Raw genomic sequence first — 211,532 nt, forward strand, 5'->3', positions numbered from 1 at the left:
GACCCTTTATTAATGACTTAACAAATGCATTGTGGTCCAGATGGTCTGCAGCCCTCCCATTTGAGGGCTCTTCCTGATTAATTAAAGACCTATAGCTAAAAAGAGAAAGCCATGCTGGAGGAGGGATCTTACACAACCTGACAACCCCAAAACCTGTTCTCCTTAATGGCTTTAACCTGCTCAATAAAACATTACTAAATTATTTATTAACCATTTAAAGTCACCATTTACAGCTTATACATCCAAAGATCCATTAGAAAGTGGTACCTTTTTTTTTTATGTGGCCTTAAGCCTCTTCTTTTAGCATCCAGTATTCATTTTAGGATATCACTATTAGTCAGTAAAGGTCACTATGAACTCACTATGGAGTACCACACACAGACCTTAGGAGAGGGAGGGGAGAGAGAGAGAGAGAGAGAGAGAGAGAGAGGGAGAGAGGAGGGGGGGACACCCGGAATTCCTCTCTGTTCAGCCAAAGAATGACCCCTTTTGTCCCCCCAAAAAATTAGGAGGACAGGAACTAGACCACACATTTCCGACCCCTTCTTCCTCCTCCTCTTCCTCTTATAGTGCGTGCAGCGTGCCGCTCTTCTTCTTGTGGTTACAAACTTCACTTCACGCCACCATGTTTCATTTTCTTCGTTACCAATGGCAACAAGGAAACACACACAGACACTTCCGCTGTAAAGTTATCATGCTCTGCAGTCCTGAAGGTGGTAAGATGAAAATGTGTGTGTGTGTGTCTGTGTGAGTGTGTTTCATTGATAACGTTATGCTTGCACGCTGGTTGTTAGGGTCCTGTTTACATAAACTTATTTTTGTGCTTTCAAGTTAGTTCTTTGAGTTGGTGTTTTTTTTTTTTTTTAACTTCCTCCCGTGTTGAAGTGGCGCTAATAAGAGTTACACCCTGCCTCCTGCACACCATTCAAATAGCGATTCAGCTATAAAGTGTTAACTAACTTTATGATAGTATAATATGTGCCTAACAGGGAATGAATGTAACCTGCCTTGCTGTCTAAACTTTAAACTTTCTTGGGCTAGTTCAGACATTTTCTCCCTCGTCAATTTAACTTCCCTTTTGAGTGTCCGTAAAGCGGTAATGTGTTTATAAGTTTGCAGTGTGTGCCAACAAGAAATGCATTTTTTTTATAGCATTTTACTTACTATTTTACTCATAATGCATGCTTGTCCAGTTAATAATAGCTCTGTGTCTATGTTTGCTTATCTTTGTTATCTTTGTGCAACCGTGTGTCTATATTTATCTCTCTGTCTTCCTGTTAATTTCTTCTTGGAACCTACTGAGAACTGTAATTTAGTCAAATACCTAGCAGCATCAGCATACTCAGCCAATAAAGTTGATTGCGAGCCTGTAAAAATGTATCTGCAATGAATTGATTGATATTCATGCAGCAAATGTGATCACTTCTGGTCTTAAATGCTGTCATTTGATTGTTATCCAGCACTTGTAGCCTTTGAGAGCGTAACAGGATCAAGACATTTGGATGATTTGATAGGCCTTTTTTCACATTCTGTCATAGGAGGCTAAGCACAGGTGTTACTAATAACATTAACAATGGCTCTGTTGTAAGTCATGACAGCGTGACTGTGAGCCAGCATGCACAGTACCCTGAACCTGAAGCAGCTGAATGGCCATCGCTAATTTTATTATTCACACCTGCACTTTTTTTTTCTTGTAACTTGTGAAAATGTCTTCTGTAAAAAAAGCTTCTGAATGTCTACACAGACTCTTTGGTCATGAGGTACCACACTGATAATTTCTTGTTCTTAGACAGGGTTGTTAACTTATACTTTTTTTATATTAAGAAGTTAAGCAGTTAAGTTGGACTCAAAACGAGGCCACACTGTTGAGCGTGGTGAGCGACACTGTAGTAGTAAAAGACTTGCTTGACAATAGGTGTGGCCACATTTGAAACCATCTGAACACACTTCTCTGTTGCAGGCAGTGAATGGAACAAGTGCTTCTATTGGACAGTAAAGCTGCTTGTCCCTGCATGAAACCTGAGATTCAATTGGACCTGGTCCTGCAGTAAACTTAGAAAGAGAGAGAGAGAGAGAGAGAGAGAAGGAGAGAGGAGCAGACAGAGGGAGGGGCAGAGGGGATGTCCCACTCAGGACAGTTGTGAAGGATCCTCTGCTCTCAGCATCAGTGACCCACCTTGTCATACAGCTGCGGCGAGAAGACATGGCGTCTCCAAGGCACTTCGGCCGAGGATCTGTGGACATCGCTAATGTGATGCAAAAACTGCAGGGTAAGTGTCACTCTTTTGCTCAGCTGGGTTACGGACATAACATTCTTTACTCCTGCGCTGCTGCACAGTTATATTGTGCTGATTCAATCTCTGGGCTGCATGCCCTTGTGAAGTTTGCCAGCTTTTGCAAGGCAGGATGCTCCACACACACACACACACACACACACACACACACACACACACACACACACACACAAACATGCTTCCACACACACCCACATGTAATTAAAATTAATCCATTTCCCCTTTTGCTTACTAGGATAATGATAATATGCACCCACGTACCTTATTTTTCCAGTCTCTCTACATGCTGTGTTGCTAGTAAAGACTGAAAGAGTTATAAAATGCATAAACATTGCAATGTATAGTATGTTTTTTAACACAAAATTATAAATTACAGTCCTACATTGTGTCAGCTGTCCTGTTCTCGAGCACTTGTAGCCTTTAAAAGCATGATAGAATTACACATTTTGGTAATTTGATTTAATGTGCACATGGCACTTTTGTCACCAGGTTTATTTTTTCCAAGATAGCACATAATCTTATTTGGAATAATAAGAAAATTAATGTTCATTCTTGTGATATCTTGTGACCAAACCACAAAAAGACATACTACATTGTTTGGTGGCCTAGATAAAGTAATTAAGAAGTTATTTTAGAGGAACATGATTCGTTTTATTCAGTAAATTCTTTAAAACTCCTGATCTGAACACACGGGTCAGAGCTTTCCTTTGATCAGTTTGTCTCCACATCTTTAAATCAGATTTTCTGTAGAGATTAGTTAGCCAAATCTGTTGCAAAAGAGGCATGCGTTTTCACATCATGTCATTATTCAAGTAGCATCAAGTCATCTTGTCGCCAGTAAAAAGATAAAGTTAATGCTTTCTGGAATTTGTTTGATGACTTCTGAGAAAATTAAAAGTTTTTATCCAAGTCTAGGGTTCAAAGTTAGCTCCTTAATTTTATTCAGGGATCATCGGGAATATTTAATCAGGTCTGAGTCTTGACATGGGATACTGAGACACAACAACTGTGGCTTCATAAACGCACAGACAAGACTAAAACCTGTCACCCTTTCTGCCCTTGGTAAGAGAATAGATCGATAGTGGGAGTCTCTTTTTGTTGGTGTCTCCCTTTTGTTACAAGGGCATTAGGCCACTACCATCACTACACAAGTCTGGTCGATTCTGGCATCTGCTTTGGCTCAGTTTAGATGTATTTCTGGATGTATAGTATACCAAGAAATTTTACCCGCCTTGTTACCATGGCGACTGTTATGAAACATTTGTGTGTGGTTGTGCCAATGCTGCCCAGTTCCCGCTTTAAAGATAATGTGTTTCCTGTGCACTGCAAAGCTATTTCCATTCACTTGTAATCGATATATATTATAAGCACAACGAGGGGGAAATGTGTCATGATGAAAAAGAACACCTGCCATTTGGTTGCTATTTTGACGCCCTCAGACATGGCCTGACACTGAATGTGGATATAAGAATATGGAAGTCTCTCTATGTAGATATGTTCTCTTCTTAATGCTATATAGTATGAGTAATAAACACTAATTAAACTTCTTTTATCAGGATTGAATATAAAGTGTTCAGATAATATGAGAAACACAAAGAGCGATAGTTGCTACATTTATTTTTCTGACTCATACTAAATCACAAAAATCAGGTACCTTTATTACTGTGTGGAGGAAATGCACAAACAGTGCACAAATGGCATTATCTGCAATGCAAAGTGCCAGCCACTGTTGCGTGTTTCATGTCAGGAAGTGGAATTTGGTGTCAGGTCACATCTGGGAGCCATTATTGTGCCAGCGGTTTTAGGTGCTCTGTAGATGGTGAGCAGCAAGGTAGTCTGGGCTTTTTTCACCGCTAATCAAACGCGGCTTCCTGTCATTAAATGCATCCTGCAGAGAGGGTTACATCAGACTCACTTTGACTTGAGCAACAGTCCATCTGGTTGGATGAATTATTGACACCAGCAAATATGTAGTCTTGTGAATACACACTGATTATGTCGATAGTGTTGATTGTAGAAAAAAACAGTTGTGAAGCAGTCTCCTAAATGTACGAACAACCAACCTTGGGGAAAATACTTGTTTCTTCTTGTCATCATTCTTGCTGTCTGTTTGATTTCAGTGCCGTAAGACACCGTGTAGCAACACCTTGTGGCCTTAAATGCCCTCCGGGTACAATTGATGTCTGTTTCCACCAGGGTGCGTGACAAGTGTGCCGCTCTCATTATGCCTGGGCTCTTGTGGGTTCCTTGTGGGTTTCACTTTAGTTGAGAGACTGTGTGTCAAACAGGATATGAAGAAACACAGCTGGTGAAGGGCTTGTGGCGACGTCTCATAGTATAATGAATCCCCTCCTTCATACTGACAGATATAAGCCTATTAATCTTGATTCTGATTTTTGGGGGGGATTTCCAGTAATTAAATGTAAAATATTACTTAGTTTGTAGCCTCTTTACTTCCTGGCTGCAATAAGTAATCAGGTGACAATATTAAAGGGCTGCAACAAACAATTATCTTTAACATTAATATAGCAGCAAATAACTATTTGCTGTGTGAAGATTGGCACAGAAGACTATCAACCATTTTATTATTTGTTTCAGCTTTTATTTTGCCAAAAAAAAAAAGCCTCCCTACTCTGCACATGCAGCCAGTAACACAGGATTGCAGCTTAGTTGTAAAAGGTCATAAGCTAAAACATTTAGTCACTGTAGTAGAGCACACTCATGCTTCACCAAGGGGGTGGAGTAGTTACATCACAGTTGGAGTAAAAGCAAGTAAAAGAAAGACAAGCGTGCATGTTGTCAGCTGTAAGAGATGCTTCTACTCTACAGTGTCAGTAACAGCTGCCAGGGAGACACAGCCATCACACTGATATGATCTAGAGCCTAATTCCCACTCTACGCTAAGCCAGGCTGACTCAGACTGTTTTAATACTTATTATTACAGAAAATAGGGGTTTAAAACAAACCACATGTAATTTTTGGGATCCTGCTTTCATTTGTTATCTTTGTTTCTGAACGTTACATTACAGTATTGTCATATTGTTTTGATGACAAAGAAAAAAACATTCAGTATGTAATAAATCCTCAGTGTCAAGCATCTTTGAATGGACAGCTACAGAAGCATTTCTTATCCTGCCTGATTGTTGTTGGCCTGTCGGAGCTAAAGTAGGGTTGCTCTCAACTAAATGGAACAACAACAGAGTGAGTGGGCTTTTACGGTTCTCCCAGGTGACCAACACAGGCCAATGAAGCCAAGCACCTACAGTAAAGTATTGCCAAAGGTATCATCTGTCCTAAGATCACCTTAAGTACTCCATTACTCATGTGAATTGCAGATGCTTTAGTGGTTTGTTGCTCTGTGTGGTGTTTGTTTGTGGGGTTATCCACTTTTAATTGCCACTTAGCTACTAGTACTACATCAGGCTTAATTAAATCAGTTGACTAAGACATAATGAGTCAATAATGGGGAGCTTTTTTACATAGGGATTTCATGCTTGTCAGAGCTAGTATATCCAGTCCTTACTTACATACCACATACCACATAACATCTTATTACACAAAGTCAAGTGTCTGAGTTCAGGACTCTGGACAGCTCCTTATAAGCTAGCTGGATATGAGACTGAGCAGCTGGAATATCTGGAAAACTTCAAGTTAGTTTTTTTTATTTCATGTGTTCTCTTTGTTTGTTTTTAGGGCTGGGTATTGAACCTCAATACTTTTGTGTCTGTAGCACAGAATATCAAAAACTGTCCAATAAAAGGCATTTAACAGACTAGTGTGTAGGATTTTGTGGAATCAAGGGTGTAGTTGCAGATTACAACCCCCTCGTTTCACCCTCCCATTCCAAGTGTGGGAGAAACTACGGCGGCCACAAAACTTGAAAGCATGAAGGGCCCTATCTAGAGCCAGTGTTTGTTTTGTCTGGGCTACTGTACAAACAAGGCGGTTAGGACCTGCTCCATCTGTAGATAAAAAATCCTTCTAAGGTAACAAAAAACACAATGATTCTTATATTTAGGCCCTCAGCGGGTGAAGAGGCTCAACTTTGGACACAACAAACTTGGACCCTCAAATGTGTTATCAAGACTTGACTATTTTATTCAGGCAGAGTACAGCTGCTTGTGTTTAGTCAACCTTCAACATTTGAGAAATTTGACTTATTTTGTTCAGGGGAAAAAAATGTTTTGGAGTAAAACGGGTTCATATATGTCAAAGTAAGGTTTCAGAAAAAAATATTGTTTTGTTATCAGGACCAAAATGCAGGTTTTGGCACTAGTAATATAAAATTTCAGATGATATTTAGCCTTTGTTGCCTCTGGTGGAAACAAAAACATACGACTTCCTTTGCAGCAGAAGAGTTAATTAAATGCTGTAGGAATATTAAAATTATTTACAATTAATAAAATTGGTTAATCTTTTTCTTTTTAATCTGTCCTCTTTGACAGACTAGATTGAGTACCTAACCTTTTTTTTCTCAGGGACTTATTCATAAATGAATGTGGTGCATTAATTGTAGTATTTCTAAAAGCTCATTGTTCTCAGTGCACACAGCTGTCAACATCGTTTTAATGTTGCTACTTCTAACCTTTTGCTGTTTTGATGTAAAAGGGAAAAAAGAATCACCCAAATAGCTTTTCTGGGCCAGCTCCACCAGCAGTCTATAGAGCAGTAATAATAGAACATCAAGCTCAGGCCTATTTTTAGTGTATCAGAAAAGCTTTTAGTATGCCGGTGGTCTTGAAAGAAAAAAGGGATTTTTCTGCAAGAGATGATAGCTATCAAGTACCATACTTATTCACTATGGTGTGTTATATTCAGGGCAGTGGAGTAGCAGTCCAATAGAAAATGGATTGGCCAAAGCTGAAGTGGTGCTACTAGGTCTTACAGGACAAAAAATGGATATGCTTTAGAGCTTTTACATGATACTGTGTGTGCAGTGGGAATCCCGGGGTGGGTGTGTCTGCTTTCGTCACAATAGCATTGACACTGAGAGAGAGAGAGAGAGAGAGCAGGTGGTAGATCACCAGCTTCAGCATTAATTATTAAGATCTGTTGCACCATGGTGAGCTTTGTGCAGCAGTCTTTTAATTTTGTTATGGTCTATTTAATCAATGGGCCTGCAGGGGCTTTATTTGATTTTACAGCCAAAAAAATGTTGGAAAAAAAAGTGGAAAGGGATTTATTTCTTCTTTGTCTTGGGCACTCGCTGTAATGCTTTTTAACTGTGTCAGTCTCATAGAAGATTAGACAAATCTTATAGGCAAACACAGGACCATACACACACACACACACACACACACACATAAATTGGGATAATGCAGCCAAGGCTGTGACATCACCGCCTCTCACATGCTGATTGGTGGAGCCATGCTTCTAGCTGATCTCTCTCCAGCCTCAGACGGCACAATGATACAGCGAGGCAGTGCAGCGGGGGCTGTGCACACAGAGGCATGGATCCTCTGGATGGGAAAAACACAGGAAGATGGAAGGATGGGATTGTAAATGACCCTCGCTATTAGAGTTTTGTCCTCTGCTGTCTGTGTGTATGTGTGCCTGTGTGTGCGTGTGTGTCAGTGTGTCTGTGTGTGAGCGTGTCAGGGAGGAGGGGACGTTTTCATCGCAGCCTCCAGCAGCTTTTGCTTTCACTGGGGAAACCAGCCAGCCAGATCTGTTTTGCTTCCTGCTGGAAAGAATAGGAACAGGACAGCTGTGTGTTTTTGTGCCACTTTTTCCACTGTGGACCTTATTTTCACACATACATATATGTACCGTGGAACTCATGAAAGGCAAAAGGGAGAGAGCCGGAGAGTGGGTTGAAGAATGGCTCACTATAAGGATGTATCTGTCAGGAAGACTTCTTTAAATCTGGTGACTGGATTTTTTCAGTATCTACGTGGTAAGTAGGGCAGCAGCAACCTTCATCTGTCATCTGTGTGCACATACACAGCTAATCTGGGATATAACTGGGAAAATAACATATGTTAATGGTCTGTAGGTGAATCCCTGCTTCATGAACTGTTTACAGTAGAATGCTACACAAACACAGCTGTACGTGTGTTGCACCCTTGTGTACGTTTGTGTGCATGTGTATGTGTGTACTATGCTTCAGTGGGCATCCCCTGTGCATCAGTGATGAAGCATTTGCCTGTGGGTCAACACAACGTCTTTGCTCCCTGTATAGTGTTCGCATTGCTTCCTTAAACACGTGACCACTGTCTATATCTCTAAGGGTGGATGTTTAAAAATGGCCACTCTGTGCAGTGTGCAGCACTAGCCTACCGGCATGCGTGACAGGGTGTTAGAGATCAGTCCTCGACGCAACAGCAGCACCACTATGGCAAAGAAATCAGTTGTTTTGTTACACATGCTGCATAATGCATGAGGCATTGTGGCTGAATATATTAATAGACCACAAAAGCGGCTGGGGGTGACCTAAACAATCACGCATGTTATTACTCAACACAGAGGTGGCTTTACGAGTTGTGCTGGCAGGAATTTTCTATCCACTCATTCTCTAATCTCCTCATATGACCTCTTTTTGAGAGCACTTCTCAAGAGCATCGATTATGCTAGCACTGGCAAGCTTGTGTTACCCGTGACAAAAGTCGTACTTCATAACATGCTTGGTGCAGGGCTGCTGTAATGCTACTCGATATTGCAGAAGCAGTGTAAAATTATGCAGGATGAGGTTGGATAAAGTAAGATTCTGACTGGGGGAGTCCTACCAAGGCAATAACTGACAAAAGTTATAGTGACGGATAAATATTTTATGCGTTTTATGTTTTTGTGGTTGCTATAAGCATAACCATATCCATATCTAGAATCAATTAACAGCCACTTCTATGCAAGTTAATCTCAAAGTTAATCGCCAGAGCATGTGGCATCCATCATGTATTGACATGCCTTTTGTACCTTTCATTTTCAGATGAGCAAGAGGCAGTTCAGAAGAGAACCTTCACAAAATGGATCAATTCACATTTAGCAAAGGTAAGTGTGAATTTCCACCCATGCTCCCCGCTGCTTACACACTACATGGTGATCATAAATCATTTGACAGGGTTGGAGATTGTAGGACTTTACAAGCTCATCAGGCCCATGTAAAACAGACTGTCAAAGCAATTACATCACACACAAGTTGGAAGCTGTGCTATGTTGACCTTTTTCATCAGAGAGACTCGTGATGTTTTATTGCTCGTCATGATTATGTAGCTTCTGTTTTGGTCAGTGGTATTTCAGGCTACTGAGCCATGATGAGCTTTGCCATGCAACAATAATAGGCCCTGATAACACTGCACACGATAATTGAATTTATCCAGTTAACTGTAAATAATGACATAATTTACCTAGTTTCTTAAGCATTTACAATCAAATGATGTTTAATGGAACAGGGTTTGTTTATAATGGCAGTTTGCTGGATCTAATGACGGTGAAGGAACAAACCCTTTGTACAGTTTACCTATGATTCTTCTGTTCTGTTTTCCTGAGAGGAGAACCACAGAGAAAGGTCATGCTGCTTGTTGCTTTGCTGAAAAGATGACACAGACATGACGGAGCTTAGAGACACCTTTGCAATACAGAACAGCACTGTGCAGGTCTGTTTTAAAGAAGCTCACTCGGGGCATTTATACTTGGATGAGCTTCTGCACCACTAGTGGAGTGTATTTATGTGGACATATGGGAGATATAATGGAATTGTTCAGAACCTGGTGCGTGGGGTTTGTAATTGTTGTGTATTAGGTGCTTGTGTGTGTCTACTGTGGATGAGTGCGTAGGTATGTGCGTGGGTGTTTTGTTATTGGTGTGTGTGTGTGTGAGTGTATTTGTGGACAGGATTGGCAGGGACAGTGATGCGGTGTGCAGATGGAGAGCAAGGGGGTGAGGACAGTTCCCTGCAGGCAGTCGTCTGCTTCTAAGGTTCATGCATGGAAATGACAAGGAGTGCACAACAATAACACATGCTCATATGCTGTATTACATAACACTGTGACCTGAACCATAGTAGATTGTATAGTTCAGGCCTATATTAGATTATGCACACTGAATTAAAGTGAACCACTATAACATTCTCGAAGAACTGTTTGGAATTCAGAATAACTGCTGAATTGGTGCAACTGCCATGACTTATTTGTTTCTTACTTGTGCAAGAGAGCATTTGAGAATATCTCTTTGAATACTTAAATACTTAGTGTTAATACAACTATTAATACAACTATTCTAAAATACTTTGTTCTGAAAAAGAAGCAAGTGTTAAAATTGCATATATTTTTCATTCAAAGGTTGTTTTACTGTGTTGCAGTTTGCACAATAAAAACTGCAATAAAATGTTTTTATATTGTATGTACTGACAATAGAATTAGCTACAATTAACCTATACAAAGGCCCTGTCATGCAAAAAAACCCCAAAAAACATAATATACCATGAACCTGCCAGAATTAAAAAAATGTTTTAACCCCCCCAGCGCTATGCTGAATGATCTCTTTGTGATTGTAATCACTGGTGACACAGCAGAGTGTTCAGCTAATCAGACACTACAGGGTTTAAGCCTGGAACTTGGCAAAGAGATTTAGTTTAGAGGGGTCTTTTGTTGAGCCTCATCTGCCCACAGTAGTTCAAAGCGTGGCTTCTAAAACTTTAGAAGAATCTCAGTTATGTGACGGGCCAACGCAGAGACGCTTTGTTGGTCTATTCTTCATTATTCATGCACTGCGCTCAAACTCACTCACTGTGCATACCAATAAGACTAATGTAGCATAAGCCACATCATGAGAGAGCTCTCAAACAGTCATATTTGCGCTACAGACAGCTGCTGTACAAGCGAGATTAGCTGATTTAACAGGAAAGCTTACAGCGATGTGACTTTTCTTGTCAGTGCACAAAAGGCTTCTTGCAATTTGCGCTTTTTATGGGAGAAAGTGTGTTTTATCTAAGCTTGAACTTCCTCCAGTTGTGACATTTTCCCTTCAGCCTTTGTGTTTCCATTTCCTCTGATAATGTATTATAAGCACCTTTTCCAGTGATTTTTCCCACTGTTAGGAGGTCTCATGTGACTTTGTTGCTCAGTAAATTAATTTTCCAGGATGGGAATGATTTCCAAATAGAGACAAACAGAAGCTATTTTTGCGTGATTGTGTATATTAGCAGTTTGATTGGAAATTTGGAAAGTTATTTTTTGTTTTAACCTGACTACTAGAAATAGAATAGTATATATTTGATTATATAAAATAAAATGGACACATTAAAGTCCCACTATACTAATGGACCTTTAGCTGCTGTGTTAACTAAACAGTGCATGTTTTTGGATCCATTTGTTCAGATGAATGTCATACAACTGAATGCACCATCCTTTACAGTACTTTTGTGATAGGAAAAAAAGCACATGTACAGAATAACAGGACAGACGCTTGCCTCTTCACACTGCTTTGCCCCAAATAGGCAGCCAACTGCATCCTGTCATGGAATATGTTGAGTTGTGAAGTGGCCTGTATACGGTGCCAAATTAAGAATTCCCACGGTGAGCTTTCTTTTTAAATAAAGCTTCACCCTGCTGAATAAATTCACACCTGTTTAATTTACTTGTGCAGTAATGCTTGTGTTACACAGGAGGTTATAACGCAGACATTCATGTTGGAGATTGTAACAGCTCTGTAAATGTGTGGATATGATATCAGGAGACGGTACCCAATTAGGGTTAAATGAGTACCGTCGCCTCAGAACTGGGCACCAAGCCACTGCTGAGGAAGAGGCACCATCTTTTCAGCTGCAGGGAGGCTCTGTGGTTGTTGCTAACAAGCCTGTTTCTCACAAACAGCATTTGGTTTCTCTTCATCCCTGCTAAAGGGTTAGAATACCAATATCCTCTAACACTATCGAATTAACAATGCAACATTCCTGATTCTGTGAATGTATTGGTTTTCAAGAGTCATTTATTTCTAATTACAAGAAGTTTCATTTGTTGTAATGATTAGTTTTGGTGATGTTAAAGCTGTGTTTTCTCTCCTCCAGTATAAAACACCACTAGAGGTTAATGACCTTTTTGAGGACATCAAAGATGGGGTGAAGCTCTTGGCTTTATTGGAGGTGCTGTCTGGACAAAGACTAGTAAGTAGAACTTATGGATCGTTTTTGCACAGGGTTGAACATTAATTGCAGATGTTGAGCCTGACTTATTCTTTTCATATGTTTAGCTTCACTAAAGGGGAAGAGGCTATTTGTATGATATCCACTTAAAATAATAAATATGTAAATAAAGGCACACCTTTTCACCTTACCATTAGAACAAGTCTACTTGTACTTGTATGTGTGGATTCCCTACATTTTATAATACCTTGTGGTCCCATTTGTTTCAAATCGGCTGACAAATTCACTACATCATCAATTCTCGGTTGGTCTTTAAAGCAATGTCATTTCTCCACAGCTAAGCAGTAAAGAGATTGCCTGGTAGTTTTCTGCTTAACTCTGGAGATCATCAGCGATAAATGCAACCGTAGACGTCACATAATTCACATAATAAACTATTCTGACCGTATACATCAGTCTATAGGATGAAAATAGTTAACAGATGGTTGAGTAAATACTGTAAACTCCACTCTAACATAACAACATATATCCATTCTATCTTAAGAAATCCCAATTTTGGATAAAATTGTTGTCGCTCACATTAAGCGTTGGCTCTCTACTCAGAAATTACAGTGCCCTAATTTAGATCTTAGCCTCCCCGCTGTGAGAAGCTTACCAGTGTCTGTTTCTCCCTCTCTCTCTCTGCCACACACTAACACACATACACAGGCCCAGACTCTGATAGGGATTTAGTAATCAGACCTGTCTTCAAACAAACTGCCATGTCATCTGTAAAGCTGTTACTTGCCAAATGAGTCAGTTGCAAGTCATGGTAAACACCGCCTGATGTTTTTACTTCAGAGTGCACACTGCTGATTTATATCAGCCAAAAACTGATATGTTCTAGAGCACAGGATTATACTTTTTCTCTTAAAGCAGCTTTGGTACTCACAAGTTAATTTATGTAAGAAAAGCCCTGCTAATACCCCGAGGCCATCTTCACTATCTAACTGTGCAACCACTGTATTGGAAGTGAGTGAGGAAAAAAGATAAAATAACTACCTGCAATTAATCTCTTACCATATTTCAAATCAATGGATGATTGAATGAAGATATCCTCAGATTTGTATGATTTGGCCTTCTCAGCTTGCTCGATTTTCACTTTCTGTCCTCTCTCTCTCTTAAGCCCTGTGAGCAAGGACGCCAGCTGAAGAGGATCCATTGGGTTTCCAACATTGGCACTGCGCTCAAATTCCTTGAAGGCAGGAAGGTAAAAAATCAGTCATATCAGCAGTTTCACCTTACACCTTTCACCGTATATGTATTTTTTTCCACAACTGAATAGCATACTAGAAAAAAAATACAGTGTGATATGCCTTAAAGAAGTCCAGGCTATGATTAAAAACTCTGAGAAAAATCTGTTGATTAGATATTTGTTCGTGCACATAAGGTGATTCTGTCCGTACAACATGCACTATGTTCAGAGAAGCAGCAGATAGAAACAGGACTTCTTGATTACATAACCCATCTCTAAATCCCTTGGCTCTATGAAGCCTGTGTCCCACTTTCATCTGGGTTCCCTGAGGACTGAGACTTACATTGTTGTGATCTCTCTCCCATCATGTGTGCCTTCAGTCTGTGTATCGAGGATCTCCGGTCAGTCGCCATTAAACGCCCTGTGTGATCCTATACTGTATGCATTCTTTTCATTTGATGCACGATGTGTACGCAGCAACGCTTGGATACAGCCAATTATGTTTCTATAAATGTAGTCATGCTTTTATACAGACATGCATTTTGATGCATTTTGACTTGAACACTAGTTACTGATGTGTTTGGCTCCCTACAATTCTGAGCTGCTCAAATTTAGAGATGTAAACATGGCAAATTGTGGCAATTGTCCAGTGCAAGGTATGCAGTGCTGTGGTACCTCTGTTTTTCTTTTAACGTCTAGTGGAACAATTGTTTTTTCTTTTTTTTCCTCTTTCTCGTTCACTTTTCTCTGTGGCTGTCTCTGCCTTCCTGGTTTGGCTATATTACAGTACTCATCTGCATCAAAGATCTGACTTTGATGACTTTGAGCAAAAAACAAACGCTTGCCATGGTCCTTTGGACAAAATGAAACGCAAGGGGCTTCTGTGGGGGTGTAAATGAAAAAAAATTCTCACTTTAAGACTGCATATCACTTATTTTCCTGAATAATCCTCTGCTTTGTTTTTCTTTCAGATCAAGCTAGTTAACATTCATGCCACTGACATCGCAGATGGACGACCATCAATTGTCCTTGGGTTGATATGGACCATTATCCTCTACTTCCAGGTAATACTTTATCTCATCTGTAAATCCTGAGAGTATAATAACTGTGTTCACTCCAAGGTGAGTTCATGCCCTACAAATTAAACCTATGTTTCACAAACTCTGGACCAAATGTTTTTTGCAAAGCATTTTGATCCAAATGTCTAAACTTTACACAGCGTAAAGCATAAAGCGGACATTGCTGGATAAATTATGTCACACTACATTCACATGGATGCCAAGAAATACTGCCACTTTCTATTCATGTTGCTATGGTCACAATGCAACCTCTTTTTTTCCTGTTGTTCTTTTTCTTCATTTAGATTGAGGAGTTAACCAGCAACCTGCCAGCCCTCCAGGCCCTGGCCAACAGCAACTCTTCTGTGGAGAGTATAGCCAGCTCTGAAACAGGAAGCCCTCCCATGAAGAGAAAGGTGGTTAACAAATTTCAGGGCAATGCCAAGAAGGCCCTGCTCAGATGGGTGCAGTGCACAGCAGCCAAGTATGTTACTTTTGAATTACCCTTTTTGCTAGGTGTTAGAATATGTTCATAGATATGGATGTAGATACATTTGGTTAGTATAGTATAAGATACAGTTTGTATTTACGTTTGTGCTTTTCAGGTTTCATGGAATTGAAGTGAAGGACTTTGGTCCCAGCTGGCGCGATGGTGTCGCGTTCCAGTCAGTGGTGCATGCCATCAGGCCAGACCTGGTGGACATGGAGGTGGTGCGGAGGAGGAGCAACAGGGAGAATTTAGAGGAAGCCTTTTCACTTGCAGAAAATGAGCTGGGTATTCCCCGTCTGCTGGATCCAGAAGGTACCCTTGACCTTTCCTGCTGCTTCCATTAAATATTCCAGTGTAGTCAGACAAAATAACACTGAATATGAGTGTTACATAATTATGTCTTTTGAAGTTTGTTTTAGACATAGAAGCAGCACATATACAGTATTAATTACAATAACTGTATTGTCAGTCCATCCTGTGGGAGACTAAATGTGTGCTGAAAACAGTGAAATCTACCAGACTCAAATTCTGTGTTTACTGGTAGCTCTTGATTTTTAGTTGGTGGAAGTGAAGCAGTCTGCAGTGGCTCTGCAGTCCTGTCTTCACTTGCAGAGTCGTGATGCTTTATTGCACAAGAGCTGCACTGAAACGTCTCTGCTTTTACAGAGCTTGACCCTGATTTTAAGAAACATCAGGCCAAGCATGGAGATAAAAGTAGATATATATAATTAGCTGTCATGCCTGAAGAGATTTATCCTAGTGAGGATGCAAAATGCGTTTTTTTTCATATCGTATTGACTCTGTACCAAATGTAATGGCGCTGTCATATCAGCCCTTTATTTCTACAGGAATGGGATCCTATTTAAAGTTGAATACTGACATGGTTTTTAGAGGCATGAAAAACATTTGGTGCCTATGTTTACATCAGCTAATTTTCAATGTAAGGTTTAATCAGATAATGTTTGTGTTGCTCTGTAGATGTTGATGTAGACAAGCCAGATGAGAAATCCATCATGACATATGTGGCCCAGTTCCTCAAGCACTACCCAAACCCCCACCACTCTGAGACTGATGGACAGCAGGATGAGGTACTCAAAACTTATGATGCAATAAGTGGATATTAGGCAGTGATATATAAGGCAATTCCTGGAGAAACAATATAACAGTGTTCCTACTGTATTATAATTGATATTTAACTCTTCCATCCACAAAAGTTGTCTAGTGTATCATCATTCATAGAGAATGACCACATGCAGAGATTATAACAAAAGTACTTGCTTGATGAAAAATCTGCTTTAACTCCTGCTGAGCTTAATTGTTATAAGCCTCTGCCTGCACTTTTTTCATATTTGTCATTTTATCACATGAAGTTCTCAAAATAATCATAGCATGAACACAGCAGTGATATAATCATCCAAATTTTGTTTTCCATCATCGGGCTCATTTAATTTCTCCATCCATTTATTTTTTTGTGCACATTAAGCTGCTTCTAGGCTCAATTCCAACTTTTGCACTGTCAGTGCCAGTACTCCAGGTGAGAGTTCAGGTCGTAGCGCTGCATGCTTTTTTTGTTTGGAGTATATTCCCACCTCAGCCTCATCCCATTTCCTATCCTCTTTGCTTCTTTTTAATAATGCATCTAATGCATTTTATGGTGTGTTTGCATCTCTTTGTGTGCCTTGCTGCTTTCCTGGATAGTTTGGTCCCCAAGATATAGAGCAAATGCTTGAGGTATGTTTCACTAAATTAACAGACTAAAAAGATGATAAAGAAGAAGATAGTGTCCATATTCCATTTCTTCTACCATGACTTCCAAAACTAATCTGTGCTAAAATGTAGAAATGGGCTTGGTTGAATATTTTTTTCTACTCCTTAACTGTGTGCTTTTTCTCTTTAATCTGACTTGATGAGGTCTTTCTGGAATGTCAGTTTGGTTTATCAACATATTGGCATGCAGGTTTGAGAAAAAATATTAAAAACAGTTTGTTCCCTGATTGTTACAGAGAGAGGAGCGGAAGATGCTGAGAGAGCTGAAGGTGTTTTTAGATCAGCTGGAGAGAGATGTGCTGCGGGCTCAGGGAGCAGAGGGAAACCTCACTGACAAATATCAGGTGAGTCAGGCCTGAAAAGACAAAGTGCATTGTTACATAACAGACATTTATCGGCTCTCACCACGTCTTTCTAATTTTCCCTTTTTTCTTTTGTAGGCATTTAAGAGCTTCCGTGTACAGTATGAAATGAAGAAAAAGCAGACAGATCCACTGCTTCAGCCAGTGCACCGAGACGGCAAGCTGTCCGTGGACCAGGCTCTGGTCAAACAGGCGTGGGACCGTGTGTCTGCCAGGGTAATAGTACTGCGTACTACTGCACAAGATGAATAATTTATAACCAAGCCATGAAGAAAACAGAATTAATTATGATAATTAATCATATAAGTTAAACAAAACCTGATAATAAATAATAGATAGTCCGTTTGCCATTTGTCATTATGCTTTTCTTTGCTTGAAAATTGCATTACCATAGTGAAGGTGATCATACTGAGAGAGAAACACAACTCGGGGCTCCTCTCTTCACTGGCTGCCAGTGAAAGTTCAGTGGGGCGCAAGCATTTGAATTAGAGTTTGTTCAGAGGGGAGGAGACGGGAACAGAGGAGGTTTTTGTTCATTGGGCAGTCTGCTCCTCTGGACATCGAGAGCTTGTCCAGACTGGTATAAAACTCCTTTGTAGCCTGAATGCTTGCGAACATGTGGAAATGTTTTGATCAGAATAGCCTCCTCTATGATGGTATCTTTCTTTGGTAGAGTGGGTTTTTTAATGGATGTCAATTGCAGCTGCTAGACTGGCACATCCATCTGGACAAGTCCCTGCCTGGTCCTCTGGGAGTGATTGGAGCCTGGCTTCACAGGGCCGAGATGGCTCTGAGAGAGGACATTCCCATTCAGCATGCTCATGAAGAGACAGCCAATGTTCTTCACAGAAAACTAGAGCAGCATAAGGTAACACTAACATTTGAGTTTCAATGTATGGATACCTACTATGCTATTACAATTGTAGGTATCCAATTCATTTTACACAGACAGAGTACACAAGAAAGCCTTTATGGATATGATTATATGTGATTGCCTTTTGCAGGAGGTATTAAAAAACTTGGAATCGCACAGGCAAACCTTCCATCAGATCCACAGGGACAGATCAGTGAATGGGGTACCTGTCCCACCTGAGCAACTCCAAGATATGGCTGAACGGTAAGACTTTTATCGGAATGATTCTGATTACTTGTCGTCTTGTAATTCAATTGTGTGTGCAATTTCTTCTAAAACATGAACATGATATCCATCATTTCTGTTTTTTAATTAAGTCAACATTTATGTAGTTGGCCTTCTATACCTCTTGTAAAATCTGAGCAAAAATGTAATAATTATTGATCTGTTTAAATTTTCAGGTTCAATTTTGTGTCTATATCATCACATGCTCACTTGATTAAACTGGAATTCTGGGAAATGAAGTATCGACTGATGGCATTTCTTATGTTGGCTGAGTCAAAGCTCAAGTCCTGGATCATTAAATATGGCAGACGGGACTCTGTTGAGCTACTGCTGCAGACCTACCTTGTAAGTTGAAATTATTGGTGTTTCAGTTGCAGTATTTGAGGAGCACTGTGTCTGTCAAACAATTTAACCTGTGTTTTCGTGTGCCCTTCTTTTCCAGACTTTTGTAGAAGGCCACAGGTTCTTTGAGCAGTATGAGATCATCTTCAAAGCCCTCAAGCAAGCTGCAGAGGTTTATGTAAAGTCTGACAGTTCAAGTAAGACTTGTTCCCACTTTTTTATTACCAATTTGTTTGTTATTTATATATATATATTATATGTATATATATAAATCTGTTTGGGCTCATGGTAAACAGTCTTATTATTGATTTCATGTTACAGGGTCTAAGACCTGTAACAAAGGTAAGTCCAAAACAGCCTGACAATCTTTAAAACCTTAATTTTGCCTGTTTCCTGAGCTATTCCTTTCTGTAAATGTGGGGCTGGCTGCACTTTTCTTTTCTAACCTACTTTTAACCCCCAGAACTGAACAATTATGATATTGCATTATGCATGAAAAAGTAAGAATAATTGCATTAATTGGAATGCTCTTTTAGCACGATCTTTCTGACCTAACTGACTGTAGCAACAACCAAATGGCCAAATGATCAGCAGGCATACATAAATGCTGTTTTTATACCTATACAGTTGATACCTATATTGGTTTTAACTAAACTGAACTAATTCCATATTTTACTTTCAGTTGATGAAGCAGAAGGGGTAAGTAAATTCCTCAGTGATGCCACGGCTCAGTGGAAGAACCTGGCTTTGGAGGTGCGGAGCGTTCGCAGCATGCTGGAGGAGGTGATCTCTAACTGGGAGAAGTACAGTAGCACAGTGGCAGCTCTGCAGGCCTGGCTAGAGGATGCTGAGCAGATGCTCAATCAGTCAGAGAATGCCAAACGTGTAAGTAAGATAACAGATACCAGTAATGATGAACAGTATTATTTGTAGTATTCAGATTTTACTTGTGCTGTTGAACTGTATGAGGTATCAGTGTGCAAAGTAAACTTTTGGTTTTCGGGGATGCTTACTTATTTTTGGGAAATAATGGCTGTTTGGCTTGTAGACTGAGTGGGACTAAAAAATTTAGAATTAGTGATGAATCATGCATGAATCATGGGGCAATAATAGCATATTTTTACACTTGTCCATGATGATGAAGATAAAGAAAAATAGAATTGCATGGAAAAAATAGCATATTGTCAGAAAAGTTCACAAATCATGTTTCCAGGGGAGCTCATGTCTTATTAAGAGCAGCCGAGCTCCCTCTGGCTCCCTTTACTGCCTGTCAGGAAAGCATTTGAGACTCTGAGTGGCTGGAGATTGTGTATCTACTGTACTTAACAGCTATGGTCTTTGTTTTCCTTTCTTTTTTTTAGGATTTCTTTAGAAACCTCTCTCACTGGATGCAGCAGCACATGGACATGAACGATGCTGGGAACTTCCTCATTGAGACCTGCGATGAAACAGTCTCACGAGATCTGAAGCAGCAGCTTCTCCTTCTGAACGGGAGATGGAGAGAGCTGTTTGTCAAAGTCAAACATGTAAATATACATAATGAAAAAAATATGGAAAAAAATCAATATAATGATACCTTCTGGTACATCAGCTTAAGTTTTCAAAAAAGAAAAAGAATGATTCATTTACTGTCTTCTTCCGTTTCATTGGCAGTATGCAAGAGCAGATGAGGTTGATAAGTTGAGGCAAGACTATCAAGATGGGATTAATACCTTGAAAATGTTCATGGATGCAACCAATGAGAAGATGACTGCTCCTGTCCAAGTATCTTTCCTGAACGTCAGAGCCTTTTCTCAAGATGTTGAGGTAATCAGTCGATACCTTCCTCCTTTTCCTCAGGTTAGACTGATATTTCATCTCTCTTCTGTACATTGAAAAATCATTATACTGTTTATCCCAACTTACTGTAGGAAATCAAGCACAAAGTGCCAGCCATGGAAGCCGCCTGCAAGGCAGCGAGCCGCACTGCTCAGCTGTTGACCAAAGACACTCCACAGGAGGAGGTTTCACAGATGATGGCTGTGATGGCCTCGATCAAAGAGCAGCTGAGCAAGGTGTGTACATGTCATCAATGTGTCTCTTCTTTGTGTGTTCATTAAACTGCTGTGGGTTATCAAGGCTGATATTGATGTATGGAAGTTTGTGTCATACAGTTTGTATTGAACATGTTCAAATTACTTATATTTTCTGCAAGTATTAATTATTTCATCCTGATGTAATAAGGACTCCATACTTATTTATATAAAATATTGGACATCTCACATGTATGCATCATACTTAAGGAAGATATAAATTCAACAAGGGTGTTTTTTTAAAATGAAAGTAAGCAAAAGCATGACCAAATCATACCCTTACCAAAATAAATTACCCTATCTTAACACAAAAGGAACAAAGCTTGAATAAATAAATATTGCATGCAAATTTTGGCCCCGGATAATAACAAACAATTTAAAAAATGTTGGGTTATGTAAAAGTAAAAGTTAATTTCAGTGAAAAGCCATTTTTTTTGCATTCAGTATTTACAAGGATGCAGTGCTTTCCACATAATTTAATTGCTGGCATGACATTAAAGCCTTTAAATAAATTTTTTTGCCCTTGGATTTAAGATCAAAATTATGTATCAGTCACCTGTGATTGACTTAAATCAACATGGTTTCCTCCAATCAGGTAAGGGAGAGATGTTTGCCTCTGCTGAGGGAGTCCCAGTCTCTATTACCTCCACTAGAAGAAATGGAGAAGAACATCACAGGCTTCTACCAGGCTCTGGAGAAAGCCAGTCATATCACCAGCACCACAGATTCGGAGGGACCGGTGGACTTTAAACAGAAATGCCAGGTAATTAAAACAGTTTCCATATGGCACTGTACCAATTGTACTGAATTACTTTTAGATCCATAGCCATATGCCAAGCATTTTTGATTTGTCACTTTTTATAGAACCATGTTTTAGACTGAAAAGCATAGCCTCAAGAAAAGAAATGAATAAATGTCTAACACCCAGCTTGTCATTGAATACTGCAGGAGCTGGCGACCTTCACACACAGCTGTAAGAAGTGTTTGACAGTGATAGAGAGAAACCACCAGACCATCCAGAAAATAATGAACAGCAGTAAAACCCTCCAGCACATGGACATGAGCCTTCTGCAGAAAAGAGTAGCTGACCTGCAGTCTTCCTCACAGGTACAGTAAACCTCAAGGCCTATTTCAATTCCATTAAACTTTAAGAACAGTTTTAGCATATTAAGAGTTATTATTTTATGTGTTCAGGCCATGATTAAGGAATCTACAGAATGGCGGAAGCATGTGGAGGCAAACAGCAGCCTCATGAAGAGGTTTGATGAGTCACGGGTCGAGCTGGAGAAAGTTCTTAAAATGGCACAGACCTGTTTGACAGAAAGAGGAAACCCTGAGGAGCTGCTCAAGAAACACACAGTGAGAAAACGGGCCGTGTGCAAGATTCATCATGGTTACTTCTAAGGCATGACCTGAACAAAGTGTGACACATGATGAGATCTTGATTGTTTTGCAGGAGTTCTTTGGTCAGCTGGACCAGCGGGTCTTAAATGCATTCCTCAAGGCTTGTGATGAGCTGACAGACATTTTGCCAGAGCATGAGCAGCAGTCGCTACAGGAAACAGTCAGGAAGCTGCACAAACACTGGAAGGTTAGTCTAATCTTTCAAGTAAGGAGTTACAAAGCATGATGTCGCTTTTCATCTTTTTTAATAGAATTTTTAATTATGTCAGATTAATATTATAAATCATTTACACAAGGCTGGGTGATAATTCAATATTACATCTTATATTGTGTATTATGTATGTTATGCTGTTGGCATATTGTGATGATATGTCCCACAAATTTCTGTTGTCTAGGTTAAGGATTCATTTTGAGAGTTTGGTCTCCTGCCTAATCCAGACAAATACCAATATGATTTTGCTTTTATTTGTAATATTATGTTGTACATTGTCTTGAAAAAATATCCTTGAAATAATTTTATCCCAGGCCAGACAGGCAACCAACAAACAGCATTTGTTTTGTAGCTCCACAGTTATGTCTTTATTCCAGCAATTATTAATAATGTATAATGTATTTTTTTACGAATACAAATAAACCAAATAATATATGACACTTAACGTGACAACGTTAGCCAAAAAGAGGCTTGAAAAAAACTGCACAAAATGCTCTGAATCTGGACCGGTAATTGCTGTATTTCTCATTTCACAGGATATTCAGACAGACGCCCCCTTTCACCTCCTGCATCTTAAAGTGGAGGTGGAGAGGAGCAAGCTGATTGTGTTGCTGCAGGAGTGCCAGGCAGAGGTGACCAGGGAGAACCGCCACCTGGCTAGCATGGGGAGCGAGAGACTCATCAAGGAGCACAGGGTGAGCACAGCCGGCTTGCTGAGTTTCATCTATTGATTAACACAGTGTGAAATAATTCAGTGCAAATTCACTGCTGTGTAGTGGCGTGGGAAGATTTTGATGGACTTAATAGAAAATAGCTGAAACTCTTCCAGTGTCAAGCAAATACACACATGCTTCACACATTTGCTTTTTGATCGACAGAAGTAAAATCCTTGATATTGTTTATTCATGGTGTTCACTTCTAGCACAGTAAATAATTGTTGTTTTTTTTTTACTTAAGGCCTTCTTTAGAGAAAAGGGCCCTCAGTCTATCTGTGAGAAAAGGCTGCAGCTGATGGAGGAACTTTGTCAAAAGCTCCCTGAGGGTGACCCTGTCCACCAGACCCTGGACTCAGCTAGAAAAGACTTCTCTGAGGTCCAAGAAGAAATCGAGAGCACTCACCAGAAGCTAATGCAGCACCAAGATAAATGGAAGGAGTACAACACAAGGTACAATAACTACTTACTTCGGTGAAGTCCTCTTTTAGTGCAGTTGAGTGGTTGCAGTGGTTACATGCATACAGACAAAGGACTGCGTTGTTGTCTAGCATAGCATTTAACCTTTTGACTGTTGCAACAATAGAAGAATGTGTTATTCATTAACTAGGAAGTGTCCTGCATTCATTACATACCCAAAGTAATCATGTTAAAATTCTTTCATTCACTTGAGATGCGGGCAGAGACAGTTCGCAATGCTTATGGTTTTGATAGACCATAATATACAAAGTGCAGATTCTTTATTCTGTTACGTGTACATGCACGTAAAGTAAACACAAAGGAGTCAGAACCAGACCATTTGCAGTTGTTGTGGTCACCGCATAATGTAACTACATCTTTAGGAGGTGCTCATTAGCAACAAACCCTTGTAGCTTCTTAACCTTTGAATGTAGGTGCCACAGACCTAAACAGAGAAACAATTCCCAGCATGTAGTTATTTTTAATATATTTTGTTTGTAATTATTAAACCAAGTGTTATCTAATGCACACCTGGTTGATGGATAAATGAAAGAAAAGTTTGCTATCTTAATTTGAGTTTATTTGAGACATATTGCGCTAAGGTTCATAGAATACAAATGCTATGTTCACTTGGTTTGATTTTCATTTTAAGGATGTTTCATTTATCATAATTTATCAATTATTGATGTGTTAATTGTCTCAGATGTTTGAGACTTGGCTCCCCTATTTTGATCAGCTGTTACACCCCAGGGCTTTAGGTCAAAGATGAGTTGGTTCACATTGTGAATTTGATGCCTGACAAGGGCCATGACCTGATATGCCTCTAATAAACTCACTGCAGAAATGCAACCTTTTCTTTCACAATGTAATTGAATTTTAAGTGAAAGTTTCCCTTTATTGTGTGAAACAGATACGCTGAACTCTCCTGCTGGCTTATATCTAAAGAAAGCCAACTGAGGCTGCTGAGAAACCGGGCAAATGACCCCAGAAAATATGGTCAGGTGAAGACTACCATCACGGTGAGTTAGTCCATACATCACAGCCCAAATTTTCACTGCCAGTCCCCTCCTCTCTTGTGATGTGTTACTGACTTGTCAATGTCACTGCTGAGAAGATAAGACTTAAAAAATACATTGCATCAGGTGAGACAGTGAGACACACTCTTTTGTTGTTTGCAGGAGCTGAGGAATGATGCAGAGCTACAGGAGGGGAATCTTGGCTGGCTGAAAGCCCGTATGGCTGTACTTATTGAAATCTGTGCTGACAGCGATGCCCAGAGGCAAGGAAGTGCACTGAGCAAGCTCTCTACTGATTTCAAGGGTCTCCTTGCTTCTCTTATAGAGGTAGGTGAAGCTTTTACTTGTTTTATTAAGGTGCCAGACTCAATCCAGACATCATATCCCTTATGGGAATCTACAGTAAGGTCCCTATTTTATCCTTATTTAAGGGACATGCAGATACAAAAATGTTACAATAATCTATACTCAAATGTAGTAAATCAGTGCACATTATTAGGGCATCATCATAGCATTTTTATTTATAGGTAACATATGTTTGATTGTACTAAACACGACACACAGCATCAATGTATCATGTTTGTGCTCATACTGTATTTTTCTCTGTTATATCTTCCAGGCTGAGAAGATGGTGCTGGCTGTGGGGGACTGTGTTCAGTTCAGGGAAGAGGTACAAGCCACTTTGGATGATCTTGTACAGGGACAGAAAGAGGCTCAGGCTGAGGTCACCAAAATACTGGACTGTCCCACTGTTAGAGAAGCCCAACAGTTCCTTCTCATTCACCAGGTAGTACACTCATCTTCATATTATTGTGAAAGAATGTCTGACTTTTTCGTTTTGATTGTTTTGAAGGCAGGGTTTACTTATACTGTACTCGACTTTCATTAGATTAATATATTGAATGTGTCCCATTTCCCATAGCAACTGTCAAAACGCCTAAAGCTGAAGAGAAAGGATGTCCAACAGCTGATCACCAGAGGCCAGCAGCTCCAGGCCGAGGAGGGTTTGGGAGAAACGCTGCAGCAGGACCTGCAGAGTTTAGAGAACACACTCAGCAAAATGGAGCAGAATATGGATTCACAGGAGCAAAGCCTTGAGGTGAGCTATGGCAGTGATTGAGGAGACTTTTGGGACACTGTTAGTAACATCACAGTGGATTAAATCAGCATTGTTGCTCTGAATTATACAGTCTGCTACAGTCTTTCTTTGCAAGATATTAGCTAAATGTGACTTTATGAACAGAAAGGGTTTACCCCTGAAAATTGGTTAATAGAGCTTTGATATTGACTGACTGATTGTTTATATTTCCTAAATTTTAAAGGTTATCTCAATCACTATCAGCCCCTAAATCCTGACGATGTTAATTAGTGTGTGTTGTCCCTTTATAAATAGATGAATGAAGTCAAGTAAAGTAAATCAAACGTCTTGCAGACAGAAAAGAGCTTGGTCATGCAAGGGAGGACTTGCCCTCTGAGACTTTACAGTTCCTTTAGAAGATAGTGATGCAGTGAGTCAGTCATCACAGATGGTGCTTTTAAAGAATGGTAGACAGGATGGAGGTGGGTGTCTTGAAATGGAAACTTTGTTAGGCTTTTGTAAGGATGCGCACCAGTAAACCTGATGCGTCTGACTCTGCAGCAGAACCATTGCTGCAGCACTATTGGGGCGAGGTGCTTGGAGAATACTAACTGTCAGTATGCTGACTCATCACCTATACCCGAAAGAGCCAAACATGATGGTGTCATTTGCATACTTAATGATGTGGTTCAAGCTGGATTGACTGTACATGTATCATGTGTCAGTGTCTACTTTTGGTGGTGATCTTGATCTGGGATTATTGCCCTTAGGAAGTATTTATTTTCTTGCTGTAACTTTTTTTATTACATTCAAGTGATAGTGATAGTAGGCTGGTCCAGTATCAGCACGGTCTAAGTTTTTTGCTAAACAGCAGCAAATATAGAAAATTATTAGTCTCTTCTACCCCCTTTTGGATCAGCTGTGTTGTCTTTTATAGATGACGTTCTATATGAAGTTGATTTGATATTAATTAGGCCTGCATGATATGGTGAAAACATCATATTGCAATTATTTTGAGAAATATTGCGATTCATGATTATGTGGTAATGATAGAGTAGAATTTTCACTAAAAAAAGAAAAAAAAAGAATAATTTAAATTATGATGACATGTTTTCTTAGATCTGGAGAACAAGATTTGTTGACCAGGGCATCTCTTCAGCACTACAGTACTTCATTATAATGCTGTTTTGACACACATTTTACCTTTATCAAAACATTGCAGCTGTTGATATTTGCATATTGCACTTGGCCATATTTTGATAATATTTCAATTAATTGTGCAGCCCTAATATTAATGGTTTTGAGGCATTGTCATTCCCAGGTCACACTAGCAGCCTGGCAGGAGTTTGACAGCCAGCAGGAGGCAGTGCATGAGTTTGTTAATAAAGCGCGCTCAACAATGGAGAGAGATCTGAACTTCAGCAGCCCAGAGAGCCTGTCTGTTGAACTTGACCAGGCCAGAGTAAGTAAAGTTTGTCTTTGGGTTTTGTGGACATATGCTGTGTTTTACTCCAACTGGAAGTATTTTAGCTAAATGGAGCATATTACTAATATTCTTTATTTGTTAAACAGGTGTTGTTAAAGCAGTGTGAAGCAGAGGCCTCGCATATGAACACTTTGCTGAAGAGAGCGACAGAAATCCAGCTTGGTCCAAAGAACAAGACTCTGCTTTTACAACAAGCTCGTTCCCTCAGTGAGCAAGTGGACAAAGTAGAGGCTGGGCTCAAAAAAGAGTAAGATTATGGATTTCATTCTTGTTGCTATTGTTAAATAATGTTTTAGTAGTCTTAAGATACGAGATGTTTTCAAATACATTGTGGTTTTAGCCTAATGTGATGAAACTTACATTATTGTCCAGGTTTATTTGACTTCATTAAGTATTTCTCAGCCAATTTATAATTTGATTTCTCTTTCAGTGTCAAAACTCTGGAAGAAATGAAAACTCAGTGGGATCAGTTTGGAGCTGAGTTTGAAAGCTTTTCTTTGTGGATATCGGACAAAGAAAAGCAGCTGGAAGTGCTGAAGTCCTCTACTTTGCCTCTTGAGCAACAGATCAACACAGTAAAGGTACAGTAGCGTGTATTATAAAGCTACAACCCTCTTACACCATGTCAAACAGTAATCTTAGCCAATCAATAAGGTTGTCTTAAAGAGCCACTGATCAACAACAAACAGGCCCTCTTAACACACTGTCTCTGTTTCACATAAGCCCTCTATCTTTATCACAAATGGAGAGATGTAACGGTTCATGAGGTCTGTGGTTTGTTTTGACTTAGCAGTTTAAGCGCTGCCAACCTCACAACGGTTCCAATGTGTTAGTTTTGCTTTTAGGATGAGGTGTAACTCCTAGTCATGATGATTATATTTTCTATTCTGTGAAACATACTCCAAGAATATGTTTTTATGAATTTTGGTAGTGATTTAAATGGAAACTGTTTTGTAGCTTTACAGTAACCAGCCTAAGTACGGTTCATTTTACCACACTGATTACTGCTTCCCAATGCCCAACAAATCTATCTAACTTTTTTATTCTAACTTTTTTTTTTATTGTTTTGCATCCAGGTTGTTGGTGCAGAGCTTCAAGAGCGAACTGAGGTTCCTTCTCAGCTAGAAGCGGAGTCCCAGGCACTAGCCCAGTTTGTATCTTCAGGGGAGGCAGCTCGAATCAAGGCCCGTCTGACCCAAATCGGCAGGTACTGGGAGGAGCTGAAGGAGAGCGTACAGCAGTTTGATGGACAGCTGGAGGAAAGCTCCTCTCAACAGCAGAAGTTCAAAATGAGCCTTGAGGAGGTGAATATTCTTCTTGACACTTAAAATATATCATGACAGTATACAGAGTAGCATTGATATGGGCATAAATTAGTTTTAATATTTATTCTCTCCTAGGTGCAAGCATCTGTGAGTGAGCTACACACAAAACTGAAGAATCCCTTTAAATCCTGCACCTCCTCATCAGAGACCTACAAAGCTCTTCAAAACCACATGGTGTGTTCACTTCTTTTTACTTTTGTCTTTTAAAAAATCATATACAATACTCTATATATATACTTTTGTATACTTTGCTGTGTGTGTCACTGTCTTATGTTTTTGTTCCCCAGGATGTCTGTCAGCATCTGGAAAAGCTGAAGGGAACCTTGCTGTCTCTGTCAGCCGGTGCCCGGAGACTCAGTGACAAAGAGCAGGCAGAGAGGACTGTGACAGAGCTAAACGCCAGCTATGACCAAAGCATACAGGAGGCAAAGGACAAACAGAGCTCTCTGGAAAACCTGCTTTCTCTTTGGCAAAAGTAAGAGCTATTGAACAGAGCATTAAATTGAATGATAAAAGCAATGTTAATACTGGCTTATCCTGGACAGATAGATACAATAAGAAACAAGAAATGTTGATGGTAATGTAAACTTATGTCTAGTATGTATGTCTACAGCCAACAGTGTAAACTGAATAATCTGTCCAATCTTTACTCTTTGAGATACCAGTGTTTCTATTGCTGTGTGGCAGGTACGAGAAACAGCGTTCAAACTTTGTTTCCTGTTTGGAGAGGAGTGAATCTGTTTCCAAACCGGAGAGTCAGTGTCTGTCAGCTGATAAAGCCAAGCTCCGCACAGAGATACAAGATTTGCAGGTACAATACATACTCAAGTAGTTCTTCAAAATACATCTAAAAAAGTGTTACCCCTAAAATAATTGGCAAATAAACAAATATATAAATGCTTAAAAGGAGTGGTCCTTGCTTGGTATCGGATTTCTGTCCCCATATGTAACACTGTGAACAGACTTTTGCCCCCACAACATGATGAATAAATAAATAGCGTGTGCACACATACACACACATTTATACAACGCTAACTGTAACAGAGAGCATATTTTGAGTTTGCAAGACACGTTTGTTTTCCTGGCAGGCCTTACATTCTGAGGTCCAGTCCCTTGAGCCTGCTCATGCTGAACTGGCATCTTTGGGGACGTCCTTGTGTCCGACTGCACCAGAAGAGAGGGTGAGGCAGCTGAAAGACGAGCTGGAGACCCTGCAGAGAAGATTGAATGTTCAAAATGAAGTCATCCCTCAAAGGTAAGATAATCTAACACGAAACAACCCACACATACACATGCTGTGTCCAAAGAAGCAAGTTCTGCATAGTCAGTCACCAGTTTCTTATATTCCATGTCATATCAACGTTGTTTTTCGCTGGACATGAATGAGGTCATGTTTTCCACATCAGGGCAACCAAGGGGAAAATGTTGTTGTATGTTTTGGAGTTTCTACACAATATTTAATATAGAACATTGTTGTTTATTACAGATATTCAATATACACAATACACCACAGATTAATGTGGGAATATCAGAGCGTGAAATATTTTCTTGTGTGTGTGACAAACTCCAGCCTGCATTTTATCAAATATTAAAAAGTAGAAAGTAGAAATGCAAGTTAAGGCAGGTCTTGTCTTTACTGATTTGACTCACTATGCTGCTATTTTGTCCCCTAGAATCAACGAGCTTCAGAGCCACCTCTCGCTGGTGGAGCAATTTGACCAGGCCTTGCTCAAATTCTCCCAGTGGAGTGAGACTATGCTCTCAAGTCTTCACTCAGCTTCTCAAATCAACATAAGCAACCTGCAGTCTGCCACTACACAAGTAAAGGTAAGAACCACACAGAATCGTTGTGCATCTGCTTGTGCATGCATGATGCTTCTCCTAGCACAGCCACGTTGCCAGTTTGAAATAGCATCGTGCTTCAGAGCAACAACTGATCCTCTATCAATTCCTTTGACAGGAGACCCAGGTGGCCTTACAGAAGCAGTCCAGTGTGAGACAGAGCTTGGAGCAGCAGACTGAGAAGCTCTGTCAGTTCTGTGAGCCTAGTGATGCACAGCTCTTCCGCAGCAGAGCAGACAGCTGTCTGCAGCCTTATCTGGAGGCCCAGCACATAGCTGAGCTCCAGTTAGAGTGCCTTGAAAGGCTTGAGTCTTTTCTGCAGACACACGGTGTGGCTGCAGGGGTGTTGCGGGGCCTTAAGCAAACTGTAGAGAGTGCTGGCAGCTGGGACCGTGGAAAAGTAGAGGAGCTGCAGCAGGAGCTGGCCACTATTGTCCCAGACATCAGTCAGCTTGAGTCTCTAGCCATCAATCTGGACAGCAGTCTCTGCAAAAGCCATCTCCACATTGGTGCTGATGAGGGTTCTCGTAAGTCCTGCCGCATGCTGGCTGATTCACTCAGTGCTGAGTTGGATGCAGTAAGGAACTTGCTTGGTACTAAGCAGAGTGAAGCAGAGGCCCTGGGTGCTCTATGGACCTCATTTAGACAACGGAAAGAACAGCTGCTCAAAGCTGTGGAGGACATTGAAGAAAAAGCCGACCACCAGAGCTTCAAAGAGCCCAGCCTGCATGCGCTACAACAGAGGTAGAACATTACAAGAGTGTAATCAGATCAATATCTCTATTATGTCAATGCTATAATTCAAATGTTAGGTTAGTGGGCCTGTTACCATTAAGTGCTAGTACCATGTATGAGAGCATGTGCAAGAGCAACATATAACCCCTCTGTCTGCCAGGCTAAGGTTCTTTAATCAGATGGAGGATGAGCTACAGTCACACCAGCATGAGGAGCAGTGGCTGAGGGACAAGGGGAACCAGCTGGCCCAGAGAGATGCAGAGTTAGCTGGGGAGGTACTGAGGGAAATCAGTCTGCTGGAGACCACATGGGAGGACACCAAGAGGCTCATCACAGAGAGGTACTGAAGGGCTGGGAGAGGGTTTTTCATCCGACTGAGTCAGCAAATTTTGCATTATCAAAAGATGTTTGGTAAAAGCTAAAAACAATACTGAAAACAATAGCTACTAATCAATATTGAGATGGAACACTCCAAAACACTGTTAAAAAGAATGAATAGCTAGGCATTTTCTTTTCTTTCTTTCTTTTTTTTTTTGCCGTTGTTGCAGAAAAAAACAGCTATTAAAGATTTGAGCTCTCTTTTGTAGTACTTTGTTTTCATGTTCACTAATTAAAGGATTATGAAACAGCCTCTTTTGGCAGAAAACATTGTTACACTGACCTCTGGGTTGGTTGTTTCGAGTTTGTTGCACTTGTAACCACATGTAGTTCTGAAATGGAACACTCCAACAAGAGCTTGTTGCCATGGTTTCCCTTTTCACATTAATTTTCTCTGTTATGGAGTTTATTGCATGTTTATTTGTATGTTATGTTTACAGTTAATTTACATATAATCTTGTATGGATACTACACTTTTCTTTTTCATTGGCAGACAGGAGCAGTGCAATGTCCTTGTTGAGCTTATGAGAGAATACCAAATCCTGAAAACCATCATCAGCAGCGTTATTGAGAGCACCGAACCTCTGGTTGAGATATCCTCTGTTTTGAAGGACCATGAGGAAACCAGGAGGTCGCTAACCAAGGTCAGGTCAAACTATTATGTTATCTTATGTGTGATGTGCCATAGCTCACTTTCTTGTAATTAAACTCATCATTACACAAAGCCACACACATTTTTACCTTAGTTCTGAGTTTTTCTATGTTTAACATTTATGATTGTTCATGTTTGCTGTCTTTACATTTGTAGCATGAAGCAATGAAGGTAGAGATGGCTAGCAAGCAACATGAACTGGACCAGTTTTCCAGTAAAGGAAAACAACTGGTGATTGAACTGAAGAAGATCCCTGACTGTGACGCTCAAATGATGAAAAAAGATATGGAGACACTTGTTGATCAGTGGCTGGATGTAAGTCTGACTAAAGTTCAAATTAATTGCTAAGTACAATTTATATACATGAACTGTTCTAGAAACATTTTTAAACAAAAGATAATTGTCATGTATAGCTTTGTGATCTTCATTATGTTGCATCAGTGCCAGACACATACAGAGTGTAAAGATTTGTGACTGACTCAATCCACTTTTCAGGTGTCTGAGAAGATAGATGATAACATTGATCGTCTGAACCAGAGTTTGGCACTGTGGGAAGATGTGCGTAAAATCAACGAGGACATTGAGAGCTGGACAAGCAGCTGTGTGATTGAACTAAATGAGAGCCTGGGCAACCTCAATGACAGTCAGAAAGTGTCGGGAAGGCTCTCCATGTTACAGGTAAGATGTACGATGTCATAGTAAAACTGGGTAATCATTTTTTTTCACCTACTACCAAAGATGCAGCCAGTGCCATCAAACCGCCTGACATAACTCTAACATGATATGCTTTAAATGACAGAAAATCTTAAAGACATACATTGTGCAGCCACTGGGTATAGTATCTCAAAACAAAATCAAGCAACTGAAAAGGGTGTACTACAAGCTTTTCTCATTTGATACACCAACAGGAGGAAATGGGTGAGAAGGAGCAGAAACTTGAAATCCTGCAGAGCAAAGTATCAGAGCTGAAGAAGTTCAGCCAAAGTCAAGAAACCCCTGCTAAATTACAGGTACGAAAGATGATTATAGTTGTATGTTTTTTGTTTTTCTAAATACTGTAAATTACCATTTATTCTACTTGCATCAGGTGCTGGAGAATGACCTTCGTAAAAAGATCAGCACTGTTCAGAAGCTACATGAGCAGGCCAGGGGAAACCTCATGGACTTCAGTTTCCAAAGGAAACAGCTAGAAGACTACATCTCGCAGATGTCTGCATGGCTGAAAAGTATGGAGGATTCCCTTGTTTCTTCTCCTACTGGATCGGATCCTGAGGACATCTGCAAAGTGAAGGTGCAGCCTAAATAACAATGACATAGTAATGTACAGCCGTTGCAACGGTGTGATGAGGAAGCTTGAGTCAGTATTTATGCAATGTGTCTTTATAAACTTGAGAAAAAGTATTTTGGATACCATCACTTGTTTATGAGTTGTTGGTGTTACAGAAAGGCAACCCTTCTGTTCTTATGACAGAGTTGAAAATCTAACAAACCAAATCAACTAATCTGTATTGTTGAACATGTTTTGAAGGACCTCCAGAAGGAGCTGCAAAATCAGCAGGGGAGTATTGACTCCACCAGGGAGAGCCTTAACACCCTGTGTAGAAAATACCCCTCTGAGGAGCTGGCTGGTTTGGGATCAACTCTCACCGACCTCATCAAGACTTATGAATCTGTGAACCAGCTCTCTGCCAGGACGCTGTTGTCACTGCAGAACTGTCTTCAGCAGCAGTTTAATGGTGAGAAATAAAAAAAATAAAAAATCTGAACAAAGTGTGTTTTTTTTATTCTTTTTGTAAGCTCCTATTAATTTCCTTGCTTGTATAGTGATCACTGAGGGTAAAAAATGTATTCTGCTTTAGTAAGAAAAAGTTGTACTCATTTAAACTTGATTCTGTTTGAATCTACACCAGTTATTAATTGTTTTTTCCCTCTTCAGATCTAGTTCAGGAGTTCCATCGTTGGCTTTCAGAACAGAGGGAGATAGTGAAAGAATGCTCTGACCGATCTGGAGACACTCAAATTGTGGAGCGCAAACTACAGAAACTAAAGGTAAAACTAATACTCAACTGAAAATCTGAATTTACTAAATTGTATTCTTTGATAGGGATGAGAGTAGAATTTAAAATGTTATCTACAAAAATTAAATAACAAAAATTATAGATTCAGAAACCTCATCTGAGCCAGGAGTTACGAATGCAAAACTAAAAGTGATGTATTTTATCTGTCAGGGCGCCATGGATCGTGTGGAGGAGGGTGAGGTTCGACTTACTCAGGTCTGCGAGGAAGGAGAGAAGCTCCTACTGCATCTTCCCAAAGCCAGCGCTGGGCAAGTCCAGCAGCACTTGTCCTCCATCCAGCAGGACTGGGACAGCTTTGTGGAACAGTGCAGACAAAACCAACAGATCCTGGAAGACAGCGCATCTCTCATGAAGGGGTAAGAGACTCATACAAACCAGTTCTGTAAAGCACTTTGTAAGCCAACCATGTATAAACATTGCATTGTAAATTCCTCGTAGGTTTGAGGGTCGCCTTAAGAGGCTGAGGTGGTGGTTGGAGCACATGGAAAAGAGGATGACCACAGATCTACTTGAAGCCAAGCAACGTGGTCCTGAAAAGGCCGTGCTTGAGCAAGTTGAGGAATATCAGCAGGAAGTGCTCAAAGAAAGGTCTGCTTCAAGTCTGTGTATTTACTAAGAAAAGAAAATAGACATTAAATGTTTCATTTGTTCATTGTCTCCAAATGTCCTCAAAAGGATCCCTAATAATTGTAACCCAATCAAACATCAAAGTACTCTTTGTAGCTTATTTAAATACTTTACTTCCTTCCATGCAGGGATTCATTTGAGCGCTTTTGTCAGGAGGGCCAAGCGCTGAATGAAGGTGGGCGAGGCGATGGTAGTGAGACAAGAGTATCAGCTCAGCTGCAGTCACAGCACCAGGCCTTGCTGAGGCGAGTGAGAGAGAGGCTGCGCAGCTGCCAGCTCACTTTGCAAGAGCAACAGGCCTTTGAAGAGACACTGCAGACTACCTGGGCCTGGCTTAACGGGGTCCAGGAGCGCCTGGCATCACTCAACAGCACAGTTGGCAATAAAGAGACTCTAGAGAAAAGACTAGGTCTTGTACAGGTAAGTGAATAATTCCCTGATTCAAAAATATAGTTTTTTGGATTTCAGTGTTTTCTAGACACATTTTGAAACCCATACATGAGCTTATAGTTTACCAATAGTTCTTTCTTGCTGTTATTTTAAACATGCAGGATATCCTGCTAATGAAGGGTGAAGGTGAGGTGAAGCTCAACATGACTGTGGGAAAAGGAGAACAGGTCCTGAAGCACAACAGAATGGAGGGGCAAGAGGTCATTTGTTCACAGCTACAGAGCCTGAAGGATGCCTGGGCTAATATGTTGATGACTTCCATGAGTTGCCACAGGTAGGAAATGTGTCATCTTCTACGCCCTGGAGGAACAGTCGGGCAGAAGGCTGATAACACCCACTGACGTCATAATTCATAATCAAGGGCAAATGTACTAATTCACTTCTCATAAAATATTGTTATTGTCCATAGTCGTCTGGAGTGGACAGTGGCCCAGTGGACCAGCTTTCAGGAAAGTAAAAGCCAACTGCAGCAGTGGATGGAGTCAGTGGAGCAGGAGTTAGGGATGACTCTGCCTCAGCAGCCAGGCCTCAAAGAGAAGTCCGCTTTGCTTGAGCGCCTCAGGGCCATCCAGGCTGATGTGGACGCTCATGCAGCCGCACTGTCACGCCTGACAGACAAAGCAGTGGAGATGCACGAAAAAACTGGCGACCAGACCTTTGGACCAGAGTCAAGGGCAGAGCTGAATGCTCACTTTGCTGATATCTCAGCTGTCGTCAAGGTGATCTAAATACTGGCATAGGTTAAATAATACTTGCGAATAACTGATATATCCTAAATGATTAATTCAAGAGAACCGGGCCAGCCACAAAGAAGCTGTGTATGGGATCCAAGAACACTTAGACAGGGCAGACACCTAGTGTCATGGGACACACTTTTTCCAAGGTGGTCCAAGTGGCCACATTGTTGCCAAAATTAATGATTTATATTAAATTGACTTTAACCTGGCACAGAATTAGGCTACACATACAATAAAATACTTGCAATTACTATTTGACACATTCCTGTTTAGGCAGTGCGTCATTGATATCTGGTAGCTTGTGTTTACATTTACTTTTTCTTCCATATAGGGTAAAGTGCAGTCCATGCAAAATATCGTGTCTGAGCATGAGCAGTATCTTGATGCTCTTAGAGACTTCAATGATTGGCTGATTTCAGCAAAAGAGGAACTTCAGCGGTGGTCAGACCTCTCAGGAGACTCAGTCTCTATTAAAAGAAAGCTCTCCAAGGTGCAGGTAAGGAACTTAAAATATCATATTTTATAAACAAATCTGTATATAGCTCCTGGTCACATCCTGCTGAGAGATCTACAGAATCTCCTCCAAAACCCTACCCCCCCACAGGGTCACAGATGAAGGCTCATGATCATAATATATTTATTATGATTCCCCTTACTATGATTAAGACTTAAACGCCTGTATACACAGTACAGACATGCCAAAAATGGTTTATTTTAGGATGTGTTAACTTAAGACGGGTATCACTCACTGACAATCATCTGACTGTACTCATTTCCTTCGCAGAAGTGACTGTCAGTTATGACTTTTTTTGTGGCAAGGGGCTAGATTTAAAAAAGGAACCAAACAAAACACATGTTTTAAAGACAGCACTTGTCACTTTTGGGCTTCATGACCAATCCTACTTGGTAGTTACTAAACTCATAACTTGTGTTGTAGTATTTTGATTACATTTGCCCTTTTACAGGAGTTGCTTGACTCCAAGCAGCGAGGTAGAGAGAGGCTGAACCGGGTCCAGAGATGTGGGGCAGTGGCAAGAGATCACACTGGCTCAGCTGGCTATGAGGCTATGGAACGAGAGGAAGCAGCCCTCTTATCATCATGGGAACAGTGGGAACGTGGAGCACTGCAGACACGGGCTAGTCTAGAGACCGCCCTCTCACAGATAGCCAGCTCTGAACAAGAGTTCAGCAGCCGGTCAACTCAGCTGGAGCAGGACCTGCGGGACTTCAACCGGCAACTACACGACTGGCGTCTGCGGTTGTCTCAAGCAGAGGGAAAAAACGATGGAGAGGAGGCTGTAAAAGGCTGGCAGATAGCAAAGGTAGGTCTCAGTTTAGGTTAGTTGTAATAATAAACCACCATAAACTGGAAATAAGCAATCATAGCAGTAGAGGACTAATACATATGCTATTGCATATTCCACACAGGACACTTTGGAGGAACTTATAAAAGCTGAGCCTATGTCTGACAGTCTGAAGACTCAACTCAATGATCTGTGCCGATTCTCCAGAGACATGGGCACACAATCTGAGAGAGTGTCTGCTCTCATTAAAGAATACAACAGGTGAGAAAGTTGTAAATATGATGCATAATGGTCTTGGTTCTTTAAAAAAGAAAAATAAATGTAGCATTTACCAATGCAGGTGTTTTAGGCTTTACAGAATTACATGGGATCCATTAAAAAACTATACACCAGGAGTGAAATAGTAACACAATGCAATAAATACTACCTGTTCTTTTAAAACTAATAATTTTGTCCTGTTGTTCCTGACATGTTTCTATAGAACATTGGAGATGTTGGACTGCATTAAATGTGTTCTGTTTCTACCCCATATACATATAATGAGGAGCAAACATATTAGAACGCCTACCACAAACTACAAACAACTACAAGTTGCCATATAACTGAATCAACACCTCTCTGTCACACATTATAGGATTTTTACATTGTGTTGCAAAGTAAAGATATTTCGATTTTCTTGGTCACACAAGCTTAAATGCCTCTTTAGCCAATGGTCAAGCCAACAAGACAACAAAATAACTTAAAAAAAATTATAGATCTCTTAATTGATTAACAATGATACATGCTGCATGTTGTGTAAAAATCATTTTCTTTCTTCCTGACTTCTTCTAGTCTGAGTCTGCAAGCGTCCAGGGAGTGCCAGAGCAAAGATAAACTGCTGGCACAAGGATTTCGCTCAGCCTTCAGAGAGTTCCAGCAGTGGTTGGTGAATGCCAAGATCAACACGGCCAAGTGCTTCGACGTACCTCAAAATCTCAATGAGGCCTCATCGAGCTTGCAAAAGATTCAGGTACAGCCGCCAGAATTACAGGTTTGATTACCACTGAGGGTACCACCACAGTGCAATTCTAATTTGCAAAAAGTCGGTGTGTTTTCAGTACAGAAGATAACCTTAACTTAATTACTTACAAAATGGAGCCTTGCAATAGTTCAGGCGGACACAAGGGTAATTTATAGTCATATGTTCCATACACCCTCCAGTCACGTATGTCCATGACCTATCTGTCTCAGCAGGCGGTCCATATAAACATTAGGTACTCATTTAGTCTCAATATAACAGTGCTGAGCTTTTAACATGCGCTCATGTTTAATAAATGTTGCGTATGTCAGGCTCTGCTAGGGGGGTTGTGAGCTCAGTAACAGTCTGTGTCAAACACGATTTGTTCCAGAGCATCACAGGAGCAGAGTCACACTGCCAAACTAAAAACCTTGACGTGTGTGTCCTGAAGAGTTTCACCATATTCTTGAATTCATCATCTCATCTCTTCTTCTCTCCACAGGAGTTTCTAAGTGACAGAGAGCTAGGTCAGTCAAAGCTGAATGCTGTGGTTGTGAATGGTGAGCTCGTATCTAATGTTGCAGCAAAAGACAAAGTTGATGCAGTTCGGGTTAAAATGAACACTGCCAGAGAGGACTGGAAAAATATGATGTCCAGCCTGCACAACAGAGAGACAAGTCTACAAGTAAGCACCTAAACGTCCCTTCTCACAAATTGGGGCTATTATGAAAAGAAGTGTACAATATATTTTGTATTTTAAGTCAAAGAAACATATCAACAGTCTCTTTCATCTGGTGTGTTTCAGAATCTTTTATCCCAGATGAAAGATTTCGAGGCAAGTGCTGAGCCTCTCCAGGAGTGCCTGAATGCCACAGAGTTGGCTGTACAGGAGAGCAGCACGAGGCTTCATGATCTCACAGCCAAGAAGCAAGAGCTTCACAAGCTACAGGTACTAATGTCCACTGAGCTCGGAACACCCGTCATGTTCAAGACCACTCATGTTCAAGTGCAACCACCACTCAGTGCTTGAGTGCCAACTTGACTATTCCTGTCATTTGCAGAAACTCACCATTCCAGCTATGTTACAGTGTTTTAGCATTGCTGTTATTGTTCTAGGAAGCACTGCCAACTGCTTATGCTAACTGCCAGTTGCTTCAGTTTTGCATTACTGCCATCTTTCTGCTCCTCTTTGCAACTCTCACATGTCTTTTTAACAGTATCTATCCTATAGATTAATACTGGCCTCATTAAGAAGAGTATTTTCGTTTTAATTGTTTAAAACTGTCTACCAGCTATTTCCAGAAGCCTTGATTGCACGCCATGACCACTAAGAGCTTTACATTGACCAAAAATCTCATTCGCTTTTCTTTTTGCCATGTTGCCATCTCTAACCTGTCAGTCTGTGTCTGAATTTAACTGTCTTTTATCTGTGTGTCAGCTTGCATGCCTCTTTGATAACCTGCTTGTGCTCTTCCAGTCTGTGCTTGAGGAGTTAGCCTCTCACGAGATTCAGCTGAAAAGGCTGAAAGAGAAGGCCCAGCTGCTGTGGGATGAACAAGCGGCCGGCAAGGGTTTTGTGCACCGTGTCTCGCAGCTCTCTGCTCAGTACCTAGCTTTAACCAACCTGACCAAGGTACAGTAATGCCTACCAATCTGCCTTTGCATTGGGGCTTTTCTAGGGGTAGAGCTGGAGAGGAGACAGAGGCACTAGACTGGATCGAGCTCTGACTTAATGTATTTGTTATTTATTATTTATTTGATAAACAGTGAAGGCACTAACTCACCATGTTTAAACTAATTTCTTTCTTTTGTTACTGTAAGTCTTACACATCAGATATACAAGTTTATTTTCTTTATGTCTTTTGTACTAAATCTTTTATTAGTCATCAATGAATCTGCATATGCTATTAACAATTTGAGCCTACTGTGGATCACATTTCTAAAAGCTAGTTTGTAATATTGTTTTTGTATCCCGTTGGGTGGTTCTGCAGGAGAAGGCGTCACGGATTGACCGAATAGTCACTGAGCACCAGCTTTTCTCCCAAGGGTTGAAGGAACTGCAGAACTGGGTGGCTGACACCAGCCATATGCTGCAGACTTACTGCGCCCCCACTGCTGACAAAAATGTTCTTGATAGCAGGATGATTAAACTCGAGGTATAAAAAGTTACTGTTAGTATTCAGAATTAGTTACCACTTTGAATACCCATTATAGGTGTATAATAAATTCACGTGTGTTTGTTGCACAAGGCCTTGCTGACTGCTCGTCAGGAAAAGGAGATCCAGCTAAAGATGCTGATCACAAGAGGAGAGTCAGTTCAGAGAAACACCTCAGCTGAGGGAGTGCCTGTGGTCCAAAAACAAATACAGGACCTAAAAGATTCCTGGGACGCCCTGCTCTCTGCCTCAATCCAATGCAAAAGGTTAGTTCTCCACCACAAGTAACAACGCTTAAGCATGTGTGTCAAACTGCCTTTTGCTTCGTGAGAGCAGTGCCCACCAAACATCTATAAAAAGTGGAAAGTATTCACAGTGTCTGCTACTATTTTTGCCAGATCTTGCATTGCTGCTATTACTACAACTATTGCACCGTTGTCTGATCTTGTTGCTTTCTTTAAAATTGACAGTCAGCTGGAGGGTTCCCTGTCTCAGTGGACCAGTTACCAGGAGGATGTACGTCAGTTTGTGGCATGGGTGGATCGTGTGGAGGAGAGTCTTGATCCCACTGATAAACAGTGCTCAGAGATGAGAGACAAAACTGCTAATCTGAGCAAAGCCAAGGTACTGCAATATTTTCAGTCATACTATACATTATTAAGAAGTATAAATGATTTGGGTAAATTCATGTAGACTTACAAATACAGAATGCTTTGAAATTTCAAGTTGTGAGAAGTGCACGTTTTTAAAGTCTCATGAGACATGTAACAGGTGTACACTTGAAAAATGCATAATAGATTGATAGAGTAATTGCCCCTCTGTGTTGTTCCAGTTGCTGTATGAGGAAGTGCTCAGCCACAACACCCTGCTGGACACCATCACTGCAAAGAGTGCCAGTATCGCCGAGAACTTTGTCACTCAGCTAGAGCTCCAAGATCTGCAAGAGCGCTATAACACTATCAAAGACAATGCCATGGTAATAAAAGCAGAGTGTGCACAGTACATTTCTTTTTTTAGAAAGAAAGAAATCCTATGTGTTTAAAAATACTGAGAGCAAAGAGCTTTTTTAATGACTTCTTATGGTAATGAAGTTTTATTGCTATTCTTTAACACACATTTTCTGCAGATGTAGAATGTAGAAAGTGTAATTTTTTTGAAAAGCAATATCAACAAAGATGTTGCCAAAGGTAAAGTTATAACCAATTAGCTCTCACATTATGAATCCTTATCATTGTGTCCTCAGAGGGCCGTAGGCAAAGCAGAGGAGCTGGTGAAAGCACACCAGGAGTATCAGCGGGGCCTCCATGCATTTGAGGACTGGCTGGAACAAGAACAAGAGAAGCTTGGCTGCTATACCCAACTGGAGGGTGATGTTGATATGCTGGAGGAGACTCTGCAAAAGCTACAGGTCTGAAAATTCTCAGTGGGGAAATGTTAATAGAAATACACAGAACATGAAATGTTTTTACAACTAATACTACTACTGCTACATAGCTTGAAGTTGTGTTCAGTTAAGATATTATCTAAACGTTTAGAGAGCTGAAAGTACTCAACCACTTCTGTGTAACTACAGGAACTGCAGCTGCACTGCACAGAGGGCCAGGCTTTGCTTAACACCCTGCTGGTCAGTCGAGAACTTGTTATTCCCTGGGGCCTGCCTCAGATCGAAGACCGAGCCCTTGAGACCCTGCAGCAAGAGTGGAGGTTGTACCAGGCCCGGCTGGCCGACACCCGGGCTCAGCTCAATAGTGCTCTTGCCAAACTCCGGCAGATGGAGCAGAAGTTTCAGCGTCTTGACAGCTGGCTAAAGGGCATGGAGACCAAAGCACAACTGCGTAGCCACCGGCGGTCTGACCGTGCCACCAAAGATGCTCAACTACAGCTGATAAAGGTTAGTGTTACATTCACAGAAGCTATACACATGAATATATATAATGATTATGTATATTATATTATTTTAATTGCTGTTTCTGTTGCTGTGATGCATTCTAAATCCAGTCTAATGAACATGTTGGACTATAATCAAGTATTGTACATACATCTCTAATGGTGCTTGTATGATCAGACCTGGCAGGAGGAAGTGCTGGTTTATCAAGAGGAGATGGAGGGCCTCAGTCTCTTGGCTCAGCAGGTTCTGGATGAGACCCATATCAGCAGCCGGATCAGTACCAGAGCCACCAAGATTACAGCCCGCTACCACGTCCTGCTGCTGCATTTAATGGTAACATTTCTGTCTCCTTCACCAGTAGACCTGTTTAGACCATTTTGCTGTAAAGCTGTATTTTGACAGATAATTGGAATAATTGGGAAAAAGACACAAGTTCAGCTATCCTAAACATTCTTCTCCCATATCATTGTTTTTTCCTTTTACTTTTTATTGCAGGAGACAATCAAACAGCTCCAGGAGGAGGTGTCTTGCATTGAAGAGGCACAGTGTGTCTTCAGCACCTTTTCTGATTGGCTCAGCACAGCTCAGAATAACTTCAGCACTGTGGCTATCAGTGTTGATGCAGTGGACCGTTTTGCTATGGAGAGAAAGATGAAAAAACTAGAGGTACACTCTCTAACATAGAGCACATACCGTCTGTATATTATTGTCTGTTCCATAGAAATCATTTTTTAGCATTAAACCTCCAACGTAACTGTACATAATTGCTTTAGCCTGATCAAACTATTGCTAACTTTGGCTATTGCTTTACAAGATATACGCTCAGTGGAAATGCCAGCAATAGTGCACTAATAAAAGAAGCCACATTACAAAAATCTGTTTAAAACACCATTGCATGTACTTTTTAGGCTCTGCAGGGAGACATGGAGCAGGGTCACACTTACCTCAAGACAATGAGAGAGAAGACAGAGCGAGCCATGACATATTTGGAGGAGCCCGAAGCAGAGCAGCTGAAGGAGGAGGTCGACACCCGCCTCCTCCAACTACAGGAGTTAATGGACTCTCTGCGCACTGAGCATAGCTCCCTCGAGAAATGTATCTCACTCTCTAAAGACTTCATGGATAAATACAAGGCCCAGGCCCAGTGGGTGATGGAGACAAAAAACCTTTTAGCGTCCAGTGTAGAGCCTAAAGCTGAACTCTACCAGAAGAAGGCTCAGCTAGCAAAGTACAAGGTAACCAAATATTAGTACGACTACTTAATCTTTTTCTGTCTCAGTGAAAATAGCAAGAAAACAAAATCATTTTGTCTGTAATATTTTGGTCACTTTTCATATGTGCAGACCATCCAGCAGACAGTGCAGTCTCATGAGTCAGCAGTGAAATCTGTCTTTGAGAAAGGAGAAGCTCTGCTCGAAATAGTCCACGACACCACTGTGAGTGACAACATGAAAAAGATGCAGGCTGACTACCAAGATCTCTGCTTAGCAGCAAAGGTATGGACATTCACATGAGAAATCTGAATTCAAAACCATAGATTCTGTTCAGTGTTCATGCTTTTGTGCTGTATTGTATTAGCTAACAAACAAACAAACAGAAACAAACTGATGCCCGGTATATTTCTTCTTTTCTTGAATGATTTCATGTCATTCAGCTTACTGCATCTCTGAGATTGGCTCTGTGTTATGTTTCAGACCCAGGTCCAGAACCTTGTGGAGTGGGTGAAGGAGCATGAGGATTACAATAGTGAATTGCAAGAGGCTGAGAAATGGCTCTTACAGATGTCCAGCAGACTGGTCACCTCAGACTCCATGCAGACCAGCGGTATGGAGATGGCCACTCAGCAACTTGCCAGACACAAGGTGACCTCGCCCAGTACTGTCCTACCCCCAAAAAAATCAAAAAATATTAGATGTGCCCTTTACATTACTACATTACTTAAAAGATTACTAGATTTTGTTTTAATTTTGCAATAATCTGTATTTTGAAACACCTGGCTGTTATTTTTCAGGCAATAATGGAGGAGATAGCCAGTTTTGAGGAGCGTCTCAGCAGCTTGAAGCAGAAAGGAGAAGATCTCATTGCCAGCTGTACAGATCAAGTTCAAGCTAAGATCAGTCAACAAGTCCAAGCTCACCAACAGGGAACCAGAGACAGCTATGCTGCCATTTGCAGCACCGCCCAACGTGTGAGTCATACAAGGCTAAAATAAATCTTTTGTCTAACTAACGAAAAAAGCTTAATCATTTTCAGAAAAGCTTTTGTCTTTATTTTATGTTATATACCTTACCTCACCTTGTTTAACAGGTATACCAGAGTCTGGACCGGGAGCTGCAGAAACACGTTAGCCACCAGGACACTCTCCAGCAGTGCCAAGCCTGGCTCACCACAGTGCAGGAGGAGCTTCAGCTCAACGATCAGGGACCATCTGGTCTGCAGGAAGCACTGAAGCAGGTAATTGACATACTGCAATTGTCTACTCTTGGAATGCAATAATGGTTATTATTAAGTTATTTAAGCTATTGTTATATTTATTTATTAATAATAAATAAAATATGTTATATGAAAATGTTCTTCTATAACTTATTTTGATCAATTGCTTGTGCATACACAGGTGAAGCACTACAGGGCCCTTCAGGAGCAGGCCAGCACTTACCTGGACCTGGTGTGTTCTGTGTGTGACCTGTCTGATGATGCTGTGAGAGTGGCAGCTGCTCAGGTCCAACAAGTCAAACTCACGGTGGGTAATTTGTTACCTGCTTGTCCACTGTACAACATAAAAGACAAGAATTTTTTACGAATCTAGGATAATTAGTGTATCATAAAAATGGCTCAAAAAATTTAAAAAAACAGGAAATGTTCCGTCTGTGCATATTAATATATATAAACCTAATGTGAAAATATTAAACGAGTGGTATAGAATGTGGAATTTCATAATAAACAGTTCTGCAAATATTCACTGTAGGAAGGTGTAAATGTGTTTCTGCAGATAGAGGAAAGGATGTCCAGTGCACAGGAGCTTTCAGAGGGCTGGAGGGAGATCAAAGAACAGAAGCAAGATCTGACCAGCCTGTTCCAGGATATGGAGCAGCAGCTCCTCAGCTTCTCCAGACGACCTGCAGAGTTGGAGACAAAGATAGCTCAAAATATGCTGTCACAAGCCAAGGTAAGGGAAAGTATCATAACCCTTGATCCCTTGACACACAAAGGAGATACTGTATGTCTACATGTGCTTTTTTCCTGAACCATATAATGCCCCTGTCTAAACATGATTCTGTTGGAGATTTGTTATTATTATCTAATCCAACATTTTGGCTTGGGTTGTGAAGGGATTAGAGAGACCTGCTTACTGTTTGGATGCATTTAGGTTTACCATCCAGTATATTGCTTATCACACAGGAATGCAGCCAGCAACTGCAGTCTAAACAGAGTATCCTGACCAAGATGACAGAGACTGTGAGCAGATTGACTGGTGGCCAGGACTCTCCAGAACATGCAGAGCTTGACCGTCTGAGCCATTCCTGGCTTGAGCTCTGTCATCAGGCTAGCAAGCTGCAGAACCAGAGAGAGGAGGACCTGCAGAGGTCTAAAGAATACCATGACTGTATCACCGCAGTGGAGGCTCTGTTTGAACAAGTGTCCAAAGAGTGGGACAATCTGGCCAGGTGTGTTTGTACATCAACATTATCATATATCATATGCATTAAGATTAGCCATTACATACTGCTGTGCTGACTGTAATCCCCTTACCTAAAATTTGGTTTTAGGTTGCAAGTAAATGCCATTTGTTTGAGTGTTGTTTTTAATCAATTTATCTGCCATGGTTCAAATGTTTTCTACAAATTTCAAGGAACATGAATAGTGAACCTCTGTGTAAGACCATTTGATTGCCATTACATTAGTGTGAAATTAAGGCCATCATTAAGATCATCTTGGTAGCTAAATTTAAACTTTCTCCTTTTAAAATTTTTTTGTCACAGAACGGATGCTGAAAGTTCATCTCAGCATTTGGAGGCATTACGGAAACTTGCAGTAACTCTGGAAGAACAAAAGGGCACTCTCGAGGACCTCAAGGAACAGAAACAAAAAGTAATCCAACATTTGAACTTGGATGACAAGGAGCTGGTAAAAGAGCAGATCAGCCACTTTGAACAGCGATGGTCTCAGATGCAGAACCTAATTGAAAGGAAGATCCAGGACTCAGTGGTGACCCTGGAAGATATGGGCCAAGTAGAGGCCCGTCTGAGAGAGGCTCGCGACTGGGCAGAGGAGCAACAGCCTGCCCTATCTGAGGCCATGAAAATGAGTCCGCCTCCAGAGCTGGCACAGAGCTTCCTGTTTGACCATCTGAGCATCTGCAGTGAGTTGGAAGCCAAGCAGCTCCTGTTGGCACAGGCCATGGCTGACGCTGACAGGGTGCTGGCCCGGCTGGGTCTCAGTGAACGTCAACGTCTGCAACAACTTATTGCAGACACTCAATCTGAGGTGGAATCTCTGAGTGTGAAGGTTGTGCAGCGCAGAAAACACCTCAGCAAGGCTTTCACAGAGAGAACACAGTTTCTGATGGCTGTGAACCAGTCCATTTCCTGGGTCCAGCAGAATGAGAAGAAGGCGCAGGCAGAGGAGTACATTGCTTTGTTACCTGATGACCTGGCCAAGCAGGTCAGAACATGTAGGAACATTCAAAGCAGTCTGAAAGCCTATCAGAGCGAGTTGACCTCCCTGTGGTCTCAGGGGAGAGACCTGATGAGGGATGCCAGCGAGGAAGAAAAGAATGAGATTCTCACAAAGTTGCAGGAGTTACAAAACATCTTTGACAAAACATTACATAGATGTGGCCAGAAACTTCAGGAGCTTGAAAAAGTATTTGTTTCCAGAAAGTATTTTAAGACTGATTTAGAGAAAATTTGCCTGTGGATAAAACAAGCTGATATAGTCACCTTCCCTGAAATCAATCTGATGGTTGGAGATGCTGAATTGGAAGCGCAGCTACTTAAATATCAACACATAGTCGAGCAGGCAATTGAATATGAGAATCTTCTCCTAATTGTACAAAGAGCTGGCCAAGAAATTTTGCCCAGTCTGAATGAAGTAGACCACTGCTATTTGGATGAAAAACTCAACACCCTCCCCCAGCAATATAATAGCATTTTAGCACTAGCCAAAGAAAAACAGGAGAAAATCCAGCAGGCCATTCTCACGAGGAATGAGTACACCTCTTTCATAGATGTCACTCATAAAGCACTTAAAGAGCTTGAGGAACAGTTCAACAATCTGGGCACTCAGCCTGTTGGGCTGCAAACAGAAGAGGTTGTCAATTTGCAGAGTGACTACAAAGCTATCCAGGCAGACCTGAGCAACCTGGGTCTAGCTGTGAGTGAACTGAACCAGAAGAAAGAGGGATTTCGTAGCACCGGTCAACCGTGGCGCCCAGAGGAAATGACCCAGCTTGTGAGCCTGTACAACGGCCTTAAGAGGCTGGTTGAACAGAAGGTCGAGCATCTGGATGAAACCTTGGAGTCCTTTGAGGACCACAAGGCAATGGCTTTGCAGGTTGACTCTGAGCTGAAGGCCACAAAAGAGCAGCTGGTAAAAGTTAATGCAGAGACACAGTCAGCTGAGGAGAGGCTGAAGAACTACCATGCTCTGGCGGGGAGTCTCCAGAGTGCCAACTCTCACTTGTCAAGGCTCATGGAGCAGATGGATACCCTTGCACCCCGCGTGGAACAAGCAGCTCATGATGCCTCCAAGGAGCAAGTGGTTCTATGGCAAGAGGAGCTGCGTTCTTTGCAGGCCGCAGTAGGGGATCTGATTGAAGAGTGTGAGAACAGGTTTGTCCAAAGTAAAGACTTTGAGACAGAGATGAAAAGGACACTGGACTGGCTGCAGCAAGTCAGGGATGAACTGGGCTGTGCTGTGATTGTTGATGTGAGGGTGGAGAAGGTGCAGGAGGAGATCAGAAAGCAGCAAATCATGCAGGAGGAAGTACAGTCGAGACTGAGAATAGTGGCTGCTCTCAGTAGCAGGGAGAAACAGCAGTATATCAGCGCAAATGAGCTCGTCCCAGTCCGCGTAGATACAAGCCTAGAAGAAATGGCAAAGCTGCAGGCAGATGTTCAGAAAGCACTGAGCTCCAAACAGGTGGGACAATATTACAATATTTTAATATTCTATAAAACATGGTAGTCATATATTAATTTTAGCTAAATGGTTTATCTGTACTTTATTTATTTTATACATATTTATTTGTACATTATTTAGTAATTTGGTGTGACGCATCAGAGCAATTGCATTCAGAATCTATGTTTTTATACCTAAGTATTAAAAGATGATTCATTTTCTTCACTGCTTTCATGTAAAAAGATTACTCTGGAGGACGCTCTGGTGTTGTGCCAGAAGTACCACTTCAGGATGCAGTCGGCCTGTGAATGGCTGGAGGATGCCGTGTCCTTTCTGCAGCAGGCTAGCCTGGGTGTGGATGTGGAGAACTACGAGGAGTGTCTCCAGCAGCAGGTGGACATCATGGCCACAGAGCAGGAGTTCCTTGCCCACTTGGAGGAGCTGCAGGCCCTTCTGCCTCAGCTGGAGAACCTGGTCAACCCCACAGCTAGAGAGCAGCTCCGTGTGAGTGTGGAGTCCGCGAAGCAGAGAGGCGTGGAGGTCAGAGATCAGCTCCAGTGTCACCAGGATGTCCTTCACAGGTTATGAAAACTTAAGAGTGATGGTGTAATGTACAGTGACAATACAGATATTTTGTTAATACTGGTGTTTTAACCTCTAATATGTTTTGTTTTTTATAGCTGTGTGGATCAGTGGAAGACCTACCAGGAGGCAAGGCAGACTGTCATTGAGCTCATGAATGAGGCTGAAAAGAAGCTGACAGAATTTTCCACTGCAAAGGCTGCTACAAGCCAAGAGGCTGAAGATAAGCTATGCAGTCATCGGGTATGAGAGGACAAAACAAAGTCATTTCACAGTTCAAACAATGGGTGCTTCTATGAATGTGTTGCACTTAGTTTATTAATTGTCTCTTGTTTTTCAGTCCCTTGTATCACTGGTGAATGGCTTCCAAGAGAAGCTGAGTGGTTTAGAAGAGCAAGCTGCCCAGCTGGAGCTGGTAGGGAGTGATGCCAGCAAGGCCACCATCAGTCGCTCCATGACCACTGTGTGGCAGCGTTGGACACGACTCCGAAGCGTGGCACGGGGACAGGAGAGAGTACTTGAGGATACAGCACAGGAATGGAGGACTTTTAGAGAGAAGGTACACAGAATGACAATGGGTAAAAATATGTATTCCATAATTAAATGAAAATATTGTTTTTGACTTGCAGCTGAACTTTAATAATCATTTTGTACAGATGGTGAAGGTGAGAGCAGTCTCTGATGAGCTCCAAGGTCGCTTCCCTGACAGTGCTGTGGAAAAGGCTTCCAAAGCCACTCTGCAATCTCTGTTGGACCAGCATGACTTACTGAGCCAAGACTTGGAGAGAGAGCTCTCCTCCCTCACACTGCTGCGCCAGTATGCTCTCAGCCTGCTGCACGATGTGGAAGTGCCTTCACCAACAAATGAGCAAGATGAACTGCCCAGCCTGAAGGAGATCCGAGCTGTACAAGACCAAATGGAAAGGTAGTGAGAAGATAAACCTGTGGTATTATTTTAATGGAGATTTATTTTTTAAATGAATAGTTTGATTCAAATTAAAAATAAATTGTTGTATTATTTAGATTAAATTCTTAATAATTATTTACTATATTTTATATTTTTCTCTTTGCCTCCAGCCTCCTGACACAGTCCAGGACCAAGCGGGCTCAAACAGCTCAGGAACTGAGGGAGAGAGAGGAAGTAGAGAAGGAACTTAGCGTTGTAAAAGCCTGGATTCAGGAGACCAGGGAGCTTCTTCTTAATCCCACACCAGATATTGATTCTCTACTGCAGGAGCTTGAGGTATATCTCACATCTTAAAACAGAAATATTTTAAAAATATTTTTTCTTCCTGATTTTCTCGTCAACCCTTAAAACACTGCTTTTTCAATATTGTTATTTCTGAAAAAAGTTACATGGGTTCTCCATTTGGTCCAGGTTGTACATGGAGATGTGATCACTTATCGTCAGAATGTGGATAAATTAGCAGAGCAGCAACAAAGCAAGTACCTGGACCTCTACACTATACTGCCCTCTGAAATCTCCATGCAGCTGGCTGAGGTCTCACTTGCATTGGGTGCCATTGAGGATCAGGTACTGTACCATTTAAATAGGTTTGAAAGTAAGGCCTTAATGGGCCTCTTTAAATTTTGTCTAATCTAAATGATTAGCTTATGTCAATTCTGCAGCAGAACACCTATGGTATGTTAAGAATTCATGTAGCATTTGTTGACATTTCTTAATATATTCTAGGTTCTTTCAAAAGAGAGAGAAATTCAGAAAACCAGAGAAATAAAAGAGGACTTCAGCTCTAGAATCCATGACACCTCAGAGAAACTCAAAGCAATCTCTGCTAAATTCAAGGAAAAATCTCCTGATGTTGATCATGCCAAAGAAGAGGTTAAGGTGGGTAATCTTGTTTTAGCTTATGTGTGAATGTGCAGTTACTGTCATTCAAGACTATTATTTGTCGTGATATTAAATTATACATGTTTAATTTCTTTTCGCAGAGCTTGGCTGAGGACTTGGACTGTTGTGGTCGCACCCTCGCAGAACTGGATGCTGCTGTGCAAGATTTTGGCCGCAGAAGCCCCCTGCTGGCGAAACAGCTTGGTGACGCCATCAGCAAGCTATCGGAGATGCATCATCACACAACACGGCTAGCAGACTGCAGGAACAACTGGCTCAAGAAGGTTTGCTTTTTGAGATTGCCTGTACATAGCACAATTCATGAATTGTAACTCCTACTTTACATCCTTTATTTATTTTGTGCTGTGCTTTAACCATATGGCCTCCCTCTTATCTTGGCTCCACAGGCTGTGTGCTATTTAGATGAGTATAATGAGATGCTTGACTTCATTGTGAGGTGGTCGGAGAAAGCAAAAAGCCTGTTGAGGGCCAACATCATCTGGAACTCCTCCGTTCATCTGCAGGAGCAGATACGAATGTACCAGGTGAGTTATGGGGCCAGACAGGCATCCTCATGGATTCTATTGTGATATTCAATTACAGACATTTTGGCTTTTTCTGAAGAGTTATTGGCCTCTCTCCATATTATTTAGAGAAGGAAAGTGTGGGACATGGTATGAGCTGGATTCATGCTTATCCATACAAAGTTCACAGACACATCAGGATTCTTACCCATGCACACATTTCATCAAAGGCACATGTTGCAGAGAATCAAGCATCTCTTTCAACCAGGAGACCATACCACACATACCTTTTCATTCACTGCCTCGTTGCCCTGTGCTTAGGCTGTCCTTCGTGAGTCTCGTGAGCTCCATGGAGACCTGGAATCAATGGCAGAGAAAGTGGAGCTTCTGTCTGAGGTCCTGCAGGTCGAGTCCATGAGCCAACAGGTTTGTGAACTCAGTCGACACACTGAGGAGCTTCAGCAAAGCATCAAGATACGTCTGCAGAGCTTGGAGGATGCAAATAAGGTACAGATAAAAGTTTTTTTTTATTATATTTGACTCGTAGAAATTTCCTTGAATGAGTATTTGTGCTTGTAGCTCATACCTTGGAATAAATATACTGTATAATTGACTCATGTATATGTCCTCAGAGTATGGAAGCGCTGGAGTATGAAGTTAAGGCCCTACATGTTGCTCTGGAGCAGGTCCAAGCCACACTGACCTCGCCAGAGTTGGCGCGCCAGAGCCTCAAAGAACAGCTGGCTCAGAGACAAGTAACCACACCACATTAAAATAATTCTTGATGCAGCCTGTAATTTGTCATAAAGCACCTTGGCTGCTTAATTTGCACATTGTAGCTTGTTGCAGTTTCACACAATGTAAATGTTTCCTGTTTTTTGCAGCGTCTGTTGGCAGATATGGAGAGCTTCAAGCAGCAGGTGCAGGCAGTGCAGCTGTGTCAGAGTGCTCTGCAAGTCCCTGAGGAGGTGATGCCCAACCTTGCCATCTGTCGCACAGCGCTGCGTCTGCAGCAAGAGGCCAGTCAGTTGCAGCACGTGGCCATTCAGCAGTGCAACATCCTTCAGGTACAGTAGGGGGCACTATTGCTGGAGGACAGTCACGTCATATTGTGGTCAGTTCTGCATCCTGAGGCAATATGCAGTGCAGAGTGTATTTTTCCAATGCTCATTGCTTTAGTCACAATGCTATTAAGTAAACAAGCTGTAAGATCTTTAAGATTTTTACAGTCGATACACAAAATGTTTCAGGGGACATTCTTGTGGCACAAATTTCTTATACCACTGTTCATCTAACCGTAACAAAGCAATTTTTTTCTCTAGGAGGCAGTGGTGCAATACGAGCAATACGAACAGGAAGTGAGAGACCTACAGGGGCTGATTGAGGAAGCACACCGTGTCATTCAGGACCGACCGATCCCCTCAAGCAACATCCAGGAGCTGCAGGCCCAGATCCTTCACCATGAAGTACAGTACATTAATTTACTTATTTAACCCAACTTTCCTGCACACGGAAGGAATGAATTAAAGGAAAGAAAACACACATAAAACAAGAACTTAATTTGTGAAATGAACATTAAAGGTATAGGCATTAAGTCAAGGTTCCTTTTGCCAAAGGGCATCAGTACTGAATGCAGATCCACTGCTCTGCAATATCTGTATTTATTCACCTCATTCAGTGCAATCCTCATTCCTGCTTATGATATTCTCTGTAGCAGTGTCATAGGTAAGGTTTCTTCATAACTGCAAAATGAGGTGCAATTTTTTTATTTTTAAATAGGAACTGGCCCAGAAGATCAAAGGTTACCAAGAGCAGATCGCCTCACTAAACTCAAAGTGCAAAATGCTGGCAGTGAAGGCCAAACATGCCACCATGCTGCTGACAGTGAGTGATGTGGAGGGGCTGCCTGAGGGGCTGCAGGAGATGGAAGATGAGAAATCCAAGAAGTCTTCCGCACAAACTGTCATGGTAAGAGCACATACAGTAATATACCACATAACATAGTGTTGCTGACAAAGCTGTTTGCGTCGTTGGTGATGGCATTGCCTAACTAATAAACCTCTTGACTCATTCTGCTATTTCTGGCTTTAGCTTAAAGTGTTCTAAAGAGTTTTATTCCTTTAATTTTACTTTTTACCTTTTAGCCTGCTTTCATTATAAAATATGTGTTTTTGTAAGGTGCATTGTGCAACTTTTATCTAAAAAACACATAGATTATGATTAATCTTTCCCAATCCACCTTGCATGTCTGCTCTTCTGTTAATGTTTCTTGCATGGCGTGTCAGATGACGGCTGGCCGCTGTCACACCCTCCTGTCTCCTGTAACTGAGGAGTCTGGGGAGGAGGGCACTAACAGTGAGGTCTCTTCCCCTCCTGTCTGTCGCTCTCCTTCTCCCATCACTCACACTGAAGCCACTATAACCAAGGTATCTACCTTCTCTTTTTTCTTGATAGCTTTTTTCCCCCAGTTATTCTGGTCTTTCAGCAAAATTGCTTATGAAATTTGTGGTTTCTATCTGGTCTATCTGGTCTGTCAAAAATATTTCTCAAATTTTTCTGTAATCTTTCCTGTAAAGTGTCTAGTTAAACAAAATAGTCTCAATTAATAAATGCAATTAATACACGAAGAAGGCAAAAACAAACCATGGAAAGTATTAATCCACATCAGTTCTCCGCCTGCACCCGCAAGTTCATCCTCGCTATCAGTAAATTTACGGGTTTATAGAAGTATTTTTTATCTGTTTTGCCATCTGTTTCATAACTAATTCATCTTAACTCTTTGAATTTTTAGTTGGGAAGAGGAACACTCACAAGAGCTCCAATCCAAGAATTGTATGATCCGACATTTGAGTCTGTGGCCAACTTAGATGACTTGCAGCGCTCATGGGAGACACTAAAAAATGTGGTATGTGAATAATACAAGACGTCAGCTTGGTGGTTTATTGATTCTCAGTGAATGTTATCAGACTTAGCACTTTTACATTGTCCATTTGGTCTTCTAACAGATCAGCGAGAAGCAGAGGTCTCTGTATGAAGCTCTGGAAAAGCAGCAGCATTACCAGAGTTCACTCCAGTCAATCTCTTCTAAAATGGAGGCTCTGGAGGCCAAACTGAGTGAACCTCTGGAGGCAGACAAAAGCCCAGACAGTCACATTAAGGCACATGAGGTGAGTCGTCACAGAACAAAAAAAGAGCTTTCGCATTGACAGAGTTGGGAGTTGTCATATTGGTAAAATAATGTCAGAACTCATGCATGTACTCATACACTCATGTAATGCAAAGTGTAATTGTCAAACTGTGTCAAATATATAAAGTAATACTTTGCTTAGGATTCAGGTCTGCAGAATATATGTTTTGGGTCACCTTGTTTTGCATTTATAATGTTACAGTTTATAGTAAAACACTCCTACCTTCAACAAACTAATTTAGTGGATTGAATAGAAAATGACTGCCCCGTCTATAACATCCAAATTTAGAATTTGTGATATTTATTGTTTAGTCACCGTATCTATTATCTCTTGTTTTTCAGTCCCTTGTATTGTATACCACCGCATACATACATGAAAAAGATTGTTCTTCCCTTTGACCAAAATAGAAATTAAAATTAATCAGTAACACCTATAACAATGCTGTCCTCTCCAGGGTCTGATAGAAGAGATTCAGAGTGTGCAGGAGGAAATAAACAGGCTTCAGACAAGCTTCACAGAGGATCTGGCCTCGAATGCTGTGGACTCAGACATGGCTGACCAGCTGGCCATGCAGTCCTCCCTCGCTGTGTTAGCTGAAAGGATGGCCACCATCCACATGAAGGCCACAGGGAAACAGCAGCTGTTGGAGGTAGTTTTTGTAAAGATTGTACATTACGCCAAATAGCAGCTTATAGTTTTGTTTTATTGATTTTTATGACTATTAGAAAATGAAAGTATTTTATGAATTGATAAGGTAAATGTGCTGTGCTCTGTCCCAGGAGCGTGTGTGTGACCGCTTGGAGGGTCAACGTCAGGAACAGGCCATACAGCTCTATGTCACCCAGGCAGATGACCTGGACCAGTGGTTGATCAGAATGCGCAGTGCTGTAACCTTCATCCTTGAACCTAAACCTGTAGAGGACACAGATATGGAGGATCAGCTTGCCGAATGTCAGGTAAGAGCCCCCCCCGCTGTTCATTCAGAGCATTGCATGCAAACATGTTTAGTTTAATTGTTACTTAATATGAATGAATGTATGAAAATGAGGTTGCTTAATAATATGCCCTTGCAAGCTGTCCGGTATGGCAGTACTGTGTACTGGAGTTCAGTTTTCTAGGTGTTCAGCCACTGTCTCTGGTCCGTACACTAATGCAAATTTGCCAGTGGATTATTTACATCCGTCTTATACTTCAAAATTTCCCTTATCACATGTGGATCATCTCAGGGGGACAGGAACCTTTCAGTCTGTAAACAAGAGCATTAGTGGTGTTAGAGGGGCGTTCAGATGGCTGGGCTCCTAAGCGACTGTAGCACTAGTCTTAAGCAGATTATGCAGATGGCTCTGTGTGACAGGAGCCTGTTAGCAGCATAGGGAGTGGAGTAGTGAGGGGTTGTGGCTTTCAGACGATTAATAGATCCCGCTGCCAGGATTGGTGTTGGTGACAAAGCTGCTAGAATATCCAAGTAGGGGAATCCTAGTCAACGCTGAGGGTAATGAGGGAGGGAGGGAGGGTTACTCTTAGAATAACCTGTCGAAGCTATCGATCACAGAGTCATGGCAATGCTTTGCTCTTCAAACATCGGAACAGCATTCACTGATGGGCATCGTTAACTGGTCTGAACTTAGAATGGTGTTCTGCACAAAAGAGTTACCTTTATATTTGTGCGTGAGCATGTATGCTGCAGGGCATGGAGCATGAAGGATTAGGCGCAATATGTTACACAGAAGGCGAGGCGGGAGAGGTGGGCCAAGGATGACGGCAGAGAGAGAGCTCTCCCTGTCTTGTGGCTTGGGAAAGCTGCTGGTGTAGGGGGTTCAGCCATACCCTGGCCCGTTCGTGTGGAGGGCTGTCGGTGGTGAGACACCATGTTTGAGCTGGCTTCTCTCCTCCTGCTACTACAGAACATGTTGCTGGAGATTGAAGAGAAGGTGCTGGCCCTGTCAGAGCTGTCCATGCACAGTGAGAACCTGCTGCTGGAGGGCCGGACGGAGACGAGAGAGGAAGCCGAGCAGTTGGCCAGGAAGTTACGCACCCTGAAGGGCGGCCTGTTGGAGCTGCAGAGGATGCTACAAGACAAACAGATTAACATCCAGGTAAGGTGGCTACATGCTTTAAATGTTGACATACACTAATGTGTGTGGTGCCAAACTTTTAACAATACCACATGGTATTAGAGGTAAGGAATATTAGGTTCAGTCCCCACTGTGGGTGTCTTGCTCACAATGTAGATTTAAAAAAAAAAAAACTTCACTATTCAGTATGATAATGCCTTATGCTGTCCTAAGTGTTTTGTCCATTTGTTATCTGTCAACCAGCAAAACATAAAAAAGATGAAAGTCCAGTTAAGAGAATATTGAATGTTTATCCTCGCACCTCTTTGCTGCGTCTTTCTTTACACTTTACACGCTGGTGTATGTTTTTTAAATTTTATATAATACATTGTCTGGTCCTACAGGGCTCTCTGCAGGAGCAAGAGGACAGTGAATCAGACTCCAGCCTCTCTCAGAGTCCCAGTGTGCAGGACTGGCTGGCCCAAGCCCGGACCACACGTTCCCAACAACACCAGGACAGTCTGCAGAGACAGAGGGTACATTTTCACATACTCACATACTTTTCTTGCTTTGGTACAGAGTCTTTATTGCAATGCAATGGGCATCGCCAGGCCAGTGATAGTAAACATTTAAAAATCCCTTCTCAAGTGATTTCTTTGTTGATTTTTTTTCTTATAAAATAAAAAATCAGTCAAACAAAACTCCATCATACGAAGTCCAATCTAACTATTGTCATGTTTGCTTTTCAGGAGCTGGAGGAGCAGCTCGCAGAACAGAAAAAGTTGCTCCAATCAGTTGCTAGCAGAGGAGAGGAGATTCTCATCCAGCAGGCCTCACCCAGCAGTGCCAAGTATTTTACATTCATTTAAACCATACATATACAGATATAAGTCAAATCAAATAGTAAAATGTTAAGTTAATGTATCTAATGATTCCTGTGGCAAATTATAAATGCAGCATTAATTAATCCATGTTTCTGTTACCGTGCAGCACAACAGAGCCATTTTCAACAGCAGCTTTGGTTGAGAGGGAATCTCAGGCTGCTCGAGAGCAGATGAGGCAGAGATGGGAGAGCCTGAGACTAGAACTTAAAACGAAACTGCAGCTCCTGCAGAAAACCTTGGAGCAGGACCACAAACAGCCGGTACAAACTCTGGTATATTGTAGAAGTAAATGATATTGACATTGAACTTGATATCATCAATTTTTAAACCCAGGGACGGTTGTTGACCGTTGTCTGGTTTTTTTTGGGGGGGGTGTCGCAGGTATATTCCAGAGCTTCTCGTGTAACCACAGCGGGATCACTGTTTAAAGGAGAGACACAGACTGACAAATCCTCCCTGAAGACCCTGTATGATAGCTTCAGACAAATAATAGAGGACATGACCACTCAGGTTTTACTCTTTCTATAACATTATTGTCCATTTAAATCCATTACATTGCAACATTGAAATATGTAGTTCAACATGTGAACTTGTGTGTGCATAGCCCGGTGGTGGTGAGACACAGGTGCCGCAGATGGAACAGCAGCTCTACGCAGCTGTGTCATCCACCTCCTCCTGGCTGGATGGTGTGGAGAACAACGTCTTCTCTGGCTCAGTGCTGCTGGCTGAAAACGCAGAGACCCAGCTACAAAAGCAAGAGGTACAATCAGGCTTATTTGTGCAGCTTCTTTAAGGTGCAGAAGGTTAAAAATAGCAAATCATATACGCATGAAAATACCCATGCATTGAAAATACTAGATCTCTACAAAACATTGAACACTGATACAATATATAAGTTTAAAAATTTGGATGGATAGCAACACTAAATAAAAAAAGATTAATTTGTGTTTCTCACTGGGATTCAAAACTGAAAATCAAAGTTGCAGTGTGGATAATGGTCATTTTGCAGCTGAGTATTTTTTTAATCATTCTGAACCGTCCTGAACTTTCCTCCAGACCTTAGAAAACGATGTGAGGCATGTCACAGAGGACGTGAAGCTCAGCCAGGCTCTTCTAGCTGGATCTTCAGGGTTGAGACAAGAGGACCGAGCGCTGCTAGAGGACAACCTGGACTGCCTGAAAGAGAGATTAGGAGCACTGGGTTGTGCTCTGGGCCAACGCTGTGACCGCATGCGGACCAGAGCACATGAGCTCACAGCCTACCAGGTTGGCTTGATATTTATTAATATAGTACTTAATTGCAGTTCCAAGACACACTACATGGAAATTTCAGTATAGCCACATGCGTACTGTATGATATCTATCATAATCCCATACACCTTTATATAAATGTTCTATAAATTGTCTTTTGTCTAACACAGACTGAGTTGCAACTTCTCCAAACTGCTTTAATTGAGACCAAGTGCCAGATCCTACAGGCCTTAGCTGGAGCCATGGATAGACCAGCCTCAAAACAACTGGAGGTAATCCATGCATGCACGCACAAACATCAAAGCTTAAAGAGAACCAAAAATGATTGTGAATGTTATTAAATATAAGTGCTGTCATTTCTCTCAGGTTATTGCCAGTGCAGAGGAGAGCCTGAAAGACTTTGAACAGAGGATTATGGAGCTCAAAACCAGAGGAGCAGCACTACAGGCGGATCAGATATCCACAAACAAAATATTAAAGCTCCAGGTAACATTACTGATTGCTCTAATTAGAAATTGCTCAGTCTGAAAACCATGTAGTAACTGCTGATCAGTATGAGTTTTACCTATGTACAACTTAAATTGTTTTGTGAAATTTATGAATCTCTAAAATAAATGTAGAATACTTGTTTTTAAAATTGTTCTAGTTTATTTGAGTATACTTTGAGGTCTATGGTTAGAAAATTATTTTACCATTACATTAAATTATTACACTTATTGAGGCCTTTATATATATACTATATGATTTATTTTTAAAAATCAGAATCAACCACAGCGAAACGCATTGTTTGCTCTTAAATAAATAAATAAAAGAGTTGTTAGTTAGTGTGCAGTGGTTAATTTAGATCATTTACACATCCTGTGACCTACCAGCAGACTGTTGTTGGCAGTGCATGGGGAGTTTTGTTTACGAGTTATACATTATTTATTTATAGTAATTCTAGTAACTATTTGGCAAATATCAAACATATACCGTACAACAGGAGATTGATGGAATAATTTAAGCAAAACACATTGTTCTTTGTGTGTGTTTTCAGGATTCCTACGAGGAGCTGGTGATGACGGTGGGTTCCCGGCGCAGTGGGCTGAACCAGAACATGGCTCTGAAGGAGCAGTACGAGCGTGCTCTGCAGGACCTGACTGACCTGGTGGACACAGCTAAAGACAAGATGGCTGCTGATCAGAGGATCATTGCCAGCTCTGTGGAGGAAGTCCAGAATCACCTCGACAAACATAAGGTTTGGTCAACTTGGAGCTCTGTTGAGATAGAAAGGATTATTTATAATCAACTGTGTGAAACATTGAACACAAAGCTAGTAATGCTGGAAACAAGCCACTGTCAGAAAAATAACTATGTTTGTATGTGTCTGATTGTGTTTTCTAGGAGTTCTTCCAGGGTCTGGAGTCCCATATGATTCTAACAGAAACATACTTCAGAAAAATCAGTGGTCTGATGCTTCCCAAAGAGAGTCAGGCCCTGGAGGAGACACTGGCTGAGGCTCAGAGTGTCCTCAAAGAGGCACACAGTAAAGGAGTTGAGCTGGAGTGTATCCTGGAGGTGAGAGGGGAAATACTTTTTCTTTTGAAAGCATACTGATATAGTAATAGGAAATCTGAAAATATAGTTATTTGAATCCCTTATTTTCTGACCTCGACAAGAAGGGGTTTTTTTACTGAATGTTCCTAAGAATGGAGTTGATTTTTATAAACAGTTCACTGCACAGAAAGTGGTCATACTAACGTCACTGCAAAACCTCTATTAAATAAAATAAGTGAAGTGAATATTGATAAATATTGGTTAAAAGAAAATAGTTGTATTTATCATGGAATAGAAATATGTCAGCAGTCTTTTATTGTGGTCTTCATCTGTTCATCTGAAGTTTTATTTTATTTTTTTCAGACTTGGTGCCGCTTGGTGCAGGATTATCAGAGTCTGAACCGCCAACTGGAGGCTGTTGAAGGAAGTATCCCTACTGTTGGCCTGGTGGAGGAGACTGAAGAAAGGCTCATGGACAGAATCTCATTGTATCAGGTAGAAAGTGACATCCATGCGGATTTTAGGATATGGCATAAAATCTTAAATAGCCTCAGTAAGCCTCCTTGTTTTGATACTATACTGTTGTTAAAGTAGGAAGTTGATGTGTGGCCAAAGAGGACCAAAGGAAATTACAAAAGGCCAGCACGCACAATATGCATTTTTTTCCTCTCTTAGCTTCTTGGTGTAGTTTTATTTGGGATTTGCTTTACTTTTACTTCAGCACCCTCGTTAATGGAAACATGACTGTAGTAGGGAGAGGGATACTAGCTTTCTTCACCCAAACCTTCTCAGATGGTGCTTCTCCAGCTTCACTTTTCTAATATTTCGTTGTCCATCTTTTCCTCTTCCTTTCTCTGTAAAGGGTCTAAAGGGGAGACTGACAGAGCATCAGCACAAGTTATACCAGGTACTGGATGAGGGCAAACATCTCTTGCAGTCAGTGTGCTGTCCTGCACTGGAGAATCAACTTGCGCTGCTGGGGGAACACTGGCTCAACAACACCAGCAAGGTCAACAAGGAATTACAGCGCCTGGAGGCCATCTTAAAACACTGGACCAGGTCAGAAACACATCAGAATCAGAACTGTTTTTAGGCATCAGATACAAAAATTATTATTATCTAAAACATTATTATCTTTAATAAGGGTCTTTAATAGTCAATAATTAGTAATTGCACAGCTCTGATTGCAAGTTTCAGGTTTACAAAACCTTTAAGAAGATAGACTCTGCATGTGATTTATGAACTCAAATATGAATTATCATTGCATGGCATTGTTACATGATTGAAGTGTGTTTTTCCTTCAGGTATCAGAGGGAGTGTGCAGAGCTTAGTCAATGGCTGCAGTCTGCTCTGGAGCGTCTGGAGTTTTGGAATACACAGGCAGTGTTAGTCCCACAGGAGCTGGAAACTGTCAGAGACCATCTCTCTGCTTTCCTAGTGAGTTCTCAGATTTATTTTCTTTTACATTTTATTGATCCAGATTTAGGTGGTAGAATTGTTAGAGCTGTCCAAAACTTTAACAGGCTTCACTGCTGGACACATGTGTGGGGAAACTTCTAGGAAATTACTACCCACCCAATTTAGATACACTTATTAATCCCTGTTGGGACATTGACCCATTATTAACTATTTAAGTGTGTTGGCTGCCACAGTTCTTTGTTTGGGTACAAACACAGTTACCATCTTTTATGAGATTACGTTTGTTTTGTTTTTTTGTCTTCTTTTTATCCTGAACCAGTTAACGAACAGAATGTAATAGCCTGGGTGTCGGGCTCTGCACATTTGCTTCTACTAGATCTGTTGCATTACTTCTTTCAGTGTAACAAGGTTTACGTGTTTGTCCCTGTTAAATACACAAATAAATACAGTTAAACAAAGTACATAAACTCCCGCTCTGAGGCCTTAGTCAAGGGCAATTGTAGCATTATTTTCATCTCAGATACGGCATATGGAACCATTAAGTCTATGTCGAGCTGATATTTATAGCGTATGCTTGGTGCAAGTACTTTACTGTAAAATAATAGCGTTTTTGACAAAAATGTGTTTGTAGTAGTAGTTGTCATGGATGTAGTAGTAGTAATAATCTTGCTGTATCATCTGTAGATAGCTACATATGTAGTAACATCATAAAATACACCTTTGATTGTATACCAGCTGATGATTCCTGTCACTGTCTGTCTCAGGAGTTTTCAAAGGAAGTTGAAGGCAAGTCCAGCCTGAAGAACTCAGTGGTAACCGAGGGCAACCAGCTACTGCGTCTGAAGAAAGTGGACACGGTGGTGCTGCGGTCTGACCTGGCACGCATTGACACTCAGTGGACTGAGCTGCTCACACGCATCCCAGTGGTCCAGGAGAAGCTGCATCAGGTATCGTCACATGCAGCCAGACTGAACAGGCTTAGCTGCGGCAGGGCAAATAGGATTACCCCTTTTCTGCTGCTTCACTCCTATACAGGGGTTTTCACTCACTGTTGCCCTCAAACCGGCAGCATGTGCATTTTTTCGTCCTGGGTGTTTAATGTGCTGGTCCAATGGGTGTAATTTCTTCTCAGATCCAAATGGAGAAGTTGGCCTCCCGTCATGCCATTTCTGAGCTGTTCAACTGGATATCATTGATGGAGAATGTCATTGAAGAGGATGAAGAAAACCTCAAGAGTGCAGTGGGGTCAAATGTGATTCAGGACTACTTGCAAAAATACAAGGTATTGGACTAATTTTTAGATACATGGCATATTTGACTTTGTTTACAAAGTTTATGATGTCAATTGTTGTATCTATAAATCAAATTATTTAATGTGTATGTCCAGAGTTTAGGTGTTTAAATATGTTCTTGATTTCATCTCGTATTACTTGTATCTAGTCTTACTGAACTGATTATTATGTCTGTGATTCTAATTGCAACTGATGGTTTGTGGCTGCCATTTTAATTGTAAATTTACTGCTGTTTCCTCCATTTCAGGGCTTCAGAGTAGATTTAAGCTGTAAGCAGCTGACGGTGGACTTTGTCAACCAGTCAGTGCTGCAGATCAGTGGTCAGGATGTGGAGAGTAAGCGCAGTGATAAGACAGACTTTGCTGAGCGACTGGGAGCCATGAACCGACGCTGGCAGATCCTACAAGGCCGCATCAATGAGAGGGTGAGGCCATAGCTACTGATACACTTTATTTACAATTTATGTGCCAAATCCACTTCCCTTTTAATTTGTATGAAATACTTGCAGATCCAGTTCTTGGAGAGCCTTTTGGAGATGTGGTTGGAGTATGAGAGCAGCGTTCAGGCCCTGAAGTCCTGGATGACTGCACAAGAAGAAAGGCTGAAGAGGAAACACCGGATAGAGGATTTGACATCTGTGCAGAATGCTCTCAAAGACTGCAATGTAGGCTTCTCTTGAACACTTATTTATCAAAATGTGTTATACTCCTACATGCTGTGATTGTCACACCTTTTTGAGTCCATGTTTTTTTTTATATCATGTGAAAACTATTAACTTTTAGGAAATGGAAGAGCTGGTGAAAGAAAAAGAGAAAGAACTAGAGAGGGTGGAGGAACAGGGCTGTGCCCTTGTCCAGAACAAGACCGATGAGGCCTGTGCTATCGTCATGGAGACGCTCCAGGGTGTCAATCACACCTGGGCTAACCTGGACCACTTGGTAAGCTCCCCTGTTCTCTTTCCACTCTATGTTTTTAATGTGGTACTTTGGTTAAATGCCTCTGTTCCGCTCTGTTCTTGCCAGGTCTTTATAATTTAGTGAGAGTGTCACTGAGTGTTTGTGTATTCCACCTTCAACAGATCGGGCAACTAAACATCAGCCTGAAGTCAGTGCTGGATCAGTGGAGTCTATACAAGCGGGCTTCAGAAGAGATCAATGGCTACCTGATGGAGGGAAGGTACTCTGTGTCTCGTTTCCGCCTCCTCACGGGTTCCCTGGAGGCTGTTCAGCTGCAGGTGCAAAGTCTGCAGGTATGTTAGAAAAAATAGGTGTTTGATTTATTATACCTGTCAGCTGGCCTGTAGACATCCAGACACTTTTGTTTACACTGATTGCAGTACTGTGTGTATCGGAAATTTTTTCTTCAGTGTTTCTAAATGTGTTATATACTGTTTATCCTTGCTGGTGAATTGAGCACTGTATTTGTCTGTCACCTGTGAAGGATTTGCAAGAGGAACTGGAGAAACAGGAGAGCAGTCTGAGAAAGTTTGGTGCTGTGACCCACCAACTGCTGAGGGAGTGTCACCCTTCAGTTTCAGATTCTCTTAATAACGCCCTTAAGGATGTCAATGCAAGGTGATCTTGATTAACACTAATATTTTTTTTATTGTTTTGCTTGTTCAAGAAATATGCATTTTAGCTGTCAAGGTAAGAAACCTGCTTTAACATCACTGATTGGGTTGAGTTCATTATCCTTTACACTGATCCTTGTCATATTTGCACTCAGATGGACTGGCCTACTGGAGGAGATTGTGGAGCGTCTAAAAAGCAGTAAAGCACTGCTTCAGCTATGGCAGCGCTACAAGGAGCTTTATGAGCAGAGCTGCTGCAGCATCCAGCTGCAGGAGGAAAAGGCAGACCAGCTCCTCAAGCTCGCCTGCAGCAAGGACATCGCTGACGAGGAAGTGTCCGACTGGATCCAAGAATGCAGCGTGAGTGAAGCCACAGCTCTGCCAATTTTTACTTGTTTTACACGTGTTTTTGTTTTTTTAGTTTTGACAGAAAAATATTCTGTACTCTCTAAACTTTTTTGGGTGCTTTGTCTCAGGAGTTGCTCCGGTCCCAAGCTCCAGTGCACGCCTCCCTGCAGGTTCTCCGAGAACTGGGCGATCAGCTGAAACAGCAGGTGGACACATCAGCTGCATCTGCCATCCAATCAGATCACCTCTCTCTTACCCAGCGGCTGTCTGCTGTGGAACAGGCGCTTACCAGACAGCTCACCACTCTGCAGGTAGAAAAAAAGCTTCATGACAAATAGATTTAACACAAATTGCCCACTGATGTAGTCAGTCAGATAGTCAGAATCATAAATTTACACCTATGGGTTGCTTTCTTTTCCACACCAGACTGGAGTTCAAGACTATGAGACATTTAACGATCAGCTGGATTCACTGGGGAGCTGGTTAGTTGAAGCTGAAGAGGCTCTGAAGGTGCAAGATCCCAACGGCTGCACCGACCTGACAGTCATCCAAGACCGCATGGAGGAACTCAAGGTTTTTCTTTTGACAGCTAATTGAGAGAAACAATTTTACTGACTGTCATGACACTGAGAAATGTAACACTCCTCTCTTGTCCTACAGAGGCTCATGCTGAAATTCAGCAGTATGGCTCCTGAACTGGAACGTCTTAATGAGCTTGGTTACCGCCTCCCTCTCAACGATTCAGAGATCAAGCGCATGCAGAATCTCAACAGGAGCTGGTCAACAGCCTCAGCACAGACCACAGAGAGATTCAGGTATGACACATAAAATAATATATAAAGGGGGTTAGATGTTGTATATCTATTTCTGAAAATAAATAATGAGTTTCAATTAATTGAATAAGGACTGGCACAAATTACATCACCAACACCACAGATGTACAGTAAAGGCAAATGTCCCGTATGACTGAGATGATGGAATGAGTGGGCACCAAAATTACTTATTTTATTTGCTCAATTTCTTTTTGGTACTTGCAGCAAACTGCAGTCATTCCTGCTGCAGCAGCAAACCTTCCTGGAGAAGTGTGAAACATGGATGGAGTTCTTGGTCCAAACGGAAGAGAATCTGGCAGTGGAAATTTCTGGGAACTACCAGAGTTTGATGGAGCAGCAAAAAGCTCATGAGGTTAGAGTGCATTTTAAGTACAAGACCCTGAAAGAGCTGTTTTTTTAAATGTATCATTAATCATCAATATCTTGTTTTCCAGTTATTCCAAGCCGAGATGTTCAGTCGGCAGCAGATCCTCCACTCTATCATCAGTGATGGACAGCGGATGTTAGAGCAGGGTCAGGTGGATGACAGGTAAAGAGCCCAAAATCACAGTGTTTCTAATCTGTCATTACACCACGTAATATTTTATACAATATTAATCAAAGTAGAAGATTACTATACCTAGTGAAAACATTGCTCTTTGTTTACCTCAAAAAATACTGTTAAAAGTCTTCATTTGACGATTATATTCCCCCCCTCTTGCAGAGATGAGTTCAACCTGAAGTTGGCTCTCCTGAGTAACCAGTGGCAGGGCGTAGTGCGGCGTGCTCAGCAGAGGCGGGGCATTATTGACGGTCTGATCCGCCAGTGGCAGCGCTACAGAGAAATGGTGGAGAAGCTGCGCAGATGGCTGGTGGAGGTCTCCCACCCTGCAGAAGCCCTTCTGGCAGGGACTACAATGCCTCTCCAACAAGCCCGCTCCATGTTGGATGCTGTCCAGGTACATAATGTAAAAGCTTACAGAGTACACAGAGTACATGTAGATTTATTGACATGGTGCTCGACTGAAAGGAAGACATTTTCTGTTAAGTCCACCCACTGATCTCTCCACATATATATATATATATTTATGTTTTAGTCCCAATGGATCTTTGTCAGGGTGACTAAGAAATATTATGCAGTGGATCTTGGCAAAAATATAAAAATCTTGATCAATGAAGAGAGCAGAAGCTTATGTGAAATACAACAGCTACAGCAATGACTGACGCAGATTACGTGCAAAGGGGGCTTTAAAAATTGATACTGACTTATTGTTCTTTATGTGATAACCCCACCAAATAATTAACTACCTTCATTTTACTGTACATGTTGGTTAAGTAAAAGATTAATAAGTCTGTAGCTTGATAATTAAGAATTCATTTATCTGAGTGATTGTGCTTTCTGGTTCAGCTGAAGGAAAAGGTGCTGCAGCGTCAGCAGGGCAGCTACATCCTGACAGTGGAGGCCGGCAGACAACTCCTCCTGTCGGCTGATAGCCGTGCGGAGGTGGGCCTGCAGGCAGAGCTTACTGATATCCAGGAGCGATGGAAACATGCCAGCATCTGCCTGGACGAACAGAAGAAAGAGCTTGCCACCTTGTTAAAGGTAAACCAGACAAATTGCCAGCTGCTTGTCGAGTACAAGAAACCTCAGGGGACATTGAAGCAATACTATAAAAGTTTTTGCATTGTAGGTTCTTTTTCTTTCTTTTTTCAAAACTTCCAGTAAGAGGCACGAACTAAAAGCTGTTTGTCCCTTGTGGTTTAAATGTGGCATGCCAAACAAGTCTTCATCGAGAAATTAATATAAAACAACTATTGTTTTTGCTGTTGATCTTTAACTTATATAGTACTGATGTGGTTGTAAACATTGTTTGTGTCGTGTACAGGATTGGGAGAGGTGTGAGAGAGGTATTGGTGGATCTCTGGAAAAACTTCGAGCCTTCAAACGGCAGCTCTCTCAGCCTCTTCCTGATCACCACGAGGATCTGCAAGCTGAGCAGATGCGCTGCAAGGTAACAGCATCTAGGCATTTTTCAGTGATTTCATTAAGTGGACATTTTTTATACAAAGGAAACTTTACAAACCAATAACTCAGTGCTGAAAGTCAACATCACTGTGGGGACCAGGAATCAGTGTTAAGTTTCACCTGAGAAATTTAATTGCCATTGTTGTTCACATCAAGAGGTGTTGGTAAAAGATACAATGTATGTTTTTAATAGTATTACTGTTTTTTCAATAACAGGACCTGGAGAACACATTTGATGGCTGGACCGGGGATCTGGCCCATCTGACTGTGCTGCGAGAGTCCCTGTCTTGCTACATCAGTACTGAGGACCTGTCTGTCTTACAGGAGCGAATTGAGCTGCTGCATCGACAATGGGATGAAATCTGCCACCAGGTACAGTACCTGTGCATAACGGATTTTCTGAATATACTGTATACTGTGTATCTGATACACTGGTCTTGTCTCTGCACTTCCTTGAGATACCAAATGGTGGTGCTAGTGTCAAACAAAAGCACAAGACTTTTATACCTGTATACTACTGGTCTGGTCTGGTTTCAGTAAGCCAGCATCAGATACATCATCATCTTAAGGAAGGTAAATGTTCACACAGAAACTTTCAGTTCATATAGGATAAAACAAGTGATTGAACAAAAAGCTTTTACTCTTTGTTTTTTTCTCTCCCACTGACTTGCACAGTTATATGAATACAATAACCTATGAATACAGTGTGCACTGTTCCTGTTAAACGAAACTCAAATTGACATTTCAATACAGATTTTAAGGAAACGTTACTGTCTGCAGCCGTTGCTTTGGCATGCATAGCGAAACCTCAAGGTCATAATTGTTTTCAGTTGCATCCTGTGTAGGGTAGATAAAGTATGCACACAGGAAACACATAGACGCACGCACTCGCTGCTTGATGCAAATGAATCAGTCATGGTGCAGTGATCTCTGTGATCTCTGCTTCCTTTTGAGACTTTTTGACTTGAATGTACTTTTGTTACAATTTAACATGGATCGAGTGATTGTTTTATGCACTTTGCACAGTGATGCACTTAACTGAATATAGATTTTTCTGTGCCTCTGCAGCTTTCACTGCGCAGGCAGCAGGTGAGTGAGAAGCTGAATGAGTGGACCGTATTCAACGAAAAGTACAAGGAGCTCTGTGAGTGGCTCACCAACATGGAGAGCAAGGTCTCCCAAAACGGAGACATCAGCATTGAGGAGATGATCGAGAAGCTCCGCAAGGTAAACAAAAATATGTCTGAGTTGACTGGTATCTCAAACATATCGTTTACTCCTTGTGCAAAATTCTGCATCAGTATAGTTAGTTCTTTTTTTTTTAAATGTAGTCCGTGCCAATATACTTGTTACCATGTTAATATCTGCTTTTCTTTAATATTTTTCCTTATGCCATCTTTAAACATTTGGGTGCTTTAAACCCAGTGATGCATGTCATTCATCCTCAGTTAAAGTCACAGCCTGCTGCTACTGTTGATATAGTGATGATTACGGAGGTGGTTAGGTTGTTTGCTGAGGAAGTAGAATATAGTGCATTTTAACAGGACAGAATAGCTGCTCCAATTTGTTTAATCTATCTAATCAAATTTATTTACTGTTTGCTTCTTGCATATTTATTGGTGATGAACACAATCAGACAAGTTCATGGCTTCTTTGTTTTATTTCCATAATGTAGACCAAAATCCTGTTAGATGATTTTGATTGTCGCTTTAAATACAGGATTCAAACTTTTAAAATTGCATTTAAACACTGGCTGTGTTGCACGGTTTCTCAGGACTACCAGGAGGAAATCACTGTGGCTGAGGAGAACAAGCTGCAGCTGCACCAGCTGGGAGAGCGCCTGGCCAGAGCCAGTCACAAGAGCAAAGCAGCTGAAATCGAACAAAAACTCACCAAAGTCAGCGACCGCTGGCAGCACCTCCTGGATCTCATTGGAGCCAGGTGAAAAGACACACCTGAGTAGCTTAAATAGTCCTTACATTTGTTGCAACACATGGAGAATACAAAACAAATGTGCTTCACTGTTTCCATCGCTTGCATTCGATTGCACTGACACAGAGAGTTTCATTAATTACATTCATAGAGTCAAGAAGCTGAGAGAAACTCTGGTGGCTGTGCAGCAGCTGGATAAGAATATGAGCAGCCTTCGCTCCTGGCTGGCCCACATCGAGGCCGAGCTGTCCAAACCCATCGCCTACGACTCCTGTGACTCCCAGGAGATTCAGAGGAAGCTCGATCTGCAGCAGGTAACTTAATGTACATAAAATATGTACAATACTACATTAGAGAATGTATTATATCATCATAGCCATTCACTGTTAACATGTAACTTCAAACTAGGGGAATGTTCATCTATGGTTTAATACTAGTAATACTTATTGTATGTCATTGTTATTATTTCCCTCATTGTCTCTATGTATTGCTGTTATTATTATAGACACTCATACTCTTTGTTTTCTCTTTTCTGACCATTCAGGAGCTTCAGCGTGACATAGAGAAGCACAGTACAGGAGTGGCGTCTGTGCTGAATCTGTGTGAGGTGCTGCTGCACGACTGTGACGCCTGTGCTACCGATGCAGAGTGCGACTCCATCCAGCAGGCAACTCGTAGCCTTGATCGCCGCTGGAGGAGCATTTGTGCCTTGTCTATGGAGAGGAGACTTAAGTAAGATAGAAGGAAAACAGGTCATTGATGTTTCTGTATGTAATTATTATTATTAATAATAATTTTTCACTAATATCTCCCTCTGTTAGGATTGAGGAGACGTGGCGTTTATGGCAGAAATTCCTAGATGACTTTGCACGATTTGAGGAGTGGCTGGCCACTTCAGAAAGGACTGCTGCTCTGCCCAACTCCTCTGGTGTCCTGTACACTGTAGCCAAGGAGGAACTTAAGAAATTTGAGGTATTGCAAAAGTGTTCTCTGTAAACTAGTAAAAAGACAAAGAAAAGAAGATAAGAGACATGACACAGGACAAATTCTTGAACCAGAAGGATGTCCCTATTGATTAACGCCACATTAATAAAAATCTATGTTTCTGTAGGCCTTCCAGAGGCAAGTCCACGAAAGCCTAACCCAGCTGGAATTAATCAACAAGCAATACCGCCGCCTGGCCAGAGAAAACCGCACAGACTCTTCCTGTCACCTGAGGGAGATGGCTCACGATGCCAATCAGCGATGGGACAACCTGCAGAAGAGGGTGGCATCAATCCTCCGCAGGCTTAAGGTACACACATTAATAACTTTTTTATTGCATACATTTCTAAATATTATTCCCACTTTGATGTGAAATGGTAGCATCTGTAGGTTCCTCCTGTGTGACTGTATGTTAAAGGAGGCTCTGTTGAGTTTAATTTATACTACAGACAGTATACTTCCATGATGTACACGTGTAGCTTGTTCTAACGGCAGCATCCCTATTCCAAATATACAGCACTTTATTAGTCAGAGAGAGGAGTTTGAGACAGCCAGAGACGGCATCTTGGTGTGGCTGACGGAGATGGACCTTCAGCTGACCAACATCGAGCACTTCTCTGAGTGTGACATTCAAGCCAAGATCAAACAACTCAGGGTAGGTTTGTCACAACAATAGTTCAGACCCACATGGTCCAGACCTACCTACATCCTAACAAACTTACTTATTCTTTACTTTGTGTTGACCACCAGATATGTGTGTTTATCTTTTCATATATTCTTTGTAGATTTAGACTTCCTGAGCATTTTGGCACCCTGTCATCTCATATGCTCTGATATTTGCCATTGTGAAGAGCAGCCCCTGACATTGTATAAATGTCTATCACACCAGTAATACTAAATATTAAAATTGTTAAATCAAATCAGGAAGTTCATCATCTGGTAAAGGTCATGCATTTTGATATTGAGATTGTGAAAGAACCTTGTGTTTGGCTTGAAAAACAGAATTAATGAGTGCTTGTTTATCTGTGCTCTTCTCCCTCCGGTCCCACAGTCATTCCAACAGGAGATCTCTCTCACTACAGCCAAGATTGAGCACATCTTCCACCAGGGAGAGGCGCTGATAGAGAAGAGCGAGCCTCTGGATGCCGCTGTCATTGAGGAGGAGCTGGAAGAGCTGCAGCGCTACTGTCAGGAAGTGTTTGGCCGAGTGGAGCGCTACTACAAAAAGCTTATCCGGCTTCCGGTAAGACTTGAGACTGACCATAGCAAAAAACATTTTATTAATCTTTGTTTTCACAGTGTATTGTGGCTCAATTCCAGGCATCAAATAGGGGTCTATATGTCATCTTTTCAACACTCAAATCACCACAAACTATACATATGGTCATGGACTTTTTCTTCAGCTTGCAGACGACGATACCGAAGTGTCATTCTCGGACCGTGAGCTGGAGCTGGACGAGCCTGGTGATTTGTCCAGCCTACCATGGAACGAGCGTTTGGGCGATGGCTTCCTGTCACCGCTGCCTTCCTCCGGACGCTCAGCCTCACTGGCAGCCCAGCTCCGGACCGAGCGCTCAGGCAGGGACACCCCAGCCAGTGTGGACTCCATTCCTCTGGAGTGGGACCACGACTACGACCTGAGCCGCGGGCTGGAGAGCGCCAGCAGAGCCCTGAGAGAGCAGCAGAGTGAGGAGGGAGACTTCCTCCAGCGGCCTGCCTCAGCCTTGTCAGGTTAGTTTCTAAACACACAAACCATTCTGCTGGAAGTTAAAGTGATAATTGCAACTTTCAAGAAATGTAATTTAGAACAATGGTGTATGAGGTAGGGTAGTTATTTTTGATATGTAGAACAGAATGTTTTCAGTAAGAAGGGAGAGCATCCCAACATCCCAACATGACCTTATAGCTAAACAACAGAATAGGTCAGAATAGAATCAGTGACTCCCAAAACAACATATATGACAGGTGGAGAGTACCAGCAGGAGGCGTACCGGACCTTAAGTACATTGCAATAAACACATAGTTAACATTTGTTGTTTAAGTCAACAAATCAACTTGGTTAGGTTATGTAAAAGATCACGGTTTTAGTTTAAGTAAGTATGTTACATTACATAAGTAACGTTAAGTCACGTACATAGCTCAAGTACCCTAAAACTGTAAACAAGTCAACAATGACTTTTGATTTCACATGGTAAACCTCTCCCTAAGTAGATGTTCTCGTTCTTTAAACTGCTCCAGTCATAATTACTACAGCCACTAGAGGCCGCTGCCTAACAATATACGTAAAAATGTATCGAAATAAGCTACTTGCTCAACTTATACATATATATGTGTGTAGCAGAACAATAATTTTTTCTCATCATCTTGGGACTTGCAATCAGTCCAGCTGAAGTGTACTTGAGAAAGATATTAAATACAAGTCAGGTCACAATTTGAGTATCAGAAATAGTTTCAGCCATGGACCAAAGGGTATTGGCTAAAACTTGGTTCATTTTAGACCCTGGATGGGTAAACTTTGTCACACTATATATTGTATTTTCCTGTGACTGATAACGTATCTGTCTTGCGTCATCCATCCATCCACTGATGCATCAAACAAGGTTAAAAATAGCAGAGGTTAATCGGTTCATGTCAAACAGTGTAATGCCTGCTGCTGAATGTGTGTACTGTATAATGTTTCTTCCAGATGTAGTGATCCCAGAGAGCCCTGAGGCCTATGTTAAACTTACAGAACAAACACTGAGGTCCTCCACTGGTAGGCAACAGCAGACCCCAGCATGCCACAAGTGTTTGGTGGCAGAATTAACAGCTGCACTCTGAGTGATAAACACTTATAGCCTATTCACTGGCTTGGACTTTGATTTGTGTTGATTTCCCCTCATATACACACTTTGGGCACACATTGTAACTAATGGCAACAGTTTCTAACACTGTGGGATAGGGTCAATTCCATTTTTATTTCTTCAATTTACTGGTTCTGCTTTGGTCTCTAATTTGGCAGAACTGAAATGGAATTCAGCCTAACCCTTCTTTCTAACTGGCTTTCTTACTTTTTTTGCAGTGTGATGTGTAGCTAACCTCTTTGGAATTTTTTGATGTGCATTTTATGTTTTAGAAAAGCATGTTGTATTATTGTCACAGTGAACAACTCTGAACTCTGAACTTCTTGCAGAAGGGATTGCAGATTTGTTTAAAGTAAAGTTTTCATAGGCTCGGTTCACGCAGAGACACATTGCATAAGAAAAATGCTTTTGAACTCTGTATTTTAAATGAAGGATGCAATTTCTAATGCAAGCAAGACGGGAGAGCACTGAGATGAGGCTGTTGTTTGTCACAGAGTGTGTGCAACAATCACTTGTTAAACTGCGATCAGCATGAGTGGCAAGTGGTCGAGAAACCGATCTGCATTCCGACCTTTTTCAACTCATTTTTTGCTCTCCACGTCTTGTGTTTCTCTGTCTGAACGGGGCCTCACCTCTTCTTCGGTTGTAAAGTCTTTTCAAGTAACCATTATGATCGAATATTTAATGATAAAAAGATGTAAAGATGACAAGCTGATGTTGTTGTCCACAGGGGAGGTTGCCTCTACGGACTCACATGTTCACCCTCTGGACACCCGTTTCCATCTGCAACAAATGGACAGCGGCCGCAGCCGCACACCCACAAGCACAGAGCTGGATGCCTCGTACATGGGATATGTATGTGTTACTCTGACAGCTAAATAAAGACAGCAGGCCAAAACAAACCCCACTACATAAAAACTATACATAAAGTGATAATTCTGTTTGATCTGTTTATATGCAATGTAACAACCAACGTTGCTATAAAACCTGAAAAATTAATGCTTATTTATGTTTTTGAATAATGCTTAGACAATGTTTTGTTAGCTTACCACCAGTCAATGATCCCCTTTAGATTAGCATTTACCTTGATTATCCAGCGTAAAGGTTTTTGCAATAATGTTAAAATGTATGTCCTATTCTGAAATCCTGGTGTAATGTTATTTACTTACACTGATTGTACTTTACAAAATAAACCTGTAACTTATCACATCTGTAGATGCGGCTACTGGGTGAGTGTCGTGGCAGTATTGACACGGTGAAGAGGATGGGTGTTGAGCTGAAAGAGGAGGAAGACACGGTGTCTGGACTGGCAGATCCCAGTAGCTCAGAGTCCCAGACATCAGGTAATATTAAACCACAAACTATCCTGCACACATATATCCTACATTACCATACATTTAAATAAATCCATATGAAAGGAAAATGTTAAAATATGTAAATGTTTCTGGGCTTTTATCCAGTGGGTGAAATTCTGCTTATATAATGTGTCTGTTTTCTCTTACACCTTGCAATCTAGGAGTGATCGAGCGCTGGGAGCTCCTGCAGGCTCAGGACCTCAGCAAAGACATGCGCACAAAGCAAAACCAGCAGCAGTGGCAGCAGCTGAACTCTGACCTGAACAATGTTTGGACTTGGCTGGGAGAGACGGAGGAAGAGCTGGAGCAGCAGCGGAGGCTGGACCTCAGCACAGACATCCAAACGATCGAGCAGCGCATTAAAAAGCTCAAGGTATTGTTTTCTGTTGATAATACCTTTGCGTGGTATGTTTAATTTTTTTAGTAGCTTTTCTTTTAAATATATAAAATTTTATTTGTGGCCGTTTTTCTTTTAATTAGTTTTTTATATATATTTTCAGTATTCACAAAATATACAATTATTGCAAGATTGCAGAAGTAATGCATTCTAAATGGTCAGAAATGTTGTGTCTTGTCTAAAGTTTACCAACAAAAATGCTGACAGGGCTGACAAAAGTGACTAAAAGTGATTAACTGTAAAATGTACATTTATGGCTACAGGAGCTACAGAAGGCATACGACAAGCGCAAAGCTATTGTGCTGTCCATCAACCTGTGCAGCGCTGAGTTTGTGCAGTTGGATACAGAGGAGTCCCGAGAGCTACAGGCCAAACTTAAAGACATGAACAACCACTGGGACAAACTGGGCAGCTCACTGGAGGAATGGAGGTGCTCATTACAGGAAGCTCTCATGCAATGTCAGGTTGGTGCCAGTCATCATATTCAGACCCTCACTGTTAAAACAGAGGCCTTAATGGAAAAGTTGAGATGTTCTGTTCTATAGTTGATCCACTTCTGATTAACAGGACTTCCATGAGATGAGCCATGGCCTGCTGCTCTGGTTGGAAAACATCGACCGTAGGAGGAATGAGGTTGTTCCCATTGACCCCATTCAGGACAGTGACACTCTCCATGAGCATCATAAAACACTTACGGTACAGAACTATACTCTATACAGTACATACATACATATCAGTATGTAGCTTTTCACATACAAGAAATTAGGCCCAATTTATAGGTGCATAACAGTAAGAAACTGAAACAAAAGGAAGTACTACAGGTCAAGAAGCATACATAGAAAAATATTTAATATTTATAATATATATAAGAACATGGTTGGTATAAGTATAAAGAATATTTGCACACTGCAATATCTAAATTGCTTTAATCAGGCAGCTGTCCATTGCAGCAGGGGGTTTGCTGAGCAGTAACAGTGAAGGACTGTACTGAGATTTTGGGTCATATTTTAACTCCTAGACAGTATTTTGTCTTTCATGCCATTCTGTATTGAACAGTAATTGATAATGTCTTCGGAAGATTTTTTAAATATAAGTTCTATGCATACATTTTGTGTCTGTAAAATGAAAGTTTTTAAATCCCTCACTGCATCTTAAATAAAAACAGTATATTTTGACCAAACTCTTAATTTAAGAGTATTTAAAGTTGAATGTGCCCAGGGTCATAGTTTTGGGCACTAACATTAAGCCCAGATTAACATCGTGATTACCAAAATGGATCAAAGTACTGTACCACCTGTTTCAAATACAAGAGGACTGTATGAATAATCCTAATTCCCTTACTGTTTTAGAATTCATGTCTCATGTTTACAATCCCCTCAGCAAATCCGCCAGGAGCTGCTGGACTCCCAGCTCAAAGTTGCCTCGCTTCAAGACATGTCCCTGCAGTTGCTGGTCAACTCTCAGGGCAGCGACTGCCTGGAGGCCAAAGAGAAGGTTCATGTTATTGGGAACCGCCTAAAACTGCTGCTAAAGGAAGTAACCCGAGACCTCAGAGAGCTGGCCAAGATTCTGGACATCACAAGCAGTCAACAGGTAGATCTTCACTTACCATATACCTGTGCAATGTTACCTGTATGCATCTCATACTTGTAACCTTGTGGAGGCAGTATTAAGCTTTAGCTTTTTTAATAAATACAATATATGGTTCCCTTGTATCAGGGGTCAATATTATGTGAAACTGATGGTCATTAGTAAGTAAGCGCTAACAGAGATACAGCAAATTATTTCTACTATTAATTTTGCTGAATGAATAGCGTGTTGCACTACGAGACCAGAGATGTAACTGATCCACACACAGTAAACAGTGGCCTCTTCTCTTATGGCTGAATAAAAGTACTGTTGACACAAATACTGCCCTGTTTCAAGGGATACTTGTTTAATTTAAATTAAGTAAATTATATTATTTATCTGCTACTACTGCAGCACAGTAGTCTCAGCTTCGTGTTCACTTGGGAGCAGAATAAGAGGCTACAAACTCATTTGAATTATGTATTTACTTTGTTTTCAAAAGTAGATTTATGAAAAGTTCAGCTCCCTATATGTTTGTTGAAGAGCCAGATGTTGGCCACTGGCCACTATTTGCCTACCGCTGTCTGATATTTAATGCATCTCTCACTATCTTTCTCTCTTTGTGTAAATGTTTCCTTTGTCAGGATCTGTCATCTTGGTCATCTGCTGATGAGCTGGACACGTCGGGTTCCCTCAGTCCTGTATCAGGAAGAAGTACACCAAGTCGGCGACGATCGGTAACGTATACACCTACCTGTACACGCCGCTCTATGGAAGCCAGGTGTTCGTTTAACCTTCCGAGACAGCGCATACAATAACCTGTGCCCCAAAAGCCCCATTGAAGGCCATATTCACCCTTGTCATCCCAAGATCTCTCCTCACACCTTTCTACACCTCCACACCCTGCTTTACACTCCCTCCCTCTGAATTCTGAACTTTTTCCCAGCCTTTTTACTCTTCTTGCATGATGTCTATTACCAGAGCAAACCCTGCCAGAGACCTGCAGAAACCTTTCTTTTTTAACTTTTGATTTCCTCCTCGTTTTTCTTGGATGAATTTTTTCAGTCCTTCCCTAGTTTTCACTTTTTCTCTCTTCCAGTTTTTCCACGTTAAAAAAAAAACTGTCCTACGAATCTTTTTCCCCACTAGACTTTCCTCTAATTTCTCTCACTCTAGTTTTGGTTTGATCCCTGTAGTGTTATTCTCAGGAATACTGGCGATCATGAAACTGCTAAATTTGCAAAAGAAGCATAGAAATTGTGGTTTTATGATGACGAAAGCATGATATTTGTTTTATATTGTAGGCTGTAAGAATGAGAAAGCCTTATTTTTTGCATCAGTATTAATTATCTAAATATCAGTCCAAATAAGCATGTCACTGCTTATATTATGTGTATGTTACTATATGTGAAATTCATGCATTACATGGCATAATTTGTAGCTTCCTATTGTTGCCCTCACAAGCCGAAGCACTTCAAAGTAGTCATGCACTTTGAAAAGCCAGAATCCTTGTTATCACGGGTTACAAAATCTATCACCTTCACATATGATTTTGTCGCTGCTCTTCTTTCATTTGGGGATTTCTTCTCATCGGTAGCTTTGTCTTGATTTGCCTGGACTGAAACATACTTTCTTTCTTTTACCCCACTTCCCCCCCCTGTTCATTGCAAACAGCAACGGGGCAAATGTAGTCTGTCACAGCCTGGACCCTCTGTGAGCAGTCCACACCACAGGTACCTTTCTGTTGGTTTCTAGCACACCCAGAAGATAATGGAACTCATCAGCCCATGATGCACTTGGAGGCCCATTCATGCTTTCACTTCCACCCCAAGTCTTAAACAACAGCTGTGTATTAAAGAATAAAAAAAAAAAAAAAAATCCCAATTTCACTTTTTAATAGCAGTACCAGATTAGTAGCTCATGATAGTGAATTCCATCATCTTCTGTAAGTCTAGACGCTCTGTGTAGGCTAGGTGACGAGGTGAAATGCAGATCCTTGATAAAAGAGTTTCACAAGGAATGGTGCAAGGCCTCTTCTCCGCCAATGTCCTCGGCTGCTTAATATCGCTAACCAGAGGGCATTTCTTACGTATAACACAAATATTTCTCTATATCTAACACTCCGTCGCTGTTACTGAGCACACACACTTCTTTTCTCAAATTGCCGAGCCAGTAAATGTCTGCAATGAACAATGCAAAGGCTGCAGTTTCTCTGTCTCTCTCGCTCTCTCTCGTGTGTGACATTTCTTCTTCTTCTTCTGCTGCTGCTATTTCACCGACTATCCACCATCTTCCCCCCCTCAGTCTGTCATCTGTCAGTCTTGCCTCTCAGGTCTCCATTTATTAAGTGGTAAGGGGCACATTTGGTAACAACGTAGGATTACCTGAGTGTAAAATCATACATCACTAACGTCCATGCATTCCTGGAGTCAGAGATCTCTTGAATGAAATACATCTTGAGAGTACTGCAGGCCTGTTTTCTCCTAATTTAAAGAAATAAGTCAATTGTTTCTCCACAGTGGGTGTATGTAAGCTTCTTTACAATAATTCCCTTCAACTTACCGTGGTTTCTAACCGTTGAGGCCAAAAGAAGACAGTTTTTACTGAGGGTGATGGTGACTATAATGATACAATTAAATTAACAGTCTGACATTTTGGGAAACACGCTTATTTGTTTCCTTGCTGAGAGCTTTCTCTTTTAGAGCCCTTATGCTAAGCTAGGCTAACCTGGCTCTAGCTTCATATTTAACACACAGACTTGAGAGTGGTATCAATCTTCTCATCTAACTTTCAGCAAGAAAAAGAAAATTAACGCATTTCCCAAACTATTCCTTTAAAAAAAAAAAAAAAGCTTAGCTAAAGTCAAAGAAGCTGTTTCTAATTGCTATGCTCTTCTTGCCTCGGCATGCTTTGCATTTTTCAACAGGACACAAACTTTCAAAGAGTCCTTTTAAAAAACAACATGTGATTATTCAGCTGATACTTGCAGCATGCCTTTTGTCTTTTATCCTAACATCCTTTGCAAAGGAATGCAAGCTTATATATTAAATGTATTTGTTTGGTGCAGGACTGTAAAGTATGTATGCCTGGAAAACTGTTTTGTGACTGTCTTTGTTACTGTGTCTCAGTCAGCATGATCACAATGTGAAACATTGTCCCAACATCGCTTTGAACCGTGTTGGCAATGTCTTTTAAACACAGCACAGTCCTTAAGTGAAGCACGGTCATGCAATTCCTCCGTCGCTGAACTGAGATCTTATTTGGATTGAAAATTGGTAGACATCACCTAAACACTGAAGCATATGGAGATAAGGATATTAGATTACAGAGCAGCTCAAGTGAAGTTTATTGAGTTAGAATAATTGAATTTGGTCGGTTATTTTTGCTGAGTTTATTTTTGTGAACAACTAAGAAAAACAATTGGCACATTTAAGGTCGCCTTTACAATGTGATAACACTGGTCTGAAATTAGGGATTCAGATGACAAAAACAGATATCAGGATTTTGTTTGTTCTTATCGATCGATGTGAGTGACTAAACATCAGTATGTGCTGTGTCATGAATGCATGTGTGTGAGCAGGTCTCGCAGCGACGCTGGATCCGTTTCCTTCCCTTCTGATTCGGAGACATCGGCGGGTCGTAGGTCGTCGTTCCTGTGGCGCGTCCTCTGGGTCGCACTGCCTCTCCAGTTCTTCCTGCTCCTGTTAGTGGTCTTTGCCTTCCTGCTGCCAATGTCTGAGGAGGACTACTGTTCACAGTCCAACAACTTTGCTCATTCCTTCTACCCGATGCTCAGCTACACTAACGGGCCACCTCCAGTGTAGGCTGGCTGTAAGAGCGAGTCATTTCAGTATTCCTACATCAGTATGACTTCAATTGGATTCACGCTGACAAAAACTGATCTTGGTCATCCATCTGTACTGCAGAAAAACAGCTGCCATCTACCGTTAATATCTTTGTGTGTAGCACATAGGATCAAGCATCTCAGTATGTAACTCTGTGTAATGCCGTGTCGATTAAGGAGCATCTTTGGTGTAACAAAACTGAAGAAACTGTTTTTGCCCACAGTGGACATTGCTGGATGAATGAACTGAAGATCACCTCAGTGGCATATACATGTTGTATTTCTATGAAGAGATCTGTCAGTGGATAGCACCAAAGTTAAATGCTGAAATTTAGCCTGTGAATTTGCTTGTAACTAAAAAATTTGTAAAAGAAACAAACAAAAATTAACATTTAATATGTCTGACATTGCAATTATTTTTTTACCTGTATTTTGGCATGCAGTTTGCTTTTATTTACTTACATCCTTCATTGTGTCTGTGTCCATTTTTAACTTGAATTACATGGATTTGTGTGAGATTAATTTAAGCCAAGTTGTGTGTTTTAATATCAAAGCCAGACACAATTCAAGAGTTTAACCTTTAACATCAGTCATCCATGGTCTTTATACATTTTGCTGTTTTATTTTTTAAACAAAATATAAAATACAACTTTATGATTGAGAATTATGACATATAGAACTATTGTATATTTTGTATGACTGTCAATTCAGTATCAAATATATGTAACAGTCTAAGATTATGTAAAATGTGTATATAATGGTAAAAAAATTAATATGAAAATGTATGTATATGCGCCCATCAAAAACAATGAATGCCAAATCCTCATTTTGATATTTGTCTTTTTATTCGATTTTTTGTAATGTGACTTATATATATTTTTATGTGACTAATATGATGTTTAATAGATAAGTTCATACTGTATAAGGTCTGTTTTTAGATCACAGATTTATATTTGAAGTGCAGTTTGGCGTAAGTATAATGTACAGTATAAATAAATCTAGGCTTCATGAAGAGGAACTGCGTCTCCTGGATAAGGAGACCTGGAGGTAGAAAGATCCTGGGAGGAGCTGTCAAGTAGGTCGTGGATTTGGTGGAGATGAGGCCTCTGGTGAGCAGGACAGTGCCAGGGAATGTTAACATGGTGGAGGTGGTGATGGTGATGATGACTGTGAAGATGGGCGTCCAGTAATTTAATGATTTCATTATTTGGAAGAGCCAGGGCTGTGGCATCCAGACCCAACATCTGGGAAACAACCATCCGGAAATCCACCAACTGAACAAGGGAGAAAAAAATAACATATCTGAGTTTGATTTTAAAAGTATAATCTGTTATACAACTAAATACGAGTCACCACATCATTTGAACCTCGTACCACTCCTGAACTGACGGACCGACTTTTTAATACACAGACTAACACTTACAGCACTAACAGCTAAATGAGAAACTAAAAATAATTCAGGGTTCTCTGGTGCCCTTTAAAGCTGTAATTGACTTTAAACCACTTGGGGGCAGCAAAAACTAACTATAAACACAACATTGTCACATGATCACCTTTTAAGTTGGTATGGTATTAGCAAACGCTTGCATATTTACACCTCCAGCAGCAGATACAAAGCAACATTATCATTCATTTGAAGTTTTCTTCATTTCTGCCAATACGTCCTCCTAAATGTTACATGTTACTGGACCATTAACACCATGCTGAAAATCTATTTATTTCACTGCCCATAACCACAGCCAAGTCATGTATTCCCTAGAGTGCATCACTACTGCAAGGTGAGAGGTGATACCACTGGAGATCAGCAAAAATAAGATTTTAAGTGGGTCTTAAGTTGCTCTTTAAGGTTTATTGACATTAGTAGAGATTGCTCAAATAGTAAAAACAGGCTTAAGTTCAACTGCATTCCAACAAACAATAAAAACTATTAGTTTCCATTTATTGATCTAACATTTATATATTTTAATTTAACAGCATTTTTTAAATCTGGAAATTTTTGAGTGGGCCTTTGATCATTTTTGATTATTTGAATTAACTTATTTTAAGTCTGCTGTATTTTTTTAAAAGAAATTAGCTTTGGAAACAACAAGCAACTTTCTACATAACTTTCTATGTCCAGATGTTGCTGATCATTCCCTCACCTCTCTCTCCCTGTCAGACAGCTGAGCCAGGCTCTGTGTGAGGGCGTTGAGTTGTTGCTGGTCGTCTCTCGTCTTCTTCTCTCGGCTCTGTAGGTCTGAGCTCACTGTGTTCAGCTTCTTCTCCACCTTGGCCTTCCCCTCCACCAGCTGATCCAGCCTCTTTTTCTGCTCCTGCATGGTCTGACTCTGTTCCATGACTTTCAACTTGGCACGTCAGACACAAGTGTTTAGTGAAGCAACTGTTATTCGGTGGCTTTATCAAGTTGGCTTATTGCTCTCAAATACTCTGACACTTAAGAATATATGCAGTTGTTTTCAGAACAAACCTGCTTTACATAATTGGGGCACAATTACAAAGAATTTAATATACTTTCATTCACACATACACAGACGTTAACACAAATTCAGATAAATTATGAGGTGAAAATGCCTCTGGACTGAATTTTGGAGTGAAGCCCTCTCCCTTCTACCTTGAGCTCGTTGGTGTGGGACAGCTGGGCCTTGAGCTCAGTGTTGGACAGCTTGGTAGCCTTCAGCTCGCCTTGGAGACGCTCCAGTTTTTTCTGCAGCCTCCTGATCTCCAGGTGAGCGTCGTCTCGTTCCACAGCCAGCGCTGATCGGCTCCTCTTCTCCTCCTCCATCTCTGACACCTTCTTCCTCAGAAGCTGGATGTGGAGTCCTTTGCTCTCCAGCTGGTCTTTCTGGGACTTAAACTGTTGGAACAGGAATATTTAGATTACAGGTGTATCGCTGGTCATGCCAACACAGCAACTGTTATGCACTTAGAGGTTTTCATCACTACTAAAATAAAATAATCAATTACCACTCTGCACACTTTTAGAAAGTTGTGATTAGAACCCTTTGTAATATTTAAAGATATTAAAACTCACAGTTAACTTGCTCTAAATTCCAGTAAGTATGGCCCACCTTTCGCTGTAGACTGTAGGTCAGACTTTTGCTTTCCACCAAAGCAGTTCCCTCTTGTTTAACAAGCTGCTCTACGCGTGACAGGATGAGTTTTAACCTCATATCGAAGCCAAGATCCACAGCAATGCTCCCAACCTTCATCGTCTCTGACAGCTGTTCCAGGAACTCTTCATACTGTTAAAAAAACGCAGAGCATTTCTTCTCTTTTTTAAACATTTCTTATGTATTTACATGCAACTGTCACTTATTTTCCCCCTGCTACTATATATGACTTCACTCACATGCTGATTGTTGTGTCTCAGACCGTCGCGATGCATGTCTGCTGTTAACAGCTCACTCTCAAGACCCTGCAGTCTCTCCCTCAGGTCCTGGACTTGCTGCTCTGCAAGCTGAGCCCTCTGTAGTGCACTGTGCTGGAGCTCCGTCTGCTCGCTCAGCTCCTCAGAGACATGAGACAGCCTGACCTCCATCTCTGATAAAGACTGCCTCCAATAAATGTAGTAAGCATATTATTGTGTGCCTCTTTGACACATGGACGCCCAAGATTTAGTATAAAAGGTAAATGTGGAGACCAGTGTTGGAAACTAAATACATTTACTTTATTGTACTGAAATAAAATGTTTGGATACTTTTTTCTAGTATTTTAATGTCATGCTACTTGCTTATACTTTTTACTATTCTGCATTTATTTTGCTTTTGCAGTTAATTTGCATCAATATTTAAACCAACCATAGAAAATACAAGGCATTGTTATACTGTATATAATTAAACCATCCAACAATGTTTCAAGCGAATGTATCAGAAATAATAATTCAAAAGTTTAATATATAATAATACAGAACTGTCAGAGCCCATTTTGGCTGCATATTGAAGACTAGATTTTAGATTAATATGTCTAACATATATTTTACTTGAGTGAGGTTTTGCATTTTTCAAATTGTGGCATTGCTACTTTTACTTACTTAAATAATTCTTCCACGGCTGATGGAGTCAAACATTTATTAAACATAAAATAATCACTGTACTACTTTAAAGCAGTGACTGACATTGACATTTTTTCAGCAGGGTTCAAACTGTAAACTTGTAACATAAAGACAAACTTTATTGTGAGACCAGCGTGTCTCGACTTGGGGACTTTGTCAGCTTGTGAACCTGATGAAAGCTGGTTGTTCTCACAATAAAGTGTTGCTGGAATTTTTAAGGTGACATCCTTTCTCCACCTCACCTTATTGCAGAGGTCGTCCACTTTGTGTAAAATATCTCTCTCTGTGGGCAGGAGGACGTTCTCAGACTTCCCCTGCAGCAGCCCTGCCATCTTTTTCAGGAACACCTGTAGTTTCTCCTCAGCTGCCTGGGTCTCTCCTTGGCTTGACTGTAGCTTTCTTTCAAGCTCCTCCACCTGTTTCTCCAAACAATGCGACTCTCGCCGAGCCGCCTCTATGACTCTCTTGCTGGCCTCAAGCCTCTCAATCAGGGTCTCCTTCTCCATCTCAACACTCCTCCTCCCCACCAGCAGACCGTCTAACTCCTGAAAGAGTCACACCACACAGTTTTATCAAATATTTAACAGAGCTCATATTGAAACAGGCTTTACAAACTGCTCCACAATTCAGCATGAAATTAAAAGATTATTAACACTCAGTGGCTCAGATAAGATAGATTTGTGTGCATACATTGTTTATACTGTCTGGCCACAGGACTATTGGAGACACTGAGGGCTTGTCCTTTATAGTTTTTCTGGGACTTTTATTAACCCTGCACGGCGAGTATACATTCCACAGTTAAAGACATACACATATGGGTATCTTATAGGCTGATTGCATTATTTACTTACTCAATATAATTAAATTTGACAACTATTAAATCAACACAACAAATCAACCAATAAAATAATCACTGTTTACCTACCACACTTGTAACCCTTGTGGTGAGGAGGCTATTTGTGCATTTAGACTGTCTTGTTAGGTAATAAAACTTTCCCTGGAACATTTTAATAAATTAAAGAAAACATTTTGAAGACTGGTGTCTGGACAGAATTTTCTGTTGGGCGTACTGCCAACTAATTTTACAATATATAAACATAAAGTTGTGTAAGTACCACTTTGAGTGAATCGAGAGCTGCTGCACTGTTGGCAGCCTTCCTCCTCTCTCTATCCAGCTCTGCCACCAGCCTGAGCACCGTCTCCCTGCTGGCTTTACACTCCACCTCACAGGACTTCACGCTCTCCTCCAGAACACCAATTCTCATCTTCAGCCTCTCCCTCTCATGAGACTGGTCCACCTAGTGATTCAAAAAAGAGTTATTATAAATTATATACTTGGACATTTTTATGTCTATTTTAAATTGAAAAATGAAAACCTGGTTAAAAAGCTGCCACCATTAGATGTAATTTAGTTAATGTAAAATAACAAATGTGTATCATACAGAGAGTTAAAATCAATTTGTGTTCTATTAACATACCTCATCAGAGTTTTCCATAACTTCCATAATTAGAAGTGTTGCAGGGGAGGTGAATATACAGTAGAGACTTGTTTCTGTTTTAAGAAGTCTCCTGGCAACACCAAACACAGTCTATACCAGGCTCCACCAGAGGGTGCACTGCAGGTGTGAACATCTGAAATCTAGAGACTTTATCAGTCACACAACATAGATCTTTAGATGAAACTAAAATATAATTTATATTATTATATAGAATAAAACAGATCAAGAAAATGCATGAAATAACATAAAAGATCAAAAAGCAAGAAGCTGATGAAGATGCATCTGAAAGTCAACCTCACAAAAGTGGGGTTTTTTTGCCTTAATTTTAGACTTCCAGGTAGCCTTTATGTCAGAACAACCTGCCAGTCAGAGAGCAGGGCTGACGAGGATCACACTATTACGTCACCTCAAACAGGAAGTGAGCGGCAGCAAAACTTCATTAGCAAACAACAAACACGCCTCCCAGGTCTGTCACGCAAGGTGCCGTATAGCTAACTAATATATAACTTATAATTCTACTACTAACTTATCACTGAACACAGCGGCCATTTCCTGAAGTGTTACACACATATATATATATATTTATATTTATATTTGAAGTCAACTCTATTTGAATCGCGTTGTTGTCGGTTACCGGTGAGCTAACTGACGGCTAACAGCAGCTAACATTACAAACTGAATTAACTTACAGCACGTTGTTAACTTCTGTCGGCTTGTACTTAAAGTTAGCACAGAACCGTGCTTGTTTATCTTTGTACGTTTTATTTAATGTGGTCAAATCGTAGAGAGACTACCGGTGAGGATAAGCTAATGTAGCCAAGGTCAGCCTTGCTTGTTTTTGGCTCCTATTTTTGTTTTTAAAGTTAGATTTGTCTGATAATAACGATGTTAAAGGGTTATTCATGTGCTCATAGATCCAGGTTGGTTTGCAGAGTTCTGTAATGCTTTGCGATGGTAAATTAGAGCCTAACATATCACGCAGGTGCACTAACGACTGTTTCCTGTGTTGCAGCTCACCTGTACACCTGTAGGTAAAGTAAGATGCTTCTCCGGACGTTGTGGTCCAGACTGGGAGCTCAGCATCGTGTAGAGAGGAAACCAGTCTTCATCTGTGCCTCGGCCAGTCTGTCCCAGTCTGTCCAACCACGCAGGTATGAATCCAAACCCAGGACCCACTCAGACTGCTGGATCTTTTCAAGGACCTGTTATTCAAACACTCTTCACCAACAGCAGACACATGTGAGACATGTTCTGCCTGCTTCAGGTGGATTTAAACATCTCAGCAGCACTCTGTTTACTGACCCTGGGATACTGGATGTATGTAGAAGTGGACAGAAGCGCCTTTATTCATCCGACCTTGTGAAGTCAATATTAAAACCGACTTTAAAACCGGGAGCGGTGCCTGGAAAAAGGGTTCCCAAAGGACCGAGAACGAAACAACCTTCTAGAGCCAATCAGCCTGCCCTGAAAAAGGAGGACAAGGTGATTCAGCCAGTCTTCTGATCAGTGATTAATCTATTGATATATGTCATGTTTAAGAGATTAATTCAACCCCCCCGTGTCTCCCTGTAGGATATGATGCAATGTATTGCCTTTGCAACAGCAGATCAGTATCATTTACCAACACTTTGCCACGAATTGATAAACCAGGGCTTCCATGAGATGGATTTACCAAGAGGTACGACTCAAAATTATTCATGTATTACAGCTTACCAGGGAGTTCAATGTGCTTGGAACAACTAACACATTTTATGACAATCATGTTGTAATTTCAGATGCCTCAAATGTGCTGGTGATAAGCACAGACATGGCTGCCAAACCAGAGGACGATGCTGTAATGTTCTTCTTCAGGTATCAGTAAAGCAGTCTGTTTTCAAAGTGCTTTGTTTAGGCTTTGTCTTGATTAAGAATTGTTATTTTAAAGAATTACTCGCACATTTTAGATTATAAATTGGCCTGGGTATTGATCTTCAGTAGGTTTTTTTTGTGTCCTGACAGAAATGTGTCTATAGAATCCGGCATCAAAAATACAAATCTAAATGTGGCTCACATTTTCTGAGTTGTGCACTGATAGTTTGACATATTTTGTTAGACGAAAGCTGTTGTATAAAAATGTTTATATTTCTAAATTTGTCTCAGGTAAGATATCATTTTGGATTTGGTACTAAATCTTGAGTGTAGCATTGGTATTAGAAAAGAAACCCAGTCATAGTGTTTGATACCTTTATATCTTTATAGCTCACACTGACTTTCCCAACTTGAAATTTCAGGGAAGGCTCAGTAGTTTTCTGGAATGTTGAGGAGAAAACGGTAAACAAAATTATATATAATTTATAATGTTTAATTGATTGTAATTTTGTTTTACTTCTCTGCTGTAGCATATTTTTATTTGAAAATGTAATTTATTTCATTGTTTTTACAGATGAAAAAGGTTTTGAGAATATTGGAACATCATGAGATCCAGCCCTATGAAGTAGCATTAGTCCACTGGGAAAATGAGGAGATTAACTACACTGTTGGAGAGTATGTTGATCTTCACTCATGTGTTGTTTTTGTTTATTTACACTTTCATACTTTCTGTAGCTTTTTGTGTGAATTTAAATCTTTTTTTTCTCTTCAGGGGGAATACAAAGCTTGAGCGCGGAAACTTTATTCTGAGTGACCAAATGGATCAACATGAAGCTGTTCTGGATAAATTTGCATTTTCAAATGCTCTGTGTTTGTCAGGTGAGGTCTGTTTGTAATGTTTTGTGGCAGCACTGTACTCAGCCTCTCCTCTGAGTGTAACCTCTTGTTTTCTTTTTCAGTGAAGCTGGCAATATGGGAGGTGTCACTAGACAACTTTGTGGAGTCAATTCAATCAATTCCAGAGGTACAGTAGACACTTAACAGCAGGCAGGAAGAAATTATGAGTAATTGATTATCTGTAATGGTTGTTTGTCTTTAAGGCAGATTATGCATCAGTGCTCCTCTTAATGCTAATGTCCTGATCTATTTTTTTCCTCAAGACGCTGAAGTCTGGCAAAAGAGTTAAGTTGTCCTCTGCAGAGGTTATGAAGAAGATAGGCGAGCTTTTCTCGTTAAGGTAAATTCACTTTTCTCTAAATAGAGGGAACTGCAACCTTTCTGTGTTTGTTTTCAAGGTTTTACAGCAACCTCAAACCTGTTGTTTCTGACAACCAGCTCAGATTTGTAATTTTGTTTTCTGGGTATTTAGTTTGTGTCTGCCAGGTTATCAATAGCAGACATTTGTTGACATGCATGTATTTTAAATTGAGTTGATATGTTTAACTCCAGGCTGACTGACTCTGTTTAAAACCTTGGTATTTACCTCCACTCTGGCAGACACTGTATAAACCTGAGGTCTGACCTGCTCATCACGCCTGATTTCTACTGGGACAGAGAAAACCTGGAAAAACTCTATGATAAGACCTGCCAGTTCCTCAGCATCAACCGCAGAGTCAATGTAAATAAAGTTCATCAAAAAAAAAGGATGTGGCACCATAGTTGGACTCATTCTGATACTTTGTGGTAAGAAGCCAATACTTTGTTTTTGACCTAAGCTTCGAGCATTGTCTGTGTTTTTAGGTTGTGAACGAGAAGCTGGAACACTGTTCTCAGTTAACAGATCTGATGAGAAGCCACCTGAGTGAGAAGCACAGCTTAAGGTTGGAGTGGATGATAGTCATCCTTATTACTATTGAGGTAAGCATATAAAACAGATCTTTGTGCCTGATGTATAAGAATATGATGTTTTGTGCAAAAGTGCCATTTGTTTTCCACCTTTAATCATCATATGAAACATGGGATATACATCTTGTAAACCACTGTTGGACATTAGCTAGTCTACTTGAGGTATTTAATTAATTATAATGCAGTATAATTCATTAATATTATCTGATAAATTTATTCTGCATTGCTTCTTTCAAGTTACTAATGTATACAGCTTTTTTTTAAATTAAATAATATATACATCTGTTGTTTGTTTTCCATCTAGGTTTTGTTTGAACTTGCAAAAATGATCTTCTAAACTGCTCCTCCAACAAAGCACAAAACTTAGGGCACTAGAAGCTCCAAAGGAAGAATGCTGCACTTTACGAAGGTACTATGTATAAACGTGAAAAAGGTGTTCAGTAATATGTGACATTGTTTTCTGGAAGCAACTGAAATCACGAAGCGGACCTAAATATTTGTGAATGTCTTACTGTTCCTGTTGTCCAGTATTTACATTTCAACAACACAGAAATAAATCTTCTTTTTATTTTTTACTGTTTTGTGGAAGATAAGGGTGTTGCAGGGTTTTATATGAGGATTTTAAGCCTAGTGCATCAGTGGGACTTAATTTTGGGATCAGCTGGCCACATAATGTTTTTGGGGTTTTGTTTGTGTGTTTAACAATGTTCATTTCATTTTCACATTATTTGCAAAAGTGTAGTTGGAGCATGATGGCAGAGACTCTTACCTTCACATGTGACATTGTTCTTAAAAAGAAAGAAGAGTGCTGTGTTATAGAAGATGCAATAAAGTATTTGTTTTTGTTTAGTGTGTGCTTGTAAAATATCAACTTGTTGAGTAATTAGTGGTTCATGGATTCATGTGTAAAGGTAACTTATGATCGCCAGAATTTTTAGTTTAAAAGAATTTGCAGAACAACAAGTACATGTATGAATTTATTCAAATAAAATAATATTTTATTAATAAAACACTGGTAAATATATATATGTAAATATATAAACACAGGTAACTCAGGTTTATGTTTTGCATTTTGTCATTAGTGAACATGTACACAGATTGGGAAGGATATTTCATAAAGTCAGTATAAGTGAAAACAATTTAAAGAAGACAAACAGCTTACACAACAAACTGTCATTACCTTATTTCTTCTCTCACCCTTACCACACACTTTATTACTGAGTCTATGGTATCATTGATGGTGTGAGCTCATTGAGGCTTACACACAAACAGCTGGGAAATAAAACAGGACAAGTAAAGCTGCCACAATTGTTGAAGTTTAAGGCTCTGCTGATTATAATTATATTAATGATAAATACGTATGTGAAGATAAATTTAACTTAAAATAAAAAATATTGTGTAAATAATTATTACTTTTTTAAAAACGATGCGCCATGCTATCGTCATGCTCTTATTTTGAACTTGTCAGAGTAAAAATTATTGTTTTATTGTTCAAAATGAGCGCATGTCTGCCTGTATAAGCATTAAAATAGTCATTATGTACACGATAATATGCAATAGTACTAGTATGCTCAGGTCTATTGTTGTCATCTGGGAACATGTATTTAAGTGAAATGATTAAACAAATTCTTCATGACAAAACAATTTAGGAACACAGAAGATACATAGTGAAGGCTGTGGAATATCTACATATTATGATATATTAATAGCATCCTTGTGTGTCAGGAGAAATTAACATTTGTCCTCATCTGGGATGCATACATTAAGAATAAATGTTGCACACAAATGTATTTGAAGCACATAACCGTTAACAAAAATGTTGCCTTATTCTCTTAGACATATACATTTTATTAAAACCTAGTGAGATAGGTCTTTGCAAAAAAACATAATTTATGATTGAGAAGACCTGACATGATTAGTATTAAAGGTTTCACTATAGCATATTACATTTATCTAAATTGCCATTGCATAATGGATGTAGTTCACTGTCAAACAGAAGAATCACGCTGCATTCCCCTGAGAAGATTAGCACTTTTCCAGTTGATGCTCCTCTTGCCAGATGTCTCTCATTAATCACACCCACTAACAGCTTTTTTGAAAACTTCTTACAAACTTGAGTGACTTCGTTTTTGATTGTCCAACCTTGAAAGAAAAAAATGTAGCATGATGTTAAATAATTTGGATATTCCAATGAATGTGATGCATGATCTGTAGGAGCAACTTGATTAAGGGGCAAAACTTTGCAAACATGACACAAACAAGAAAAATAAAAGCGAGAAAGGCCTTACCGATAAGTAACGCTATAGTTGAGTTAAATTAATCCAACTCCATCGTAGTGGCGCTCGCAGTTGCAATTTCAAGATGCTCAAGTGCAACAGCGAAATCTTCACCCTCACTCTCAACTTCACAAGTTCCTGTTTTGTGCATTTCCTGTTGACTTTCTTCTTCCTCAGTCTTGAAATTAGGAGCCATTTCAACCTCATGTCCGAGTCCTGCCTTTTCCTCTTGCTCAATTTCTGTCTGGGGTTCTGGAGGTTCATCCACCTCATGAAAGGACAACTCTGTTTCCTCCTGAGTGTAAATGACCTCCTCAGCATCCATCCACACATCCTGGTCATTTTCCTCTGTTTGTTTAACAGGCTCTTCTGCTTTTGTTTCTTGGCTTGCTTGACAAGCTTCAGAGACTACTGGCTGGCTCAGGAAGACTTCTCTTTTCTCTGTTGGCCTTACTGGTTGTATTGTTTTTGTCGCATGGACACTGGAGGTTACAGTCTCTGTTGATTTGATTTGTTCTACTGGTTCTACTGTCTCCATTGCGTGTATGCCGACATCCAGCAGGACAGGTTGATTTGTGATCACGACTCTTTCTGTTGAATTTGTGTTTGTAGCTGGTTCTGTAATTTCTGTTGCCTGGACACTGGAGGTTACAGTCTCTGTTGATTTGACTTGTTCTACTGGTTCTACTGTTTCTATCGCTTGTATGCCGACATCCAGCAGGACACTTTGATTTGTGATCATGGCTCTTTCTGTTGAATCTGAGTTTGCTGCTGGTTCTGTAATTTCTGTTGCCTGAACAGCAACCTCAGTTAGCTCTGGCTGTTTCTGGCTCTCAGCTCTTTGTGTTGGATTTATTGCCTTTTCGGGTTCTACTGCCTCTACTACCTGAACTCCGACCTCAGACACGTCTGTCTGTTTTACTGGTGCAATTCTCTCCATCATAGGGGGTGGGGAAGCTGGTGCTTTCGCTTGTCCAAACTGTATGTTAAGTTTGAATTCTAGAGAAAGACTTGACGGGGACTCCACATTACCTATTGAAGAGATTATTCCAGTGTTTTGGGGGACTACTAATCCAGTGTTACTAGGTGTTACAATTTGACTTTGAGCAATTTGTGTAATTTGTGCTTGTTCATGAATTTGTTTTGCATCTAATTCCTCTGATTTGACCTCCTCTGCTGTGACACCTACTTCTGAGCTTTTGAGTTCAGCTTTAGTTTCCTTCAAATCCTCTTTGTGATCATCGATAGAAACATCTAAACTTCCTAGAATATCAGGTGTTTGCATGAGATCCTCTGACACTTGCTGTCCAGTTGCAGAGTCATCACTGATAACAGCAGGTGCTTCATCTTGTCTCTCACTGAACGTGCCAATACTATCATCCATCACTTTTTGATCCTCCACTTCATTTGATTCACTTTCAACCATCTCACTTACTTTTGTCACAGCATCTGGCTGTTCTATAACTTCTTGACATAACAAGTTTACAACCACTGGTTTGGATATTGTCTCTGGTAAGTTCTTCTTTACATGTTGAATAACTTCTTGAATGGCCACGTTGTTTTCCTCATTTATGATTTCCTCTTCAATCTCTGGCATTGCAGAGAGATTGTCTACCTTCTCAACCGTTTCATGACAAACATCTATGACTTCTTTAGCTTCTGTTATCCCAACTTCTAGCACTGAGTCCACAATTGTCTCAGCTGATTTTATATTGACATCGACCACCTGCACTTGAATTCTGTGATTGTCCTCAAAAGTTACTAATGGCACATGCATCATCATGACCACACTGCCTTCCTCTGCTGTCTCAGTCACATCATCTTTTACTAAAGGTGTGGCCGCCTCAACTTCCTTCTTGAATTCTAGTTCACTTGCCATTGTTTCTATCAAGGGTTCAGTAATTTCTGATGTTTTCTCTATCAAAACATCAGGTATTGCAACTGAGACATCTTTGAGATTACATATGACTACTTCGGCCAATACAGCATGCTCAACTGCAGCAGTCTTTGTCTCAGTGTCTGGAAGTTCAGTTTCTTTTTCTCCTTCAACACTGACTTCCACTGCACTGAGATGCACTTCTTGTTTAGGTTCATCTGCAACTGCAGCATTGTCTGCACAAGGTGCTGAGGTTTTTTGAAGAAATGCAGTCTTTCCTAGGACTTGAACATCACCTGCTTCCTCATTAACAGAGGATACATGAACTGCTGTTAATGTTTGTAACGCATCTACAACTTCAGGGATGCTGTCTTCCTGCTCAACTTGTGGGATACTCTCAGTTTTCTGATCCTCTGTTATCTCTAAAGTCTGACCCAGTTGTGTCACAATTTCACTCTCAATTTCATCTGTAACTGAAGCAATGACATTGTTAACGTCTGGTTTGGCAGTGTCTACATCCATATGCATTAATGCCTCTTCCTCTGTTTTAGTTTCAGTTTCAATATCTTTTACATCAGATGGTAATGTTTCTAGATCTTGAACATGTTCAGTTTTGGCATCTTCCACTGGTAGCTTTTCTTCTGGCTCAACCCTCACTTGTGTTTCCTCCTTTGGTTCATCTATAACTGTTTCCACTGCTGGAAGATCCTCTGATGTTACTTCCTTTTCAATTGATACAAGGCTGTCCCCCTCTGAGTCTATTGTGGCTGTTTGTACAGCTTGTAATACTTCTGGTTCTTGAACAAGTTCAGTTTTGGCATCTTCCAGTGGTATTACTTCTTCTGGCTCAACCCTCACTTCATTTTCCTGTTTGGGTTCATCTATAACTGAATCTAATGTTGCTGTTTGTAATACTTCTGGTTCTTGAACAAGTTCAGTTCTGGCATCTTCCAGTTGTATTACTTCTTCTGGCTCAACCATCACTTCATTTTCCTGTTTGGGTTCATCTGTAACTGAATCTAATGTTGCTGCTTGTAATACTTCTGGTTCTTGAACATGTGTAGTTTTGGAAGTATCCACTGGCTGAAGATTGACATCAGTTGGAGGTATTGTTTCCTCTTTGCATTCATCTGTAACGGTTTCTGCTTTGGGAACCTCCTCTGATATTGCCTCTTTTTCAAGTGATTGAGCACTGCCCTCCTCTGAATCTATTGTGGTTGCTTCTAGTAATTCTGGTTCTTGAACATGTTCATTTTTGACAGCATTCAATGGTAGTTCTTTGTTTTCTGGCTCAACACTGACTTCAGTAAGATGCTCTCCTGTCTGCTTGGGTTCATCTGTGACTGATTCTGCTTCGGGTATGTCCTCTGATATTACCTCCTTTTCAAGTGATTGAACACTGCTCTCCTCTGAATCTAATGTGGATGCTTTAACAGCTTCTAATGCTTCTGGTTCTTGAACATGTTCGGTTTCTACAGCAGTCAGTGGTAGTTCTTTATTTTCTTGCTCAACACTTACTTCACTGACTTCAGTTTCTGCTGGTAGAATGTCCTCTGATTTTACTTCCTCCTCTGGTGATAGAACACTACTCTCCTCTGAATCTAATGTGGAGGTTTGCACAGATTCGGATGCTGATGGCACTTGAACATGTTCAGTTTTGGCAGCATCTGTTTCTAGTTCATTTTCTTTTTCTGGTTCCTTTTGAAGTGACTGAACATTACTCTCCTCTGAATCTGATGTGGCAGCTTGTACAGCTACTGATTCTTGTAATTCCTCCCCCCCTACTGGTGGTTGATCTTTATCCTCAACTTGACTTTCATCAGTGATATTGTACATGATCTCCTTTTCTGCCACAATTTGAACTTCCTGCTCCATAGCCCAATCCTTAGTTTCATCTGCTACTGTACCAGCTTTATCTACCTCTTGAGAGTCCATTTTTGGGGTCTCTGTTTCAGCTTGGTGTACCTCAACTAGAGAACCAGCATGTGGGACAGTTTCTTCACCTTCAGGTAATAAATCCCCAGACACAACAGAATTTACCTCAGATAGGCATTCCACCAGATGATGGCTCTCATCAAACCTTTCTAATTCTTTTATGCTTTCTTCTGGATGTGTAAGGTTGACATCATGTACTTCATCTTCAGCAATTTCAGCAGTGTTAAACTCCTCAGTAAGAACTTCAGATACAATCTCTGTGGAAACCGAGTCATTGACTTCTGATATGCTCTCTGTTTGGGGTGTAGCTGAAAGTTCATTAATAGCTTCCAGTTCTTCAACACTTAGACCTGTCTTAAAGGCAGTTGCATCAAATCTTCTGTGTATTTCCAGAATTGTTGCCTCTTCTGTTACAAATGTTTCCAGTATTTGATGCGAGACAGAACCAACTATTCTTTCAGAGCTTAAGTCATCTGAACAAACTGGGAGAGCCTTTGGGCTTATGGAAATGGTTTCAACAGCCTGATGCAGGAGAGTGTCTGTTTCCATGATGTCATATTCTACTGGAACTGGTGTTGTGTTGCCGGATGTTTTTGAAGACTCTGAAGATAACTGGGAAACAGCCGAGATCATTTCAGTTTCATCTGCCGTGGTAATGTCTGAGGCAGGTTCTGGTGCAGTAATGGCCTCGGATGTGATCTCTATCAGGTCCTCTGCTATAGTGTCATCTCTAGCTGCTTCTTCAGCGACTGAAGCTGGAGTAGCCATGGTTTCTGTAATTATGCCCTCCTCTGGAATGTCACTGAGTTGTTGATGTTTACTGATTGATTCTGAAAGATCATCAGGTTCCTCATTTGTAGCAGGGATTGTAGATGGCTGTTTTTCTAAAGCGTCATCTTTATCTTGGAGTTCTTTTGCTTCAATTTGCATGCTGTCACAAGGTAGGACTGGTTCAGCCATGTGATCAAGGAGGTCTTGTTGGAGTTCATGGTTTGCTTCCTCAGGTATATGACTTTCTATGTCTGCCTGTGTTTGTATGGGAACCTCTGTCTCAACTGTATCAAACTCAGACAATGGAACCACAGCTGGTGTCTCAGAGTCTTCATCACCAGAGGGTACATCTTTATCAGCCTCATCTGAAGATATTTGGTCTTGCTTTTCAGCAGACTTCCTCTTTTTTCGTCCCGGTAGGAGTTTCTTTATTGAAAAGGACTCATCTTGAGTAACTTCATTATCAGACTGTATATTTTCTTTGCTTTCATCCTCATCCTTGGCTTTCCTTTTCGGGGTGACAAGTCTTTTCAGTGATTTCCATGTTGACCCTCCATCACCCTCTGAAGGACTTCCTGCTTGTTTGGAAGCGGCGATAATTTCATGCTCATTCTCGTTAGAACTTTCTAGGGGTGATTCTGCTCCATGTTTAGATCCACTTTCTTGCTTATGATCAACTTGTGGCATTTCGTCATCAGAGTCTGACGTTTTTCTGCTTCTTCTCCTTCCAGATCCACACAAAACAGCTTCCCATGAAACAGATGAGTCCTTTCTTTTTTTTCCTTCTTCTGTGCTGTGATCTGATATTTGCTCTCCTTCACTTGGTTTTGGTTCTTCTACTGAACCTGGGATTTCTGTCTCATCATTGCTCAAAGAAGATCTCTTCACACGTTTTTTTGGAGTCACAAGTTTTTTGAAGGAAGCCCATGCACCATCCTCTTCTCCAGCTGCCTCTACAGAGGGCTGTACAGGACCTTCTTCTTTGTGATTCTCAGCTGACTCAGTAGATGACAGGAGCTGATCTGAAACATGTTCTCCAGAGTCAGAAAGCTTTGCATCGCTTGACTTCCTGCTTCTTTGCTTTTTGGAGAGTTTCTTTAAACTAGACCCTGACAGCAGCCTTTTTAGAGGGCTTGCTTGAACTTTGTCCTTCTCTTGAGAACTCAGAATTTCCGGCTCAGGGACAGTAATGGTTGATTGATCCATGGAAGATGATTTCCCTTCTTCCACCTCAATTGCAGCTGCTTCAACACCTGTACTAATCTCCTCTTTGTCCTGTTGTTGTTGTTGTTGTGCAGTTTGTTCTGTTGTCTCCATGACTTCCTTTTTCCCCATGTCTACCAGTTCTTTCTCAGTTGTTTCATCTTCTGCAAGTTTCTTTTTCTTCCGTAGTCCAGAAAAAATTCCAGTTGTAAAAAATCTTTTAATTGGAGATACGACAACCTCTTCTTCAGGACTAGATGGAAATGTGGAATGTGGCTCTTCTTCAGGTGCGGCATCCTGCTGTGCGTCTTCTCCTGCAGGCGCGGTTGTTTCTTCTGCATGGTCAGATTTAACTTCCTCTTTGGTTTCTGTTGTTTTCTCCTCTGCATTTTCTAGAACATCCTCCGATGTAACGTCTGTCAGGGTAGGACATGTTGTTGAATCATTATCATAAGTCTCCTGTGCTATGTTCACATCAGTATTCTGTTCAGCATTGTCACTTTTGGTCTCCTTTGCAGTATCCTCGACATCTTCTGGTCTGTTTGGTTCGTCCTTGTTAGTCTTATCGGGCACATCTGTTGTTATTTCACTTGAGCCCCTCTTTACTGTCAATTTCAAACCAATGTTACTGAAAAATCTCCTAAAACCTTCATTGATGTCATTCTGCTTTGCATCCATTTCAGTCATTTCATTTGCATCAGCTTCAGTAGGTGGTTCCCTGTCATTAATTTCGACATTTTCTAATTGTGTTTCTTCTTCTTCTTCTTCTTCTTCTTCTTCTTCTTCTTCTTGAAGTGGCTCTTCTGTTTCTGAAACATCTTCGTCTGGTGAAAGGATCGCTAAACCAGAAAAGAAACAAAATATTGAAACACTGCAATATCAAGACCTGTACAAGACTGATGACGGAGGTGAAATTCTATCAGCTGAAATCTATCAAGTTATGTGTCTGTTAAAATTATGCTGACATGGTCTATCAATAAGCAGTAATACACAAATGATGAGTACCCACCCTCTGTAGCGTTTTCGTCCTCACAGTGACCATTAACTTCTGCTATAGAGCTGTCTGCTTTTCCATTAATCTCAGAGATCTGGCCATTGTTTTTGAGAGGCTGAAACAAAGCAAAAAACATAAAATATACAATATACCTTTGCAAAGATTAAATGGTATGGAAGCTCATAAATAATAAAACCAGTTTCCATCTTTTAGCAGTCAATTTTAAACATTTTCACAAGCACTTTTCAGTCATAAGAAACATATAGCAACCATTTGTTCATATGCTCATAACATCAGAATTTGCACTTCCATGAAAGCAAACAAAGAATTTAAATCCTTGATTAACTGGGGCTCCAAAATCCCATTTTGTATACAAACAACACAGTCCACTCTCTGTTGGGTGGGTGTGATGGTATTCTTGCTGTTAAACAACCCTAATTGTCCCAATCTCAAATCCGGGAGTCAGATTAGTCAGTGAAATTCTGAGCAGGGGAAAGGGAACAATAAACACATGTCCTTCAAGTAACACACTAAAAAAAAACAACTATAGAAATAGCTGTTAGGGTGATATTGCATCCGTTAATACCTTCTAAGACACTGTTAGATTAATTTTCAGTTCATGATACACATAGAGCAGTGATGCACACTCACATTGTGTATAGGTTTTTTAGTCTTCAAAGCTAACATTTCATTTTTTAAATGTTTAATAATGTAGCCTAATTTGATGAAAATTAAATGTTGATACTGATTATCTGAGTAACCCAAGAACCAAGTTTTACTCCTCTAAATGTAGAGATAAAAACAGCATACACCCTGGATTGAAACATGACTGTATGCCAAAAGATCAAAGGCCATAATTTGATTATGGATGGCTGTGAGTTGATTTTCCAGTCAAAAGTTATTTATCATTTCACACGCAAGCATCTAGCAATTAGTAGGGGCTGTAAACAGGCATTGCTTTGTTTTCAGTCATCCTGAACTAAAATGGTTGACTGTCCCTAAACTGAACCATACTCAAAGAATAAAACTATAAAATTTGAGGAAATATAAGTGCCAAATAGTGTGATAAAGAATAAAGCTAATCAATTATCAATTATTTTTGCAACTTATTTGGAAAAGAGAGCCTGATTATTGTACTTAATGAAAGTAAATTTAACCTAATGAAAAACAGAGGCATTGGGAAATTTTTTTGGCATTTTTTTAAAACTTACTTTAAAGATTTCTTATTACAATGGCATACATAGGCCCTTATTCCATCCAAATCATGTAATCACTCAAGTCACAAAGGTTAAATGTGCTATTGAATCAACACAATATCAGAATTATTGCTCATAAGATATTGATAGCTATTTTTTATTCTCACAGTACAATGCTGTCTAATTGACTTCCTCCTCTGTATGACCCAGTGATCATGTTGTACACAAATAATCGATGTTTCCTTCTGCTGAGTGCAGCAAAGGGGAAATTCCATCTCTCCCCTGGGATTCATAGGTTCCTCTAAGAATGAAAGGTCATTATTCCTTCACACTGTTTCTCTTTTCATCTACAGTGATTGCAAATCATTGCAACACCCCTGAAACAATGAACAGAAGGGCATCAACTATGGATTATGTAAGTTTGCCTCAAACTACCAAAGCAAAAAGTCAGTAACCAAGAGGGAGTTTACAGTTCCTAGAATCTTTGACAACATAAGATAAGTTGCACAAATTTTCAATAACTTTTATGTGTTACTAGGAAGAAATTGGTAGTAACGGATTATTTTTGCACCTGACAAAAGTGAGCTTGACGTGCTCAATGCAGTTCATTCAAATGAGACAAGGACTTTGTTTTTATCTTGGGGTTAATGGATGTGTTGGCAAGCAGCACTTCCACTGTCCTGACAACAGCAACAAAACCCAGCTTCAGCATTTTGTATTACACAGCAACAGCAACCACTGACAGCTTTTTTGAAATGTAATAAGGGGCTTACCAAATAATGTGTTACTGCAGTTACTGAGAATCCCCATAAGCGTATGAGGAATAGCCTAAATAAGTTTGTAAACGTAATAGGAGTTATCTGCAGTATGTAAACAAAATCTGCATCTATGGGAAATAAGATGATACCTTATCTTCAATATTCTGCTCTGTCTGAGCCTCATCCACTTTTCCGCTCTCCTCCTCAGCTGCTGCATCCTTCTTCCCCTCCCGTTGCGCAGACTGAGCGTCTCCCATTATCGGAACTGCAGCGCGTCACTATCCGGAATGAGCCGCACAAGTGATGGAAATATATCCCAAATGTGCACAGAAAAAGGCAAGCCGGTAGCTCTGAGAGAGGGCAAGAGAGACGGTCAGCTCTCGAATGCTGCAGCCTGGATGTTGAAAAAGTCTTTTTTAGCCAAACACCTCCCTGCAGGATCACATGAAGCCTATGAGCCGAGCCTGGTCCGGCCCGGCTGGGCTCGGCACGCCTCTCGCTGCATCAAAAAAAAAAAAAAAAAAAAAAACATCTGCAGAGAAAAACAGAGGCTGTCCTCTGATGACTGAAGCAAATGTCCGGGCAACAAGCATGGACCTGTCCTGCACCGCTGTATACGTTCACATCAGGGCACAGATACGCTTGAAGTTACAGCACTCAGTACTGTGAAAAATGGTGTTAAAGGTTTAAAAAGATCTTTTCATTGGAAACAGAAAGCAGCTGTTGTTTGTAAGATTGATATAAACAGACTAGAAAAGTGAAGATTGCAAACCCCCTTTAGCTGTGTTTGCACTTTTGCAAAGTAGACTTTATTATTTTTGACCCTTTGTTTTAAAAAGAGATGTATTAAGTTTTAATAAGTTGAGGGCAGATGTCTAAGTAGTTGTGTTACTATATTAACATATTACAATATTTGCCTGACTGGGAAAATTGCATGCAGAACTTTCACTTTATGTGACTAAAAGTCCAAAAACAAACTACATAATTAAGAAATGTGAAAGAAAGCATCTTGGTTTTAAATAAAGTTAAACTTTTAATCTAATTTGGTTTCCCCTGTGCACATATTGTGTACTCATCAATATCTAAAACCTCTCCAGGTTGTGTAGCTTGACCTTTTTTTCTCTTTAGTGGGGAGTTGGAGCTCCACATTTAATCTGACAAATGAGCAAGCAAATTTCATTATGAGGTCTGCCATGTCAGCTCATGACAGTGAAAACTGGATGCTGATGATGCTGCCGGATCTTGGTTGGTCAGTCTCATGGGAAGAAGTCATCACCTCTTGGATTAATGTGTTTATGTAACTGGGACATCAGTTGTCCTCTCTGTGTGAACAAGGTGCACAGTTGTCTTGTTTTTGGACAGTGCTTTAGCTCTGATGTACATCTTTACCTATTATATATATATATATATTTATATTTTAACGTTACAGAAGAAGAATGTGATTTTCTGCTGATGTTTTTGAAACTACATATTACCACCTAGATGTGAGCAAATACTGTAATAGTACAAAATAAAATGAAGTAAGAGAGAACTAAGTATGGGTCATTTTTTCTATGTAATATTTCAGTTTTAATGAGTAATTAATAAATCACTAAACTCCCTAGACTTCCCCTGACCACTTATTTCTGAAAAAAGGGCTGCATTTAATAACAACCTGACTTATTACTTATGACTTATTACGTATTAACACTCAAACAGCAGGTGTGAAACACTTGATCAATGCAATGTTAACGTTTATAACTGCAGACTTGGTGGCTCATTAGAGTCCATGTGCATTTATTAATATATTATTAATATTTATTACTATATTATGACCAAATATAAACAATAAACACCTGCCAGTGGAATTTTTCATAACCTGAAACCCACAAAACTGTTCCTATTAATGGCTTATAAAGAACACATTAAGTAATTGATTTATTATATATTAATAAAGACATTAGATATATCTTATGAGCCCTTTATGAAAGCTTCCTTATTAGAAAATGTTCAGGAATTTCTATATATTAAATCCCGGAATGGTTTCCAAATATTGCTTAAAAAAGAGCTGTTATTTTGAGTCAAAAACATAGTTCCATGATATATTAATCTATCAACTGAATTCTTGTGGAAACGAAAGCGACACTTTTCAGTAATGTTCTGCAGTATGTTCTGTTTTCTGTTTTATATTTTTACAGGATTAATTTGATTGTTTCGGGCTTTTCATCTGTAATCCTAATGGGTTTACAGTATACAAGGTATATTTGCTGATTAGTGTAATTGCAGTCAAATTATATCATAACAGTATGAAAGCCTGTTGAAATTGACGAAGATTTTACAGACATTTTCTTGAAAATGGAAATCAACTGACTGGTCAAATGTAACTATGGAGCAAAACAGACTTAATGTAATTTGGAGATTAAACTGAGACATGTGGGCAGAATATCAGGCAAGGCAACATAAAACAGTCTAACATGTTGTCTAAACTTCAGGACTTTCAGCTTGAAGTAGACAAGGCAGCTGGAAAAACTTGGTCTTTGAATAAAATTTGGCCGATTGAGGGATATTTATATCTACAATTTATTTACTCATCAGGTGTTCTCCTAAAAAAGGTTTTAGGAACACAGAGTTGTGGTTGTTGAGTTGACTTTCTCACATATGATTGTTAAATGGTTCTTTGAAACTCCAGTGTTATATATATATGTGTGTGCTTTTAAGAATGTGAATAATATTTATTGTAAAAATTAAATATGGAAATATACAACTTATTCTATGTATTCCTTTATTTTTTGCTGTATTGTATGCACTGTATTAAAATGCGAATTTTGTAAATCATAGATCAAGATGGGTAACAATTTAAATTTAAATCAATTAACTAATTTTAAGGACAATACACTTATTTGCTTTCTTGCCACAAGTTAGACGGGAAGATAGATAGCTCTCATATCTGTACAGTAGTCTACAGTCTGCAGCTGTTAGCTTAGCTTAGCATTAGGACAACAAGCTTGGCTCTGTCCAAAGGTAACAAATTACGTCTACCATAGCTCCTCTAAAGCTCACTAATTAACACGTTATATTTTGTTTAATCTGTACAAAAATGACTGGTTGCAGTTTGACGGGGGATTATTGGAGCTAAATCTTTGGCTGGGTGCAATGACTTCCTGAGGTCTCCGTCACTGCTAGTTGCCTGGTAACCTCGCAGTGACACTTTCAAGGCTCCAGCAAGTAGTCTGGTGTTAATTAGTAAGCTGGTAGGGGGATTTCGTGGCCTTTAGACAGAGCCAGACTAGCTGTTTCCCCCTGTTTCCAGTCTTTAAGCCCAGATAAGCTAATTGCTGGCAAGTGGCAGCCTTATATTTAACAGGCTTATATGAGAGCGGTATCAACTCTCGAAAAGACTGCGTATTTCCTAAAATGTCAAACAATTCCTTTAGTGTGTTAGTAAGATTTTCAGCCTTCAGAGCAGCATCAGTGCTCCTTGTCATAGGTTGTCCAAGTGTCTGGATCTCAACGGGAGGGATGAACACCACTTTTCTGAAAGATAATGCCTCATTTTATGTTTTTTTATGTTATGTATGTATGTTTGACTGTGAAGGTCAAAGCATTTTCAAACTCATCATTGTCATATTTTTCCTCTGATTTTTGCAGGTTTTAATTTTAATTTGTCACCCATCTGAATGTCAAACATCATTTCATTTGACAGCAAATAATGTTATCCACTTTTGTAAGTGGGGGTACAGTCATACCAGCATGAGTGTGCCAACCTCACCACAGCCACGCCAACGCATTTCTCATGTAGTCTTCTCCGTTTTTGTCCCTTACTGTGTCTTCCAATTGAGTTTTGGTTCCCAGACTGCCTCAGAGCAAAGGCAATAAAGCAAAGGCCTTAGACCAAAGACCATTGAACTGTAGTTCCCAACTCGTCTTTATGTCAGTGATTATTCAATCAGAGCAGATTACATTTTCAGACAAAGGATTTCTGTTTCATTTACAGAAATATCTTTATTCAAGACATTATAGTGGGTTTTTAAAGATCTAGCAGCTGCGTTTTATATCACTTTGAACCTGGATAAACTTAAATATCCTGTGTAACAAAGCCATATTTAAGTCAATCAAATGTCCAGTGTAAGAAGCCCCTGTACTGCAATATACCTGCCTTATTTACCTCACTGCTAAGCTGAGGACAGGTTTGTCTAAAACAAGACTGATGTGTCACCTAAGTTGAACAAAGTGAGACCTTGGGAAATCCTATAGCAGAGAAACATCTCCAAACCCATGACAGACATTCATGTTAATTTGGTCAGATGTTTGTAGACACTGGTGCTGTTATGTGAACCTCAGTCTGAAGCCAATAAGTTGAATTAATTGGAGTCACAACTTTGGGTAACTGGAAACAGCTGATGTTTTCTACACCGATTACAGCAACCTAACTCCTGAGGCCTGATGCAATGTAATGAAATAAAATGCAGGGGGTCTCAGTGAGTCAGTCTGCATGTGTGTGCTTGTCCTTTTTTTGTACCTGGTCATTTCAGGGTATCAAATATGAGTGCACGGCTGAAATTCAAATCTGATGAATGAGTCTTTTTTTTATTCTTAGCCGAACTAGCTTGCTCTGCACTTAAAGTTGGAACAGAAAACATAAAGGTCAGCAGAGTTAGGTATTGTCGTTTTGGTTCTCTTCTGTTGTACAGTATGTGTTTGAGAACAAAACTAAAACAGGCCAATAATTGTACATTTACCACAGATTTAACATCACAATACTGGCATTGTTGTCATTTGTTCCAGCAAAAAAGAAGTAAGAAAGCATTACAAATTTGATTAAACATGCTGTGTTACAGAGATAAGGATTTTAAAATCAGACATGACAGTTATTAAAATACTTAATTGTTTTAATTCTTGATGTGAGATAGATAACTTGTTTTCCTTTTGTATAAAAATCAACTTCATTTTTAATTACTCCAACAAAATGTTTAGTAATCTTGCAAGACAGTCTGAAAAGATATATACAGTATATTGCTCTTCTGACCCATTGTTATGCATTCGATGCATGTAATGATATTTTTTGGTGTCACACACACTGTGGAATACACAACAATTTCTATTTCCACACAAAATCTACAAAGAAATCTGGCATGGTTGCATGGTGGATGGATGTCAAATGTGCTACTTTAAAGTGTTCAACTGCACAAAATAGACCTTTGTCCTCAAGTCTAGCAGATTTACAATCCGTATGATTAAGAAAACATTCTTGGTACATTCACAATGAACTGTTTCTCAGTCTTTATGTGCCTCAGTCTAGTAGTTCTGGACCTCTGATACAAGGCCATGTTATATTCCACCTGATCACATGCTCAGTTCCTGACTGATGAAAAGGCAATCCTATATCTGAAACTCATGCAACAAAGTTTATTGATTGAACAAAACATGCCTTTCAAATCAGCTGACTGAGGAGATAAGTAGATTTAAACTAGAACTTTCAACTTGGAATGTTTTTTGGGTTGTCTTTGGTGCTGGAAATCAATAAAAAAAGAATGAAATGCTTCAATGGAAAACAAGAAAAGTTTGTCTTGTCAGAAATAGAAAGTGTCCGAATTAATTATTAAAAAGATTCACATTCAATTTCCCTGCTTTAGCACAGTGGTATGGTTGTTTCTAACATGTTTTAAATTTAAAAAAGTGTTTCAATACTCCTAAATACTCTATTTTTCTCCTTTGCATTTCAAAATAGTCAGAAAAAAGGAGTAAGAAAAAAGAAAACTGTAACAACTGCACACAAAGCCTTTGATTGTTTGGAGATTTTCAGTGTTTTATTAATTTATTCTCCTGTTTATTGTGTGTGTATCTGTTGATGTGGGTGACCAGCTGTTGCATGCATGTACTGCATAAGTTCAATTAAGTTTAATTGAACTGTATGTAGAGTTTTGTTGCTGTGATCCATTATTTTAACACCAGTGAATATTGTGCAAACACAACAAACAAATGATTTCTTAATTACCAGACATTTCCACCTGAGTAAACATGTTATTTGTGCTTTGTTAAGGTAAAGTAATGCACAGAATAAAGTTGATAATAATCTACTTTAGAAAAATGCATGAACTGCATGTTACAGAATACTGTTCCACTGACATCTGCTGGACAAAATAAATACGGCATCCAAAACTCACAGGCCGCAGTTTTAAAGTACACATTTCCGATTAGAAGAACTGGAAAAGCATCCTCTGATTTATTGATTTGACAGAGCAGATTGAATAAGGCCAATGGCTCAGCTCAACAGTGCTGCTTGAAGATGAAAAAAACTGGTCACAGAAAAGAAATTGACTTCAGTGGGTCTTCAGGCTAAATAGCAAAAACAGATTGATTCATCCACTGCGTAAGAGTAAAAAAAAACATTTAGGTAGGTGTAATCAATCTGTTTTTATTATTTCCTTTACTATTACTGTGGTTTTACTAATGTACTCGATTAAATAAAGGCTTTTAAAGAGTCCGTTGACGTTTAGCACTGCACTCCTATAATACTGACTGACTCACAATGGATGGTATAACAAAAGAATTAACCAAATTTGATGCATTAAATTAATTCTACAAATCATTTTCATCTGCAACTACATTACCCACAATGCAACTCGATCGCCCTATTATGCCACTATAGATAATGTAACCTTTAGTTGCTAGCTGCATGCAGAGATGAGGAGTGGGCTACAGAGTTGTAGCAATCTCACTTCTTTCTAACTCCACACCCTTTTTTCATTTTCAAACTTGAAGTCTTTAGTACCAATTGACGCTGACTCAAATGACATCACATGAGGCCCTTTATCAGACTTCATGCAGCTCCCTCTAGAGAACGACCAAGATATAATGTCCCAAACATAGGTTCGGTTCAATGGCGTTCCTCTGTAACATAATTTGGCAGCTTCTTGTGAAACGCCACATCACATTCACAGTGAATAGCAGCCTAACATCCTTTGGGCTTGATGTGTGATCATGATGTGTGACGCGTGGTTGCCATCTGGTGGTAGAGGCTTTTTTAATTAGCTTAAAGTTCATATGATTATTTAGGTTTTTGATTTCAAATGACTTCATAATTCAGTGCTTTCACACACAAGAGGAGGAATAAATGAAACAGAAAGACGACACTGTGCACTTGATTGCTGCTTATATTGTGGTTTTGGGGGATATTTTGGTCTCATTTTTTGCTGGTTTCTTTTTCTTCAGAATAAAGTGTCAGTTATACACTGGAGGAGTGTGCATCTACAGCTGAGTCACACATCCACTTTGCAAGAAAAAAAAACCCATTGAGAAAAACCAGAGTGACTCAAACTCATGGAGGCCTGTGGAAATTACTGATCACATACAAACCCCTGCTGGCTGTGGAAATGAGTATTTCAAAGCTTCCTACACATGAACCAAACCATGCGTTTTCCTGGTTCAAATATACTTCAGCTTCTATTTCTGGAAGCATGACTGATAATCAGCTGACAGTTGGTGGCTTCACTGCATGCAGGGTGAGAACAAGCCTTTGGTCAGATTACATTTAATGAAACTTAAGAGACTTCTGCAAGACTTTTGTTACGATTTCTTATCGCATATGAACACTTCAGTCCCACCCCTATGGAGGATAAGATATCAAAAATATTTCCTGTCTGGGTTTTTTTTCACATGCTTTTGGTGTCCACTGTCAGTGCGTGGTGACTTCTATCCTTCATTCTATCTGACTTTGTGGAGATCTTAGCTTTATAGTCTCTCTTTACAACCCTTATCACCTTATGTGTTGCTAGACATTAAAAGCAAAAGTGTAATTAGATGAAAACTGCCCTGAGAATATAGAAAAATGCAAACACAGATATATCAGTTGTTTATAATAAATCCTCAAGATGCTTGGCTTCACCTTATTGTACATCACTCCATGTGACGCCACAGGAATGCAGAAAGTTTGGTTTCTAAAACCCTTTCCTCTTAAACAGGTGTATGAGTGATGATTTTAAAATTCATTCACTCTTTTTACAGCCATCACACTGGCTGCCTATCGGACTGAACAACCATTTCTGTGATCAGTGTGCCACAGAAGGAGAGGAACTAACAGCCATACCAGTAAGGAATATAAATTATCATATTTTAGGTTTGTATGTTCCATATTTATTGGGCTTCTCTGACATTTAGGGTTAGCGAAGTTTTAGGAAATCTGAACTGAAAAATCCAGTACAGGTAAGAAAACCTGGATTTGGGGCCTCTTTACTCTGACTCTTGTGGAAAAGTATAATAGTAGTAATAATACAAAAAATGGACATTAATCTATTATAAAACTTATTTTTCAGGATTATTGATTCTGTCTCCTGTTTGTGCTGTTTTCCACTGAGAAACCTTAATTCTAAGTATCTTCACTTACTACATTTCAACATACATGTTGAAACCATAGTTGCCTGTTTTATAACTTGTTTGGTAAGTCCTGAAGAGAGATTAAATGTCCTGGCAGATCAAGTTCCTCCTTCTAAGATTATATGATACTAAAGAGGTAGAAAACCCTCACACCTGCAACATATATCAATTACAAAAGTTTCTGATTGTTATATGCTAGACTGAGAGCTCTAGAGCTCTGGCAGGTATGACGTATTCAGTTATGCTCAGGAAATATTTCACAGAAGAACAAGAACAAGCTTGTTTGTTGCAACCTAATAACTCTTCTCGTTCTATGTCTGTCTTTTAGTTTGTATTTCTTTCTTCTGCTTTCTCTCTCTCATCTCTAACTCAGCTCCTACATAAAAGGAGAGTTGGCACACCAGTATCTTTTTGTACTTGACTGATCAGTTTCTATGTTCAGTGAAATGTACAGACATTTGCCCTCTTTAAGTGTGAAATAGTCATTTGGCTTCCAGATTAAATAAACACTTCACACAAATAAAGATCTGTTTGTTAGTCACCCTGTGAAAACAGTTGCATAATGTTCTCTGAAGTCTAAGAAAGGAATCTTAAATGAGGCTTGATACTTGGGAAAGGTCTAATGAAGATGTCTTAGCCTCTGCTGCTTTAGTTTCTTGGAAGGAAGTGTTGTACAGAATTACTGAAGTACCTCTTTAAACATTTATGACCAACAATGAGTGTCAGATCTTGTATGGCTTTTTTTCACCTTGAAATATCTCAGGGTTCCCAACCTAATTTGAGTGTGGAACCTTTAAAATTAAGTGTCTACTTGCAGCCCCTCATTTGCAGGTTGTAATTTTGACTTTGTGCTCTAATCTTGTCAGATTGTTTCATTTGAACAATTCTTACTGACCTCAGATACAAATATGTGCACCAGAACGATGTTTTTTCTTACTTCCTTTTCCATTAAGGCTGCACTGATCAGTATCTTCATATTAACAAGAGCTCAAATAACTATGCAGCTAAAGTGACGTGCATTATTAGAAATGTAGAATCAAGTGTTTTTGGAGCATTTTTAACATGTAACCCACAAGTCCCCCGACTACCTCAAGAAGATCAATTCATGCAGGTTTAATCATCTTGTGACCCTTAAAAATTAACTTATGACCCCCTGTAAGACTAACTTCCAACCAAGGGAATCACTGTACCCAGACGAATAAACCAACATCTTTTCTCTTGTCGTCTTTTGTGTGATTTTTTTCCCCCTTGCAGACATGAGAGACAGGCTGAGGCACCTCCATCAGCTGCAGACCGACTCTGAAGGTTTCAGCACAGTGGAGCTGAACAATCTCTCAGAGCTTGAGGCATCAACAGCATCACACGCTGACCAGGACCTGGGTGGTGTCCTGCAGGAGGCCCAACAGATACGTCTGGAGATCCAGCAGATCCAGAACGACATCAGTGAGCTGAAAAATGTGAACTACCAGGCCTTAAACAAGACCTCGCACCCTTGTGTGACAAAGCGGGACTCCAATGCAATCGGGGTGGATATTAAACGCAGGGGAGAAGCTGTGCTGCAGCGGCTGCACATGATGAGTACTGTCAGTAGGGAACTTGAGGCCCAGCGTGGCAGCTCTGACCCCACAGCACGCATAGCTCGAACACAGTACCAGTGTCTCAGCAGTGGTCTGCGGGATGTGATGTTCAGCTACAACGACACAGAGATGAGCCACAGGGAGGCTTGTAAACAGCAGAACCTGAGGCAGATGGAGGTGGTGGGCAGGGAGGTCAGCACAGAGGAGCTGGAGGAGATGATGGAGAGCGGGGAGTTGAATGTGTTCAGTGCCCAGGTGGAGGGCAAAACGGCTCACTCGGCTTTACTTCAGATCGAGAGCCGACACAAGGAACTGGTGGAGCTGGAGAAGAGGATCGAAGGGATCCAGGAGCTGTTTCTGGATGTGGCTGTGCTCACAGAGGAGCAGGGGGCAGCCGTTGATAGCATCCAGAAAAATGTCCAAAACACTGACGTGATCGTTCAGGATGCTGTCTTCAAGGTGGAAAGGGCCTTGGCTTCTGATAAAAACAATCCTTTCAAGAAGATGTTTTGTGGCTGCTTTCCATGTTACAACAATTAGGTCTGATCAGGGCCAGTGGTCCATGTGTACTACAAGAAAAATGACCAATCCTCTAAGACATTGTTTTCAATCAACAGTCTCACCACGAGGTCCACTGTTCTGGAGCTTTCAATCACTGTGAAATATTGTGTAAGGATGAACAAATCAATTTGATTGGGTTATTAATCGGTTTGGACAGTGATAATGATGGGGGGAAGTTATAAACACATGTCATGTGAGTTACTAACAAACAATAGAATCAACTTTATATGACTCAACTCAGTAAGATTTAGCAAGACTAAACTGAGACTCCATCTGCTGATGAATGTCATGTGATGTATGATCCATGGTGGGGTTTTTTTGAGTACATTCACCCAAATACTGTAACTGTGTATAAATTGGAGGTACTTAGACTTGACAATTCGGAGGGTAATGTTGTACTTTTGTACACCTTTGCAATTATTTAACAGCTTAAGTTACCAGTTACTTTGTATTTTAAAATGTACATAAAAAACATATGATGAACTAATAAAATATGATGTTAGTATATTAGACCAGCAAAAAGAATATAATCAGCTCCACCTCTACTCCTCTTGTACTTTAAGCACATTTTGCTGATAATAATTACATACTTGTACAGTTGTACTTTCACTTGACTTGTTATGTAGTATTTTTACAGTCTGCTATTGCTACCTTTGTTCAAGTAAAGGATCTGAATACTTCTTCCACCACTGTGGAAAGCTTGAAAGCTCCAGAACAGCTACTAAATGGACCTTGAAATTGTTATTTTCTTTATGTTAAGAGAAAAAGCTCTAATGTATTTTATTGGTTTACATTAAATTAGTGTAAGACTTTAAAAGATCCAGTCATACTAAACTAGTTTTTCTAACTTTTTGTCTCTCATATTGCATTCTGACTATAAAGTTATAAATCTAAAGAGCGCATCAAACGTGCAAAACATCACCTGCGCGCTTTAACGCTCAATAAACGACTATAAACCGAGTGTGATGGGTCCTTCCTGGACACCAGAGAAGCGTGAAGAAGTGTGAAATGTGGGGGTAAGAAGAAGGCGTGATCTTCCGCATTGGTACCTGCTGCAGGCTGTGTCAGTGTGTCAGTGTAATGAAGCGTGTGTGAGTGCGAGACCTCCTTAAAACAACACTCAGAGATACTTGAGTACATGTTGAAAGTCGGTGTTATAACGGAGAGAAAAAGAGGAAATGTTTTTTTTTGTGGTCGCCTCTTCTGCTTTGGCGAGTTGAATAGTGTAGGACCGCCGGAGGAGAACACAAAAAGGTATGTGTATTCTTCTTCTTTCTTTTAAATTAGGATTTGAGATTTATGGATTTAAAAGGATCGATGCAATGATTCATAGAAGGCATAGCTCGCCACAGACCTGCTGGATGATATCTGTAACGGCTTGTTGTTGTTTCTTATGTCCTCAAGATTTTCACTTGTCAAGGCCAGTGATGCTTAAAGTTTGTTGTTGTGATTTTTTTTCTATTTTGCACAACATTTTTAACATTTTGTACATCACAGTAAAGCTGTGAAACAGTTTCTGTCATAGGAAATAACTGAGTTTTAAGTCGACGCCCTGTAATTAATTGCTATCTGTCTGGAAACGTCACAGCCGAGGAAGTAACCCATCAGTTTCCTCTTGAGGACTTCATACAGATACTGATCTATGTGTCTTCACAAAGTACATATTAACTACTGATCAATCAATATTCTGAAACCACGGAGTTTCAGGTTTTAAACATGCTTTTTAAAATGTTTCTCTTAATTTATTTTTTTACGTTATAGGCGACACCAAAAAGAACTCAATATAATGCATACAATATTTCTTCCCTTTAAAAAACACTACACATAACATTACATTTAAAATGTAATATCACAATATAAAAGAGAGACATTACTTATAGAAATACTAAGTTGTTGATACAGCTCATCCACAAGATCTTGAATTCCTGCACATAAGAGGCGAATGGGAGAATATGATATAAAATGACTCCATATTTTCCTAATATTACCAGATTTTTCTTTGATTTTCTGTGAATGAAGCATGAGATCCTTCATCCATCTAGCATAAGAAGTTGGACTGGACTTTATAATTAGATTGGCTAAGACCAGTGGTGGAAGAAGTATCCACAATTTTTCACAAGTAAAAGTTGAAAGTCAAACTCAAAGTACACACATATAATCAGCTTTACCCAGAGTACATTATCAGCATGTTAATACTGTGTAAGCAGCATTTAACTGTTGTAGCTGGTTGAGGTGGAGCTAGTTTAGCTACTTTACAGTTAGTTAGTTTACTTTAGTGGTTTCCAACCTGGGGGTTGAGGCCCTTCAGTGGGTCAAAATAAATCTGAAGGATCGTAAGATGAGGTAGGAAAGAAGAAAAATATAAGTTCTGCTACACATGGTTTTATAAAAATCTTTGATCAATTTGCCATTTTAGGGAGGGGTTATGTGCTGGACTATTTCTTAGTCAGGAATAATCTCCACTGGTTGCCTGGCAACTGCTCAGAGACAACAAATATTGTCTGACACACAACACTCTGTAAACTAACAATTTGTTTTTACACTTTGGTTTCTTGTACGGATTAAACATACAAGATATAGCATGTTAATTAATGAGGTGCTAGTAGTGGGTTGTCCTCTTTGGACACAGCCAGGCTAGCTGTTTTCCCCTGTTTCCAGTATTTGTGCTAAGCTAAGCTAATCAGCAGCTGGACTCATATTTAAGCGACAGACGTATAAGTGTGTTTTGAAAAATGTCCAACTATTCCTTTAAAGAGTTCAGTAAAGGTTCCTGACCCCTCTTGCAGGTGAGATGAGGGACCGACTGTGTGAGCTGCAGACCTCCAAACCTGCAGGGGAGGAGCGCATGCAAGATGGAAGCCAGAACCACACCACAGAGGGGGAGGATGGGGAGCATCTGGAGCAACAAGCCATCGTGTTTGAGGGCGAGGATGTGTTGGACAACCTCTACAAAGAGGCGCAGGCGATGAGGAAGGAGATGCTTCTCCTCAGAATGGACGTGAAGCGTCTTGGGAAGCAGAACACCAGGTTCCTCACGTCTGTCAGGAGGATCAGCAGCATCAAACGGGACTCCAACGCACTCGGACGGGACATCAAGGCCAGAGGGGAGGCCATTTATGCTCGGCTGGAGAAGCTGGGGAAGCTGAGCAAAGAGCTGGATGAGGAGCAAGGGCCTACATCAGCTGTGGCTCGCATGGTGCGGTCGCAGCATGTTTCTCTGACCGCCGCCTTCCACAATGCCATGTCTGAGTACAACGAGGCTGAGATGGTCCAGAGGGAGAACTGCAAGACCCGCATCCAGAGGCAGGCGGAGATCATGGGCAAGGAGGTGAGCAGGGAGCAGATCGACGAGATGATCGAGACGGGCAAGTGGAACGTCTTCTCGGATAATCTCCTCCTGGAAGGGAGGACGGCCAGGTCTGCTCTCAATGAGATCGAGAACCGGCACAAGGAGCTGCTGGAGCTGGAGAGCCGCATCAGGGACATTCATGAGCTTTTCTCCCAGATGGCCCAGCTGGTGGAGGAGCAGGGCTGCATGCTGGATAACATAGAAGCGAATGTATGTGCGACTCAGGACTATGTTGTCAAGGCCACAGTTCAGATCAAGAAGGCTGTGAAATACAAGAAAAACAATCCATGCAAGAAACTCTTCTGTTGTTGCTTCCCTTGCTGCAACTGAGACAGCATCAGTGTTACTTTTTCTTCTCAGTGTTGCCAGAATATCCACATTTGTTTCAAATCAGCTTCCTGTGGAAAGATGGCTGTAAGATTTTGGTTTAGTTTATGTATTTATTTAGTTCAAATGAAGCACTGTGCTAATTTTTAAGCAGTAGCAGCGTCTAAATTTAACTCTAGTATAATTTTCCACACTGAGCTGGTCTGAGAAAAGGCCTGCGTTTCAAACCACACGTCGTCCATATGCAAATGTATACAGTGAGATATGGGTGTTGCATTTCCTGATTGCTACAGAGAACCGCTTTGCATGATTACTGTAAAGACATCTAAGCTATAATTTAATGTGTAACTCTCAGCTGTGTCCTTCAGCTTTCAGCTTAAAACTTTGTTGTGTTATATGAGATATTTAAGTAATGTAAATAAATGCCTTAGAGTGGCTTTTTTTAATACACACAGACTAGTCTTCACAGCATGAATGTAGCTATTTAAGTAGGTCCATTTCTTACTTTAGCCATTGCTTAACGATTCTTATGAAACACACTGAACACAACACAGCCAAATTGTGGTTAGCTGGGGAGGCAAGATAGATTTGTGTGGATTGTGCAACTATATGTAAACCACCCCCATCTATAGTTATCACCAGCAATAAGCAAGGGCTTAATGTTTCGCAAGACTCTTTATATTCCCCCCCACTTTTCAGAGATGAAACGGTGTCCTCTATGTTGTCCTGTAGCTCCACTGATTCACTGGCACACAACCAAAGTCAATCATATTTGTATACGAAACAGCCCTTGAATCATTGTGTACATAGGTGTTCACTCAGGCAGTGGGACAACAATAGTGAATGAGGAAACTAATCAGGTCAGAGTAGTGCTGTTTGCACAGCAGGCCTATCTCCTCGTCCTGTGAGTGTAATGATAGTAAAATTAAAAAGACCTTTATTTTCCCCTTGTGTAGCAGTGCATCGCCCACTGGGGGATTCCCAGCTATCACCTGTTTAACTGAAGCTGAGAGGCTCTGTGACTGAGACCACCATCACTTCTTCACACTGAATACATACATGAGAGTGGGTGGTTGCAGAATAACTGCCTCTGCTATGTGTTGAAATGGGTTTCAGGGCTGTAATGATTGCACTTCCTCAGCGGCGCTGCGTGGTTTGTGGTGGGCATTTACTGGAAGCGTGACTTTGCACTATGACACCATGAATGCGCCCAGGTAGACTTACCTGGTACTATCTCGGGCAGATGGAGCCCAGTCAGGAGGCTGTTGCGTACCAGGATGGCCGAGTGGTTAAGGCGTTGGACTTAAGATCCAATGGACATATGTCCTCGTGGGTTCGAACCCCACTCCTGGTAAGCACGGAAGTTTTAAATAACAATTTAGTTCTGACCACTTGACCAGCGGCCACTTGCAGTTTCTATGCCCCGTATGTATATATGTACATAGCACTGGACCTTCATAGGAACGATTTTAGACCTTGTTTGTGACCCTAAAGGTTTCTAAGTGTAGCAATATGTTAATCCTACAAAGCTATGAGAGTTCAGAAACCGAGAGGTGAAACCATGACTCAGCTGTTCTCTAACTCTAACTACATTATGACATTTAGTTTCCCTTTGTACCGGGGATTTTCTGGGGTAAATAGAGGCAGCACACTCGACTCTCTATCTCGGCGTTACATCCAGATTTGAATGGTAATCGGCTCCAAATGTAAACAAAACGGTAGCCCAACCACAACTATTCAAACGACATGGACATTTGGATAAAATGCCATCGCTCTATTTGATTAGAAGCTATAAATCCCGCAAACTGTTATTGTTGTTTTCGGACGCAGTAAAAGGCTTGTTTACATCAGCTGCGATGGTCTAAACAAGAGGAACAGTGGTCTGTAATTCCAATTTCTATCATTAGAAAGTTGTTATTTGAATGTGTGAATACAGCTTACATTAAGAGGGAACATTTGTGTCTGGAAAATCCTTTTTATCTGCTGTGGTGTGTGTGTTGATCTGGCGCCATCTAGCTGTAAAATATGTTCCACAATCTGTTGCTATGACAGATTATTTTACATCTAATCTGCACTAACAGGTAGAACTCATTATGAATACAGCACAATTTTTATTTTTTAAGACTCCATCCTTCTTTAATTTAAAAAAAATCTATATACATTTCTTTTTGGTTACTAGACAGTGATATCACCATGATTGTATCAGTTTTGTTGCCATATATACTTTGCTTTTTTTGTCATGTTGACCTGTTGAAAACCCAGTAGGTTTCAATCTGTAATGGGAGCTTTAATCCAGTGTATGCTGCACTCCTTCCATCATTGAATTTCTGATGGTGTACATGAGCTAAATACAGGCTTGGAAGTGCACGCAACTATTTTTCTATAATTGCTAACTTTAACACTTTTGTCAAATGTAAACCTAGTGAGTTGAAAAAAGCACTGTGAAGTAAGTGAACCGCTGCAATAAAAAAAAAGGACAAAAATAAAATAAAATCAACATTTAAAAACAAGAGAGCCTCTTTATTAAAATGCTTCAAAAGTCAAACAAATGAAGCTGGCATATTGTGGTGAAAAATACACTTCAGCAGGAGTAAAAACAAAACTTAAAATGCTGAAAAAGTGTTGATACACTCCAGGTGCCTGCAAAAGACTGTATTACTGAAAAACAAAATGAGGTGTGCTGCAGACATTACATCTGTCTAAACGTTTACATTAACCTCAGTAGAGAAAAAGATTGATGCTCAGGTCATCCACTCCATCCATCAAACCTGAAGAATGAGTGCATGGGATCAGACCTGGCTGAAGTTCCATATTATACAAGTTTTAAAAAATTGTAACAGTTAATATGAAAATGTACTAAACTGATGCACTGTGCCTGAGAAATAAACGGTATAAATGAGTTTGCAACTGGACTGACACATACAATTTTTCCAAACATATCAAACTCACATGCAAAACACGTGAGGGGAGCAAAATTCCCGCTACTCGAGCAAAGACAACCCCTCAGCATTATGATTTAAATGTTTACAGTACATGCCTTCATGTGCAAATCAATAATTCAAAACATAAATCCAGACATTACAGAGGCAGATTCTTTTTTCTTTTCAAATACAAGTACCAGTACAAAAATAAGAAATAAACCAAACACGGGTTGGGACTTAATAGAGTAAAAAGACAGCTTAGTTCTGAAATCGCTTGGGCTTTTACATCAAACTTCAAAAACATAAAAACAACAAAAACACACAATTTTCTCAAAAGAATAACCATTTTCTTTATACCAGTACTCACATACTTGTCTGTGACATTTCTGTTCCACATTGCGAAACATTTGGAGCCATTTACTCACACAAGGGAGCAAAATATGTCATGTTCATGTGTTGTTAGACCTTAGTTCTTAATCCAAACTAAAAATATAACAAAAAAAAAAAAGGTGTTCAACAAGTCTGATCACTCAATCGCACATCCAAACAACCTTTTGGCTGACAGCCTATTTTAGGTACTCAGCCAAAATAGGATGCTGATGGATGACAAACTTGAAAACATGTAATTTGTTAGTCCAGCACTGCAACACACACACACACTGTTATGTTATTATAATACTGAGTGGTACACCAGTCAGTTCTAAGACCCCACAATAATCAAGCAGCTCACAAGTCGTCGTGTCGTTCTCTGCAATTTCGTTGACCACACACACACACACACACACAAATCTACTGCGAGACAAAGCTTCATGCTACAACCCTGAGACACCAACATTTGAACACAGTGGACATGTAGTGCCAAAAAAACACACAACCATGATAAATAATGAACATAATTAGTGATTAGCTCATTACTGGAGGGAAGCGTGTGCCCGTTATATTTCTTAACACCTGGCCTGCAGGGTTTAATGAGGTCCGACACTGAGGGAAGGAAACCAAGGTTTCTGCCCACTAACCACAGTCACTGATGGATTCTTATAATCACTGAGTACATTCATCACTTTACTTGCTACATTTTTGTATAAAAACCACCTACAAACAACTGCTGGTTACTTTTAGAAATAGCTGGTAGAACAGACAACCACAAACCAACCACAGCTAACAAAATCTTTTGCCATTTGGCTGGTGAATAGTGTTAATCTCTCACATGACTAACACTCCAGCGCTTTAGTCAGAGGTAAGAAATAGATAAAAGGAAGATGGACCACTGTTATTACTGCTATAATGTGCCAAACCACAAAAAAACACACTTTATTTAAAAACACCAAACATGGTGATGGTGACATGCTGGTGAGCAAAAAAAAAACAACACCCACAGTGAATACAGTATGACCATCCTGTAAAATGGCATACATTGTGCACAGCTACCACAGATGTTTGGTCAGTCTTAAAATGTAGAATTAAAGCCATGAAATCTATGAGCTCAGTACACACATGGTCACTCTAGGTATCAGGATACAAAACCGTGCAAGATACCAGTAAACTGTTCCAGCTAGAAGCAGCGGAGAAATCTCACCGAGATGTTCTGAACAACCTCACGACTAGAAAATCAAGTGTATCATAAGTTAAGGCTCTACTCTCACCTCCACTGTAGCACAGTACTGACTCTTTGATATAAAAAATAAAAAAATTCTACATCAAAACATCTGATTATTTACACAATGTCAGAGTAGATAAGGATACAACTTCAGTACACTGGTATTAATAAATCCATCAGAGGGGAAAATAGAAGGCTAGCAATTTAATTTGCTTGTTCACAGTCCTGATCTGTGAGCAGCGTGTCGGCTTCCACTCAAGTATAAATCTGCCCACAACTGGCATTGTCTCATTTATGGGAGTGAAGTTTTTCTTTTTCCACTGTGAACAACCAACAATTTATAATGTTCAACCAGGAGTTTTCTGTCTTTTTGAGGCTGGTAGAGACTAATGTCTGTAAACACTGGAGGAAAATACATATGTATTTGCGTATTCTGGTCTCATAAATGTCCAAAAGATGATTTCATCTTTGATAAACCCTTATGCTACTGGTTTGAGAACTGAACGTAAACACCTTCCCTCTTTCGTGAGCTCTCTGGTGAAACACATGCATGGCAGAGGGATCGCCTCTTCGTGACGAGAAATCGTATTGAACTTGCACTTCTTGAGGTGGTCGGCCATGCTGGCGATGTTTGCAAACTTCCACTCATTCACTGTACCAAAGGCTGTGCTGAATCGCCACACCTGAATGACAAACAATAGAGATTCGGCCCATTAATTCTCATGCTGTGACAGTGTAAAGTGGTTCCATAAAGGAAACAAGTGAAAATGGTTATCAAATGTGCTTTCTTTTTCCAAAGCAAAAAACAACTAACCTTGTCTGTGATCTGCCATGAAGGAGAGCCGTCAGCACGCCGTTTCTTCTCCCACAGCAGGACGACCATGCCACGCATCTGGAGCAGACTAGCACACACATCCCTCATGGTGCGGGACACTCTGGACAGTTGGCACAAGCTAAAACTGTCCAGGAAGCTTGCTACATGTTGCAGCACCTCGAATGGAAGATTGCTAAACTGATCGCACTGAGGACCAAAGCGGCAGGTTTTTCTTGAGGGGCTGTCCCCGGCCTTTAAAGGCAAACCAGGCTGAACCCCAAACGAGCCGAGGTGCCTGTCATGGATGATTCTGAAGCCCTGTACTGAGGGGCAGAATCGTCTTTGGGAATAGGTGCAGCCATAGTAGGCTAAAGGGCAGCGTTGCTCCATCCAGCCATTGAGCCCGGCGTGAATATCCCCGTGAACGTTCTTGAAATGAGACGAGAACTCATCCCGCCGGAATAGCTGCCCGCACACAAATGTGAACATGGAGCGCTGCTTCGTTTGGTAGCGAGCCACACATTCGAGCACCAGGTCCAGCCGGAGGGTGTGAAAGGGGCTTGGATTGGAAAGCTGTGGGCTGGCGTGATCGCACGCCGAGGCTGAAGCGATATCTCCCACCATGGTGTTGGTTGCAAGAATGGCTGAAGGGAAAGAGAATGTCTGAGTACCAAAGTCAATGTGGTAACCGTCGACAAACCTGCTGTCTGAGATTCCTCTGCCTCCCGGAGAGTCGCCGAGACAAAACAGCAATGCGGCGGTGATGAGATCGATGCCGTGGAGGCCCATGGGGTCATCTGCTACTTCCAGGTCGGATGTGTCTACTGCCTTGTCCTCCATCTTTGCTCGAAACAAGTACGGGTCTGACAGCAGAGCCCGACGCCCGTTAAGTGTAAACATACTTATTCCTCTAAGCACTTCTACGTTCTGTAGTTTACGCTCCAAACACCTATACCTGAGTTCAGAAGGTAATTGCTGTAAGAAGTTATTTCTCAAGTGATCAGACAGCAGGAATGGCATTGGGGGTGAAAGTGGTGCTTGTGGAGGCACAGGTCGTTCCAGTACAGGCATGTAATCCTGAGGCAGCTCTGGCCAAACAAAGTTGGAATTATTTATTGGCTCCTCGATTATATCTTCCTTCTCTTCAAAAAATAACTCTACAAAATCATTTTCTTCTACCCAGCCGATCCCATTTTCTCCTCCATCTGTCCCCACTGCACAATCCACTCCACCTACTGCCCCAAGCTCACACTCTGAATCAGAGTCACTATCTTGCATATCCACATTCTTCCCACCCTCAGCGACATAAACACTGTGACTATCACCATTTTCTCCATTGCGGCGTGCACCATTCTTGTCGGCCTTTTCCCCGTTTAAATTTCCAACAATTACACCGATATCCTTGGAATTAGAGAGGATGTCCAAGGCCGCTGCTAAACTTCTGCTCTCCACCGAGGCTCTATACAACTCATTATAGGGCTCCGCTTCCATTTCCACTGTTCCATTGCCTAACACTGTCTCTGGGAGACTTGCCGCTGTGGCCATTTTGTCACTTTCATCTACTTCCTTGTCTCCATTCTTTGACACGGTGGTCGTAACCTTCAGGGACTCCAACAACATCCTCTGATCCTGCAGGGCCAAGGCCATGTCTAGCTGCTCCACCTCATCAAAGTCTTTGCTCAAGTTTTCGTAGGACTTGCGGTCAGAGTAACTCACAGGCCAGCGATTCCACTCCATAGTACAACACACTATACTGGCTGGGCACGTCTCAAGGTGTTTTGCCATTTTGATCCTTGGAATAGTGAACGGGCAACCAAATCCGCTGTTAAGGCATGGTAGCCGTTCATATGGACACAGGAGACGGTGTTCCTCTAGTTTGCATGAGTGAAAAACTGCCCCACAGACAAGAGGACAGCCAATGAGGTCGCAGCAAACACCCGTCTCTGGTCTCACCATGCATCTTCTGTTGATGCATTTAAGGCAGTGGGAATGCAGGTTCTCCATTTTTACTGTGTTGCTCCTTGCCCAATTGGTTCTGGCAGGGGGAAAGGGGGTGAAGTGTTCAACCCTGAAACAAAGCCAGCAAGAAATATACTTAGAAGCCAAATACACAACATGACAACAACAATGTTTTTTAGGTAAACACACGGAGCAGTCAGCTGGAACAGAGCATGCTGGTGTTACATTATCCCGTGGAAAATAATGCCACCCTCCAACATAACATACACGAAGTCCCCTCTCTTTAAACTATTCTGAAAAGTCCCACACATGTTCTCTAAATCTTTAGGCTGTTCAGTGCATTTCACAACACCCTTCTTAGGTTTCATGGGGACACTGGTTCTTCCAGGACTTCAGAGCCAAACCCGACCCCTCACCTTTAGGCTCTTTCGTACATGGCGCCTGGTGACAAGTCAGAATTTCCCCATGTCATCCAGCCTGCAAGCCCCCAAAGGAAATACCAAAGTAAATACCTCTGAATCATTAGACTCGGGCTTATTTGGTGGTGTTACTTGTGTTGAGGGATTTGTGGGATAATGAATGCTGGCTAAAAAAACGACAACAATAATTTAAAAGACCCACAAAAATGCTGCAAGCCCAAACCACACCGCCACACAGGAGAGCTATTGTTCAAGCCTTTGCATGCATTGGCCAGCAATAGCTAGCTAAATTACGCAAGCATAGCTGGCAGGTTAGCACACAGCTAAAAACACAAACAACACAGCAACAGCCGGGTTTAATATTTACACCGAGTTTACTTTAAATTAACGCCAATAATGTCGCCGTTCGTCTGTTTGACTCTAATAAGTTGTTTTCATTAAAACTGCGCAACGGGAAAGGGTGAACTGACACGGCACAAAAACTTTGTTAAGTTAAACAAAAGAACATCAACAACATGGCCAGCCAGTTAGCATTAGCAGCCACACTTCGTTAGCTCGCTCGGTTAGCTGGTAGCTTCTAGAAACTGCTTACCCGAGTTACGGGGGGGGATCTCCGGGCGTATTTTTAATCAATATAACGTTATCTGCACTTATATCAGCTCCGTCGACATCAGCAAAGGGCGGGAACTACGACGACGTACGCATCTCACGGTATAAAAACGTGTCCAAAATGTTGTTTTGACTTGAAGTGGCCGCGGCTGGTGCTCCGGCTGAGAGTCCTTCGCTGGTCTGTGAGTCTGTCGGCGTTTGTGTTGATCCTGGAGAGAGTCACTACGACGTCATCACGTACAACGACCCCGTCACATTTGGGTTTATGGACGCAGACTCTATGAGAGCGCACTGAAATAGACAGACTGGGGAATAACCCCCCCGGGGGGGCAGTTTTATGTCTGTGCTGTTAGATTAGACAACTCAGATTACTTATAAATATAAAAAGAAAAAAAAATAGTGGTGGGTAAAGTACTTTTTATTTTTTATTATTTATTTATCTTAATATTAATCCCAATTAATGTACCCTACTAAGTCTGATATGCTTAAGCTTTTGTCTCTCTGTGCCACAGATCAAAAGTATTAGAAACCAACTAATGAGCCTCACTGGGTGACATGTTCCTTCATTACAGTGGATTTGTAGTGTAGTCTGTAGCTTATTTTGTGTCAATTCCACATACTATGTCTACTATAACTAGAGCTCAGCTGTTATGAATTAAAAATGAAACTATATATTTCACAGATAATTAAAACATTGAAAGGAATGGGCTTGGGGCTCAGTGGTTGGGAAGTTGGATAGTACTGAGAGACAGACTATCACTCTGTTGGTTTTGGTCTTTTGATGGGATTTTTGAATGAGAAAAAAAATCAAATTATACTAAAGTTGTAATGATCCACTTTTATTTTACAAGTAAAAATCCCACCTTAAAAGTTTTACTTAGCTAGAAGTACACATGTATTAGCAGCAAAATGTATTTAACATATCAGTTAACATGAGAAAGTACTCATTAAGAATGAAATTACAAATGTGTAAACTACTTTGCAACTATAGCTATAGCTGTCTGATAATTGTAGTGGAGTAAAAATATCATTATTTCTGAAATGTTGTAGCATAAAATTCAAGTAAAGTACAAGTACTTCAAAATGGTACTTAAAACCAGTACTTACAGTAAATGCACTGTCATAACTAGGAAAAAACATGAGGGACAACACTCGAGGGAGACCTTTATTAAGTCGATTTCTTACAGTATAAGAAATTCATTATATGAAGAGAAACATATGCAAGACTTCTTATCATAAATCACACCTGTATGTGTGTGTTTGTATTTGTACACGTTTATATGTCCATTTCTTCACTCAGAGAGGTCCCCGATCCCCTGATTCATGAGGCCACTTCTGAGATGTGGTGGATGTTGGACAGGGTGAGCTGCGCCTCCCGCGCTGGGTAGAAACGTCTTGAGCGAAGCCACAGCCTCCCGAACACTCCTGTGATCAGCAGCAAGACGACCAGCAACCCTCCGAGGACAAAGGTCTCCACAGGAGGGACCCCGCCTGCATCTACAGAGAAAGGACACAGGTGAAAACACACTTTGCATATGAACTGAATGCACTTAAGCTTTAAATATTTAAAAGCTAAAGCTCTTAAGATCCATATGAGTTACAGAGTTTAAATAAAAAGTGAAAACATACTCAGATTGGGCTTTTCACTATCATTTAGTAGTCGTCTGATTGGTCCATAAGACACTGTATGGGACAGAGGGATGTCTCTCCGTGTCCTCATTAACCCATCTTCACTGGAGCAGTTCTGTTTGGGAAATACACAAGTAAAACATGAGAAAAAGATGCTATAAATCTCAACGTCAAGCAGCACACATTTAAATTCAGCACAGCTCACAAGCTCATATGGCTGAAACACAATTCTAGGCTGATGGGTCTATATTAAGGACATAAGCTGCACATATAGTAGGCTACTTGTCTGAACTGGCCTCTGACTACCAGTTTGAGGAATGGGTGTTGCATGAGTTCACTCACAGGCTGGCACAGCCCCGGGGTGTTGTGGCAGATCTGGACGTTGCAATGGAGGAAGACGTTGGTGTAAGAGCCGCCGACAAACTTGAACATTTGTATCCTGAACATGGCCTCTGGACCCTGGCCGTTCTTCAGCACACTCAGGGTCTGTTCATTTGACAACACCGGGCAGCTACGAGAGCGAGACAAAGAAGTCATGGTGGTCATGAGGTTAAAATCTAGAATGAAATACTGTACTTTAAAAATAGAGACAAGGAACAGATTTCAGCTTGTGTGATGAATTGCTAAGAAATAATGTAAACACTCAATCTAATTCAACAGAGAGAGAGAGAGAGACAGATTTGTTTGAGTATTTTCTTTTCCCTCTGGCATTTCATTGCCCTGCTGTTGCTAACAGTACCAAATACTGCCTGGTTGTCAAGGACATGCACAGCTGTTAACTGAAACGCTTATGGCCTCTCAGACAGAAGTCACGTGACCAGGCTCTGAGAGCTGTTGTCTGGCCAGCTCTCTAAGCAACAAATTCTCTTATTTCAGATTTCAACAGCACTCCTGTAAGAGGACTTAGAGCTGTTTGCAAGTGTGGTGAAATAATGTGGCCAGAGAGCACGCCACTAGCCGGTTTCAACAGACCATCTATAAAGTGTGTGAATATGTAAATCTTAACCTATATAACATTACTTAGTGGCAAGATGGCAAATGGAAGAGAATAGGCTTTGCTCCATGATAGGAAGCGTTTCTTTTATCCTATTTGCTCATATTACAAAATAAAACAGTTTTTGTTTAAACTGTTTTCGAGGCAGACCTGTCTCTGATGAAGGTGTACTGAATATTGCTGTATGGATCGCTGGTTGGTGTCGCCCAGCATCTCTCTACACGCAGCATCAGGTGAGCCGGTATCTGTGAGATAGACAGGGTTGGGTGACGGTCAAGTCATTATTTACACAAGGTTAACACTGTTCCATACTAGGCCACAAAAATGATGATTCACAGTACGTAAACAACAGCTGTACCGAGAGATTATAACAACACTCAAATTACTATCTGGACATGAGTGCAGTGTTAGTTGTCCAGCAGTCCTTGAAACATCCCACCACACAACATATTGCTTAACGTCATGTAACAACGTGCTTAAGCTTATCCAAAAATAGCAGCCAATAGTAATAATACTTTAATGTGTTTAAAAGTGCAGCACACACAAGCTCTGTTAGACATTTTAGTCGTATTATTCGAGTTAATAATACTGTGTATGACGTAATTTCACACAATCTTCAGGTCAATGTGAGGTGTAGGTATTAAGTTGAAGTCTGTAGTTAAAAAAAAGAGACATTAATGGACTTTGTCCCTCAAGGTTATTTACCATGAAAACTTTCACAAAGATGTCATCATCCAGTGTCAGTGACGGCACAGTGGTCCACCTGTCCTCAAAGGCTTCATCTTTGTACAACAACATCGACACTGAGAAGTTCCCATCCTCTGTGTTCAGAGTGATAGTTCTGTAGAGAGAAGAGGATTAAAGTAAAAACCGAATCATTTTACAAGCCCGTACAGGAGTCATGTTCAGATTCAATTAAAAACAAACACTTACCTGACATCAACTCTAATCATGTTTTCACCATTTGGTTGTTGGACCATGTAGTTGATGGGGTAGCGGCATACAAATGTTATGTTGATATAGTTTCTGGTTATAATATCTGAATCGTTGTTGTGTATAGTGTTAATGAACATGATGTGTGTATCGTCTGAGGCCTAAGGAGAGAAAGACAAATATAGAAGTCAGTGGAACCTAATCAAATAAGAGAGATTTCTAAGTGGAACACGTTTCTTTTGCCAATACAAGAATAGACATCCACTATTATGCTCTGCTTTGTGTACCACTGCAGAAATCTGGCACAGACATTAAGTGAAAGGGAGTTTAAAGAGTGCAAGGATTTTAATATCAAGAGGGTGTCTCTGCTTACATGTCTCAGTTAATTTGGTCAGTGAAAACCTCAGGCAGCTCAACAATTCTGGTGACCCACTGACCCTGAACTACACTCGTCTACCAATGTCTCTCTTAAAATCTGGATCCAAACATTACACAGCAAAGTCTTTTTACACTGCTGGTTCCTGTAATGGTATACTAATCTGCTCATCAGTGCACGAAAGTAAGTTGATCAGCATTCCAGTATTGCAACAAATGATTATTTCATTATTGATAAATATGACAATCATTGCTTTGTTTCATTTATTTGATATATAAAAGGTCAGAAAATTGTCACCAGAATCTCTCAGAGACCTTTTAACAGCATCATTAAATGTCCTATTTTTTTTCAACCAGCTGTCCAAAACTCAAAAATATTCAGTTTACTATAACGTAAGACCAAGAGAAGCAGTAAATGCTCACATTTGCAAACCTGGAACCATCCAGACATCCACGTTTTTGCTTGAAAACTACCCCCTATATACAGTATGTGTTAAAGTGGTTAGAGGGCAAAAGGTGTAAAACGGACAAAGCTGCAGCATATTTCAGTTGTAGGAATCACATTAAAGAGTAAAGAAGCCAGTGAGCTTCCTTTATGTAACCTCTTTCCCAAACTATAATATAATATAAACAATTATCATCCTTTCACACACTGTAAATGTTCAATATTCAACTGTTGGCAGCTGACGTAGGTGAAGCCATAAAATGCGGACGACTGAAAAGGTTGCGTCCAAGGTTTGTCTGGGCTCCTGCTGAGCGCTGGAGGGAGGCTTCTGTAGACACTGAGCTGGATGAATTGCCTCGAGCTCCAACATTTCAGACATCTTTTACTAGCTCTTGGTAAACAGACCACCCCCTACCATGAGCACCACTGACAGGTCTCTACAGCGAGCAGCAGGTCTTCATTGCTCCATGGCAGAACCCCACTGGCACTCGCATGTATCACTGGGTAACATGAAGGCTATGTGTCTCACAAATGTAGAACTATCACTGAAACATGAGACAGCGCGCTGTCATGTTTCAATAAAAATGGCTGACCTTTAAACCCAACAATTCAGTCACTCCTCCTCTGACGGTAGGTTTAAAACGTCCTAAGTTCAAGGTGAAAGCAAGATTGACAGCTATGGCATTCTTCTCCTTTAGCAACAGCCATCTAATCCGAAGCAGGCTTACTTTCCTCAGCCGCTAAGCAAAAACCTTGTAAAATTGCTGAGGTGGAGTACTGGGAGATTTCCTTCCTGTTGAAAGCTGTGCTAACCTTTTGCTTGCTTTACAGGAAAAAGCTTCATGCATTCCAAGCAAGCAATTCAAGGACACTCGTGTGCTGAAGTAGGGATTTAAACTTTGCCAGAGTTTAATCCATGAGAGTGGCTGGATTAAAATAATCAGGGGGCTAGTTGCCCAATGATTTACGGCCTTCCCATTCAGTGAACATCAACAAATAATCATCATTTCCATGTAAATCCTGATAATTTAGAGCTACAAGGCCATTCAGGGTCCTGTTGCTGCTTTGAATAACGTCCTGCGCAGTTATAGGGAAAAGGAACAACGCCGCCCTTCTTTCTTGACATACATGCCACCCCCCCTCTTTTCTCTTCACTCCTTTCTGTCTGGGCTCAGACTATGTGCCTTTCTCTGTCCATCTTATTATACTAGCTATGAGCTAATTCCATAGTACCCATCTAAACACAGAGCCTCACAGTCCACATTTACGTCACAGCTAAAAAGGCTCTGGTCTTATTCAAGTTATTTTTTACTCTTATGTGAAGTGCAGTAAACTGAGTAAAGTAACTCCTTCTTTGGCATCCTGCTTGTGGGGCCTGTTCCCACAACAACCCTATACATCGTAAAATAAGTAATTTATTATGATGGGGATCTTATGTTGTCAATAATGGAGAAACCAAGTGTAGTTTGTCTTCATATAGTTTAAAGCGGGTGTCTGCATGCTTTGTTAAGAGCTGTTCTAAATGTCTGAGTTCACGTGCAACATTTGATTAGTTTGACTCTTGTGGACTAAGAGGTTGTCACAGACTTTAATGCAAATGTTGAGCAAAAGATTGAAGGTGATACCATTATAGTCCCACAGTCGGAGAGATTTGTCTTTATGCTGAAAACGTAGTCATCTCCAACCTTAACGCCACGGCACTCTGGATCATTTAAATGCAAATCCCAAACCTAAACAGAAAAAAAAACACAACACAAAAAAAAGGAGAAATTTAAGTCACAGTGCAAATAATTTAGGATATCAGTAGAGAACGCCTACACTGAGGAAAAATACGTTGAAATTCTTTTGGTGCTCACTTACATTAACTGGAGGCTCTTTGTTGAGGAAAAAAGAACTGGGAATAACAACCTCCATATGGTCGTTGGTACAAATGACAGTTTCATTGAGCTCTAATAAAAAGAAGATGAAAAAAGATTAAATCTCACACAAAACAATATTTCTTTCAAATAATGTTAAGAGACAATGATTTTTGAAATACCCCTTCTGGGTAGTTCTCTACTAGTCTGCAAATCTAGATATTATTAGATTATTAGATTAGAGAATCACATGTTAAGTCTGATAGACAATCCATTTTTGTCTATGAGATATCTAAATTTCAGTTAAGATTTTAGAGGTCAATACTTGTTTATTTAAAAACCATAGTATTCCTATTTTAAGCTACCTTATGTTTCTTTTCCACTACATTACTTAGGGAAATATTGTAAATAAGGCACATAAAGTAACTCTTCAAAATAAGATTTTACATATAAAGCATGTAATGAATTCTTAAAACATGATGTATTTTTATGGATTAAACTACCCAATAGTTTACAGAGTTGTTAAAGTTAGCTCCACCTCGACCAGCTACATTAAAATGCTGCTTACACATTTATAAATTAATAATAATGATTCAATAATATAATGTATAGTAATATTAGTCTGACAGGTGTTGTTCTGCTGCATATTGAATACTTCTGTACTTGCACTTTAGTAAGATAAGATAGCAAAGTAAAGGATCTGAATGCATCTTTCACCACTGATAAATGCTAACTTATACTGCTACTGTTGTGAAAGAAACCACTTTGACTTGAATCATTAAATGGTCTCTTTTGGAAGAACATTTCAGCCCTTGCAGTCAGGGAACCCCATGTTAAACCAATGATTGTCAATATGAAAAATGACTCCCTAATGACTTCTTAAAGGAATAAAGTTTCCATAAAAACTTTTTGTTTGACCCTTGACTCCTGGTTGTGTGATGTGAGGTGTGAGCTCACCCTCCTCCTCAGGCTCCAGATACACTGCCGAGGTGACCATCCTCATGGTGAACAGTAACCAGGCAAAAACCAAACTGGCAGGTGCCATCTTCCAAGGACTCTCCCTCTGGTTTCTCTGAGCTCAACCTCTCCACTAACTTTTGGCCCTTTCCCCGAAACTCTGTGAATCTTCTGGGGACTTTTCACCACAGCTTGCTGTCACCACAAGACGTAGTACCCCTCTCTTACTCCAGCCCTCGAAACACAGCTCTAATGAACTGGGAGCCTCCCTCTGGCCTTAAAACACCAGCTTGAATGATGTCCCCACCAACAATGAGATTCCGCACATGAATAGGGGGAACTGAGGGGAGTCCAAGGTAACACGTATGTTACCGCCTACTGCGGTGATGTCCTCTTAGTAAACATCTTACAACTGTTTCTTACTACAAGGAGCAACAAGAAGTCTGGTAACCATGTAAAGAGGAACAACAGCACTGGGCTGGCACTCTTTGTTGTCTACATCCTTTGTCTGGACATTTTAAAATCTTTACTGGTGCGGGAATCCCAGTCAGTCAGGCGAAAAGAAAGTCATTACGAGTCAAGGGCAATTCAGTCACGATGCCAAAGACCTGTGAGTGTGCATGTGTGGTAGAACGGACCACAAAATACTTTCAAACACAAGAAAGGGAAGACTATTTTCGTCATATTTAAAAAAGGTTTAAAACAGGAGAAATGTAACAAAAGAGCCACATATTTGTTAAACGTGTCCAGACAATGTGTGGTAATGTCAGAAAAATATCAGAAAAAGATTGTATAACACATTTTCTGACTTTTATGAGTTTAATTTACAAGATTAGTTTCCAAGACACTGAATCTTGTGCTTTTTTGTCTTGCAAATGAGACAGCCGTAAGTGTTAGGCTGAATTGTCTACCATTGTTTTAGCAGACAAATAGCTTAAAGAAGATTGTCTGGTCAAAGAAAATCTCTCTTTTGCTCCTGTAAAGGTCAATGGCTTCCTTCCTGCTTCCATTTTTACTGCATAGAAATAAACCACAAGAGAAGCACCAGACAAAAAGAGCTGGTGATAACCCTGTCATTGACAGACTTTTATTTCCTGAAAATTGTGAGAATACTTCAATCACTAGTGTGATTACAGCATCTGTATTCCTCCGTTTTCAACTGTGAAGTTACAGTAAAATTCATATATATAAATGCATATACGTAATATCAGATTAACACAAGCAACAATACCGTACAGTCTGGTTCAATGTGATCATCAAACATGTACTTGAACAGCTGAAGTAGTTGTTGTTACAACTATGACAACAAGTGAGCCAAATAGACAAAAATTCAAAGAGATTAAAAATCTTAAATTAAATACAATTAAGAAACAAGGTATAGTCTGTTGTCAGTGACCTGCTAAAATATCTGTTTGGAAATGAATTTGATAACTTGTTTTCTTTATATAAAAAGTTGAATGTGCAAAATCAGTTCTTCTATCACCACTGTGAAAAGAGTGAGCTCCATTTGCCTGTGCAGCTTCTGCACTTTGTGTATCCAGGTGTTCACATTCACTCCAGATGTTCTGTGTCTTCAGTGAATAGATCAGCCAGGTCGGCTACTGTCAGTACGGCGGCCTCCGAGTGCTTCATGGCCGTGCTGGTGTGACTAGAATTAGAAAAGGTTTGATCAATCCTTTCAGTTAACTAAATCTATGCAGTTTAAATACAAAAATGTCAAAAGTACAATTTAATATATTCTATGGCTCTCACCTTTTCTCTGCTGTCTTTAGCATTGCCTGCATTCTCTCTTCAATAGTAGATTTGATTAAGAATCTGTGAACAAATGTTGGCCTGGTGGACAGAAAACAGAAATTACAAAGAATGCACAAAATAGTAGAGTGTAATTAACCACATTTTATGATGTTTTGTTGTCTGTTAGTATGAAATCTTGGATCTGGCACTAATAGCAGTGCAGTCTGATGGGTGTCAAAGACATCTGTGACGTCACAGACACCTGTGACACCTACCAGCATGAAACGAGAGGGCCAGCAGCAGCTGACCTGAAGATGTCACCATCACAAAGATGGCACCATCTACAGGCAAGGAAAGTAATAATATTGGCAATGTATGTGGTACAAGTCTTAAAACCTAAATAGCTGTGACACTCATTGCCTGCAGGTGGCCAGCAATGTAGCCACTGTTACTTTCATTGCGTGTATTGTAGGTCGAAACAGCGACACATCAACGTGTCTTACTTGGTTTGGCCGATCCGGTGCACTCTGCCTATGGCCTGGAGCTCGTGAGCAGGGTTGAGGATCGGCTCTACCAGCAACACGTGAGTCGCTTCGATGATGTTCAGTCCATTGGAGCCGGTGTGGAGAGGAAGGAGGAGGATGTTGATCTTTTCTTCGTATTTAAAGGAGCACAGATTCTCCTGGAAAATTGAAGTCAACACACTAGTTACAACCATACCTGAGTCAAGCATTGTCTACAAAGTGATTCTACATTTTTGGCACATACTTAAGTTGTTCGAGTACAAGATGTGAGGGATTTCTTATAAATTTCAATATAGCAATCTAGAAAGTAGGTCTAGGGTTTTCATAGGTTTTTACTCAATTGAACTTTACTACAGAGGATGCTCTGAAACTACATTAAGATCACAATGTGCACAAAGTGTCCACACTGATCATATTCTTTTAAGTATTTTGATAGTTTGAGAGGAACATTCAAAATAATAAGCTGCACTGACTGCATATTTATCTCTAGTAAAGAGTTTACATTTTATTTGTATTTATATTTTCTGTTTGTCCATCTGTCTGTATGTCAGCAGGGTATTGCACAAATTTTGGATTGGATCTCCATGAAATGTTTATAGGAGATGGCAAAAAGACAAAAGATACGATATTGGACATTGGATTTCAGTTTTAGTGTGCCTGGAGGTCAAAAACTTTATTGAACATAAAGAAAGAAAATCACAGTGCAGGGAAAAATAAATGGCTATAATGAAGATTCAAACCTGGAATTTGTGAATCCCATTGATTTGAGAGAACTCCATGTTGTTGTCAAACAAGGCCTTGGCAATAATGTCCAAGACACTCAGCCACTGTGCAGGAGAGAAAAAGAAACAAACTGGGTCAGATCCAAACTCGATATCATCAACATAAATCACTATCTTACGGGGCACGGATAGTTTACTGTTACCGTGGAGAAAACAAGACACTTGGCCCCGGGGTCGGTCACTTGAATCTTCTTTAGTGTTCTCACTACTGCCTCCACTTTGGTAGAGTGGCTTCCCTGACAACCATAGGAAGAGGAAAATTAGGCTACAGAGTTAATTAATAGAAAATCGCCCAACCAAAGGTTTTAAATTACAATTACATACATTACAAGGCAAGGATCAAAGTATAATCCCCTGATAAGTGCTAATTATGGTAACATCTATAGTCATAATATCTCAGTCATTCAGGTGAGCAACAAAATACATCTAACAACTTTTGGACAATTAAGCCCAGATGTGGGCTGTATACTTGAGTAACTTTCTTGTCTTCAGAACGATCACTCCCCTTTTTGGGGTGAAACAAACACTGTAAATGTGCCTAAAAGCTGCCGCGTTGCATTTTGCACCAATAATAAAATCCCAGTTTACAATTTTCTTTATTTCCCATAAGAGCAAAGCACAGTAAAAGTGATCTGTAGCTTCAGGCCATCTGCAGAGAGGATGAAAATGGTAAATAGTGGATCCAAGCCAGTCAGTATACATGTTGCAAACACTGCAAATACAGTGGTTATTTTAACCTTAATAACATGCCTAATTTGAGCTGACCTAATTTCTAATAACAAACCTTGTAAACAGCATATAGTGACTTCTCTCGGCTCGTAGTAAAAGGTTGCTTAATGAGCACAAACTGCTATGAAAATAGGGACAGTGTTTCTGCTTTACCACAGTGATATAATTAGTTTACAGTAATGTCACATTGGACACACTACCAAAACAACAAACATGCATTTTCCACCAGTGCAATTAGAAGACTGCTTTCTCCCACAAGGGGGTGAGGGCAGGACACAAGGGTCCAGATGGGCTGCTCTCATCTATTACATGAGGATGGTGTTGCTGACTGACCTTGACCGGTATGTCCTGGTCCTGGCTGGACGACTGGGTGGTGAACACGTAGGAGATCTCAGTGTGGGATGTGGTCTGCCTACAAATAGCACACTTGATGGCTCGCCGCCTTGAGCCCACACTGTACTGCTCCACGATGATAGCAATGCACTCGTTACAGAAGCAGTGGCCACAGGTCAGCACTGCCCACTGGAAAAGAGAGAGAGATGAAATGATGACTACAAAAGAAAACACTATTGGGGATTTGTGCTGGAAATATGACTTTATTTGCAGAGTACCTTTCTTTACACAGTTATAAAAAGCTTAAATAAAGAGCCAGAGAGGTAGTAATAAGATTAAACAGTAAACAATCAGTTATAATCATTCAAGTCAGTTAAAAGTCAGTTTTAAAGGGTGAGTTTTTAGCTGAAAGAAAACACAGAAGAAGCAGTGAGGATTTATTCTTCATAATATAAATAGAAATACAACTTCAAAGTCACACATGTGAATTCACTGTACAAAGACAGGAATTAAAAGCTCAGTCGGGCAAAATCTTCCACGTGCTGACTTCCTGGGTGGATCAGGTTATTACTATCATAAAGAAAATGTTTCCCTGGCTTGCTGTAAAGCTCAACCAGAGTATCATCAATGGTCGATGAGCAGCAATTTTGCATAAGACATTTAAAATTGACCATCGACTGAACAATGCTCACCTCCTGTCCCAGGGGCCGGGCACAGATTGGACACGGCTCTGGGTTCAGCCCTCCAGTAGACTTGTCCTGGGACTGGAACAAAGGAATTTTATGTTATCTGGAGTGAGATCATACCACATAGTTTAAAATAAAGTCTCTGAAAGAGCTGGGAAAGAATTTGTGTGGTTTGTAGTTAACCATCAAATGTAAATAACCTTCTCCAGATTTGTGAGATACAGATACTGGCCGAGTTTCTTTTGAAGTTGAGACTTGGCCACTGCTTGGTCGTTCAAAAGCTTCACTCTGTTCTGCTCCACCTGGAAGCAAAACAACCGAGGGCAGAGGTCAGGAATGCAGTAAAAAATAGTTAAGGCAGAATATTACATTCTTGGAAACTTTCACCAACAAGAAAAACAACTGTGCACAATACTGGGTCTGAGGCTAAACTTGAGCTTTTAATTCCTCTGTGATGGGTCTGCAGTTTATTAATTAGGACCAAACCAGCAAATTACATACATGTTCATAAAAACCAAACTCAGTTAAGAGCTTACATCCGTGGAAGCTGGTTATGTTGACTAGAGGTACAGACTGTACATTCTGTGTCTCTGTACTTCTACACTCTGTTTCAGGGTAACTGTGCTGCAAAGTGTATCAAATGGTGGTGTGACCCTGTTTTGGGTTGAGATCTACAGATAAAGAAACACTAGGCTGCACAGTACATTAAACATTAGTGTGAGAATGGTCTTTAAAGTAAAACAAACCCTACAAATCAAATCAGTTCTGGAGTGGAGATTAAGTATATAAACAAAAACAGTTTTATTGATTTTACAGGCCTAATGGCACAGTATGTTCTCCTGTTTTCAAGAGAGGCTTCCCTCCTCTGTTGCTCTTTCATTTGTTTTCATGTTTTGAGTTTTTCCACATCTGATTGGAGGGTTGTAAAGTTTCACTGTCACCTCATGTGGCTCGATGATGTGCAGCAGTTTGGGCTTTGGTTCATCAGGCAGACGCACGCGTAGCCTCTCGGTGGCCATACCCAGCTCATCGATGGCTGACACGTGATTCCTCAGCACCATCCAGTACTCATGCAGTACCTAGGATGGGACAGTGTTAGCTTTCACTCCAGTTTCTCTCATTAATATTGGCACTTTAAACAGTCCTGAGTTTTAATGCTGAAGTGGAGGATGTAAAGCCTTTTTTAATAGCTGGAAAGGAATCTGTTGTTACTCAAACTCCTCATCTTCAAGCAAGCCTTCATACATAGCCTATTTAAAAAGCCAGAGAGGGGCTGTAAGTGTGTGTACAAACCTTGTACTCTTTCTTCCAGTTCTCAAACAGCTCCATGAAAGTGTTGCCCTCCTCCACCAGCTCCGGGTCCATGCGTTTCACTTTGGCGAAGGACAGGATGGCTTTCAGAGTGCGCTCAGTCTCACTGGCTGCCCACAGGCCTCGGCTGGTGGTGGGGAGACGGTCGTCCACCAGCCCATCCTCATCTTCGATCATTTCTTCGAAGATAGCTGTCTGACCCTTCACCCTGTCAGGGAATTTTCCTCATAAATCAACACTTAGGTTTTCATGCAATGTGATTGATAAGTCTGGCAGGTCTAGAAACATTTCTCTACTTACGTGTGAGAAAACAGCTTGGACTCGTAATCCGTGAAAAGTTCATCTGCTTTGCAAAAAACACAACTAAAATATGACAAGAGAGGAATATTAATTATAATAAAAAAACACAGGAACTATCAAAATTTTAAAAGCAGACTATCATGTTGCTGAGGCTTCTGAAACACATTCAGAAGCAGTGATGAAATGTAACATTTGCATATTTTAAATTCTTGAAATGACATCAAAAATGCTGAAGTCTTACTTATTGAGTGGCAGTCTCATGGGCCTGAGGTGACAAATGGTGACCTCATCAATCACTTTCTTTGAGGCCGGGCCTTCAAGACTCTTCACCGCATCTTGCACAGTCTTCTGGGATTTCATCAGATCTTGCATTTGTGATGTGAGCAGGAACTGCAGACCACAAGCATCACGGAACCTGCAGGAGTCCACATTTGCATTTATAGCATTTGTGTAAGTGTTAACTATTATTCTATTAAACATTTTAACTAAACAAGCTGTTTACTTGTCTGCCATAGAGAGCTTGTGGCCTTGTTGTTTGTAGCTGGACGTCAGCTCATTCTTGACGCGGGACACCAAATCGTCGTCGTTGGCGCAGCGGATCGCCTTCTGGATAACATCGAGCCACCAGGGAGAATTCAGCTTGACCTTGAGAGAGAAAGTTAATTATGTTAAGCTTTCTTTCTAATTGAATATATTTGACAATCTTAATTATGTGTAAAAATGACCTTGTAGAATTTGATCATGATGAGTTTGACTTATGAAGAAAATAAGTTTTTGGTTCAGTCTTAATTAAAGTATTACTCCAAATACAGATCTGACTTCAGTGTGACAAAACATTTATATTTTACGCCCTCTCTAGACTCAAACTATTAACAGAAGTAATTATTACTCTCATTCAGTAAATTAGAAAGTGATCAAGGCAAAGTCTCACAGGTATGATAGGTAATAAAACACAAGATGAGCAATACAAAATAACATCAGAAAAACAGTATTTACGAACGGTGATAAGGTTTGACTATTACTGAGCACTGCGACAAAAGGTAATACAGGAAGTAAAGCCTGTAGAACTGCATTTATACAGTACCATCCCAAGACAACAAACTCATTAATCATTAATTATCATTATTAGCTTCTTAATACAGGGTGAGTCTGGTCAGGAAATTAAAAACCTTTTGTTATGCTATGTCAAAGACTCAACAAATAGTAGATCTGAATTTGAGCACAAATGGCCACAATATAGATATAAAAGAAGTTCTCACTTTGCGTTTCAGCTCTTTAATGTTCTGCAGTACCGGCTGTAGACCCTGATGGGCGTCTGCTACCTCGGAGTCGTATTTGGTCATGTAGTGCTGCCGTAGCTGCTCCGCCTACAGAGACACAGAGGGATAAAAGATGTTGTTAAAAAATAAAATCACACGTTTATTACCAAAATTAACGAGCAAAATCGTTACTGGAATAAATGTGTTCTGACTGAGATGAATTACCTCCTCACTTAGTCGGTCGTCTCTCAGCGTAGGAGGTATCCCAGGATGCTTTGCGCTCAGCAGTTCCATTAAATTGTGGGTAGCATGAAGCCTCTGTTTTACCACAACAGTGTAGTAATCAGACATTTTTATATAAACTCACAATATATAAACCATTATGGTTGAAAAACATTTAAATCTGATGTCCATCATGAATCAGTGTCAGTAGAATTTATAAATTAAAGAGGCTTTAAGCTGTATTTTAAGCCTTATGATACTAGAAATGAACTCCTTCATATGTTAATCACAGACACATGAAAAAGACATGAATGGGATGAGGGTATATACCTGTAATGAATCTGTTTTCAGTCTGCCTTTGTGCTCCTCTGATGAACGAAGCACTTCTCTATACATCTCTACTGCCTCTACAAACTCATCTGCAGGTGGCAAAGGAAAGAGCGGTTATTGGTGACACTCAATATGTCCGTCACATGTGGAGTTAATGAGACGTGCTATACAATCCACCCCAGTACAACACACACCACATTATATATATCGAGACCCGCTGCAACAAAACATCTCTGTACAAAAAGTGTTGGGAGAGACAAAGATGAGATCATGGCTTGTGTTTTGTTTGAACTGATTCCCATGGGAAACTGGGAGCAGAGGGAGCACAAGTACAGAAGTGGGGATTTATACTTCTGATGATGTGGATTCCAGCCAGGCCATTGAGTGCGCACACCAATTGTCTGTGAGCTTCTTCACACTCCACTCGACATTTCTTCTGCAGGGACTTCAGGAGCTCCTCCATCGTCATGGTGCTGGAGAGGGGGGGGGCACAACACAGATAAAAGCCTCTCAACAAAAAACCCTCCAATACAAATTACTCAGAATGGGTCAACTTTAAATAAACACAAATGCAGCCTGTATAATTGACAAAAAGGTTGCCGCAGTCTATTACCGTTGCTAATGCTGTGATACTCTATTTAGTCGAGCAAGATTGTTAATTAACCGGCGCAGCTGCCCTAAGATAAAGACCTCTCCTCTCGCTTACAAGCGCCTTGAAAACATAATGCCAAGTGTCATCTACCTTTTCTGCAGAGGCAGGAACTCCCCCCTCACAGCCTGTGGATGGCAGCAGGCCTGGCGCAGCCTCAGCAGAGGGCACAGGATGGTGTGGACTGTGCGGCGGTCGAGGCTGCCAAGTTTCAGGCTCCAGTCAGAGATCTTCCTGAGTTTGACCAGAGCGTCCTGGGAGCAGACCTCGTGTTGACGGTGGTAAAAATGTCCCTCGACGGGGGAGAAGTGAAGCCAGTGCACCTCCTCTGTCTGAGGGGGAATTTGGATCTAGAAAAGTTTGAGACAAAATCATCAAACACACTGGAACTACATTTTATAAAATGAGCACAAATTCTGAAATGCAACATTGACTACAAGATAAAATGATGTTATCATACAGGTTTGAAGATATACAGATCTTTTTGCTGTCCTACCTGATCAATGACGTCTTTTTTAGCTGATCGCCACAATACCTGAGCGATTACATAGTACAGGGGCTCTGTGTTTCCACGTCGATAAGGGCGATAAAGCAGTTGCTCCCACCAGTGTTTAACCCAGTATGGGTCAACTCCCAGGAAAAGTACAAGGCCATACAAATCTGTACACAAAAGAAACATCAGTTCAGAGATGATTCATTGTGTTTGATTTTGAAACATTGTTAAAAGCCTTAAGAAACCAATCACAGAACCTCTCATTCAAGGCCTACTTTGATAAATGGGGTATTTTGTTTTCTATGTAATGGTATTACCTTCTAAGCCTCTCTGGACAGGAGTGCCACTGACACACCAGCGGTTGACGGATGCGAGACGTAGAGCCATCTCTGCAGCCTGAAAATAAAAGGGAGCAAACAAAGGAGAAACGTATTAAATACATAGTCTGACATGTTAAGTACACCCTATAAATTAATAATATTTTATTCACACATTTCCAACTGTGTGGTCAGGATCTATATGTTATTCTAAGATAGAAATAAGATTCTATATTTCTGGATTCCCTTCCACTCACCTTCGCAGTGGGACATTCAACCATCTGAGCCTCGTCCAGACAGATTCGCCACCACTCCACAGCCACCAGAGGACTGGGTATGGCCATGTAGCGCTTCTGGTTGCGGAAGCGGCGTCCATCCTTGCTGTTACTGTGGGGAATGTCGACGTAGTTGAGCTCTGACCGCAGCACATCGTAGGTGGTGATGACCACATCCTGCTCAGCCAGCATATGTGGCTGGATGAATCCGTGCTTCTTCACACCCTGATAAACCTGACATAAAGAGGTCACATTAATTAGCAGAGTACTTTAAGCTCAACAGTTTTGTTAGTGTGTGCTATTTAGGAAGCCCTGAGAAACCTCTTCAGCAGACAGGGTAACAGACAAGGGAAGGAAACATTTGCAGTAGATTTATATTCTTATTAACATTTGGTTTATGGTCTTGGAATTAAATGTACTGACTGTGTGTAGAGTCATAACAGCTGCAACAAATGGCACGTAAACACAGACATATCATCACACTTATCTGCCTTACTCATGTAAAACTAACACTTGAGATAAAGGGCTGCATGTTAGTAATGTTATCTTTCAACGTGTGACTGTAATCTCAACTCTTATCAGGCTCAGCAGAACACACAAGTTGAAGATTGATTGCCAGTAGTTATGACAACTGACACTGCATTTCAATGTTGTTTAGAATATACCAATTACTTCTGTACACCCACCACACAAAGTAATGACATTTTCCAAACTTGAGCTAGTGTGCAGAGATGTTGTTCTCTGTCAAGGCCCTTTAGGATTGCTGAGATGGTCTATGTGACATTTCTACCTAAACATCTACCACCAACAAACTCATATTTCTCACCAGCACTCGCAGCGAGGAGGACCTGATGTGCCGGTTGATCTCCTCCACCCACTGGTGGCAGATGGAGCTCGGCGAGATGATGAGGGTGGCACCGGTGGAGACAGGCTTCATGGCGACCAGGCAGTGAGGGCAGTAGAAAGGTGTAGTTTCGAGGCTTTCTTCTTTATAGTTTACACAGTCTGCGTGCTGCCACAGCTGGCAGTTCATACACTGCACGCGAGCCTTGTAGTCAATGATGCCCAGTTCACCACAGATACACTCAAAGCGGTAGTCTGGGGTGTTGAAAGGGAAAACAGACGCCCTGGTGGGGGTTTCTGTCTCCTCGTGTGAATCAAGCTGAGCAGCTTCTCTCCTTTCTTCAGGAGGATCATCCATTCTGGGCATGTCCTGTGTGTCTGACTCACATTTATCCTGAGACACCTGTGAGGATGTTGTGGATGTATCCTGCATGTCGTCTGACTGATCCGCTTTCGCATTCAGACTTTCATCCCATTCCTTGGTTTCTGTTTCCTCTGGTGCTAGACAGTCAGATGTAGGTGAGTACAGATCTATTTGATCTTCTGTAAGGGAGTTTTGCAGAGCTGCTTCTGCCTTTTCTTTTGCTCGTCTCTGAAACATCCTCCTTGGTGTGCTCTCTGTGTTTTTGGAATTCTAACAAAAAAGAAATCAGACAAAAGTTAGACAATACAACAAAGTAATATTTGAAGCTTAAAACATTTATATTTGAAGTTCTTTATTCTTACAAACTTGGATGCTCCTGCTAACATCTTCTTTGTTTCTTTGTAGTTCTTCCCCAGCTTAAATGACCCCGCCAAGCCTCGACCTTTCACCCGGTCAACCAGGCCTTCGTCTATCAGCTTCACCAGAGTCTTCCGGATGTGGTTGCGGTTTTTTAAGAGGTCATAACCGTAGGTGGCACGAATGTAGGTGAAGATGGCGTTGACGGAGGCTCCTTTGCCAGATCTCATCTCCTTGATTGCAGTGAGGAGCATGATACGCACAGCTGCACAAAAATAATGCAAAACATTATTATTTAAACTGCAGTTACAATAAAAGAGGGGATGTCTAAGAGGATGGTGAGTGACATACTTGGGTAGGATATTTTAATTTTAGGCTGAACTTCAGACTTGCAGCGGATAACTTTCTTTCTTTCAAGGGGAGGAGGAGGTACGAAGTAATTTACGGATTTTCCCTGCAAGACGAAAAGAGATTAAAAAATTCACACTTTCACAATGTAGCTGATGCCTTCTATGCAGAACATTATACAAATATTCCTATCACTGTTAATTATCATCCACAACACAAATAGGGTGAAGGTTAAAAGAGAGACAAAGAAGGGAAGAAAAAGGTGATATTCTGTATTTTTAGCTGTAGCTGCCTACTGATCCTCACCACAGGCAGGCTAAGGGCCTCCTGCTCCAGGTCCTGTCGAGTGTGAAATAGGATAAGAGCCAGAACTTCCACCGTCTTTCCCAGCCCCATTTCATCAGCCAATATCCCACCAGGCCACTCTACACCCGCCAGGGGAAATTCTCGGATTAAGCTGAAAAATAAAATAAATAAATAAAACCGCTGAAAACCAAAAATACTTTAATTTAGCACTAAAAAAAAACGACAAAATGTAACTGTGCATCCACATACGGACACCAAAATGTCAAATTAAAGGGTCAGTTCAGCCAAATTCAAAAAAACATATTATCCCAGTTGCCTTTACTGGTATCAAGCCATGCAAATAGGTTTTGCTTTTATGTGCTCTGGACATTTTCTCTGGAAAGACACATTGCTTTTGAGTTTTTAAAATGCCTTTTTTTAATGTTTTAATCACCATAAAGACATTTTATTCATCCCAGCTGCATAGTGGTGGCAGCAGACTTTTGGGTAGATAGCACTGGTGGTAAAACACAAAATATGCTTTTGTGATTTAAGTGAACTGACCTGTTAACATTCAAGTTCTTACCAGCCGGTAAAAGGGTTGTAGAACAACTTCTTGCCACACAAAGCGATCAACTCACGCCAGAGGAAATGCAGCAATTGTTCTGCAAATAAATGATAAACATTGACAATCTCACTCAATCTCAGCACTACTCTGGAAATGCTACTAAAAGTTCCAGGTTCCAGTTTTATGCTAAAGAAATGCAACACACATGCTCATTTGCAACACAGCAAACACACACAGCAAGACAGTCTGCTCTCATAGACCTCATAAGTATACAATGTAAGTTGCACATTAGAGAATGGTTGATAACGTTGATCAAATTAAGTTTTGTAGTTAAATGCAAAGCCACTGGTACAGCCCCCTCTCCTGTCAAGAGTGCAGCAAGGAAGTGATGTACAGGTGTATCAGACAAAAAGTGAGTACCTTTAGGTGAAGTGTTCCTGGTTTTCTCTCTCCTCAGCATCCAGTTGACGGCCTGTCTCTGATAGGGTCTGAGAACAGGAACAAGAGCTTTGTGCTGGACGTCGTAGGTCACCTCCCGGCTCTCTCTCTGGTGCAGATGCCTGACGTAATCGTAGAGCTCCTCAACATTTTGCCTCTCCAGGTCGGTGTCACATTCCTCCTCCTCATTGTCTACAACTTCTACATGGAAAATACAGCAGAGAAATCTATTTTGTCCAGACATTTTGTGTCCCACGTTGCTTTACATTAAATGTAATGTTGAGGCTGTTATGGTGTTTGAGAACTTGGATTACATCACGCATTAGAGATTAGGACCAGACACTCACCAGGGATAATGAAATCGTAATAATACTCCATCAGCTTCTGCATTAGTTGATTTGCTTTCTTTAGCCGAGCATTTCCTTCGCTGAGAAATTCAGGCTTCCCGAGCCCAGCTTCCAGCAAGTAAATCCCCACCTGCCAGATGCAGACAAACAACAGCTGATTAACACCGTAAAACAACTTCAGCTGTTCGCCATCCAACCAGAGAGTATGCCAGTGGATGTGGCTGCTTGAGACAACGTTTGAGAGGATAAACCAGTACTCTGTTGTTTGGTGGCCTAGAGGCCTGAGGCGCTGTCCGTGTTCATAACATCCCTTGTTCAGGTCCAGATCTGGACCTTAATGGCATGACCCACCTCACTCTCTTGCTCGCTCTCTCTCTCTCATGTCATGTGAATCATCTACTGTCAATTCTCTAAAAAGAATACCTATAAATGTAAAATATAATAGCAAAATGTTTAATTAATAAACACACCACAAGTTCAGCCAAATGCAGTCTTAACAGTAATTGCATATACTGTAATATTTCAAATTTGCCTTGTTTCTACTAGTTGACTAGCAGTATTAAAGCTACATACTGTGGCTAAGCAGAGAGTCATATTTTTAAAATACTATATAATAAAGTTCAGGCCGTATTGATATTTATGAAATGTAGTGGACTAGAACTATGACAATATTGTACATATAAATATGCAGCCTTGTTTTCCATTATTGGTATTGCAACATCCTACACACACACACACACACACACACACACACACACACACACACACACACACAACATTACCATAAACACACCTGCAGTTAACCATCAGTTTATCTGGCTTTCTGATGATAAATCTAAACATTAAAGAAAGAGAAATACTTGTTGAGATCATATGTTTTATGCTATCCTCTCTTTTCCTTCATACCTTGACTGACCCCTCTTTCTCCTGGTGGCAGAGCTGCACCACCCTCCTCTTCTGCATCCAGTCGAGGTCCTCCAGCGGGATCACAGTGAGGCTGCACTCCACAGTGCAAGTGTCCCCATCGGGCTTCCACTGCTGTCCCGAGCTCTCATCACAGCTGCTGTAACTGAGGCAGAGCTGATCGCCCATCCTGTGGAGGATGAAAGCTCTCTGTTCAGAGTCAGATGGGATCCAAGCTGGCCGCACGGTGAACTCCCCAATGAGCGCCTTCCAGATGTGGCCCAGCTTCAAAGCTGGCTCCACAGTGAGGGCCAGGGAGGCGGAGGAAGCGCTGCTGTCTGACGACGTACCAGGAAGTTCCTCTGTAAACCGGACAGAGCTGGTACAGGCAGCCTCGGTAACGTCCTCGGTGGCCGAGAGAAAGGAGCCGCTGGGAGTAGGGTCGACGGGAAGAATGGAGCAGGTTGGTATCTGGTCGTCTCCCTGGATAACCTCGTTCTTGCGGTCATCCAGCATGTTCCAGTTCAACCTCTTCTTGTCTTCTTCGTCCACCCTCACAGGAGGGGCCCTCTTTCTTCGGCTACTCATGGTTAAATTCTACAAGCAAAGGAAAAGTGTAAATTAAAAGAGTGAATTTAAATCAGTAGCATTTTCTTTTCTATATCAAATATTTGCCCAAATTAGTTCCTTTTTAACACCAAAATAATTAAAACCACACTAGTACTGAATCAGTGATATTGGTGCGGTGGGGTGCCGGCGTAGAGCCCGAAGGATACTTAAGGACAGCCCCCACCCTCCTGATTACATCTGGAAAGAGGTACAGGAGCTTCTGCTGTTGTTCCACCAGACTGAAGATCAGCTTCTTCCCTTTAGCTTCAGCTGTGAGCCTTCTTCAATTGTAAGCACTGTTATAATTTATTAAATCAATTTTACTGTAACATTTTCGAATATATATATATTTTTTTGTTTGTCTGAGCAGCATAAAGGGAAATACAACCTGAATTTCATTATAAAACCCTGCGTTGTAATATGACTATTACATTACCTTGTATCCAGGGTTACTTTAAAAATGTAATCTGATACAATTATCAATTACCTGTTAAAAAAAATGTAGTTAGTTAGTAACCTAATCAAAGTATTACAATTATAAAGTAACGTAACTTGATTACCTCAACACCAAATGTGCAAATAAAGACAAGAGAAAAGAAATGTCAATAAGAATTATTATATTGTTTAAGACAACAGAACAATATTTGTATTTTAAATTAAATAGCTACCCAGACAGAATAAAATGTTAAATATTAACTATTTAACCTCATTCAACTGAGCTTTTAGCCCCTTTGTACCAACAGGGAATTTACCATCTTCTATATCAGAGACTAGTTCAGGTAGTATGTCTGAATATAAGGCAGATAAAACTGTTTCAGCACCAGCTAATGTCCCTGTTTGTGCATCTGCAGTAACTCAGGTGCATTACTGTGTAACGTTACAGTATCTTCTGCGTTTATCTCAGTTTGCAAGGCTCATATTTAAAGCCAGTTAAACAAATGACTCTTAAAACGTGCTGCTTTTATTTTATCCGCGGAAACAGGCAAGCAGGAACGAACACAGTTAACGTTACACAATGAAAAACACGTATTTTTTTTAAATTTTATTCTTCATCGTTTGACCGCGAACAAAAGGATAAAAACAGGAACATTTACTTTCAGCGGCTCCCGCAAACCCGTCTGCTTTTTATCGCTGCATCAGAAGTCGTTTCACGTCCCGGCAGCTGCAAATAATCGGCTTTACGTGCACCAAAACACACTTCATTTACTTCAAATGTTGCTGTTCGCCATTTTTAAATACAGGAAGTGACGTCCGAACAGGCGGAAATGGCCAATGCTTGCTTCGGCTTTTATTTTTCTACTTTTTTTTTTTTTTTTACTAATTTGTAAATATAAGTAGTAAATGTTTTTAATTTATATGTTTTTTCAGGGCACATTTTGTGTAGGTCTTATATTATTCACATTTTAATGATTATTTTTATACTATAAAAAATATTTAAAAAATAAAAAAATAAATTATATATACTGTCAGTGCTTTAAATATATTTTCCTTAATTGATTTTAATTTCTCCGATTATTTCTAAATTTCCACATTTTTATTGAGTTTTGTATTTATTTCACATATACAGATAAACAGTGGTAATAATTGAATAATGAAGTACGTACCTTATATATACTGCTACTCATGTTTTTATTTTTTTACAATGATGATTCTTTTTCATTTTTTTAAAGAACTTTATATTATTCAACCTTGCTGTACAAAATCCTAGTGGAACCAGTCACAATTCATTCCTACAGATTATACAGGCAAGGGTAGAACAACCATAAAACAAAACTAAGTACATAAATGGGTAGATATAGTAAAATAAAACGGGTTTACACTTAAAGTGTCGACTTAAAATTATTGTAAATTAGGCTAATTATTGTATAATGAGTCAATTATAAATTGAGACCCAATGGTGGGGCAAATGAAAATAACAGAATAAATAAAAACACACAAAATCAAAAGTGGAAGAAATATTTAGTTTCTGCAGCTGAATAATATTTAACAATTCTTTTGAATTTGAATAGTTTAGTCCTGGGAAGCTCATTTTGTGACCTAACAACAGCTTTAACAACAGTGTTTATTTCTATTGTCGAATAAAGTTTTATTTAACAGTTGTGGCGCAGGCGCAGTACCGTATATCCGCCACACGGTGGCAGCAGAGAGTGATCTTCTCACGGCTGCAGCAGTGAATTGCAGGTGCATAACACATCTGTCACAGACAGGCACTACGCAGCAGCACTTATTATATGAAGTTCGACCAGTCTCTTTACAGTTTTCATTAGTAGAATAAATAATATTCCTCTTCACATATCAGATTTAGTATATTTATCTTGGCTTCTCAGGTTACCATCTTTTCTAAAATACCCACATTTCCCCCCATATGGACTTGAATAGTCTCCCAAAAAACGCCAGTAATCGATGACACATTGTCTGAAACATCCTCACCGATGAGTAAGAACTGTGGCTTCAAATCAGGGGCACTGCAGTGAGTGTGACCCGCTTACAAGATGCAGTGAGGAAGAGGAGAAGAAGGGGGCACCTCATGATCAGTGCAGAGAGAGAGGGAGACACACACACACACACACACACACACACACATAGAGAGAATCAGTTGCACTGTGTTTTCTCGGCAGAAGAGTCCAGTCTGGCTGCTTCAGGAGATACAAGACCCGCTATGCCCCGAACTGCCTGGTGCAGGTAGGTAAAGTAATCTCAGTTATCAGACGTGATGCTTTCGCAGACACAGCATCCTGAGTGAATATGGGAGCGTTTCCCTCCCTTTTACATGCTCGAACATTCAGCCCTGCTCTGTTAATTAAGCTTCACCCTGTAACTGGGATGCATGTATAGGTGACGATGTTGGAAAATGTCCTGTAAATGACACCGCTGTAGAGCCTCGACTAGAGAGAGAGAGAGAGCCAGAGTCGGCTGTCAGACGCTACAAAAAGGAGGATTAATAGAGCACATCTCCAGCGGCTGTGTGATGCTTTCAGGGGTAAAAGTTGAAGAAACAGTCGCAGGTTGAAATCAGCTTGAATGAGCGAAATCAGCTGAGCAGCTGTCCGTGGTGCTGAAACTCAAAAGGTTTCCCCGTCGTGCAGATAACTTTCTATCTCTCAGACTGAGCATTTAGTGTCCTGAAAGCTTGTCATGTATGATCAGCATGCTGATGCTGTGAGGTTAGTGCACGTTTCATTGCAACAGGACTCCAATAACTTTGCCTTTCTGCATGTTTTTGGTGCACCTTTTATGTCTGTTTGTAATAAAAGAAGTTTAGGGGATGTATTAAGTCTTTCATGAAACAACAGTTGAGAAATGATTGTACATGTAGGGCTACAATTATCGATTATTTTCATTATTGATTCATCTGCAGATTATTTTCTCGATTATTTAATTAATTGTGTTGCCAGTAAGATCTCAGAAAATGCCTATTACACTATTTCCTTGAGCTGAATGTGACATTTTTTTGCCAGTCAGAAAGTTTACTATCATATAAGACAAAGAAAAGCATCAAATCTTCACATTTGAGAGGCTTCAACCTGGGAAAAGATTTGATGCTTTAATAAAAAATGGAATTAATGCTCCGTGTCTCACACACAGGGAGACAACAGTGAAGGAGGAGCAGCTGAGTTAATTCCATCCAAAAGTGGATTGATGGACCTCCATTATGGCCAAGTGGACATGATTCTACACTCAGCACCTGTGGCACAATGTCGAATATGATTTACCTGACTGCCATAAGCATTTTGTACCTGCCTGTCTTACTGTTCGAGGCATTTGTGTTGTCTAAAGGCAAGTATGAGAGGTCAGTGGTGCCGAGTTCTGCCTCTCGCCTGGTGGCCAGGATGGACGGGGATATTATAATCGGCGCCCTCTTCTCTGTTCACCACCAACCATCCGCTGAGAAGGTGGCAGACAGGAAATGTGGAGAGGTCCGTGAGCAGTACGGCATCCAAAGAGTGGAGGCCATGTTCCACGCCTTGGATCGGATTAACTCGGACCCAAACCTGTTGCCCAACATCAGCCTGGGCTGCGAGATCAGGGACTCCTGCTGGCACTCCTCGGTGGCTCTGGAGCAGAGCATCGAGTTCATACGAGACTCTCTCATCTCAATCCGGGACGACAGTGACGGCTCCAGGTGGTGCATCGAGGGGGCACCTTCCAGTCAGCCGCCACCGACCAAGAAGCCCATCGCAGGGGTGATCGGGCCCGGCTCGAGCTCGGTTGCGATTCAAGTTCAGAACCTCCTGCAGCTGTTCAACATCCCACAGATTGCCTATTCTGCAACCAGTATTGACCTCAGTGACAAGACTTTATTCAAGTACTTCCTCAGGGTTGTGCCGTCAGACACTCTTCAGGCCAGGGCCCTCCTGGACATCGTCAAACGATACAACTGGACCTATGTGTCTGCAGTGCACACAGAGGGTAAGATTTCTCATAAAGAGATACTCCAGTGATTTATTGCACTTATATAAAGCTGGCAGACTCACGAGAGACAGATTAATAGAGGGAAAAGGCAGAGATGTTCTGAATTTTGAATTTGAGTTATTTGATAGGTTCTCAGTCTATCTGACCTTCATCAGATTATATAAAATACAACAATGGACATGCAGGTCTTTATCATTGGCAGTTTGAAAAACACCCGTGTTCCCCCTTGGTGGCAGAAAGCTCCACCTCTTTGGAAATGTAGCTTCCAAATCCTGTGAGGCATACAAACTGAAGCCATAACAAAACACAAAGAAACACAGAAAATGGAGGGAAAAAACATGTAAAAACAGGAAGCACCTTATCATTTTATCACATAGTAAATGGGGCTTTGAAATGAATCAGACTAGAGCTGTCAATAAATCAGAGATCCCCAGAGACCACAAACATCTCAGAGCATTCAGGCGAAGGCCATTGAGAACCTCAGACCCTAAATTCTACATAAGGAATATAGATATGAAAACATCTTGGATTGCAGTATTACTCACATTAAAAACAATAAAGTGATATATTAAATTGATCTAAGTGTGCAGAAATCTTCACTTTGCACACTTTGACGCTTCCAGCTCCTCAGCAAAGATTCAGCCGAGCGGAGCAGTTATCATCCTTCATTTATTTGACAGGCACAAATTCAATTTAACATAGTTTCAATACAAAGCGTGAAACTGATGTGCTGCACGGAAAGTTTAGAGCTAGTAAAAATTTTCAACTTTAATTAAAATGTGCAGCTTTAAGAATCATAAAACAGATATGAAAATACAATAAAATACACACACACACACACACACACACACACACACACACACACACACACACAACAAAACACCACCACACAATGTGTGTACAGCTCTGGTTTGCTGGTATGGGTCAAGCTCCAAAACACTGGATCCTACATCTCCCATGATGCAAGGCATTAGCATTTTTTCATCATTTGTCAACAGTTCTGTCTTCTTAGCGCTTTTGTCTCTCGTTGAGGCAACAGGAGGACAAATTAAAGACAAGGAGGAAATGAGGTCCATCTTAGAAACTCCTGTAGCACAGAGGCAGGAGCTCTCCACCGTCTCTGCTAGCTTAGCACTGATTTAATCAATGCTGCTGCAATGTCGTACGTGTTGTTTTATCCTGTGAATGACATATGTGGACTGCTCCTCTAACAGCAGGTGGCTGCAGACAGTTGTGGTCTCATTTGTGAGGCTCATCTACATGATATTAGTATAAACAGAGGGCCGTTTCAGAGGAGGAGGGAGAAAATTATGTTTTTAATGCTCGTTTGTGAGGGCCATAAACACCAATTGTATATTAACAAGACACAAAATTACTTTCTTTTCTTTTCTTCCTCAGTATTGCCCGCAGGAGTCTTGATTTGTTGCTCCTGCAGGTGTCAGCCACTGTTGCAACTGGAGATGGAAACAGTTAGTTGATTAATCAAACCGTTAGTCGACACATAATTAATCTGCAACAGTTTTGATGATTGATTTACTGTTTGAGCAATAGTAACATTCTCTGCTTTCAGCCTCTGAAATGGACGGATTTGCTGCTTTTTTCTGTGTTATATGATAACAAACAAAAAATTGTTTGTTGGATGGACAAAGAAGAAAGATGTTATCATGAGTTAAATTGTGATGGAAATCTTATTTCCTGACATTGTATAGACAAAACAATTAATCAGTTACTGAAGAAACTGAATGAAAATAATCACTAGTTCCAGCTCTTGCTGCAACCTGTATTTGATCTGCATACAAATATTTATTCTATGTGATGCAGATCTAGAAGATACTGAAGTTCTATTTTATAGTCAATTATCAGTCCAGGCTGACAGACCAAAGCTCATACACATCCTCCCACTTTTAGATTACTTTTCAACAGATCTTACATAACATAACAGGTGATGTACTGCTTTTTATAAGCCTGTAAAAGCATATAAATTATAAAACAGATTATAATAATTAAGATTCCACCCACAGAGCAAACTGTGATATGCATACAGTACCTGAAATACCCATAAACCAGCTGTTGTAGTCTCATCTGTATTTCCACTGAGGGGATTTGAGTCAAGTTTGTGATAAGCTGATAAAAATCCAATCAAAACCTGGCAAGCCATCTTTGTTTACTGAGATGAAGATCTGTATGTTGTTCTGGCAATAAAATGAATAAGCTCTATGTATTGTAAGTTTTGGAAGCAGAGAGCCTAAATATTGAAGCTTTTTGTAATCATTTCTTGGGTTTATCAGTGACAGTGTAACCTAAAAGTGCTCTCCTCGTCCTCAGATACAGTTGTTGAGGTCACCTTAACCCTGCTTGCTCTAGTTGTACTGCTCTTGATTCCATAAAAAGACGTCTGGGGACGTAACGGACCACTTAAAGGCTAAAGGAAGAGATTCCCTGAACAGTTTTAGTCAGAAAAAAAGACAGTGTTCGACATTTAAAGACATCTGAGTGAAGCTGTGAATCAAAACCCATTGATTATTTCCTTCTCTCCTGTGAATGAAACTCACAGCTCCTGTTGTCTTTCTCAGGTAACTACGGGGAGAGTGGGATGGAAGTGTTCAAAGAGCTCGCCGCACAGGACGGCCTCTGCATCGCCCACTCTGACAAGATCTACAGCAACGCCGGGGAGAAGCACTTTGACAGGCTGCTGAGGAAGCTGCGCGAGCGTCTGCCTAAAGCCCGAGTTGTTGTCTGCTTCTGTGAAGGCATGACAGTCCGAGGGCTGCTGATGGCCATGAGAAGGCTCGGAGTAGCAGGAGAGTTTCTCCTAATTGGCAGGTTTGTTAGAGATTGTTTTCCCATGGGGGTTATTTTTTTGTTGCTTTGTCTCTCATGTTTTTGTTTTTTTGGGGGTTGAAAAAGTTTTTTTAAGAAGAATGATGAAAAGAATTCTTTCTCTTAGTGCTTTTTAGAAAAATATTGTTTGCCATGAAACTTTATAACACTATAATGGTCACACAGCCTGAAAGTGAAAATAAGAGCAGAAAAAAACTAACTTTTCCCATTTTTTCACAACATTGGTTATTTGTGCCACGTGGATTGACACTGGTGAAGATAATTACAGTTGACAATCACAATATCCACCTCAACAACCTCACAAGGTCCATTTAGTAGCTGTTGTAGAGCTTTGAATCATATTATGTATCATCCTCAACAGATAGAGGTTGCCCAGTCCATTGTCCATCTCTCTGAGCACTGAGGACTTCTCATTCATGTTGGTTGAGATTGAAAATTAATTCTTTCTATTCACTAATACATGCAACATAAATATAAGACCAGCAGCTGCTCTTAAGCTTTCTTTTGCATTTTATTGTATAATCGTGTACAGTACGTTCAGTATTATCCAGGAAAACACAGATGTTGAATTGCCTTTCAGCTACGCTCAGGGGTTTGCGAACAGCAGTTTAAAGGTTTGTTCGAGGTTGTTTTCCTCACAGAGACTTTATGTTGTTGCTGTTTTTTTATATCTTTTTTTTAAGACTTTATGGTCATGAAACTCAGTCAACACATTAATAATCAAGCAAACTTAATATTTAAGTAAGAAAGAGAAGAAGAAACTCTCCAAAAAAGCTTACCATTGTGACACCCAATCTTCCTCTGTAAATGTTTTTTATGGAAAGATAGATTTATAGAATTTAAAATTTCACTTTTCATTAATTTAAAAAAAATAGTGAGATTAAAAGTTCGTCCTTGACCTTTGAAACAATTTTACAACAGTTTTTCATTTAGTAGCTGTTCTGAAGTTTTAGGTGGTTTTATATGATTATATTCATTATTATCCGGAAAAATGAAATACAGAGATTGAATACGCTGTTATTTTATTCTATTGCTCATGATGTTACACACTAAGTTCACGTGGAACTAAAATATTCAAGTTTTCAAACAATTTTTTTTAGGATCATGAAAATAATTCTTTCTCTTTTATAACTTTACATAGTTTTTAAAATGTTTTAGGCGAAATGAAACTCAGTCAACACAATCATTCTTAGTTAAATTGAAAGTTTAGGCAAGAAACAAGAAAAGACCCTCCAAATCATATTTTATTTTCTCATAACTTAATAATAAAAATAAAGATAATTGTAGTTGACCCGACAATTTAACCATAAGGTCCACTTAGTAGCTTTGTACCGTACAATTGAATAATTATTGTATAACTAAAAATTGTCACATTGTGCCACATAATGATGACATTTTTGATAATGAAGATAAAAACAACTATTAATTTGACCAAACAATCTTGCCACAAGGTCCATTTAGTAGTTGTTTTTTTTTAGAGCTTTTGATGGTATCAGACAATTGTCCTCAGCAGATGATTTTTGATTTTTCTGAGCTTACTTTAGTCTTACTCTGAGTTTAGTCTTGACCTTGGAAACAAAAGTTTATAAAATCTTATTACAAGGTCTGTTTAGTAGCTGTTCTGGAGTGTGTGTGTTGTTTCATTGTATAGTTGTACATTATATTAAGGTAAGGTCATTTCATACACAGTGGCAGTTTAAAGTGCTTTACAGATTGCATAATACATGAATTCAAATGAATGAAGTCAGGATAAAATATAAAAGACAATAATGACACTTATAATAATATAACATTAAAACATGGAATAAGATGGTCAATAAATAGTAAATCGTCCTGAGAAATGACACCATAATTCTGTGAGGAAAACACGAAACATATGTTTCAATGCTGTTCAATTGCTGTAATATTTAGCTCCACTCAGGATGGATGGTATACACAAAGTTCATATGGAACTGAAATATTCTTTTTTCCTACTGGGACTAGAGTTCCTCTGAAAGCACAAGATGCTTTGAGTCAGGCTCAGTAATGAATAATGCATCCATGCAGCGAGCTCTCCCTTTCCCTGTCAGATCACAGGCAGGATGGGCTAATATGGGACAGCACCTCCAGCATAAGCTGGGGAATGTGGAGTAGTGAACATCAAAGCTCATATCAGCACTTATAACCAGACATTCCCTCTTTGTGGAGTCTCAGCTCACCTCAAGTCCTGTTAGGAGCAGTCGCAGCACCTGAAATGAGGCGACGATAAAAGCTCGCTATGGTTAATTTACTGAGAGCTGTTCATTAATGTGTGGCTACCTTCACCATAGTAGACTCAAAACTCTTCTTCTTCTCATGCATGCATGAAAAAATAGGTTGTTTTACAGCCTAAACTTGCGCTCACCCCTTCCACTTGAATTTGCACTGCTGCTAAAGTCTCCCCGGAAGATAAGGAGGGCGTGAGTTTGGTAGAGCAGTGTGTGTGTGTTTTCTGGGTCAAGGAGACTACTGAAAAAGGAAAATGTTTTTTAGAGCAATGCAGTAAGTGAACACATGCAGGCAATGTGCAATGGGCCAATTGAAAACGCCTGAAGCGCTGGTCATTGGCCATCCATCTTCTGCTGTGTGGAGGATGAAAGAAATGGCTGTTCTTACACCACAGATCCCACACAGCTCAAACAACTCTCAAGTGAAGCTCCCGTTGCTTTGGTTAAAAGAATATATCAGTTTTATGATACTGTGCTTGACAAACACTTGACACTTAATCTTTGAAAACATCTTCCTCCCAGATGAATTATTTCCTAAAAACATAATTCAGATTTACAGTAATAATCTCTGCTGGTACTTTCAATAATGATTCCTTCCCCCTAAATCACATTATTCATGAACGTGTGATAGATCTGTGTTATAAATCTGTACAGTATGTGCTGTGTTGACGTCAGAGCTGTAGGTTTTTGGCTCTCAGAGTGTTGGACTAGGGGGAGTGTGATGCTGAGAAGCAGATGGCCAGGTACTGTTGATACTGTCACACTGGACAGCCATTGTCAGCTCGTTCCTGAAGTGCCAGCCAAGCCAAACGTGCTATTGGCTTTGGCTTCTGAAGGCTGGTAACTGATATTTTGTACTGTGGATGAACAGCATTTTGTATAATATTCAGTATCTTAAATTTTTTCTGTTTTCAACACAAAGCTTCATTGTTTTACCCCAGATCTAATTCTGTCTTCGCAGGGGTGGAAAAGCCTATGAATCAGCATCTGAACAATGCATTTGTTTTAGGAAAGTCTCAGTAGTTTCGCAGTGTTACTCAGCACAGCTATTTAACAGAAAAGGGGTCCTTTAAAGTGTGTATTTGAGAGGACAGAAATGAGATATAATATTCAAGTTTTCATTCCTTGTTATGTTTTTATTACCTTAGAATGAGAACAGAGAGAGTGGGTCTTCTTTTACAGAGTCTGCCATTACGAACTGACATGCAAGGTGAGCTGGTTTTGTTTGTTTAATCTGCAACTTCACTGCTAGATGCCACTGAATCATACACACTGGTCTTTTAAATGATAAAATTATGAAGAAACAACACTGAAAGTGTACATGATAGTAGCTATGTGCTGTTCACTTATTCACAGTGGTGTTTTAGCTAAATGCAAGGCTGGATTACGGACCAGGCCAGTGGGCCCCTGGGCCTTGGACTGCCAGGGTGCCTCGAAGCCTCAGGCCGCCCGTGGCCCAAGACTTCTAATGTGCCCAGGGGTCTCACAGGACCGTGATCAGGACTAAAGGCTAATGTTGTCAGCATGTTAACATACTCACTGTGCTGATGCTGAAATGCTGACATGGTATTTGGCATTGGGCACATGCTGTTTGGACCTTAACAAATAGACATTAAATAAAACATTAAATACATAAATAAAACATGTTAAGTCATGTTCACCATGTTCGACATATTAGTTTAGGATGTTCGAGACATTTTCCTCAAAAACTACAGATGTGAATCTCATAGTGGCGCTAGATGAAAAGTCAAGGGATCACAAAAGATGTCAACATTATTAGCTGAAGGACTGTTAATGTCTGTACAGAATTTATTCATTTACATTCATCTAATAGTTTAGATATTTCAGTCTGAAGCAAAATCATGGCTCAACCGCCATTGCCATCCCTAGTGCCGTGCTAGATTAAAACCACATGCAGAATATTGCCATTCTTCACAGGAAGATCTGAGTTTTAATGTTAAAACTCAGTTAAATGTTTTATTATATTCAGTGTATTGTTGCAGCCGATGCTGTTTAAGTCTTTTACATAAGCCCTGTTCTCCTCCTTCATTTCTCACTCATGCTTTATCACATATATGCATCACAGATTTGATCCCACTCTATTGCTGCTTTAAAAATACTCAAGCAGCATTTGCAACTCAAATGAAGGGAGGTTTTTTTTTAATTGAGTATGATTAAAGTGTCAAACAAAAGCGTTTGTCTCATCAACATGATCTTTTGTGACAGGATTCAATACAGAATTGATTTTCAGATTGCCGAGCATGTAGACTATAAGTACAAACTATGACCAGTGGAGATTTTTTTAAAAATAGTCAAAATCACACTGAGTCTGTGTGGAGGGTGGGAGCTCGTTTCTCTCCCGGGCAGATTGTACGGCTACAGAACTAATCTGTGAATTCTCACTGGACTTGTGATTGTGTTGTGGAGACTTTTTTTTTTTTTCTTCCTTCGGCAAGTACAGTGAGCACTCCACGCCCCTCAGCGGGAAGGCTGAAAGGGAAACAAAGTCAGGGCAACAAAAGGGAGGAAGGTCTCTGCAGGATTCAGTCTGGCTTGTTAGTGAGGCTGCACGTAGCTTCAAAGACACCAGACATTCAGAGCTCCAACAGCATCGTGAAAAACAACAATGTTGCTTTTGTCAGATGTTGACTGCTGTTTGTTACTTATCTTAGAATTTTTAGAATTTGTTTGCAGCTAAAGGATTTCATATTATCTCCACCAGGTGTAAAGGGGATCATGCACTTGGTCATGTGTGTCCGTGTGAGTCTGTCTGCAGCTAATACTACTGGATGACTTTATGCTCAAGGAGCTTTTGTTGATGTGTGGATCCACAAAGCTTGAAAAACCTTGGAGAACCTATTTTACTGACTGCTCTGTTTTATAACACCATTGCCTGCTGACTTCTCAAGGTCCTTAACCGACAGGTAGACCCCGAAGTGAACAACAACTGCTCCAGTTTGGAATCTTGTTTCCACCAGGGACAATGTACGTTAGTAATGATGGACTCTTTTGTTGGCATTTTCCCTTTAAAATTGACATTGCTGGTGTTTTGGAATTGTTTGAGATCTCCTGAGTGAGAGTCATCATTCAAGTTGTCACAGACTTTTTTCCAGTAAAGCAATGAACGGGACCAATTTGTACTAAAATCCAGTTCGTCCTTCAGAGCAAACCTAATTCTTTTAAGGTGAAGTGTACCTGACCAATAATTTAGCTTTAATGTTGTTAAAGGTGACTCTGGTGTTTTATAGTGTTGTAGTAAAATTTTCTTCGCTGCGCCATAAACCGTCTCCTCAAAGTGGACTGTCTCTTTGATGTGCCAAAATTGATCCTCGTTGCAGTACCAACCACCCTTGAAAAAAACTGTAATTAGCCAACTTATACGACATAAAAAAAGCTATGTATTAAAGTCCTTCTGGCAGAATTATATTTATCATATTGTGCTGCTACCTGAAGAAAAATGCTTTGGTTTAATTCTGGTATAGAATAACCTTTGTAACTCCTTAAATTCCCCTAATTTCTTACATTTCAAATAGAATCATAACTAGGAAAACAGGTTAAGAACAGATAGAATATTTATGCATCAGATGGTTAGAAAAGTCTTTGAGGATTCTGAAAATGACTTCAGAAAAGAGGTAAGCATTGTGAATGACCTTCAGGGTTCTTCAAAGGTCGTCTGGTATTTTTTTGATCAGAAAATACAGATGCTAAGCTCTGTATCTAGAATGTAATGTTAATGCATGAGCGCCACGAACTGGGGCAGGTTCCAGTTGTACTATTTTAAGTGTGTTCCTCTCTGCAGCGATGGCTGGGCAGACCGAGTCGAGGTGGTGGAGGGATATGAACAGGAGGCTGTGGGCGGCATCACTGTAAAGCTGCAGTCTGAAGAGGTCTCCTCCTTCGATGACTACTTCCTGAAGCTCAGGCTCAGCACCAACACCCGCAACCCGTGGTTCCCCGAGTTCTGGCAGTACCGGTTTCAGTGCCGCCTTCCTGGACACCCGCAAGAGAACCTGAATTATGCACGAAACTGCTCAGGTAGCTAAACAGTTCATCAGGCATTTATGATGTTTTCTGCAGTTTTTCTAGTTGACATTTTTACGGCAGTGTGCACATCAGCTTGTCTTTTTTAACTGTTCTGATGTGTGCAATGCCCAGAGGACGATGCCAAAAGGCCCCATAAACTGGAACACATTCTTTAATTATGAATTAGATTGCCAGAGGGTAAATTTCTCTCTGAGTCAATCCAATAACATTTTTTTTTGTTCATATTGTTCATTTCTGTGACACTTGGCTTTACAGAGGATGATGATCTAGGTAAATTGAATCATTTTCTTTTACAAAGGAGCAAAGTAAATGCATTAGTTTAAGTTCTTGGTTTCCCGAAACAATGCTCAACAAGCATGTTTCCAAAACATGTTTATTTTACATACTGCTCATACACCTTTCTTTAAAAAAAATATATTTACAGAATATATATTTACGTTTTCAATCTTAATTTACGAGGTTTACACCATTATTGCTGCTCTTTCACCAAACATCCACCATTCCTTAAATCTTTTTTAAATTCTTTCAAATGAATCATATTGATGAACGTAAATATAAAATAATGCATGCAGCAAAAAAAACCAAAGCCATTTTTATATTTTTCAGTTGACAGCTTTCAAGGTTCTTCAAGTGATTTTTTTTCCCCCCAATGCACCTCACTTTCTGCCGTTGTTTTAATCTTTTTTTTCTTTGCAGCGTTTGCATCTCTTCTTTATTATGCACATACCTCAATACCTTTTATTCATCCTTACAAAGCATCATATTTTAATAGCAGTTATTAGAGTATTTATTTTTGCCTCATAAGTGGAGATAGAGTTATTGTTTGCTGTCCTGTCACTTGTTTTTATTTTATTATTTATATTTGTATTCATTTTTTTGGTGTAGAACTCCAAGACGGTGAGTGAATCCCTCTGAATGGAACCATAATGCTCCTCACTTTGGGAATATACATAGAGGTTGACTGATATTAAAGTTTTATCACATTATTTAAGTATAGTCACTTTATATTCTTAATAACTTTTTTCTCTTGGATTGTACTATTAATCTCAGTTAACCTCTAATATATGAAGCTATTGGGATGTTTTTATTTGTTTTTTCTTACACTACACTGAGTGAGAGCCCAACAATTGATCCTGATCTGCTCTCACTTTGTGCTCTCACGACCTTTGTGGCCTTAAGACAGTCGTATAAAACAGCCCAATAACATTTGAGTGAGATTGTAACTGGCTGGTCTGGCTTAAGTTGCATGTAGCCACGGAAATAGTGAAGCCATATATCGCAACAGATAACACGTATTTTCAGAAGCATTGTATTGTAGTTTTATTCATATTTGGACAGAGAAGTTGTCATGCAGCCGACTAATCCCGACGTGCAGCAGTATGTCCTCTGCTTGCATGCTGTCATCATGACATCATTTCATCATGAGTGAAGCTCACACAGCTCAGCGTGTGAAGCGAGCGTCAAAGCCAAGGAGCTGTTAAACTAGGTCATCACCAGCAGTTCCCATCGGACGCTCACCCAGCTGCTACCCAACTGAATTCACTGTTTATGTGTTTGTTTGCGCAGGCAGTCAGTTTCTCAGCAGTCCCCTTTTAACGATCACTACTTGATTTAGCACAAGTGGTAAGAAACCCACCAGCAGTGACTGATGGTCATAAAGCAGCCTCGTGTAAAACACTGTTAAATGTGGTTGGCTGCAGTGGGTGAATCCTGTCTTACACACAGAGTTTACAGACAAGCAGAAATGTAGCAACTGACAATGTAAGTTATGTAACTGGATCTGGATCTGCATCAATGAATCATTACAGTACACAATACAACCTTAGTGTCCACAATTGCCTTTGGTCCGACTGGCAGTTTGTTAAAACATTAAAACACACATACACACCTCATAACAATAACACTGACTGTATGAATTGTATTTTATTAATTATTTCTTGAAAATGAAATACAAAATACAGTATTTAAGAAAAATACCCCCCAAAAAAAGATTAGATACATTTCCCTGAAGAATTTTACTCAACTTATAAGAAAAATGTAAATAATGTGAAAATAATGAAAGATTTCTAAAAATTCAAAGATCTTGTCTCTGCAGCCAAAAGCTATTACAAGACAGGTCTTTAGATATTCTGCAAACAAACAACATACAAATAAACAAATAAAGCTGAATTTATTATCTCCTATTACTTTTCAAATTACATTTACTATAAATTATAAATTTTTAGCTGACAGTGTAACAACATTCCTGTTAATAAAGAAGTTTCAGTCACTTTCATATTACAGTATTATTGTACCATCAATAAAATATATGAAACTATTGTCAGAAATTTCCTTCTAGTGGAAAATTCAGTTACATTTTGGCAAGCAGTATCATTTTCCATTAGATATTACGTTATCCGTTGCTACATAACACTCTACTTCCTTTGCATAAATGATAAAACAGGGAGTTTGGAACAGATTCAGGTGACAGCTAGGGTGAGGCGAACTAGAGCAGTGTATCACATAATCTTCCGTGCTATTAGCTATAATAGACCACAGATTAGATTAAAATTCATAGACTCCGATGGCACTAGAGTGCTAATGTGAAGATATGCTTAACCATTATAGTATAAAAGTACATGTGAAATATAGTGAGAGGTTTTCACGGATGAGGACCCACATCTCGAGGATGCAATGTGTTTTGGTAGAAAGAAAGATTTAGATAGTTGTTCTCTTGCTACCAAGTGCTGATCTCACACAAGTTGTCTGTGCTGTTGCAAAAGATGGTTTTCAACCAAGGAAATATATGAAAAAAGATCCTCTTCAACTCCAAGGGCTGCCAAACATCCGTACCTGCACCAATGTTTTATTCAAATGGATTGAATGCATGGTGTAGCTCTTTGTAAAAACACTAAGTTGACATGTTACTCTGACATAAAGCAACTAAAAAACCTGCTTACTCTGCTTCTAGCTTGCATTACACTGAACTGATAGGGTGTGCTTGAGCATCACACGCTGTTTGTATCAAAATCTTAATCATTTTTGTCCCATTCACTCATCGTGTTCGTCTGAGGAAAAACAATACATACAGAACACAACAGATTGAAATACATGGGAATAGTTGAATCATTTTTCTGCTTGAGGAGACACAATCTCACACACACACACACACACACACACACACACACACACACACACACACACACACACACACACACACACAGTACTTCAGACCAACTCTAATTGAATCCTGACTCATGAATGCAGAAATGGATAGTCTTGCCATGGTAACAAGGTTTCTTTGAAGCCATTTTCTGAAGCTTCCAGTCCTTTTAAAGCAGTCTCCCACAGAGGCAAAGAGACGTGTAGCTTGCTGCCTGTATTCAGAGAGTAATTATAACAATGCACCCTATCACTCCTTTGTAATATGTTACATCATGCTAGACGCACCTGTACAGTACACCTGAAATTTAGAATCAATTTTTACAACATAACACATAACATGCTACTGCTTGCAGCAATGAAGCACCTCCCGTAAGGCTTTTCCTTTAAAAAAAAGAAGCTGTCCTGGAGATGAATCCTCATTGTTCTCTCATGTGTGGGCAGGTTATGAAAACCTGGAGGACAACTACGTTCAAGACAGCAAGATGGGCTTCGTCATCAATGCCATCTATGCCATGGCCCACGGGCTGCATGACATGCACACTCACCTCTGTCCTGATCACGTGGGGCTCTGTGAAAACATGAAGCCTGTTGATGGCAGCCATTTACTGGACTTTCTCCTCAAGACCACCTTCACAGGCGTTTCTGGAGAAGACATATGGTTTGACCAAAATGGTGACTCACCTGGGAGGTAAAACACACTTTCCTTACATTCCTCTAGAAATACTGTTGAGTAATTATTCAAATTCTTTGGTTTTCCAAATGTGTTTTAACTCTGAATACTGTAATAAAAGCACCATTAAGTGACCTGCAACCAGTGGTGGAAGAAGTATTTAGACCCTTTACTTTAAGGTCCAGTGTGTAACATTTAGTAGGATTTATTGGCAGAAATGGAATATAATATTCATGGGTATCTAAGAATCGTAGTGTTTTCTTTACCTTAGAATGAGCTGGTCGTTTTTCATGGCGTCCTCCATGTTGAACTGCCATGTTTCTACAGTAGCCCAGAAAAGACAAACAAAACACTGGCTCTAGATAGGGCCGTTTTTTGTGCGTTTTGTAGCCACCAAAGTTTCTCCTTCATGCTTGGAAAGGGAGGGTGAAGAAGTATTAACCGTAAAATGCTTTTGTCCAAAATGACTTACAATAAATAATTCAAATATTAATATACAGCACTCCACATGTATTATACAGCATCCCAAATATCCTTTCAAGGGCAGATGATGTTGAAATTACATTACAGACACTGGAACTCCTGTCAGTGCGTATATGATGTGCACAGGGTTATTATAGAGAACAATTAGAGCTACATCTGCAAACATGAGTACACTATTAATGCCAGTGTAATGACTATGTATTTTTTAAATTAAATCCATTTAAAGGTTACTTTTTAGTTGGTCATATGTCCCTACTGGAATGAGAGAAGCAATTATCTGGCCACGTAAATGACACATACTCTAAAAATCCGATTCAATTTATCCTCAAATGACTTAAAGTGGAAAAAGGCAGCTATACTCCAGATCATATCGCAACAGTTGTTCGAGCACTTTCATCAGTTGCCAACTGAAGTTGCATCGTCGGGTGGGAGCGTCTTGACATTTCAGTGGGGAGTTTTTATTTCAAACCAGAAAGTAAGAGAGATGAAAGGCAGACACATCAGCACCTGGCGAAAAAAAACCCTGAGTCACAATCAAGAACCTGAGAGGCCCTCAGGCTGATAAAATATGCTGTTTTTGTGATAAGTGGCAGTAAAACTCTTATTATTTCCCCATTAACAATTGATTCAGCGTTGGTGAAATCTCGATGAGTCATGTCCTCCTCTAACTCATGGCTTTTCTATCCACTATCAGGTATGAGATTATGAACTTCCAGCATGTGGAGCCTGGTGTTTATGACTACATCAACATTGGCTCCTGGCATGAGAGCATGCTCAGTCTTGATGAGGAGCTGATTCAGATGAACCGCAGTGACATGGTCCGCTCTGTCTGCAGTGAGCCCTGCTCCAAAGGAGAGATCAAGGTGAGGGACAAATCCTTTAGGTACTATCCTGCTAATATTGTGACTATATGTTAAGTCTGAACCTCTTTGTTGTAGCTTTGTGGTTCAGTCTTTGCATTAAACTTACTGTTCTTTAAACATTAGGACTAGAATTATCTCTTTCTTCACCCTGCTGAGAACAAATAGCCTGTTGAGGAAGTATTTTGGTACTACTATTAATAAGGTATAAGTTTTAACTAATGGCTTTATTAATGGTTAATAGGTCATTTACTTATTTCATGCTTTGTAGATCCGCTATAAGCTATTAGTAAGAACCAAATGTGGGTTGCCAGGTTGAGAAAAAGGCTGATGTTTATCTCATAATTAAGATTCTCCTCCACTCAAAAATTCCTATAGTGTTCCTATAGTTGAATGTTTGAGCTTCACTGTGCACAATGACATATGTGCAGAGTTTTACACTAGAAGGATGTTTTCACATTCATAAGATCAAAGTGGAAAGTTTCTCTGTGCTCATTGAAAATCAGATTTTAAGGTGTGGAGTCTGCAAACATGATTTTTGACATCACAATTTGCAACCTATACAAATGTGATGTAGAAACTTGAATCCTTCAGTGCACTGAGAATGGACTTTACAGTGAAGTAGGAGACATTTTGTGTCCAGCTGGAAAACTTAAAAAGGAACTAAATGTGTATATCCATTTGGGAATTTTTAATGAGGTTGAAGGAGTAGATGTCTTTTTAAGGATTTTAATGTGGAAATTATACTCCTTTTTTTGTGGAAAAAACACATCTGACACACATTATTGTTACAAGCAGACTATTTGTATATGTTGTAATACATGTCTCTCTAAATTATAAATGTTGGAAATCCAACAACTTTCTAATAAGCCCATCAAGTCTGCAGTTATACACGTTAATTGGTAATTAATTAAGTCTGCAGTTGTGAGTATTAATGAGATGTTAATTAATGGATTTTGGTCCAGATCACCTGCAGCCCTTTTCTTGAAATAGTAACGGTCAAACAGTCTTAACAGCAGTTTTCAGAACCTTGCAACTCAAAACTTATTATTAATGGTTTATAACAGATCTATAAAGCATTAGTAAATGATTTATCAACCATTAAAAAAGGCCATAGTTACAACCTATTTCCATTAATACCTGATGACCTTTTCTTTTTCATCAAGTTCATTCTTTCTATCTTTAGTTTTACTGTGTAGAAAAACAAGTATTTAAATATTTACGGGCACCGTGGCTCCCTTTCACTCAGGGATAAGTTCTTGTAGGAAAAGTATTTTTACATTTCTGTTTTGTCGACCAGGTGATCAGGAAGGGAGAAGTGAGCTGCTGCTGGATCTGCACTGCCTGTAAGGACAATGAGTATGTCCAGGATGAGTTCACATGTAAGGCCTGTGAGCTGGGCTGGTGGCCTGACGAGGAACTGGAAGGTGAGTTTCTACTCCTTAGTCTCCATTTACCTGTGTCTGTAAACTCTCACCTGCTTGGAACACCGTACAAAGGCTGGCAGAGGGCTTAACTGGCTTTCCTTTAGAGTAGTTTGACATTTTGGTGAATATGTTTATATCCTTTTCACACAAGAATTAGGTGAAAAGATTGATACCACCTTTATATCTGTCTGTTAAAAATAACAAACTGGCAGCCATTTAGCTTAGCATAGAGACTGGAAAAGGATCAATATCTTGCCTGGCCCTGTCCAAAGGTAACAAAATCCACCTACCAGAAACTCAAAAGCTTACTAATTAATACGATACACTTGTGTGTTGGGGCACCAGCTCTTCCTGGTAAACTACCGGGGCGCCAAGGCTGAGTCCTGGCTGCAGTGGCCAATAATGCCCCCCAAAAAATATTTTTGAAAAAAAATTGTAATTGTTTAAACTGTACAAAAATGGTTTTATAGGGTTATGTGTCTTCTAGGAGTTTCAGCTGGTTGCCAGGCAACATTACAGTTACGACAGCCGAGAAATGGTTTGGCACATAAATAACCTTAAAATAAAAAGGGATGTAACATGTTCATTTGTGAACTGTAGAGATGCTGTAAGGCAGATTTTGGTTTCTTTAAATCACCAAAATGTAACTTCTCTGCTAAATTCCTCCAAGACAATAAACTTCATCTGATTAGAACAGAAGATTTTTCTGTTCTGCAATTTTTACATTTAAATTTAGATGAATTTTGGTTACTTCAGTGGCCACAGGCTGAGTTCCTGTTGCACGATTGATGCTTTCAGAAATTAGAGGAGATTCTTTAGTCATATTAGAGGCTCTGTAGAAAGTTAAGTTCCTCCAAGCTTTCACTCGCCTCCTCCCTCCACATGTACTCCGTACAGTTTGTCCTGCTAAAATTTTCTGCAGCGCTATTTCATAAACCTGTTCTGTCCTATTTTCATTGCTTTCCCATGACACCTGAGAGCCATTCATCATCTTCACCATTTTATCCGACAGCAGCCCTACTTCACTTACAGTTCTTGTGGCCCACTTTCAAAGGCCTTCTGTGCTGTTCAAAGACAAGACACTTTCTTAATAGGATCATCCTGCCTCCATGCTGTTTCCTTTTTCTTCAACCAGAAGACCTTTAAGTACGCCCAGAAACGAGGAAATGTGGAGCGCAGGGATGATATAAAAATGATTCTTGTGCAGTTTTCTAACCCTTGCCCTCCTGCTGTTACACAATAAATAAATAAAGCAACATAAATTAGATATTCAAAGTGTATCCTCAACATGAAGCAGAAAGGAGATCTTATTTGGATCCGTGAAAAACGCAGTGATTTACTTTGTCCTGGTGCATTGGCCCCCTCCTCCACTGGCTGCAGCCCAGCCTGGCCATGGCTGAGTAGAAAGGAGTTTATTTATAGTTGAGCTAAAAACCTACTTTGAGACTTACTGTATTTTCTCAGGCTCAAATGTAGTTGATGAATTTTGAACATGTCCATACAATAAAGCCTTAAAACTCTAACTAAAATTTTCATTGCATTCTTCTGAAATCTACCTTTTATTGAGGCAGTTATTCTGTAGAAAACCAGAAATCTAACCACCAAACTGATGTTGAAATGCTGAAAAATATATGAGGTGCTTTTAGTGTATCGTGGCTGTGTTTTTATATTGTCATGTTTTTATCCTTTTCAGGCTGTGAGACAATCCCCCTGCGCTACCTGGAGTGGAGCAATCCAGAGTCCATTATCCAGGTGGTTTTCTCCTGCGTGGGCATCCTGGTCACGTCATTTGTTGCCTTCATCTTTGTCTTATATCGTGACACACCTGTGGTCAAATCCTCCAGCCGAGAGCTCTGCTACATCATCCTCGCAGGGATCTTCCTGGGCTATCTGTGTCCTTTCACCCTCATCGCCCGTCCCACCGTGGCTTCCTGCTACCTCCAGAGGCTCCTTGTCGGACTCTCAGCTGCCATGTGCTACTCCGCCCTGGTAACCAAAACCAACCGCATTGCCCGTATTCTGGCAGGCAGCAAGAAGAAGATTTGCACCAGGAAACCGAGGTTCATGAGCGCTTGGGCTCAAGTGGTCATTGCCTCTATCTTGATCAGTGTTCAACTCACCTTGGAGGTTACCCTCATCATCATGGAGCCTCCTGAACCCATCAAATCCTACCCCAGCATCAGAGAAGTCTTCCTCATCTGCAACACCAGCAACGTGGGTGTTGTGGCCCCCCTGGGCTACAACGGCTTGCTTATCATGAGCTGCACATATTATGCCTTCAAGACCCGCAACGTTCCTGCAAATTTCAACGAAGCCAAGTACATCGCCTTCACTATGTACACCACATGTATAATCTGGCTGGCGTTTGTGCCAATCTACTTTGGCAGCAACTACAAGATCATCACCACATCGTTCTCTGTAAGCCTCAGTGTGACTGTGGCCCTGGGCTGTATGTTCACACCTAAGATGTACATCATAATTGCCAAACCAGAGCGAAACGTGCGCAGTGCGTTCACCACGTCTGATGCTGTGCGCATGCATGTCGGCGATGGAAAAATTGCCTGCCGAAGCAACAGCCTGCTCAACATGTTCAAGAGGAAGAAGAACACTGGAAACGGCAGGTAGGTTCATTAATTGAGTCTGAGTCCTGCTCCTGAGGCACCTCAGGGATGCTGGTTTTACTGTAATTCTCTCTCAAAGGGAACCTGATGTCTTACTGTATTCACTTTCATAGGGACACCTGTTGTAAAGTGTGACGGATATAGGTCAGTGCTCAATTCACACAGTCATTTTAACCTTTGAACTGGTGGTAAAATTAAAACAAGCATCTCTGTGTGCTAAGGGATGACAAGTGGGATCACAAATACAGAATACAGGGTTTCTGCAGGATTCACCTAATTAAAGACGCTTTAATACCACATAGAATTCAATTTAACGGTTGTTTTTACAGTCATACCAGTTAAAATATTACAGTATAATGGAAACCAGTAGGGACAATATGTCATAGAATTATTCAGAATTATATCCCCCTTTTTTAGCACTTTCCAGGAGTATATGACAATAATTCCCAGTGATAGAAAAAGTCTGGGCCACTGTATATAGCAGTTGTGACATTTTCTGCAATAGATCTGATGGTTACGACTAAAGCTTCACACTTCATTAAATCCACTGTCGAAAACAATCCCACTTTTAGTTTTTAAGTGCATTACATCTTCTGACAGCCTACTGCTGGGTAACAAAGCATTTTTTAGCTAACATCACTGCGTATGACAGGCAAGAGGAAATATTTTTAATTGAATTCAATGCTTTTGCAATGATTTTTTAAAACCTGCAGATACCCTGGAACATTACGTACAATATATTTTTTTATCTTACATGAACCAGAGATGCTGTTTTTTGTCTTCACTCTTCTGGGTTCCTGCAGTAACAGCCGTCTTTATTTTGTTCATAGTTCTAATGGAAAGTCTGTGTCATGGTCTGAACCAGGTGCAAGACATCCTCCAAAAGGGGATCACATGTGGCACAGACTGTCAGTGCATGTGAAGAGACAGGAAGCAGGTTCCAATCAGATGGCTGTCATCAAACCCTTAACTAATACGTACCAAAACAGAGCGCTGGAGTTCTCAGACCTCAGCACTAAGACCTTGTACAATGTGGCTGAGGAGGACGAGAGTGACCCTGTCAGATACAATCCCCCGGCCACTCCCCCCATGATGGCCCACGGGCAAATTCCTGGCTGTGGGCAGATAAAAGACGTGGACGAGGAGGTGGAACTCTATACCCCCGAGCATCTGCAGCCAAATATCATTATTCCCCAACACATCATCATGGACCGCCTCCAGGGGGAGATGGTGGTAAATCGTAAATTCAAGAGTGACATCCCTGAGCTTAATGAGATGATTAGCATGCCTGAGGCCGTGAGCGGCGGCATGCCCGTTTACCACCAGGCCCACCTCATCCAGCAGGAACCGGTCCTGCCCATGCACCTCGACCCGTTCGACGAGGAGCCAACCTCCCCTTTAGAGGAGGAGGAGATGGAGAATGAGCAGTTTGGCCTTCTCCATGGCTACATGTACAACAACGCCCAGATTCACGACGAGGAGGACTTGGTTGAGGTCAAATTGGCCGTGGAGGACTCAGTGGCTCTGATGCCTCCCTCCCCTTTCCGAGATTGCACTGGTTCCCCAGTGGGCCCCTTTCCCAATTCGCCAGTGTCAGAGTCGATCTTGTGCAGTCCTCCAAATGTGACATATGCCTCTGTTATCCTCAGAGACTTCAAGCAAAGCTCCTCAACTCTGTGAGGGTGCACACTACATGTTACCAGTTGTACAATATTTTAACGTTCATAATGACTTGTGCTGTATATGACGATATATTAAGGAAAAAGTCATTCTGTGGTCTGACAAGTCATTTTTCACTCTATAACTGATAGCTTTTACATGATAAGGGTGAACAACAAGGCGCCACGTTTTAAAATTCTTTTAGATGTTGTCTACAGTAGTGAGAAGAAAAAAAAAGCCTATTTCAAATGCTAACATGAGCTTTTAGGATAAAATAGATTCTGTGCTTATGAGACAACTAAGATTGCCTGTATGTACATTTAATATAAGTAGATTCATTCGATGAATATAGGTGACATAACAAGCAGATGAGTTTGCTGATTTTAAACAGGGCAACTTAATGGTGAATATAATTTGTTTGTAATGCAAAACAATTTGTCAACAATATTTTTAGAAAAATATGTTTTCTGTTACACATTGTGTGTTTTGTGCTTTATCAGAAAATGGAAGATTTAAAGGAATAGTTCGACATTTAGGAGAATAAACTTATTTGAGAGTTTGATGAGAAGATCTATTCCACTTTAGCATCTGTCGACTAAATATTAAACTAAAGCTAGCAGCCATCAGCTTAGCTTAGTATAAAGACGGGAAACGGGGAAAAGCTAGATTCCTGTTTTTTGTATGGATTAAACAAAAAAGATAGAACATGTTATTTAGTGCGCTTTAGAGCTGCTGGTAGGCATATTTTGTGACTTTTAGACAGAGCGAGGCCGGATGTTTCCTCCTGTTTCCAGTCTTTATGCTAAGCTAAACACACAAACGTGTGTACAAACATGAGAGTGGTATCGATCTTCTTATGTAACTTATGTAATGTATGTAAGTGCTTTTCCCAAAATGTCGGACTTTTTCTTTAAGCTGGGAAAGGAGAATAAAAATGTTCTCCTTTGAGGAAATTTAAAATGTGTTACGTCAACATGATTTCTCGTTGGTAAAAAAAACAAAAAAACAAATAAAACAATTATCTGTGAATTTTTGATTGATACAGTACTGCCAGGCAAATGCACTGACTGTATCATGAATGTAGCAGAGGACAAGTTCAAGTGCCACATTTTCATTAAGAGGTTTTTTTTTTATTTTGTACATTTGTCTCATTTCTATGGTCCTGAAATGTGAGTTAAACTAGTTTCAAATTTGTATCTTTTATAATTAGACATCTGATTTCATAATTGTATAGATTTATGTATAAGATAAATGACATACATATGTTTTGTGAATGTATGAATTGTGTATCATATTTTGGTATTCAGATGATATCTATATGCATTACAGTATTAGTAAGAACTTATTAGCTGTGTATGCTTCTATCGTGTGATTGGTTGTGCACACCAATCAGTTTCCTAAATATTAAGACTTAACGAGCCAATCAAAACCGTATAATGTGATGAAGTGCTACTTTTACTGTTATACGTAATATTCTGAATAAGCTATTTGCAGCCTGATATATACACAGTATAAATTAAGTCTGCCATTTTAAACAAATATTTACTGTAGAGCATTTAAAAGGTCACTTGTTTGATTGGAGTAAATTAAGTATTTTCTATGCTTTTGTCTCCTGTTTTTCATGGTGAAACATTAGGTGGCGCTCTGGTCTTGGTCTTGCCTACTCCAATGTTTTAAATCAAAGGTCAAAGATTTATGGCTTTGGTTTGAAGGAAGAAATTCAAAGCAGCAACACTTAGAAATAATCATAAAGAGAAGTAGGGTTGAGACATCTAAGGTAAATGTAGATTATTTAAAACCTTTGCAATATGTTTGTGGGCTTATATTTGTAAAACTGGACTTTGAAGGAGACCTAGTTGTACCTGTCTCCATACCTAAGCCTGTTAATCACAACATGGCAGGGAGTGCAATGACTTTATGTACAGACAAGCTGTTTAAAGTTTTAGTCATTGGGGATATAGGCGTTGGAAAAAGCAGCATTGTCATGCGTTATGTTAATAAACGCTTTGATGAAAGATACAAAGCATCTATTGGAGTTGACTTTGCTCTAAAAACAATTGAATGGGACAGCAAGACAGTGGTGAGACTACAGCTTTGGGATATAGCAGGTGAGTGTAAAGATTATGCATTCTCTATTGCAGTTGTGTGCCCTACAAAGCCAAAACACAATAATATAGACTTTCTGGTATCTGTTTTATCACATGTACAAATGATTATACCATAGAAATATGCAATTAATGTAAAAACAGTGTGTCAAATCTGCAGTAACAAAACTAAACTATAAACAAAACTGCAGTAATGCACTCTGGAAAGACAGCTAAAACCAGATCTATATTCAGTGAAAGCTACTTTAGCCATAGCCCCATACATGTACATTTAAATCGAGTATTTCCACAGATTGTACAGCAAGGAAGAGAACAGTGGGGCCATATTTGTAGTTCTTTCAGAAAAGCAGGGCACAGTTTGTTGAAATAGTGGATTTAAATGTTGGTTTCACATCCGGCAAAGATGTTCTCTGCCAAAGAAGACAGTAAACCCCCGTGTGATCAGGAAAGTACCTTGAACAATGCAAACTGCTGCCAGATAATAGATGAAAAAAAATAACGTTTATATTTCCCCCATAAGGTTTGCCTTAGTCACGAGGGCTAGATTAGTCAGTGAGATAGTCATGGTTAGCTTTAACTAAAGCTAAAAACAAACAAACATACGTATTAGTTTCCCTTTAACTGTTATCTGTAAGTGGAACAAATCCATTTTGATAAACTGATATATTGGTAAATGTATTTGTTATTCAACATAATAAAATTAAGTAGTAGCTAATAAAACCCAATTATCATGGAGAATTAAAAACCCAGCTAATGCTAATTATTAATGTTGTTGTATGATGATGATCATGACGTTGATGATTATTTAAAATGAAAAATTTATAAGGAATCTGAAAGAAAACATTTTGTAGGTTGATTAGATTGCTTAATTGCATTTGTGAGGATTTTCCAAAGGCAGACTGCACTTTTAGTACGTTTTTAGGTATTAGTTTAGTTTTACAGTATGAAAATGTTTAATTATGGGGGGTAAAATAATTAACTTATAAAGGCATACAGTTAAATACAATTAAAGCATTACAACTATTGCCAGTGATTCTTTGCTGAAAGTTTAAAATTTGACCTTCACATAAGTCCAACGGGTTATCCATTTTGCAGAAATTACCTTTAATCTCGAATAAATCATGCTGTGTTTTGATTATAACTGTTGAGTAAGTTCACCGTATGGGAGTGCTTTCAGTGCCTTCAAACTGCTGCAAGTAAAACTGTAGCTTTTTTTTACCCAATGTTTTCTTAGATCTAATTTTAATCCTAACCAGTGTCCATGGAAACATACCATTTTATTTCAGAAAATGATTGTCGTTAGTCTCTCACTTGTTGCATAACGTTTAGGCTACAGTCCGATTTTATATGATAATTCAAATCACACATTAAACAAACAGTACTGACTAAGTGTCTCTCTCTCTCGGCCAACTTTAAATTCAATTCCAGAAACTATAAGCTGTATGTGGTGAAGAATATATTGCACAGATTTATTTTCTCTTCCCTCAAGGCCAGGAGAGGTTTAAGAAGATGTCCAGAGTGTACTACAAAGGGGCGATGGGAGCAGTAGTGGTCTTTGACATGACAAACAGCTCCACCTTGGAGGGTGCCTCAGAGTGGAAGCGGGACCTAGATTGCAAAGTCTGTCTTGACAGCGGACGTCCGATCCCCGCTGTCCTGCTGGCCAACAAATGTGACATGACAGGAAGAGACGGAGACTTGGTGTCCTCTCTGGACGGCTTCTGTAAAGACAACAACTTCATAGGGTGGTTTGAGACCTCTGCAAAGGTGTGTGTTGTATTTTAGTTATTATGGGAGAAGAAAATCTGTCTGTAGCAGTTAGGGATATGCAGACATTTCTTAGATGTGTTATTGGTTGAATTAAACCTAAATGAGATTGAGAAATGAGAATTTGCACCACTTAAGTACACTATTACTCAAGACAGGCCCTGTATTATCTCTGAAAATAAAGTTTTAACACCTTCATTACGGTATTTAAATGCTAACTTGGTGGATTTTCCTTAATAAATGTTTGTTGGGGGGTTCACGAGAGGCCCAACAGCTAGTTTTTTCCCAAGGGCAGCTGAACACAGTCTTTAACAATTAACACAGCAAGAGGAGTAACACTTGTTATTACAAAAAGTAGACCTATCTGACCTAAAGACAAAATTTTTAAAAGTGCTAAAGAAATAAAATACAGTAAGTAGATAAACCGAATTACTTTAAATGATTTCTTTGGCATGTTTTTCTTTCATTCTTCACAATGATGAAGCAAGACTATGGCACATGAAAAGTAAAATAACACATTTTCTTTGTTTTACAAGTTAAAAGTTAAATTCATAAGCAATAATATGCACCCTTGCTCAATTTCATGCCCTCAGAGATTTGGCCTATCCAGTCATCATCTATGACCAGTAGCTCATCTACAGCTAATGTTAACAAACTTTAGATAGACATTATGACTAAATTACTGAGTCATATCTCTGACTTTATGACCTTTCTCTACCCCATAATGTTATATTATGTTTTGGCTTTTTATTGCTGTCCTGACAAAAATCTCTCCAAGAAAAAGAAGCCCATTTATTTTCATGTTTGTTTTAATGCAGATAAATCGATTATCATCTATCCATCGTTTTCAGTGGGCATAGACAGATTTTACTGTTATCCCATATTTGTTACTTGTGGCCACAGTATCTGCTGTGCAGCAAAAGTTACATATTCTCACTGTGTGTAATGTGTAGGTAATTCATTATACAGTAGACATATAAATATATGTGAGTTGACCTCTATTAAAAAATTGGTAGCTAGTCTAGACTGTATTTTGTCATTTACTTAAAGGGCTTGTGTCAATAATATTAACTTTATTTTTTAACTTTATTATTTATTGACTAACACATTGAATTATTTATGTATTTATTTGTTTATTTTGTGTTTTCTGCATTTGAGAAATTTGATTTTGCATTGCTGAAGCTGCCTGAGTGGAGCCACCAGTGGATCTTGTGGCTCACCATTAGAATTGCACAAGGTTATAATATACTGTATGTGTGAACTTTAACACTGCAGCTATATACAGCCTGCTCATAAAACATCTTCAAATATTAACACGAAGGAATAACTTGCAGCCAAGGTTCAAATACCGAGCCAAACACTTAACTCAACGGATGCATACATAATGTTCTAAATCATATTCCCCCCTCACCGTTTATAGGACAATATAAATATTGATGAGGCAGGTGCCATCCTTGTCAAACAAATGATGCTCTGCGACACCGGCCTGTCCAATGAAGAGGACCACTGGGACGGGATCAAAGTGAGCCAGGCTCCGAGGGAGAGTCAGAGCCAGTCATTGTGCTGCTGGAGTCCACGGCTCTGAGCCAAACAACCTCAGCAACTGGTTAAACGCTCTAACAAGACCTGTTTTTGATACCAAGTCATGAATGCACCACAAAGGAGCTATTTCAGAAAGCTAGTGAGCCTGTGTCTCATGTAGTCAGTAACTTTATAATCATATTTCTGCCTTGTTGTGTTTCTCAATAAATTGTCGACTGTGTGGGCCGCCTCATAAACACCTCTGTGAGATGTTTGAGCTAATTTCTCTGATAATCCACTGATACAGTCAGGCTAATAAAAAGATCAGCATGACACAGATCCTGCTGGGAAAAGTCTGTGACACTCCCTGTGCAACCAAGACTGGTTGGTGACCTACTATAATGAGAGGCCTGAAACTGTGAAACAGATTTTCTCAAACCACAAAAAACAGCGAGAGTGAGAGAGAGAGAGAGAGACTAATGTCTTAAAACATTCTTGTATATGAAGCTGTTAAATATTCCCCATTGAACGACAACTTGTCTGTTATGCAACCCATGCATATAATTATCTGTTAATCACTTCACAGTGAGATGAGCTAAGACCCATGCATAAGCATCGCAGCCCGGCTTGATATGGCCAATAGCAGAGAACAGCTATCAGCGTGACCTGATTTTGGTGGAGGGAGGAAATATGTGAGAATGCACCACACTGCTACACACACCACCCAGAAAGCACTGAGTTACTGAGTGTGCAAAGCTGCAGGGATACTGTATTGATAGATAACAATTATCGAAACACATAATATTCTGATTCCTTTTTTTGTAATAGCCATGATATGTCTGCATTTGGAAACTGATGCATTTGCAAGTGTTTGTTGATGCAGAGAGAAACTGAGAGACAGAGGGGAAGACACTCTTAGATACAGCAGATTAGATTACTTCTGATAATGATTTTTTAAATATAATTTAGTGCTAGAAGAAGTATTCAAATCCTTTACTTATGTAAAAGTGCAACATTAAAAACACACAAAACAAAATTTTACTTTAATTAAAAAAAATATATAAAAATGTACTTATTATACATAAAAATGGGCCCTGAGAGTGTCAATTTTAATTGCTTCATGTACTGTTGGTTTCAATAACTATGCATAATAAAGTATAAGGTCATCATAGGTTTTGTATGTGCAAGCTACAGTACCATATTGTGGCAGCTGATAAATGCAGTGGAGTAAAAACTATAATATTTTCCTCTGAACTGCAGTGAAGTCCAAGTATTAGGTGGCATAATTTAGAAATAATCAAGTATAAGAACCAAAATTGAACTTGTTATATTGCAGTCAGATGGCTCTGTATGGCGGACTTCCAAAGTACTTTAATTAGTACTTTGACACGTTTATATGTTCTGATTATTGATTTTTGCTACTGAAGAAGATGGGTGTGGGGTTAGTTTGTCGGTCAGTTCATCTGTCTTGGCTTTAATCATATTGCCTCGTCATTAAAGGCTTTATCATTTTTTGTGCGTCAATGAAGAAGCGTCCCTTAAATCTTTAAGGGGATCAATTTCAAGGGGATTTATTTCCTTCATTTCCAAGATGTTTCCTATTTAAATACATTTGTTTCATTTCTCACTAAAAATCCTCATTATACAATGTGAGTCAGTGCCAAAGCAATCTTCATTCTGGCAGCAATTGTATGCTTTTAATACAATTATTGTACTTGGTATATTACTAAAAGTCAGTGATATGATTCAGTGCATTGTCTTGTGAAACCTTGTCCTTTATGTTCACTGACATATTGTGTATTACACAGGTTATTTTTGCACACCAATCTGTCCTTTGCTGTCCTGTAGTTTTACTTTTCAGTGTCCTTGCTGTGCATCTAGGGAACTGGTCTACATCCTGCCGCCAGGTACCTGTACACAGTAGCTTTTGTCCAAATTCATGCTCTATCCAGGTATGTCCTGTGCATGTTTTTATTCAAACTCAGAGCAGTCTTTGTGTAAACTCCCACACTGTTTTATTATACCAGCATTTATGCATTTTGCTGATCAAGTGAGTTGCAACATAAAAGCCAGGAAGGTAGTTTACCTCATGTGGCAATTGCGCCTGAGGGAAAGTGAAGGAAGAAGTAAAACACAACTGCTAATTATGGATATATGTCCCAGATACTAGAGACCTAAATTCAGGAGTCAAACAGGGATGTTGGCCCCAATACTTTTTCACATCGGACACAAAAGCTCAGTCTCTTAACTTGTTGTTTATAAATATGACAGTCTGAATGGGAGTCACGCTCTCTGAAACATATCCCATTACTTGTGCATTATTGATATTGCCCTATTTTATCTACCCTCCAGAGTGCATTTTCACTGGCAGCTTCGTTCATATATTCATGATTGCATGAAAATTTCAATTTAGTCAAACTTGTGAGTAGGTTGATGAAGAGTGAAGCAGTGTACATATCCCTGCTGTGCCTCTGTCACTCTCTTATTGTGTCTTGAGTGACCCATTTTATTATGGCCTATGTTAATTAAGTATAGAAGTAGGAAAACAGACATAAACAGCAGGCTGGTATTTTACTGCACAGACACTTTGCATATTAAATCGACTCTTTACCCGAGTCCTTCTCACACGATAATGTCAGAAGTGTGTGCAAAAATGTCAGAATGTGAATGAACCAAATTATTTAAAACAGCTGATATCCTCTACCATCAAAGCAACCAATCAGGGGCAGGAATCCATATGTTGCTATCCTTGGTGCTTAATTTTGGCCATAAGAGGAGCCCACCACAGCAACTTAATGGTCAGATTGCAGGATTCTATAATATTGGTGGACTACGCCATCTAGTGTACAAAACATGCACGTGTAAAGACAGTACTAAAGGAAAGCCACCCTGTGAGGAAACAAGAAGCATATGGAGTTCATAACAAGAATTACAGTTGTATGTGTTATGTCAATTGAAAAGACGTAAACACATTCTCTCTAGCGTTTGGAACATACAACACAATATTTTTTAGCAAACATTCATGCAAAGTTACATTTTCTTTCAAAAACTGAACAAAAATAAAAACATCATTCTGATAAAAGTTTATCCTGTGAGTTCTGCAGTCTCAGATTCTTTTTACAAGGTCTCAGACCTTCATCATCTCCTTGAAGCATGTGAACAATTGTGATCAGGAAGCATCAGCTGGTGCCAATTTCAAAGCTTTGAAAAACCTTGTGTGAACACTTGGCAACCATGGGTCCCTCTAAGCAGCTGAGTAAGACCCTGAAAATGAAAGTTATTAATGCCCATTGATGTCCACAATGCAGATGAACATAGCAAAGCATTTGCAGTTTCCACAGTGTGAAATGCAATTAAGTGATGGCCATTAGGGGGAACAGTGGAGGTGACCAAGAAAACTCTTGGAGTGAACTGATTGCATGCTGGTCAGAATGTGCATGCAAAAAACCCTGCAGGTAGATTTAGCAGACTCAGACTCAGACCCACTGTATAGAGCTGCTTTTGCAGCAGGGAAGAAAACCTTCCCTGCAGCCACATCATAAAATCCAGCATCAGAAGTATGCAGCAAAACATCTACAGAACCCTGATGGGTTTTTAGAAACAAGTGCTGTTAAAGTTAAAATAGAACTATTTGGCAACAATCAGCAAAGGCATGTCTTGAGAAAAAAGGAGCACTTCATGAAAAGAACACCTTACCAACTGTTAAGCATGGGGCTGGATCTATCATGCTTTGGGTTTATGTTGAAGACAGTGGCACAGGAAACTAACAAAGTAACTAAGGGTTACTAAGTAATATAAAAAAATATGTTATTTGTCAAGGGGTGCCCGAACTTTCACATACAACTGTACATGTTGTTTGGAAATCTGTTCTGATATGTTATATCTCTGTACATACAACACTGTTTATGACTAAACAAGACACCATATGGTCTAGATTTAGGAGTTTTAGTTGGAAATGCATATAGTTTTCTTACAAACACTGGTGGACAAATATTATATTGTGATACCAAAGGGAAGCCGCAGCAATTTGGCATTTATGATTTTTTTGTTCTCAAAAAAGAGAATTTAGCTGAATCTTAATAGATATTAATAGACCTTAATCTATAGTCTGGATTTAGAAATACTGATTTCAGGAGTTCAGTGCACCTCCCCCCACCCTAAGAAAATTGACTAGCCACTAAAAGAAGTTTAACATTTTCTTTCCACACATTTTCTATATAATCTACCTGCAAAAAAAGAAGCCTTTCCCACAATGCCAGGAATCTAATTCAGTATGTTTCTAGCTGAGCACAGTCTAATTTTAGGATTTTGACTCTAACAACTTTTAACAAATTAAGCTTAAAAACAAATTGTAGACTATAAACTCCTTCTTTGGACGTTAGATCCCCCAAATTCCCTGAAACAACATCGAGGATATGACTTTGGTTGTAGCTGTACGACCTTGGAGCTTAAGTGAATCTTTCTTTTTGTTGTGTGTGTAAATGAATTGTTTTGTGGGTTTCCTTTGTCATACATTGTAGTTTATATTGTGTTTGAATGGCTCAGTGTACAGTTGATGTAACTAACTAACTAGACTAAGAATAAGTTGCCATTGGATATGTTCTACATGTGGTATATGTATATGTTGAAACTGGAATAAAGCAGCACAAGATGCATGTCCATATTAAAAAAAAACTACATGTTAGCAGGTTTTTTTTGTCAAAGTAAAAGAAAATCCCATGTTTGTTCACTTTTTTCTTACAATCTTAAATCTATGTGGCTCAAAACCTCCCACAGAATAAATAGTATAATGTATTATTTAAGGAGTTCCTGAGAATGTTCCATCTACGTTACAAAATCAGACTTCACAAAGTCAGCCAATACAAACACGGGCCTCCTAAATGACACATCACAGAGGTGATCATTTAACCAGGTTTTCTGGTTTTCATGAAACCAGATTTTCTAGTTTTCAGAATCTCTGTGGAGCTAAAATAACCTAGTTTTTCCTCCTTGGGGAACAAGAGGAAGGAGGAAATACAGCCTATTTATGCACACACAATAGATGGAATCCTGAATTGGGAACCGTTTAAAAAGGACTACCCTAATATCACATTTCAGTGGGAGAGATCTTTAGTGAAGAGGATAACGCATGAGAAGATTTAAATGCAATAGGTTTAGTAGTTCCAAACAACATCTATGGCACGTTAGTCTTACACTTTAAGACTTTAAAGCTTTTTTTTCTTTCCTGCCCCAAGGCGTTAGGGAAGGCGTTAGGGTTGCTCCTCAGCCAGCAGGGGGCCACAAAATAAACTCTAAAAGGTTAACTTTACATGTTCCTCTGTTCATTTTTTCAGCCCTATTTGGGATTCTATCAAAATATTTGGGGATTCAGAGTTGATATAACAAACAAGTATATATCTTAAAGTTAAATATGACATATACATATTATATTTGCCCTTTTTATGAGAATGACACTGCGTAGTTTACTAAGTTTTAACATTTTTGAGTGGTTTTTACTGTCACAGATTTAAGTGGTGAGCTTTAAGTGGTGAGTGGGAGGAATTATCCACTACAACTGCAAAGGTGCTTATAAATAAAGGCACTCATTTTATCAAACTTTTTGACAGCCGAGTTGTTTTTACACTTGATAATAATTACCATTATTCTTGAGCATGTTTATACGGATACCAGCTTTATGTTAAGCACACTCAACAGTCCATTTTGGTTGTTATTTCCCATCTGAATGAGATACCTCAATTAAAAGCACTTGTACTGTGCAGGAGGCTCATGTTGAGAGAGCAGCTAAAATTGTCAGAAACACCAGGTAACGATTTGTGGTAACAACTTTCAAAATGTGTGTCCCGTGAAGTAATTATTTTTGTAAACATGTATCAAAATGCATAATACTATGGTTTTATCATAATGTGATGAAAAAAAATTCTGTCATGTCATTATAATAAGAAACGTTTTTATAATAAGAAACACATTTTTATTATTATTTCTGATTTCTGATTAAGTAATTATTTTGAGATATTAAGTCATTTTTTGAGATATTTAATCAATGTTTTGAGATACTAAGTCATTATTTTGAGCTATTAAGTCATTTTTTGAGATACTTAATCAATGTTGTGGGATACTAAGTCATTATTTTGAGATATTAAGTCATAACTCTGAGATACTAAGTCATTATTTTGATATATTAAGTCATTTTTTGAGATACTTGCTCATTATTTTGAGATATTAAGTAATTTTTTTGAGATATTAACTTATTATTTTGAGATATTAATTAATTTTTTGAGATGCAAAGTTATTATTTTGAGATACTAACTCATTATGTTGAGATATTAAGTAATGTTTTGAGATACTTAGTCATTATTTTGAGATATTAAGTAATTTGTTTGAGATATTAACTTATTATTTTGAGATATTAATTCATTTTTTTGAGATGGGTTATTATTTTGAGATACTAACTCATTTTTTTGTGATATTAAGTAATTTTTTGAGATACTTAGTCATTATTTTGAGATAGTAAGTCACTATTTTGAGCTATTAAGTCATTTTTTGAGATACTTAATCAATGTTGTGGGATACTAAGTCATTATTTTGAGATATTAAGTCATAACTCTGAGATACTAACTCATTATTTTGAGATATTAAGTCATTTTTTGAGATACTTACTCATTATTTTGAGATATTAAGTAATTTATTTGAGATATTAACTTATTATTTTGAGATATTAATTAATTTTTTGAGATGCAAAGTTATTATTTTGAGATACTAACTCATTATGTTGAGATATTAAGTAATGTTTTGAGATACTTACTCATTATTTTGAGATATTAAGTAATTTGTTTGAGATATTAACTTATTATTTTGAGATATTAATTCATTTTTTTGAGATGCGAAGTTATTATTTTGAGATACTAACTCATTTTTTTGTGATATTAAGTAATTTTTTGAGATACTTAGTCATTATTTTGAGATAGTAAGTCACTATTTTGAGATATTAAGTAATGTTTTGAGATACTAAGTCATTATTTTGAAATACTAAATCATTATTTTTAGATATTAAGTCACTTTTTGAGATATTAAGTAATTTTTTTGAGATATTAACTTATTATTATGAGATATTAATTCATTTTTTTGAGATGCAAAGTTATTATTTTGAGATACTAACTCATTATTTTGTGATATTAAGTCATTATTTGAGATACTTAGTCATTATTGTGAGATAGTAAGTCACTATTTTGAAATATTAAGTCACTTTTTGAGATACTATGTAATTTTAAGAGATACTAACTCATTATTTTGAGATATTAAGTCATTATTTTAATATACTTAGTCATTATTTTAATATACTAAGTCACATCTTAAGAAAGCTTCTCATTATAATAACTTAATACTTTACTTCCCGTCACACCGGCGGAAATGCTCTTCTACACAAAGCACACAGTTAAAAAAAAAAAAAACGTTTGCTCGCTGTAACCTCCTATCGAGGTCACACAATCTGACGGGTCACAGAAAAAACCGTAACACCGGCCCTGCATCCGGGTGACCGTAGAGCGCAGACTCAATCCCCGCTGCAGTTCACTGCGTTTCCGTAGCCAGTTTGCTACCCGCTGAGCGCTGGCCAGGGGGGGGGGAAACGAAGCTCACGGAAACGATTGCTTCCCGATCGAATAACGCCAAAGCTTGGCCACATAAATGGCGGATTACGACTGATATCGGAAAGGACTCGCTTAATCAATGTTCGTGCGACTCGGGTGCTTTTTGGAGAGTGCGCTGGCAACACCCTCCGTAACATGTGAGATGTACACAGAAAGATATTAACTGTGCGTTATTTCGGCTAACTGAGCTAGCGGCTACCCTCCCCTCTCTCCCACTACACCTCCTTATCCAATTTATGGTAGCTCGCTTGATCCGTTTCTTCGACCGTCGCGTCTGTACCGGAGGAAAATGAAGAAGTTTAACATTAGAAAGGTGCTGGACGGCTTGACAGCGGCTTCTTCCTCCTCCTCCTCCGCAACCTCTCACTCGGGTACTCCCAGGGAGAACGATGTTATCCAGGAGACTCTCCAGTCGGAGCATTTTCAGCTGTGCAAGGTAGGTTTTTTTTTTTTTTAGCTTTTTAATATCAGCTCACATTAACAGACTGTTGTTTATTGTGTGTGTGTGTGTGTGTGTGTGTGTGTGTGTGTGTGTGTGTGTGTGTGTGTGTGTGTGCATCTCTATCTGCCACTGCTCATTGGGGGTGGACATTAAATTATGTTTTTTTTTTTAATATATATTTATATTATATGTGTGTGTAGGGCTTTCACACAAACCGAAAATGTAGTCCGGATGTTTTAAAGTGTAAGTTATACGAGTGGCGGACATGAACAAGGGACAGATTTTTTTTTAATAATTGAGTGTTTTTTTTTTTTTCTTGGCTGTGTCCCGTGGTTGTGACAGCACCGTGGCTGTTTGCATTGCACTGAATCGTCGCCTCAAGTCACTGGTTTATTTATTTATTTACTTATTTTATTTTAACCATTAGTGTTAAGTTAACTAGCTGGTCTAATTTGCTCCATGCATGATTGATTGTGCATTTTCAAGTCTATCTTAATACAGGTTTTGTAAGATCCTTTCTCTTAAGATGGTTCAAAAATGGAGGACAAAATCCACAGTCCTCCTCCTCCTGTGTGAGTTTGACACATCCACAGCTAAACTACAGTCTTTTTAAATGTAAAATTCCCATTTGTTGAGTATTAAAGAAGACTGTAACTTTTGTACACGCCTACTTGATTTGAACTAAGACGGCTGGAGCTGCATTTAAGTTCAGCTAAGTCTTTGCATACATTTTCTACACTGAACGGAGCATTTGTCCCCTCTTACTTACATTAAAACAGATCTCTTAAAGGGGCTTGGTATAGACATGAGGATCGATTACAGCGGCCAACTCCTCCAGTGAACATGCAAGCATTGTTTTATGCATTTATCCTTTTTTAAATCCCACCACCGACCGGCCGGCACACATGATTTATCCATAATTTTTATTCATGCACACATTGGGTTAATAATCCAGCCTGTGTGAAATTATGTTCAGTATCTTGAGAGAGAGAGAGAGAGAGAGAGAGAGAGAGAGAGAGAGAGAGAGAGAGACCACCAGCTCCTGCCCCAAGCTGGGAGCAGAACAGGTCAGGTCCCTGGGTTACAGGGCCATGGCATTACCTGTTACATAATGCTGCTGTAAGCTGCGCTGAGCTCATGGATGGCTGGGCAACCGAAACAATTGAGTTATAGATGCCTGATAATGATAACATTTGGTGTCTGGGTGGGTTGGGGGGGGGGGGGGGGCTGCAAGATCCTGGCAATGAAGTGCACTCCGAGGCTGAAAATATGAGCCTTAGGATGGATAAAATGAATTTATTACTGATGTTTCACAGGAATTGAGTCTGTACACATGTCAGAGAAAATATTCCAGTCCCCATTTGCACTAATGTTTATGTTTTTTATTACATTTATTTTGATAATAAGTCTAATTTTCCACATTGATGGATTACCTTTCTGGGAGATTATGATAATGTTTTTTTTTCTCTTGTAATGCCAGCTTGACTGTGTAGCAGATGATTGATTAGCTGACTGGAAGTCTAATATAAATTCTGCTTATTCCTGCAGACTGTGCGTCATGGCTTCCCATATCAACCATCCTCAATGGCTTTTGACCCTGTGCAGAAAATCTTGGCCATTGGGACTCAGACAGGAGCTTTGAGGCTGTATCCTTTTTCTTTTTTTTCCAAGGGAAATTGGAAATGAAGAGAGCCACACAAGGAAAGTAAAGCTTGGATGATTCCAGTGATTTTTCAACGTCCTCCACTCCCTTGTGCGCACACACACACACACACACACACACACACACACACACACACACACACACACACCAGGCTCATGTCTAACTTCCTCACAACCTCATATGACCAAGTCGCCCTTCAGCATTCCACAAACTCTGAGGAATTCATAAAGTAAGTGACCGGTCTTTGCCTCCTGTCATCCAATACAACATCAAAAAAGAAAAAGGAAAGTCCAAAGCACACAGAGGGGCAATGTAGGGCTCGGAGAGGTAGACACTAGCTAGGATGTGCTTCTGTGCAGCCAGCAGCCTCCTTCTCCTGGAGCACCAGGCTCATTAGTGCTATCTCTGCAGTAGCTTGAACAGCTCCTCTGCCATATGCCGAGGAGCCAACCTCATCAACTGTGCTGCCCAGCCTGTGCCAGGTTGCCACTTCATATGTGCTGTAAACATCTCTGGACTTGCACAACACACACACACACACACACACACACACACACCACACACACACACACACACAATCAAGCTGCTCCAGTGCCGTGCGGCCCCTTGGGCAGTTGGGAGTCGGTTTTGTTTTTGTTTGTATTCAAGGATAAAAATTTGTTTTTACAGCAAACCAAGCATCTTCCATGAGTCATAGCAACAAAACTGCCCCTGGATTGCAGACTATTAAACACTGCACGTGCCAGTCTGGTCATATCCTGGTTATGCTGTTTGCAAACACATGATCAGGGTTGGCATTTTTTAGTGCGTAAACACAGGGTTTCCCTTTGTGTTGATATCCTGCACGGGAGGGCCCATCTGCTTTATGTAGATTTTCATTAGAAGTGGCATCATCCTCGTCTTTATCCACTTTCCAGATTAAGAGAGCATTGTGTTTACAAGGCGACTCCCGGAGAACACACACTGCTTCCATGTTGTCCTAATGTGCAAGGTGGAGCTGATGGGATTACTGTCATTCAGGCAATAGGTCCATTTATCAAAAGACAGGCCGTATCGATCCACCTCATTGCCCCCGGAGTTTGGAAACGCTGCCACAGCTCAGTAGACATAAGCTCAATGAGGTGTCTACAAGCAATAAATGTCTGCTTTTACAAGATCTGTCTCTACTACAGTGTTTTAATCAGTGTGTTACTGTAGAGAGTCCTCTGCTCTTTCTAATACCGAGACCCACACAGGAATGGAGACCAGGAGTGGCAGTGAATGTTTTAAAGGGAAAAAAGGCAAAGTTCAAGTTTGTGCAAAATGGATTAAATATTTCACAACATGGCATTTTTGTTCCTTAAACTCTCCCAGCTGCGTGGTCATGCTGGTAGTCAGAAGTTTGTTTCGATGAGCTTCCCTCTGCAGACACACTGTTAAAATGATCAGCCCACTTGCCTTCCTCTTCTTTAGGCATTAATTAATCTTTAAGCTACACTTGAAGAGAGGTTGCAAAGTACACTTTTTTTTTTTTCATTCGTCAGCTAGCATGATAAGGTAACTTCCTGTCACGATGATTATCAGTTGACTACACAAGAAAACCCGCTGATGTTGAAATGCTGTGGTGAACCACGCTGGTTTACCGAATGGGGAAGTGATGCCGTTCAAGTGGGGTGTATTTAGTGTGTGACAACTTAAACTCTGAGGAACAAAGTCATACAGGTTGAGAGGATAACATGTTCAGTATTTGTTTCTGATATAATATCATAATAACTCAAATATGAACAACTCAATATACTGGTAATGGTAAAATAAATGGATAATTATTGCTGGCAATTAATGTATATTTTCATTTTTGATTATTTTCTAGACTCACTGTTTTATTTAAAATTAAAAACATACTTGACATACCAAAGATATTCAATCACCTCTCATTGCTACAGCTATAAATGAACAATTTAATTTGAAAATACTACAAATCAGTCAAATCCAATCACTTTTATTGAAACTAATGTTTTAATTTTGTGTTTGCCTCAGAGGAAAAATATTTTCTTTTTCACATGCAAAGTCACCGTTGACTAGTGCGACACAGCTTCCTGTGCTGACACAATCCTAGAAGCACGAGTTCAACTGAAGAAATAAAGTCAAGAATGGAAACAGGTATTATACATGACAGACTCTATAGTTTGTACCTGTGGCTTACATGATCATAGTAAAAGTTTTGACCATGAGGCGTGGAAGGAAGTACTAAGAGAAAATTCTACTTGCTCACATCAGAGATAAAATCTTGTTTTGAAGTTCGTGTTTTCATCAGTTTCCTGCTAGCCTAGAAAGTATCTTTAATCAGTAACCTACATTGCATCAGAATCGACTCAGACACCTGCACATTTACGTACACACACAGAAAAATATAAAAACAGTACATGTAGCTTGTATTTACAGTTGAAGTGTTCCTACTTGATGGTAGCAATATGAATAGTGAACAGTGTTGCATATTAACGGTTTCGCTCTTTAGACTACTGCTCCGTTCTTATTTATTCACGACCAGGGGCTATGAAACAGATTTAATGACTCTTCCTCCTCCATTGTGGACCTGTGGAGACATGATATCCATTAATATTTCTGACAAATGTTGTACAGAACTTGCGGGGCCAGGAGCTAAAACTGGACAGAAAGGTCACGGGTGAATGTGAGTTCATTTGCCAACAGCCTTCCACTGGCGCCGGCTTAAAGTCTGAAAGTCTGTGTTTGCCTCCATCCTTCTGCAGAAGTGATGCCCACTGTTGAGCCTGTCCTGAAACAGTCTCCTGCAACCCCACCTTAGTTTGCTTAAGGCACTGAGGGATTGTTTGATCACAGCTTGGTTAATCCTGTTCAGACACATTATGCTGTGTCAGCTCAAAATGGTCTCAGATAGTGAACACAGCTGTCTGTCTTTGGAGCTTTTCTTTGGTATGATCACATTAAGAGCATGAGAAGCAGTGTACCTTTTTTGTCTGTCTAGAGATTCTCTCTATGATTAGATCTCATGCTGCTTCCTTCTTCTTTTTTGTGCTGGTGTGCATGATTGGTTCACATACTACTATCTGTCTGTGGAAGTGATTAAAGGCTGCTTGAAGGAGACAAGCTTTTCCTCATTCTGCTCCTCATTTCTGTGGTGTGCTGGGTTACATTACAGTCCTGGTGGCTACGTGGCAATGCTCTGCCGTGGCCACAGTCTCCCTGCCATACATGCAGTAATTCTGGCTTCCTCTTTTAGTTCACGCACAGTTCAAATTGAGGCCCGGCATCCACTGTTGGCTGAATGGGTGGCCCGGCTGTTTTTGAATGAGCAGTTTTAGCAGGCGAGAAGTCTCAGACCTGACCTTAACAGTCCAAAAGAAAGAGGTGAGAGTTAAGTTAATCACATGCCGTCATACTGGCTGACGCATGTAAATAAATAAGGCAGACAGTGCCCACTGGTTTTATTTATAACTCACTAGTTTGATTTGTTTCATGCGCTTGCCAAATGCCTTATGGTTGATATGAAAAACACATACAGTAGGCTGAAAATAACTTCAGTCCATGATCAGTATGCACTTATTCAAACACACATTGTTCAGCAGATCAGATAATCTACATTATGTTTAAGAGGGTTTTCCCCACATTTCTGCACGAACTGTCTTGTTTTCTTTGACTGAGCTGACTTTTAGCTTTGGCCGGGCAGGCGTGGAGTGCTACTGTCAGCATGAGAGCGGTTCAGCTGTCATCCAGCTCCAGTTCCTGGTCAACGAGGTTTGTTGTCATTTCCTGTTCCTTGTTTGGTCTTCTCTCCTCCTTCTCCTCACCCCTTTACTCTAAGTCTGTCCACTGTCTGTGCATCTGTCTGTCCAGGTTTTTACTATCAGGTACCATTAATGCATATTCCATGTTTGTAGGCAACTTCTGTTCATTAATTGATTAAACAGTAATAGTTTTTGTGCTCATGATACGACCACATCAGACAGCCTGAGCCAAGCCACAAGGTGTTTTGTGCATTCTAATAACACCCTTGTTCCCACAGGGGGCGCTGGTGAGTGCCTTAGCTGATGACAGCATCCACCTGTGGAACCTGAGGCAGAAAATCCCCGCTATCCTGCATTCTCTCAAGTTCAACAGGGAGAGGTACAGTAATGGGTTCTTCTCTCTGTGTATCTATTTGCAGTGACACTGCACCTGTCACTGTGAGGTGTGAACAGAATTTGGGAACAGTCCTCACAGCTGGCCACATGCTTCTTGGTGTATAATTAGCAGTGTTGTTGCCATTAGGTCTCAAAGTAATGCGTTAGTGTTCTTCTTGTGTAAAAACTGCTCCTCTGTGACCAGACAGGCAAAGTTGTGAATTCAGTAGGTCAAAGTAAAATACCTTTGCCCTTTTGTCTCGGGAATTTTGATTGGCTGTAAAAGTTTGTTACTCATCCATCCACCAACCATCATTTGTATGCCATTTTCTTTTCTGAAATCTAAAGAGTAAACATGTAAGCCCTCGCATAGTTTGCACAGGTACCTCTTTGCCCAGTTAGTACCACATTAGTTTTGTTATAAATGGATCGGTGGTGTAGTGGTGGTTAAATAGTTATGTCTTTTTTAGTTTGGTTTAGTTTAAAATTTAAAACTGTGGTTGGCATTTTTCTTTATATTAACTGAGCCCCTTCTAGCTCATTGTTTCCACAAATTCTGTGCTCTCATCAATCCCATTTCCAGATGCTGCAGACAGCTGTTTCCAGCCAAAAACAGTGATATTATAATAATAATAATGTTGATTTATGCAATAAGTGCTTTACTAAAAGAAAACAATAAGAGAAAAAGTACTTTATAGTATATAGACTAAGAAAATACCAATATAAACCTACTGTATGCTATCTGTCTGGTATCAAATGGCACACAAAGTAAGCCAATGGCTGACCCAGATATTTTTATATGTGTTGGAAAAGAATAAAACAGAGCTAAAGGACAGTGAATATTGGACTCATCAGGTGGCTGGATTTTTTTAAATTTATGTTCTTGTCATTCGCCATAACAACTTTGTGAGGTGATAATATGTCAGATGTTATGTGTTTCTCTCTTTGCCCCCATGTGGCCAACAAAATCAATTAAGATCAATGGATGCAGCTTTAATTGGTTAAACAACATTTTTTGTAATGTATGAAACAAGGCAAGAACACATTTGTCATCCGAGCTTAGTCAAAACGTCATGTGAAATATAACCTGAGGTATCACATACACGCGCTGTCTATTTGACACTGTAAATATGGTGTCTGACTGAATGATTCTTCCTGCTAGTTAAGAAAAGACAGCAGTGTTTACTCTGCTATTCTTCCCCACTGATCTATATATAGCCTGGCTTCATTAGTATGACAAAGAGCAAGGCCTTTGTAATTAAATCTTAGTCACTCGCTACTCCTTCCAGTTGGAGCAGCATGATTAGGGACGAGGGTGACTCTGTAAGGGATTGAGTCATGAGATAATGAAACGCCTGGTTGTGATGGATCCTGATCTCCTCCCGCAGAATCACATACTGCCACCTGCCCTTCCAGAGCAAATGGCTTTACATCGGCACAGAAAGAGGAAACATCCACATTGTCAACGTGGAGTCCTTCACTCTCTCAGGCTACGTCATCATGTGGAACAAAGCCATCGAACTGTGAGTCTGTATTTCTCATTTATTTACCCCCCATTTGCATATCTCCTTTGTGTACTTGTGTGAGTTGACACTACACAAAGAAACTCTGAAATACAAAGGAATATGTCTTCAGTTAAAGTGTGTCCTGTAAGCTGAGAACACTGTAGCTCTGATCAGTGTGAGGGCGGTATGGAGGTGGTGATTGTGTCAATGCCAGAACCTGGTGTTGAGACTCCTGGAGGTGTTCGCTGCCTGACATAACGAAACATCTGTGATATGAAGTGCCCACTTGATAACCCCAGTAACTTACCCTGTGTCACCCACTCCCCCGTGTCAACACCCACTGTAAGGATCACAAGGAATTTCACATCACATCCTGTGCATAGGTGAATGCAGGGCTGCATTTCCTGCAGGGTTCAGATATAAATTGGCAGGCGCCGCATGCAGATAAAATTAGATTTCGGAGGATAAAATTAGTGTCACCCAATACACTGACTAGTTACTTTAACTGTCTTGGTTATAAAAGTGTTGCAGTGTCTGATTCTGTGCATGAATAGGACTGAAAATTAATAGTGTGACAATTATTTTAAGGAAAAGGGTAATCTGTTGAAGTTGCACTTCTCTAGGTAATTCTTCTAGCACACCCACCAGTGAGCTATAAAGAAGATAATTTCAGACAGTGACTGGCAGCTAAAATTGGAAGTAGAGTATAAAGCTGTGTGTGTGTGTGTGTGTGATGCTGCTGGTGAAATCTGATAAATTGCTGTTTTAGATCTGGGAGTTGAAAGTGTCAGGACACCAAAGTATGCCATCAGCTCCGATAAATGTCTCAGAAACAGACAGTGGAGATGGGGAATGGTTTTGGCTGTCTGACTGTGAAAATGATTAAAGAAAAGAGCTCTTGGCTGTAGTGTGAAATTTTAAAACATAATATTCAGTCATTTCTTTGTAGAGGAGTTGTCCGATCTCCGATAGCAACGTCTTTTCATCACACTTTCTGCTTCATAGTTTGTTGTCTTTGCAAAGTTGTGAATTCACGTTCTAGGTCTCCTGCAGTGGACAGAAGCAGCATGTGGACTTAATGATCATATTTAGTGTTGTAGCCCACTTAAACATAGCTTACACTCCATTATTGTTAATGTAAAATGGTGTTTACCCTACTCTCTCAGTCGGTTAAACTCTGTGGGAGAAATTAATTTCTAATAATTATTTTTATTTTTCATATATTATGGAGATTATATCTAAAAACAGTTGTCTGTCATGTGATGGTGCTTACCGACTGGAGGTCATATTCCAGTCCGTCCTTGCCTTTTATTCACTGCTGCATCTCTGACTGCATCGACTCATCAGCAGCAATGAGATCATTAGCCGCTGGAGCCAGACCACATTCAGAGGCAGCAACACTTTCTTTAGGCCAGACCTTCGCTTCCTCCATGCCCCTTGCTCTGTTGCCACGGTGACGCTGTCTCCACACACTATAATCTCTCATAGACCCTCATGTGACCCTTCTCTCTCTCTCTCTCTCTCTCCGCTCTCGTCTTATATTCTTTTTCTTTGTGCACAACCAGAGATTCTTGCTTTTATTCTTTATTTTTTATTTATTTCCTTTTTGGATGGCTTCCCTAATTGCCTCCCTATCTTTGTCTCCCACTAAGAGCTAGACGGTATCTTTTGGACAACATTTATCAAGTATACATCATCATCTACAGAACACAAATATTCCTGAATTTACACACTATCTCTGTGTCTTCTTGTTTCTCTTCTGTACCTAAAACTTGAACAGATCCACCAAGACACACCCAGGGCCTGTCGTGCACATCAGTGATAACCCCATGGATGAAGGAAAGGTAGGAAAGAACTGGTGGTTGACCACTACATAGCTTGTGGAACAAAGATAAATGTATACACTAAAGCCTAAAACAATACTGTACCATATTTTTGTTATCTCCTGCTGTACTTTTCTTTTTCCTGTGGATAACTGCTGTAGCGCAGATGGCACAATGTCAATACAGCTTGTGCAGCTACAATTGAGAATGATAGCAGAACATTTCCAGCTAATTAAAATATCAATGGTTAACATCAGATTTTGGTGTCCAAATCAAAGACAAAAAGTTTCTTCAAAGACTAATGTGTACAGAAACCTTTCACAGTATTACAGAGATAAAATACTGGATATACTGATTGTTTTTTGAAGCAACAATTAACAACAATTTGACCATTGTAATGTCCAGACATCACTCTTTGATTGAGTGCAACAGGTTAATGCTGCTTTTTTCCAACTTTATTTACTTGAACTTCTGCATTTGATCACAAAATATTTATTAATCAATAATAGATTAAGAATGGGGACTGTATTCTATCAACTATCTAAAAATAAGAGTGGTTTTAGAGGGTTTTTAGATTCTTGTGTCGTTAAAGTATCAGGTAACATTTTGACACCTCAAAGGAATGTATATTAATATTATTAAATATAATTAATATTTGAATAAGTTTTTCATTCAATAAAATCGTTTTTATTCTATAATTAGTACCAAATGACATAATTCTTTTAGGAAATAGTCCTAGGAAATGATTGAGAAATTAGGAGTAAAGTGAAGTGTTTCCATCCTTTGAACATCACAGAGTTATGTTAAAGTCGTATTACTGCCAGGCCGAGTTATGTTTGCAGAATGTGGTTTCACAGCAGTCAGCTGAGCTCTGCTTTGCTTCTCTTGTTGTTGCAGCTTCTGATTGGATTTGAGTGTGGGGTAGTGGTGTTGTGGGATTTGAAGTGCAAAAAAGCTGACTACCGCTACACTTATGATGAGGTAAGGCAATATTTCTTTTCCATTCACTCTACTAGTTAGTTCTTTTACGGGTTTCTCACTGTTTCACAGCAACATGTTTGGTCTTGCGTTATCTGTCACTTCCATCTCACGTGATTAAACAGTGGCTCTCAAATGTGTTCTTATGAAACCTGAAACAGCTGCTCATCGGGACCCTTTGAGATTTTATCTCAGGAGCTTCCATGTTGGGTGACTTTTGTTGTCGACTGAATATTACAGTAAAGTAAAATAAAGCCATTTTCTAGATTATTTTGCTAATAACATGCAGTGAGACAATACAAAAGTTTGCTGATTTCACTTTCAAAAAAATAGCAAGTCAGTCTGGTGATATTCTGTATTTCTCTGATTATCATGCCATAAAATCAAATCTATGAAAAAGAAACCAACAATGGACGAATCCTACAAGCAAGCACTGCCTTTGTAGGCAAAGCCTGATTTAGCTTATTCCTCTGTTCCATGGAGCTTCATTTTTGTCCAAAAGGTATTAAAACTCATGAGCCACACTGTTGCATTTAATGACATGTTCCTTTATTCTTTATTTTAAACAGTACACTGTCCTGCTTGCTATAAACATAAGTCCACCAAATGCGTATTAATCCGCACCTGAAAATCCCTGTTTGACCTTTGCTAAAAACTACAGTGCCCAGCTGTTTTAGGAAATGATTCACCCTTTTTTTTCTTTTTTTTTTTTTTTAAAGATGAAAGTACATATGTGATCCATTTTCAAAGACTTATGTCTTCAGTAGGAATGAATGGGCCTGGGACTGAGTGCCGCAGACAGGCTGGGGAAGGGAGAAAGTTTTGAGAGAAAGACTAACGTGCTGTTGGTTTTGGTCGTGTCAGTTGGATTTGTTGATGATAATAAAAACATAATCCAACTGTATCTTTTTAAATAGGTTGCACACAGAGCTTCTACAAATCTTCTTAATTATTTGTACACGTCTGTAAAATGTACTTTATTACACTCTAATGATGTGCTGCTGTGTGTCTTTCAGGCAATCCACTCAGTAGCCTGGCACCATGAGGGTAAACAGTTTGTTTGCAGCCATTCTGATGGCACCCTGACCACATGGAATGTAAGAGCTCCAGCCAAGCCTGCACAGATCATCACGCCACACGGTAGGAACTGTTGTATACACACAGTTGTATTGTTAATATACACACACAGGCATATTGAACAGAAGCCAAGTTTGTCTTTAAAAGCACAAATTGTAGCTCAAAGTCCCTCCAGTCTTAGAGGTGTGACTTGCACAAAAAACAACAGGGTGGTGGCAACATGTCCATGCGTGCACAGAAGCATTTGTAAACCATATGTGCTGTACCTCTGTAAATTAAATCCGTTTTTGCCATTTGACCTCCACTAGGAAAGCAGCCTAAGGATGGAAAAAAGCCAGAACCATGCAAGCCTATCCTGAAGGTGGAATACAAAACAACAAGGGCTGGGTAAGTGTGATGGTAGCAAGTTCCCACCCATCCTGTGTCTTAACCGACTCTGGTTTGAATCCATATCCTGTACTGAAAGTGGCCTTTCCTGTTATTCCATCTCAACAGCATAGACCTAACAAGCCAGTCCTGTTTACCGTACCCTACTGATGGAAATTAGGTGGAAAGCACTCTTATTATTTCTATGTTCTCACAGGCTTCGTTACGTTGTGATCATTACATGATGATGATTTTTATCATGACAAATGATTTGTTGTTCCATTGAGGTCACATGTTAATTACGTTGTGATCACTAATCACTGTTAATGTAATTGTCATTATCTGAAGAGAATAAGCTTGTTATGTCAAGGTCACAAAGTAAAAAGACAAAAACGTTCCTATTAAAACATGACATAAAAAATTTACTATTTCACTGAAGCTGATCTAATTATCCCTTACATTTTTTTTCTCAGGTATTAGAGGACAGGGATTAATATAGTTGTCATTATAATTAAAAAGTAGGCTCCTCCCACCATAGATGCTCTTGAAATGGGAGCAAAGTATCTCCAGAGAAAGTTTAACAGTAAAATGTTGGTGTCCCTCTTCACCCATTTACCACTGGTTGGATCAACAGCTATACAACAAGCTATAATGTATTGAATAAGCAATTCAAATGTTTGTGTGTGTGTTTTTTCCTGGACGCAGGGACCCATTCATGGTCCTGTCTGGAGGTCTGTCTTACGATACAGTGGGGAGGAGAGCCTGTCTGACTGTAATGCATGGAAAGAGCACTGCCGTCCTGGAGATGGACTACCCCATTGTAGATTTCCTAACGCTGTGTGAAACTCCATATCCAAATGGTGAGCTGCAACACTCTACTTTGGACAAGTTTTGTTCATTTGTCTCAGAATCTCTTTTAGCTCAATTAAATGACGTAATTATCCTTGTTAATTATTTATAATTAATTATCTTTTTTTCCTTCTTTTGTTTTTTGGGGTTCCAGACTTTCAGGAGCCTTATGCTGTGGTGGTCCTCCTCGAGAAGGATTTAGTTGTAATAGACCTCGGACAGATAGGGTAATTATTCTGCTTTCTAAATAAAGAGTGTTGTTGGTATACATCGAAGAATATGGGTAATCAAGCACATTATCTTAATATACAGTATACAATAGATACTGCTAATTATTTAACCACGTTGATTATTTCAATCAGAAATGTGCGGTTCAAACCTTCCAGGGTTGAATGAGTGAACAGAAGAACAATTACACAAAGTCATGCTCCATCTCTGCAGTTGTCATAATGAATTTATAACCTGTAATAGGTATATTGAGTTTATAGGACACGCGAGCTGTCACAGTCAGTTATGTTTGTTTTTGACCTACGCTTATTCTTTAAAGGTCCCATGAAAAATAAAATGTCTAACTTTGATTAATTACCAAAGGGATTTGATTTGCAGTGAAGCATTATGTTCTTTTTACTATTACATTACTATTTTATGGCAATTATTATGGTAAAAAAATAAATTAAAATTTTAAATCCTGGCCTTTTTTTCATTTAAATTTTTATTGCCGTTGCATCTTGCACTGTCACTGGGTATATATAAAAATCTGACCCAGTTAATTTGATTAATTAAATGAAACCCAGACATCATAAAAGATGAAGATGCAGTCCCGGATTTTGTTATTGCTCCCAATAGTGCTTCCAAATTCCTCCCAACTCACTGCAGATGTTTTGAACCTCACAGTATCACTAGCAGCAGTGCTGTAAATTGGGGTGTTAAGAGTGCAGTGGCTGCGTGAAGTCACGACTCCAGACATTTTTGGTGGTAACATTAAATGTGTCAGTCAGAGTATTGAAAGGCATTCATTGGCAGCAAGCAAGTTGTCATTTGCATCTCAAGTTGATAGACAAGTGTAGATATTATGAAGGTTGTGATTAGTTTTCAAATCTAACCTGTGGCACATTGTCTTGACAGGTACCCAATATTTGAGAATCCATATCCTCTGACTATCCATGAGTCACCAGTGACCTGCTGTGAGTACTTTGCTGACTGCCCTGCTGAACTTATTCCTGCACTTTACTCTGTCGGCAGTCGGCAAAAGAGACAAGGTTACAGCAAGAAGGTAAATTACTTCCCCGGTGTAATGTATGTTTAAAGTGGATTGGACATTGGAAGTGATCTTTTGAAACATACTGTATATATGCTATTAAACTGGTAACCCAACTGAAAGAAATCTGCAAAATTAAATAACACATTATTTATCACAGGAATGGCCTATTAGTGGAGGAAACTGGGGCCAAGGCACTCAGAGTTACCCAGAGATCATAATCACTGGGTTAGTGACAAATTATTAATGATTGAATCAATCAATCAATTTGTTACCTTCATTCACATACAAATAATGCATTGTCACGCTCAACAAACTGTCTCATATTCTACTATTGTTTTCTTTATTTCTCCCCATAATAGACATGCTGATGGGTCAATCAAATTTTGGGATGCTTCTGCATGTGAGTAGTTTTATTTTCTTTCATTCTGTTTATTTATTGGGTGCTATGTATAATACTTTGTGGTGCAGGTTTTTGCCATATTTAGGTAAGAGCAAGATTTCCATCAGAAATCATATTACAGGTTACAGTTAAAAACATAATTATAATAAACACAGTAATAATACACATATCCATATCATGTCAAATAACTGACAAATAAATAACTAATCAGCTCAGTTATAGTATGAAAATAAAACATTGTATTGCAGTCCGGATTTTCCTTTCTTGCAAGGTGACAAATTCATGCTGTGGAGAATTATTAAATTGTTACTAAGTTGTGTAACATTTTGAATACACGACCCAATTATAGTGTATTTCACTGAAAATATTGATACATGTTGGATTTGCACTTTGCAGATATAATTTATGCATTCATATTTTAGCAGCAATTGAGAAGAGAGTATCTATTTTGCCTTGAATTTCCTAAGTTGTATTTTATATTTTTAATCATTTTTAATGTTTGTTTCTTTAACTTTAGAATTAATTTTCTCTTAAATTTAAATTGCTAGCAATAATTTTACAGACTTTTGACAATATTTATAAAGTTTTACTATTGCAATGGCCATAGTAAGCTTTGAAACAGTTTGCTATGGTTTTAAAGTATTTGTATACACAACAGTGTCATCTGCATAAGTAGATATGCCCACAATGTGACACTGTTGTGAGAAAGTGCTACTAAACTTCCTGGAGCTACTCAATACAATTGACTGGAACACACAGCATCATATGCTGTTCTGTCTGGTCACGTGAGTCCATTAACTGATGGCAGAATATCACTACATCTTTCTAACTTTTTTTTTACTCTCAAAGTAATGCTGCAAGTGCTGTATAAGCTAAAGACTGCCAAGGTGTTTGAGAGGGCTCGCAGTAAGGAGGAGAAGCCAAGTACAGAAATAGTAGAAGAGGACCCGTTTGCCATCCAGACCTTGTCCTGGTGCCCCGAGAGCAGGATGCTCTGTGTGGCTGGGGTGTCTGCCCACATTATCGTCTATAGGTTCAGCAAACAAGAAATCACCACTGAAACTGTGCAGGTGGGTAAACAATGATTGTCCATGTCAGTGTGTTGCCAGAAACGACAAGCCTTTTTTTTTTTTCAACAACATCTTGTTTGCAGCTTTTGGAGGTGCGGATGCAGTGTGAGTTTAGCGATGGCGACTCCCCTGACCCAGGAGGGGAGCAGACTCCCACCCTGCCCACCCCGGGAGCTTCCTCCAGCCCTCAGGAGAGCGAGCCTCCTACTCAACCCTCAACAGGGAGCAACTCCTGTGATGGACCCCGGGACAATATACCATGCCTGAAGTATGGACAATTACACGTTTTCTTGTTATTTTTTCAAAAAGGGTGAATTGTGCTCAGATGTTTAGGTCATTGCGAAGCAGGTTGTCACTGAACAGACCACAAACTGATGCCAAAAAGTTATTTTAGTAGGTGATGTAGTGATCTATTCATTCCTTCCAGTCAGCTGCTCAATCCTTCACAACATTTCCACATCAGTACACCAGGACAAAATAATCCTCTTTATAAAGATATTAAAAGTGATGAGAATGTTTTGACAGTAAAAGGGTGGAAGGGGGAATAACGATAATAAAGATGAGTATATTGTCAGTGTGGTTTACCCAAAGGGTGATTATTCATTCCAGTGTGCAGTGTAGCCTGCTGTCTCATCCTGCTGTGTGTTTGATGCAGGGTGCGGAGCTCCCCGCTGAAGCAGTCTCCGGGCTACCAGGTGGAGCTGGTGATCCAGCTGGTGTGGGTGAGCGGGGAGCCGCCACAGCCAATCACCGGCCTGGCTATCAACTCCTCCTACGGCCTGTAAGTCTATACGGCATGTACACTTGATATTCTGACATGAGAGCACATCACTTTATGCCCACACGTGTCTCGAGAGTGGTGGTTATCCCTGTCCAGTGGCTGTATTTGTGCTAAATGTGAGCGCATCAAGAAACTTTAATTGCATCCTGTCAGACAGAAGGCAGGAACTGTTATTTAGTGCAACTGTAAATAAAAGCCTGCACGTATCATAGCAAGGATTTGAGAGCAAAAAATAGCATCTGAATCCTAATTCAGCTGTGTCTCTCATCCCTTCTGTGTTTCAGTGTGGTGTTTGGAAACAGTAACGGTCTGGCTGTGGTAGACTACCTCCAGAAAACTTTGCTCCTCAACATGGGCACATCAGAGCTGTACAGCCCATCTGACCCCTACCAGAGGCAGCCTCGCTCCCCACGCAAACAACGGCAGCCCTCTGGAGGTGAGCTACACTGCCACCATTGTTGACTGTACTGGTCACCACCCCCCCCCATAGCTACGTATCAGCCCTGACTAATATTATTAACCCTTAAATAAATTCTGTTTATATTTCTTACTTAACTCATATTTCTTATATTAGCAATCTAAACAATCAGCTGAGAGGCTCTGGTTGTTTAGGGGGTGGGTTAGGCAGGGCTGACACTTGGCAGCAGCCGTGACTTCGCACCATGAGCATTGCCCCCTGCAGTAGCTGCTGTCCCTCAACAGGGGGCATCGCTGACAGATTCTCCATCTGTTCAGTTGGACAGACCAAAGACAGTGGAGCATGTGTGTTCATGATCTATGCAGTCAGAGTGGATGCTTTATCAGTGATGCAGTAGCATTTCGTTTTGATTCTGTGCTGTGATAAAACAATACGTAGTTCATAGTTGTTTGTTTTTAGTCTTTCTGTTTCTGTCTTTTACTGTGTTTTTGTCTGCCTTATCATTCTGTCAGCCACTGGTTGTATTCCTTCTTTTCAGTCTCAGCGGTCTGGTGCTAGATTCAAGACTCTTCAATTTGGGTCCTCTGCCATAAGAAGCAATTTTTAATTTATGCACGCTGCAAGAATGCGATTTGATCTATATATTGTTACTGTTTAATTTAAATTATAAAACCTGCAGCAAGCCTCTGAGACTCTTATCTTTCTTTTCTTTTGCAGTTATGATGTTCATTCATTTTCCTGTTTCACTGTTTTTACTGTCGGTATCTCTCTTTGTGATTTGGTAAAGACATTCCAACTGTGACGTCTTGCATGTCCAGACTTTCTAACTTGTATACTGAGTCTGTGAAAAAACTACGCTCATCTCACCTCAGTAAGTCATGTTGTGTCAGAATTTCTCCCCCCCCTACAGTATAATTTCTATCCTCTAAGCCTTCCCCTACTCTCATGAAGGTACACTCCATGATTTTGATATAGCAGCCCCAAAGCCCCAAAGCTCACTATTGACTTTTTAAAAGTGAGCTGGGAGAACATTTTGAGACTTGAGGGCACTTTGACAAAATCAGGTAGTGTATCTTTAAACCCTGCCACCTATTTTATTAGAGAAGCAATGTTGACACCTTGAGTCAACAGATTTGTACTAGATTTGTGAAGTGAACTTGTATGGGTAGCTGTCCCTGCCTTTGTTCAAATAAGTGACCCTTTATTGTTTTCACCACATGTACTGTCGTAATTGGCAAAGTTTTAGTAAGACTCGCTGAGAGCAGTCCAAAAGTACGATTAACTCTGCCATGTTTAATTACAACCTTTGTGGCTCCCGCAGCTGCCTGTGATACCAACGATGGGTCCAACACCTCAGAGGACCGCTGCAAATCACCTACTTCAGGTAAGCCTCCCTGAAGTCTTCATACAAAAAAAAACCCCAGATCCTTTTATGATTTTAAAATACGTCTTTTTCAAACGCTGCCATTTTTCATGTAGGATCTACCTCCCCTTGCAATTCAGATGATGAACGAAAACAGAAGTTCATACAGAAGGGTACTGTATTGTTAAAAGCTACACGTCCCCTTAAATTTAAGCATTTAAAAATGGTTACCTGATTTGTCTTTTTGAACCCTTATTTCTAGTGAAGTTCAAAAGCAGACGCTTTTCCAAGACGGTTGCCAATGACTTTGGTACTGTATCATCCAGATGTATTCTATCTGATTACTCACTCTTTCTCTCTGAATGACAGAATTCTAACCACACTGTGCCTTAATCCTACGTCAATCTGTGCGTCTTGTGCCAATGAAAGAAAGAAGTGCATTCAAGAAATGTATTTTTACTAATCACGTGGTTTTGGGGGGTACATAGTTGATTTATGAAATTAATCAGGAGTCTTTACCAAATGCATGACAGGACATCTTTCGAATTTCATGCCTCAGATTTTCTATGCAGATTGTTGTCAAAATGCTGTCGGCTGTTGCTACACAACACTGGATTGAAAATATTCCAAATTGGCAAATGTTACTTTCTCACTAATTCACAAGCATAGAAAATCTGCTTCATGCCTTATTCTTTACATACTAATGTCTAACCGTGTCACTTAAATGTTTAAGTGAATTGTTCCTCTTTGATTGTAGACACTTGCTGTGTGTGTTTCTGATTCCAGGGTTTCAGCTCAGTGTTAACTGTTTAGCTACCCACTGATTTTTCCTCCTCATCCCACTCTCTTTGCATAACTGTGTTCACTGAATTGCAATTGTCTTGTTTCTTGTCTTTCCCTTTTGCTTTGTTTGACATTACAGGCCCTTTGGTTGTATGTGATGCCTCTCAGCCTCATTTGTATTCTAAGGGATTCTCTAAGGGTGGTTATTGACTGCAACAGGACACTTTTGGGGTTTTAGATTTTAGATTTGGCACCATTTCTGGTAGCAAGCAAGAAAGTGAAAAGCACCAACTAAAGTAAATTGAAATGTTTTTGGAATATTCCTTTTATGAAGCAAAGAGTCTTGCTGCATACATGAAGTTGTCCCATTTCTAGCATAATGTACCATATGTACTTTATGTATGTCCTCAACAGTTGTCCTTCAGTATCACCACTCTTAAGAAAGACTCAAAATCAAAATTGTGTTCAATGACTGCACACTGATTTACACAGTTAAAACAATGCCAGAGATTTCTGAAATGATAATTACAGAATCTTATTTTGTAATATAATTTAACAAATTATCTTTGATTTTTCAAAAAGGTTTTTTTTAGCAATCATTCCTTCCTCATAAAATAGGAGTATTTGTTTCTGTTACAGCCAAGATGTCACGGAAAATTAGCTCATCTAGCGAGCAAAAGCCAGACCTGGGTAAGCCACAACTACTGATTTTAGCTTCTAAAAACCTTTACATTTTCTTACAGGTTTTTCTTCTGTCATTAGAACCTTCTGCTGCTTTGTGTTCACAGCTGTAAAATACTTCCGTGAGAGTACTGCTTATTGTCTAATAGCATGTTGCAATTTGAGACTGTTGTATTTGGATGTTTTACTGTAAGTTGAGACAAACTTTCTGTTTACACTGTGATCAGAGGCGAGGTTCCAACGATTGCGCTCTCTCACATGTAAGAAGCGCTTTTGTAGTGTGAAGGAAGGCAAGGTGGCAGCCAGGATGAGCCAGAAGGGGCCCATCTGTAGAACTAAGTCAGCCCCTAACTCCTGTGAGTGGACCAGCCATGGTCTGACTTGGGCTGAAGTGTGATAACTGGTACTAACCCCCAATGCTGCTGGGGCTTCTATTCTGAATGGGTTGACACATGACACTAATCTTCTCACAATGATTGTTTCATGCCTTCTGAGGATGCTCCCCTGACTTGACTGCACTCAGTGCTAAAAATCTTGCTTTTCTTGTTTACAGTTTTTCCTTGTGAAGAACACACATGATGGGCGGTGTTGTTTAGCCTTCCCCTCTGTGTCACAGATCTTTTTGTGTTTCTGTTGTGATCCCTCATTAGCTTTTTAAACGGTTTAAAAGCTTGTGTTTCAGCTGCCGTCAGCACAGTAATGAGGCATGAATAATTCTTGCTTCTTAAATACCAGTTCTTCCTTGGGAGTCCCTGTAGTACTACAGGCATATCTTATGCAATTTTTTCACATTGAGAATGTTGTTGTTAAATTTAATTGCAAAAAAAGTACATTGTGGGAACCATTAAAAAAAATGCATCCCTGGATATAAAGTGCAACAGCTTCTCAATGTCAAAAAGCTTTTTTTCTGTCCTGGGACACCTCCATAAAATACATGAATGTGATTGAAGATGTGGTCCACTAAACATAGGGTGGCTTTAACATGTTAACTGAGTTTTGACCGAGTGGATTTTATGCCAATAACATCGCAAATCGTCCTGTTTGTCCTCAGTACATTTCTTAACCCTTTAATTTCACACAAACCATTTCCTCATTCTGTCATTTTTGTGCTCACTCCTGTCCCACTGTCCAGATGCCAAGGATAATTCATTCATCCGCTCACGTAGTTCAAGTGTAACCAGCATAGACAGAGAATCTCGAGAGGCCATCTCCTCCTTTCACTTTTGTGAGAGTTTCCCCAGGAAGATGGACAGCCTGGTCAGCCCCTGTGTGCTGGTGGGAACCACCCAGGGCACTGTGATGATGGTGGCCCTCAGCCTGCCACCCGGTGGGGACCAGAGGCTGCAGCAACCGGTCGGCATCTCCTCCTGCGGTAAGAAGCTGAACTGAATTTGATGTAATTCGCCAATTGGGGATCTGCATGTGACTGGACACAGAAAACTCACCAATGACCACGTAGACAAGCAGTCGGACTTAAAACAACAGTACTTGACTTATCTCCTTTACCAGTCTACAACAAGCCACCACTCCAACCCCTTTTAAAATCACAAGTTCCTAACAGACATAGAAAGTGAGCTATGTGCAGCAGGGATTGCACAGTCAACATATTAAACAGTATAATGTAGGCAGTAACTACGCTTTGTCCTTAAACTTCAGAATGACTGTTTCTGACTTTCATAGTTGAAATGTCTTGGTGGTTTCTTGCGCTGTGAAGCGTAGTTAAAATTTATGAAGGAAGTGGTGGCGGGGACGGACAGAGGGAAATTGTGGTCACTCAAAATCTGTGTGTAAGGAGTTTTGTTTCCAGAAAGATCAGATTTCAGTCCCAGAAATCTCTGCATCTAGTGGAGTCATTATTGAGTCACTCATTGACTATTTAAGTTTAAGCAGAATTTAAAAGCGCAGCACAGTATTAGTGAGTGCCACATGGTCACATGAAGGTCACATGGAGTCCACATGGGTACACACTGTGGCTAATTCATTGATGTTGGGCATTTTAATTAAAACCATATTTGCCACATAGCAGCTCTTTATAAAGCATATATATTTATCTCTAGTAAAAGAGAGAGAGTACAGGACAGAGTTAGTGAATGTGGGTTTTATTTCCCATCACAGTTATTATGCATTTGTTCCAGATGAAAAAATCCCAATTACAACACTCTTGGTTGACTTTGAGGAATGTAGCGCTAAGTGAAAGTTAGCTTGATATTTTGTGGTCATTTAAAGGCCGTCTCTAACCCAAATGAAAACAAAACCTCTGTAATACTCGTTCTCCAGGAACTCTGGTCAGTCTCAAAGGAGGCATTTTGACTATGGCCCTGTTGGACGCCACTGGAACTCTGCTGCCCCCTGCCTACGAGTCATGGTATGACCCAAATGCCTCAGACGAGGACAAGGAGAAGAACCGGAGGCGCAGACCGGCCTCCCCTCCCTCGTCACAAGAGGGTCAAGATTCCCAGTTCGCCGTGCTGTGTTCAGAGAAACAGGCCAAGGTTGTGGCCATGCCCTCCCAAACTCGCATCTACAAACACAACATCACAGAGAGCTCCTTCGTGCTAAGGGCTGATGTTGTGCAGATGGCCGGAGCTAACTGTATTGCCTGTTTCTGTGCTAACGGTCACATCATGACTTTGAGGTACTGTCTCTGTTTGTATACTATTTGTATGAAATCACAATAATTACATTTGTATTGCACAATTTTTAAAGTTACCATGTGGTGTGAAATAGTGTCTCATCTTTGTATTACTACAGTTTACCCAGTCTAAGGCCTCTGCTGGATGTGAACTACCTGCCGCTGACAGATATGCGCATAGCCAGAACGTTCTGCTTCTCTAACCTGGGTCAGGCCCTGTACCTCACCTCTCCCACTGAGATCCAGAGGATCACCTATAGCCAGGAGACCTGTGATAATCTGCAGGTCAGATACTCTTAATTAGTGGATGAGTTATGAAAAATTTGAATTCATGTTTAATTATTAGATCCAATATTTATAAGTGTGCAGAAAATACTTTCCATGTAGGCTGGGAGGAAACAAACTTAAGTAGAGTATGTGGGTGTAGAGAACTTTTTGTACTTTCAGCACCGTGGACTGTAATGGCATTTTAACATAATGCACCATGCTTGTAATGAATCTTTGGGCTTCCTGACACAACACCAATTATCCCTACACCAAGCATCCTGTGTGGGCAGGTAGAAAACTGGGATCTTTCTATCTATTCAGATATAACATCAACACACAAGAAGGTATATTGTGAAGCAGTGCTCGTATTAAGCCACCGAGGTCACTAGTATGAAATACACATGTTGTTTTAAAAAAACATTTTTGTTTTTTTCATGAGTGTGAAATTGCATAATTGTATGTCCATTATTACCACATGACATGGTATGGTGTAAAACAGTGTGATACTTTATAGGTCAGAGGGAGTATAGATTTAAATAGACATGTGCTGATGTTTCTGTCATCCTCAGGAGATGCTCAGTGAGTTATTTACCCCTGTGGAGACACCAGAGGCTCCTAACAGAGGATTCTTCAAGGGTCTTTTTGGGGGAGGAGCTCAGTCTCTGGACAGGGAAGACCTCTGTGAGTACAGACTGGCCTGTTATCAAGTCACCTTAAAATGTTCCATATTTTCCTACATTTACATAATATATATAATGTATCATTATGTTGACTTTTAATGTTACTGGCTGATCAAAAAGCTACCAGCCAGAGGTGTTTTGGGATTGCATCATTGTTGGAATTTAACACATGAAATTTCTCTTTTTGTCTTCTGTAGTTGGCGAAACAGCTTCTGGTAAGGCCTCCCGTAGCCTGGCCCAGCACATCCCTGGCCCAGGGGGCATGGAGGGCATGAAGGGTGCAGCTTCTGGGGTTGTGGGAGACCTGGCCCGGGCCCGGATAGCTCTGGACGAAAGAGGACAGAAACTGGGAGAGCTGGATGAAAGAACGGCAGCCATGATGGCCAGCGCAGATTCCTTTTCCAAACATGCTCACGATGTACGCACTTGCCATTTCCTGGAGCGTCTAAAACATTGTTTTCACGTTAACTATATGTATTTCTGACTCTCATTTTCCGTCTTTTCTCCCTTCAGATGATGCTGAAGTACAAAGATAAGAAGTGGTACCAGCTCTGATGGCAGCGTGTGGAGCATCGGACTCTGTTATCAAGCAAACACCAGTGTCTCTTAGGAGCTGCAGGTCCCTCTTCTCTATTTCTCTCCACGGGGGGTTCTGCTCAACAGACTCATGCTTTTATTCTCAGCACAATATCATAAACTCTGCATTACCTCAGCCACCGGAGGACTGCCGCGGAGTAGACACTGGCCGACCCAACGTAATGAGAATGGAAAGAAATGGAAGAAGAGAAGCCCTTAGGAATCTCTCTTTCCATTTCACTGGAGAGCGATGATGTTCATTTAACATCAGTCTGCAGAACAGGAGAGAGGGGACCATTCATATCCATCAGTCATGCACTCATATATATCTCATATATATATCTACACACCCTGCTGTTTTGTTCTGGAAGAGGAAAGACAATTCTGCAAAACATGTACTTGTGGTGGCCTGATTGCAATTGTTCTCTTTTCCTTTCTCTACCCTTTATGGTGTCTGCCAAACACAGTGGACATAAATGAGGAGAAAAGTCTGATGACCCCTGGTCCTTCAAGTCTAATCAAGTCGATGAAGATTTCTATAGGAATGATTGAATCAATGAAGGACTCGTGTATGTTTGTTTTTCTGGTCTAAATTATTTGTTAGAGTTTGACCTCTGTCCTTTTGTTAGTCTGTTTTTGTCATTTTGTTTTGTCCAGAAAAGGGCCTTTCAAGCACTTAAAACCATAGAGAATAGACAGGGAGATGATGAATCTATTGCCTCTCACCGAATAAGGGCTGGTAGTACGCTAGTTCATCACCGACCATTCCTTTTACAGCATTTCCAAGTTGTTTTAGGTGAGAAAGAGAAATGGCGTGTTTTCTGAGACTCACTTTGGTTTTTATTTTAAATTTAGATTATTTATTGGTAACAGTATAATGGATAGGAAGTTAAAATAAGTTTGAATGATGGGCATTCATTTTTATTTTTTTCCTTTGTCAATCAAATGCGCTAAAAAGTGCTGAAAATGTTTACCCCCCCGATGAAGAGTTTACATTGATCTATCAGAAAAATGAAGAGTTGATACACTGGAAAACCCCTGAAGGTCTCCTATTGTTCTAGCTTTCAAAGGGGCTGTAGCTAAGTCACGTATGAGAAGGATAATGTTTTTAAGGGCAAGACAGAGATTGTCCTCAATATGATTAGCATAAATGTATATTTTGGTTACAGTTTTGTTTTTTGTGATAAAGATTGTATCTATACATGATTATTCAGATTTCTTTCTTCTTTTTTTTTTTGCATTCTGTCATAGCTGAAGTTGATTTCCGTCTCGTTTCTCAATGTGTAGGGAAAAAAAGCATGTGTCTCTTACAGCACAATGGAAATGGTAATGCTGTCTTTGTATTCATAGCTGCCAGTAGAAATGACCAAGCACCACAGAGTGTTCCACACAGTGCCATTGGTCATCTCTCTCTGAACCATTCACTTCTCTTCTGCCTTTGCCTCATGATGCATATATGCTAACCTCTACCTATGTGTATGTCTGTGTGTTTGTGAACATACATATATTCAGGAATATGTGTATGGGCGCCAATATTTATAGTACTACATAGATACAGTGTATTACAATAGGTCTTTTTGAGGTTTTTGTTTTTGCTTGACAGTGTTTTTCAATGTGATTAGCTAGAATTCTATTGTAATTAGATTTCTTTTTCATGAGGTGCAAGGATATGCTGCTATTTGTGTCAATGTAGGAGCATTACCTGTTGGTCTTTTATTTTGAAAAAGAGAGACAAGACTTTGTCAGTCCAGATTGCTGCCAAATGTTGTAAATAACGGGACAGCTGGACACAAATCTGACAGTGCAGGTTCAGGCACCGTGACATACTGTACGCTTGCGGCCATGTTCTTTTCCGACACCAAAGAGTTGCTTAATTTCACAGAGTTGTCTTGATTTTTCCCAAAATGGTAAGAGTCGGTCTGAATACTTTGGACAGCATTCTTAAGTCAAGAAGTCTACTGTGTATAGGGGGGCGGGGGGTAGTAGATTGGCTTTAGCTTCTTCTTATGGGCATACCACCCTCAATACCCAAACTGCTGTACATGTGTTGGACAGGCAAAGTGAATTTGAAGAGTTTCATTCCAAAATGAGATATCCACCAAAGAAAATCATGAAAAAAAAAACAACTCATGGAAAATGGTTGCAGGCATAATGTAAAAACTGTTAGAAGTTATGATCCATTTTCTTAGATTTTGAAGTATTAAATCGTGTATGCTTAGGAGATGTTGAGCAATCAATTACACCAAAAATGTTATATCCAAGATGGATATACAGCATTTTGGAATAAAACCCTTCATTTTTTTTAAGCTGGCTGATTTTAATCTTCTCTACTGTATACTACTGAGATAAACCCATTTCAAAGAGCAGTTATGTGGGTTTTGCACTATTTTTTGTACTTAAAATAATTTTGTTAGTATGATTTTTAGTGTGTTCATTTTTCTTGTCCCATTTTCTTATTTTTGAAAGGACCAAAACATGACAGAACCTATGCTTATTTATGTCATTTGCCAATTATGCTGATTGCTTCACTCTCAGATTTGTTTTCAATGTCAGGTTAATGATACTATGATATATTTATATATTTGAAAACAAATATATATATACTTTTAATTTCAACAATCTATTAAAAATTAATACCTTTAATGTAATTTTTTGGGATAGAATAATTCACATTAATGTCCAAAACAATGGTTGTGCATAATTATCCATCATCCAGACACGACAATAAACATTTTCTGGTTAAATATTGAACATGCTCATCACAGATTCAAGCTTTGCTACTGCAGGAGGATCTTCTCCTCTTGGTGGGCCGCTGAGTCTTTCTACAAAGTGTGGCCTCGACTTTAAAGTGCTTCAGTTTGCAACATATATGTCCTAAATGGTCTCTTATTGCACATTGAAGGATGCATGATATTAAGTGTTTACAAACTTGAAACAACCACGTATTATCCCTCTTAGAGATTGTCTCTTCTGACATTTGTATTTACCACCAAGTTGAACAAAACTCAAGTTCTCATCGCACAGGAGAAAGCGCGTCCCATTTTCATTTGATCATGCCAATTGTATAAGTGTGAGAGAATATATTTATTTTATTGGTACATCTGTTTGTTACTGTTTTGCTTCATGAAAGCTCTTGCTTTCCCTGCGCTGTAGAAATGCATAGAAAGCGAAAGCTAGGGCACCGTGCAGGAGAGCTTAAGGGTTTCTCAGTCACCATACTTCCACCCATCCATCTGTCTGTCTTCTGGGATGAATATCTGTGGAGTTGCAGTATTTTCTCATAGTAGGCAATTTTTGTACAGTTTTATTAAAATAAATTTCACATGGATGTCTGACTTAATCTGCTGCCACAAACAATTTAGACTGTAGATACCGTATATATATATATATATATATATATAAATATATATATTATTGTGCAATGGAAAATAAATGTAAAACCAAGCATAACCTGTTTCGTCTTGTTTTTTCAGTTTCACGTTGTCCTGTTTGCTCATTTGCTCTTCATTTAAAAATGTATGCGTCACTGATTCTTACATGGGAATTATCTAAGGACATGTCCATACTAAGGTCGGAGGTCAGTGTCAGCTATAGATTAAAAACCCCTTTAGCTCCAACATTGCCTTGATCATCCTGAGGGACACCCTGCTGCCTCCCCACATATTACCACTAATAATTGTGTGCACAATTACAATTATGTATTACAGTTTTATAATTGAGAGACTATTCATCTGAGCAAAGTGGCTCAAATAATTTTTTGTTGTGACTTTTCACATAGACATTTTCAGACATTATTTTGCAGGCAAACTTCAAGTTGTGGAAGATTTGCTTTTCTTGGACTAGTTTTAATTAGAGATGCACATATATACACTGGCATACCATAAACTGTAAAAAGCAAATTATTTTAGTGCCAATATTTGTTCTCACAGTTTATTCTTACAGACTTTAACTTTTGTATACATTTGTTCCCATAATAATATATCACTTTTTAAAAAAAAAAGTCTAAATATGTATGTATTTATGAGTATTTCCATTACTAATTCATTTTAATTTTGTATTTTATGTGGCCAGAATAAATAATAATGTTTTATGTATTATTTATTTTATTTGCATGTATTTTTATCATTGGTTTCATTCTATTTTAAGTAATTTCATCATCAAGATCACTTTACTACTCACGGGTCCTACATTTCCCAGAATCCCCTGCAGGTGGCGCTGAACTCCCGTCATCCAGCGGGGTTAAATAAAAAAGAAAAAGCCCCCTACAGCAGTGAGTGAAGCCGAGGCTGAGCATCATCCTCACACCGACTCAACCGGCGGAGGGACGGCAAAGTTAAATACGGCGAAAGCTAGGCACAAAGTCAGCCACAACAAGTGCACTCTGAACAGGTAGAGGACATTTTGTATTATTTTTGTATATTTTTTATAGTAATTAGTTATATAAATTTAAATATATATCGCTGAGGCTTCACCGTCAACCTTTACATGTTTTTTTTTTTTTTTTCGTTGCTCCGGATGAATGTTTGATGGACCTGAGCGTCTGTAGCGATGAATGAGACAAAGAGGAAGGGTGCAGACGACTGTTTTATATTCCGGGTTTTCATCTTTAACAGAGGATAACTTCACCGAAATGTGGTCAACTCCATTAAAAGCTTTTTTTTTTTTTTAAA

The 211,532-nt window shown here is 40.0% G+C and overlaps 12 protein-coding genes, 2 long non-coding RNA genes and 1 other non-coding gene across 36 annotated transcripts; 10 read left to right on the forward strand and 5 right to left on the reverse strand.

Moving 5' to 3' along the window:
• Positions 1 to 641: 641 nt before the first annotated feature.
• syne1b (spectrin repeat containing, nuclear envelope 1b) lies at positions 642 to 81,576 on the forward strand. 9 transcript variants are annotated; one of them, XM_051382254.1, is made up of 148 exons: positions 642 to 716; positions 1,961 to 2,270; positions 9,220 to 9,281; positions 12,298 to 12,393; positions 13,538 to 13,621; positions 13,987 to 14,007; positions 14,578 to 14,670; positions 14,970 to 15,148; positions 15,270 to 15,466; positions 16,133 to 16,242; positions 16,853 to 16,885; positions 17,158 to 17,265; positions 17,362 to 17,499; positions 17,987 to 18,151; positions 18,288 to 18,400; positions 18,598 to 18,766; positions 18,864 to 18,960; positions 19,085 to 19,105; positions 19,446 to 19,648; positions 20,125 to 20,289; positions 20,417 to 20,569; positions 20,674 to 20,817; positions 21,431 to 21,598; positions 21,784 to 21,942; positions 22,030 to 22,194; positions 22,292 to 22,426; positions 22,987 to 23,145; positions 23,408 to 23,616; positions 24,533 to 24,641; positions 24,801 to 24,965; positions 25,258 to 25,425; positions 25,561 to 25,737; positions 27,038 to 27,178; positions 27,289 to 27,449; positions 27,633 to 27,783; positions 28,279 to 28,506; positions 28,603 to 28,701; positions 28,815 to 29,002; positions 29,215 to 29,338; positions 29,616 to 29,782; positions 30,201 to 30,354; positions 30,488 to 31,113; positions 31,265 to 31,444; positions 31,976 to 32,126; positions 32,291 to 32,449; positions 32,630 to 32,812; positions 33,043 to 33,144; positions 33,222 to 33,425; positions 33,663 to 33,870; positions 34,071 to 34,183; positions 34,363 to 34,568; positions 34,651 to 34,800; positions 34,968 to 35,259; positions 35,391 to 35,563; positions 35,699 to 36,008; positions 36,358 to 36,522; positions 36,992 to 37,348; positions 37,455 to 37,591; positions 38,162 to 38,339; positions 38,830 to 39,012; positions 39,133 to 39,276; positions 39,805 to 39,960; positions 40,319 to 40,483; positions 40,577 to 40,749; positions 40,954 to 41,107; positions 41,316 to 41,459; positions 41,727 to 41,891; positions 42,057 to 42,374; positions 42,549 to 42,704; positions 42,867 to 43,037; positions 43,280 to 43,606; positions 43,715 to 43,867; positions 44,066 to 44,233; positions 44,383 to 44,559; positions 44,679 to 44,825; positions 44,986 to 45,111; positions 45,361 to 45,537; positions 45,771 to 46,036; positions 46,352 to 48,512; positions 48,735 to 49,072; positions 49,172 to 49,316; positions 49,414 to 49,632; positions 49,730 to 49,998; positions 50,151 to 50,316; positions 50,452 to 50,607; positions 50,767 to 50,919; positions 51,024 to 51,206; positions 51,330 to 51,467; positions 51,768 to 51,953; positions 52,079 to 52,201; positions 52,331 to 52,513; positions 52,769 to 52,912; positions 53,226 to 53,414; positions 53,732 to 53,872; positions 54,238 to 54,351; positions 54,452 to 54,613; positions 55,089 to 55,283; positions 55,414 to 55,590; positions 56,539 to 56,730; positions 57,093 to 57,224; positions 57,438 to 57,538; positions 57,679 to 57,832; positions 57,954 to 58,082; positions 58,177 to 58,332; positions 58,629 to 58,838; positions 58,994 to 59,095; positions 59,190 to 59,309; positions 59,860 to 60,060; positions 60,207 to 60,380; positions 60,723 to 60,854; positions 61,222 to 61,418; positions 61,664 to 61,796; positions 62,543 to 62,725; positions 62,911 to 63,060; positions 63,318 to 63,494; positions 63,579 to 63,734; positions 63,853 to 64,008; positions 64,149 to 64,319; positions 64,511 to 64,644; positions 64,796 to 65,000; positions 65,117 to 65,299; positions 65,415 to 65,561; positions 65,649 to 65,803; positions 66,026 to 66,173; positions 66,256 to 66,350; positions 66,525 to 66,759; positions 67,209 to 67,403; positions 67,687 to 67,812; positions 68,043 to 68,198; positions 68,895 to 69,053; positions 69,601 to 69,767; positions 69,910 to 70,072; positions 70,303 to 70,490; positions 70,580 to 70,730; positions 70,870 to 71,052; positions 71,260 to 71,397; positions 71,794 to 71,985; positions 72,146 to 72,473; positions 73,429 to 73,497; positions 74,316 to 74,440; positions 74,802 to 74,928; positions 75,102 to 75,313; positions 75,601 to 75,801; positions 75,905 to 76,033; positions 76,718 to 76,930; positions 77,551 to 77,643; positions 78,581 to 78,639; positions 80,487 to 81,576. In XM_051382254.1, exons 2-148 carry the CDS (start codon positions 2,204 to 2,206, stop codon positions 80,728 to 80,730), a joined length of 26,397 nt encoding a protein of 8,798 aa, XP_051238214.1. In that variant the 5' UTR covers positions 642 to 716; positions 1,961 to 2,203; the 3' UTR covers positions 80,731 to 81,576. The 9 variants fall into 9 exon arrangements, with proteins under 9 accessions (XP_051238214.1, XP_051238228.1, XP_051238220.1 ...); XM_051382268.1 differs by lacking the exons at positions 16,853 to 16,885; positions 19,085 to 19,105 and adding an exon at positions 16,638 to 16,688; XM_051382203.1 differs by lacking the exons at positions 642 to 716; positions 1,961 to 2,270; positions 16,853 to 16,885 and adding exons at positions 7,710 to 8,190; positions 16,638 to 16,688.
• ccdc170 (coiled-coil domain containing 170) lies at positions 81,574 to 86,428 on the reverse strand. The gene is made up of 8 exons (XM_051382279.1): positions 86,280 to 86,428; positions 85,917 to 86,099; positions 85,044 to 85,346; positions 84,100 to 84,300; positions 83,819 to 83,992; positions 83,362 to 83,604; positions 82,892 to 83,095; positions 81,574 to 82,024 (listed from the first exon to the last, which is right to left on the reverse strand). Exons 1-8 carry the CDS (start codon positions 86,304 to 86,306, stop codon positions 81,749 to 81,751), a joined length of 1,611 nt encoding a protein of 536 aa, XP_051238239.1. The 5' UTR covers positions 86,307 to 86,428; the 3' UTR covers positions 81,574 to 81,748.
• Positions 86,429 to 86,706: 278 nt separating this feature from the next.
• Positions 86,707 to 90,845, forward strand: rmnd1 (required for meiotic nuclear division 1 homolog). Of its 2 annotated transcripts, none has more exons than XM_051394181.1 (12): positions 86,707 to 86,780; positions 87,313 to 87,782; positions 87,873 to 87,978; positions 88,076 to 88,151; positions 88,571 to 88,610; positions 88,723 to 88,823; positions 88,921 to 89,027; positions 89,108 to 89,172; positions 89,309 to 89,385; positions 89,646 to 89,766; positions 89,889 to 90,005; positions 90,298 to 90,845. In XM_051394181.1, the coding sequence occupies exons 2-12, from the start codon at positions 87,342 to 87,344 to the stop codon at positions 90,328 to 90,330; spliced, it is 1,284 nt and encodes a 427-aa protein (XP_051250141.1). In that variant the 5' UTR covers positions 86,707 to 86,780; positions 87,313 to 87,341; the 3' UTR covers positions 90,331 to 90,845. The 2 variants fall into 2 exon arrangements, with proteins under 2 accessions (XP_051250141.1, XP_051250146.1); XM_051394186.1 differs by having other exon boundaries at positions 86,709 to 86,766.
• A 112-nt stretch (positions 90,846 to 90,957) lies between these two features.
• Positions 90,958 to 101,294, reverse strand: akap12a (A kinase (PRKA) anchor protein 12a). Its single transcript, XM_051394167.1, has 4 exons — positions 101,152 to 101,294; positions 99,064 to 99,163; positions 92,282 to 98,893; positions 90,958 to 92,135 (listed from the first exon to the last, which is right to left on the reverse strand). Exons 1-3 carry the CDS (start codon positions 101,257 to 101,259, stop codon positions 92,310 to 92,312), a joined length of 6,792 nt encoding a protein of 2,263 aa, XP_051250127.1. The 5' UTR covers positions 101,260 to 101,294; the 3' UTR covers positions 90,958 to 92,135; positions 92,282 to 92,309.
• LOC127359873 (uncharacterized) lies at positions 98,853 to 102,533 on the forward strand. Its single transcript, XR_007883021.1, has 2 exons — positions 98,853 to 100,659; positions 101,211 to 102,533. It is a non-coding gene; the product is annotated as an uncharacterized LOC127359873 (long non-coding RNA).
• A 5,848-nt stretch (positions 102,534 to 108,381) lies between these two features.
• Positions 108,382 to 112,452, forward strand: LOC127353389 (syntaxin-11-like). Of its 2 annotated transcripts, XM_051382590.1 has the most exons (3): positions 108,382 to 108,483; positions 108,986 to 109,069; positions 110,609 to 112,452. In XM_051382590.1, the coding sequence occupies exon 3, from the start codon at positions 110,611 to 110,613 to the stop codon at positions 111,469 to 111,471; it is 861 nt and encodes a 286-aa protein (XP_051238550.1). In that variant the 5' UTR covers positions 108,382 to 108,483; positions 108,986 to 109,069; positions 110,609 to 110,610; the 3' UTR covers positions 111,472 to 112,452. The 2 variants fall into 2 exon arrangements, with proteins under 2 accessions (XP_051238550.1, XP_051238542.1); XM_051382582.1 differs by lacking the exon at positions 108,986 to 109,069 and having other exon boundaries at positions 108,395 to 108,483.
• Positions 112,453 to 112,573: 121 nt separating this feature from the next.
• stx11a (syntaxin 11a) lies at positions 112,574 to 117,678 on the forward strand. Of its 2 annotated transcripts, none has more exons than XM_051382572.1 (2): positions 112,574 to 112,746; positions 114,247 to 117,678. In XM_051382572.1, the coding sequence occupies exon 2, from the start codon at positions 114,284 to 114,286 to the stop codon at positions 115,169 to 115,171; it is 888 nt and encodes a 295-aa protein (XP_051238532.1). In that variant the 5' UTR covers positions 112,574 to 112,746; positions 114,247 to 114,283; the 3' UTR covers positions 115,172 to 117,678. The 2 variants fall into 2 exon arrangements, with proteins under 2 accessions (XP_051238532.1, XP_051238524.1); XM_051382564.1 differs by having other exon boundaries at positions 112,576 to 112,746; positions 114,279 to 117,678.
• On the forward strand, positions 116,440 to 116,522 carry trnal-uaa (transfer RNA leucine (anticodon UAA)). Its single transcript has one exon. It is a non-coding gene; the product is annotated as a tRNA-Leu (tRNA).
• On the reverse strand, positions 117,668 to 123,022 carry fbxo30a (F-box protein 30a). The gene is made up of 3 exons (XM_051382537.1): positions 122,876 to 123,022; positions 120,501 to 122,568; positions 117,668 to 120,369 (listed from the first exon to the last, which is right to left on the reverse strand). The coding sequence occupies exons 2-3, from the start codon at positions 122,502 to 122,504 to the stop codon at positions 120,166 to 120,168; spliced, it is 2,208 nt and encodes a 735-aa protein (XP_051238497.1). The 5' UTR covers positions 122,505 to 122,568; positions 122,876 to 123,022; the 3' UTR covers positions 117,668 to 120,165.
• A 720-nt stretch (positions 123,023 to 123,742) lies between these two features.
• LOC127353407 (uncharacterized) lies at positions 123,743 to 145,243 on the forward strand. Its single transcript, XR_007881284.1, has 6 exons — positions 123,743 to 123,889; positions 124,788 to 125,003; positions 141,450 to 141,586; positions 141,809 to 141,982; positions 142,233 to 143,986; positions 145,108 to 145,243. It is a non-coding gene; the product is annotated as an uncharacterized LOC127353407 (long non-coding RNA).
• si:dkeyp-110a12.4 (pancreatic secretory granule membrane major glycoprotein GP2) lies at positions 124,639 to 130,984 on the reverse strand. Its single transcript, XM_051382549.1, has 9 exons — positions 130,677 to 130,984; positions 129,724 to 129,812; positions 129,489 to 129,593; positions 127,044 to 127,204; positions 126,816 to 126,951; positions 126,261 to 126,355; positions 125,459 to 125,627; positions 125,117 to 125,231; positions 124,639 to 124,984 (listed from the first exon to the last, which is right to left on the reverse strand). The coding sequence occupies exons 1-9, from the start codon at positions 130,762 to 130,764 to the stop codon at positions 124,809 to 124,811; spliced, it is 1,134 nt and encodes a 377-aa protein (XP_051238509.1). The 5' UTR covers positions 130,765 to 130,984; the 3' UTR covers positions 124,639 to 124,808.
• Positions 131,736 to 145,661, reverse strand: shprh (SNF2 histone linker PHD RING helicase). Its single transcript, XM_051382476.1, has 29 exons — positions 145,077 to 145,661; positions 144,171 to 144,300; positions 143,806 to 144,024; positions 143,404 to 143,482; positions 142,839 to 142,989; positions 142,536 to 142,638; positions 142,190 to 142,449; positions 141,447 to 142,097; positions 140,603 to 140,854; positions 140,346 to 140,424; positions 140,032 to 140,195; positions 139,629 to 139,885; positions 139,238 to 139,359; positions 138,887 to 138,975; positions 138,560 to 138,652; positions 138,335 to 138,442; positions 137,578 to 137,720; positions 137,317 to 137,490; positions 137,076 to 137,138; positions 136,758 to 136,983; positions 136,406 to 136,543; positions 135,665 to 135,766; positions 135,471 to 135,542; positions 134,779 to 134,967; positions 133,860 to 133,952; positions 133,675 to 133,761; positions 132,914 to 133,092; positions 132,429 to 132,509; positions 131,736 to 132,324 (listed from the first exon to the last, which is right to left on the reverse strand). Exons 1-29 carry the CDS (start codon positions 145,659 to 145,661, stop codon positions 132,228 to 132,230), a joined length of 4,986 nt encoding a protein of 1,661 aa, XP_051238436.1. The 3' UTR covers positions 131,736 to 132,227.
• Positions 145,662 to 147,588: 1,927 nt separating this feature from the next.
• Positions 147,589 to 171,692, forward strand: grm1b (glutamate receptor, metabotropic 1b). Of its 5 annotated transcripts, XM_051382526.1 has the most exons (11): positions 147,589 to 148,364; positions 149,268 to 150,092; positions 152,669 to 152,918; positions 158,982 to 159,217; positions 159,482 to 159,496; positions 162,812 to 163,058; positions 164,218 to 164,386; positions 165,684 to 165,810; positions 167,504 to 168,431; positions 168,545 to 168,575; positions 169,262 to 169,327. In XM_051382526.1, exons 2-10 carry the CDS (start codon positions 149,378 to 149,380, stop codon positions 168,564 to 168,566), a joined length of 2,709 nt encoding a protein of 902 aa, XP_051238486.1. In that variant the 5' UTR covers positions 147,589 to 148,364; positions 149,268 to 149,377; the 3' UTR covers positions 168,567 to 168,575; positions 169,262 to 169,327. The 5 variants fall into 5 exon arrangements, with proteins under 5 accessions (XP_051238486.1, XP_051238477.1, XP_051238451.1 ...); XM_051382517.1 differs by lacking the exon at positions 168,545 to 168,575 and having other exon boundaries at positions 147,590 to 148,364; positions 169,297 to 169,533; XM_051382491.1 differs by lacking the exon at positions 168,545 to 168,575 and having other exon boundaries at positions 147,596 to 148,364; positions 169,262 to 171,692.
• Positions 171,693 to 171,816: 124 nt separating this feature from the next.
• On the forward strand, positions 171,817 to 175,742 carry rab32b (RAB32b, member RAS oncogene family). Its single transcript, XM_051382602.1, has 3 exons — positions 171,817 to 172,198; positions 173,685 to 173,962; positions 175,383 to 175,742. The coding sequence occupies exons 1-3, from the start codon at positions 171,985 to 171,987 to the stop codon at positions 175,545 to 175,547; spliced, it is 657 nt and encodes a 218-aa protein (XP_051238562.1). The 5' UTR covers positions 171,817 to 171,984; the 3' UTR covers positions 175,548 to 175,742.
• Positions 175,743 to 183,033: 7,291 nt separating this feature from the next.
• On the forward strand, positions 183,034 to 210,312 carry stxbp5b (syntaxin binding protein 5b (tomosyn)). Of its 7 annotated transcripts, none has more exons than XM_051388363.1 (29): positions 183,034 to 183,565; positions 185,120 to 185,217; positions 188,906 to 188,987; positions 189,256 to 189,356; positions 190,741 to 190,875; positions 192,638 to 192,701; positions 193,578 to 193,661; positions 194,675 to 194,798; positions 195,044 to 195,122; positions 195,807 to 195,961; positions 196,105 to 196,177; positions 197,076 to 197,223; positions 197,369 to 197,436; positions 197,571 to 197,611; positions 198,461 to 198,681; positions 198,765 to 198,949; positions 199,337 to 199,462; positions 199,747 to 199,898; positions 200,668 to 200,751; positions 201,202 to 201,264; positions 201,360 to 201,416; positions 201,506 to 201,553; positions 202,666 to 202,716; positions 203,840 to 204,079; positions 204,985 to 205,342; positions 205,459 to 205,624; positions 206,176 to 206,287; positions 206,484 to 206,704; positions 206,800 to 210,312. In XM_051388363.1, the coding sequence occupies exons 1-29, from the start codon at positions 183,419 to 183,421 to the stop codon at positions 206,839 to 206,841; spliced, it is 3,525 nt and encodes a 1,174-aa protein (XP_051244323.1). In that variant the 5' UTR covers positions 183,034 to 183,418; the 3' UTR covers positions 206,842 to 210,312. The 7 variants fall into 7 exon arrangements, with proteins under 7 accessions (XP_051244323.1, XP_051244269.1, XP_051244279.1 ...); XM_051388309.1 differs by lacking the exon at positions 200,668 to 200,751 and adding an exon at positions 202,935 to 203,063 and having other exon boundaries at positions 183,035 to 183,565; XM_051388327.1 differs by lacking the exon at positions 200,668 to 200,751 and having other exon boundaries at positions 183,036 to 183,565.
• The last annotated feature ends 1,220 nt before the right edge of the window (positions 210,313 to 211,532 follow it).

This window comes from Dicentrarchus labrax, unplaced genomic scaffold (assembly GCF_905237075.1).
Source record: "Dicentrarchus labrax unplaced genomic scaffold, dlabrax2021, whole genome shotgun sequence".
Taxonomy (NCBI): Eukaryota; Metazoa; Chordata; class Actinopteri; family Moronidae; genus Dicentrarchus; species Dicentrarchus labrax.

What these genes read in the sequence shown, in the direction of transcription:
- syne1b (XM_051382246.1), top strand. Translation starts at nt 8,115, where the DNA reads ATGGCTCACTATAAGGATGTATCTGTCAGGAAGACTTCTTTAAATCTG. An exon ending in TCAATTCACATTTAGCAAAG is followed by an intron (nt 9,282 to 12,297) that starts GTAAGTGTGAAT and finishes TCTCTCCTCCAG; the next exon opens with TATAAAACACCACTAGAGGT. An exon ending in CTTCCGCACAAACTGTCATG is followed by an intron (nt 53,415 to 53,731) that starts GTAAGAGCACAT and finishes ATGGCGTGTCAG; the next exon opens with ATGACGGCTGGCCGCTGTCA.
- ccdc170 (XM_051382279.1), bottom strand. Translation starts at nt 86,306, where the DNA reads ATGGAAGTTATGGAAAACTCTGATGAG. An exon ending in CTCTCGATTCACTCAAAGTG is followed by an intron (nt 85,347 to 85,916) that starts GTACTTACACAA and finishes TGACTCTTTCAG; the next exon opens with GAGTTAGACGGTCTGCTGGT. An exon ending in TGAGACACAACAATCAGCAT is followed by an intron (nt 83,993 to 84,099) that starts GTGAGTGAAGTC and finishes TTTTTTTAACAG; the next exon opens with TATGAAGAGTTCCTGGAACA.
- rmnd1 (XM_051394181.1), top strand. Translation starts at nt 87,342, where the DNA reads ATGCTTCTCCGGACGTTGTGGTCCAGACTGGGAGCTCAGCATCGTGTA. An exon ending in AAATGCTCTGTGTTTGTCAG is followed by an intron (nt 89,028 to 89,107) that starts GTGAGGTCTGTT and finishes TTTCTTTTTCAG; the next exon opens with TGAAGCTGGCAATATGGGAG. An exon ending in CAATTCAATCAATTCCAGAG is followed by an intron (nt 89,173 to 89,308) that starts GTACAGTAGACA and finishes TTTTTCCTCAAG; the next exon opens with ACGCTGAAGTCTGGCAAAAG.
- akap12a (XM_051394167.1), bottom strand. Translation starts at nt 101,259, where the DNA reads ATGGGAGACGCTCAGTCTGCGCAACGGGAGGGGAAGAAGGATGCAGCA. An exon ending in AGCAGAATATTGAAGATAAG is followed by an intron (nt 99,164 to 101,151) that starts GTATCATCTTAT and finishes GCTTTGTTTCAG; the next exon opens with CCTCTCAAAAACAATGGCCA. An exon ending in GGACGAAAACGCTACAGAGG is followed by an intron (nt 98,894 to 99,063) that starts GTGGGTACTCAT and finishes TTTCTGGTTTAG; the next exon opens with CGATCCTTTCACCAGACGAA.
- stx11a (XM_051382572.1), top strand. Translation starts at nt 114,284, where the DNA reads ATGAGGGACCGACTGTGTGAGCTGCAGACCTCCAAACCTGCAGGGGAG.
- fbxo30a (XM_051382537.1), bottom strand. Translation starts at nt 122,504, where the DNA reads ATGGAGAACCTGCATTCCCACTGCCTTAAATGCATCAACAGAAGATGC. An exon ending in CATGGCAGATCACAGACAAG is followed by an intron (nt 120,370 to 120,500) that starts GTTAGTTGTTTT and finishes TTTGTCATTCAG; the next exon opens with GTGTGGCGATTCAGCACAGC.
- si:dkeyp-110a12.4 (XM_051382549.1), bottom strand. Translation starts at nt 130,764, where the DNA reads ATGGCACCTGCCAGTTTGGTTTTTGCCTGGTTACTGTTCACCATGAGG. An exon ending in TACACCTTCATCAGAGACAG is followed by an intron (nt 125,628 to 126,260) that starts GTCTGCCTCGAA and finishes TCGCTCTCGTAG; the next exon opens with CTGCCCGGTGTTGTCAAATG. An exon ending in CCCCGGGGCTGTGCCAGCCT is followed by an intron (nt 125,232 to 125,458) that starts GTGAGTGAACTC and finishes TTTCCCAAACAG; the next exon opens with AACTGCTCCAGTGAAGATGG.
- shprh (XM_051382476.1), bottom strand. Translation starts at nt 145,661, where the DNA reads ATGAGTAGCCGAAGAAAGAGGGCCCCTCCTGTGAGGGTGGACGAAGAA. An exon ending in TAGCAGGAGCATCCAAGTTT is followed by an intron (nt 142,098 to 142,189) that starts GTAAGAATAAAG and finishes CTTTTTTGTTAG; the next exon opens with AATTCCAAAAACACAGAGAG. An exon ending in TCCAAGCTGTTTTCTCACAC is followed by an intron (nt 136,984 to 137,075) that starts GTAAGTAGAGAA and finishes ATTCCCTGACAG; the next exon opens with GGTGAAGGGTCAGACAGCTA.
- grm1b (XM_051382491.1), top strand. Translation starts at nt 149,378, where the DNA reads ATGTCGAATATGATTTACCTGACTGCCATAAGCATTTTGTACCTGCCT. An exon ending in AATGGTGACTCACCTGGGAG is followed by an intron (nt 163,059 to 164,217) that starts GTAAAACACACT and finishes ATCCACTATCAG; the next exon opens with GTATGAGATTATGAACTTCC. An exon ending in AAGAACACTGGAAACGGCAG is followed by an intron (nt 168,432 to 169,261) that starts GTAGGTTCATTA and finishes TTTTGTTCATAG; the next exon opens with TTCTAATGGAAAGTCTGTGT.
- rab32b (XM_051382602.1), top strand. Translation starts at nt 171,985, where the DNA reads ATGGCAGGGAGTGCAATGACTTTATGTACAGACAAGCTGTTTAAAGTT. An exon ending in ACAGCTTTGGGATATAGCAG is followed by an intron (nt 172,199 to 173,684) that starts GTGAGTGTAAAG and finishes TCTTCCCTCAAG; the next exon opens with GCCAGGAGAGGTTTAAGAAG. An exon ending in GGTTTGAGACCTCTGCAAAG is followed by an intron (nt 173,963 to 175,382) that starts GTGTGTGTTGTA and finishes CACCGTTTATAG; the next exon opens with GACAATATAAATATTGATGA.
- stxbp5b (XM_051388309.1), top strand. Translation starts at nt 183,419, where the DNA reads ATGAAGAAGTTTAACATTAGAAAGGTGCTGGACGGCTTGACAGCGGCT. An exon ending in TCCAGTTCCTGGTCAACGAG is followed by an intron (nt 188,988 to 189,255) that starts GTTTGTTGTCAT and finishes TTGTTCCCACAG; the next exon opens with GGGGCGCTGGTGAGTGCCTT. An exon ending in TAAGTCAGCCCCTAACTCCT is followed by an intron (nt 203,064 to 203,839) that starts GTGAGTGGACCA and finishes CCCACTGTCCAG; the next exon opens with ATGCCAAGGATAATTCATTC.